We start from the raw sequence: 251,753 nt of genomic DNA on the forward strand, positions 1-251,753 counted from the left end.
GATATGCCATTTTTTAATTTTAGAGGTTTCCAATAATTCTAGTTTTTTACACTCTAGATCCAATGTATGTAATTTTTTTACCCCATGTTTCATATGCCTTTTTTCCAAAGAGTCTATTTTTGCTTTTATATCCAAGATAGTTTTTGTCTAGATTTTTTAAATATGCTGTTGCTTTCGATATCAGTATGCCTCCTATTACAGCTTTAAATGCATTCCATATAATATCTTGGGAAACTCCAGTTAGAATTTATTGTAAAATCGTTTTCAATTTCTTCTGAGATTTCCTTACAAAATTGTTCATCTAATAGGAGCATTTTATTTAGGGTCCAATTAGGGCCTTTCCCATCAGACAGTTTATTTATTATAGAGCATATTACCCATGAGCAATCTGATAAAATTTAGTTCCCAATGACTTCTCTCTGGATTTGGGTTAACAAAATTTTTGAGGCTAAGATATAATCTATCCTTGTATATGTGTGATGAACTGGTGAAAAATAAGTAAATTCTTTTGATCCAGGGTTTAATATTTGCCAAACTTCTCTTAGATCATAATGGTCCAGAATTTTGCTTAACTTAGGCTTTCCTTTTGTTGTTGTTTTTGTGTAACCCCCCCTCCCACAAAAGAAAAATGCTGTAACGAGACTTACTAAGAGACGAATCAATAACAATAAACCAGAGTTACAAAATGTTTCTAATTATTTTTTGCAATATAATTTACAGAAAAACAGCACACTACATCTTAATTTAGCTGGCAGACTCAATGTCATATACAATGAACAATATTCAAAAGTGGACTTTTGACAGCTTCTTCCTACAATTTGGCACTTTCTCTTTGCTGCATCAATTTTTCATTGTCCTGTCCTTCAAATCTAATCTGAATTTAATTTCGTGGACAATGCAATGCAATAAGATACAGTAAATGTAGCTGGGTGTTTGTAAGAAATATTCAATGTCGCTGGTAGTAATGGCGTGGTGTTCACCATGTGGGAACAATCAATTATTGCAAGCAACTAGTTTCCAATATAATTTTACATGTTCCAATCATAAATGAAAATGTGCTGAAATATTCAAATAAACCAAAGTCAAAGGAAAATACATTAATTTACTATTTGGTTCAGGTTTTGAGTCTTACCTATTGGCAGGCCTGGATTTACACACAGGCTTTGCCCAGGGGCCAACTGTTTAGCAACAGTTGCAGGGGGGGGGACACTTAAATTACTTAACAAAAAGATCACCAGCAAAAGCACATGGCTAATAGATCGATTCTGCAGGTGCAAACATAGTTGTGGCACTCATTGGCATAGTCTGTCTGACTGTTGTAACGAATGTGACGTCACAATTGGGAAAAGCTAGTTGCTAGTAGCAACACTAGTACTGTACATCATCCATTTACATCACAACGAATAGCCTAGGCACTAGGGGCCCATGACCATCTTAATCCACCGCTGCCTGTTAGAAATTGAAGAGAGTCCGAATGAGTTACAATTCTATGAGATGTTTATCTGCAAAACTACAGCGGCTGCTGAGGCCAGTCACCTCTGCCCCTAGCTTCCAGTGTAACACCACCACCAAACATCTCATCAAAATGTTTCTGTACCCTCTTGTGTTCCATGAACTGTCACTTAAATTTAGCGCAGAGTTAGTTTCTGTTATCTGCATTTATTTATTTATATTTTAGCTGTATTAATCTTCTTTCAAATTTTAATGTTTAGCGCTAAAGAATGTCCCTTAACTCTTCAGGTAGGCCCCCTCAAAATCGTAGGCTCATGCAAATAGCCCCACTGCGCCCCCCCCCCCCTTTCTGCACAGCTCATTCCCATTTAAGGGAGACCTTGAAGAGAATTGGGGCCTCTTCTGTGGCACTCATTGGTTTAAGATTCACTGCCAGAAACCCATCCGAATTCAATCCTTCAGGTTTGTGAGTTTTCTTATTTTGCTTTTCAGTGCCATTTTAGAAATCAACTGTTTCTTTCTGCCTTTTCTTTGTCTTGTAACCTCTAGACCAATTCTACAACCTTCTAAGAACTTTCACGAGAAAAAAAAACTGAATGTGCGCCTTAGACTTCCCGAACCGATAGAGATAGGGCGACGGCCTCACCGACCGAACTCCTTGAGGGAACAGGCACTGCGCTATCGGGAGAGGCTACTAGCGCCCTTCTGAAGTACAGCGTTAGGGGACTACGCTGATGGTGCGAAGAACGCTGGGATTTGTAGTCCCAGCTTCGGGATCAAGGTGTAGTCCGCGCATGTCTACTCTTGATCCTCATCCGTCACGAAGGGAGGCCTACTCCATCGTAAGAGATTAGAGGGGGGAGTCGAACAGACTTATCTTGTGAAATAAAGCATCTGGAGGCTTGTTGTGCCACGCAAAAGTACTAGACATGCCTAAAAAATGAAAACTAACGTTCTTCTCGCCACTACCCATATTTAGGAGACTAAAATAATTGCCATCCCCCCTTCCAGTGCAGAAGCGTGAATGGTTCTGCCTTCCACAACTTCGGCCTGGGCGAGCTGAATGGCCGACTCCTTTTCAGCCCTGTTTGTCCCCTCCCTCGCTGCTCTCTTCAAAGGACGCGCGCGATTGGCTGCGGTCTAGCGTTCATGCCAATCAGGAAGCGGCTTCCATGGAGGAAGGGAATAAATACAAGATGGCTGCTCATATAAAACCAGGCGTCGGGCTTCTCCCCGGTGATGGAGGAATAGAAGCTTTAATCTGCGCGGCTGCTGTTTCGCGTTGCCGCCCTCCACACAGCCGCTCGGAGGGAAGAGGGAGGCTCAGGTCTCCGCTGGCGACACCCGCGCCCAGTCTCCATCTCGTTTGTCTGCAGCGGTGCTCTTCCCGCAGGCCCGGGCCTTGTCGTCTCCTTCCCACAGGAACTGTGGCGGTGCTTTCCCCGGCCGGCCCGCGCTCCCCGCCTCTCTCTCGCCATGGCCGTCTCCAGGTCGGTGTGAGTGGTGGGCGTCGGGGGCTGCAGGCGCAAGTGGCCCATGAATGCGCCTTCGTTTGGGGGAGGGGTGGCGGCCTCTAGACTTTCTTCCGCCGGGGGCCTCGTGGGATGGCTGCCCGTTGGGTCCTTACCAAGCAGCCAGCCTGTCACCCCTTCGGCAAGGAAAGGCAGACCTGACGATCCAGATCCTTCATTCCTCAAAGTTAGGTGGGGGGGGGGGGCTCGCTTTCCTCCCAACATTTAATGTGTGTAGAAGCGGCCTGAGCCCACCCATCCTCCTCCCCTCTCAAGTAAGGGGTTTCCCATTTGAATGAACGGCCGGCGAGTCGACAGTCTGCCGAGCCACAGGAGTTTCTCATTTTTTCCACTCTTGGAGTCAAGTCTTAGCTCCGTGGAAATGAATGAGAAGTCCTTCCGAAGAGTCAGGATCCCGCTGTTAGGTACGTGTGAGTGCCTGTCCGCGTGTAAAGCGTTCCTGTTGTCTTCCAGTTTAATAAAGAAACCGTGTTCTCTCACCTTTTGCTCGTGCCTGTGTGTAGTGGACATATAGTTATACTGCACGTTTAATACAAAGAGTTTATGTAGTACCCTTTGTAGTCATCGTTGCATTTAGGAATGGGGTTTTTTCCCCGGTTGCTACTGTTAGTACAAGTCAGTAATGCTCGTCTACATTTCCGTAGTTGTACTGATAGCTGCAAGCTGATAACTAGGTTCATAGGAATCTTTGTTGGGATATACAGCTTGCTATCTCTTCTGACACATTTCATAATTCATTGTATGAGAGAAAAAAATTCATAAACGTCTTACTGTGTTGATGCCTGCCAAACAGCTACAGTGTAATAAAGCTATCAGTCATGCCCAGGATTCTGGTAGGTATTCTATATTTTAAAGCCTTTGTATGATGATCAGTTTGTGTATTGTACATTGCAAGTGAAAGACAGTTGGCTCAAAACCCTTTCAGTACATTATTAATAATAAGGGCTTGTATCTTAAGAACAGTTGGCCAAAGCAGAATTCACAAAAGAAGTCTTTGCCATATTCTGTTCTTGAGAAGCTGTCCTTGAGGGTCAGGGAAACCTGGCTAGTGGCATGAAATATGGGCAGCATGGAGGGGCCTGGAAATTGTCCACTACCCTTGCACAAATAGTGAAAGAGCTTGTGCTAAATGGGAATGATTATTACTTTTCAACTCCAGATTCCTTCCACCCTCTTCCCACATTTCATGCCCTGCTTAACTCTCCTGACTTTCAGATGTCACTTTTCAGAGAGTTCCCCAATAGCAAAGATCCCTTAACAGGAACCCTGCTCTGTTCACCATTCTTATGGTGCAGGCCAATGTATCTTGAAACAATTGAACATACCAGTGCCTCAGGTCTCTAAGATCTTGCTCTGCATTTAGAAAAGAGCCTTTGTAAATTTATGACTAAATTGTATTACTATTAAAAGAACATCATGTTCTGTCTTAGGAGCTTTCTTCCGGTTAGCTTTTCTTCTGTGAAAATGCAATAGCACCGTTGTGTGAGTTGCTTGTTTTGAACATATACATTTAAAATATTTTATATATATGTGATGACAATAACTAAAGTAAGCTGCTCTCTGATTTTTTTCTGTGTAATTCTACAATGGCCTATGTTTCTTTTGCATAAAAGTGCTGTAATTATTACAGTAGCACTTTAGAGAAGGCAATACCTCAGCGGTAAAGTATTCATGTTCTACATGCAGAAGTGGTCGTTCAGTTCTTGGCATTTTCATTTAAAGGATCTTTGACACCAGGGTTAGAAAAGGCCTACAGTGCCTGAGACCTTGCAGACCTGCTGCTACTTGAAGACAGTACTGGGCTACATGAATTGGTCTAATTCAGTATGAAGCTGCTTTATGCTGTAGTTACAGAAAATGAAAAGGATAACTATAGATTAGTTGAAGAAGAAACCAAAATTGTTTTCAAAATCAGTTATTCCTAGTACTTCTCTTGCACATTTTGGCCTGTAGTAGGACCACATCCTTTAGTACTATTCCAGTTTTTGCAGCAGGGGAAAGAGGTTAAGTAGTAATGCACAGTTGTGAGCCCAGGTCTAGCTTTCTACCCGTAATAGCCACTGGCTGTGAAAGGTTCTTACTAATAACTGGGTTTTAAAAATCCATGGATGCTTTTAAAAGGCTTGTTCCCAGTTTATGATAAATAATAAGAACAACTTTTGTTTCTGTATGTGGACATTGCCCACTCATTTTCATTGCTGCTATGGTTGAATTTGTTTTTTATACAACTTATATAAGCCATGTGCATAACTTACTGGTGCATGAGTTAGTGTTTTGAATTTTTGCTGTAAGAAAACAGAGGGAGTTACAGATTCCCCTGAAGCTGCTTTATAGTGAAACACATAAGGAATTTTTACTTGGATAATAAATATTTGTCTTCGCTTGCGCCATTGGCTTTTGCCTGCTTTCATTCTCACATGATTAAATCAGTCCTCCTGTTTTCTTTTTGTGTGAGTAAATACAACATGATCATAAGATCACTATGAAGCTGAAACTATTATTTATGTATTTATTTATATTTTACTTTTCTCCCCTATGGGGACTCAGAGCATCTTGCATCATTCTCCTTTCCTTCATTTTATCCTGACCATGTGAGGCAGGTGGGCTGAGGGTGTGTGACTGGCCCAAGGCCATCCAGCAAACTTCCATGGGAGAGTGGGGATTCAAACCTGGGTCTCCCAGTTCCTAGTATGGCAAAGCATAAAACCAATAATACTTAAAAAACAGAGATTAAAATCTCAGTTTTACTCAAAGCCCTTCAGAATAAGTTAGCTGTCAGAAGGTCTTGAGTGAGGAAGTGAGGCAAAATTCAAGGAAGGGAGAGCGTTACAAAGATTGGGGCTGCAGCTGAGAGTCTTCACATGTTATTTGGTGTACTGGAGAAAGTGTGGGTTTCTGCAGCAGAGCCATCCCAGTTGATTTCAGGGCACAGGCAAGAACATAGGGGCAGAGATGGTCCTTTAGGTTGTCTGAACCCAAGCCGTTAAGGCGTTCAAGGTCAAAATCTGCACTTTGCGCCTGCAACTATATTGGAAGCCATTGTAGTTGGTTATAAAATCGTCTGACTGTAGAGAACCTAGTTAGTGGGCCATATTTTTGTTCATGTATTTAAACTTTCCATAGGAAATCTTTAGTTATAGGAATCACCTTTAGTTACGATGATTTAAAATTACAAATACATGACCACCATTTTAATTAAGAAGCAGTATCTTCTCTAACTTTTAATAAATAATTGCTTTTGATCTTAATTGAAGTGTATTTTGCCAGTATGCCCATCAGCGAGAAGGAAAAATGAATTCAGTTTTTGTGGTAATAATAATAACCGTGTCAGAATTATTGTACAGTGAACTTTTCACCTACTACTGCCCACTAAATATGCAATATTACCAGTGTATGCCCCCTCAAGCCACAAGTAAAAGAATTAAGGCATGCGAACAGCACTCCAGACAAGGCCACTTTATATAGGTAAATTTATGATAGATGTAGACAGGAGAGAGACAGGTTTTCCAAGTGCCAAATTTAAGTCCAATTGGCACCTCTTTTTGAGAGAGAGAATCTTCTCTTTTTTCTTACAGCTTGGTTCTAGGGAGCATTGTTTTCCAGGACAGTTGAGTCTGTAGTAAGAGTCCCTACTGTAGTAGCATTGTTGGACATAATATAGGTTCCAGTGCCTTATCACTGTGTGGCTCCTTTGCTGCCACTGCCCAGTAAGTTTTAGGGAAAGAGGGCATTGGTTGGGGATGTGGTTTGCACAAGAGGGTTGGGGGAGAAGCTTTTAACCCTGATATTGTTCTACATTAAATCATCAGTTGCATACATATTTGGGCATAAGACAGTATTTTTAAAGAGAAATTTTATTACATATAATGTAATACATATCTCTATTTCATATAATTTATAAGTCACCACGAGTCAGGCAAAAAGTACGTATTCTATAATATACTCAGTGAGACAAAGACTATGAGTAAACAAATACATGAACAAAATCAGTGAAATGAGCTATACAGTATAGTGATTAAAGCAATATAGGGGGAAAAGTAGAAAGCATTCAGTCCCAGGAGCAATAGTTTCTCTCTCCATTGCCCTACAGGAAATGTGCCACCAAGCTGCACTGGATGCAACTGCCTGTTGTGCTTCTTTCTTGGACCAGATGGAGGAATGTGGCTTGTCTCAGTGGTGAGGTGGCTAAGAGGAATTTCTGCAACAAGCCTTAGGGATTTCACTCCAAACTTTTTTAGCTTTCAGAGCATTTTTGCTGAGTCTATTCTGAATTAAGGCTTTTTAACATCTTAAAAGAAACCTGTACTAGTAACCTGAACTTCCTAGTAGGGAAGTGAACACGTCTGAATCCATCCTTTCTTTGACTCATCTGACATACTGTTTACTGTAATATAGTGTTACCTATATATCTGATCCATGAGCATTCAACATGCTTAAAATTTATAAAGGCTGACCACATTTCAGTGTAGTCTTTAATACTTTTCTAGTTCTGTTTTTACAAAAATTCAAAACAGTTTCTACATATAATTTTATATAGCGCAAGTTCAGTTGATTCAGAACATTCTTTAAGGGAAATGACAATGAATAACTGATAGGCTGGCTTCTGCCTGACTCCTTTCCTTTCCGTTTGATAGTTGTGATGTATTCTTATAGCAGAAACAGAAAGTTGTCTTGGGACATCTTAAAGGCTGTTAGGCTTATTACAGCATATTAAGACATTATGGTACAACAAGTCTGTTAGCCTCTAAGATATCAGTGGCGTTCTTCTTTGTTTCATCTTTACATAAGATCTACAGATTCTTAAAACTGAGTGTTGAATGTGCTAAATCCTTTGGAAGTGAGAGATGATGAAAGTACCCTGGGTGCTGAGCAGCAGCATCAACCAAGTTTGGATCCAAACTGTTTTCCATCACGAGAAGGGCACTTACAGCCACAGAGGAGGGATGGGTGTCTTGTCTATTCCCCCCCCCCCACACACACACACATGCGCACTTCAGATACCACATGATCCACCAGGATCCAGGCCCAATAGCATCTTAAACACCCAACTACATTTCCAAGCTCCCTTTGTCAGATATCTGATGAAGGTAGTTTTAACTCTTGGAAGCTCATGCCTTAGAAATCTAGATGGTGTTTAAGATGCTATTGGACCTGAATCTTACTCTTCAACTGCAGACCAACACAGCTATCCACTGGAAACTATCATCATGTCCACCACTATTCCTAGGGGTCCACAAAGCCCCAGAGGCAATGGGAGATACAGTAGGAGCAGGGACAGTGGAAGCTCAGTTTGGGTGCCTTCATCGTAATATTTTAGGCAATACACTCTATCATTTATTTCTTCAATCGTCATTTTTTCTCAGGATTTTTAATGATTTACCTGTAATCTGTTACGGTTCTTAGGTATGAATAAGGACTGCTTTGAACCTTTTTGCTGTCTTTCCTCAAGCAATGTTGTAAATCAGTCTCTATTTCCTTTCACTTAGAAACTTTCTGTCTGTGCATACAGAGGCTTTCTTTGTACAAAAAGCCTTATCTTTGGTCTTTAAAATACTTTTAAAACGTCAAATCTTTCAGAATAAAAAATTCAGCTATAATTATGTTTTAAAATGAAACCAAAACTTAATGCAGACACACCTTTGAAAACTCAGCTTATGACATCATGCATTTGTGACATCATGCATCTATGAAAAGCTGCTATTTGTAAAGAAAAAAACAGTAGGAAAACATCTGTCAGTCATAGTTATTCACTGATCCAGCTCTGCTATTTCTTACTCCTGTTTAGGTCTTGAGACAGCCTAATCTCTGCCATTGGCTTAATATTATAAATATTTATGATTATTTACTGGCATAGATATTTATCTCCCATCTCTTTGCAAACAATGATCTGACCAGTAATTACTATTGGGTCATGGCTGGGTTGAGAATTTTTTTTGGGTGGAATGGAGCAGGTAGTTGCATAGCAAGGGAAACGGGACAGAATAAAACAGCATGTGGAAGGGGGAAGGAGAAGTATGACATTAAAAAGAATACTGCTGGATCAGGCAGGGATCCATCTAGTCCAGCATCCCTTTTCACGCTGGCCAGCCAATTGCCCTGGAGGTCCAGTTAACGGGGCAGTTCTGCATCAACTGACACACCTATATCTGCCTCCAGGTAGGTCAGCTTGCTAGTCTGTATCCATCAGTTTAATGATCAGAGACCACTGGGGAGAGGAGCGCAGATTGCTTACCATAACTGTTGTTACTGTTGGCCTTTGGGTGGTCATCTGTGGATTTGCACAAAGTGCCTGCCTTCCCTACAACAGGTACCTTGTTGCAATATATTCTTATTTTTGAAAGAAACTGAGCAACTAGGCATGACTGGCCTTGAGTGTGTGAATGATTTGAGGCTGTGTTTCCAAGGAGAGGAAATTTTCACACCTCTATCATAATTCTAGAAGTTTCTGAATTAACGCTGTGTGCCGGCACAAAGCCTATGATCGTGAATACACGAATAACCACTAGAACAACCATTAAAGTTAAGCAACTTGTTTTTCTGTTTCCTGTTCTGTGATTTAACTCCCTATGCTCCATTGGAAGAAGCTCTGTAACTGTGGTAGTGCCAGAATAGAAATACTTTGGAAGGTAGGTAAGAGTAAAATGGTGTTGAGCACGATCTGGTTGAGAAACAGAAGGCAACAGTGAGCTGTTAAGCCTGCGCTGTAAGTGATAATGTTACAGGGAAGAAGTTTAAGTGATTTCCTGTGTTTATGCTCAGCTTGCTCATGCTTCAGTGGTGTGGTGTAGGAAACAGGAATTGAAAAAGGCTGTGGTAAGTATGCAGTGTAGGGGCCAGCCTTGAGCTCTGCCCATGCAGGGGTACCCTTAGTGATTTTGTGGCCCTAAGCAGAGGTTAAGGATGGGGGCCCTCAACATCACTCAGCTACTTATCTTAACTTGGTAGGAGGAGGTCAGGATGATAACAAGGAATGCAGTTGGGTAAAGGTGGGGGGCGCGAATTTGACAGCTCTACAACTGATTGCTGAACCCCTCTAGCCTTCATCCCTCATTGCCTCTGTGCCATCCTTCGAATCACAGCTGCCGTAGCCTATCCAGCAATCAGCAGTGAGGCACTTATGAGGGCAGCTTCCTTTCCTCACCATTATTGCCTCATAGCAGCGGCATTAGCTGAAGCCCCCACCATCCAGAGACAACAAGGATGAGGGATGGAGGTTGGGGAATGACCATTTTGGAGTGCGCTGAATTACCAGCACGTAAAAAACTTGGCTGAAATTGCGTGAAATATTGGATATTTTATTTTGAGGATGGATGGTTTGCCGGCCCCTGAGGAAGTGGAATATTCATGAAACAAGCCGGACAATACGGAACTGTTGGAATCAGCTATAGAGTGGTTAAAGAGACCCACCCTCCACCCTGCCACTGTCCCTCATAATCACACCTCTACAGCCAGTCACCTGTCCCTTGTATGCCAGAGAGGTTTTATGATTGAAGAAAAGACGGAACTTTGGATTCCAGTGAGGATTGTGACCCGTTTACTCTCTTGCATCCCACTAAAGCGTAAAACCTGCTGCTGCTGCTGCTGCTGCTGCTGCTGTTAAACTTTCTCAAACTCAAACTGAGGGATTTACTTGAGAAATAATAAAATTATTACTGCAAGATATACTTTAGTCAAGCTTTCACTATCATCTTTGCTGGTGGTGATGGCTGATAGAAAAAGCAAAATCTGAGATTTATTATTTTTATTTATTTAAAACAGTAAAGCTTTTTCTACTGGCCATTTGCTATAATGGCAGTCATTGCCAAACAGAAATGCCTGTTCTTGTTATTCGTGGCAGAAATCTGGGTAGCCCATGACTCCCTCTTGTTTGTGGCAGAAGTGAAAAAGTGCTCCCTTTGTCTCCTGTAGTGCATACCTCTGTGATGGATTGAGGGTGTTTAGAAGAATTCACCTGCCTTTAAAAATTAAGGTTTAATTTTTTAAATAGTTATTGGGATGGATTCTGCCCCACACTACCACTCTGCTGAGCAAAGTCTGAATCTGAAGTGGCCCTTCCTCCAACGATCCCCTTACATACAGCTCCTTAGACTGGAGGAGGCCTTCAAACTTTGCTCAGTGGAATGATAGGGGTAAGATCCACCCTGCTGTTACTTTCCCTTATATCTATTTTAATTTCATTTTTAAGTCCTGTAATTGTTGGTTACCTGTAGCGTTTGGTGATAAAAGCCAAGAAGAACTTTTCAGTGAATCATTCACACTGTTGTTTCAAATTCTTAAGTTATAATTATAATTTCTAAAAATTATTTTTCAATAAGTTAACATTTGTTTTTAATTAGCATAGGTTTATTAAGTTTGATTAGCCCTGTTTTATTAAAAGTAGTACTTTTTTGTTCTAGCAAGAGTAATGCTAAAAAGATACTTTTATTTAGCAAGATTTGATGGGTCAATTGAACACATTTTTTCCAGTTCATTGCCCAACTCCAGTAGCCTCCCCCAGATATTTAGCCCACTGTGAAATAAACCCAGTGAAAGAGACTATAATGCAAGAATCAGAAATCAAGTTAGTTTTGTGGGGTTTAGACTGTTGTAAGGCTCCTCAAGCTTTTTCAAGATTGGGTAAAATCTTTATTCACTTACTTTCATTTTGTCATTTGTGCTAGGCTGGATCGTCTCTTTATCTTACTAGATACTGGCACGACACCTGTCACAAGGAAAGCTGCTGCACAACAACTTGGAGAAGTTGTGAAACTTCATCCCCATGAATTAAATAATCTTTTAGCAAAGGTAAGTAGTTTTTGATAAGTGTTATGATTATGGAGCTATTCCAGATGATTAAACTACCTCAAGAATTTCTGAAACATTCAGTCGGTAAGCAGTTTCACTTAAACTCTTTCGTGATTTATAAGGGTCTTATTTATATGAGAAAGCATTTCCTTAATAACATATTGGCCTCTTGTTTTATGTTGTATAAATTGCTAACTTTCTGCAAGTGGTGATTCAGTGTGAATATTGTACCAGCCTTGAGACTTTGAGAGTCGTTACATCTGTAATCATGCAAAGGTACATGTGGGGTAATTGACTAGACGTATTTCCGATATATTTGCGAGAGCTTCCATGCCACCTATTGTCTCTGTTCTCAGATAAATTAAGGATGCGCCTGAATGTTACATATCTTTCATAGAACTGGTTAACTTCAGCTGGGCTGAGATATAGAGAGTCTTAAAGTGCTGAAATATTTCAAAAAAGGTCTTAAAAATCCTTAAATTTGATAATAGAACATCTGTTTTGTTTAGCAAACTTGTGAAACACTGTTTAAAAAGAAATTAGTTTTAACCGTTTTAAGAGTTTACATATTTTAAAATATGAACTATAGCTTAATGCTTTGCTGAAAATTACTTAACCATGTCAGATTATTTTAGATGCTTCAGTTTAAGACCTATAAACTTCATAGGAGGAAACGACACTGCAAGTTTGACTTTATGATAGTTAAGCAAATATAATGGGTAGCTTGTAATTAGAAAATGGAAAAGAATATTAGATAGCTGTTGACAGATGTACTTTAAGGTATAGAATCTAAATAATTAATCTTTGAACTTCTTAAAGGTGTTGATACATTTAAGGAGTACAAATTGGGATACTCGGATTGCAGCAGGACAAGCTGTGGAAGCAATAGTGAGAAATGTACCAGAATGGAATCCAACTCCACGACCCAAACAAGGTGCTTCTAAGTAAATTGTGTAGAATTTCTGTGGAGTCTTCTTTCTAAACTTGCCCTAAAACATATCTTGCATAGCATTATTGTTATGAACAGAAGAACGAATGAATAGTGTTCTTTCTCCTCTGTACTGTATAAAGTACGTGAATGGTTGTAACTTATGTATGCCTGAGGAAAGTGAAAATTTAATGTTGTGCTTCAAAGGCTTTAATAACTACCAATATTGTTTTATGGCTATGTTTCCTCCAAGGGGCTCAGGGAGACATCCATGTTTCTCCTTGCCTCCATTTTATCCTCACAACAGCCTTATGAGGTAGATTGGGCAGAGTATCTGACTAACATAGTAACACAAGATGACCCAGAGAACTTTCCTGGCAAAGTGAGGACTTGAAACCAGATTTCCCTGGTCGTCTTCTGATACTCTTAACAACTACACCACACTAGCTTTGTGTAGAACTGAATAAAATAGCTAAATCACGTTCTAATTAAATTTTCTGTTAATCAAGAACATGGTTGTGAAAGTCCTGTGGAAGAGTCATCTGCCTCTGATCGGTTGCGTTTTGACAGATTTGATATCTGCCGACTCCTAAAGCATGGTGCTTCTCTTCTTGGGTCTGCTGGTGCAGAATTTGAAGTCCAAGATGACACGACAGGTACCTTTTTCTTTAACTGTACTGCATGTGCTTTGAGCAGCATCATGTTCATCATGTATTGTGTGTGGCATCTGGTGTTGGATAATAAGGAAACAGTTTTATGGCTTTTCATTTTAGTAATATTAATGTCTAAATGTTAGCTGTATTTAGGGTTGCCAGGTCGCCTTACCCTCCTATCGCGGGTGGCACTTACCTGTATCTTCGTATATGCCTGCTCCCAGCCCTGCCCAATGATGTCACTTCTTGTAGTGACATTGTGCAGTCCCTGGAAGTGCTCCTGGGCTTTGTGCCAAGCTGATTTAGGCCTCCAAATGAGCAGAATTGGCCTGGCGCGAAGCCCAGGAGTACTCCCCGGGGTCTGTGTGATGACATCTCTTCTGGGAGCAATATTGTTGTGCCGGAAGTGCACCCCACTCCTGCTCCTCCCCCCTGCAGGCGGGGTGAATGGTGGGGGGGGGAGGGAGGCTGGGAGCAGGACCCCCCGGGGGAAGCGGCAATCCTAGCTGTATTTCATACTTTGGAGATTCGTTTAATCATTTTTGCTATCACCTTTCCACCCATGGTTAAACAAATGAAGGAATTTGCACTTAGTATTATCACAAGCTATATTCTTCTGGATCTATACATGCACCAGATATTAAAAGAGTATGTGTGCATAATTCTCTAGCAGTTCTCTTGCTCTTAAATTCAGTCCCAAGATTTCTAAGGGTGTATCTAAGAGATATGATACATGAGATGCAATTTTCACAACAAAGGTAATCTTCAGCGTATAACTACACAACTATGTAGCCTTTAGAAGAAAAGATCGAGCTGGCTAGGACTAGGGCTGTGTGCTTCGGTATTCGCTTTGGGAAAAATACCCGGAGCTGATCCGGAAAGATTCTGGATATCCGAATCCCGAATCAAAGCTTTCTGAAGCTTTCAGAAAGCTTCGGGGCTGAGTTTAAAGGGTCCCGCCGCTGCTTGCAAGCAGCAGCGAGGCCCTTCAAACATCATCCCACCCACACACCCACCTACCTACCTTATTGGTGGCAGCTGCCACCGCCTGAGCCTGCGGGGTGTTGGGGAAGGCTGGAGCTGCCTCCTCCGGCCCTTCCTACCCCTCAAATGGCCATGGTGCGCCGGCGCCGCAGCAGCCATTTGAGGGGCAGGAAGGGCCAGAGGAGGCGGAGAAAGCCCCTCCTGCCCTTCAAATGGCCGCTGCAGTGCCAGTGCGCCGAGGCCATTTGAGAGGCAGGAAGGGCCGGAGGAGGCAGCTCCAGCCTTCCTCAATGCCCCAGAGGCTTAGGCGGTGGTGGCAGCATGAGGCTGTGACAGCCTGGAGCCTCCAGGCTATCGCAGCAGCCTCGTGCCACTGCGGCTGCATGCGGCTGCGGTGGCCTGGAGCCTCGGCAGCAGTGGCCCACAGCACAGCTGACCCTCCTGCCAGGTAAGGTCCTAGTTCAGACCTCAGTCTCAACTGCATTAATTTTCCTACTTTTTCCAATATATATCAGTATCCTAGATGATACATATGCAGTTCTGATTTGGGTTTATATCTGGTGTGACTTTAACTGAGCTGTTTAAAGAGTGCATAATTCATTATGATGTTTTCATTTCACCAATCAGAAATGGCAACTCAGTTATTTCAGGTATTTCATTTTTTGGCAGTAAATATGTTTATTGATCTCAGCTTAATAAAGTTCCTTTGAGGGTCATGAAAGTTGAATTATAAACGTAACAAAACAATCAGAAGCATCTAAGTGTCTGTATATTAACACTGTTCAAGAGGCAACATTTTTATTACTTATGGTTGTGATGACAGTGGCAAACTATAGTTTTCATTTAAAGTGTGGAACTGTTTTTTAAAGCTTGCTGCCATAGTAATCTCTGTAAACATAAGGCACAATGTACAACTTGAGCCTCAACAACATTTGTGAGAAGAGAAGGAAGTCCTCTAACAGAATGTTTGTGTCTAGATTTAAAACATGTCTATCACTTTCACGTTAGATGAAAAACATGGTTTTAAAAATATGATATAAAATGGATTGCTTCATTTTGAAGGTGAAATTGATCCCAAAGAGAGGATAGCACGACAAAGGAAGCTGCTCCAGAAGAAACTTGGCCTTGATATGGGAGCTGCAATTGGAATGAATACAGAAGACTTGTTCAATGATGAGGATTTGGATTACTCTCCTGCTTCATCATTTCTTGTACACAAACAACCTGTAGGTAAAACCTCAGGCTGTTTAACTGCAAGGACTACCATGGTTTGCTTTGTTTGTGCTTATGCCATTATAAAGCATTAAGTTTCAAATACTATGCTTGTCTCATAGCTTCAGTTTTACTAACGTATTAAATAAAATTGTGCAGCATTACATATGTCAATAGGGGATGGTATGGGAAGCTGTGGAATAGTGGAGGAAGGGTTCTGTCTTCTTAAATTGCAAATAAAGAAGGCATGCTGAATCTTTAAATCTTTTCAGACTCTTCAAGCTGCCGAGTTGATTGATTCAGAATTTCGAGCTGGTATGAGTAGCAGGCAAAAGAATAAAGCTAAAAGAATGGCCAAACTGTTTGCAAAGCAAAGATCAAGAGATGCAGTAGAATCCAATGAAAAGAGGTACAGTATTATTTAGATGGAAACAGTAATTCTAATACAAACATTCCCAGTGTGTTTATCTCTGTTTTTCTACTAATGAGCACACTGACCATCTGTTTTGCAGGTAACTGTTAATTCAGAGAGAGAGAGAGTGTATGGGCGATCACAGATTGTATATAGTGTGCAAACATGTTTTCATTTGCAGTAGCTAATTTTTGGACATTAAGGTCATTTCTGTGTGAATGAAAATGAGAACAGTCTGTTATATAGGGGAAGTCACTGTTAAATGAAATTTGTGAACCTAAAAACATTTTAGTGTTCCTTTATAGCAATGATAGCACTGATGGGGAACCAGAGGAGAAGAGAAGAAAAGTGACAAACGTTATCATCAGTCAGCCTGCAACTGATTCCAAACTTTTGGTAGATAATATGCCAGAAGAGGTACAGTACACCCATTTAATGACAATTTAATGCCTGATTTGGCTAGAGTTAATTTGGCTAGAGTCCTATTAATTCAGTGGCAAAATTAAATAGCAGCTGATCACTAACCAATTGAAATCAGTCATATTAACAGTGAATAGCATTAGCTGGATTATGTCCTTATAACTTGGCGTAGCTAATAATTTCTGTGAAAAATAGGGCTAAACTGATACTTGGGGTGCTTGATTAAAATGGTAAATGAGGGTACTTATCTAAGTTAAACAAAGCAGACTTTTTAGGATGGGAGAAAAATTAAGCAGTCATATTAGAAGCATTGTATAAAGTTATGATCAACCAAGGCACAATTAGCAGTACTAGATAGACTTAGAGGTCTTTTGTGCTGGACTTAGTCTTTGCATATGTAACATGTAGAAATAACAGTCTTAAATTCATAAGGCTGCTGCTTTGATACTGTTTGCCTGGATTTCAGTTACTTTCAGATCAGTTCCATACCTTTTCTAGATGAATGGTCCTATAAAAAGGCTAAGACTAAATGTGTCGCTTGTTCTGCATCTTTAGAGCTCAGTATTTTCTTCAAACTTTAGAGTTATTTTAGTTTTGCATAATTTAATCCAGATGATTATTTAAAGAGCATATACCCAGTCACCATGAGTATTTGGGCAATTTGGGTGTAAGTTTTAGAAACAATGGATTGACTTTGTTGTTTTTGTCTCTGTTAGAATAATGATTGGCCTTTGGAAAGTTTTTGTGAAGAAGTATGCAATGACCTCTTTAATCCATCATGGGAGGTAAACTTTTTTCCTTTTACTGATATTACTGTAAGGAATAGATCTGTGATATACCCTGGGTAGAATCCAGCCAGCTTTTTCATTCTGTCTTACCCAGTTTCCCTCCATCCTACAGCCCTCATCCTACTTGGCTTTTAACATGTAGGTCTCATGATTTTCAACATGTCATTCTTTTTTGGGTGGTCAGAGAGATTGCCTCATTTCTTTCCCACCAGCAGAAAAACTGTTTGAATCCCACACTCTGTTCTTACTTGCATTATTGTTTGTAATATAATTTTTCTATCTTGGCAGAGTCCTGTTCAGTAAGTAAATTTGTTTACACTGGCCATAACAGAGCAGCTTTGTTCAGTTGCCAGTTCTTAACAATCCATATTTAATAGTCAAAACTAGGGCTGTGCTATTCGGGTTTCGCTTCGGGTAAAGATACCCAAAGCGGACCTGATTCAGAAAGCTTCAGTATTCCCAAAGTGGGGCCAGCATGCTGGCCCCGCTTCGGAATACCGAAGCAAAGCTTTCCAAAGCATTCGGAAATGCTTTGGAAATCTTCGGGGCTTGTTTAAAGGGCCCCACCGCTGCTTGCAAGCAGCGGTGGGGCCCTTTAAACATCAAACCCCCACACACCTCCCCGCCACCTACCTTGCGGTGGCTCCAGGCTGGCTCCTCTGCTGCTGCTGCCCGAGCCTGGGGGTGGTGGGGAAGGGCCGAAGGAGGGCAGGAAGGGGTAGGAAGGGCTGAAGGAGGCGGAGAAAGCCCTTCCTGCCCCTCAAATGGCCGCCAGCCAACAGCACACCACGGCCATTTGAGGGGCAGGAAGAACCGGAGGAGACGGCTCCGGTCTTCCCCACCACCATGCAGGCTCGGGCAGCAGCAGCAGAGGAGCCAGTTGGCTCCAGGCCGCGCTGCCTTGTGCTGCCGCCGCCACTACAGCGGCAGCGGCAGCCCGCTGCCCAGCTGATGACCCTCACGCCGCCAGGTAAGTCGGTGGGGGTTGGAGGGGTCTCCCTAGGGTTGGGTGGGGGTGGAGGGCTCTCCCCAGGGAGGGTGGGGAGTCCCCCCCTCGCTTCAGTATGCTCCGAATCTTTACGGAGCATACCGAAGCGATTCCCGAACCCCGCCGCTTTGGATTTGGGGGTATTCCAAATCGGTTTCCCGCTTTGGGTTTACCCGAATACCGAATATCCCCACCCGTGCACAGCCCTAGTCAAAACCTTTTTGCACATGATGCACTACACAGCGCATGCACACCCCCAGTGGGAACACTGGTTATATAGGGTTATTTCTGGTATCAGGACCCACCCATGGTTTTACTACTGAAGTCTTCATCCTCCCCTTTCATACACTGATTTCTTCTTTCTCCACTTCTTGCATTGTAGTTTGCTGTAATGTTTGAATGGGGTGCTATGTGTAACTTTTGCTTCCAAATCTAAACGCTACTTCTAACCATGGTTTCTGCTTGGAGGAAGCTCTGGTTAGCAGTATCCATAATTTGCCTAATTCCAGTATTAGAGCAGTGGCTCATGCACTCCAGGGAATTGATGTATACAAGGGGAGCCCACTGCACAGTTCTGGTGGTCAAACTGTGGGTTGGTCTGAATTGAATTGTGCCAACAAATGTGCCAACACAAAATTTGCCATCAGAATGTGAGAAAATTATTTAGGTAAGGTTAAAAAAAATTATAAATCAAAATAGAAATGTGTTCTTACCATCTTAAAAGGCACACAGCAGAGTTTGGTTGTTCTCAGTATATTTTGATACTGGAGCATCTGGCTTTAAAGCAAGAACCTCCATCTCAAAATTGAAGACATTTTATTTATTTTCTGCCTTTCCACCTAGAGGAGCTCAAGGTGGCTTAAAATATAAAACAGAAACAAACATAAAATTACATTAAAAACACAGCTAACAATTACTTACGCATTAAAAAGTGGCTAAACAAAAGCCATCCTAAATTTAAAAAAAAAATTCAGTGGCCTCCTGAAGATAGAGAGTGAGGGCAAGATGCACTTCACTGAGGAGATTGTTCCATCATCATGGAGCTGCCACCAAAAAAGTCCCCTCTGTTATACCCTCCAACTGAGCTTCTTTGAAGTAAACACTTAGGATGTGCTTGGTTGATAAAATAATTGTCCAAAACAATTTGCTGAAAGCGCTAAGCATTTTGCTTCCTGTTTTCTGTAGACTTTTTCTTTCAGAACTCTTAGGTAGCTTCACCTGGGAACATCACAGTGTTGGCATGTATTTATTAGACCTCTTAAACATAGCTACTGTTCTAGCTGCTTTATTATAGTTTTTTTACACACTTAGCAGCAATATAAAGAATAGTGATTTTCTTCTAAGTACATGAAAAATTAGTTTTAGATAGCTTGCTTTACATAGTTTTTCAGTTGTGCAGGAATGTGTGTATTTCCAGTTGCCTCCATTTTATCTGTAAGCCTTGTTTCATAGAACCTTCTATTCTTAACTCTCTAAGATCTTAATCTGTTTTGCTCTACTTACTTTTTAGATCCGACATGGTGCAGGTGTTGGACTGAGAGAGGTACTTAAAGCTCATGGGAAAAGTGGAGGCAAAATAGGAGACAGCACTATAGAAGAGGTAGGCACGTTAATAAGCAAAACCTAGATTACAGTCTGCATTTGTATATTCAGTTATAATGCAACTTCTCAGTTGTTGGGCTGTTTTTAATTTTTTTTTAAATATTTTATTTGAAAATAAAAAAATAAGCCTCAAACATAGTAGAAATAAACATGTGACAACGGTAGTGAGAAATCTGTAGCTGCTTTGCTGTTGTCATATTCAGATTCCAGGGATCAAAGCGGTGCCTCAATGAACCTTGAATTGTAAAATGGCTCCATTTCTGCCCAAGTGCAGGCTTTGAACTGCGTATTTTAACTACAGAACATGTTTCAAATGATTGGGCTTATTCTGCACTGCTCTAGCTTCATTGTTTACTTCTCCTTTTATTAAATATGAGGCTGTTAAATAACTGTTAGTAACACCTTACCCATTATAGCCATGAGAGCTTTCATTTGAGCAGTAGAGAAATGGTTTCTTTTTTGGATAACAGATGGGTCGGTTTTATCATTTTAGAATAAAATAGATTTAAATAACAAATAGCACTCAGACTTCATTGAGAAGCCCAATGTGCATGGTTGGAATTGTATTTGCAATGCTTCTCCTTTCTTTGTATTATGAGCACAGTTGTGTATTATGAACTTTTAAAAATTTGTATGTAGTTACTTCAATAAGTTGGGATAACTCTTTGTAGATCTTGCAAAGAGGGTTTTATTTAGTACACCAATGCAGAAATATTATTTTCCTGTAGAACTCCTTGCAGTTGGGCTCCAGTGCACTATCTTCAGTGTTTAAGCCTTGTTGCCAGTAACAGAAAATGTATAAGAGGATTTATCTCACCAGAACAACTTTGCATTAATTCTACATGTTCAGTGGAGTTTACTTGCTTCTGTGAGACCCTGTAAAAGGAAGAAGGTTGAGAATGTTTCAACATTTAAATGTCTTTAAATAGATGATTCAACAACATCAGGATTGGCTGGAGGACTTGGCTATCAGGCTTCTTTGTGTGTTTGCGTTAGATAGATTTGGCGACTTTGTTTCAGATGAAGTAAGTACCAATTTTGGAAACTGTACTCACTTTGCATAATAAGTTTAATTTTAAAATGCCTTTCTGCTGTTCTGTTGGGTGATTTTTCTCCTTAAATCTTAGGTTGTGGCACCAGTGCGAGAGACTTGTGCACAGACACTCGGAGTGGTGCTGAAATACATGAATGAGACCGGTGTTCATAAAACTGTGTCTATCCTGCTAAAGTTACTTGCGCAGGAGCAGTGGGAAGTGAGGCATGGTGGCCTGTTGGGGATAAAATATGCTTTGGCAGTTCGTCAGGTAACTATTTTTAAGATTCTTCAGGTTGATGTTTATCTCATAATGTCTTGGAGCTGTAGGATGCACTAACATGGGGTACTATCCTTCATGGCTGCGATAGATTTGGGGTTGCTGATTAACCAAATATTTTGGTTAACGTAGCTTTTAATGCAGCCTGTAGCCAAGTGACTTGGCACAGCACACCAGTTACCAGACTTGTCTAGTTAACCAGATGCTGGTTAACACAGCCTTTAGTGTATAAATGATTGCACAGGCCTTTCTCACCCAATCAGTGCCAAATCGGAGAGTTTGTTTGAGTTTGGCTTGAGTAGAACAATAGCAAATTTTTGCAGACATAATATGGAAATATGCTATGAAACAATTGTTCTAGGTAACATTTCCTATAATAATAAAGTTGCTACAGGTTTTCTACACTTTACAAAAGACAGTGGTCCTGCTTGCAGGTTTACCATGTCTACTTTATCTTTTGATCTTTATTGTAACTGTCTTTGCAGGACTTGATTGATACATTGTTGCCTAAAGTCTTACCTGCAATAACTGAAGGTCTACAAGATCTGGACGATGATGTCAGAGCTGTTGCTGCTGCATCTTTAGTGCCAGTGGTGGAAAGCCTTGTTCACCTTCAGCCAGAGAAAGTAAGGAGAGTTCAGCTATATTTTAAATGTTCTTTCTTTCATTGTTCTGAACAAAATTCCAAAATTAGGAATAATTGTTTTCGAAGTAACTTTGCATTGCTGTGCTTTTATTTTTAGGTACCCTTTATTCTTAATATATTATGGGATGCACTTCTGGAATTGGATGACTTGACAGCTTCTACAAACAGCATTATGACCCTTCTTTCATCCCTTTTGACTTATTCTCAGGTCCAAAAATGCAGGTAATTGTGGTCTTCTTCCTCACTGATAGAAATCTTCTTTGAAGACCTTGGATCAATCAATAGCAATTTTAAAAATCTAGTTTTCTTCAGATTTCCCTTTTAAAACTGCTTTGAACTCTGAACTGTTAAGAGGTTATTGTATAAAAGTTATAAATCTGAATTAAACTTTAGAATGTTTTATTACATCCTGCCCTTTCTCCAGCTCTGTGCAGTACATGGCTCTCCTCCTATTTTCTGTACAACAATCCTTTTGAGTAGGTGAGGCTAAAAAACTTGGATCAGCCATCCTCAGCAGAGTTGCACCCTTCTAATCCCACTGAAGACAATGGCACTGAGTGATTAGTCAGCTTTATGGCAGAGTGGGTATTCGAAACTAGGTTTTCACAGTCCAGCCCTCGGTTCATTAGTCTATTCACTAGGGTATCATCATCATATATACAGGAACTGTCATAATAACTGGATAAAACAAGCAATATGAAATCCATATACTGTAATACATCCATACATACTAGTGTCAAGTCTCTGAAAGAGCAATTGTTTCTGATTCTGAAATACCACTTTTACTTGTATGGATTTCAAGTGACATGCACAGAACTGGAACCTGCTTCTTTACATTTTAACAAGTTACCTCGTTTCTTGATTTGACGTACATTTCTAAACACAGACTTGTTTTCAGACAGTATTTTAAAAGCATTTCAAAAGTAAAACATTCAAGGATGGTTGCAGTTTTCCCAATCTTTCTAGTTATTTCCATTGGAAAAAACAAAAACCCAGGCTGGGGAGTAGGTAGACAATTGGTTTCTTGCTCAATTTTTCAAACCCTCTCTCTGAGCCTTCGCATCTCCATGCCTGGAATTTGGAGTGGGGGGTGGAATAAGGGGAAGGGTTGCTACAAAGAGATATAAATTAGGAGCAAGCATTTTTTAAAAGTCCGGTCTTTCATTCCTGTTCATATTATGTCTGTTCTTGGGAACTTGGGTTGCTTGTGAGTACCAGAGGCTGGGTACGTAAAGATTGAAACAAAAATTTTGGAAGAGTAATTTTAAAAGAGTTTCTTATCCCTATGTGCATGAGTGAATTTTAATGAATTGATTTCTTGAATTCCAGAAGACACAGTGGACTTCTGATGTTTGTAAGGGCTGTAAATTAGTGATGGAACTTTTGCTCTGTATGTATAATGTCTCAGGTTCAATCATTGGCATTTCCTCTTAACTCTTGTACATGTTTGGTGATAAAACCTCAAGTAGTACGAAGAGATTTAAACTTTCCCCATATCCAGTATCCATGTATGTTTTCCTATAGAAAGGCACTCAGTTGTTCTGTGTATTGAGTATCAAAATGCCCCCCAAACCTTTTTAAAAGGTGAAAACTTACACTTAATTCAGTAGGAGGTATATTGCATTGATATAGTGGTTAAAATAAGGAGCTGTCAGCTTCTCAGCACCAAATGTTCACCTAACCAGAATGTTTTGAGCTTTTGCTGATGTTTCGTTGCTACATGCTAGAATCTAGATTGGTACAGTTTTGATGCTTGCATGGGTATTGTTTTCTAGGGAGATCTCTTAAAGCCACTGAGTACTTATTATACATTCCACTGTACATGCCACATGGTCACTGTACAGAGAAAATAACAAACTTATATGAAAACAATATTCCCTTGTCTCTAATTTGTCCCAGGAAAAGATGGGGACTTTTAAAATCAAATGCCTAACAAGAAGCCTAGTTTAAACCAACTAGTTTAACCCAGTTCACTGTTGCCTTCTCTCTGCCGTAAATCAGGAGAGTTCACAGCTGAGACAAATACTAGTTGGACACCCTTACTTTTTGATGAATAAAATCTATATAGTTTCATTTTGTTGTTTATCAATAAACATTGTTATTTTTTTCTATGCCATATTGAATTTTCCAGTGCCATATTAGTAAAGTTCTTTTTTTCAAGCGTAGGAGAATTTTAAAAGATCTGTGGTTGCAGTGGGCTGGAACCCTTCTCCCAGTCAGTACAGGAATAAATGAACTCATGATCTTAGTTGATAGAAGTGTCTCACAGTGTGATTCTGTTCAGGTTACTTCAGTTCATTGAAATGAATGGACTTAGATTGGAGAAAATCTGTAAAATTGCATTGTAAATACCTTAAGTTTTTTGATGCATAGTATGCACTCTGCTTGTTTCTATAATGATGTAATAATTGAGTTTTCTAAATTTTAAAGCATATATCTTCATTACTAGGAAGAATTTGACTTACTTTCTTATTCTTCATTTTTATTCAACCTACCTCAGTATTCAGCAATCACTTACAGTTCTGGTACCACGTGTGTGGCCATTCCTACATCATACAATATCTTCTGTTCGAAAAGCTGCCCTGGAAACTTTGTTTACCTTACTGTCTACACAAGATCAGGTGACTGGTTATCTTCTGGCTAATTTTAGTAGAAACATTAGGAAATTTGTATGTACATAACTTCTAATTTATGCATAAATCCTGTATTGATTTAATTTGTATCACTTTCTATTAAAATTGAAGCAGGTTACATAAAATTGAAAACACAATTAAAATAATAAAAGTAGCTTGTAGAGAATTAAGACCATATCCTAATTCCATTTTGTAGTTTATGTTGCCTTTCCCAGCTTCTCATGATATTTGGAATTTTCCTCACTTCTTGTTTCTAGAATTCTGCAGCCTGGCTTATTCCCATTTTGCAAGACATGTTAAGACACATCTTTCAGTTCTGTATTTTAGAAAGTAATCAAGAAATTCTGGAGCTCATACATAAGGTAGGCATCATGTTATAATTTAATTCCCCTTGCCCCATAGTTCTGATTACTCGTTTGTTTTATTATGGCCCATATTTTGGTTTTAGGATTAGCTAATCTTATTTAACTTGGTTGTACTGAACATTGTCAGATACTGTTTGTATTTTGTGTGCTTAAAAGTCTTACATCAGTAATGGAATTTTTTGAGACCACATATCTTTTAAATGACATATAAATGTGTTCCTGTGTAGGTGTGGCTGGAATTGTTAAGCAAGGCATCTCTCCAGTATGTGGTAGCAGCTGCTTGTCCGTGGATGGGAGCTTGGCTCTGTTTAATGATGCAGCCTTCTCACTTGCCTATTGATTTAAATATGTTGCTGGAGGTGAAAGCCAGATCAAAGGTGAGAAAAAAACTATAGTTTTGGAGAACCAAATATTGTTTTGACCAAGTGTCGCAAATATTTTATTGTAACTAAAAACACATGAATGGGCTCTTTTAATTGATTGATTGATTAGATTTTTAGCCCGCCCTCCCCGCAAACAGGCTCAGGGCGGGTTACAATCATAAATAGATTACAATGGATAAAAACAATAAAATAACATCTCAGTACAAACATGAATTTCAGTATTCCAGATGGGGCACCCTTCCCCGTTTCCCTGCCCACCATACACCAAGGAAGAAAAGGATGGAGGTGTGGGTTGGTGAAACTCTTAACTCCCCAAGCATCGTTTGGGGGGGGGGGTAGATGAACCATTCAAACCTCCCCCCCCCCCATTGGTAGGAGACCGGCAAGGAGGCTAGATGGATCTCATGCTGGCCTCAACCATACGCCTGGTGGAACATCTCTATCTTACAGGCCTGCCAAAAAGATATAAGATCTTGGCGGGCCAGAGTGTCTTCCGACAGAGTTCCACCAGGTTGGGGCCAGGACAGAAAATACCATGCCCCTGGTTGAGGCCAGCCAAGCCTCCCTGGGGCCAGGGACCACCAGTAGGTGTTTACCTGCAGACCTAAGAGCTCTCCGAGGTACATACGGAGAGAGGCGGTCCCTCAGGTATGCTGGTCCCAGTCTGTTTAGGGCTTTATAGGTCAGAACCAAAACCTTGAACCTGATCTGGAACTCCACGGGGAGCCAATGCAGCTGCCGCAGAGTTGGAGTCACATGTGCCCTGAATGGAATTCCCATCAGGACATGAGCAGCAGCATTTTGGACCCACTGCAATTTCCCGATCAGACCCAAGGGAAGCCCTGCATAGACCAAGTTACAGTAATTATTCTGGAGGTGACCATTGCATAGATCACTGTCATTAGGTCATGGGTTGAGAGATAGGGGGCAAGCTGCCTGGCCTGCCGAAGATGGAAAAAGGCAGTTCGGGCAGCTGCCTTGACCTGGGCCTCCACTGACAAGGAGGAATCCAGTGTCACACCAAGGCTCCTGACTGATGGAACAGGCACAAGTGGTGCCCCCTCAAAGGCCGGGAGCTGGAGCCCCATATCTACCCCCCCCCCATTTTAAATATTTATGATCACACATGTTCTGCTTATCTACACATTTCCTTGATGTAATTCTTGAAAACCTGACATTGGTCTGTTTTGAAAGTGGCTTTAGTTTTGGACCTTTTCATTTAGTTTTTTAAAGGTATAACCTAAACAATTTAGTTGGAAGGCCAGTTTCAAATCTTCCAAGCTTAACCCTCCAGTGTCTGAGGCTTTAGGGGCCTGATTGGCATAATGATATGCTTACCTGCCCAAGGGCTGATCCGCACATTGCCAAGTTCTCACGGCTACCACAAGAATTTCAGTCAGATATCCACCTCGAGTTCTATGCTCAGAACTTAATTTCCATGAATGCATGGTCCTGATTCAGATTGGGACCTACCTCATCTGTCGTTTTCCTGACCTGAAACAGCTTTGAGTAGCCACTATTTGCTGCTTTGGAGAAATGTGAATATATACTGATGGGTACACATACGTTTCCCCAGTAATGACAATTAATTACTCCAATGCAGTTTAGGAAAGCAGTGTGCAGCACCCCAAATTGGGCCTGCTGATGTGTGGAGTTCTGATCACAGAGCTTCCAGGACACATCTGATGGAAGCATGTCTGGTGACCGTGAGGACTTTGTAACATATGCATCAACCAGTAGTCTTAACATTCTGCTGTTCCTCCAGTTGTGCTATTGAGATGAACAGCCTCCAAGAAACAATACGTTCTGTTCATGCAAAATTATGATGTGATGCTGCTGTCAGTCTTCCCTCTCATACTGTAGACACTCTATCATTCTGAACATATTTTATGACCAAGCAGATTTTATTATTTGAGACCAGATCATTGTATGGCTTGAATAACTTTTGTTGACCATTATGGCTATTTTTTGTTCATATTTCACTAGAATGGCACCGCCAATATGACTTGTTTTTTTCTTAAATTACCTGCCCCCCCTCCCAAATCTAAGCAGGTGGTGCATAGTATTTAGAGTAGCTGAGGTTAGGTAGTTCAGAGGCACCAAACTTTATTGTTAGAGAACTTCCTGAGTCAAGAAACCATTATGAAGGCTCAGGTTTGTGGTTAAAATAAAGATGAGTTTTCGTCTCCAGCATAGAGCTGAACAGATGAGTGGAAAGATGTGCAGTGTTGCTTTAGGATTCTCAAGGGAAGAGAGTCCATGACATCCAAAGTAGTTTAAAGAGGAAGGAGTTGTTCCCTTGGTAGTGGAAATGTGCCATTTATGCCTGAAATAGAAGGGCAAAACTCTCCATGTGTTCTGTTTAGGTAACAGGGAGAGCAAAGGTATAGTGTACAATCACTGCCTAAAACAAAGTGTTCCTACAAACTTTTGGGAGGAGAGCAAACATATAAGCCTTCTAACTTAAGCCTGCTTGATGCAATAACAGCTGCCTCATAGATTACAAACACTGCTACTTATTACCACTGAAGTTTGAGTAGAAGAGCCCCTGAAATAATTGACAGATAATTAAGCAAAATGCCCCTTAAAATTTCTCCAGCTTCTCCAAGCTTTATGGTTATTATATATAAAGCAAACTTTTAGGTTCTTAAGTAGGACTAATATGTGAGAGAATATTCATTCTTAATGGCTGGTTAGAAAATACTGTATTTGAAAGAGACACATGCCCCCCAAACATCTCATATTTTGTTTGCAGGAAAAACCGGGTAGCAAGGTACGACAAGGTCCAACCCAGACAAAGGAGGTGATTCAAGAGTACATTGCCGGAGCGGAAAGTGTTGCCGAAGATCCAGCAACCAGGGATTATGTTGTTATGAGAGCCCGAATGATGGCAGCAAAGTCAGTTTGTTATTCAAAAATATAAAATCTGTTTTAAAGCAATATAAGTTTAAAGCAACATGAGATGAGACCAGTATTTTATAACCCTGTTCAAGTTGGATAGTACAGAACATGATCTTCCTCTAAATAGTAATGAATATAAAATTCATTGTTGGTTTTTGTTCCAGATTGCTTGGAGCGCTTTGTTGCTGTATTTGTGACCAGAGTGTGAATGCTGTTACTCAAGAAATAAAGCCAGCTGAATCACTAGCCCAGCTGTTGCTTTTCCATTTGAATTCCAAATCTGCTTTGCAGAGGTTTAGCGTTGCATTAGTAATCTGTGAGTGGGCTGCTTTGCAGAAGGTATGTTGCTTACTACAGTTAAAATTCATGTTTTTCAGAGTTGAACAGTTTCTCCCTCTATTAGATACAGCATGATAATTGAAAGGTAAAACGTTAACTACCTTATAATTCAAGATTCCAATTTATTTTTACTTTAGGCATGTGTATTCCTATTGAGATAGACTTTTGGGCTGGAACAGTTGATCCCACTACCATTATCAAAATTGCCTTTTTGAATTACCTTAAAATTCAAACATGATTTGTAGGGGGTGATGGGTGGGTGGTGGTTTAAAAGATAGAAGCCACTAGTTCTATTGGGCACACTTTTTACTAAGATACACAGAGGCCTTTTGGATCCTAAGTGATCCTTGCATTTTGTTTCTGTTACTTTGATTAGTACAGTAAAATTTTAAGCTGCAATGTAGGTAAATTTTATCTGTTCCAAATGTATCCATATTTCTATTTCGTCAAACCCTAAAAAAGTTTAGACTTCTGTTATGTAAAAGTAGTTTCATATTTGTTTTCAGGAAAGTAAAGCTGTGGCTCTTGCTGTCCAGTCACGCTTACTTGGAGTCCTTTCAGAGCATCTTTATTATGATGAAATCGCTGTTCCCTTCACACGGATGCAGAATGAATGCAAACAACTCATCTCCTCATTTGCTGATGCAAACATTGACATTGGCAGCAGAGTAAACTGCAGTGTGTTTACAATAGATCAAGCTAATGAATTGGTGAGTGGAAAAAAAGCGCTACCCTCAATGTTTCGGTGAACAGTGTGAAAAGCAACTGAACAGCAGTTCTGGACTATTCAGCTGTCGCTGAAAGTAGTTGTTTAAAGTAATCCTGTACATCTATACAAATGAGCGTATTGACTCCAGGCATATCATTAATCAGAGTACTGTGGAGAAAGCAGTAACAGCCCTTAGGAAGACTCTTGCCTCCCATCTGGGAATGGTCTTTAGCTTTGTAAGTGTGGCCTTATAAAAAGAGAGAAAGGAAGAGCATTCTTTTGTCAGTTTCTCTTTCATTTCAGAGAAATAAAAATCAGCTGTGCTGATTTTTTTTTTCTTAGCCTCACGGCTTCTCTAGGCCTTCAAATGATGGTTTGAGACATTTTTTAAACCATGAAGCTTTAAATTAAAGTATGCTATACTGGGCGTCATGCTTTTTGTAGCATGTGACTCTAACCCAGTGGTTCTTAAGCTTGAATCCACTACCATTAACCAAGTATTCAGCATTATCATTGCCCTTTACCACCACACACAAGAAGCAGAATGAGGTGTGGGGGTAGGTTTCTTTGCCAGTCCCTCCCCACAATCATCCACATCTCTGTTCCTAGAATTCAGGGGAGGAGGTAGAAGGGGAAAGATCGACACATTGAGAAAGTAAACATTTATTTATGTAAATATACATAGGTATGATACACCAGATCTCAGGCGTATTTTCAATAGGTTCAGCGAGATCCTGGAGCCTGATGACCAACAGCCAACTCATTAAAGTTGGTGTTGATTCTAGTTTATGTGCCATTTTAAGGGCTTGTAGGAGGAATCAGGGATTTTATTCCAAAAGCAGGGTAAGCAGTATAAAACACCCTTTCTCCGTAGTTTGTCACTGCAAGTAGTGAGACAGACTGCCTAAATCTAGAATGCCTAGCAAGGTTTGTAGAGCATCCCTAGGAGCGCTGTATGACCTTAAGAATTATTTCTTTAATCAGTATTTTGTGTGTTTGTTCAATATATTTAAGGGTATTTGACACAAAGTAGGGGAAGAAAAAAAGGCAGAAAAGTTTAGATAAGCAGGCTATTGCTGTCAAAGATGAAAAAGGGCAGTATGTAAGAGCTCATCTCTCTCTTCCTTTTTTTCCAATTGTGCTGAAAGCCATGTGCTAAGCTGACCTGCCGGAATCCTGATCCCTGCTTTGGATACCTATAGGAGTGCTCTGTTTTTTGGTTTGAGATTTCTAAACAGAAAGAGGAAGTAGCCAACGAACATGTATCTTCAGAAAGAAGGCCATATGCAGCTTAGTCAGCTGTTGTGTCATCGCTTCTAAAGGATGCTTGCAGTTGCAACCTATAGCTTTTCTTGCTCAGAGTGAGGAGCAGAGTCACCTAAAATCATATATGCTTGGGGGCAAACTGCACATACAGATGTAGTGTTCTTGCATCTCTCTGTCTCAGCAACTCCCACTTCTAAAGAAAACGGCTATACAATAGCTTCTCCTTGGGAAGAATGCAGTACTCTCCACTTCATCATTCATTAATGCATTAATACCAATAAGATAATCACTGTGTTAAAACTTCTCTAGACTGTTTTGTCCCATCAGGTGATGGCGGTAGAGGAAGCATTCCATTTCTTTGGCTTTGTGTTTCCATACCTATTTCTTGGCAAAATTCTGATTGGCTACTGCCTGCTTGCTTGGAGTTTTAATTCTTACAAGATCTTAGTAAAGTTACTGACCAGTGTCCTTGTAAAGGGCCGTAGATCATAATCATGTATAGTTACTCCTTTAAGGTGTCCTGCAACCAGTGGTCGTACTAAAGTATTGAGTGAACAATAATGGGAAGAAATGCCTTTAAAGTCAACTATGACAACATTTGCAGTGGTGGAATTTTTCAGTTCCTGCTGATGAGGCTTAATATTTACATATTTATGTCCAATACTGGATAAATATTTAAGGAAATCTTGACAGGGTATTTTATGTTTAGCCTGGAGAGGAGACGACTGAGAGGTGATATGATAAGCATTTTCAAGTACTTGAAGGGTTGTCATATAGAGGATGACAGAGTTGTTTTCTGTTCCCCCAGAAGGTCGGACCAGAACCAATGGGTTGAAATTAAATTGAAAGAGTTTCAGCTAAATATTAGGAAAAACTTCCTGACAGCGGTCCCTCAGTGGAACAGGCTTTCTTGGGAGGTGGTGGGCTCTCCTTCTTTGGAGGTTTTTAAGCAGAGACTAAATGGCCATCTGACAACAGTGCCTATTCTGTGAACCTAGGCAGATCATGAGAGGGAGGGCAGGAAAGGTTACATCAGTGCTTAGTTCTTGTGGCCCCTTCTTACATGCCCAGGGTAATGCTGATTGCCACCTTGGGGTCAGGTAGCAATTTTCCCCATGTCAGTTTGACTAGGGATCCTGATGGTGTTTTGCCATCTGGGCATGGAGCAGGGGTTACTGGGGGTGTGGGGAGGGGAGATAGTTGTGAATTTCCTGCATTGTGCAGGGGGTTAGACTAGATGACCCTAGAGATCCCTTCCAACACTTATGATTTTATGTGTTATCCCTATCCACTGCTTTCCACAGTTTGTTTTACATCATGAACATTGGGATAATGTACTGAATCTTACTTGCTTTTTATATTTCATAACTGAAATTTTTTATTTTGAATTTGGATATAGCGTGTAAAAAGTCTTCTGAGTTCTAGGACCTTGTGCCTGTAGAAAACTGCTTTAGTATCCTCACGTAGTAGTTGGAGCAATTTTGCTTTTGTTAGAAGCATGCTTCAGTTTTAATTTTCTTTTTCCTAGGTCACTACAATCTTCAATGAAGTTACATCCTCTTTTAATTTAAGTCCTAAAGTTTTACAGCAGTTGGAAGGAAAGAGACAACAAGTCCAAATGACTGTTACAGAAACAAATCAAGAATGGCAAACATTGCAATTAAGAGTGCATACCTTTGTTGCTTGTGCTGTTGTGAACCTGGAGCAACTTCCAGAAAAATTAAATCCTGTGATAAAACCTCTGATGGAGGCTGTGAAGAAAGAAGAGAACACACTGGTACAAAACCATGCTGCTTTATGCATTGCTAAATTACTTCGGCAGTGTACGACAAGATCTCCCTGTCCCAATTCAAAGATTATTAAAAACCTTTGCAACTCGCTTTGTGTGGACCCACATCTTACGCCTTTAGCATCTTGTCCTGCACAACCCCAGAGTGCCCATGAAAACGCGAAAGGTATGTTGACTGGCTGTCAATCTTCAGGATAGCATAGGCATCAAACTTAGTTTCCTGTACAGCTTTTGGAGTTGAGGCTGGGGTGAGTGATGTGCCAAGTCAAATTACTGCAATATACTTCAGGACAAGCCTTTGTAGAAGAGTATGTCCCAAAAAGCTCTTGAAATTTGTTGTTCAATGTTGAGAAGAAAAACTTTCAACAGGCTGTGAAGTTAGAATGCAGGGAATCTCATAATGCCAAAGAGAGCAACCGTGAAGACTACCACGCAAAAATTCTAAGAATGGGAGATCACAGAAACTCCTTAAATACGGTTTTGAAATCTGCTGGTTGCTGTTGACCGTTAAGTGGTTGTGCTTCAGTAGGCAATTATGTTTCTGCCATTTTCAAAGAAGCATCTTAAACAAATAGCAACTTGGTTGTTCTCAAATAGACTTTGAAATAAGCCTTTTGTCTAGTTAATTATATCTGGTTTGTGCTGTATGGTGCTTACATATCACTTTATTGTTATTTCAAACAGCTTATTCTAGTGACTGCTGAGTCTTATTCTTTTCTATGTTGTGTCTTCCACATTTTATTAGGGAATTGATATTTTCTTCTAAATACCACCCCACCCCTCAGTTTCACTAGGAAAAGCAAGGCCCAGTAGGCAAAAACAGCAATTTCTATTGGCACAGCTTCTATCTAATTTTTAAAAACTGTTTGAATCACCTTGTTTGTTCTAGGATCCAATTCTGAAAGAGATGGGATGCATCATACAGTCACCAAGCACAGAGGTATAATCACATTATACAGGCATCAGAAAGCTGCATTTGCCATCACAAGCAGACGAGGTCCTACACCAAAGGCCACAAAAACTCAAACTGGAGATCTGTCCACTAGTAGCAGTGGTACCATAATCACAGAGCTTGATGAAGTGAGTGCAGACCTTAAGTTTTCAGTTTTGTTAAATGCATTACAATGCATTCCACTATAAATGCCCATTGTAAATGGGAGATCCCAAAGCAAAGGGGGCAGGGGGACCACCCTGGTTAAGGGAGGCCAGCATAACCACAGGTTTAAAGCCCAAATCCTAGCAGAGCATCCTTGAACACAGCAGAAGTAGGCTGCCACCTTTTCCCTCGACATCCTAGCACTGAGACTGGGGAAAAAACAAGCCCGTGGCTTTACTGGACATTAGCTGGGAGTCTATGCTGAACTTTCCACAAAAGAAAAATTACGAATGTAGCTGCACCAAACTGGTCTGGGCACTGGTTTAGGTTGAAGCCAGGAATCGAAGAAACACCACACAATTTTGAAAAATACTTGTTTATTAAAATTGTACATTAAAGGTTATATTTTAGAAAGTGTGCAAAAAGAGATAAAAACGAAGCTAGCTAAAACCTACACTGTACTAAGCCAAGATGGTAACTTGCAGGTCAGCATCCAGTTTCAGGTAAAAGCCAAGAGCAAAATATGAGAGTCAGTGTGGTGTAGTGGTTATAGTGTTGGACTAGGACCTGGGAGATGCAGGTTTGAATCCCTGCTCTGCTATACTCGCTCAGCCTAATCTGACAGGGTTTCTGAGAGGATAAAATGGAGGAAAGGAGAATGATGTAAGCTGCTTTGAATCCCCGTTGGGGAGAAAAGCAGGGTATAAATGAAGTAAAATTTAAAAAAAACAAAACTGGCTTTTCCAGTTTAGGCCTAATCGCTTAGCAGCCTTGGGCCGATCCCCTTAACCAATTACTGCACTGCTGTGACAAGTGAGGTTGACAGTGACATTCCACAGCTTTGTCAAGTCTGCATTACATTGCCATATGCATGTTCCACCTTCCCATGAGAACCCCAGCTTGGTCAGGTAAGCCAAATTAGTTGATATGCTTTGGCCTTGCCTCCCCATAACCTTGAAGACTTTAGTAACAGCACTTGGATTCCATCCCCATAGGAAGCAGTAGCAAGTAGCTGGGGGCATGTTGTTCACAGGCCTGTAGAATGGGACCCCCTGATCTGATTCACGTGAAACTTGGAGAGTCTTTACAGGGCAGGCAGCCCTCACTCTGCTGCAATTTTTATGCCATTTGCTCCAAAACAATCCTTCCAGGTCCCTGGAAAGATTCCTCCATAGGGAATAATGGACTCTGTTAATTTGTACAATAACTACAATTAACAGATCTGAATATGAAACCAGTCTTGAAAAACCTGAATATACTAACATTTATGGCCTTCCTGATATCTGAATCTGAAAAATAGCAATTTTTTAGCTCACACTTCTGATAAGCTTCATAAGCGCCGAGTTTAGGCAAGTCCAATTCATTCTGAAAAAAATGTGTAGTTAGAAACATACTATGTCCTTCACGGATAGCTTACTGACTTTCCTCTTTAATTCTAGGCTCAGAAACCCTACATTGTACAGAGGAGAGGAGCAGAATTTACTTTGTCCACTATTGCAAAACATTTTGGTGGTGACATGGCTGAGGGCTTGCCACATCTCTGGGATGCTATGGTTGGTTCCTTAAGGAGCAGCATTGATATAAACAACTTTGGTATGTGTATTTCTTAAAATGTGGGCATTTTAAAAATGAATTTTAAATATTCTCTGATATGGGATATTTCTTGCAACAGATCGAAAGTTGCTCTTGGAAAGGGGAGATGGCGCAGCCCAGGAATTGGTGAATTCTTTACAGGTTTTTGAAACGACTGCAGCCTCTATGGATATTCAACTTCACCCTTTGGTAATTAAGTTGTGACACAATTTCAATTACTAATTTTTAATGGGATGCATTAGTGTGGATTTTACACATTCTAAAATAGAAGAGGTGGTAATATAACCTGCAATTCAGGCTGTTGTAAAACTTATCTAAGAGTCCTTATGTTTTGTTTTTGTTCTTTATCAAAATACCACCGACTAGTCAGTCAGCTACTTTGGTTGAAAATACTACTTTCTGTAGCTTTAAAAAATATTTTCAGTGGAATGAGAGATGCCTAATACAAACACTTGAACTATTTTTCACTGAGATGGTCTTGAAAGGAACTTTAACCATAGCAGCTTTAAAAGCTTTTATTTCTAACGTGCTCTGATTTTCACTTTTCTGGTCATTAACAACATACAGCAGATTTTACTCCCTTTTCTCCTGTGCTGGAGATCATTTGTTCCCGATGCTTCTGGACTAGAGGTTGAGGTTGATGATTCGGGGTGGGGTGAGACCTTTACTATAGCAACAGTATAGTAAAGAGCTCTAAAGTCCTGAGTGTCTGGTATTACATGGGTCACAATATTTTGGTGAAATACTCTCATGAAAGGTTTCAGTAAGTTGATTGTAAATAAAACTGAAATATTGTTTCCTTTTGCAGTTGATTCAACACTTGCCTTATCTGTGTATGTGCCTTCAACACCCCAACACTGCAGTGAGACACATGGCTGCTCGTTGTGTGGGTGTAACGAGCAAAATAGCTACCATAGAAACCATGCACATTTTCTTGGAAAAGATTCTTCCTTGGCTGGGTGCTATAGATGACAGCACCAAACAAGAGGGCGCAATTGAAGCTCTTGCTTGTATCCTTTTCTAATTAAAGATAGAATTACTCCTACAATAACTACCACGTATCCTCCAGGTATAAAGAGAAATATTACATATGCTTTGTGAAGCCTAGGGATAAACAAATCATAGATCCAGAGGAGTTAGCCATGTTAGTCTATAGTAGCAAAATAGTAGAGAGTCCAGTAGCACCTTTAAGACTAACCAATTTTATTGTAGCATAAATTTTCGAGAACCACAGTTCTTAGTCAGAACCACAGCTCTCTTCATCAGATGCAGATACACAGCTCTGTTCATCAGATAGGGATAAACAAAAAACTGTGAATTTTTTTAGCTCACATAAACTTGACCAAATCGGTTGTGAATATATAGCATAATTGTATTGGAGCAAAGCTTTTTGCTTCTGACTGGCATAGTATAGAACGATTACTGTGATTCTAAACTTGGTAATGCAGAGGACATTTTATAAAGGTAGAATGGGCTCCATTTCCATGTCTCAATCTTCCCCAGAATTCTGGGTGGGCGTGCACATAGTGCTATGGTACTGCATTCAAAAGCATTTTAGAAAGCCCAGTAAATTGTCCTAATGCTTACAGACTCTTCCCTACTTTAAGAAGTGTGTTAAACAGTCCATTCTCTGACTTCCAGTAGAAGATATTCTCAAACTGGTATAAACCTGTGGGTTTGCCTTTGGCTAGCTTTCATGTGATGCTGGTTTTCACCTGAGCCATTTTCATTTGATCATGCTATTTATAACCAATGTTAGCTTATTTGTCTGAAGTCATGCTTTGCTGGGGTCCACTCTTTAAAATTTGCCAGCCTTCAGAAGAGGCTTGGTGGCTCAAATGGCCTATTCTGGGCTATGACCCTCTGGATTCCAGCCACAATCTGAATAATTGACTGAACACAGTGTAAAAATTGCTGCTAGTTATATGTGTGATAAATGGCAGCAATAAACCACTTTATCTGTAAGTGCTAAATGGAAGTGTGGTCTATATTTTGCTCTTCAGGTAGAAAAGAGTGTTCATTATAAAGCTTCGTGCCCACATGTTTTAGGGGTTAGGTTAAAAAAAAAATCTTGTTTTACGGGTAGACAAGTTTTAGATAAGTTAGGATGAATTAATATTGGTATGTTCTTCACAATCAATATGAAGAACACTTCTAATATTTATCTTTAAATCTTGAACAACTGTGTTTTGACTCTGTACTGCTGGTCTAGCAAGGGTCTGAATTCAGTTGCATGGCTTTCCCAAGTGTCTGATCAGTAACATTTGTGCTGTTATCCCTTTTTGACTCTGTTTCGTCTGTGAAGCCTCAGCACTCCCAGTTTACAGGTACCACTGTGAACCGGATAGAAATCTCAGATTAAACCAGGGTGTTGGACGGGAAACATAGAGGAAGATGAGACTTGGAATTCTTGGGGTCTTGATCAGGGAAGAGATGGAGGAAGCGCCAGTAGCAGCTTGTGATTGCTCAACTTGAGCAAAGTGGCAGCCTGCTGAATAGCAGGAAGAATAGCTGTAGGAGCGAGATGAGAGAATGAAAGGGGGGGGGGTGTAACGTTTAGTTTACAGTGACACTAGGAAGCAAGAGTACCTCCCAACTATGTGGTGTTTGACAGATTAATTGTTAATATGGGAGCATATAAGATAGCTAAAAAGTGGGTTTTAAACTCCAGAAGCCTGTAATGCACTGGCATAACAAGATAAAATGCCAGTGCAAGACGTACTTGAATTCCTGGAGCAGTGGGAAACATTCAAGAGAGAACTAATTGACTGTTTACTTGAGACAGTTACAGAGGAGGGGATGCTACAAGAACTGACGTGTAGGATTTGTACAGCTTTCTGTTTCTCAAAGCCTAATCTTTTCTTCCTCCCACTTACTAGTCCCTGATGATATCTTCCTGGAAAATACAAAGAAATCCCGCATTACAGGCATCTAAGATGATTGCACTATTGTGGACAATATTACAGAAGAGGTCCACTCTGATGAGCAGTAATGAGTTCTTAGTAGTAAACCAAAACATTTTAAACATTTTTAGTTCAGTTTTTTCTTAAACTCCTTTCGTTGCCTGTACAATCCATGCCATGTGGGTTCTGTTCTCCATACACTTGAGATCATCTTCTAGATTAACCCCAAGTGCATTCTTTTCTAATGCACTGCCAATGAGCAGTTGACTGTTTCTAGAAGAGGCATACCCAGTGTGCCATGCTCTGTAGTCGTCGTCAATTTTCATTTAGAAGATTATGAATCTAAATAGACATATGTTGCCAGATGTAAATGTTGAGAACCCAAGTGGATTAAAATGCTGTACTCATAGCTCCTTGGAGAACAATCTGGATATGACTGTAATAATTGAGAATTGAGCAATAAACTGATGTGGAATACCCATTGTAGGATGGAGGGATGAACAAATATAGGAAAGCTCTGCGATCATCTGCACCTTCTGCTGATGGATTGCAGGATCCAACCCATAAGGTTATTCCATTTTTCTTCTCAACAGTTGTGTCGGATATATTTGAGTGAGATATAACTAACTGGTCCTAAAATCACCATTTAACCTTCAGAGCTGCATGAGCATTTGAACCCAGGTTTCCCGAGTGCAAGTTCCACTGTAATTATTGCGGTAGGCTGAGATGAGGCAAAAGAGTCAGTCCAATGAGCCAAAGGCAAGCCTTACTGAATTTCTGCAAGAGTCTTTTCTTTGGCAACTGAGAAGCAAAAAGTGGGGCTTTTTTGTTCTAATAGGCTTCTGTAGTTTGAAGTTGTTTTAAAAACAGTCTGATTTTCTGTTATGACTAAAATAGCACAATGTGCTCTAATCTGTTAAAATATAATGTTGGGAACACTTGTGCATTTTTTTGGCATTTAATAGAGTCCAAGCTGTAGTGTTCAGTGCATACTTTCAATTTGTAAGAGGAAAACTATCTAAACAATATAGGGAAAAATGTGAAAACTGTTCATGTTGCTGTAATTTCTCAGACTATGTCATGATTCTTTTAAAAAATTGTATATTTTATGTAACAATTCATGTTCCGAAAATTTGGGTTGAGATGATAGTAAAGTAAAACTTGGTAGTAAACCAAAAAAGCCAGGGTAGAGCTGGATTCAAAACTGGTGTTGGAGGTGTTCCTTAATTACTAATCCAGCTGTAATGGAGCAACTAGATGTTGGAATTATTCCCTATATAGTTCTCCTAGTGGTTCCAGTTCTGGGCAGAATGAGTGATCAGACTGACAGTGTACGTTTCATGGCCACTCAGTGCTTTGCAACATTAATTAGATTAATGCCTCTTGAGGTAAGTCAGTTTTCAGTTCTGCTTGAAAATGTCTATGCTATTTCTCTTAAATTTTCTAAGTAGGAACTGTGGTTGCTAGGCCTCTCTCCAGGTGTGCTGGAGGTGAAGTAGTAGCTGGAGTGGGAGAGTCACCTTTAGAAGCATGTCCATTCAAGATCTTGGAGTAAGCACGCTTAAGTAGCAGCATGAGGAAGACCGCACCGTGTTCTTGTCCTGTCGGGCAATGTCTCACCTCCCTATTCCAGCCCCTGCTGTGCCCACCTCCCCAAACCTGGACAGAGTGTCTATCCAGTGCCGAGCTCTGAGTTGAGTTGGACCCTGAAGGGGAGTGGGCTCTTACCAGACTTATATCCATTGCTGGGATTCTCAAGGATCTTGCTTCATTCCTCAAACAGTTGACCAGTACTGGGTTGGGGGAGATGTTTCCAGAAAGGCAAAATAAATTCTGAACTGTTCCCTCCTATAAAATATAAGACACACGAGACTGCAGTAACTTCAAATGAACGCTTTCTACAAGTTTCCACTGCAAATGTTAGCAATGCATTGCAGATGCAATTCCAACTGAAGTCACTAGAAGGTGTACTAGTTTTAAAGAAGAACATGACTGAACTGTGTCAGATTTGTATCTTGTGCGAGTCACACTACTACTTGTTCATTGTTGTCATGCGTACATAGCGATGCTCATCAGACAGCAATTGCTTGCTTTGAATGTTTCATTCTATTTTTTCAGTGCCCTTCATCAACATTTTGAGTTTACTGTTCATCAGTGAATAATTACAGATCAATTAACCCTTTCAAGCAGGGTTTAAAGATGTAGAGCCCTTAGTCAACATAAAATGTTTACATTATAATGTCTGCAGTAAAACAGTTCTTGATTTTTAAGGTGAGGAAGTTTACCCCCAAAAGGCTACAGGAAAGTTCTTGCCCCATAGTCACATTCTTCTGGCATCCATCAGTTGACAGTTGAGCATAGAAGGTCAAAAAAATAGTATTTATTGAAAGGTAATGGATATTGGAGGGAAGAATGGTAAAGTTAGATGATAGCATCAGTATCATGTAATGCATTAAATTTTCACTGTAAACTCTATAAACAAGGTGCTTCATTAATAAATGAAGCATCTGAATGATTAATGAGAAACTATATCTGAGCCCTTAGTTGGGACAACTCTGTCATCGTTTTTCTTCTTGTAAATGCTTGAACTAATACAAGTAGATGTTTTGTGACTGGTTTAATGCGTTCATAAATAACATGGTAGCCTGGCCCCAAAGAATCTCAAGAATAGATTGCAGCAATGAATTGGAGACTGCCCTTGGTGCTGAGTGCAAGCAGTCTGTTTTTTGTCAGAGATAAGACCTGGTCTTGCAGAAACTATATTGGCCTACGAGCATAATTCAAAGTTTGGCTGTTGATCTACAAAAGCCTAAACAGCCTTGGAACTGTCAACAAGTCTGGTAAGAAATGCCCCCCCCCTCCCCTGCACCTGAGGTTCCTTTACCCTTAAAATTTGCCAAGGCTAATTTTAGGCCCTGTCTTGTACACTTTTTTTTAAAGGAGACAACCACTCCTTTAATCATTGTCCATTCCATTGCCTGGTATATTTTTCTTTAAACAAAAGAAAGTAGCAGCCGGGAAACAAAGCTTGGGCTTGGAAAGAAGTTAACATTTTAAAAAGTGTATTGAACTATATCAATGGCAGGGAGCAGTTTTAGATAGAACCCATTTAACTTCTAGCACTCATTCTTACACCAAAATACCCTTTTCAGAATAATGCAAAGGTTTAGAGTTTTGTGACTGAAAAGAAAAAGATGCGCTGAGCACTAGAGATTGTAAATGTTTATATAAAACAATAAATAATTGCTACACATTCATGAAAGCAGAGTATTGTCCAGAGACAATTATAGTAATGCACAGAAACGGTGGACAGTATGCAAGGACATTGACAGTAATGCACAGAAATCAGCAATTCGTGCACAAAAACTCAGCAGTGACGGAATGCTGGCTAATACCGCATTTCAAAATCATCTTCAAACTGTTAACTTGTGCTAAATTAATCCAAAATGCCCTATAATACAATGCAAGTGTAGGTAACATTAACAGCCAAATTGAAGAAATTATACTGTGTACAATACAAGTCTGCCATAAAATACACATAGTAAATAAATGACCCACAAAACTACAAGTAATAAGTAAAATAAACATCTCACAAACCTGATTAACTTACAATAAAGCCAGGAATTCAAGCATGTACTGTATGGAAGATGATAAGACTGAAGTAAAAAGCCTCACCCTAGTGTTTATATATACAAGTAAGGAATTCTTCCTTAAAGGGACCAATATAACATTAGATGATGAACTATTAAAGATATAATACAAAAGGAAAATCCTTTTAATAAAAGTATGAATTAAGATTTTATATACACGTAAGGAATCCTTACTTAAATGGACCAAAGACAAATTGAAAAGAGTATTAGTATGCAGAAATATGAACCAAAATGCATTGTAATATGAAATTATATAAAGGGAGGTAAATCTCAACAGTCATTAAGACCATGTGGAGATAATGAATTCAAGGTAAAAATCCAGTAAGCTTCCCTCTGTAACAGTAATTTTCCTGTGTTGTAAAACTGGTAGGGTCTGGGTAATATCTTGTCAATAATCACAAACTTAAAGTCAGTTGGTAAGTGTTTTTCCATAAAAAGAGCAACTAAGGGAACTTGAAGGTTACAATTTCTAATTTTACTTCTATGTTCAGGTAGTCTGGTTCAAGGCACATGTGGTAATACCTACGTAAAGAAGATTACAAGGGCAAATAAGGATATAAAAATCATTAGATGATGAACAGTTAGAGAAATGATTCAAAGTAAAAGTCCTTTTAGTAAAATGATGAATGAAATTTTGGTCTGAGTTGCCTGTATACAACAGGTGCATCCATGGCATTTAGATGAGCTTTCAGAATAGGTCTGATGTTTGCATTTTTAAAGTCAGCATGCACTAAAAAATCTTTAATGTATTAAGATCTTGTGGGTCTGTATTACTGACAAGGGTAAGAGATTTTTTTATCATATTTTAAAAATGGCTTTTTACCAACATGTGCTATCAAAATTCAGTGGTGCTTGAATTGACTTCTTTCACTTTGAATTGTAAATGTGTTCTTTCATACCATTTCTCCCTCTTGTTTCTAGCACCTTTGTAGGTTCTAATAAGTGCACACAAGTCAGTTTTATTAACTCCAAAATTATCCCCAAATTTGATAAATATGAAATTAACATTGAAAGATTACAAAACTGTTTATGAATAGCAAGAAATATAACAGAATGCCAGGAAATGAGTGTGGCAGAGTAGATAAATTTGTCATTTAAGTTTCTTCCCATCTTCTAAAAAGATTGTTTGTGGAAAGGAAGCAAGTTTTAAAATGATCGAGTGCTTGTACAATACAAAGTACTGTATTTTGCTGCAACACGATACTGCTTAAACAATGGCCATAGGAGAATTCAGGAAACAACCAGGCATTGACAGTCACTCTGCTTGGAAAAATATTCCCAAGAATTTTTTTTCTTTGTGCAATTTCTCATCTCTCTTAATTGCAGTATGGATTTTCCTTCGAATTATCTAGTTCAGGCCGCTTTCTGACCATTTTGCCAAACAAAATGAGATGTAAGGTATAAAGGCATGTGAGTTTCGTCTGTTTACTATCATTTAAGATGATAATAATATGCCCTGCCCTTCTGATGATGTAGCTGTTGAAGCTTCTTAGATTTTCCACGTACTTAAACCTCATAATTCAGAGAAAATTAATCTAAAAGTGCAGTAAATTTTTACTGCATTTTATAGATTTTATAACGCTTGTTTTTGGTTGCTGCTTCATACAGAGTAGGTCATAGCACTAGTGTAATACTTTTTTATTAGGACCAACTAAAATATCACAGAACAGTGCATGTTTTCAGGTTCCAGCGAACACTTCATCAGTCTTGATGTACAGTACAAAAGGGTGGAAGGAGATGTTTCAGGGCACATTGGCAGGGCCCAAAAGTGTACACTTCACAACTTTAAAAGGGACACCTAGAGATGTTGCAGACTTAACTAGGTAACATGTTTCTCGGTATAAGTCAGATTTCAGGATACCCAAAAAATTTCTGAGAAAACACAGAAGTCTTCCTTTTAAAATAGCAAAAACTAGCCGTTCAGAAGGATCTCTATATTCTGAAATGCATAGTTCCCTGCAAACTTGAGACCACCAGAAAAAATGTTGTTGTAGCTTATGGAATAGGAATATCCCATTATCCAATCTTAATTGTGATCTTAAGCACGCTTCAAGCCAAAATACAGGTAAATGGCTATGGTAAAAGATCATTAAAGGTTCAATTAATGGTTTATTTCATGGAAGCTGTGTTCACCCAATCAAGGCTAGTGATGTTTTCCAAATAATTTGTTTTCGGTAAATATAAGCAGATGATTCCTAGTTTGGTACATTTGATACATATAAATAAAAAGAATCTTTGAAATGTTGTACTTTTTCCTGTAATTTTTCAGAATGTCCTTTCTTGTTCCAGGCTGGTATTCCAGACCCACCCAATATGTCTGAAGATTTAATCAAAATTAAAGCCAAGGAGCGCCATTTTCTGGAACAGTTGTTGGATGGGAAAAAATTAGAAAACTATAAAATCCCAGTACCAATTAAAGCTGAACTCAGAAAATATCAGCAAGTAAGTTCTTATAAGAACATTTCTTGGACACAAGAATCTTAATCTTTAAACAAGTTTAAACCAGTCTGCAGATGTGTTTTGAATATCTTTAAGATTTGACATTTAACCCTGGTACATTGCAACATTTTTGCAATGTACCAGGTGTTATCACTAAGACATTTTTAAAAGTTTAAACTATTATTTGATTAAATGTCAATCAAGAAGTAAATTACTACAGACATACCAAGAGTTTTGAGAGTACAAAATTGGAAGTGATTTGGAAATCTTTCTTTAAAATACTTGGTTGTAGCTAAAATTACATTTTCTGTAACTTGTTTTTACTTACCAAGAATTACATCAACATTGTAAAGATCGTTCAAGAAATGAATGAGCAGAGCTAGGAAATGTTAAAATTCTGTGAGCTGGCCACAAATTTTGAGGCAAAGGGGTTAGCCAATTGCTGAGTTTTCAGTATCATAAACATTTTAATCAAAGGTATGTGATAGAAACATTTTGCTAATTCCTGGTCCCAGTCAACATTTCTGAGTTCTGGAACCTTTATGTAGTGCTCATGTTCAGATGTCCTAGTACTTGAGGTCTTTCTTCAACTAAAGTGACCTAAATTTGAGTGCTGTTGCAGTCCCTTTGCTCTTAGGATTCTTTTTTTTCCTCCTTTACAGGAAGGTGTAAATTGGCTGGCTTTTCTCAACAAATACAAACTTCATGGTATCCTCTGTGATGATATGGGCTTAGGAAAAACCTTGCAGTCAATCTGTATTCTTGCAGGGGATCACTGTCTCAGGTAGCCTACACAAGTACTGCTGCTCAAACCAATTTTTGCCTTATAAAGGTTTTTGGTAACCTGGTTTTGTTCTCCAAAGGGCTCAAGAATATTCAAGAACTAAAACATCTGATAGTGTCCCACTTCCATCATTAGTGGTGTGCCCTCCCACACTTACAGGCCACTGGGTGGATGAAGTTGGCAAGTTCTGTTCTAAGGAGTATCTCAATCCGTTGCATTACACTGGTCCCCCTACAGAAAGGGCAAGGTAAACGATACATTGTTTTAAAAATCTGCATTAAAATCTACATCATTGTCTCTTGTGATTATGAGGAAAAATCTTTAATTTTTTAAAAGACAGACTTGTCTGTGTACATGCTCCCCGCCCTGATGTTTGAAGACCTAATTTGTTGTTTACCTTTTCCTGTTAAGGTTACAACACCACGTGAAAAGACACAACCTTATCGTAGCATCCTATGATGTTGTGAGGAATGACATTGATTTCTTCAGGTAAAAACTACTGTTTCTATTTCATTCATTTATTTGTTGTAAAAACATTAATGATGATTTAGTTGTTTTCTTTCCTAGAAATATTAAATTTAACTACTGCATACTTGATGAAGGCCATGTCATAAAAAATGGAAAAACAAAATTATCAAAAGCAATAAAGCAATTGACTGCCAACTATAGGATTATACTCTCTGGGACCCCAATTCAGGTACATTTCCTTCTGTTTTAAAAAAGGGCTAGAGATAGCAATAGAAAGTTACTTGGAAGGCACCTAATATTACAAAATAAGTATCCAACTGTTGATGGTAGGGGAATCTTAAGCAGCCCCTCACTGCAAGGACCTGTCTTTCATTGGGGCCTGCATGTCCCTATGTGGGTACCTGTTTGTGTAGTGCTTGCAGGTGAAAATTTCAATTGGTATAGAGCAAAATCATGTAGCTTATCATATTTCATGTGTGATGTTAGTTGCACCATTTGAGTCTACGCACATTGATTTTTCCCCCCTGCATGTAGGCTTTAATGCAAACAAAATAGCTATGCAGAAAAATCAGCTTTGGAAATGAGACAAGCGCTTGTAGTGTCACAAAGCCCATTTCCTACTGTACAATATGTTCTTCAGAACCAATTTAGTATGCTGCTCTTGAAAGTTTCTAATCTAATGTTTTTGCTGTTTTCAGAACAATGTCTTGGAGTTGTGGTCACTGTTTGACTTCCTGATGCCAGGATTTTTGGGTACTGAGCGCCAGTTTGCAGCTCGCTATGGCAAGCCTATTTTGGCAAGCAGAGATGCTCGGAGCTCCAGCAGAGAACAGGAAGCAGGTAAGTAGCAAGTTCTCGCTTTCCAAAGCACTGTGAGTACTAGAAAAATCCAGCTTCCTGTCAGTGATGTGCTGCTATATGACTCCTGAAGAATTCTGTTCCCTATTGCTGTATTCTCTTTTTCTTGTGTGTTTTGTAGGTGTTCTTGCAATGGAGGCATTGCACAGGCAAGTCCTGCCATTTTTGTTGAGGAGGATGAAAGAAGATGTACTGCAAGATCTTCCACCCAAAATTATTCAAGACTATTACTGCACCCTCAGCCTTCTGCAGGCAAGTTGAAGAAGGGCAGGAATGCCTTAGCAAAGAGCTGGTGTTGGGCAACAAAAGAGCCAGTAATGAGTCTTCTCAGAATCTTGAATTTTATTCTAAATGAGAATTTATTGTAGAAAATATTGCTAATTTTGTATCCAAGGTAAAAGTGTAGCATTGTTTACAAGAGAAAACTGTCTGTACATTCTTTAACTTCTCCATTTTTACCTAGATTTTTGGAAAAGCAAGCAGGGTTAGCTCCTTGTGCAGCGCAGCATGTTTTTTAAAAAAGAGGATCACCTTTTATACATGAACAGACAGACTTTTTGTGTTCTTCTCAGCCCCACCACCAAGGGCCACAGTGCATTTAAATACAATTCAAGTGTCGGTGATGTCTCTGATCCTAAATCAGTGATCTTTTTCGTAGAGAGAATGTCAGATCTTGTTTCATCATTGATATTCCTTGTGTGTATATTATCTGCCCCTGTCATGAGCCTCTTTCTTGTGCTCAGCAGTCCCACCCACAAATCCCTAGTAGAGTATCCTTTTCAAAGCAACATTTGTCTTGCTTCTTTAGTCAGTGGTTTAATTTCCATGCTACAAAGAAGCCATAGCGGCCATATAGTTACTGGCTAGGAGAAAAGGCAGTCAGTTGATCCACTCAAATTACAGTGTAGAAATGGTCCTCGGTTTCTGAAGTTAACGTGGGAGCTGACTTGTAGATTGAAATAGTAGACAATTAAACTGAACAAAATTCTTGTGGGATAAATTGAAGCTAAGATCTATGAGCCTCATACTCTTTCCTTTTTCATAGGTTCAACTTTATGAAGATTTTGCCAAGTCACGTGCAAAATGTGATGTGGAAGAAACTGTTTCAGCAGTTTCATTGACTGAGGAAACTGAAAAACCAAAGCTTAAAGCCACAGGACATGTTTTCCAGGTACTAACTTTATCATATTCTGATGCCTTGTTAATGAGTGTTTACTGTAATTTTTGTAGTTAATGTGCAATCAGGCCTCACAGCACATTGGGGAATTTGTTTACTTGAACACTATATATATTGTTAAATAAATCTATATACTTAGCAAATTCATCTTTGTAATAAAGTATTCCCTTAAATGTAAACCAAGAAGGCTTTCTTTCTTATGCTTGTGTATAGCTATATAAACAAGCAGCTATGGAACAACTTTCCAGTAGAAATTTGAGTATTTCTCTCATAGCCTTCAGCAAAGTCTATGAAAAGCTTTTGGCTAGGGTTAATTAGCTTCAGTTATTTCTGTGCTGATCTAACTGTAAAGAACCTCTTTGGCTGTTACAATAGGTAGAATGAACACAAACCTGTCTTTTACTAAAAGCATTCAGCTTTCACTTGAGAGAATATTAGAGCTCTGCAGCACATTGAGGTTACAGACCAAAGCAGTTTGGGAAAAGCTGGGGATCATGTTAATTCTCAGAGCAGGGAAATAATCTTTATTCAAGTTTCGCAGGGGCAGATGAATGCATTGTAATCCAGGGTGGGATAAATAACTTTGTAGGAAGATCTAACCCTTTCTGTCCCCTTTTCCTCAACTCATAAAAACAATGGACCCAATTGTGGACCATAATTTTTTTCCCTCAGTTTTCCACAATGCAGTTATGGTGAAGTGTTAACATTGGCCCCAGAGAGCAATAAACATAGCATCCATCTCTATTTTTGGCAAGATTCTCATATCAATATATCTGTAAGACAAGGGCACTGTGTTCTACCATGAATAAATATCTCTTAAATTGTGCATATTTCTTATCTGATTGCTTCACAGCGTAACATTTTTCTTGACTTTTTAAAAAAAGGCATTACAGTATTTAAGAAAACTGTGCAACCACCCAGCTTTAGTTTTAACTGCTCAACATCCAGAGCACAAGAGAATCACAGAGAAACTTGCATCTGAAAACTCTTCTCTTCGGGACATCCAGCATGCACCTAAACTCTCGGCTTTAAAACAGGTAGGCACATTTTGAGTCAGCTATATATTATTTAGTTCCTGGCCTGCAGTGCTAAAAAATTAAATAGACAGTGCTGTTTATTTGATGTAGGAGTTTGTTGTCTTCCAAGACAGGCTTGTATGCACCTTAAAGGTTCTGTGAATCTCAAGCTTTTAAACTTGAGTATGGAAAGTCAAGTATGGCTCTGCCCACTTCAGTTTTGGTAATTGTTTGTGAAATCTGTCTAACGTTACTGAGCAAAGAATATTTCCCTTCTAATTTGAAGTCCTCAGTGACTGACGGAAAGCATTTTATTTTTGACCTTTGAAGTTGCTGCTAGATTGTGGCTTGGGAAATGGTGGTTCCCCAGAAAGTGGCACAGAAACCATTGTTGCACAGCACAGGATACTTATCTTCTGTCAACTCAAGAGCATGCTGGATATTGTAGAACATGACCTTCTGAAGCCTCACTTACCTTCCATTACCTATCTGCGATTAGATGGCAGCATACCTGCTGGTCAGAGGCATTCCATTGTTTCACGGTAAGCTCATCTCTTGTCTGTATAAGCAAACGTTAACGGCTTCCAAACAGAAGCCTTTCAGCTCACACCGCTGCTGGGATCTTGTGGTTAATTTGTGTAAACTTGATAGTTAAAATGCCTGTGTTTATAATACAACTATTCTACTTGTACGTTAAGATGGGAGGACTACAAGAATTGTGAGTATTCACATGTCTGTAGGAGCCTGGAGAAATGTAGATGATGACCCTGGGCACAGAGCTCAGCTGCCTGAGAATTTCAGTTTTCATTTTAGGAAAGAAGATAATTTTACTAAGATAAACAGAAGCAATGTATAGTCAGTCTAATAAGTGGTGCTCCAAAAACTGTATTTGTTACCTTGCTGTTCATTATTATTGGATTCTGTATTGGTATGTTCAACACAATAAAACAAGGAAAGAAGATAATGACAGTATTCTTACATTGCTTGGTTAATGCGATACAGAATGTGAAATCATGGTTAAGGGTGATGCTTTAGTATCACCACTCCATAATGAGTAAATGGATGCAGTTATCTGCATTCGTAAGCAAATTGAGTGTATTTGAATTCCATGACGAGCGTAAGGTTATGCAGCTTTTCTTGGTGCAGGCAACCCAGAAGGGAAGTATTACATAGAAAGGCAAGCTCCTCATAATATCAAAAGTAGTACTAAACTTTTGAATTTTGAATAAACTTCCAGATGTATCTCCTAGAGGCTTATCCAGCAATGTAGAGCCTTTCAGGTCTGCCCCCTTGCCAGAAGACCCTTTTTACCATAATATCAACTGAGAGCTGCCCTGAGTTTTACGCTCGGATTACCTGTATGATGCCTTATCCTCCCTCGCAGCCTCATCAGTGGTATGCACTGCATGTATCTTTCAAAACACAATCTCAAGAATAGGTTCCTATTCAGGACTTGCTTATGTTATTGCTGTCCATGTATATAACCAGCTGAATCACAGGGTGATTGTTGTGGGAATAATAACGGCATACTTTGTAAACTGCTCTGAGTGGGCATTAAGTTGTCCTGAAGGGCAGTATATAAATCGAATGTTGTTGTTATTATTAATTTTAAGTGCCTGCTTTTTTCATTCACAGGTTTAACAATGATCCATCCATTGATGTCCTCTTGCTTACCACTCATGTTGGTGGTCTGGGGCTAAATTTAACTGGAGCAGACACAGTGGTGTTTGTGGAACATGACTGGAATCCCATGAAAGACTTGCAAGCGATGGATCGAGCACATCGTATTGGGCAGGTAAAATACCAGGTGTTGCTGATTCAGGATCAGCAACCATTTGGGTCCAGAATTGGTTAAAATTTGTCGAACAGATTCTGCAAAGGACATGCATCAGTTGTTGAACTTTCTGTTAATGATAATGGCCACAGCAGGATAGGGATAGAGAAAATAGTTGCCATACAGGTGTGGTGGGGAAAATGCAAACTTTCCCTTCCATTCAGCAGCCATTCAGGCTTTACTGTAATGTTTACCAAAGCTTTGCATCAAGGGAAAGGAAAGCATATTTGGAAAAGATTGGACAAAAGTCAGGGAAACCCTGAGAGGGGCATGAATGTACCACCATGCTATGGGGAAGAAAGGAAAAAAACCCTTTCTCAATCCAAGTTGGATAGTCCATGTGGAAACAGTGAGATGCAAAGTAGGAGCTGTGTTTTTGGTCTAGTGTTCTTTTGGTTTGGGTTTTTTTAAAAAATACATATATTTACAAAGCCTCAGCCTCAGTTTTCAACCTGTCCTTTTCAAAAGGAGATGTTGGGGGAGTCAAGCTAGCAAACTTTATATCTGTATCTATTGTGCTGTTTCTCAAAACATGTTTCTTATGCCCGAGTTTTTAAAATTTTTGTTTTATATTTTTACACAACCACAAATAGCAACAAGAAGATAAACAAAACACAAGGAAAAGACAAAAATAGGGAAGGCGGGGAGCTTGCATCCAATTTGGCTATAATTTAACATACATTCATTTACATCCATTTCTGAATGATAATATCCTGTACTTATAACTATTCAATACCTTAGTCAGCTTTTTCAGCTAAGGGTCTCCATGCAATTAAAGAACATTTTTAAAAGAGCTACATTCTGGTAATTCCATTAAATAAATTATTAAACCTCAAGATTATTTTAAAATCATCTTTCTTTTTTCTCCCTTAAATTAATCTAATTTTATTTATTAATTTTTCAAGTGCTGTTCTATTTTTTTAAAATTTAGCACACCACCTATCCAAGGAAATCTCTTTAGCATTTTTATAACATGGGGTGATAAATATCCTAGCTGCAACTGAAAGAAAATTGTTTTATGTTTGCATTGAGAATTTTTATTGGTAAATAAGTTGAGCAGAGCTAATCAACAGTCAGTTTTATTTGTTCCTAGGTTATTTTAACAATCTCTATCAATTCTGTATGGAAATGTTCCTCTGTACGGAAACTATGAATCCTGGTTTCCAAAAATTGCTGTAACTGGACAGGACCACCACATATATAACAACATGCATAATTCACCACAATCTTTCCAGTTATTTTTATTCTCTATTTTCATTAAGTGGGCTGTCCTAACTGGGTCAAATACCATGTTTGAGACATACCTTTTAATTAATTTACTTGTTTTATTTATGTCATTTATAGTCCACCTTTTTCACTGAGACTCAAGGCGGATTACATACTGTGAGATTAGCACAATCAGTATCAAGGACATTTCCATAAACAATGCCATAGGGTAAATAAATACAAGTTTACAAAGACATAGCAATAGCAAGGATCCAATACTGAATTGAAAAAATGCTGAAACAGAAGATAATCCTAGGACTGACATTAGATAACATGAAGTGCACGTAGTATATAGGAGTGCATATTTAAAGCAAGAGATAATATGTAAGGCAACATAGTGGTGAGGTCTATGGTCCCTAACTCATTAGCGAAGCATCCAAGACCCCCCTCCCTACAGTACCACTCTTGTCTGAGTAAAAAGCCTTTTTGAAGAAGTCGGTTTTGCATCATTTGTGGAAATCCAGAAGACTGGGGGCTCTCCTGACCTCCTCAGGCAGGCTGTTCCACGGGGTAGGGGCCACCGCAGAGAAAGCACCACAGAGAAAGTCCGGGCTGCTTTGATTTTGCCCATGTGCAGGCTAGCACCTACAGGAGACCCTGTTCAGAAGAGCAAAGCTGCCATGGAGGAACATAGGGAGGGAGGCGGTCCCATAGGTATGCTGGACCAAGGCCTTGAAGAGCTTTGTATATGATAACCAATACCTTGAACTGAGACAAGGCCGTTGAAGTGATACATGCTCTTGTAAACCTCTTGAGATTGATTTATAGGGAAATTGTTGAAATACTTGTTTCCAATCCTTATCATTAAATTTAATATTCAATTCTACTGCCCAAATCTTTTTAATTGCCTGCATTGGAATTTGTCCCTGATTTAATAAAATCCTATATATTTTAGTGGCAGCTGGTGAACCAGCCTAAGCTGCTGATAGGCAGCTGTCTCTGCCGCATGTTTATCCAGTCACAACAAGGAATTGAGGAGCTCTCCCAAGCTCCATACCTGATCTTTCCGGGGAAGTATATCCCTGTCCACAACAGGCTGTCTGTTTATTCCTATGTCATGGATTTATACTCAACTCTCACAAATGTTAACTGTGTCTTGCAGAAACGAGTTGTCAATGTTTATCGTCTGATAACAAGGGGGACCTTGGAAGAAAAAATAATGGGTCTACAGAAGTTCAAAATGAATATTGCAAATACAGTGATCAGTCAAGATAACACTAGTTTACAAAGCATGGGCACAGATCAACTTCTTGACCTCTTCACTCTTGACAAGGTAAAAAACATTTCATTTCTGATGTTGGATTAAATCAAAAACAACATGTTTGGGAAATTTGAATTGCACCTGGAGCTGTTGCTTCCTTAATGATAGTATCCCATTAAATGAAATGTAGTGACAAATGGAAAAAAGAGAGACTCCTAGCGGGGCATCTCAAAAGTGTGCAGATGAAACTTGGAAATGTTTATTGTAGGCATTTATTTCTTTACTATGACCAGGCAATGTTTGCAGTCATCATTTCTAGCTTTTAAAATACATAGATCTTAGTACGTTTCTCTTTTGTTCTCCCCCCCAATTTTTTGAAGGATGGAAAACCTGAAAAATCAGATGCTGCCACTTCTGCTTCTGGAAAAGCAACTATAAAGTCGGTCCTTGAAAATCTTGGAGAACTTTGGGATCAAGAGCAATATGACTCTGAATACAGTTTAGAGAAATTTATGCATTCACTCAAATAAACTTCTTTAATACAATAGTATTTCGGCTGATATTCAGCAAATTTCAGAACATTTATAGTGGACTTCTAGTGTAATATGTAAATACTAAAAATATGAGAGAGTTGCATTTTGAATAAAGCTACCTACTTTACTCTGAGGTAGTTAAGTCTTAAATACTTGCATTATATAAAACCTTTAAATGTAAACTTATGTAAGGTTGTTTTGAATTTCCTGAATAGATATAGATTCTTATTTGCTGGAAAAAATAAAACATAACAGGTTTTGCACATTCTGATAAGTGTTACTTCTCTTTGAAATCTTACTCCTCTTTTCCCAAATCTTCAGTAATTTGTACAGATTGTTTGAGAACTTCTCTTAAACTTGCTATTGTACGTGTCTCCCTGAAACTTAGTTTGTTTCCTTTAATGATATGTTAAATAAGAATTTCCAATTTAACAAGTGAAAGTGATGTTGGATTCAGATCACTTCAGGACATATGTTGACATAGGAACAGCCAAATTCTGAGTTGGTAATGGGGAATTAAATGAAAGTCCAAGTATTAAAGTCCCCACCTTGATATATTTAAGTATCTGGTGCTCTTCAGTCTTCTGGCATCATTTTGAGAGCAGTTGACTTTTTAACAAGAATTTACACATAAATGGCTTCCTTGAGGCCATTTCTGCATCCTGTTTTGAGGGTGCCATTTTTAAATTTTTATGTGTATATATAATCTGGCTAGAGTGTAGCCCAATTCAGAAATAAAATGTATTCTGTAGGTTTCAACCCTATATTTTTTTTAATTCAATGAGCAAATATATAAATAGAACTTTTCCAGAAGTATGTAGGTATTGTAAAATTGAGAATTCATGCTGGAAAAAACTCTTATGCACTAGTGCAGGACCCTCTCATGCAAGAGAGAAGAGATGCTTTATTTAGGGTCTAGATATACACATATCTACTTAGAAATGCCTACACTGCATCCAAGGGAATGGAACGTTTGAACTAAAATCATGTAATAGAAGGTTATAATAACTGAGCGAGAATAATGGTAGCTGTACATTTTTTAAAAGCCTCATAAAAGGGAGCCAGTAGCGATGTGTCTCTGTTTATAGGTGTGCATGTATGTACCAAACGTACACAATTTTCTAAATATATTAAGGACAAACCTACATAAGCTGTCAGAATACTTAGAATATATGTAAAGATGTTGTTTCTAAGGTTTGAAGCTTGCCATGCACTTTAGCATCAGAGCTTGAATAGCCATGAAACCTCAATAGTGTAAAGTAATTGTTTTGATTTTTTAAGGGAAAAATATTGGCTTATGGGGCAAAATTGTTTTGCAATATTCAAACATGAATGAACGTGTGTCAGATTTAAGTAGATATATGAACTGCCATATTGTAATATTAACTTAGCATTCCATGACGAGAAAAAAAATAAAAAGCCAAAAATGGCATAAACGATCCTTTTGTATGTTGTATGTAATTCTTTCTACATCTTTGGCAAAAAAAAAATTGTAGCTGCATAAAATGACATTTTTCTGGTTGATTAATAGTCTATATGGGGCAACATAGCATATTCTGATGAATACGGCTTGTGTTATTTGATTTTTATGTTGAATGTTCAAGGGAAAGCATGCTATGGCACACATACATTGTGATAGCCTGCCTGGGGATTTCAGTGTTGGATCCTGACTTTTGGATGGGCTAATTTAATCTAACTTTTGCTAATGGGATATAGAAGGTAGAAGGTTTATTGTATTCAGCCATAGGCCATTAATGGAATATGCATAATTGATATAAATTGTTCTTTGGGTTAAGTGGCTTTATGTCCTTTATCTCAAGGTGTTCACAGTGATGTAGTTAGGAGTGTTCTTGACTTGAATTCTCATCATACGTTTCACCTTTGCAGTGTGTCTAGATATGATGGGCTCATTTGGTTATGTCATTCTATGCAGCTCTTGGCAGGATCTGTAGAAAGCTCTGGTTCTTTATAGAATCTGTAAATATTGTCCACATTATGGAGTTGGCTAGCTTGCTGTTTTAGTCCTTAGTCTGATGGCAAAACCATGCTGGATTCTGGTTGTGCATAACCAGCAAGTCTTGGCTTCTGTAATTTTTTAATATTCCCTCATGAGAGATGTGTGAACTGTCCTCATGTCAGGAACGCATGCATCCTCCCAGCGAGGGGGAACAGAGATGAGCTCCATTTCAAATGTTTGAGAGCAGTTCATACCTGTATTAATCGTTGAGTATCTCTTTGGGTTGTACATGTGGTTCCAAAGGCCACCCTACAGTTGATCTCTGCTAAAATTGAGACAGGAGGAGAGATGATAGAAATGTAAGTAGTGATGTACCTGTCTTGGGTGTATCTGCCTTGAGACTGCATCAGCAGAGGAGATTGGATGTAGATTTTCAAGAGACACCTGTTTTTGAATGTTGATTGTTACCTGAGCTTTATGTGTTTGAGCAGCATCATGAGCTATGCACTATAGTAATGTGAGGAAAGGAAAATAGGAGTGTTAGCTAGATGATAAACTGACACAATGTGAATAAATATTCTACAAAATTAAGCTTGAGAAAAATGGGGCCAAGAGGAATAGCACTTTGGCACTCTGTTTCATTTATCTTGGTCTTAATTCAGTAATACGGTATGGAATCAGTTATGAGAAGATACAGTTAGAAAGCAGAAGACTTTCTGTAGTGACATAGGCTATAGATATGGTCTGGCTATTGTTCATCCTGGGGGTTTTAAGCATGGGGTAGAGAAAGGAGGCAGCCAGTTAGTTTGATCATCATTGACTTATCAGTGTTAAGCCCAAGTGAATAATCACAGCAAAGCAGTATGGCATCTTCAAAATATGCATGCTGCAGGAAAATGTCATTTGGTAGTAGGCCTCTTCCCAATTACCTTTCAAATGTCTATGAGATGCCATTACCTATTTGCCCTTCTTTTAATGCATTGGTTGCTATTGCAGTATCTATTTCACCACAACCATTCCATCCCACTTTGGTACAATAATACTATCAACAGAATTCCTTGGAGAAAGGGTAGGATAAAAATGTAATAAAACTGGTCATGAGTAGCAAAGATGGAGGAGAAACTGGAAAAGAAAAATATCGAGCAGAGAACATGAGCTGTGGTGCCTTTATTGCATCTCAAGGATGGTGCATGAAGCACACCACACAAGACAGCAGTTGGGAATTCACAATTGAATACTTCTCTTTCTCCATCACCTCCTCCCCACAACACACACACAAGCATGCTGAGAAAAGGACTGGATTGGAACTAGGGGTGTGCGCTTTGGGCTCCTGGTTCGGGGGAAAAACCCCCAAACCGGGCCCGATTTGTAAAGATTCAGTTTCTCCCTCTGAGGAAGAGGACATCTTGGGTGTTTCCCACCATCCTATTGGGGAGGCAGGAAGTAGAAATTTCTTCCTCTTCCTCTAGTAGGTGGGACCACCCTCTCTGTCCTCAGTTCTTTCCTGCCTCCGGGGAGAGCAGTATCACAGTGACTTAGCTCTGCTAACTACTTACTTTCCGATGTATTGTCGAAGGCTTTCACGGCCGGAGAACGATGGTTGTTGTGGGTTTTCCGGGCTGTATTGCCGTGGTCTTGGCATTGTAGTTCCTGACGTTTCACCAGCAGCTGTGGCTGGCATCTTCAGAGGTGTAGCACCAAAAGACAGAGATCTCTCAGTGTCACAGTGTGGAAAAGATGTTGGCAGGTCATTTATATCTACTCAGGAGGGATGGGGTTGAGCTGAGTTATCCTGTAAGAATTTCCCAGGGTGTAGAATGCTAATGGTGGGAGGCTTCACTGTATCCTGAGGAGGTTCTTTTGCATATGGATTGGTGCTTGATGTGCTAATCTTCTCTGCAGGGCTATTGTCAGGTATAGAGTGTTTTGTTAGCCTGGTGTTTTTCAGAACTGGAAACCATGCTCGGTTCATGCTCTGTTCCACACTGACACTGAGAGATCTCTGTCTTTTGGTGCTACACCTCTGAAGATGCCAGCCACAGCTGCTGGCGAAATGTCAGGAACTACAATGCCAAGACCACGGCAATACAGCCCGGAAAACCCACAACAACCATACTTACTTTCCCTTTCCCTTTCTAGCTAAATCCAACTAAATCCAAGTCTAAATCTAATTTTTCCCTATCTATACCTTCATACTTCAGAATCGCCTTTCTTTGTTCTACCTCCTTCTCTGCCTTTTTTCTTGCCCTTGAGGGAGAGATTTAGAGGAGGAGACATGGCCTGCAGAGAGTCATCAGACTCCGAAGACAGTTTTTTGGAAAAGGCAACAGATCGTGCCCAGGAAGCTGTCCTACCATCGACAGGATCAGGTTCAGGCGGCACCGGCATGCAAACCAAGCCTGCACGGTTGTCCAGCCAAGAAAGACCAACGACTGAGGACAGACCCCCTAAACGGCCCCAGCTAGCGAAGCGGGACCAGGGGAAGGCTGCGCGCCCCATCCGGCAGGCTGAGGGTGCTGCGGTGCGGCGGAGCTCTTTTTCGGCGGGAAACTCGGGCTCGGCAGAAGTTTTCCTGTGTGAACGTAGCGACGCGGCTGCCAACCTCCCAGTGGGAGAATTCCAACTCGAAGATGATCCTGGCACCCAGAGCTCCAGCCGCATGGAAAGAGAGACTACTCTAAGTGACTCTAACAGCGCCCTGTCCCCAGAAATCCTGGAGGCCATTGGGAGGTTGGTGAGAGAACAATTGCTTTCATTGTGTCAGCCTGAGCCCCAATGTTATAGTACTGAGCAACTTCCCAGACGGGCAGCAAACAACCCTACCAGTCTGGAAGCGAGCAACCCCTGGCCAACAAAGGCTGCCAAAAAGATTGTGGGCATGCACTCTGATAGTTCAGTACACTGGCCAGAAGACACCTCTTCCATTAGTGAAGGGTCAGACGATGGGGGCTTCCTCTCAGAGGAAGGTGAGGAGGAAGAGGACCCTAAGGTAGAACAGTCTACCAGGTTGTTTCAGACAGAGGATTACCAATACCTGCTGTCAAAGACTTAGACCTCAGGGAAACACCTAAAGGGGAAGAGGAGGAACCCAGGGCTGAATCTTCTGCCACTAGACCCAGAGGGAATAAAGAGTTCTTCCCCAGATCAGAGGACAAGGACAAGGTCTTTCCATTCCCTGAGTTCTTTGAGAGAAAGCTGAAGGCGGAGTGGGCTATGTCAGCAGCCGCCACGCAGTTCTCAAACAGTATGCTCTGCCTAACTATACCTCTGAGTTTTTACAGGTACCGGTGGTAGATGCTCCAGTGACAGCACTCCAATCCCAAGGTCTGCTCTCAGAAGAAGGCCAGGGGTCTATTAAAGACGCTCTGGATAAGAAGGGAGACGGGGCCCTCAAGAGAGCGCATGAGGCCATGGCTATGGCGGTCAGAGCCTCCGCGATAGCTTCAATCGTTTCCCGAGCCTCGGTGGTATGGACACGGAGACTGATGGAGCCACTTCCAAACAGCAGCAAGTGATTCTTAGAGGGAGCGCACAGAATCTTAAAATCCAATTCATTCACCGCTGACGCCATACTGGACACTATGTCCTTTGTCTCTAGAGCAATGGCCACGACAACGTCAGCTAGACGCCTCTTCTGGCTTCGAGCATGGCCAGCAGATATCCAGGCCAAGACAATACTGATGTCCTATCCATTCACGGGTGGCAAGCTGTTTGGGGAGCAACTCAACAAGGTTCTAGTTGAAACCAAGGATAAGAAGAAAGCACTACCCAGGTCCCTCAAAAGGACCGATAGACGACCCTTTGGCTACCAACCGTTCAGATCCCAACATACTTTACCCAGAAGCAGGCCAGAGGAAAACGAACCTGGAGCCTTCAAAGGAACCAAACATGGAGAGGGACCTTCCAGGCCAGACAGCAGAGGCAACACTTCAACCGTACCAGCAGGCATGAATTGGACGACAAGAGTCAGAAGCCCTGACTCTCAGGAGGCTCCGGTGGGAGGAAGACTGCTTCTCTTTCGACAGCCCTGGATGAACTTAGAGGTGGATGCCTGGACAAGAGAAATAATTTCCAATGGCTACTCGATAGAATTTCGTTCTCTTCCACCGGAGCACTTCCTAATTTCCCCACTGAAAACAAACCCATCCAGGCAGGACATCATAATCAGAGCAATGTGTCATCTCATAGAAATAGAAGCAGTCGAACCAGTTCCACCGAACGAAGAAGGAAGAGGAGTCTATTCCATCTTCTTCACGGTTCCAAAAAGAAATGGAGACTGGAGACCCATATTGGACTTAAAATATGTCAACCAATTCATAAAGTTACGGCACTTCCAAATGGAGACTCTCCGCACCATAGCCAAGGCGCTACAGGAAGGAGGGTTCATCTACGGTCTTCCTGTGCAGTCCCACATGGGACTGCGCACGCGCAGGCCTGCCGATACCGGAGATTTTTATAGCTCTAAACCACTAGGGGGCGCTCCAGCCTCCAATCGCGCACGCGCGGCCGCTTTCCCGCCGAAACGGCTCCTAGGAGGCGGAGCGCCCCTCACATACCCTCAGTTTCTCTTTCGCCGCCGATCGTTGAGGTTCTTGCTCTTCCTTCGTCGCGATGGCTGAGACGGCCTTGTTCAAGCGTTGTGAGACCTGTAACCGCAAAATGACAAGGTCGGATGGCCATTCTATTTGTCTTTACTGTCTTGGAGAAACGCACAATGTTCAGGCGTGTAAACATTGCCGTGCGTTTACCTCCAAGGCTCGGGCCGAGCGGGCGGATCGATTGCATGCCTCCCTCTGGCAGCGGGCAATGTCGGTAGAAGATCCTCCGCCGAAGTCCTCTTCTGCACCGGCTGCGCCTTCCCGTCCTCTCTCGGAGAAGTCGGTTGCTAGAACTCCGCGTTCCAATCCGTCCCCGAGTCGTTCGGCCCCGGCTCGGAGTTCGTCGGAACCGACAGCTTCGGCTCCGAGAACCGTTCGGAGTCGACCTCCTTCAACTTCGTCGGCGGTCTGTACTCCACCTACCCGTGAGGTCAGCGGTGACAGGGCTACCTTGGGTCCGAAGACTATCCCACCGGCTCCCCGAGAGATATCGGATCCGAGGGCTTCGGATCCGACTTCGAAGTCACCTACCAGAACCGAGCCTGAAAAGAAGAAGAAGAAGCGTAAACATTCCAGCAAACATGATAGGGCAGTGTTGGAGACCCTGCTTACCTCTTCGTCCTCGGTTCCGACCGGTCCTACCCCGGCTCCGTCGGAGAGACGCGATGAGTCCGCTGTCCGCCCGCCTTCCAAGACTCCTCCGCCGGAGGCGATCCAGGAGGTGGATGTGGTTCCGTTCGACAGGCCCCCTACACCATCGGGTCGGCCTCGATCGACGTCGTTTGAATCGGGCTCGATTCGTTCCATTGGGAGCCGACAAGCCCGCTCCTTTGACCGGAGTTCCCGCCGTTCTTATCGAAGCCGGTCTAGAGGTAGTCGGGGCCAGGACGATCCAGGTACCCGCTCTTATACTAGAGAAGACTCATACTTCTCGGACCACCGTTATCGGAGGATCTCTCTGTCGCCGTCACCCAGAGCCGGTTCCTATGCTGGTCGTGATTATACACCCCGTCCCTCGGAGGTGGTGTCTCCTCGGAGCCGAGCTCGGTACAGTGAATCCCCGTTGTCGGACTCTCCGGAGAGAGAAATTGGGCCCTCGGAGGAGGCTTCCCCAACCGATGATTTCCGAGCCTATAATGAGCTTCTTCAGAGAATGGCCAAGGCTCTGGATTTGGAGGTCACGTCGACTGAATCCAAATTTACCGACAAGATTCTACAGCATATCTATTCGGGGTCCACTCCCTCGATTGCTTTCCCCCTTATTGAAGGGTTTGCTGATATGTGGAAAAAACTTCAGTCGAGACCGGCATCAGCTACCGCTACTAACAGAAAGGTGGAGAGCCTTTACAAGACCAAGGACGATGTGCATTCCTTTCTAGCAGTGCATCCACCTCCGTCGTCACTTGTGACTGAGGAAATGCAGGCTCGTTCTCGCCAGGGTTCCTCTTCAGCTCCAGCTGACAAGGACAGCAGAAAGATTGACAGTATGGGTAGAAAGCTGTATACCTCTGCCACGTTTGGCATTAAGGTGGCTAATTATGCAGCCATGATGTCGGCATACCAATTATTTTTGTGGAAAAAGGTGGCTTCCTTCCTTCCTAAGATTCCTGAGGAGCAGCGTACTCTCCTTAGGGTCATACAAGAAGAGGCTGTCCGTTTGTCCAGGCATCAAATCAATGCTGGCAGGAGTATGGCGGACACAGCTGCCAGATCTCTTCTCTCCTCTGTGGTCTTGCGCAGGTACGCATGGCTTCGTACAACTGCCCTCCCTGCTGAGACGAGAAATAAGGTGGAGGATTTGCCGTTCGAAGGCACCACGCTGTTCTCGGAAAAGACCGATGAATATCTTTCGAAGAAGAGAACCGACCGCCTGACGGCTCGTTCGTATGGGGTACTACATCAGGCCCCACAGCAATCCTCTCGTCCGTATTACCGTTCCTTCCAGCGTGGCAGACAACATCGTTATCAGCCCTACCAGGGGTACGCGTACCAGCCACACCGACCCTACCAGAGCCCGCAGGCTTCCTTCCCTAGACGGAGGCAGGGCCAGCGTCCTAGGACTGGCTCTCAGCAACATCAACCTAAAGATCAGAGCCAATCACAAAAACAGTTCTGACAATCACAGGGACCTGATCCCTTTTTTGGGGACAGGCTTAGCGCTTTCTGGAGTTCCTGGAATTTGATCTGTTCTGATGTTTGGGTTCTTTCCATAATACAGTTTGGTTATAAAGTTGAATTTGTTGGTTTACCCTACCTGTGTCTCCCTGTTTTTTCTTCGGATGTTCCGCGGTCAGAAATCTTGGGAGAACTCTCAGCTCTTTTACATAAAGGAGCGATAGAGGAGATTCCTGCAGAGTCAGCTGGGTTGGGCTTCTACTCCAACCTGTTCCTAGTGGAGAAAAAAGATGGGGGGTTTAGGCCTATCCTGGACCTCCGGGGCCTAAACAAATTTATACGGATCCGAAAATTTAAGATGGTCACATTGCAGATGGTTTTGACCTTGCTGCCCCCTTTCTCTTGGTTTGCAGTCCTTGATTTAAAGGACGCCTACTTTCATATTTCTATTTTCCCAGACCATAGAAAATTTTTGCGTTTTACCTATGACCATCGTGTTTTCCAATACAGGGTCTTGCCCTTTGGTTTAGCCACTGCCCCCAGAGTATTCACTAAATGTATGGCAGTGGTAGTAGCCCACCTGCGTCTTCAGGGCTGTTGCATTTTTCCGTACTTGGATGACTGGCTTCTAGTGGGTCAGTCTGAGGCGGATGTGTCCAATCAGGTGGCTCTCACCCTGGACTTATGTCTCCGTTTGGGTCTTTTTGTTAATCAAAAAAAGTCTAAGCTGACCCCTGTTCGCTCCATTCAGTTCATAGGGGTGATTTTGGACGGCGTGCGTAATGCAGGTTTCTTGCCTGAAGAGCGCGCCTCTAAGATTAAGAAGCTCATTTCCACCCTTAAGAGGTGTCGTTTTCAGTCTGCTAAGTTTGTTCAGACTTTGTTGGGTTGCATGGCTTCTACGACTGCAGTGGTCCCTTTGGCCAGGCTGTTTATGCGACCTCTCCAATTATGGTTTAATTCAGTTTTTTCCCCGAGTAGTGATTCCCAGAATAGGAGATTGTCAGTCCCTAGACGGGTGGTATCTGCTTTGGACTGGTGGTTAGAGGACTCTAACCTATTTGGAGGGGTGAAATTTGGGCATCGCCAAACCCATTTATCTGTCACGACCGATGCTTCTTTATTTGGTTGGGGGGCTCACTGTGACGGAGCTTATGCTCATGGATTATGGTCTGGGTCAGAACGTAGGGAGCACATTAATGTCCTTGAATTAAGGGCAATCTTTTATGCTCTGATCTCCTTTTCAGATGCGGTCCAGAACAAGTCCGTCCAAGTCCTGACAGACAACACGACGGCGATGTTCTATGTCAACAAGCAAGGGGGCACGGCGTCTGTGGCACTATGCACCGAAGCGATGAGGCTTTGGCAGTGGGCTATAGACCATGCTGTGTGGTTGCATGCTGTTCACATCCCGGGAGTAGAGAACTCTATGGCGGATCAGTTGAGCAGGATAAAAGGGGACAACCACGAGTGGTCCCTTCAGGACATGTATCTTGCTCCGATTTTTTCCAGGTGGGGGGATCCGGAGCTGGACCTGTTTGTGACAGCAGAGAATCGCAAGGCCCCATGTTTTTGCTCCAGGGGAGGCGTAGGCCTAGGGTCACGTGGGGACGCATTTCAACTAAGTTGGTCAGGTCCCCTGTGTTATGCCTTCCCCCCATTCCCGCTGCTAGCCAGGGTGCTCAGCAAGATCCAGAGGGACGGGGCGACAGTCATCCTGGTGGCCCCGTTTTGGCCGAGGCAACCCTGGTTTCACTCCCTCCTGAGTTTGCAGACTCAGTCCATCAGTCTCCCAGTAGTTCCAGACCTTCTGTCCTGCGAGGGGGTGTTTCACCACAACATCGGGAAACTCAGACTGACAGCGTGGCTGATCAGGCCGGGGGTTCCTTTTCTTCAGCAGTAAAGCACGTCTTGCTTAACGCTAGACGTCTGTCTACGAGACAGTCCTATGCTTTGAAGTGGGACAAATTTTCGGCCTGGTGTCGACAGCGGGCCTTGGACCCTTTTTTGGCTCCTCTCTCTGACATATTGGAGTTTTTGTGGGAAGTTAAACAGAAAGGCCTGTCTAATAGTTCAGTTAAGGTTTATTTAGCAGCTATTTCGGCTTTCCATCCTCCTATTGATAAGAAATCTGTGTTCTCCCACTACTCTGCACGTTTGTTTTTACGAGGGTTGAATAATTTGTTTCCCCCCATTCGGGCTCTGATCCCACAATGGTCATTGCCTTTAGTTTTGGCTCGCCTAATGTCCAAACCGTTTGAGCCGTTGGCCTCGTGCCCGTTACGTTTTTTATCCATGAAAGTAGCCTTTTTAGTTGCGGCCACCTCGGCCAGAAGAGTGGGGGAGTTGGCGGCTTTATCTTGCGAACCGCCTTATCTAAAGTTACACCCTGAGAAGGTTGTTCTCCGTACCAAAGTAGAGTTCTTACCTAAGGTGGTGTCTCGTTTTCATCTGTCCCAGGAGCTGATACTGCCAGTTTTCTTTCCAGTTCAGAACTCGGAGGCAGAGAAAGCTCTTCATTCTTTGGACGTCCGCAGAGCTATTCTGTTTTATTTAGATAGGGTTAAGTCTTTTAGGCTTGATTCTAACTTATTTGTTTGTTTTGCGGGGCAGAACAAGGGGAAACGGGCTACGTCCCAGACCATCTCGAGATGGGTGGTCCAGACTATTTTGACTTGTTATTCTGCTGCTAACTTACCTTGCCCCTTGGAGGTGCGTGCCCATTCCACCAGGTCCCAGGCGTCGTCTGCGGCTCTTCTCAGAGGTGTTCCTCTTCACGACATCTGTAGAGCGGCAACGTGGGCCTCGGCGGATACCTTCGTGAAACATTATGCGCTGGACATCCTGGATAGAAAGGAGACAGCGGTGGGCACAGCGGTTCTCCATTCCATCTTTGTGTGATGCTTTGGCGTCACCTCCACCCAGGTATTAAGCTTTGTAATCTTCCCATGTGGGACTGCACAGGAAGACCGTAGATGAAAAACAGGTTTTACTTACCATAACTGTTGTTCATCTAGGTCTTCCGTGCAGGCACACATGCCCTCCCTCCTTCCCCGCTAACTCTCTTGGTACTTACCTTGCAGGGGGCGGCGAAAGAGGAACTGAGGGTATGTGAGGGGCGCTCCGCCTCCTAGGAGCCGTTTCGGCGGGAAAGCGGCCGCGCGTGCGCGATTGGAGGCTGGAGCGCCCCCTAGTGGTTTAGAGCTATAAAAATCTCCGGTATCGGCAGGCCTGCGCGTGCGCAGTCCCATGTGTGCCTGCACGGAAGACCTAGATGAACAACAGTTATGGTAAGTAAAACCTGTTTTTCCTAACATCTATAGATCTCACGGAAGCGTATCTTCACCTCCCCATTGCCATAGCTCACAGGAGGTTCCTGAGATTCTGCGTAGAGGGAACCCACCTACAATTCAGAGCTCTGCCGTTCGGCCTGGCCATGGCCCCGAGGGTTTTCACCAAACTTCTCATAGTACTGATTGTCAGGCTTCAAGAAATGGGTTTGCATCTCCACCCATACTTCGATGACATCCTGATAAGGTCCAGGTCAAGAGAAACGTCCACGCAAGACACCAGACGCATTCTGCAATTCCTGAGGGAGCACGGTTTTCTAATAAACTCATGCAAATGCTCTCTACAGCCGTCTCAAAGACTGGAACACCTGGGTCTAATAATAGATACCAGGGCGGGACGCTTCTTCCTTCCCCAGGAAAAGATAGCCAAAACGCGGCAGTTGGCATACAGCGTTATAAAACAACATTCATCCCTGCTGATGAATTTATCAAAACTCAAAGGACTGTTAGTAGCAAACGCGGAAGCCATCCAGTGGGGATCTTTCCACATCAGGACTCTGCAATCCTTCTTAAGACCCTTCCAACTGCAGATCGCACAAAGAAGGGTCGTACGGATGCGGCTACCCAGACAGGTCAAGGAGAGTTTAAAATGGTGGATGATAGAGTCCAACCTGAAACAGGGCAAGATCTTCCTTACCCCGACATACAAGCAAATTTTTACAGATGCAAGTCTCAACGGATGGGGAGCCACGCTGGACGGATCCCCGGTCCAGGGCATCTGGACACGAAAGGAACAAACTATACCAGTCAACATACTGGAGATGAGAGCCATCTTTCTAGCTCTGAGCAGCTTCAGCAAACAAATCTCACACTCACATGTTTTCATCAGGACGGACAATATAGCTGCCAAAGCCTATATCAACAGACAGGGGGGAACGAGGTTGTCTGGACTACAGAGAGAGGCAGCAAAGATCATTGGCTGGGCGGAGAGGAATCTGCAATCCATCAAAGCGGAACACGTCAGAGGGGTACTGAATATCCAAGCGGACTGGTTGAGTCAAGAGAACATTCACCCGGGGGAGTGGTCTCTCCACAGGGAGGTCTTTCTGCTCATCACATCACACTTCGGCACCCCAGAGGTAGACCTGTTTGCCACACATCTGAATCGACAGGTTCCGAGATTCTTCAGCAGATGTTTCCATCCGCAAGCAGAGGGCATCGATGCCCTCACTTCTCCATGGCCAAGCGATCTTCTCTATGCCTTTCCTCCTCTGCCTACGCTGCCCAGACTTCTGAGAAAGATTCGGGAGCAGAGGGTGGAGGTAATACTAGTAGCCCCATGGTGGCCAAGGAGACCATGGTTTTCTTCCATTCAGCTACTGTCCAGCATGCCTCCAATACGTCTGCCCTTACGCCCAGACATCCTGCAACAGGGCCCGATTTGGCACCCACACCCAGAGTGGATGTCGCTGACAGGATGGCTCTTGAACGGGAGCATCTCTCCCTGATGGGTTACCAACCGCAAGTAGTCCGGATCATACTTGCAGCGCGAAAAACCTCAACAATAAAGATCTACAATACCACCTGGAAACCTTTCACGTGCTGGTGCAAGCGCAAGAAGGTGGATCCTTTGAAACCGTCACTGCAGAACATCCTGGGTTTTCTCCAAGAGGGTTTAGACCACGGGCTGAAGCCGGCAACACTAAAGAGACAGGTAGCAGCCATTAGTACAGTAATTCCTACGCTGGGGGAGGAAGCTCTTTCATCGCACCCGCATATACGTAAGTTCCTCAGGGGGGCGACATTGCTGAATCCCCCTACGATTCACAGGTTCCCAACGTGGCGTCTGAGTGTAGTTCTGCAGGCCCTCACACGAAAACCCTTTGAACCCATAAGGGAGGCTCCTATGAAATGGCTCAAATTAAAGACAATTTTCCTAGTGGCTATAACTTTGGCTCGACGTGTATCGGAGTTGAGCGCCTTGTCCATCAGATCGGACCTCTGCATTTTCCATGCGGATAGGGTGGTGCTGAGAACGGACCCGTCCTTTCTACCAAAGGCCTACTCCAACTTTCATAGATCTCAGGAGATTAACCCACCCTCCTTTTGTCCGAACCCAAGACATCCTACGGAACGTGAGTGGCACACGCTGGACGTGAGATGAGTCTTCAAGGCATACCTAATTAGGACAGAGCACATCCGTCATACCGAGTCTCTCTTCATCAACATCACACCTCATCTAGGACAACGTATGTCTTCAGCGTCGATCGCTCGCTCGATTAGGACTTGTATAGAAGAAGCGTACAAAGCCCAAAAACTCAGAGTACCTGCAGGGATCACAGCACATTCTGCTAGGTGCGCGGCAACCAATGCAGCTCTTCGAAGAATCACACCAGTGGAGGAAATATGTAGAGCGGCAACCTGGTCGTCATTATCTATGTTCATCAGACACTACCAATTGCACACATACTCTTCGGCCACAGCAGCTTTCAGAAGAAGAGTCCTTCAGCATGTTGTGGATGACGAAGATCTTGTCCCACCCAGAGATTAGGGCACTGCTTTGGGAGCACCCAAGATGTCCTCCGCCTCAGAGGGAGAACAGACCTTTGGACACTTACCGTGAAGGGTCCTTCTCCTCTGACGGCAGGAGGACATCTTGCCCTCCCAAGATCTTCAGGGATGTTTTTTCTGCTGAACCTGTTTTCATCTATTCTGCTATGTCCTTCCCTTTATTGTCTCTGATGCTGTCTGATCCTTATTCTGTGTCTACTAGTGTTGACAGCCCCCCCCACCCTTGGGGCTGAGATTATCCTACTGATCGAGATGCAAGAATAATTACTGCTGGAGGGAGTCACCCGAAGTGAGGACAGAGAGGGTGGTCCCACCTACTAGAGGAAGAGGAAGAAATTTCTACTTCCTGCCTCCCCGAAAGGATGGTGGGAAACACCCAAGATGTCTTCCTGCCGTCAGAGGAGAAGGACCCTTCACGGTAAGTGTCCAAAGGTCCAATTTCTGAATCGGGGACAGTATGAATCGGGGCCAGCGATTCGGGAAGCTTCGAAGCCTTTTTAAAGGGCTCCCTCACACTACCACCCCACTGACCTGGGACATGCTGGCGGTGGTGGAAGCGGCGGCGCGAGTGGCGCTGGCTGTGGCCTTTCCTGCTGCTCTGCTGGCGGCGGTAGCGCAGGCACCGGCTGCCGCCCTCCCTGCTGGCCACCATGGCAGCTGAAGCGGCAGTGTGGGCGGCTGAGGCGGCAGCTGTGACCTTCCCCACCGCCCTGCTGGCCGCCGCAGTGGCCAAAGCGACGGTGCGAGCGGCTGAGGCGCCGGCTGCAGCCTGCCCCATTGCCCTGCTGGCTGCTGCAGGAGCCCAAAGTGGCAGCATGGGCGGCAAATGTGCCGGCTGCAGCCTTCCCCACCGCCCTGTTGACTGCTGCAATGGCGGAGGTGCCTGCTCTGGCCTTCAGAAAATGTAAGTGGGGTTAGGGGATGGGGGGCTAAGGGGGGAGGTGGGGTCTCACTTCGGTATGCTCCAAATCATTATGAAGCATACCGAAGCGATTCCAATAACTCGAACCTGAAGTGGCGAGCTGTTTCGGGTTATTCCAAATCTTTTTCCCTGCTTCGGGTAAACCCGAAGTGAGAAAAACGAATATTTCCGCAGTGCACACCCCTAATTGGAATCCTTTTCCCTTGATGTGTCTAGTTTTCTATGTAAGGTGTAATTTTTTGTTAAATGAATGAAAATACAGTCCAATGACCCCGTCCTACAATCTGAAGGGATATCACCCACCTCATTATTACTTTATTGGCTTAATTCCCCAAAAAATACAGGATACATTCTCTACCAGTCTTTCTCTATAATCCTGCCTCTTAGCTCTTCTCTTAGGGGCGCCATCTTGTTTCAGCACAAAAGTTTATATTAATCAGCAAGTAGACTGTGCAGCTTTTAATAGACAGTGCAGCTTTTGGTGTGATGAATATGTTTCCAAACTGGTATGATTTAAATTGCAGCAAGAGAGAGGGTTTTATTTTTAGTTTAAGCACGATCTTTACTTATTAAGAAGTAATTTCTGTCCATTCTGTATCCCTTTGTGTTATTTTTCTTTGCAAACATACAGATACAAGCTGGGATCTGGACTGAAATAGTCCATAAAATGAAACATGAATTTATTTCCTTTCTGTATAATGTGTTAATTTTGGATTTATTGTCCTACCCAGGGCCAGGGTGGCTCCTTGAGCATTTTAGAGGCAAGGTGGGAAGGAGAATGTGTTTCTTTAATCGGTAATTTGTTTCCTAATTCAACAAGAATAATATCCTGACAGAGGCCTTATCGAGGCAATAAATGACTTTTGCAGTCATTAGTTGCGCTGATCATTTTGCACTTAGCTTTTAATCAGCCACAGAAGTTGTTTATTGCCTCATATTCCTCTACAGCAAACATTATCCTTTAATTAATCCCTGAAAATGATTAGGGCTATAGTGGTGACTTATTTAGTACCATGCAAATAAGGAAGCCCTCTCCTTTTTGCCCCATGTTCATTTTGTTACATACAAGGGCCTGTTGGCTGGAATCCAGATTTTTGTGTAGCCAACTAGTTTTAGCAGGTTAGATTAAACAAGCTGTAAGGGGAAAAAGAGAAAAATAGATATTGGCATGCTGGAGCAGAAATGAGAACTACATACAAATAATATTTGCCCCTATTAGCTCTAATGCAGAAGTCCGTAATTTGAGCCTGCAGAATTTGGAATTCTGACACAGGATGGTGGGTGCAAACACAATATTGTTGCTGCAGGAGGCCCAGCCAACCACAAAATGTCATAGTGTGTGGTTATACACACCTCTAATAGCACCTCTAACATTTCAGGCAGAAGCTGTGCTTAACTGAATGCCTTTTCAAATAAGCATGCTGTTTTACACACAGCTTACTTGCAGTTACTAGGTGATGCTTCTTGTGTTGTGGCAGCAGCTACTGCTGAAGACTTTGGTGTGGGGTGGAATTTGCACAGCCAATCAAAAGCCCTTGTGGGCAAAAGCATCACCTGGCCCTGCTCACTTTCTAAAACTATTTGGCAGGTGCCCTGGGCACCATGTCGGGGACCCCTGATCTTAGGTGTATAAGACCGGGGGGGGTGCAGTTAAAAGCTAGCAGAACCTGATTTGTAAAGATTTGAGATTTCCAAATCAGGCCAAGCATTGTGAGCCTGATTCTGGAATCCCGAATCAAAGCTTTCTGAAGTGAATCAGGGGGATTTAAAGTTTTCTGAAGCTAAGGGAGAAGGTTAAAGTTTAAAATGCCCCCTGCGGTGCTTGCAAAGCTGACTGGGCTCCACCAGTCAGCTGGAGCAAGAGCAGGGGTTTAAACTTTAAAGTGCTGCTTGTAAGTGGTACCTCTGGCGGCCTCCTCCACCACCCAGCTGGTTATTGTGGTGGCGGCAGGCCCACCTGCTGCCCAGATGGTCATTGAGGCAGCAACACCTGCATTGGCCTTCTTCACTGCCCAGCTGGTCGTTGTGGGGCTCCCGACTGCCTCCCGGCCTGCCAACCAGGTAAGTGCGGGGTTGCTGGCCCAAGTCAAAGCTTCCCCCAGCCTTTTCACTTTGATGTGCTCTGAATCTTTACGGAGCATACTGGAGCAGTTTAAATAACCGAATCCTGAAGCAGCTTGCTGCTTCAGGATTTGAGTAATTTCAGTTTGTTTTCATGTTTTGGATAAACCCAAAATGGGAAACCCGTGCAGACACTATGGCATAGCTGTATACGCCCTAATGTCACAGACGACTACCAGATCTCTGCATGGATGTCAGTCCAACAGCGTAAGAGTGTAGTTTGTGGGGAGATGTGCTATACATTTGTTATGACCCTTACTTTCTCTAGGGTCGATTTTGCTTTTAATCTTTCCCTTAACACCCTCTGCGTAGTTTGCTGCCACCAGGAGTATTATATTCCAAGATATTTTATTTAAGTTTTCCCTTTGGTAACGTTCCTAAGCGTCAGGCTCCTTCGTGGTTCTATGTTGCCCTGAGGATAGGAATGGGATATAGCAATGACAGCTACGCTGGGATATAACAAAACAAAATAAACTTTTATTTTTCAAGAAGCGTATTGGTTTCATAAAAGAAGTTCTCAGTTCTTAAAGTTACTTCATTTACTCTCATTCACACTGATCTCTTCTAAGGCTTCACACACAGCCTCTTTAACTCCTATTCACAGAAATATTAAACCTGCTCAGGCAGCACACAGCTGGCCTCTTTCCCTGACCGAGTTTTCTTTCACAAACATGCTCAGTTCAGGTTCCACACAGGTTATATTTCTCTCATAAATACTTCAATATACTCAGGCAGCACACAGCTAGCCTGCTTTCTCCTGACTGAAACTTTTCTCTCTGCCCTGTTAGTCTCAAACTGCTTTCACTCCGCCCACACTCTGTCATCAACCAATCATATCACTCACTCATCTCTCTCACCCCCCCCTCTTCACCTAGCTCAAACCAAGCATTTAAAGATACATGCACACATTTACTTGAAATCATTACAACATTGTATATTCCAGGTCTGTCTTTGTAGGTGGATGTCCCTCATGGTTATCATTTATGTTGGAAATTGTTTCATTAATCCCTTCAAAGAGCCTGTAAAGCAAGGTAAGATTAACTCTACATTAAAGATGAGGAGTTGAGGAAGGAGAGGTATGCTTAAGACTGCTCAAAGAGTTTGTTGACTTTGATTCAGTTCATTCTCTCAGCCCATATATTACAGTAGTGCTTCCATACCTGGCAACAACAGTCCGAAAGCTTGCTATGTTTTGCTGATTTTGTGTGTTTTAAAACAGCCCTTAAGTGGAGGGGACTAGGTAGTAGCTGATAATAAAAGGCTCAGTGTGATGCCGTCTCCCCAAGCTGTGCAAATGTGCTTGGTTGGGCCGTAGATATTCCCATAGCAAAGTATGGAAAGGGCTGGAAACATCTTTGGAATTCCGTTGGGTTCTTTCAGGCTACCCACAGGCCTCTACATTTTGCTACAGCTGACGGGGAATTTTACATATTGCAATTTTTAGAATGAGCTCCCAGAGCTCTTCCGTTTTGATTATTCTTCCACTGCAGTGATCAATAACATCCTTGGCAGGAGATGGACAAAAGGAAAGATTATTGTTGAGGGAGATGCTGAAAATGCTAAGACATTAATTATGTTTTTAGTGTAGCAGTTTGAATTCACTAGTGCAGCTGGAGGCAATCTGAAGAATCTAAGCAGGGTGTCTTCCTGGAATTAAGAGTGTTGGGGACGGAAATAGAACTCAGTAGAGATGTGGCAACTGATGATGAGGCTTAAACATTCAAGTTGCAATTTTAGAGAGGAAAAGAGCATCTGTGAAAGATGCGATGTGATGCCTGTTCACAATCCTGTTCAAGTGGATGTAGAGTTCCAGCTAAGGGAATTGTAATACTGAATATAGACCTCTTCCTTTCCAGTGAACCGGGATAATACTGAAGTTTAATTAATTTGCTTATTTAATGTATGCTGACTCTGTTCAGGACTTCTCTTGTCTTAGAGGTTTTCTGGAAAAGAGGATCAGCTGTTGTAGGATTTCTGTCAGTCTTCTCCCACGGCCAGCCCATCAGAAAGAGGAGGACAAAGAATAGCGGCTGCCGTCTACCACCAACCACCTTGAACCAGTTGACTGCAGGGAACCGAGGTGCACGTAGCTGTCTGTGCTTAGCCATCTCTCATCTGCTATCTAGAGGACCAACAGCAGGTCTGCATGATGTGCCTCTAAGTGAGATCTCTATCACTACTGCTAGTGTCCCTGAGTTAGTACAAGGATCAACACACAGGGTGGGCTGGATCCATCCATCTGCCACGGAACGAACAGCTGCTCGGGACCTAGGTCAATGCCTCACTTAATTTGTGCTGCCCAGGAAGACCTGTCAGAATAGCCAATGATTCTTTGAGTTACAGAGGCTCTAGCTATTATGGGGCTCTTTTTGGATCTAGAAGGGAGAGGTTTGTAGGGGGCTTTGCCACACTGAAATATAAGCTCATCACTTAAAACTCGCAATGTATTTTTACTGGGACCAACCAAAATAACAAAATAGTGTGGAATCTTAGAGTATGCAAGATTCTTAAGCGTATGCATTTTTAAAAAATTCATTTATATGCTTCTGGTAGTTTCTGTGTTGTTCAATATGCCAGGTTTAGACTTGCTTATGCTCTGTATCAGCACTGTTTCTACTTTATCAGCTTTATGCTTGTTTTCAAATCTCTGCAAATTTGATTTGCCTACCCTATTGCACTGTTTATGGAATGTCCCTATTGATTAAATTGACTTACACTGTGCAGTCCACTTTGAATATCAGTGGGGAAAGCGGACTATAAATAACATAAATAAATCTTTTGCCTGAGCCTTTTAACTGGAGATACCAGAGACTGAACCTGGGACCTTCTGTATGAAAAGCAGGTGCTTTATCACTGAGCCACAGCTGTGCCCCAGAGAGCTTATTCTATTACATTCTTAATGGTATTCATACAAGAAGTATACATATTTCTTCCCTTCTCCAAGTAATCCTCATAACAAGCTTGTGGGGTAAGCTAGGCAGAGAGAGAGAGACTGGACCAAGCTCAACCAGGGAGTCCTAGTCAGATTAGAGCCACTAAAACGCCGCACTGGCTCTTGAGAGTCTTTCACTCGTTTACATCCAGTGTTCTATCAACAGTAGGCAGACCAGTTACAATGCAATTAATTGTGATCTGTTTCATGCATCTTAGAATGACAGAAAAATCCAAGGCAGCCTTTTACAAAGTGACTTTTGGACAGCAGTGCATCCTTATTAGACCTTCTGTAAGAATAAAAAAATGCATTGTGTTCTCTGAGCGCAACGTTTCTTTTGTCAGTTTTTGTAGACAAGAGCCTCACTGATCTAAGGGGAAAAGCTCTTCACAGGACTTCCTTTCATTGGATGAAAGGGGGGGGTCACATTTATAGTACAGTGATTTTTGTTTTGGCATGTTAAGGAGTTGGAACTATAGTTTTCACAATGGTTGCCTAATTTGGAGCCAAGTAGGATTCAAATATACTTTAAAAGCCCAGCAATATACTTAAACCTGAGTAGAAGTACTATACAAGAAATACAGAGTTGACTCTGCAAATTGATACATGCTTTTTAAAAAATATATATTTTTCAAGATGGCTTACAATTTATTTATTTATGAAGCCAAGAGTTACCCAATTTTTAAATCATCCTTCTTTATACCACCTGCTATTAGGTACTTTGAAGTGATGAATCTCTAAAACTATGTTTTTCAGTCCATATGAAGGCCTATATGGCATCTTTCAATACTTGTTTTTTTAGAAACTTAAGAGGTATGATGTGATTGATAGAAGGTCAATAGACATTTTGACTCAGTAAATAGAGGCTCACAGCACAGAACACCCAAACACATGGCTGGATTGCAGCCAAGTTCTTCTTCTTGCACTTCTCGGGGGCATAGTATGCACCTGGCCCATCTGCAACTGCTCCTTCAAACGTGTATCCTATTTCCACATATGTTTGCAGCCACACTGTGTGCTAGCCTATGCAAACAGGCATATTGGCAGTATTGGCAGTAAAACACAGTACCAAGCCATTCCAAGGGAACCTGGCTGAATTCACTTACAAGCAGCATACAATAGCTATCAATTTATCCCAATACTATAAACTGGTGAAGTACAGTAAAGACTGCCAGAAGCTGAAGGTTTTTTTTTTAAGTGCATCGGTGGTAGAGAATCATTCTGTTCAGCCTGTATGCTGTTTGCTAGTCCTTTGCTGACAAAGCAGGAATGACAAAGATTGCATGCTGTTTAATTTCACCCTGGCAGGTTGCCACTAATGCTGTTACGGATATGAGGCTGTTCTAGAAAAAGGGCTCAGCTAAATTTAACATCTCTCCATCAAAATTTACAAGCAGTTTGATCCTAACAGGCTGCTCTAGCTGCAGTGCCACAAAACAGAATTAAAATATTGCTGCAGCTAAAGTGGAATTGCAAAGCACACAAAGTGAGAGAAAAGCATTCAAGGCTGCTGATGGAATCATAGACCCAGTTCAGTTGGGTCACATCCCACAACAGCAACACATCTCTGTACAGAAATGGTTTACAAAAAGAGATCACTCGTCTGTTACATACATGTGTTATCATACTTGGGCAAAAAGCACAGAAAGAGGTGCAAATTTGGAAGGCAGTTTTATTTAGAACTGCATTTCATTAGTTTACTATTTATTGATAGTTTTATATTGTGATTGTAAATTGATTTTTTAGGTATTTTATGTCTGTTGTAAGCTGCCTTGAGTGCCAAAAGGTAGAAAGGCAGCTAACAATGTTTTAAATAAATAAGATCACCTGCTGAGGAGAAGTGGCATGATTCATGCAAATTTCCTTCCTCCCCAGCCTTTTAGAATTCTTTGTGAATGTTAACATACATGGAGAAAGAGATGAAACAGTAGATCTATTGTGGAGGATTTTTAAAAGACTCTCGCCAAAGTAACCTAAATAACAGTGTTGGGATAAAATGTGGTGACCTTTGAGTAATTAATTACTGGTTAAAGCACAAGAAGTAAAGGCTCAGTTCTTACAAGGATCACTATCCTGGAATTGGTACTAGGTAGTTATAAGTGATCTGGAGTAAGGGCTGAAGAGCGAAGTAGCTATGTTTCTGGGTGACACCAAATTATTCAGTATGGTGAAATAATGGTGGACCCCTCACCCCCAGAGCAGTACTGGACATAATAGGTCTGCAATGGGAATGGGAAAATCAACAAAAATATCTCTCTCTCTCTCTCTCTCTCTCTCTCTCTCTCTCTCTCTCTCTCTCTCTCTCTCTCACACACACACACACACACACACACACACACACCCCTCTCTCTGTCAGAAATATCTTTCAGATGACTAAGAACAGCCACTGGACACAAGCTGCTTGTCTCAGGTAAGTAGCCATGATGGTCTGAAGAGCAAGATTCAGGTCCAGTAGCATCTTAAAGACCAACTAGATTTCCAGGGTATGAGCTTTTGAGAGTCAGAGCTCCGTTCATCAGGTTCAAAGATTTAGTGGCACTTAAATATTTGGCAGAAGAGGCCGCAACTACTATTCATTCTCCCTTAAACTGAAGATCCTCTACTTTGCCCCCAAAGCTGCTCCAGAGGGTGTGCTGAGTCCCAGGAGCAAATGAGGATGCGGGGAGGTGAGAAGCTCCATAGATTGCAGCACCAGGAGTAGATCCCACTCTAAACAATCTGAACATTGTTGGCCACACCCCAGTGTATCTCACAGTACTAACTTGAGGTTAACATTTATTGGAAATGTTCAGTGAAGACAAAGGGTTTACTGCTTTATGGAATTTGTGAGAGAGACTGTTGAATCCAGCGCCACAAAATATAGTGATTGCCATGTAACCAAGAAAGGGAGACCTGCACCATAAATATCCAAACAAGGCAAAAGAGAGAGGTGGACATGCATACACACTTAACGAGTGGATGCCAAAGGCAAATCTAGATATCCAACAAATGAAAGTTCTCCTAGGTCAAAGAGGGTAAGGAGTATCTCTATTCTCCTTGGTTTGCAAGTTTCCTAGAAGCATCTGGCTGGCCACTGTCAACAGAAAGCTGGAAGAGGAGCCCTCAGTCTGAGCCAGCAAGGTGATTCTTGTATCAATGCATATGTTCAGCACAAGGGTGGAAATAGCTGCTCAATTACCCAGCTGTTTGTGGAACAGCTGCAAAATGGCAGCAACAGGACAAAGTTTAAAGCACAGAAGTAGTGAGTAGGTGGGACTGTTTAACCTGTCTATCATCCACAACTTTTCCACTGCAACCCTAGTTATCCCCAGCGATGGTTCAAGGTATGCAGGTGCTACATCATGGGGGGGGGGAAACGGGTAAAGTTAAGCAGCCCCCCTCCACCCTGCCCCCAGTCTCTGCTTCAAATTATATTCTTCCCATTAACAACTTTCAGGTGTCTAGCAAAGATCCAGGTTTCAAAGCCTGAAACTTTGGCAAAACCCATGCGTTTGTCCTAATGTATATGTCACTGACCCCCTCTCCCACACGAACACACTACTCAGTAGGTAAATAATGGCCCTGCAGGGTTCATGTGTGGCACCACTTACTTTATGAGTGCTTAGTATCATAGGAAGGCTTTGAGTCAGTGTCATATGAGACTGCCATCAGTTAATGATGCACGATACCCCACTATTAAACAGTGGTGTGGGTCGCAGCCCCAAAATGAAAGCACTGCCATATAAAAACATCTTGCAAGGACTTCCATGTCAGAAGCCATTATATATAATGGAATGTTTTTCTCTACACCCAAACTTATGTCTCATCATTGAAATGGTCTCTGTCTAGATCCTGATAAGAAAGGCTTCTTCCAAAAGACCTCTTTAGAGTCAAGACAGATAACGTGGCTGGTCCTAATAAATGGTATTATGTAAATAAAAAGCTTCCTACAGATTTGTGTCATTTTGGGTCTAATAAAAGGCTTTTCCTTTTGTATTTTGCTTTGGAACAATATGGATTCCTGTGACCTCTTTCTACATGAATTCCAAACTCTCAAATGTTGCTAAGTTTCTAAATATCATTTGATAATGTTACCTTTGTGGAAGGAAATGTGGAAGAATAATTGAAGGCCCACAACAGCGTCAAGGTGTTTTTGGGTAAATAACCAAAATAACCCACAGAAAGCTAATAGCTGGTGAGCAGATCTCTAAGTTTTCAGTTGCTCCTGATGGTGAAAAAAAGAACATTAAAGCTACTTGCCATTAAAACTTCAACATAGGTGGGGCACAGTTGACTCACTTCACTATAAGCTACTGATGTTTGGGGAAATTGGCAATTTATTGAAGTGCCATTTATGCCTATTTTTTCTGTTCCAAATCATCAAGGAACTAGGCAAATTTCTAGAGGAAAAGCAGTCTGGAGAAGTTTTGCTTAGCAGCAGGATTAAACTCTAGTTAATGTGAAGACAACTCTGGTCTTCAGTATATTATATTCTAACATAGTTTTATGCAAAAAAGGAAATCAAAATCATTTAAGATGCTTAGGCTTACTGATGGTGAGATGCAACTGGTCATCCCCACCCACCATTTTAGAATACTTTTGTTAAAGTCCTTTAAGTGTTAATTCAGTCATTTGCCATTAAGACAGCAGCGTTGCTTATGCCTGAGTGGTGGTGGAGGAGTGGGCGATGATTTTGGGCAGTTATGTCTCATGTTGGATCTTAATTGTGGCTCCTGTACTGCCACCCATGGCTCCACCCCCTTTTGCTGGCTGGCTGTGGCACCTTGGGGTGCTGGGGCCAGGTTTCTTATTTTTGGTCCATGCTAGATGTTTAAAGAGAGATGCTCAGAGTCATCTTGAACAGCAATCCCATCCTCCCTCCCTTGGATTTAATATTCTGATGCTGGTATTTCTAACGGTTTTTACTATGGCATCAGAGCAGCTGCTGGTTGACAAGACTGACAAGATTGGGCAGGAATTTTATCTAGGGCTGCAATTGGCCAAGGACTCCGGGGTTTCTGCCTCCCTCATAGCAATACCCTACTTACTTTATGAACTGTATTGTTAAATCAGCAGTTTGCTGGCTGGCATTAACACATCGGGTTTGGAAACATAGTACAACATTATGGAGCGGTGGCTCTCTGCATAATCCTAAGGGGGGATCCCCTAAGGGGCAAGGTGGCCAATTACAGGGCCAGCAGACCACCCAAGAGGCTAGTGATGGGCATGAAACCAGTTACCACTGCTGCTTACCATATAACTTTTTCTTTCCATGGTTATCCCCAACAGGCAGGCTGGGAGGCTTCACTTCCAGTATCACCTGTTTCCCACCCATGTTGCACCAAGACCTGAGGAAAACGTAAGCAATAAAATTGTGGTCTGATATTCCCTCACTCTGGTGTGTCTGTGTTGAGCTTCCCTTCCTGGTTGGTCTCCAATCTAGGTGCAAGCTCACTTTCATGTACACGTAACTAGTTCTGATATGAGAGAGAGCATTGCATTTGAAGACAACTGACAGAACAGCTCCATACCAGAGTAAAATGGAAGGCGACAATAGTGTGAACATGCAAGTTGTTCAAAAGTATTATGTGGAGGGAATTTCTTTCAGTCTCAAGCCTGAATGCCAGATAGTGTTCCTCCCATTTTTAAAAAAATATGCAAATGATGACAAGTATCAGTACTTCATACAACTAGATTTAATAAGTTATTACAGAAAAAAAATTAAGTTCAAACTACAAAGTTGAAGCAGTTGTAAGCAATAGCAGCATTGAGCTCCATGTTTAGTCACAGTACTGTAGTTCCATACAAAGCATTAGTTCAAGCCAAAAAAAGGTAAAAGCCTTTTAGGGTTACTAGCAAAACCAGTCTAAGAGAACATGTAGTAAAAGATATGGAACATTTAAAATTAGTTAGTTGAAAAAACAAGTACAGAGATCTTAGCTGTGAACACTCTAAAAGTTATGTCCATTATTTTGACAGCAAAATTACAAATACCTAATACTTTATACCCCAACAGAACTACATCCAGAAAAAATAGCAGAAATGATTATCCCGTATTAGCACCCTGGATATCTATTTGTTGCTAAATGTTATCATTAGGTAAGTTTAAAATGTGCAGAATGACATAACATAGCTCCTGATCTGTTACCCATTTTGGGGTATAGAGCAAATCACCAGCATGAATATAAAATACTCTGTGGTAAGACTGAAACACTACAACAGCAGAGATTCAGAAGAAAAGTTTTCTGGTTTAAAAAAAAAGGTTAAGCCTACATCATACAAACTGGTGTAAAAAGCAACTACGTACAAGCCAGGTTTAACAAAAAGACGTTTTTATTTTTATTTTTTACAAATCTGTGACTAATCTTTCACTCATACCTTGCAAGTAGAGATGTCACAATACTGAAATATTAAAATGGGTTATTTCCCCCAATAAAGCACTATTTTGTACTATCCTAACAAAATCAGCAAAGTTCACTAACTGCATATTTGTATTACATTTTTCTTTTAGCAACTGCCATCCCTAAAAGGCAAGTGTGTAGGCAGAAATCTAAGCACACACTTTGTACCACTTTGCAGGAAATCCAGAAGTTTCTTCTTCTCTTCTATTAAATGTTTACAATATGTATACATCCCAACCAGTTGTATCTAACTGGAGCCTAAATTTTACTGTTTGGTTTTGCCTATACATTACTTACAAAGGGGATACAATGGGCCAACCCTAGACATTTCCAAAAGAGGTTCAAAAATTGCCTCCTTGACATCAGTTTAAGACTAGATCGAAACTGTTAATGGATGCATCTAGAGAAGGCCATTGTATGTCTGTTTATGTAACACCAGTTTGGTTGGTAGGATCTTAAGGGATAGATAGTATCTATAGATTCGGCACGAGTTCTGTCGGGAAACAGCAAAAGGTAAGGGTGGGGGAAGTTAGATAGACTAAGGTGATGAACCACATAAAGTGAAGCAGTGTTTTAACAGCAGCAAGGGATGGTGCACTTGCAATGAAAAACACTAACACAAAGAGAGGGAGAAATATACAAGAAGCTTGCAAAAAAGTGCTCTGATACAGTAATAAGAGTTGCTACGCATGCATTATTTAGCACTAAGTATGTAGTAAATTACACTGTATGGTAATTGCACTGTAATATTATGCAGATACTATACAACTTCCTCCATTTGTTCTGGGTTACCACTTAAAGAAGTGCACGGAAATGCAGCATGAAGGGATGCATTAAATAAATTGTATCATGACTCATGAGAGATCACACTGATGCAACTTGGGAGAGATTTTAAGATATCAGTACAAGAGAGACTTGTAAAGGGCAGTTAAGCGGGGAGAGAATTGACCGAGCATTAATACTGTGTATTCTCCCTCTATTCTTTTGGCAATTGCACCCCACTATCCAGCAGTAGTGCTGAGTGTGCCTAATGAGCGGAGGGAGCAGCGAGTATAATGCTGAACAGGCAGGGTCATAAACCTGTTCTTTCTATAGATTGGAGTTCATTACAACAGCAATAGTGTTTATCAGCACTGGTGTTGTATAAATCTAGACAGAACCGGTACTGTGACATCCCTATTATCTTCCTAAATCATTTTGATAAAGGAAAAAGGCTTTTCAAAAATATCACATCGTTTTCCTGCTTCATTCTGTAATTTTATTGCCCAGTTATTCATTACAGTTGTTCCAATCTTTTTACATATCCAACCATTTTCACACCATTGTAAACCACATCAGCGAGTTAATACATAAAGCTTTGCATTTCAAAAAACTAGACACTTTAGTAACAATATTACAAAGGTTTGTTTTAGCTTCAAAAATAACTGAAAATGAAAAAAATAAACTTTTAAAGGATTAGCATCATAAAATTAATTTATTCCAAGTAAAAATACAAAATAATATTAATGACATTGACCAGATATGAAAGTCTCTCCCAGAAACAACTATATTAATGGTTGAGAAAGCACTCCTTAAAGAAAATCTGAAATAAAAATGAAAAATATGTCAATGTTTAAATTTCTCTTAGCAAAAAATCTTTCTAAAAATAACAATGAAAATTTGTTTCAGTACAAAGGCTACATTACTATTGAAAAAATACCAGCATGAAGAAAAGGTACATATTTGACAGTAGAAAAATGATCTTAGTGAATCACAATGTCTAAAGTTTGCAATGAAAATAAATCTGCAATAAAGATTTATGCCTTTTTTCTTTTCTTTTTTCTTTTTTTATACAAACAGTACAAACAGTATTGCACATAACAACAAATAGTCGAGGTTAAGTTGCCTTCAAAAAAAATCGACTAGTTCAAGTCTCGCATCAAGAGAAGGCCACAAGAGGACCTGTTGTACCCAGGGGCTTCGTAGTCAAGTTGCAGTTCAGAACACCTTATTTTAAAAAATAACTTCTTTTCTTGAAGGACCCTCTTATAATAATATAACATATTAACAACTTAGGGGGCACATTCATTTACAAAACAAAAAGGGATCATGTTATAATTTAATAAACTAAAAAATTATCTTTAAAAAAATACAAACAGAAGAACTCTCACAATTCTGGTCAGTCGTGCATAATTGCTTGATTATAAATATACAAATTAAGGGAAAATATTTTTTCACCTTTCTATTCACAACTTCCAGCACCAAATGGAGATTTTTTTTTTTACACCTTTCCTTTATGACAACCTGGCTGTACTCATTTTAATCTTATTATATATATAACTTTCAGCATCTCTCTCTCTTTTCCCCTCCGTTCTTTTCTGGGGTATGTTTGTACATGAAAGAGGGAAATTTCTTCAAAAATGTATACTTGTTTCACATAATTAGGTAGACTTCTGTAGGTTAGCTATGATCTTCAATATTACAATTATAAAGCTCTAACTTCTTCATTTTCAAAAACGCAAATAAGCATGAAAAAAATAAAGTTACCCATCTGTTAAATCATTTTCTCGAAGAATTAAATTAATATATATTTTTCTGAATAAACTTACTTAGAAAATATTTTCTTTCCTATATTTCAAAATTGAGGTATTGCAAAAGATCATGTCAGTCAGAAAGCATGCCTTTTTCTTTTAAAAAAGAATAATCTGCCAACTATTGAAAACTGTTTAGATACAAAAAGTAGTGCATAACAAATCTTGTATAGATGAACAAAATAAACCCAAACAGAAGAAAGATACCTTGGGCTGGAAAAAGCAATATCACAAAAGTGCCCAGAAGAAACCATGAAAGGGATAAGAATGAATTTTTTAAACAAGTAAAAAACTATTTTTTTAAACACAGAAAGTTCCTTTCAGAGCCAATAACTGCAACTAAACATTAAAGGGAAACTTACAGAATTAGACATTAACAAGGCCATCACAACACACAAAACCCCGAACATTTAAATCTACTATGCGGTGTCAATATCCAGTCCCCAGAACTGCAAAAACAGGGGGAAACAAAAGAGAAAACCCAGAAAAATAGTGTACACATTCTCACATTCTCATAGCACACTAACGTGTTTATGTATTAGTCTTGCAGCCCCAGAGTATATGCTAAAAAAATGTCCACCATTACATAGTAGATCTCAATTGTATTCAAGCTTCACAGGATACATCCAGGGTTCAAGAAATTAACGTCGCTCCCAAGAGGAGATATCTTATAAGTTAACTTTTGTAGGCAGACATTTCTTTAGCACCACTTCCCCCCCCCCCCGTCACCTTTCATATGATGTGCCTAGTTTATCAGCCTACTACTATCTAAGTTGGTAGTGTACATATGCTGTTATGAGCTCTTTGGTTTTCTGGAGAAGGGCTGCAACTACATATATGGTGCAAGCGTTTACGTGAGAGATCGGAATGAAGAGCTCAGCTTTTCCTTTATTTGTATATGCATGGTTATCTTTTGGTGAACCGTCAGAAGTGTGCGAATGTTAGACATAGAGGCTTAAACAGTTAAAGTCTGATCACAGTACTAGACATAATCACTTCACTATACAAAATAAATTGCACAATATATAACAGAGCACCGCAAAGTACTTCGTCTATCATTCACAAATTTGTTGTAAGGATATTTTACATCTAGTTTTTAAAAATATTTGTTGTAATATAGGTTGTACTGCAATGGGCTGATCCTAATTTAAGAAGCATTTACATTTACTGAGGCATGCCTTCCTCCAATCAGTAATCTGAGTGGGCTGTATATGTGAGCATGTGTGTGTGTGTATTTTCTTTTTCTTAATTTCTTTTGCCAAGTATTTTTTTGCCTACATAGATTCTTAATTGGTGCATTGTGGGCAGATTTTTATACTAGACATATATAAAAAATTTTATTGCATGCAGCAACCTGATTAAGTAAACATGCAGTCAAAACTATTGACCTTCCTTGGAAGCTTTCTGAATGCTGTACTGATCTCCTTTCAGCAGTCATCACTATATTAAATCACATAATCATCTTTTCAAATCGATACCCTAGCTTGAATAGAGTATTGTGGTATTAGTAATACCATCTTAATAGCAGCAAAAGCTATTGCAGCATACATTTACATAACACTAAAAGACCTAACCAAATAGGAAACCCTCAGCAAAAACAAAAAAAAGGGGGTGGGAATGGGGAAAACGTGATCCAGCTTATGAGGTATCATCCTTACCAGTCAAAATGGAGAGCAACAAAAGATTTTTTTAGGGTTCTTCCTACTCTAAGTAACCCAAACTAATGATTGCTGAATATCCATTTGAAGTTTTTGCTACATCTGCCACCTACTTGTGAGTGTTACCTTTGGTAAATCATCTGCTAGGGGCAAGTCTAAGTTACTGAAAATAAGTGCATGCTCCAGTTTAAAAATAAAATTAATTATAATTTTAAAAAATCTTCATCGCATACACATCAACCCAATGGAGGCCGATGAGAATGGCAGTCTACTTATTGTCACACGTGACAAGTCTTGAGTAAGAAATTAAGGTACCAAGCAGATGTTTGTGTGAATCAAAGTGCAAAATCAGTACAGTTATACTCTGCTAGGCTTGTATTATACTGGACACGGAGTTCAGTAATGTGACTGTAAATAATAATAATCATAATCATAATAAAAGACCCATCTCTTCATTATAGTCAAGGATGAATGCACAGATTTCCAGAACACCAAAGCCCTGAGGCAGCACTCTTATCTTCCTTCAGTTTCATGGTCTCCAGTACTTGCTGCTAGATTTAGGCCTGGGCTTCAGCTCCAACGGAATGGGACGTGGCGTGGCCGATCTCCTCCTTCCTTCACAAGTGGTTTGTGGAACTCTCGTCCAGCACGAGAGTGAATGCTTGCCCAGCAGTATTCACAGTAATACTGCAAGCAGGTAACATTGGCACAGAAGAACGGAGCAAATTTTCCACCACAGCGAGTGCCCTGGCATTCATCACACATCTGATCATCAAGCACATATGGCTTCACTTCCACCTATAAAAGAAAAAGGTACAAAATTAACACAGGAATTGACAGAAAATTGTGTGAATTGTCTTAAGAGTTTCTACATCTGGAGAGACCCATCTATTGTGTAAGCACGCCAGAAGCTTTAAGGCACAGATGTACAACCTCTCAGCATTAGCACCACTTTGTTGTATAGAAATGGCAGTTTTGGCTCATACAGCCTGTCACGTTACAGTTCTGCAGATGTCCAGAAAACAATATCTATCAAAAAGTGTTATGGAGTCATTATGCTGAGCAGAGTTGGCCAGCTCTGCTTTAGAGGTGTAAGTAGGCAAATGGAAGTGGTGAAGAAGAATTACAATTATTGTAATGTAAACATTAATATGCAATTGTTGCCAGGCAAATTAGAGAGCAGCAGCATGAATATGTATTCTGGGTTTATTAAATAAGCCATAGCTGATGAACTTTAGATGAATGATCCTTCCCCTCCAGCTTCCAGATGCCAATAATGAGACCATCAGAGGGAGGACAGGAAGCAGCCAGGCATCACTCCATTGTGTCAGTAGCCAGCTCAGATGAGCACCAGCTTCCCCAAGGAACACTTGCATTACATTTTAATTCTAATTTTTTAATGCCTGGGAGCTACTTTGGAATTTAATTTTGGCTGCAAATTTTCATTAAAAAATTATAAATAGATACATTTCCTGTGTTGGAGAGAGGGACATTTGTGATCTGAAGAGAAACCAGAGTTTGAGGAGAATTACATCCAAAATGGAGGGATGGAGTATTGGAAACAGTCGAAATGTGAATCAGCACACAGTCACAGGAATTGCAAGAAACATTCATCATTTTTCTTGCAATATTCCCACAATGTCCGGTTTCTGTCATGAGAGTTACAATGAATCTTTTTTACATGAAGCCAGATATTATTCAGGCAATTTTAAGATCTGATTTTTTAATTTTATTTTTGAAAAAAATATGGCTACATTTTACAATCACAACTATTACAACATTTCATATTTAGGATCTCCTTTTATATAAATATCAAATTAACTAGATAATATCAGTGAGCTAAATGTGGAGTTACAAGTTTACTAAACTCAACAACTTAAAAGAATATTTTAATGTTGAGTAAATCTGGCACCACTCTAACACACTGTTAAAAAACAAAAATAAAAAGGATATCATGCTGACTCATGCTCAGTGTATGGTCTACTAAGACCCCTAGATCCTTTTCACACATACTACTGCAACGACAAGTCTCCCCCATCCTATAATCATGTATTTGATTTTCCTACCTAAATACAGAACTTTACATTTATCCATGTTGAAATACATTTGATTTGTTTTAGCCCAGTTTTCCAGCCTGTCAAGATCATCCTGTATCCTCACTTTATCTTCAACCATATTTGCTACCCCCCACACCAATTTAGTATCATCTGCAAATTTAATAAGCATTCCTTCTATTCCTTCATCCAAATAATTTATAAAAATATTGAACAGAACAGGTCCCAGGACCTATTCCTGGGTCACTCCTCTTGTCACTCTTCTCCAAGAGGACAAGGAACCATTAACAAGCATTCTTTGGGTGTGATCTGTCAACCAATTATAGATCCTCAGTAATAGGATCCAAATCACATTTTACCAACTTTTCAGCAAGGATATTATGTGGAACCTTATCAAAAGCGTTACTGAAATCGAGATAAACTATGTCTACAGCATTCCCCTGATCCAGCAAGGTAGTAACTAGACATGGGCACGAGCCAAAAAAAATTAACGAACCAGCCAGCGACAATCCCGAATTAACAACCCATAATGAACATCTCCCGTTCCCGAACTGAGCCGGATCATGGATCATGGAGGCCAAAGCGGGGCGCGCTGCTATTCCCAGCTATGTGGGAAGGTGGGTGCTGGTGGCGGCTGCTGGGCCTGGCGGGCACGGGGAGGTGGCGACGAGCCACCTCCCCTCAGGGGGCAGGGGGTCTGGCCGCTCGCTGGTGGCACCCTTCATGTGCCCGCCCGCCAGGCAGAACTGGAGTGCACTGGTATTCCAGGCGCAGGCTGGAAGGTGGGTGCTGGCGGCCGCCGCTGGGCCTGGCGGGCACGGGGAGGCGGCGGAGAGCCACCTCCCCTCAGGGGGCGGAGGGGGTCTGGCGGCTCGCCGGCAGCACCACGCATGTGCCCGCCCACCAGGCCAAACTGGAGCGCGCTGGTATTCCCAGTGAAACATGAACGGTGGGTGTTGGCGGCAGCCGCCGGACCTGGCGGGCACGGGAAGGCGGCAGAGAGCGTGCTGGTATTCCCGGAGTGGGTGGGAGAGGACCGGTCATCATGAGGAGGGGGAGGGGGAATATCCCCCAGCATCCGCGGGTCCTCACCTGAGGGTCCCACTGAGGAATAATACGGTGGCAGCCGACAGTACCCACCTTCCTGCCTTGACGGAAAGGATGGGAGTTGCGGGAGACATTCCCACCCAGCTGAAAGAGTTCCCGTCAGTCCCGTTGACAGGGGTGCTGCCACATTGTCAACCGACTGTATCCATACACAATACAATTGGCTGTGCAAGCACAACCGAGCTGTGTAACCAAGGAGGGAGCAGTAACAGGATAGTCCCTCGTGAAGCAGGGCCTGACCTGATCCGCAGTCCTGCCTTTGAGGAAAGCAGAGGATGGGCAGGACAGGAGGCATTGTTTGGACAGGTCAGAGTGGGTGCTGAGAGGGGGAGACAGAAACGGGACAGCAGCAGCAGCAGCAGCTGACATCGGCCACCTTCCTGCCTTTGTGGGAAGGACATCAGTCGAGCGACCCATTCCCCCCTGCTCAGAGGGCTCGGCATTTGCGATGGATGGGGGCACTGCGCGGCAGAACTATATGTGCAACAGTTCCTGCGCTGCTGCGCAAGTGCCCAAAGGAGGCTTCCATCAGCAGCATCACCCACCTTCCTGCCTTGCTGGAAAGGATGGGAAGGAGAGGACCTGTCATGTGGGGAACCAGAGGGAGGGAGGGACTAGAGCCCTAGCCCACCACTCCCAAAGACCTGACCCGATCAGGCACTAATGTGAGGCCTCAGCCGAGGTGCCCACTGAGCTTGGCCCCAGAGCCAGGCAGCATCCCTGGAACCAGAGGGAGGGAGGGACTCGAGCCCTATCCCACCACTCCCACAGACCTGACCCGATCAAGCACTAATGTGAGCCCTCAGCCAAGGTGCCCACTGAGCTTGGCCCCAGAGCCAGGCAGCAGCCCTGGAACCAGAGGAGATAGATCCCTATCCACGAAAGCCAAACACAATTGTACTCTCTCAGTCTCTCTCTCTCTCCAAAGGCTAGCAAGTAGCAAGCAAGAGCTCTGTCCCACTCCACTGCTAGCAGAAAGTGAAACCCAGCCAGGGAGACCACGGCTATTTATAAGCAGGGGTCCCATTCAGCAACACAGGAGGTCTGTGTTTGGCCATCAGAGCTGCCTATCAGGGTTTGCAGGGATGAGATTGGAGTGCCCGTGGCTACAGAACATCCCCTTCCCCCTCCCTCCCCTGGGTGTCTTCTCCCAACTTGTGACTGCTTTGCTGCTCCGTGGTTGGAAGGAAGCCCTGCTGATCAAGGAAAGCTGGGCTTCCATTTGGGTTTCCAGGGCGACAGAAGGAGGGCAAACAGAGCTCAGGTATTCCCCTGGCTCCATTGCCAGGGGAATAGATTGCTGGCGCCTGAGTGTCTGGATCCCCGAACCAAGCCCGAACGCCACGATCCAGGCCTCTCCCGACCGCTGGATCGTGGGCCGTGGACGATCACGATCCACCGAGTCACGATCATGCGATCGCCATTTTTGTGGGTTTTTTACGTTTGTAATGCGGATCATGCCCATCTCTAGTAGTAACTGTCTCAAAAAAAAAAAGAGAGAGAAGATTAGTCTGACATGATTTACTCTTGAGAAGCCCATGCTGGCTCTTACTAATCACAGCCATCCTTTCTAAATGCTGAAGGACTGACTGACAATTTGTTCTAAAACTTTTCCATGTATAGATGTCAAGCTGACAGGTTGGTAGTTATCTGGATCCTCCTTTTTTCCCTTCTTGAAGATGGGGACAACATTTGCCCAACTTACTTATAAAGCTGACAAAATCATAAGAACATGATCCCAGCCATAGTTAAGAATGTTAATGTTTCAATGGGAAAGTTAAGACCTATTTATGTATCATCCACTGAAATCAATGTGACATAAAAGTGCAATGTTAAAATCACTATTGTGAGTTTTAGCTGTGGTGGCATCACATGAAGAATCTATTGCACACATTCTCTAGAATTTTGGGGGAAGTTCTATGAGCACAGCCTAGGTACAGTATTTTCCTTAATAGAGAAAAATGCTTTTTAAAAATTATGTATAAAGAATTCTATATAAATGAAAACATTACAGAACTCTGGATCATAGCTTAGACATTCCAATTTATGCAACTTACACATGTACTTTTTACCTGCCAGGCCTATTCAGAGCCTACATTATGATGAGAAACATTGAACTATTTTTGGCTTTAACATGTACCTCCAAAGATAAACAAATGAATCGGAATATATTACATTTATTTAATATGATATCTCCATGGTTACCTGATTTTAAATCCCTGTTCTTTTCAGAGATTGAATGTGAAATTTGCACAGGAAGCTCTGAACTCTCATTGATACTAAAACAGTGACTAGGAATAGACTATTTTATCTAGGTCAGGAACACAGACTCTTTCCTCCTTCACATTAAAGGCAAGCTTTTTGGTCTAAGTAGCAAGTATAAATATAAGGTTCTAAGTATTTTGACATGCTGCTTCTACTAAACAAGTATTCTTTCTATTTATATTATTTAACAACAGGCTTTTTGGGGTGTTTGGGGAGTAAATAAAGCCTGGAGATCTGTTCACTCTAGGGTAGCCATTCCCCAACCTATCTGATAAGCAGAAAGGAAAAGGTGCGGGAATGGGCCTCCCAGGATGTGCTCCTGGCATGACCTGGTAATGTCACTCCCAGCAGTGACATCATTGCACAGACCCCAGGAGGGCTCCTGGACTTTATGCCAGCTGATTTGGCCCATTTAGAGGCCCAAATCGGCCCAGTGAGAAGCCTGAGAGCATTTCCAGGTCCTGTGCGATGACATCACTCCCAGAAGTGACATCATCACACCGCACCAGGAAAGCACACGAACAAAAGTGTTGGGTTTCTCCCCTCTCAACAGGAGGGTAAGGGGACCTGGCAATCCTAGTTCACTCCCAGGGGAAAAACAGTGCAAGAGGGATATTCAATTAGAACAAATGGAACAAATACATCTACTGTTTTTGCTTGTTCAAAGTTCTACATTCTCAATTTGCTTTGTATGACAATAAGGGTGAGTACACAAAAAAATAACTGCAATTCCCATTCAAATCACTCTAAATAAATGTTTTGATGTGGGGTGAATTAAAGCTGTGAAAGAAAAAGGAATCACTTTTGACTTTGAATCTTTCCTATCCCCTCCGTTTAACCTCAGCACAGAAAACCTTAACTAAACTACCCGTCTAGTTGATCTCCTCATTATTGTCTAATTAGTTCTATTCAAAATATATTCAATAATAGAGAAATTTCCCAGTGAATATTGCCAAGGAAATTCTACTAGATCTGCACCTTAAAATCGGCCCAATGAGAAGCCCAGGAGCACTTCCAGGGCCTATGCGATGACATCACTCCTAGAAGGGACATCATCGCACCGTACCAGGAGCATGCACAAACAAAGGTAAGTGCTGGGTTTCCTCCCTCCCATCAGTAAGAGAGAAGTTCCCCAGTGAATATTGCCAAGGAAATTCTACTAGATCTGCACCTTCAAACATGTTTATTTTAGCATTTTTACAGAAAACCATTTCCCACATTTGAGATTATTTTTAAAAACTTCCTTAACTTCAAAATCTAATTTTCACTGTATTTTGGCCATTAAGCAAATCAATTCCATAAATAAAAACATTATTTTTAAGCAAATACACCTGGGGTGGGTGGATTTGAATGTGTACTAATGGACTACTCATGAAGTAACCCAAGGGGGCAAATAATGCCCTGGTGCCATTTCAGGTTGGGAAAACAACATGGAGAAGAGTTGAAGCCGCTTCTCACCCCTTGCCATTGTCCCAATCCAAATGCGGGGAAATGCTTCGGAAACAAATTTTCCCACATCTGATGCTGAGCTACATGAACAAGTAATTTGACTTGGTATAAAGCATCTCCATATGATCAAATACCATCACTCTTATGTCAGCAGAGACTCATCCATTGTGTGATGTTATACTTACCCGTTTATCAATGTCATTGTGTTGGAGCTGAACAAAGCGTGCACTAATAGCAGCAATATAGCTTTGCTGATTGGAAAAAGCCACTCTACCAGCACCTTTCGGGTACTTCAGCTCAGGATCTGTATCAATGCCAGCATAGCAGACTCCTCCATACAAACGATCCATAATCATGGCTAGTTCAACTGTAAGATAACATTATAAAATTGTATGTTTGTTTAATCATTACAGAAGCTCTTTTATAGTATTTGCAAATATAAAAAGGATAAAAGTTATAGCACTCCAAAAAACTTAGAATAGGATCTTAAAATAATAGATTATATGCTAAGGAAATATTAGAAACAAAAACTATTCACCAAGGTAAGGAGAACACATAAACAATGGAAAAAGTGCTTACCAACTATATTTCTAAGACTGTTAACTGATAAATTTTACATATCCAAATCTACTGTTCAGCAGACTTCCACCAATTAATTAAAAAGCATTTACAGTATTTAAACACAGGTGGCACATTAAAGATTATTCAATGACGGTAATTCTTGAAGTTGATTGAAATTATTCAGTATCTTAAATAATTTGAGTTGAATGATGAACCTAGATACTACTGAATACTGACAGTTGATCAGATTAAAAATCAAAAGAAGTGCAGTAGTCAGGTAGTACATCTCCTTCTTTTGCTAAAAGTTCTGTAATCAATTCTGCGATTTGTTATCTAATTAATTAATCTAATGAATTAATCTAATTAAAACTTCTACAATTCATTGTCTAATAATGAATTTACAAGCACAGGTGGTATGCAATTTAAAAAATGGAAATTGGAGAGACTGATATGTTTTTAAAGATGTTGGCTTGGGTCCTATGACATTGTTCCCCTTGCACTTCACTCTGACCACTGTGCTGACTTTCCTCTGCTGCAGAGCTTGCTTCCTCTACCACTAGCATTTCCTCATGTGTAAGGGCTCTTTGAAAAACACTAATATTGGGCAAACAGAAATGGTAGTTGCAGAAGAAGGGAGTCCCGCAGTAGAGGAAAGCCTCAGCAGCAGCTGGATAAAGAAGGAAGTTAATAATGTCATAGGAGTCATGCCAATGTGTTACTTCCTCAGGTCACTTTCACACAGGTTGTTTGTTACTGCGTGTTACTGGGAAGTAGGTCCTCTCCTCCAAAAGCATTAGGGCCTGCACTTGCCAGGTTCTCCCCTCTTTCCTGTGGTCTTTTCCAGCAAGGTTGGGGTCACAGTTGCTGATTAGAAAGAAAAAGGAAAAGAGCCTCCAAGTAGCATGAGGAGAAAATGGCAACTGTCATGTGGAATCCTGAATGTCACTGCACTGTCTTGATAGCTGCAGCAGCAATAGGAAAACTACCTGTAATGTTTTGCATTTTAATAGTTCATAGATTTTATTTCTTCCTGTTGATGTAGGTTTTTAAAATATTTGTTACTATGGGTTTAAATACAGGCCTCTGAGGAAAGAAGGGGGAGCTGGATGGGTAAATAGATGGTAGCTGTACCCTAGGGGGCAGAGTGAACTGCATTTTTCAGTTAGCAATTTGAAAGAAAGTGTTCATTCTAGCTAAGTCAGGCAAACTAGGGGTGTGCAAGGGGAAAAAATCGGATATTCCGAAGCAGGGGGAAAGTCAGAAATAAGCCACTTACTTCACCCGATGGGGGGGAGGAGGGGGTTCCTTCCCCCACCCCATCGGGGGAAATAAGCAACGGGGCAGGAAGTTTAAACCTACACTTTTCTAGCCACTTGAAAGCAGCTAGAAAAGTATAGGTTTACAATCCTACCCCTGCTCACTTGGCCTGCTGCTGGAACGGCCAGGGAAACTCCCAGCCCCTTCCACAGCCAGCGAAGGAAGCAATGGAGCTGCAGGCTTAAGCCTGCAGCCGCAACACAGAGCGCTCCCTTTGCCCTCTGCACAAGGGGCCAGGGAATCCCCCAATCCTTTCTGCAGCCCGCGAAGGAAGCGGCGGGGCTGCAGGCTTAATCCTGCAGCTGCACCGAGGCACGCACCCTTTACCCGTTGCACAAGGGGCCAGGGAATCCCCCAAGCCCTTCTGTAGCCAGTGAAGGAAGTGATGGGGCTGCAGAATGCTCCCTTTGCCCGCTGCACAGAAGCCAGAGAATCCCCCGACCCCTTCTGCAGCTGGTGAAGGAAGCAACGGGGCTGCAGGCTTAAGCCTGCAGCCATGCTGCAGAGCGGGCATTCTACAGACCCTTCTGCAGCAGGCGAAAGGAGTGCTCAGTGGCAGAGTGAAGGCTTAAGCCTACTGCCCCACCATTCCCTTCACTCGATGCAAGAGGGATGAGGGAATCCCCCTGCCCCTCTCGCATCAGGTACAGCAGCCCAGCAGCACCCACTTGCCTGATGAAAGAGGGATGAGAGAATCTCCCCGCTCCTCTCGCACCAGGTGCAGCAAGCGCAGCAGCGCCCACTCGCCCAGTGCAAGAGAGGTGAAGGAATTCCCTTGTCCTTCTCACATCTTGCGAGTGAGTGCCCACAGTGGTGAGGTAGTTTTACCTGCTTCTCCAGTGCGCCTGCTTTGCCTGGTGTGAGAGGGGTGAGGGAATTCCCTCTTTTCTTCTGTATCGGCTTTACCCCCCTCCCCCACAGTGTGGAAACCCCCGACAAGCAGCTGATTTGGGGGTTTAAATGCCTGATATATTAAATGGCTGATATATTTTCAGGCAGTTTCCAGAATGCAAGGAGCCCTGAAGGAACTCAGAGGACAGTTAAGGAATCTTACTGATTTTGTGAAAATAATCATGCAGAAAAAAGAACACATCTTGGATCTAATATATAAACTTTTACTCCAATAAGATACTGAAACAGAACAAGTTAAAGTGTGCATGATAAAGTGGATGCAAAATTTTGGAGAAGAAATAACATTTCAACAGTGGGAGAATCTTTGGACAAAGGCCATAAAATTTACGGCAAGTCAAACATTAAGGGAGAACTGGTACAAGATGTTCTTCAGATGGTACATTACACCAAAAGACATTGAGAAAATGGACAAGAAATATGTGGGGTCATGCTGGAAATGTAAAGAAGTTGGTGGTTCTTTTTATCATATGTGGTGGACTTGCCACAAATGCAAAAACTTCTGGAAAGAAATACATACTGAGATGCAAAAAGTTAAAATCTGAGTTCACCAATCGCCATGAATCCACAAACTATGCTGTTGGGAATACTACCAGAAAATGTAGATAGAAAATTACACCAACTATTTAGATATTTATTGACGGCAGCAAAGGTGGTATTTGCAACCAGATGGAAGGAAAAAGAATGCCCAACTAGGGAAATCTGGAAAGACAAGATGGCAGAATACGCAGTGATGGCAAAACTGACAAGCTATTTAAACAGAAGACCAATGAGAGAATTTGAAGAGAAATGGGGGAATTATTTTACTCACAAAGGAGAAAATGCATAAAATGTTTTAGTTTTAGAAATCTGAATAAGATAGTATACTGATATGTTGTTCTAGACTAAATATAAGGTTAGGATCTGATAAGATGGATAAAGCTTAAATATCATTGATGAGGTAGAATACAAGATATGGAAACTTTGGCATAATAGTTAAAAGAAACAGAAATGATCTGTACAGAAGCATTAGACCATATTAAGATATAGCAGTAAGAATGTGCATGGAGTCCATTCATTTTGATCTTTAGTTGATCTAAAAGTGAACACTCTGTAGAAAAAGAATGTATTTAGTCAGTAAGGTACACAGAAGCTGGAATAGTAGATGCAATCTTCATTTTAACATCGATGAACTCTGATGAAGGTATGTTGTGTGTACGCTGTATTTTAACAACCCTTGTAGTGCAAAATTCTACCGTTCCCTGGACCCTGTTATCCCCCCCCTCTTTTTTTTGTACCCCTCTTTGTTTTGAAAAAAAAATGCCGCTTTCCATGCCGCTGCACAGTAGTACAGAAAGAGGCATTTAACCCCCTTGACTCAAAGCTTCCCGAAGGTATACAAATCGCTTCAGGAATCTTTTATTTGGAGTTTCCAAAATGGCCCTGATATGCTGGGGCCGTTTCAGAAATCCTGAATCTTTGTGAATCGGGTCCGATTCAGGTATTTTTCCCGAATTGGAAACCTGAATCACACACTCCTAAGGCAAACTGTGTGAAGTTTCAAATACAGTCTGTGCATTTTGAAAGAAAGTTAACCAGCCAGGAGATTCTGGTTGTTAGCCTTTGTATATCTCAGAGAGAGGATTCTGGCTAAATCAGGCAAACTGTGTGGAAGTCTGTGAACCTAATTCTGTCTAAGTCAGGAAAACTCTGCATGCTCCTGGGTTAGTTTGTGTATATTAGAGAGAGATTCATCTATCTAGGTCAGGCAGGCTGTGTGGAAAGGCCTGTATAAATCTATGTCTGTATGGATGAGAAAAGAATGTATTCTGTTAGTGAAGACCTGTGTGGAAAATTAAGTCTGTGTGGCTGAGTCTGTGAATGTATCTTTAAGAAGATAACATTATTTTTGAAACCACCAAACTTAAGACCTACTCTGGAATCAATACGCTTGCTCTGCAACTATCATGCCTGTGTTCTTATAAATAAATTCTACTTTTGTTTAAATAAGAAAGATTCCTTTTCTTCTCTCATAAATACCCTCACACACTGACCATTCTGTCAAACTAACATCTATAGCGAGCCTTCCTATATTACCAGTTAAACCGAGGTCTAAGGCAAAATCCTTTGGTGGCAGCAAAACCTTTTGAGGGAGTTAGCAATACCTACATCATACAAACAAAAAAGGGAAGATGGATAATGTAGAGAACACCTGAAGTTCTCTGTGAGTGGAAATAAAAAGCTTGCTGGTTGTGACCAGAGAGCCCTCCTGAGGTGTAAGTTTAAGATAATGTAAAAAGGAGCTGAATTGAAGGTCCAAAGGCAAAGGCAAACAAATAAACAGCAAACCATTACACCATCCAAACCAGTCACCATTTGGAAAACATCTCAGAATGTTTAGTATGAAGATTCATATAAGAATCTACAGCACTAGATGATCATTGTTCCTTTGTTTACTATAGACATATTTAACATTATGTTCATTGTTTAAATCAGACTAATTTTGTTCAGTAACATGCTATAATTATATATTGCAGAAAATTTCAAAGTTTTCAGTGTTACAGTTTAACAATATTAAAATACACTGTTAATCCTATTGCAACTGTATGAGAAGTTTCTGTACATGAAATAGTTAGGGGTGTGTGATCTGGAAGTAGTGAACTGGCTAAATAGCCAGATTTATGTCAATCTGGCATAATCCAACTATACCAGATCACACTGGAGAATCCTGGATCTGGGAAACCGGACACTGATGGGCCAAATTATTTTGTTTAATCCAGCTTCTCCAAGCTTTTCTTTCTCCAGTTGTGGTGAAGGAAGACAAAACCATCTACGATGGCCTGTGCCCTCATGGCTCACCATGTTCCTAGATGGCTCCTCTGCTTGCTGCTTCCTATATCCCGCCGGCCTCTCTCTTGCTGCGGCGCTGAGCTTGCCTCCACTTCTGCCACTGCCCTCTCACTTGCTGCTGCTCTGGCTCTGCTGCCTGTTTTTCCTTGTGAGGCAGCTACAACAGAGAGCAGCACAAGGCTGGCGAGGGACAGGAGAGAGCAGGCAGACTGGATTCTCATCCCCCCTCCACCCCCGCCTAAGCTCCAAAGGACCCCTTCAAGCCACTGCCAGCTGCCTTTTAAACTCCATGGCTCTGGCAAGACTCACCCCCACCCCTTGCTTCAGTTTGGGATTCTTGGGATTGACACTGGTTACTTTACAGTAGTTTGACTCTGTTGGTTCAGCTTGTATTGGGAGTGGGACTTCCACTGGGACTGGCTTTTGGCTTGGTGTTGCCTTGTCTTAAAGTTTCTCTTTGCCTGGAAAGCCTCGGAACGTTTCCCTGTCAGGAGACAACGGAGAGTGGCTGGGGGCACCTTGTTCAGGGGCCCACAGTCCTGGATACAGGGATTCAGTCTTCCTGAAACGTGGAGAGTCTTTCATGGACAGGAAGGAGTAGATTCTCTGCAAATTGGGTGGAGTTTGCTTGAAAAATGCCCCATTTCAGCCCCTAGATAGTTTTCTCTATACGGAATAATGGCTGGATGAATTCAGCATTCTCTAAACCTACCAAACCAGATTACAGAATCTGACCTGGATTTCCGAGATACTGAATTTTTATTGTATCCCTGAAACCCAGATCTGGATTGAAATGATTTTTTTGTTGCACACCTCTAGTAATAGTTTCTTTTGTTTACTAAAAAGCTGGTTTCTATTTTCAAGTTCTATTCCTTTTTCTCCTTTTCAGGTGACAAAAAACTAAGATACCTCTACTAAGGTAGCAAAGGCCCTGCAGTTTGCAACCCCCACCCGAGTATTCACAGTTTAGCTTGTGGAAAACAAAGGCACCAACACTTAAAGCAGTAAAATAAATTTGTTTGATAAGAAAACATTGCACATATTTAAATTTTAATCCACATTTGAGTTTTTTTCCTAAAAACAAACATTCCCCACCATCTGCAGAAAAACTAGAAATTTTACTTCTCTAGTCTGAATTCAGTACTTGAAATGTAAACTAATTATGCAGTAGGTTCTAGTATTACTGTTTAAATATCAGTTTCTTTAAAAAGTAGCATATATAACTGAAGCGAGAATCCTAACTTGAATCATCTGACATTCTCAGAGGAATACAAATCATGAACACCACAGAGGTTCCTTCAAGTTTCTGAAGACACAGCACTCCTCAAGTAAAAATTCAAAAAAGTTTAGATTTTCTGTTTGAATACGTAATGTGATCATTAAAACTACTTTGATTTGTCCTAAGAAATTATTAAAGGAAACCCATTATCCTAAGTCAGTGACTCAATTAAGACACTGCATGCGATTCTATGCTTACGCCTTGTTTAAAAAAATAAAAACCCTAATCCAACCTGGGCAGGTTTCATATGTGTAAGAAAAGGGTGAGCAAATAAAGACTGCTTAGCTCTTTCCTGTTTTTTAATTTTTTTTTCAGCTCAAAATAATCTTCTCCCTGCTGCTTCTTTTCCCCATATACACAGAAAAAAATGTAAGGTTCTCATAGTTTCCCATATCTTTTCTCATAAAAATTTGGAAAGTAGGATTTTGAACTAAAAATATTCAATGAGAAAGAGTTAAGCAGACTTTCTACCCTCCCTTCTTTCATTCTGGGTCTAACCAGATAGGCACATGCCCTGGAGGGGGGCCCACAATAGCCCCTTGTTATTCACAGGCCAGTGGGGGAAAACAGGGGTGGGGGTGCTCACTGGCACCACACCAACATAACATCACTTACAGAACAAAACCAGGAATGTTGTCATCATGTTGGGGCAATGCTGTAGGATTCTTTCCAAAGCCCTATGGTTTAATCAGAGTTCCGGGCAAATCCTAAAGCATCTCCTCAATGCAATAATGTCACTTCTAGTTTTGTGCCAGAAGTTACATCATGCATCAGCACAAGGCTGGTGAGCCTGTCCCCATCCCCCAATTTCTCCCAATAGATTGCTAGCTGCAGCTCCTGCACCTCCCATTTTTAAAATTAAATTGTCAGTCTGCATGTGTCCGATCTAGATCATGACCATGGCACAGGGGTAGAGCTGGTTTAAGTGTTTCTTCACCCCATTTTCCCCAAACTGTCCCTAGGAAGCCTGCCCACCAGATGTTAGACCTGTGGAAATGTGCACATCTGGTTAGGCCCCTTGCTTTTTGGGGTAAAAAAAATGGAAGCAGCAAATGGTGAAACTTGATGCAACATGTAATTTGAACAGTGCTTAAGGAAAAATATATCTATAGATCAATACAGACAATTACTGTAGATGGAGTATTAAAAATGCAAGAAAGGATTCACAAAACCATCTTAAAATCTTCACCTACCAGCTCGAAGGGGGCGTGGAACTCCTCCAACAAAAATAGTTTTTCTGGGATCTAAAGGCTGAGAACCATCCATTACAAAATCACTGTCACTTAGGTTCCAAGGTCGAATTTGTACCTAAAGCAGGAGAAGAGAGCTTTCTTTTAAACTGCCTTTTGATAATAGCAAATTTTGAAATTTTCACATCTTTAAAAAAAACCCTCATACTACTGGTTACCTAATGATATTTCCTGTTAGGCTGCCCTTGCCAGTTTTTCAGGTACAAGATAAGTTTTGAACCACCACAGCAAGATTATTGAATGTATCAGCCCTCCTATCAGTCTCTCACATGAGGCTAGCTGCTTTCACATCCAAGTTGCTTTATACGAGGGTACTCTAGTGAGGCAACTAGTGAAATGCCTCTGTGGGCCAATATGGTATCTATTCAGTTCTTGTGCCCAAGCAGCCATAACAAGTTAAACTTGATGAACAAGCAAAAAACTTGCCTAAGAGTAGAGGGCAAGTAATTTTTCACCTATCACAAGAATGACTGAACAGGGGAGTGCGATGTAAGTATCTGTTTTAGATGCCCCCAAATGCTCAGGTTTCTACAGTTTCAGGAGGTTTCTACAGTCATGAGATCTAGCTGACACTACATGTCTATATGATCTACCTACAGTCCAAATGTTAACAGATGTAGAACTAAGGGAATTTTCTCAGCGGGAGAGCACAAGCAGAAGATTCCAAGTTCAAACCCTGGCATCTCCAATTAAAGGCTCTCAGACAGCATGTGTCTGGAAGACATTTCTCTGCTTTAGGATCAGGGCCAGATTAAGACATGTTGAGGTCATAAACTACATCAAGTTCAATGCCCTATGGCATTACCAGAAAAAATGATATGAGTAATTTTACTAAATCTGTTTTGCATTTACAAGCCCTTCATAATCTGAGGCCTTTATAAATTTATTTAGCTTGTGAATAAATCCAGCTCTGTCCAACTATTGTCAGAGCAGGCAAGATGACAAGTTAGAGAAACTATTGGCCTGATTCAATATGAGGCAGTTTCAGATGTTCATAAGTTAGTTAAGCAGTGAGACCACTCTGATGCATTCACCTACTGTGACCTGAAACTGATCGATCAGTTATGCAGAACGCAAGAATGCTGCATACAGATCCTCTACAAACAGCAGCAAGTGATAGTTTTCCTGATGCAGAGAGAGCTCTGCTTCCTCTTCTCTCCCACCCTACCCCTCAACCAATACATGTACCACATGCAAACGAAATGCAAATTTCTCCCCCATTCACCACTCTTCAGTAGACTTCTTGCCTTTTAAAAAAAAACAACTCTTTCATCACCACTTGCAGTTTACCTGCGTAAAATTTGGTCCTATGTCTTATTTTCTTTAAAATTAAACTAGACAACTTTTTAAAAGCTGAAAAACTTCCTGGGGAGAAGGGGCAGGTGTGATATTGCTAGCTTCTAGCCACTCACAGCTGTGTGCTGATGCTTCTGCTGGAAACTAGCAAAACAGGCTGCTTCTCAGCTTGGTATGTCCAAGTAGCTTGAATAATTGAACAAAATAGAGTGAAGACTGCACAGTGGCTTGACTGCCCTACACCTGTGCACAAACCAAAGGACCATACACAGCTCTTCCACAAGTCTTCCCACCTTGGGTCCTGAGACTCTTGGGAGAAAGGTGGGCATATAAATATTATAAACAAATAAATAATCTGAGCATCCCTATAATATGCTACCAGCAGCACTATAATTTCTATAAAGCAGAAAGCTTATCCTGTATATGATATGAACTGCCATAAGGCTTCAAAGGAAAGTGAACTAAAAGGCACATATATTTTTGGGTATAAAGTCAGATGAAAACACTTCACAAGTGAATTCTTAGGTTGCAGATAACAGAAAGATTCAATGAATACAGCAACATAATGAGCCAGTATCTTACATGCTGACATCACTTTGCAAGTCAAAAATAACTGATTTTCTCAACATATCATCACTTTATCTAACAGCAAATGGCTGGTCCGTGTGCAGGTAGCCAAATATATGTGATATTGTCACACTTATCATTATGCAGGGCTCTGCAAATCCAAGAAAGCCCTCCTATTTGCAACAAAATATCACTTTAAACAACTCCCTAGAAGTTAATAACAAGGCCTGGATTCATGCAAACCAATGGATTTCAGGCACCATTTTGGATTGCCATGGTAATATAAAGGGGTGTATAGAAACTGAGGAGGTAGCAGCAGTGATGGTGAGCAAAAAGAGAAGAGAAAAATGGAATTTCCTTTCACTCACAGATCCCCAGCTTGTTTTTATATTAAATATTAAGTGTGCATTGATGTTAATAGCCACATGGATATTCATTAATAAGAGCGTGGATTATTTAAAACACAAGTATTAACACATGTTTATACTTGTCCTTTTCTACCTAGCACACTAAGGCTGAATACCTACGAGACTAATTTTTCAAACATCCTGTTTCTAGCTGTTTCTATTGTCATGGTAATGTAACATTTTATTTAGTGGATCTAGAATGTTATATTTTCTCACATATATCTATCAACACTATTTCCTTTTACTTTTTTCTAAATGATCTATTTACAACATGGAACAAAGGGCAGGACAAAAGAATTGCACAACTAGTCTTACAAGCTCTGAGGGATTTTAGTTTTGGTTTTTTAATAATAGCTCTCTCTTGCTACATAGCAAACCCTGTTTTGAAACTTTCTAAAGCAGATGGTGATATATCAGAATCTGAAATTAAAGTTTTAAAATTGAGAACTTGCTGTTGCCTGACAACGTAAGCATTCCATACATTTTCAAAACTCAAATGGGGGTGAGTGTTGGAGGAGGAGGAATTAATTCCTCTACTTAGTCTAAGAGGATTGCCTAAACAGAAATCATTTACTTTGTCCAGCCAAAGGAACCAGATGGCTGACATTTGGGACAAAGTCTTTAGATTGTTTTGATTACTCCTATTAACCATGCAAACTAAGAAAAAGTGTACACAGAATCCTAAACTCAGATCTATGAAGTTTTCATTTTCCTATTCATATTCTGATATGAAGAATAAGTTTTGATTTAAATGTTTAAAAGTCCTCTAAACTGAGTGATCTACCACTGCAGATTTGTGAGGACAGTGTCAGAGCACCCACACATATAGTGGTTGAAAAAAACCTGAAATTACTTTAAAATGAGCTTGTATGCCAGTCCAGAGGTCCATTTGTGCTTGTACATGTGCACATGATCTCTCGAACATGACAAAAGTCATTCATTTCAATTGAGGAATACGATCCATGCATGCAAAGAATACATACAGGCTAATTATATTAGTATGTATGAGACAGCTGCATGAAGCAGACAGTGTGCATGTATCTGGCAACAGGATCAGTTTGCTGGATCTGAAAATTATTCCATTACAGAATGGCAAAGAAAGAACCAGCCTGAATATAAACTGTTTTGACATTTAGTTTGTAGGGCTCCCATGGTTTTACTATGCAAAGACATTGTATTTCTCCTATTCAAAAGAAAATATGGTTTATTTACTGGTTTGTCCTTTATGGTGGGACTCGATACACATAGGTAAAGTTTCCCATCTTCTTCCAGACAGGCATCTATCAGAGCTTGCACAGAACTTTCTTCTTGGAATAGCAGAAAGGCATACCCTTGAGGGAAAACAAAATTAGAAACATAATGAAAGTTAGGTAAATATGTATTCTTGGGAGAAAAAGCTCAATACGTTTTATATTTGGTACACATATACTGTAAAAATGCAAATACAGAATGATTCAGTAAGGTAAGAATATGTATTAGGGATAAGTTGCTTTAAAGCATGAACGGCATTGTGAGAATTGATCACAAACTACTTCAGACAAAAAAAATATCCCAGGGAAATTGCTAACATTTGCCCCTGATCCTAAATTATTATTTGCACATTCAGTAAATGGGCACCAGCATGAACACACAGGGCTTTTTTTTCAGCGGGAATGTGGTGGAACCGAGTTCCGGACCGTCTTGAAAACAGTCACATTGCTGGTGGCCCCTCCCCCTGACCTCCAGACAGAGGGGAGATCAGAGGGGAGATCTCTGTCTGGAGATCGGGGGCGGGGCCACCAGCCATGTGACCATTTTCTCCAAGGGCAACCCACTGAGTTCCAGCACCTCTTTTCCCAGAAAAAAAGCCCTGTGAACACATAAACACAGATTTTTATCCCGGCACAATAACTTGAGGGATTCCTATTATAGCTATAAGCAGCAGAGCAAAAAGAATACAAAGCTGATGTAGTAGACATGGCAGTTAGACATCAGCAGAAAACTGCTGCTAAGAGTGATGGGTCTGGACGGAGCTCTGCTGGGAGCACTTGATTCTAAACAGCAGCAATACCTTGCGTTGTTTCAGCAATACAATCTCCCCTGCATGTACATAAATAGTGGTAGATTACAGTCAAGTTATTGCCTGTTTCATATCACCCACATTCTTAACATTAAAACAGACCATTTCTAGTACCACTAAAGTAGAAGGATCAGGCTAAAATTATATATACAGAATTCTGTCATCATCCCATGTCCTGCTTTATAAATACATCACTCTCATATGGCCTTGTTACGGTGAGGATCATATTTTAAATGCTATATTAATTTGAAAGGGTTCAGCATTTTTCAGCATATTCATTCTCACTCAGACAGAAAAAGTGGTATATATGGAGCACATTTAGCAGTTTTCCAGTATTTAAACAACTTTGCTGCACATGCATCAAACAAAGGTTTACTATGAAGTATATATGATAGCTTCCAGTATTTCACAGCTGAAAACAAAACATGCATGCAGAATTACTGTTCTCACACCTAGGATCCCTTTTGAGTATGCCCCTTCATTTTACACAGTGTTGAAGGCTCTTCACCATGTGCTATAAACTGTTTTTTACTTTACAATAGTCTTATCCCTCACATTGGTTTTAGGGTTGCCAGGCTGTGCTGGCAGGAGTTTGAGAGACTAGAATATGGGGGGGGAGGTGTGCCAGTGGTGAGTGCACCATGATGTAACTTCAAGGAAAAAGCAGAAGTGGCATCATGTTGCTCTAGGAATTCCTGGAGACGCTATGGTAAAATCATAAGAGTTTCCAGCAATTCCTAGAGCTACACAGCATCACCTATGGAGTTTCCTGGGAAGTAACATCACATGGCATGCAACACTGGCTCCCCCCACCACTACTGCTCAGAGGGGCGGCAGGGAACAAGGGTTGCGTGCAGGAGGCCTAGCAACCTGAATTGACTTAAAAGCTAAAATGGTGGCTGTTCTTCTGGTTAAAAGCGTGCTAGAAAATATAATTGTCTTCCAATATACTGTTATCACTTTAAAATAACGTTCAGCTGCTGCAGTGTGTAACACAGCTGGCTGTGCACTACATTAGTATATTCAAGTTCATGCACATGCATTCATCTACATGAACATTAGTGACAAGACGGATCCACATACCCAGAAATATAACTTCTAGAGATTCTGGGGAGGGATCTAAACCCGGAAAAATGAGAGAGCTAGCAACTCCCACTACTATATTTTAACAACGTATCCCCCCAAAAGCAAAAACAGGTGAATTACCAGAGACAGATACCAGAAAATAGAGGCCATTCTATGGCCTAGAGCCTATTCTATGGCTCTAGCTAGTCAAACTAGATATATTGAAGTGACAGTTTAGGTGGGATACCAAATCTGTTCTCCAACTTTAAAGTGTACTTTTGGAGTGGCTGCTTCCCAATTTTGGTGCTAGAAAACTGGTTTTTCTGAAATGGGATATGCATTCTATTTTTTAAAAATCAGGAACATAGAAGACATTAAGGCAACTATTTGGATTCACTACTACTAGCATAAATTATCATTGCTTAGACATATTCTGTAAACTTACACCTGTATGTTTTTAAAGAACGATACAACTCCACTTCTAAATCCAATAATGAAAAGTCACAGAAGCTGATTTTTAAAATAAGAACCCAGTGGTATTTTTTTTAAATACAGACTTTAATTTAAATTTTTACTGTTCTGTTCCTGGCTTTCCAAAACATCAAAGGTTTAGTATTTAAAAAGCTGCAAAACAGAAGAGACTTATCTTACTGTAGCTACTGCAGAAGAGCGATACTGCTTATTAGGCTGTGAAGTTGAATTTCTCTAGACAGACTAATGTTAATGTAAGTGGCAATTCACTGCAGTGTCAGCTGATTCATTCAATCAAGAAAATTGTGTGTAAACAATTTCAGATGAGGGAAACAAATATTTTTGCATCTCAGAGCCTGATTCCAATGCTGTGCCCTTCTACCACAAAACCACAGGAGCATGTTCACATAAAAGACATTTCCTCTTTGTATTGTTATGATGCTTCTTTGTATTCAAGTTTTCCACTAAAACTATTCATTATCTTCATCTCAAAAGTGCAAATAATACAGAAATGCTTCAGGTGCTAAAGAATAAACAGTTAATCTATAAAGGAGGAAAGGATATGAATAGCACACACAATTCTTGCTGGGAACAAAACAGAAGAGACGCAGCTTATAATAAAAGTATGTGCTAGAGAAATTTTGGTCTTTGTAGTTACATTCTTACTGAACCCTTGGTATAAAGAAAAGGTCCAGGATAGTATGGGAATGTATTAATACCACTATAGTTTTGTTTCATCTAACAGGAAAATGGATAACTGTGCTTAAAAACTGTGTGTATTCTACAGCTGGCTATTTCTGTCATATTAATTCTGTTGAATATTCAAATTCAGTTTTCATTGCTAACCATTTAGCACATAGACATTGACAAATAAATACAGGAAGTACACATACTTGATACTCAAGCAAGTATGAAGTACCTGCCCCTTAGATCAAAATGAGATGCTCTTGAAACTCCATAGAATGATTGTTAATATTATGTGTGCCATTATTCTGATTTGTTTCTTCTTGACAGGCCACTACATTTTCTTACACCATTGGAGTCATGCGGAAGGTTGCACATGACAGCTGAATGGCATCTCAGTGATAAAGAGCTTGCACAAACCTAACAACATGCCCCTTCTTTTCCAAAAGTACAATGTTCAATTCTATTGACTGTTACCCAAATAGACGATAAATAAAAGGTTATGATTATAGCATCATCTTGCACACTTCACACTGAGCATAGCAGAAGGTTGTTTATGATTTTGATAAGGAGAATGTTATGGATTTTAGCAGAGGGAACCATTTCATATTAGGAAGGAGTGATATTAATAGAGATGAGATGAACCAGTGTTGATGGAGACAGCCAGGCTGGAAATATCCCACCACCCATCAATATGTTTTCGCATCCTGTTGGGAAAATAATGAATCCCTCTGATGTGAGAAGCATCTGACCATTGGCTGCTGCTTTCCGGCAGGTTCCAGCAGGAAAGGTTTCAGAACCCAGACTGGCCCAATTCCCTTCCGTGCACTTGGAGGGAACTGAAAACAAGCTATGTGTATGTGACTACTGGGGAGATTCATCTACACATACACCCATTTACTTTGGCTTGATTGAGGGGAAAGGAAGAAATCAAATGTTGGGTATCTGTAGTTTTCCAAGTCAGATTAGAAATCTTTCTCGGGTAGATCAAAGTGTTGTCCTACTGGTTTTTGGATATGCATCTGACAAAGAGAACTGAGGTTCTCAAAAGCTTATGCCTCAAAGTTGGTTAGTCTTAAAGGTGCTACTAGACCTTTTACTATTTTGCAACTACAGACTAAGACAGCTAACTTCTCTGGTAGAGAGGGGCAAGATCAAGAAGGTGGCTGCAGCTACAAAGCAGGAGGGCCCCCAAGCTCTTAAGAGAGTTGGGGAGCAGTGAGGAATCTCTACTGGGAGAGCTGGGTTTCCTTGGACAAAATAAAGGTTCCCAAGCCTCTGGGTAGGGTTGCACCTTGCTTGCCTTCTTGTTGGCTATTTGCACAAGCTGGGAGGGTAACCTAGGGAATGTTACAGTGAATTCCCTACATTTCTGTTTGTGGAAGTATATGGTTTTCTGCTGTTTACAACATAAACATTTAAAGCTTAATAATCTGTTAAGCTTTAAAAAATGAAGTGTAAAGAAATTGTTAGATTCAGAACGAGGCAACCATAGAAGCAGAATAACTTTCAAGTGAAAAACTACATTTCTAGAATCTTTTTGTGAACAGCTCAAAAGCTGCAGGTTTGGAATACTGCAAAAATGGAGTCAGTTTTCCCATTTAAAAGAATACAGGATTGCACTTACTTGTAACTGTTGTTCATTGCGGTCTTCTGTGCAGGCACACATGGAAGTGTGCATGCGCGGGCCTGCTGATCAGCAGGTTCTGCAACTTAAAAGTTTCTGTAGGGGGTGCACGCCCCACCTCAGAGTGCAAGCACAGCTGTTTCCCACTGAAACAGTGCACATTCTGGGAGTGGAGCCTCCAACCCTCAGTTCCTCCTTAACTGCAGGACTCTTCAATAAGTCATGAAGAGCATGCAGCAGGGTAGGAGGAAGGATAAAAATTTAATACATCTTTTTGCTTTGAACTGAAGCCTCAAAATCCCACTTTCTTCTACCCATGTTATTCTGTGATCCACAATAGTTTTATAATATAATAGTGTAGAGCACAGAAACAGTGTGATTACAATTTTATCAACTGAATCCATAGCTCCATATGGATTTCTCCAAGCCTTCTAAAATGATGAGGGCATGGACTAAGTGAATAAATCCTCTTCAAAACAGAAAAGGAAATAGTGTCCAAAGCAAAGACTTTTATCACTTGAAGAGGAAAGCACAAGTAGCCCCACAGAGTCTGTCTGCATGTACCAATGGTACAATCTGGAGAGGAAGAGCATGTGTAAACAAGGCAGCAAGTTTACTACAAAAATGCTTCTCTCTTACATATCTGTACTTCTCTGCGTCCTTTTTCTCTCCACCGGAGCAGAAAGACAACTTGCTGTATTCTGTAGTCTCTGCTTTTAAACTGAGCAAAGTGACCAATAACCGCCATGCTGGTGAGAACTGAAGGATAAGTCCAAAGGAACTCCTTAGCAGTAACATGGGAAAGAAGCAGAACTCATATCTAACAGATAACAGAACCTGGAAGTCCAGCCTGAGGAGGAAGGGAAAGAAGTATAGCTCCTAGATCATTATCTACTACCATGATAACAGAAGGACAAACCAAATATACAAGACATTTGAGGCTTGTTCAATAGAAATAGAAGTAAGTGATGTTGTTATTCTCCTTCTAAAAGAGGTAGGGCTGGTAGGTCAACATTTAGTTTGGGATGCAATTTCAATACTCTGGCAATGTAGGCTGGGAAAGGGAACAAAGACTAGAGGAAGAATCTTGATTACTTCAGAACTTGATTCCTTGCAGTTCTCATGCCCTCTCAATCCTAGGCAGACTGGAAAGGCAGACTATAAACAAAGTAAATCCAAATTTAACTGTTGAAGCTGATGGGTGCTTTGTTGGTGGCAAATGAAATGTTTTCAGTAACTTGGTGGTAGATGAAGCTGGTGATCCAAAGTGCAGCAACAAAACTTGGCCAGGCCAGATTTTATCCCAGCTGATTCTGGGCTGGGTTTTAGTCCACCAGTTCACTAGAAGAGGGTAGCCCAGTACACCAGGAAACTCTCTGTTCCTCCTGGACTGCTAAAAGTATCCCATTTATTGTGAAGCACCAGTGTTTTCCATTTTTTCCCTTCTAATAACAATGTGGTTCAAAATTGATGCAAATTGTTGCATAACATTTCTATAAAGAAATCGCTCTGGCTATGCCTTTCTTTGCTACCCTTGTAGTTATATCCAGGCTTCTTCTATAAAAATTATCTCCCTTTTGCTCAGTTTCCACTGCAAAATTAATTTTGGATGTGCATTCTCGGTATTGGGAATCCTAAATATATTGGAGAATCTCCTAGTGCACTAGGCTACCCTGTAGCACAACAGACTGCCATTTGATCAGGTTTCAGGCCTAATGTTTAAACTTTGCCATGAAGCAGCTCTGGGTAATACAGGTAAGGGTCACAACAGGCTCTGTGAAAAAATTTTTGAGCAATACACCAAAGACTTCCCACAACAACTAGCAAAAATTGAAAGAAAAATAGGAGTACACAGGCACAGAAAGCCTGGGTCTTTCGTTAGGGTTTCCAGCTCCTAATCAAAGAATAGGTTTAGCTGCTAAGTGATATGGAGAAGCTTAGGAGGTGCAACTTTTTGCAACATAGTACTGTAAGCCAATAAGAGAAGCTGCACTTGGGAACTGTTTTTCTTTCACAGTAGTCCCCTCCCCCACCTTCATATAAAGAGCATGATTACACCAACGTCAAAAGAATGGATAAGAAGTGACTTGGAACATACAGAACACAGATGGGCAAATCAGCATAACACGTTAGGCAACTGAGGATTTTTGTAATGGATAGCCACAAGAAAACAAAACATTCAAAAGAAGAGCGTATGTTAAAAATTGTTGCTTTCAATTAATCGATATAACAGCTAAATTTAACAAACCTAGGCAAAATTATACTTTAAGTAACCAAAGAAAAGAGAAAGGAAAAGGGTGTTCAGAAAGGGCAGGAGACACCACAACAAGGACTGTTTCCAGATGGTTTCATGATGGTGCATGTGTTTGCATATTCTTGTGTAAGGAGGCTGGTTTTTGTCATTAACTACCTATTGAAAGTTTACCAGCCAACAGATTTCAAGATAATCATGCTGCAGGGTTTATGCTGAAAGCCTTGATAGATAGCTCAGAAGCCAGATAAAAATAATCTGGAACAGTTGTGACTGAGTGTTGTTTAGCACTTTCAGACAGACATTTAGGGCAACTGGCAGGGACTTTGAAAGCTGTTTCCCGTATTAGAACAACGATAAAAATAGGAAGAGACTGTTCCCTTGTCTTCTGCTAAAATATATCTTACTCAAGAACATTTTTATAAGCATGACTGTGCTTCTCAAAGGCAGAACAGTTCTGAGTATAACAGTTAAGGCCTTTCATAGATCAGCAACAATTAGGAATTTATTAAAGGAACAGCAAAGACAGACCTGGTCAAAGCAAGAAATGAGTTTTACCCCTTTTGGATCTTTTGGATAAATAAAATAAAACAAAGTCATCACTTTCTGAAAACTCGTTCATGATTTCATTCACATGGACTTATATGCACATGTGACTTACCAACATGCTCATGTTGTATATCCACTGTATTATTCTTTGATGAAAGTTAAAAATGCTATAGTAAAATTATCAGGAAGAATGCTTTTCACAAATAAGCTACATTGTTTCATATATTTTTTTAAAAACTGGAATTTATTCCCATCTTCCAAGTCTGGGATATTCTGGACATCCAGTTCAGTGCATCCATTTGCCCTTCTAAGGCTGTACATGCACCAGAAACTTATCAAAACCAAGAGTCAGTGAACAGATCCCTCACACTGACTGTACACCTTACCAGGGTAGAGAATAAATCATAATAAAGCATACGAACTTACAGAAATAATACCAGTCAATTTTTACTTAATTTTTTTCAATGTACAAACTGTTTCTATATAATATACCTCTGTCTGAGAAGCCCTCTTTAGGCTACTGAGTATACACTGATTTAATCTAAGTGCATCATGACACCCAAGTAAATAGAGACTGGTTTCTTGGAAATACCAGCATCAATTATGGCAACCTAACTAATGTATCAATGCAATGACAACATGGCATGCTCAAGTTAGTAATAAGAAAAAGATTCCACCATCTTCCCCAACCCCAATTAAGTCAAAAGTGAAGCACCTACATAGGAAAAGGGATGAAAACATTATGCACACACAAAGGCTCAGGTATGACACTTGAAACCAATTGCTGGAGAACATGCTATGAAAAAGCAGCCTTTGGGGGGCTGTGGGTTTTGTCTACATTCAGTAGCAACTAAATGGAAACATATTTCATGTATTTTAGTTTGTCCTTAACACATACTATATCTACACAAAAAACATGAGAGAAATTTCTGCTCCAGAAGATTTAAGCTAATTAATTACCTTTAGGTGGAAAATATGATTTGCTTTCAGCTTTGTGAGGCCAGTCCACTACAAGAGGTCCAAACCTACGAAAGCTGGCAGTGATTTCATCTACAAAAAAACCAACATACTTTAGAAAGAATATCTAAAGAAAAAAGCATTCTTTAAAAGTCTTCCCTCAGATACTGACAGTTTTTAAATTATCTGAATGCTAGCAGTTTTCAACCTTTTAAGATTTAGAACATAACTTTAATATTAACAAGAAGTGACCTACTTTTTGTGTGTGTTCAGTTATATGTGCCCAAAGAAACAAATGTTCCATATTGCATATCCCATAAAAATCAGTGTAGCAATCTTAATGTTTCTTTGCCCTGCATACAGTTATAGCTCACTGAATATGAATTTCTCTTTACTCTCAGCCAAACTACCTCATTACATTGAAGTTTTGTTTAACATTAAAAGAGAAGTCACACAAGCGGCCCCAATTTGAACTGCATCCATACAAGGATTCTTCCTTGCATGGGCAGTGGGAAGCCTAGGAATCTCCATGATGTTGCTACAAGGGACAGGAATTTGCGTTAAATTATCCAGAATGGTATATTTTAGGCAGTTATCAGACACTCAACCCTCAGAAAGGCCACTGATTCCCCAGTAGGCAATTATACTCATTTATCACTAAAATGTACGTAATGGGATCATATAATTAAAATGTTCTCATAGTGAAAAAAATCCCTCATTTAGTTTTCTGTGTGCAAGAGACTTCGTGTGTAGAAGAACATTCAATCACGTAAAGGGGCCTAGATCCAAAGTTTATCACCCTCAGTCAACACTAGACCCACGAACACTAACGTTGTATTGGCTATCCATGGTCTTCCAGATGTAACTGAAGATGCTGAGAATGCCTTTAAAAACAAATGCTCACCTAAATCTAGTCACAATCATTTACATTGAGAAAGAATGGCCTTATATGTATTCAATTTAGTGCTAGCCTCAAACAGAAATATATAAAAAGTTCTTGCCAGTAGCTGTACGTATAGAATACCCTTCTGCAATAGATTTGCCAAAAGTTATGCTTGAATGTCTGTTGAAAACATTTTTAAGACTCATTTTGGGGGATAGTTTTCAGTGGCCTGGGTTAATATTGAACTAGGGACAAAGTTTAAAATTTAATTAATTTAATGGATTATTTTACTGTGAACTTTTAAAATATAGTCCTAAGAGAGCCACTGTGGTATAATGGCCAGAGTACTGAGTGAGGAGGACTGAGAAGACCATGGCTCGACACGCCCCAGTCAGAGTCGCTCTACACAAGACATCTGGCACATGTCTTCAAGTGTCAATTGATGCAATGTTTCATGGACAGTGTAGTTTTAAAAGAGTCACTTGGGATTCCTGTGGAGAAGAAGGTTGAAAATACAAGCAAAATTAGGTTAGAAGGAACTTTGCAATTCCACCCAGAGTGTGTGTGTGGTTGGGGGGGGGGAGAGAATTGCAAAGTTCCTCTCTCCCAGTGATCTTGTGCTCCTCTGTCTTTGAAAACCTTTGTTTTAAGACCTGGCAAATTCCACCCAGAGTGGGGGGTCTTGTGCCAATAAACTACACTAGAAGTCTTGTGCCAATACACTGAAGTCTTGTGCCAATAAACTACACTAGAAAAATGCTTCTAACCTAATGTTGTTTGTATTTTCAACCTTCCACTCCACCGTGATCCCAAGAGACTCATTTAAAACTACACTTCCCAGGAAACATCACCAGACACTTGAAGAACGCATGCCAGATATCTTGTCTAGAGAGACTCTCAGTCATAAAGTGCACTGGGTGACTTTGAGCCAGTCACTCTTTCTCAACATACCTTACAGAGATTTGATGATAAAATGGATGTAAGAATCATGTACACTACCCTGAGCTGCCCAAAGGAAGGATGAAATAAAAATGTCACATACACACACACACACACACAAACATACACACTTTGTTGAGGTTTTAATATCTTATTAGAAATGAAAAGTGAGGATTCAAAAATATGTACTTTTAATCTTCTCTATTTGCTATTCTAGAGCCAAATCCTGTAAAGTACCAACGTAAGAGGCTAAAATTTTCCTGCTTCCCCCTTCTCCCACCCCCCAGCAGCCACCTATAAGCCTCAGGACTAGGCAGAGGCCTGGGCAATGCACATGGATTAAAAGCTATCCAATACAAGGAGCTCTGTGGAAGGGAAAACAAGCAAAATTGCCTTTCTTCGCTTCTTCTGCCAGTGAACATGCTGAGAAGAGAATTCCCCCTTTCCCTCAACTATCAGTATCATTGTTTCACAGTACCTTCATCGATGTCAGGAGGCAGACCTCCAACAAACACCTTTCTAGAATAGCGTTCTACTCTTTCACCATTCTGACAACGAGTTGGAGAACTGAGACCCGATGATAAAGACTGGTCACCATGGTTGTCATCTAGAAAGCCGTCCTCAAAAGGGAAAAGTGAAGAACGACCTGCAACAGATCAAGATGGGTAGCCATATTAGTCTGTCTGTAGCAGTAGAAAAGAGCAAGAGTCCAGTAGCACCTCTAAGACTAACAAAATTTGTGGTAGAGTATCTGAAGAAGTGAGCTGAGGCTCACAACCTGCAACAGACTTTGTAGTCAAAAAGCTTTATTGTTCTGGAATTATTCAGTTGCAACAAGACTGAAGATACTATGATTCAGGTTTCCCATTCAATATGTTTTAAGAATCTCAGTCTTGCCTGAACTGATGTTACATTGGTCCAATGAGTAAGTCACAGCAAAGGATAAGTCCTTGCATATCTTTATCAATGCTTTTCAAAGTTTCTTTTACAACAAATTTGAAAAGTTCTCTCAGCATCTGATTCCCAGGTCCTTACGGTTGTCAGCTCCAGATTGGGAAATTCCTGGAAATGGGTGTATGTGTGAAACCTGGAGAGGGCAGGGTTTGGGAAGGGAAGGGACCACAGCTGGGCATAATGCCATAGCATCCACCCTCCAAAGCAGCCATTTTCTCCAGGGGAACTTATCTCTATAGCCTGGAGATCAGTTGTAATTCCAGGAGATCTCCAGCCACCTCCTGGAGGTTGGCAAATGTAAGTACTATTAATCAAACCAATTGCCTGATCACTCTAACCTGGAAAAATGTTCAATTACACAAATAGCTCATTTGTAAGATGGAAAACAGAAACTTTAGAAAATGTTTGCTTTTAATTTCATGACATTTTGTGGAGCTGCTTTCAGCATTCTGGAAGAGTTATTTAACTGAAGTTAATACCATAAAATTCTATGGTATTGCCACTTTAAAATTGTTTGAACTTTGTGTGAATTGTAGAAATGTATTGTTAATTCAAGGCAGACTGTTGTGATCTGGTATTTGTTTTTGTTGTTAAATTGTTTGTTAAAAATAAAAAAAATTCAAAATAAAAAGTAAAAAAACCCTGGGTATTTGGGGCTCAGTTTGGAGATCATGCAAAATCATGGTTTATTTTAATTAAGCTTGTGAAACGAGGATTCAGCTTTGCAGATCATCATTCAAATTCTGGTTTCTCTTGAAAAATGTTGGTTTTATTGCCTTTGTTCTGTAGCCAGAGGGAATGGTGCCAGGAAACAAGCTGAGACGTCTGTATTTGCACATCCTACGAAATGACAGTGAAGACTAACTGTGGTTAATAAAGCAACTTCATACCATAATTTCAGATCCTGGTTTTGGAGATCCTCCTAACCAGACACTGTGATTTAGCACTATTGTGCAAGTATGTATTAGTAATGAGTGCATCAACATTGCAATTATGAGTTAGTGAGTAAATAATAAAGTGGGAAAAACTTGTAAGTACATAACAATAAACATAGGCTGATGTACAAATGGTTTGCTTTTTTATAACAATGTTTTGTAACATTTAAAATGGGATCTATTTTACACATAGAAAGAATGAGTATTTTTTATAAAAATATTTTGTATTTCAAATAAAAAACAAGAAAGTAAAAGCACACAGGTAAGGAGTCATGCGTGCATAAATCTCTTTGATGCCCTCCTATACACACACATACCTATCACAGAGTTCTCTGGTCACAATGACCATACAAGAACTTTGTACGTATGACAAACATTAAAAATGAAATTATGATTCTGAAAAGTAAGTAAATTCCCTTAATAGTACAAATGCTACACCAGAAAATTATACTTAATAAAACTACTAATCTTTAACTTACATACTACAGAATTTGATGACATTTCTCTAGATGTGACAAACTATTTGCTCAAGTACACCTGCAGCAAAATATTTGTCTAGTCTTTAGGCAGCATTTTTAGGCAGGGCCATTTTCACAAGCCTGAAGTCTAGTCATTAGTCTGTTGAATAAACAATTCCTGTATGTTTTTAGCACCTATCATATGACTTCTAAGTGTCCTATAAAACTACATACCACAGAAGTGATTAATTAGGAGGTCAGAACCTCATGCAGCACTCAGTCTTTTAGTTGCACATACCTGTTGTAAGGGAGATGTCCCTTCTCACCATTACAACTAATAACTACACAGGTTTTAAATGAGAGACATGGATAAATATAACGAAAGTGGACCTTGAACCAGCATTCATGGCTGGAAAGCAGTGTAAGGCAGCATCTGGTGTTGGTTTCTGTGTACGTCAATGCCATATACATCAACATATAACAGGTACTGCACTGAATCCTGTGCATTTCCCACACTGGCAGGTGCAAGGTCAAAGATACAACATCCATCCTGTTAAATAGGGTCATCTTTGGAAGAATTAGAAGAAAGGTAATCCCTACCATGAAGACATTACTGAAGACAGTACTGGTTCAACATGTAGGCACATTCATATCTTGTTTCATATAATTCATTAGTGGGTTTGCATTCTTTATGCAGTATCTCCAAATATCTCCAAATTTTCCTTATTAGTCAGGCACTATTCCCTTGACAGCAGTGTTGGAGTTGCAATTAACCTACCTTCACAACCCTAATGAAAGATGTAACATGTTAATTTTCAAACAATATATTAGGAGAAAGGGGCAGAAAAAGATTAGTTGCATCACGGACCCCTACTCCTTGCCCTAGAAAGATGCAGAGCCCAAGTTATAGCCTTGATCCAAGCATGACCATCATCTAATCTTGATTAGCAGTTCCCTCAGCTCTCTGTCTCCTAGATGCTCCTTTTCAGAAGCACACAAGATGGCCAATGGCTCTATATTCCTCCAGATGGTGGTTATTGGACATCTAAAAACAAAAGGGAGGACCCTACTGTGAGAAGAGTCCAGCCAATTAGGAAAATTTTATTATTTGGGTCAGAAAATATTGGGTCAGGATTTATGTTAATATACCTGCTTATTATTGATTCACTAGTCAATTCCATCTACCTCTTTCTGTTCCAACTGTACCATTACTAATATATTATCTAATAGTAGATATTTGTAGCACTTACATTCCAGAAATGGGTGCTATAGTGTTTTTTATAATATAAATTAGCAGAGTAGTCTCAAATGCAACTTTTTTGCCATGATCACTTTCACATCCCCTTATCATGATTAATAGGTTAGGCATGGGCAACAGAATCTCACAACCCCTTCCCTGTTGCCATTAATTCTCTCCATCCTTAACCTTAAACTAAAGGTTATGGTGGTAGCAAGCTTAACCATTGTAAACTAACTTTTTATTTCAATACTGTCATTATGTTTATTTAGAATATCCATATTTTCTCCCAATCTACAGGACTCAAAATGGCTTACATCACTAAAACCGAATTACATTTATAACTAGTACAAAAATAAAGAGATAAAGAACCAACGGGATTAGATCCCAGTAGCATCTTAAAGACCAACAAGATTTTCAGGGTACAAGTTCCCTTAGTACATGACAAAGAGAGCTTTGACTCTCAAAATTTTATATTCTGAAGATGTTGTTGATGCTACTGGCCTCAAAACTTGCTCTTCTACTGCAGACCAACATGTGAAACAAATAAAGAAATCATCCTCACTTATTAACAAGCTACCTGGCATCCAGTTAAAGGTGTTAAGCACATTAGAGCAATTCTGCTTTACAAAGTTTATGAAACCTTTGAAAAGTAGGGGCCTTCCTCACTTTTTTGGGTAAGCTATTCCTCAGAATAGGAGTGGCCATTGAGAATGATTGAATCAGAGCAAGAGCAGTTCTTATTTTCCTATATTAAAGGCCAGTAATCCTTGGATTGATAACCAGAGCTGCTATATAAGCTCATATGGATAGAAACGGTCCTGAAGATATGAGGGCACCAGACCAGAAGGACTTTTAATACAGAAGCAAACTGGCACTAAGTATAATGATCTGAAGTTCGGTGTAATATACACAAATATTTAACGCCCATCAATAGTTTGACCACCACATTCTGCATTAGAAGCTTCCATGCAGTCTTCAATGGCAGCCCCAAGACACTGCATTACAACTGTCAGAACTCTTGGTGCTATAACATGGATTAGAATGACCAAGTCAGCTGAGCCTAAGAAAGTAAGCAAAAGAAGATGAAAAAAGAAACTTTTGCAACCTAATGTATCTGCTTTTCCAGAAAAGGAGCTGGATCCCCAAGCTCAGCTGAGACTGTTAATGATACTAAAGTAAGGCAACATAATGCCCTTCAGTATCATAGCCTTCCCTAACCAGCATCACTTCCACCTTGTCAGGATTAAACGTCAGTGCGTCTTCAATTAGTCATTTAATCACAGCTTCAAAACATTGTCCTAACTAAAAAACAGATGTTTCTGGAAGCTTATTTAATGTGATATTTAGTATCATGAGCAGTTGACGATAACACACTACAAAGTTTGGACAACCTCAGCCAGGGGTCTTATTATTTTACTTCATTTGTACCCCACCTCTCTCCCACTGGGGACCCAAAAGCAGCTTATAACATTCTCCCCTCCTCAATTTCATCCTCACAACAACCCTTTGAGTAGGTTAGGCTGAGAGTATGCAAGTGATCCAAGGTCACCCTGCAAGTTACCGTGGCAAAGTAGAAATTCGAATCTGGGTCTCCCAGATCTTAAGTTCAACCCCCTAACCACTACACAGGCTGTCAATATAGAAGTCATGCAGGCTCTTAAGATAGAAGTTCAACAACACTGGCAACAGACTCTTGTGGCACTCTACACCATAGATTCTGCAACAGAAACAAGCACTTTCTGCATGCGGCTGGATAGAAAAGTAACTATAAGAGCCATGCCTCCAATACCAATGACATATTCCATGTCAAAAGAACTGCATAGTTCAACATTTCAGAAGTGGCTGGTAACCTACAAAATAAAGCAGTGCCAAAATGTATTTGAAGGCAACTAGAACAATAAAGGCCATCTCTATACCATAGCTAGGTTTGAAGATGGATTTAAAAGGGTCAAGGGTATATGTGTCATCCAGGAAACCCTGGATAAACAGGAAACAAAGCCAGGATTTTTTTCATTTCAGACAGTTTGGGTTAGCATTAACTATGATGAAGGGTGATGGGAAGGAACTAGAACCAGAGAGGGAAAGAGTGAGTACATGATCTCATGACCCATCACTGGTCCCTTAGTTATATTTATGGGACTAATGTAAAATTATTATGACCTTATTATGTAGTGGTTCTTAAAACTATAAATTCTTGGAGTTTAAGTAGACTAGGGCAGAGGAGTTGGATGCCAAGTATTCTTATAAGAGATTTTAATATGTGGCCACGGCCTTTGCTTCCTCAAATATTCCTGCTCCAGCACCATGTAAAATTATATTCATAACATGAATGGGACATCTATGCCTCTCTGGGGACCAGTGCAGACATAATGTTCTGATTGGCTAACGTGGAAGTAGGCTGCAGGATTGTCAACGCACTCCCCAAGCCCTCCTTTCTGCAACATGCCAGAATTTGTAGAATGGTGGTTTCATCACTTGTTGGAACTTGCAAGAGTTCCTGTTAAAGGCAGGATCTGAAGCCACTACATTTTGTTTCAAATGCACAGTACTGGTTACCATATCTCAAAAAGGACATTAGTCTCAAGGCTAACAGCAATGCCAAAGCAGCATCCACAAAACTAATCCACAAAACTTATGTTCATAATCACAAAAACTTCTCTCAAAAACTCTTCCTGTCAGTTTAAAAAGAAGCAATTTAAAATGGTTATGGCCGTTCTTTGTTTGGCATAAATTTAAACTTGAGCTACAAATAGAAAAATGAAATGAAACTCACTACATCATTGAAAACCATAAACCAGTTGACTGAGCGTTGAATTTTACTGATGGAAGACAAATTAATGTGTGGGGCATAATCATATATTTATAGTAGCAAATTAGTATCATTTGAGCACTCTGTGATAAATCAACCACCTAGGATTGCCAGCCTCCAGGTGAGGCCTGGAGATCTCTCAAAATTACAACTGATCTCCAGGCTACAGAGATCAGTCCCCCTGAAAGAAATGGAAGCTTTGGACTGTATTGCATTATACCTACTAAGGTCTCCAGGTTCCCCACCCAAAGCTCCAGGAATTTTCAACCAGAAGCTGACAACCCTATTACTGCCAGTTCATAACATTTATACAACCAGATGTAACAGAGACACATATATATTGATGAGACTGTTGCAGACACATGTTGGATAGAAAACTATAAATCAATACTTGCCCTCTAATAGCTGGGACAATTTGGGAAGCCTTCAGTATTTCAAAAATAGTCTTTTTTTAAAAAAGATAACATGATATTGAATGAATACTCATGTGATCCTTTAAACAGGAGACATTGAAAGATCATCTGCTTTTACATTGCAATGATATGTATGCTATTTCAAGGAATGTTTGCTTTTATTTAAAGTAAAAAATAATCTTCCTGAGGATAGCATAAGCTATCCCTTTTCAGTGCTATTATGTTTCTGTAAGACCAACAAACAAGCTACTCTCATTTTCAGCAACACTTTCCACTGTTTATATGATTGTTAAACTATCAGGGTTAGTGTCACAGTAGTGATTGGTGTGGGGAGGGAGGAATCACTCTTGTTGAATTCACAGAAATAAATCAAGCTCTATACAGCCCCAATTTGCTGCTCCCCTGATCATTTTTGATAAAGATTTAAAAGATGTTGTTACCTCGTCTCCGCCCATAGCTCCTGGCTGCATGTAAATACAGAAAAATATAGTGGATATTGACACAACAGTAACTGGTATGTTTATATATTTCTGCATGACTTTTGGAGAATGTAATGTAGTTCAGGCAATTCACACAGTCCTAGTATAACAACAGCTAAATACAAAAACTAAGTTTTTGAACACCCATCGAGTAACAAGTTTCTTGATAATGAAAAATGTGCAATAGGAATCTAGAGGTGAGTATTGTGGTCAACTCCAAACTGGGAAATCCCTAAAGATTTGCCAGTAGAGCCTGCAGACACTGGGGTTTGGGGAGAGACCTCAGTGGGGTATAAGCCTATTCTTTCCCCTCATTTTCTACCCTTTTGCTCTGGCTCCAGATGCCCACGTTCCTTCCATCCATCTGCTCTCTGCTTCATTCCTCCATTCACTCACCCACCAAGCTCCCTGGTGGGGACAGAGAATCCCTCTCTTCCAACCTCTACCCCCCCTTGCCACCTCTCACTTGGCCAGTGGGGGGGAGGGGCGAGGTGCAGGAACAGAGCTGGAAACTTTGGAGTGCTCAAGAGCACACTCTGGTACACAGCCGTGTCACTCTGGGAATTATGTTATTCACAGAACAACATTAGAGTATTCCAGAGCATGTGTTGTGCATGTGCACAAGCTAAGATACTCCCTACAACAACCATTACTATTTTGTCACCATTACTATGGGGGGGGGGGTTGAACATTGATTCTAGAAAAAAAATTCAATTTCTTTGTGTGCAAACGTGGAGAATAACAACAACATCCGATTTATATACCACCCTTTAGGATGACTTAACATCCACTCAGAGTGATTTACAAAGCATGTTATTATTATCCCCACAACAAAACACCCTGTGAGGTGGGTGGGGCTGAGAAAGCTAGAAGTTGTGACTGACCCAAGGTCACCCAGCTGCCTTCAAGTGGAGGAGTGAGGAATCAAACCTGGTTTTCCAGATTAGAGTCCTGAGCTCTTAACCACTACACCAAACTGGCTCTCACACCAAACTGGCTCTGCAGTGTTTTGCAGAAATGTATGTCTTCTTTTTGGGTAGCTCTGCTGTATAGATCTTATTTTGGAAGGGGGTGCTATTAAGTGACTGGATTGACATTTTTCACACAACCTCCCCAAAAGACTTGCTCACTTTGTTAAACATATTATCTTTGTTAGTACAAGTTGAAGGAACAGATTATACAAATACAATATGCATTAATATGTGAATTATTATCTAATTAAACACCACAGAGAACACAATCAAAATCATATATTTTCTTTCTTTCAAAGATAGACTATGTCGAAATCCGAAGTCATAGGCTAGTGGCCTACTAAAATGTTTCCTATAGGTTATAATCAAAATAACAATGAAAATTAATAAAATACAAATGTTAATAGGCTATAATTTCAAACTATTTCCTCTATATGTTGCCAGCTGTCTGCCAGTGGAGGGCAAATGCCCAGCAATTTGCCTCTGCTTAGCAATTGGCAGGAAGAGACAGGTTGCCTGGCCGTTGGAGGCAGGCTGCCTGGTCATCACCTGCCTTTGGCAAGCAGCCAGGCAAATGGCTGCATGTATGCTCCCCCGTCCTATACAACCATGTCGTTTTTTGGTTACACAACAAGTGATGGCATCATACAAGGGTCAATTTTTAATGAATCATCATCATTATGCAGGGCGGGAGCATGTATGCAAAAAGGGAAAGGGTAAGTACTTGCACACCCTTCACCCCCTTAAAATCTTTTTCAGCTGTATCCACAAAGTGTTAATAACATAAACCTAATTTGAGACTATACTAGTTAAGTGCTCTCTGATTACCAGAAATCCTGTACTTCCTTTATGCTAGGTTTTCAAAAGGTATTGTTTACACAGCAGCAGCACCCTAAAGTTACACATGTTTAAATCGATTATACTCAATGGGCTTAGAAGAGTGTAATTTAGAAGAGTGTATACTGCACTGTAACTTTTACACACTTGAGGTAATGGGCAGATGGGCTCCAGAAAAATACCAGACTGAGGGATCCCAAGTCCCCTAGTGGGGGCAGGGGATCCCCCACCCACCGCCACCACTCACCTGGCCAGTTGAGGGGGAAAGGCCTCCCCCAGGCACGCTCCTGCTAGGGTTGCCATTCCCCCGCCAAGGGCAGGAGATCCCCAGATCCCACCCTGTTCCCCCGTGCCCACTTATGTGGCTGGCGGGGGGCATGCTCCCTGGGGAGTCCCCTCCTCAGGTGGTGTGGCACACCCCCGGGCAGGGGGCACGCTCCCGTGCCGTGAGCGCAGGCGGTGGCAGCAGCAAGAGCAGGTTCTTGCTGCGAATGTGGCCGCTTGCTCTCACCACCACTGCTGCTGCTGCCGCCTCTCGCCACCACGGCCCCTGTGTGCCAAATGACAGCGAGCGAGTGAGCAATTGGTGGCGGCCACACTTGCAGCAAGAGCCAGCAGCAGCAGCAACAAAGGCGCCCTTTGACCCTGCATGATGATGTCACTCGCAGAAGTGACATCATCACGTGAGCTGGAAGTGTGCATGTGTGCAGAGAAAGGAAGCCAGGGTAAATGCCAGCTCCCAATCCCCCGCCAGGAGACTACAGGGACCTAGGGATCCCCTATCGAGGGACTCCAGGTCCCTGGCAACCCCAGCTCCTGCGCTTCACAGTGGACTTATTTAGGCCCTAAACAGGCCCAAATCGGCCCACTGTGAAGCATGGGCCCCAAACAGGCAGAATCAGGCTGGTTTGGGGCCCAAACAGGCCCTCTCCCAGCCCCTCCCATGCTTCGCAGCAGGCCAGGTGTCTGGTATTTTCAGAACATTTTTCCTGGACAGTGTGGACACCTGGCAACCTACCTCAGAACATGCCTTTTAAGAATTGCAACACAAATAATTCCAGGAACACTACAGTAGGATTACCAGTTCCAGATTGGGAAATTCATGGAGATTTGGGGGGTAGAACCTGGAGAAGTGAAGTTTGGAGAAGGGAGGGACCTCAGTGGGGCATAATGCCATAGAGTTGGCCCTCCAGCAGCCATTTTCTCCAGGAAAATGGATCTCTCTGGGCTGGAGATCGATTGTGGTTCTGGGAGAACTCCAACCACCACCTGGAGTTTGGCAACCCTACACTGTAGTCTGAACAGTGTTACTGACACCACAAAGACAAACCAGAGGAATGGTCCTCTGCTGGTTAGAATGCAAGTAAAACATCTTAAATATCAGCAGTAGGGTTTCCAGCCTCCAGGTAGTAAGGGGGGGGGAATTCTCAGAAAGGGCTGGAACAAAAACATCCGCTATGAAATACTACCTCAAGGAAAGGGAAGTGCCTAATTAATAAAGGGAATTTGTTTTCTGGCATGAGATAGCTGGCCGGGGAGTGCAATTGATATGGAAACTGACATAGGAATGTATGGCTTGAATTTTTCTAGGCTTGGTGAAATACCTTGAGAAAGGATGGACTAAAACAGATTCAGAAGCTGGCTAGCTCTTGAGACAGATTATGAGGCCACTCTGCATTTCAGTTACAACTTCTCTTTAAAGTAATATATGCCTTCTATTTTCAATTCCTATTGTCTTTGTATTTAAAGTTTATTGATTTAGGATTCAATTGTTTATGTGGATTACATTCTTATTATAAGCATTATATGTGCAATTAACTCCAGAGTGGTAAGCTGCAGTACTGCAGCCGAAGCTCTGCTCATGACATGTGTTCGATCCTGGCAGAAGCCGGGTTCAGGAAGCCAGCTCAAGGTTGACTCAGCCTTCCATCTTTCTGAGGTCGGTAAAATGAGTACCCAGTTTTCTGGGGGTAAAGTGTAGATGACTGGAGAGGCAATGGCAAATCAACCCGTAACAAAAAAAAAAAGTCTTCCAAGAAAACATCGTGATGCGACAGCCCCCCATGGGTCAGTAATGACTCGGTGCTTGCACAGGGGATTACCTTTACCTTACCTTTTAACTCCAGATGTGGAGAGCTATTGATATTGTTTTTGCCAAAATTGTATTTATAGACATTGCTGCACTTTGTGAATCTTGTATTTTGCACTGAAAACTAAATAAGAACACTCATTTTTACTAAAGTGATGTTAATACTAATAAACATCACTGTGTTTATTACAGAGTAGGGTTTTGAAAGTGTTTGTTTAGTAAGTCTTTCATGGCAGATGTTTTTGTTCCAACACTCTCCATAGCTTTTCATGACCCACATAGTCAAAAGCTTTGCTGTAATTTATAAAACACAGGCTGATTTTCTTCTGCAATTCCCTGGTATGTTCCATTAGCCATCATAAATTTGCAATGTGATCTCTAGCTCCTCTTCCTTTTCTGAATCCTGCTTGAACATCTGGCATTTCTCATTCCATATATGGTAACAGTCTTTGCTGTAGAATTTTGAGCATCACTTTGCTTGCATGGAAAATTAACACGTTAGTCTGATAGCTGCTGCACTCTTTGGCATCCACTTTTTTTAGAATTGGAATATAGACTGAGCATGTCCAGCCTGCGGGCCATTGTTTCATTTTCCTTATTTGTTGACAGATTATTGTTAAGATTTTGATGGACTCCGTTTCTGTAGCTTGAAATAGCTTTATTGGTATTCCATCTACTTCAGGTGCTTTGTTTTTCCCAATTGCTTTGAATGCAGATTTTACTTCACTTTCTAAGATTTCTGCCTGTTCATCAAAAGATTCTTTGTCAAAGGTATCTTTCATCCTTCCATCTCTTTTGTATAGTTCTTTGGTGTATTGTTTCCATCTTTCCTTTATTTTGTCCTGATAAGATAATGTATTTCCATGTTGATCTTTCAGCATACCAAGCCACGGCCTGAATTTCCCTTTGATTTGTCAGATCTTTGGAAACAGATCTCTGTTTTTCCTTTTTTGTTATTGTCTTCTATTTCTTTGCACTAGTTATTATAATAGATTTCTTTGTCTCTGCATGCAAGTTGGAGAAAAGCTGCATTTTGACCCTATTTCTGTTACCGTTTGCTTCTCGTCTATCTTTAGCAGTTTTAAGAGTTTCCTCAATCATCCATTTAGGCTTCTCCTTTCTTTTGGCTACAGGAATAGTCTTTGCACATTCTTCCCTGATAATATCTCTGGTTTCAGCCCATAGTTCTTCTGGCTTATAATCAATTAAACTTAGCATTGCAAATCTGTTTTTTTACTATACAGCAGTTTCAAGAGCCACATGTGCAACGCATTATGAAATGCAGAAACCTTACATTTTAAAGGTTTCAATAAAGATAATGTATCTGTGATATTTATGTTTAGTTTCATTAAAAAGGCAAAAAGATACCACTCACATAGCAACTTTTTACTTTAAAAATAATTTCATTAGTAACCATATGTTAACATACACCATTTTCAGATTAATTAAGGGCTAAATGTGGTGAGTTTGTTAAAGAACTTCCATCATAAAGAAGAAAACTGGTCAATTTGCAGAGATATTTTGACATTAACAAGGCAGATACCAAATTCCCTCACGTTAGTTTAAAATTATATGCCAAGCCATTTTGTATTTGAAATGCTACAGTTTTAAGGAACATAAGGAAATTTCAAGGTAATAAGAACTGAAACTGAGGTGATTTAACTGGAGAAAGACCTATTTAATGCCATGTAATATAAGAAGCAGATGGTACCTCATGAAGCCAGACTTGATTAAAGAGTTTCAAGATGCAAAATGCTCACTTTTATTGCCATAAAATGTGTGTTACTTATCTCAGTACCTAGATGGGTATCAGCAAAAATTCATTTTCCAACAAGAACTTGGATGGGAATGATGTTTGTATGAATGGGGAATTAATGTTAAGAAAATGATTTATTTTGGCTTTGTTCATGACATATTATGGACAAATCAGTAAATCAAAAGCCCAATTGCCTAAGGGGATGTCTTGCATTTATGTTTTTGTAATCATCCCGGTTACAGATTGTCCTAAGCCATTAACATGTTTCTAAGTCAGCATGATATTAGTGTTAACTTTGTTTCCTTGCCAAGCTCATTTATTAAATTTTAATTAAAATTATGATCCCATTTTCCTCAAGATATACAAAAGTATAGCAAGAATTTGAAATATTGACATCAGAGTGAGCATATACAATATTTTAGACATTTAAATTTTGTTATCAGTTCAGCCTCCCTCGTTTACATTAGAAAAAGAAATTATGGGTTCTACTCTATGATAACTAAACCACTATGGAAGGGACTATATTTATCAGATTTAAAGCAAAAGTTAATAATTCAGAAACACTGCTGCTTTCTTTAACTATGTTCATGTCCTGTTGCAGAGTTTGCTTCCCACTCTATCTCTGAAGGAAGGTGTATAACTCAGCCCGTCCGCTTTAAGCCATATACATTTCAGCAGCTAGACTTTCTGCAGCTAAAGGTGCCCAGACAGTCTAAGGAGGCCACCAGAAGAATTTTTAATGGCTCAAGTAGAACTGGCACAGGGCTATTTCTTGGATCTCCTACATGGAAATTAAAAGGGATAGCTGCTCTAGCAGATCCAACTAAACTAACGAGAATTATGTAGATTTTAAGCTTAACAGCATTTAGCATACAACTACTTGGCTTCCTGCTTTGGTGCCTGTGAAATTATTTACATTTTACATAATTTGTACAAAGTAATCAACAATTTGATTGGCATGAATACTGAACTAGCTCCGTTAGCTATGCAAATTTTACTTTTCACATAATTTACTGGTTACAGTATTTCTCATATATATGTTTAGTACTGACAGCAGTTTACATTTATGAAGCAAAACAAGTTGGCAGCCATTTTGTGATGCTTTCTTAAATTGTTCAAACCAAGCCTTCTTCTCAAGATCAGTTTTGAGACATGTAAATGCAATAAATATAAGAAGAGAGGGTAAATGAATGGTAACTGAGTTATGTTCTCTGATATTTTTTTCTCTGAGGGAAAAGAAAACTCAATGACCACTGGCAGCATTTTGGGGGGGGGGGGGTCCTGAAAAGCAAGGATCAAAGCAGGTTCTTCCACCACTCAAAGTGGTATTTATTTTTTAAAGATACACCTCAAGTGAACAAAGAGCTTCTTGTACTGGGTTCTGTCCCTCAGACTTACTCTAAATATCTGGTGTTTGCCACCAGACCTGCTCATAAGAAGTGACTGCAAGACTTGGCAACCCTATATTCAGTGGCAGTGACACTATTAGTCATTTTTCCATTTAGTGAAGCTTCAGCATTATCATCTAAAGAAAAAGCTAAGGGCTCTCCTAGCGGATACCCAATCAGCTATTAGCAAAGAAGATAGTACTATCGTTTTGTTAGCTTGTGCAGGTTCACAGAACACTATTTTGACCTCACCATTTGTCTGGGTGTGGTAGCTTGCTACACAAGACATAGCAGTACCATGTAACTATGGAAGGGCCACTTACAAGGATTTTAAAAATACAGCAACATATGGTTGAGTCCAGAATCAGTGTTTCTGTGAGCGCAAGGATTTCTACTGACTCGAGTTATTTTTCTGCCTATGACCGGCTTCAACTAGGGATCCCAGGTCTCCCAAGGGGTGGGTGGGAGATCCCCTGCTCTCACCCTCTGCCCCCCACTCACCTGGACAGCAGCAGGGTAAGGCAAGGGAATAGGCTTCCCAGGTACACTTCTGGGGTGGTGTGATGATGTCTCTTCTGGGAAGTGATGTCATCCTGCCACCCCAGGAGTGCTCCCATGCTTTACAGAGGCCAAAATTAAAAGTAGCAAAGTGCAGGAACATTCCCAGGCCCTGCATGATGATGTCACTTCCTGGAAGTGACATCATCGCACCACCCCAGGAGCACACACAAAGATATCCATTACAGTGAGTGAGGTTCCCCCCCTCATCAGGAGAGTAAAGGGACCTGGCAACCCTACCCTTGACATTCCAAAATGTTCCCAAGAATCTTGTTTCTGGAGGTCAGTGGACACAGGAATAGAATTTAGGGGACATTTCAGGCTGTTGTGCATGTGAAGAGAAAAAGTCATGCTCTGTGGGATGAAATGCTAGTCTTCTTGATACTGTTGGAATAGGCGACTCAGCATGCCTCGGACATTGGGGGACGCTGCATGTCTCTCTGTATGTATAAGTCTAGCAAGCTGCTACTGTCTTGTCTAAGGTGGGAACTAGAGATGGGCATGAACCGGAAAAAAACAAACTGTGTGGTTCGTGGTTTGTTGCATTTTACGAACCGCAAACCACAAACTTTCACTAACCAGCCCCGGTTTGCGAACAGTTTAGTTCATGAAAATGTCACATCCAGGTCAGCAAATAATCACTTCCGGGTCTGCAGAAGGTCACTTCCGGGCCAGCAGAAGGCCACTTCCAGGTCAGCAGAAGGTCTGCAGGACGTCCATCTCCTGTTGCCTAGGAAACTGATAGATCGGTGCCAGGCTGTCTGCAGAGACGAACCAAAAAATGAACCAAACGCACCAGCCTAAAGTTCATGGCGGTTCATCAGAAATGGGCTCTGATGAACTTTGGTTCGTATTTCAGTTCATGCCCATCTCTAGTGGGACTGCCTCCTGACTCCTCTTCTCTCTATGCCTCTTGGGAGGTCTCTCTCTTGCCTCATGGTTTTCCAAGGAGAAAAATGTAACCCTCTGTGCTCCACCATGGAGGCTTTGTCCATGCACCCCCGCTTCTCAGCCTCGCTGCCTAGTTCCAGGCCATGGTTTATATTTAGGGAATGTAACTCTTTAGATTAGGACCTTTCCCTCTTCTCCAAGATATTGCTATAGAAGGAATCTACTTCAATAAAACTGTAAGTTGCATCTTTCTATGATTTTGTCTGAAGACTAATTAATGCACAATTGGGGTTTAAAATGCTTCTGCCTAAATAACTCTGCTGCGTTACCACAAAAGTATCACTAAACTATATATGGATTAATCAAAATTCCCAATAGATACAAGCACATGTGTACTCAGTTCTGGACAGGAGGAAGTCCAAGTTAGAACTACCTAAGAATTAAAAAAAAATAACGGAAATGCTATGGGGAAGGATGTGTTATTCTCCAAATATTTGGGAGAGGCTACAGTTAAACTCCTATTGTAGTAGGGAGTGCTCTTCTAAAGAACAAGATTTCAAAGTGACAAAGGCTTAAAGCCGAAAATAGGTTGTCACCAGCAATATCGGGGTACTAGACAACATGTGCGTGTCTCACTCACATATCACTCACATAACACAAACTCAGTATTTTGGGCAGGGTGTTTTAACCTGTCACTAATGACTTAATGAGAACTGCACTTTACCTGCACAACATACTAACATAGAAAAGTTGAAATATACAATTTCAATTAATCAGAGGTCTCCACCATGCTGCACATGGGTGCCATGCAGCCCATCAACACCTTTCCTTGTCCCTTCCAAGTTTTTTTTTAAAGTGGTCAGGGACAGATGGGACTTTTGGCCAGTGGAGCTTCTGACTAGATGTGGAGAATTATTTGAAGTTGCTTCAGCAACAGCTGCTGCTACATTACAAAAGTCTTCACTGCATTACTGTGTTGGTTCATTTTAAAAGGCATTCTGTTAAATAGAAATTATGCCTGAAATGGTGAAGAGTTACGTTTAGAATTATGCATAATCTTACTTGCTGACATTCTGTGATTGACTCTGCCTCCTGCAGCAGTTATTCTGTAGTAGGCTCCACCTTCTGTGGTAGCCATTTTGTAGTTGCACCCACCACCCTGTGTCAGAATTCCAAAAGTACCTACAGGCTTGAAAGAGTTGGGGACCCCTGTAATAAATATTTCTATTGTACTAACAGGCAATCCATGCATTCATTCATGCTTGCATACTCAGTCCATATTAAAGTCAAAGCACACCAGACCAACAAGCTTAAAAATAATTTCTTCCATCCACTCACTTGCAAATGAAATGCTGTAAAGGGTTAATAGTATGATTTTACACCTTATTATGGCTGCCATCACACGCAGTGCCGTTTAGTGATTGGGTGTGGTAGCTTGCTACACAAGACATGGCAGCAGTTTAGCGATCATTTGCAATTGGATTTTCTTGTGTGAAATAGGAAAATCCCCTTGCAGATGGTCATTAAATGTGTGAAATCATCCTATGTGTTATATATATTGTATATAGTTTTGAGTTAAAATACAAAAACAGAAGAACATTTTATAATCCTTCAGCAACTAGTCTACGAATAATACTGAGCCATAAGATGTACTACACAGACAGTATTTCCAATCAACTGTACAAAAATATAATGTTACTAATTTGTTATGTCTGGGATCCAAATAAAGTCTTCATATTCATTCCAAATCCTTCTGGGGGACAAATTTCATTATGTATACGGAGCTCCGTATTCACAGAGAAACACATACATGGAGTTGCCCCATCAGAGTAAATGGGAAGAACTCGTGGCACACTTGATTAGCACATAGAGACACAAGATCTACATCCCTCTGAAGTAGAGTTCCCACCGCTGACCTGGCAGTGCAGGGGAGGAAGGTAGGGAATGGGCCTCCCAGGCACACTCCCGGGGCCAGCATGACAACGTCTACTCTGAAGTCCATGGCACATTTCCACTGATTTTTAATCTAACACTATTCAACACTATCCATTAATTAAGAAAATCTGAATTCCACAACAATAGATTACAGACAAAAAAAACTAAACTTATTTTAAGAGTCAAAAGAAATTAGAAGTGAAAGAGCTGAACTGATATTGCTTTGGGAAAACTATTGCTTTAATATACTTTATCCATCTTGCCACTCCTGCTATGCATATGTATGTAATAAAATACATTCTAAATCCTCAGGGCCCTTCTTCTCCCAAGCAAGCAGACCCTGGCAAAGGCTGCCATAAGCCTCCTATCACTCAGAGAAGGGAGCGTGAGAACCCATAATATATTTCTCATATGTTCTGCAAAGTACATTAAATACTGAAACCACACTTCCCTCGAACAAGGAAGACAGCTGTCATTCTTTAAAATTCTCTTCAATTCCATGATTTTACTATACACATTAATTGTTAAGTATCTTAAAACAAGCCAAGACTGTGGTTGCCCAATGGGAAAACAAATGTACAGACAATGAATTTACATTCGGGACAGAAGCATCATCTAAGTAAATGTAATAATTATATTTTGATCATCTTAACTATAGTACCTTAGCCATTCTATTGCTATAATAAAGTATGCATGGAAGATTTCAAAAAGTTTTTCATTTATAGTAACAGGATAACAACTCTAGAAAGGATTAAATGAACAAAGGCATGTTTTCTGTATTTGCACTTCTCAGCGCTAAACCACACAAAACAAGTTACACGAGGACACTCAAGTGAAGAGAGACGCGATGTTAGCTAGGAAGCGTAGTCTGAATTTCAACTCTCTCTACAGAGCTGGCTAGATCGCTCCTCAGAGGGATTGTTAATTTCACCTCTCTACAGAGCCTGCAAAGATCACTCTTCAGAGGGCTTGTTAATGTCCTCTTTGCCTCCCTGAAGGCTCTGTCAATTATTAACAAACCCTCTGAAAAGTGATCTTTGCCAGCTCTGTAGAAAGGTGAAATTAACAAACCCTCTGAGGAGCGATCTAGCCAGCTCTGTAGAGAGAGGTGAAATTCAAACTATGCTTCCCAGCTAATATCACATCTCCCTTCACTTGAGCTTCTTCATGTAATTCATCTCGTGTGGTTTAGCTCTTAGTGCTCCAAATACATTACAGTGCCCCTAGTACAGTTATATAAAATGTATTATTGAAAGATAAATGTGAACTTACTATTAAGAGCCATAATGTTATCTGTTCCCGGATGGTGAAAATTTATACCCATACGACCTAAAAAAAAAAAAAAAAAAGAGGGAGGGAGGGGAGAATCAAACAGAACATTTTACTGTTGAGTTTTATGTATATCAGGCTGCTGTTCAATTTTGTAATTAAGTGAAAATGATGACAACTAACAATGAAGCTAGTGGAGAAAATCTACACTATCTTAAAGTTTTACTTTTTCCAAATAAAAATACTTAACAGAATATGTTAAAAGACTGTTCAAGATAGAAGTCACCACTAAATAGAAAAGAATGGAACAATGTTAAGTGTTCTGCCAATATTTATTTTTATACACACACACACATTTGATTGAGCTTAATATTACTCTTCAAACTGGTCCTTTAGATTAATACCAATGACAGATAATTCTTCAATTGCTATAGGCAGCAGATCCCTAAAAGGAAAGTACAATATATCCCTCTTTGCTAGCTCTGCAGTAAGAATGTATGGAGGGGGGAGTCCCTCCCAAGTTCTCAAACTGAAATTTCACTTTCCTGTCTAAAACCATCTGTAATCTCCAGTTACTAATTCTGTATGAGAAAATGTAATAAATTATAATATTGGCAACATTGTTTATAATTTATTAGTATTAGATGTTCCTCAAGCCCCCCTCCATCTTTACTTGCATTCCTTTTAGATAAGACACTGAAAAAAGAAGTCTGTTTAAGGTATGTGACTTGAACCCACTCAAGAAGCAAGCGCTGGGAAACCTCCTCCCCTCTTTGGCTTCTGCAAACTATTGCGTCCTCTACATCACTGCAGCTTGTGAAACATAGTGGCTAAAAGGCTACATCCCATAAAAATCAGAACGCAAACAGTGATTTTGGACATAGATCCAGAGGAGTTAGCTGTGTTAGTGATTTTGAACATGTCTCCAAAATTTCAGATAACCAATTTTCTTCAAACTCTCTAGTTCAAAACTTAGCCTGATAAGACATATAGTTATGCTATCTATACTGGTACAGAACTGAACTGAGACAGCTATTTATTTCACATTTATAATCTTTTAATCATATCACACTAACATAAGTTTTAAATCAGCATGACCATCTTCTTCATCCGGGAAGCCAAATCCTTAAATTGCTCAGGGACAGAAACTCCTCCAGCAATGACACTGCAAATCTAATTTAGCAGTCTAGGAGGAGAAAGTCCAGTCCCCTTGGCCAAAGAATCTTGTGGTTGCTGATACAAAAGGAGCGTAAGAAAGATGCATTGTGGTCCTTTACCTATCAGGCTTCCCTCCCAGGAAGAAATGGTCGACTGCCCCAGCAGCTCCTTCATCACCACACAGGACACTGGGACAAATCTTCCATTTTCAATTGGAAGGGTGCCTACTGGCTGAATGAGATACATTTGTGTGAATCCTATCTAAACTTTAGATATATACACATAAGAATCTCTGGCAGAAAATGGCCTGCAAAAACAGTTATCAGCACAATAAATGCAATAAAAGTTTACCTAGCTAGTTAAATTGTTTTATAGGGTAGCTACGAGCTACAGCTCTGATGCATATTTAATCTTTTTCCTACTTTCTTTGCCAAAGTTAGAATTGTGCTATTTAACCAGATACAAAAATAGAATCAAATATGTGACATCTGGTGAAGTTTTGTGTATGTGTGTGCGTGCGTGATTGCGTTCAGTAACTGTGCCAGGTGCTGCCTGCATGACATTTTGTCACCTGCCTGTGGCCTTCTATTTTTAAGTTGCTCTTGACAGCTACCTTTCCCAGAGAAGCAAAAGTGTCACATTGTATCAGTAGAAACATATATGTTTTTATAAAACTAAATCCCTGAATGGGAAGAAGCTCGTACTAGTTTCTATATTAACATAATTCAGTGAAGTAACTAAAACTGAAATGGTAATACTTGATGGTCACTTTTGATTTTGGAAGCTTTATTCAGCAGCAAAGTTACTAGTCATTGCCACAGTTGCAAAAATATATTTAAAATGTGTAAAATTAGACTGAGTTCTGCACGTTATTTTAAAGAAGCCCCAAAATCATAGTGGTACAGAATTAATATATTGTAAGTAGTAGTAAGAACTAGACAGTAACTGACTGAAGCCAATACAATGGTGTTTTCAGGATGGTATTCTTTGTTTCGAGTTATTCAAACAGGTTAAGAAGAAAACAGCCATAAATATACTGTTTTAATGTATATATGATTTAACCATCTTGAAAATTATGAAAATCTGAGAGTCATCAACTACAAATGCCCATATATCCTAAATCAACATTTGAATGCAATGGTTGTGGTTGAGGGAGAGTAAGCAGAGAAAGACAAAACAAAAGTGATGCTGGTAGGAAACACTGACATTCTGGAAAATACTGACCTGCTCATAATAGCTGTAGTTCATGCAACCCTCTCTGATCAAATCGGTATTGTTAGACCCAGACTTAGCCTTTAAAAAGACTGGAGTAATTGCCAAGGGTCCCCCTTCCAGCCATACATAACTGATTTATCCATACTTACGTGACATCTAAGTTAGATTAATGTAATACATTCTATATGGGGTTGTCCTTGGATGTGATTAATATTTTAATAGGCAGAAAATGTACCTTCCAGGCTTTTCGGCTGGTATTGGGTGGCACACACACATTATGCCTAATTTTAAACAGTTTCATTCGTTCCGCTTTGCTTCCAGATTAAGATGTTAGTTTCGACTTGCATACTTGAAGGGCTGCCTCTCTCTATATGAGCCCATATGCTAACTAAGATCTGTTCAACAAGCCCTGCTTACAACATCCTCTGCCAGGTTTGTGCAGCAATGAGAAGAGCATGTGTGGTGGCCACCATTCTTGGAATAGACTGCTACAGGCGATACACAAAGAACCCTCATTCTCATTTTGGAGAGTTTATTAAACATGCCTATTTTGCAAGGCTTTTTGTTGATCAGAACTGCAGATTTTATCCAGACACTATATTATCTTTGTTCTGTGGTTTTATCTTAAGTTGGTTTTAAAATTTATTGGAATTTTGACAGGTTGTAAACCAATTTGAACTGTGACATGGAGGGACATATTTAAATAAAATCAAAAGCTGGTGGAAAACCACATTAAATTAATGACTATAAAAATTATAAACTAGAATAAGAAATCCTCTTGAAATCATCATTTCAGATTTTGATTTAGAGTGACATCCCTAAACATAAATAGCTGGTGTAGATATCATGGCAAATTACAATCCTCCCTGAAAAGAAAAGGAAGATTGTGAAGGGAGAGATAGGAAGAATGTATGAGCAAGCCCATGATATCCTAACCGAACTACTGTTAATATGTTTAGGAAACATATGTTTAGTAAACATATTAACGAAGACACCCGTAACAGTGAGTGCCACTCGCCCCAGGAGGGTAAGGGGATGTGGCAACCCTACCCTCGATGTTCCAAAATGCTCCCAAGAATATTGTTTCTGGAGGAAAAAATGATATAATCTTCTCTTGGCCTAACCCAAAATAACTTTCTAAATTTAGACATTAATAGATTTTCCAACCTTCAGGAAGGCCTAAGTTTCATCAGCACAATAATGGCTCAAGAAACCTTTGTCACTGAGGGCCAACATAGATGTAATGGCATCCTCATGGTCACCATGAAGATGCCATAATCATTTTAAAGTGATTTTAAGATGCCGCTATGGCCTGATCCTGTTTGGGCCCGAATTGCAGTGACCTGAGGGGCTCGTTCCCCCTCCCTGCATGCACTTTAAAATAGCGATGTGTCCTTGTGCTGGTTATGGGAACGCAGTCATGTCTAGTTTGGCCTTCAAAGTTACCAAACTCTACTGTAGCCTATCTAGAATTACAATTGATAGGACTGTCAGCTGTCCAGTTTTGAATAGACTGTCCAGTATTTGAGTTTTCTGTCTAGTAAATAAATTTAGAAAACACCAGACAGAACTCCAAGCTTGAGCCTCCATTCAGTAACAGCAGGAAACAAAAGCTGTTGCTCAGGCTGGAGTTGGCTCAGCTATCCCTACCTCCCCTATTCCAGTAGCTGCTGCAGGCTGTATCTCTGATGCTGGCAACAGTTAGGGATAGACATGGTTGCTGCCCAGATTGTAAGAGGTGGTTGGCTTAAACAACTGTCTCTGCTTTCCCTTCTCCTACACCTGCACAGCCAGGACCCAACCACCAGCCATTTGTCCCTTCTGAGCAAGGCAGAGTGCAATTGCTTTTGTACACCAGGAAGGAAGCTTGTGCGTCACATGCTCCTCCTTGTCATTCCCGTGTTCAGGAGCAACTTCATCATCGTCATTGTCATCATCATCCTTCTCTTACACTGTAGGACAAGCTTCAGATTTTCTTCCCCTGTCTGCAATAAGGATTGAGCTGTCTCAAACTCACCTTCTCTCCACCCCCCATATGCCTTTTCCATCCCGCAAGCTTGTTCAATGGATATGGTTGGCAGACAGATAGAGTGAATGTTGCTAAGGCTCTGGATCCTGGAATCTCCTGAGAATGAAGAGTCTTGTGGAGTGACTTCTGCAAACTTGCTTCACTGAGACAGCTTGCACACACATCTAGCAATTACTATCCAGGAAATCCTGCTGCTGCAGTATTGAGGTAATAGCAATAGCAACACATCATTTACAGGATATAGGGATGGCCTATATTCATCCACACAGTTCTGAAGACTTAGGACACACAGAAGAGGAGGTGGTGATTTCTGCTGATCTCCCTTCCCACTTAAGTCATGATGAGCCCTAACAGAAAAAAATCTATTTTTCTGAAGTGACTGAAATAGACAATATCCAGGTTTCCCTTGCTTCTCTTCTAGCCACTTAAACACCAATAATTATCACCATGTGGAGGTGGGTGGGTGCTGCTGTGCTCAAGGTTCTCTGGCTCAGGTGTGCATGGTCAACTTATTTCTGAACTAATGTAGTATGCACGGGTCTAGTAATAACAACAACAACAACATTCAATTTATATACTGCCCTTCAGGACAATTTAATGCCCACTCAGAGCAGTTTACAAAGTATGTTGTTATTATCCTCACGACGATCACCCTGTGCGATGGGTGGGACTGAGAGAGCTCCTGGAAGCTGTGACTGACCCAAGGTCACCCAGCTTGCTTCAAGCAGAGGAGTGGGGAATCAAGCCTGGTTCTCCAGATTAGACTCCCCCCGCTCTTACCCACTACACCAAGGCCGTTTCCACACGACTTACCAGCCTCCAGAGTGTTGCGCAAAACACGCGGAAGATAACGTCTTCTCGTGCAAAATCGCATCAGGAAGACTCTATCATCTGGGAGCTTTGCGCAACATCGCGTCTTTCTTGCATGATTTCATGCGAGAAGATGCTATCTTCTGCGTGTTTTGTGCAATGCTCCAGAGGCCGGTGAGTCATGTGGAAACAGCCCCTATTGTGTAAAAGTCTATGGTCAAAATTATAAACAGTTCTATTTTTGTTTATTTCTAATGGTTTACTCGAATTAGCAATGTTTTATTTATCTATGTTAAAACAGTTTATTATGATCTGTAATTAATTAAGAAAGAAGATGTAATGTGGAAGTAAATTTCACATATCGCACGTGGGTGTATATGTGTGTATCTGGCTAATAAATTTTTATCAAGTATTTTTAAACCACTTAGCAACCTTAGTTACAAACCTTTAAAATGAAAGTTGGCCAGTGTTTTTTGAAACTTACATTCAACTTGAAAATGTATGGAAACGGCTTATTACAAACATAGATGGATCTCAAAATTCCAATGGTATTCTGAAACAAAATTTTAAAGCACCTAAACCTTGTACTCTATTATAGTCCTTCAAAAATATTTGAAAAGCTTTCATAAGAGGCCACATGAAAAGGTATAAGCAAAGAGGCTTCAAAACACACAGTGTAAACATTATGTTTAAGAGCATAGTGATTGGATTTTGCTTTTCTAGCCACAACCCCAGTGGCACTGAGCCAAAAAGGGTTAGCAACCAACTGTGTAATTCCAGACACGTGATCTCAGCTGACTGGATTTGGTTTAGGAGACTTTGCACATTCCAACAGGGACTGAAGTATTAACTCTGTCTATCATAGTACTTCAGTTGCTGAATAATAAAGGTTTGCTGGAATTTTCCATGATTCACATTTTCAGGATTATTACCTAGTTTTATGATAATAATGCCTGGCTATATGGGTATCTTCTCTGTGTAAAGGGATATTACAACATGTTGGAAAGGGCAATTAATGATTTCTACAGTGCCTACAGTAAGAACCTATCTGAATACTCATAATTCGCCATTATACAAACATAAGAAGTGGAAGACCATTTCAGCTGCTCCCCTGAATATTCTGAGTGTGCCGTATAACTCAAGAGAAGAACAGGACAGATGGTCACTACCAATGATGACTGGCTACTGAAGACAACCAAATATTTGTTTGTTTGTTTCGATTTCTATTCCGCCCTCCCCACATTGGCAGGCTCAGGGCGGATATTGTGGCCATCTTTACAGTGCAATATAGATTGGTGTAACCAGGACATTTTATTTTGAAACTATGAAAAACAAGGTCAGCTAGCATAATTTAATTTAAGGAGCAACACTACTATACAGAAGATAGGCAAATACAACAAAGTAAGGCTCCCAGTCCCCTGCTGGAGACAGAAGATCCTCTGCTCCCACCCTTCACCACCACTTACCTGGCCAGTGGGAGGGGGAAGGTGGGGGAACACACCTCCTGGGGCAAGCTCCCAGGTGGTGCGGCATGCTCCTGTGCATCACAGTGGGCCGATATCGGTCCCAAATGGACCAAATCAGGCCCATTTGGGGCCTAAATTGGCCTGCTGTGAAGTACAGGAGCTCTCCAGGACACAGCAGCTCTCCTGCACTCAGTGGATACCACTGGGCCTGTTTGGGGCCAAAATCAGCCTGCTGCAAAGCATGGGAGCGCTCCAGTGCCCTGCATGATGATGTTGCGCCACCCCGGCAGCGTTCCCACACTCCACCATGAACCAATTTCGGCCTCAAACAGGCCTGATTTGACCCGCTGCAAAGTGCAGGAGCGCTGCCGGGGTGGCCCTGGAGAGCTCCTGCACTTCACAGTGGGTCAATTTAGGCCTGAAACAGGCTGAAATCGGCCTTCTGCGGAGCATGGGAGCGCTCCTTAGGACAGCACAGCGCCCTGCGCAATGATGTTACTTCCTGCAAGAGATGTAATTGCGCAGCCTGAGAGCACATGCGAGCTTTGTGCACATGCTAGCACCACAAGAAAGGTGAGTGCCAGGCCTCTCACCTCCTGCTGGAAAGGTAGGGGGACCTGGCAACCCTACAGTACAACCACCACATTCTGCACTTATATATTTAGCTGTTGCAGCCCTTTCAAGAAGGAGCAAAAGGCTCTACTAAGTTCAATTATCTACAGATCCTCTACCAAGATACTCAGAAATTTGTATCACCCATATAGCTTCAGGTAGGAACAAAAAAGTGGTTAAAATTGTCTTCACATCTGATCTGACCTACTTGGAAACCTCACCTAGATCTCTCATCCAATTTTCTATATGTTTTGAATGTATTTTGCTTTATGAGACTAAGGGTAGGGATAGCCTTCAAAAGCAACAGCTCTCTTTTCTTCCTCTCTCCCCAGCAACATCCAGTGAAAATAAACATGTGATATTACACTGCAAAGCACAATTAGAAAATGCCAAGACAAATTTTGGCCAACTGGTCTGCTGAATGTTGACTATGAAGGCATATACACTTTTTAAAATTCAAGATAAAGAACTTGGGGGGGTGGAATAAATCTCAGTTAATAACACAGTTGACAATTACTAGCAAGACAAATTTGTATTTTAAAATAATTACAAAGGCCTAGATGTTCATGAAATTTCCCCTAATAGTAAGGAGACAATTTTTCCAATGCCCCCTCCCTCTGTGGACACACATTTCACTCCTTGTGTTGTTCCTGAGGGCCCCTGTTCACAGAAGCAGCATTTGTAGAAGCATTTTGGGCTTCAACAAGAGGGGGAAGTTGACATAGTCCAATTCCACTGCCAGAAATGTCTCCCACTAGCAGAGATTTACTGTGGGGTCCAACTCATTGTTCAGCATAACCAAGTCCAGACAAAATTTGCATAATGCCAGAGAATTTTTCCTACTCTTCTGGCAGAGCAAGGGGCACGAAATTCAGTGTAACTATACAAGGGCAGGTTTTGGTTATAGTCAAGTTCTGCCTAGCTCCTGTGTGCTGCTCACAGCAACAGCACAGGGTTGCTAGGAGTTCCAGGGACCCAAGTGGGGATGCAGAGGACTAGAGGGCAGAGGACAGCAGGGAACTAACTTCCCATATGTATGCATAGCCTGTACACACTCCCCGAAGCTCCCTCTTTGCAGAGGAATCCCAGAGCGCGCTGAAATGGAGCTGAGTGAAAAACGCCACTTTGGAGGCAATTTTCATTCAGCTTGTTGGCTCATCCTCAATGTGCATGCACCACAACTCTTCCTTCTTCCTACTGGAAAATAAGTGCAATGGAGGAGGTAGAGTGGAACAGCATAAAAAAAAAAATGTATCTTATCTTTGTTTCTCCCATTATAAACAGGACTCGTCCCTGAAGCCTGGGTAGCAGCATCCACTTAGAACTCTTGCTCTAGTGTTCAGCATAAGATTCTACACAGTACAGCATTATTTTACCAAAGGCTTTGGTATACAGAGACAGCCTGTTGTCATTGTAACAACATACTTATCTAGGGTTCCCATTCCCTCCTTTTTTTGCTTCTCACCACTGCTTACTTGGCCAGCAGGGGGACAGGGAGGAAATGAGTCTCCTGGGGCTGGGCAACAACATCACTGATGTCACTGCACCGCCCTGAGAGCACTCTCATGATTCACAGTGGGCCAATTTGGGCTCCAAATAGGCCCGCTATGAAGTGCGCATGCACTCCCTGCCTTGGGTGAAGACGTCACTTCCAGGAAGTGATGTCATCACACTGATGCAGGTCCATGCTCATGCAAGAAGCAAGGAAGTGACATGCAGCAGGTAAGCACCAGGTCCCCCCCATTCCCACCAGGAGGGTAAAGGGACCTGGCAACCCTATACTTAGGGCTGTGAGACTATCCCTATTTGATCAAAAATTATTTGGCCAGTATTGATCAAGTATTTTAAAACCATTAACTTTATTAAAACAACAAATACATACTTCATTCATCAACAGATCTGATATTTGTTACTTACAAGAATAATTCTGTTAAATGTTATTGTGAAACAAAAACTTTAAAGCAAATTAGTAAACCTAGTAAGTATTTAAAAAAGTTTGTATAAGTGTGGACAATTGAACAGTTCTTCCCTTTGGCTTTTATACTACAGGGTCTGTCTAAAACGAAAGTTTTAAAAACTATTACAATGGGAATAAAGCAACAGTAATATTTAAAAGACAAAGTACCATTTTTAAAAGTCAGTTGTACTGAGTAGGCAAAAGCCAATTCTTCCTGTTTGGAGATACTTGCAATAATAGAAGGTGGCCCATGAAGAAACTTTGCTTGGTTAGTACATAAACCTCTGATTGCTGCATGCCTAGGGCTGCCAACTCCAAGTTAGGAAATTCCTAGAGATTTGGGACTAGAGATGAGCACAAACAGCAATACAAACAACAAAAAAGCCACGAACAGCCCAATCTGCTGTTCGCAAACAAGCTGTTCGTGAGGCCCCATTCTAAATAAACAGGTGGTCATTACAAGCCTCATTCGTTGCTGTTAGTCAAACCAGACAGTCTGGCACCTGCAATCAATTCCCTTGGCAAGTTAGGCAGGGATTGTCTGTCTGAATTCCTGCTGTTGCCCTAGAAACCCCAATCTAAGCCCAATTTAGCTTGATAGGCAGGTCTTCCTTTCAAGTGTAGAGTTCCAAATTTGTTACAAGGGAGCAAAGAGCAGGGGGGGGGGGGAGGCTCCTAGCTCTGGCTTAGTTTGCAGACAGTGGAGAGGGAGAGACCCAGCTGCTGTTGGCATTCTGATAGATAGAGTGCATTGGAGCTTGAATTTGACCAGTTCAGATCATGCATCTGATGAAGAGAACTTGATTCTCGAAAGCTTATGCTACAATAAAATTGGTTAGTCTTAAAGGTGCTACTGGACTCTTTTTGATTTTGCTACTGCAGACTAACACAGCTAACTCCTCTGGATCTATGAATTTTCTGTGTGAGTGGTAGGATAGGGATCTACCCCTTCAAGCTTCAGGGCTACTGACAGGCTCTGGGGCCAAGCTATTATTTATTATTGGTACCTTTCCTAGTGCCTGCTCAGGTCAGGTTTCTGGGAGTGGTGCAGTATGGATCTTGACCAAACTTGGATGATGGCTGGAGGAGAGCCTGCTGGCCCCCACAAACATCCAACCACAAACATGTTTGCAAACACTGTTAGAAGGACAATAGACAAACAACAGGTTTAAGCAGAACAAGACTTTCCAAACTGCATGATGATGCCTGTGAGGTACTAATAAATGAAGTACTAATACCAATGCTACTTATGTAGCCCATTAAGCAAACCAGTTGAAGTCATGGCTATAAGCGCCCCATCACATCTTTTATATAGAACTGTTTCAAATCATTTTTCTTAAAGAAAAAGTAGGACCACTAGGACTCTCTTCCTCTTTGGCTGGAAGAAAGGTTGCAGCAGCATCTATGCCAGTAAACAGGGTTACCTCTCAAGACTCAAATTGAATAAGTCATTTCTTAAAACACATTCTGATTAGTTATTTATTATGAGCTAAGCTACCAGTTTTGTAGATCACTTTAACTGCTCACATTTAGGCCTTTGGGACTAGAAAAATGCAGTAAGATACTTGAAGTGGACTATGCCAAGCTACTGAAGAGGAATCAACAACTTCTCAAAGACCAGAGAGAATAAAAGCTCAGACGCTAAAACATTTTGACATGCAGAGTTCCTTCTGTGAACTTCTTAAATCTTTATTTGAAGTACTTACGAGACAAGAACATTTAATTTAACACAAGCTTCAGGGGAGATGCTGTCTGTGTCCGAACTTCACTGGACTGGGCTGAACATTCTCCCAAAAATAAAAATCTTGGTAAATTCAGCCTTATATTCAGGCACAATTATACAGACAAAAGAACTAGTAAAAATCAGCCAGAAGCCACTTTAAAGAAGAACAGGTGCTGTGAACTTGTCACACTGCCCACTGACAAGCTGACATTTTATCTAAGCAGTCATAGTGGCTCTTTAGCCAAGCTTCCAATATTGTATATTTGGCAGTATGAAGCTTCACTGTGGCTGATTCTCATGTTTGCTATTCATGTCTCCTACTTTACAAGTGTTTTTTCTATAAAAAGACTAATAAAAATAAAATACCTTAACCGCATCCTAGCAAAAATTGAATAACCTAAATTACCACGCGTGTGCTGTTTATTAACTGGAAAGATAATCAGGTAATAAGAAAGTAGTATGGGACTTTTCAAAATATGGTCACATTTCAATATGCCTTGGTACTCCCACAGTGCCTCATATTGCGTAAGCCATCCTGAACTACACTTGCTTTGCCATAACATGGCTCTCCAAAATATCAGAACAAGCCCAGAAGTCTAAAAACTGTCTGAAAAAGGAAGAGACAAGAAAGAACCAGCTGACAATTCAAAGAGATTCAGGATAGCCTCACGGGTATATTTACAATATCAACAATCATCAACTATATTGTAATCCTTTATGCGTAGACTCAAGCATACACTTCAAATGGGCCTTCCTATGATAGTGGAGAGAACTGCAAATACAAAATAATATTCCCTTTGGTACTAACTGAGAATTACAAGTTGCCATTAACCCACCTAAAAGTACATATACATGTATGTCCAGCTGTTCTTTTTAGCCTGCTGGCCCATACTGTACTTCCAAAGTTTAAAGGGACATGTATTGTCGAAGGCTTTCATGGCCGGAGAACGATGGTTGTTGTGGGTTTTCCAGGCTGTATTGCCGTGGTCTTGGCATTGTAGTTCCTGACGTTTCGCCAGCAGCTGTGGCTGGCATCTTCAGAGGTGTAGCACCAAAAGATAGAGATCTCTCAGTGTCACAGTGTGGAAAAGATGTGGCAGGTCATTTATATCTACTCAGGAGGGGTGGGACTGAGCTGAGTCATCCTGTAGGAGTTTCCCAGGGTGTGGAATGCTAATGGCGGGAGACTTCACTGTATCCTGAGGAGGTTCTTTTGCATATGGATTGGTGCTTGATGTGCTAATCTTCTCTGCAGGGCTATTGTCGGGTGTGGAGTGTTTTGTTAGCCTGGTGTTTTTCAGAACTGGAAACCATGCTCTGTTCATTCTTAAGGTTTCTTCTTTCCTGTTGAAGTTTTGCTTATGCTTGTGAATTTCAATGGCTTCCCTGTGCAGTCTGACAAAGTAGTTGGAAGTGTTGTCCAGTATTTTGGTGTCCTGGAATAAGATACTGTGCCCTGTTTGAGTTAGGCTATGTTCAGCCACTGCTGATTTTTCAGGTTGTCCAAGTCTGCAGTGTCTTTCATGTTCTTTTATTCTTGTCTGGATGCTACGCTTTGTGGTCCCGATGTAAACTTGTCCACAGCTGCAGGGTATACGGTATACTCCTGCAGAGGTGAGGGGGTCTCTACTGTCTTTTGCTGATCGTAGCATCTGTTGTATTTTTTGGGTGGGTCTGAATACTGCTTGGAGGTTATGCTTTTTCATAAGCTTTCCCATCTGATCAGTAATTCCTTTGATATATGGCAAAAACACTTTTCCTGTAGGAGACTGTTTTTCCTTGGTTGTTTGATTCATCCTGGGTTTGATTGCTCTTCGGATTTCATTTCTGGAGTAGCCATTTGCCTGAAGTGCGTGGTTTAGATGATTAATTTCCTCATTGAGAAAGTGTGGCTCACATATCCGTCTTGCACGATCCACTAATGTTTTCATTATGCCTCTTTTCTGTCGGGGGTGGTGATTGGAGTTTTTGTGTAAGTACCGATCAGTGTGAGTTGGTTTCCTGTAGACCTTGCGACCTAAATGAAAGTTTGCTTTGCGGATGACCAAGGTATCCAGAAATGGGAGTATCCCCTCGATTTCTTTCTCCATTGTGAATTGTATGTTCCGGTGGATGTTGTTGAGATGATTCAAAAACCCCATCAATTCTTCCTCCCCATGGCTCCAAATGATAAATGTATCATCCACAAACCGGAACCATACACTAGGTTTGTAGGGTGCTGATTCTAGAGCTGTTTTTTCAAAATGTTCCATGTAGAAGTTTGCTATAACTGGGCTGAGCGGGCTCCCCATGGCCACCCCATCCATCTGTTCATAGAATTCGTTATCCCATTGGAAGGGATAACGAATTTAAAGGGACAAATCACATTTTTATATTTAAGAACAATGTCATATTGCAACTAAAGCCAGTTTCATCTGGGATAATTTTATTACTTCTACCTGTTCCTGTCTTTAAAAAATGTGTACGAAAGCCATATCTAGACAGATGGAGATTTTATAGCACAGCAGTTTCTAAGCCATATTAAATTATATGTGGCTAGATGACTTTTCAAGCAGCTGTTTCTAAGGCCTAATTCTGGCTGAGTCAGAAGCATATGTTAAGAGATGTACCACTACATACTGCAGGTGGGGGCTCACGTGACTGAATGATCACTCTTGAAAAACATTCTTTGCACAAAGAAAAATATCAGCGGGAAATGTTTGCTTTCTAACTAAGCCTTCTCCTGTACATTCTAGTTTTCTGTTTGGGTAGTTTTTGTTTTTTGCTTAGAGGAGCTTAACATCATGTGAGCCTGCACCTGCAGACTGATGGCGCAATCAAGTAATAGATCTGCCTCAGAGAAAACTAGGCCTACGTTGCCATTCAGTTCATTAATATTTCCTTCTATAACCAGATCCCATTAATTCCCCAAGTGTTCAGAAGGGGACAGCCAGTCAATTTTTAACATATAAAGAAAACACAAACTCGTATCTTTGCCTAAATGTTAAGCTAGATCATAAGGTGGATTGCTGTGTTGTTAGAAAGCAGGGCAAAAGTGGCAGAAAAGCCTTTCTAACATCATAACAGTGCAACTTGAGTTCTCAAACCTGATTTGCCAGTTGCATGTGTTAGGTTTGTAATAGTTCCCAGGTTCCCCAGTTGGGGTGGAGGATTCCCTGCTTCCAGACCCCTGCCCCCAACCCCCTCTTATCTGGCTGGCAGGGGGGAAGGTGCAGGGAATTGGAGCTCCAGAGAACACCCTGGAGTCTTTGTTGTTGCACCAGGAATGAAGTCATTATTGGCACAAGGAAGGGAAGGTCAACAAGGAAGGGAAGGTCCCCGTGTGAGGGTTAGGGCTTTAAAATTTTTTGCTTAAAAATGGTCTATTTTAAGGTTCCAGAGCATGTACCAGAGTGCCTGCTCCCATTCCCTGTACCTCCCCCCACCTGCCAGCCAGGTAAAAGGATGGCAGGGGGCAGGGTCTGGGAGAGGAGGATCCCTTGCCCCAACCAGAGGATCTGGGAACCCTATTACAAACCTAACACATGCAACTGGCAAATCAGGTTTGAGAATTCAAGTTGCACTATTATGATGTTAGAAAGGCTTTTCTGCCCCTTTGGCCCTGCTTTCTTACAACACAGCGATCTGATCCCCACCTTATGATCTAGCTTACCATTTAGGCAAAGTTGTGAGTTTGTGATTTCTTGACATGTTGCCACCACTACCTACTGGCCGGGGGAGGAAAAACCCTTGTCCTCACCCACCTCCCCTTGGATCTGATCACCTGGCTGGTGGAGGGGGGAGACATAGAGGTTGTAGTGCGTGCACATTCCTGCATTCCCCTGTTGCACTGTGCAACAAGGGAGCTGAGGGTCATGCTGAAGCCAGATTAATTAAAAAGCACTCGTATGATTTTTAATGAATTTGTCTTCAGTGAGCCCTGCATGTCCCTGTTGAGCTGGAAAATGAAGTGATTTTCCAGTGCAATGGCGGGAGCATGAGCGCACACATAGGGGAGGTAAGTTTCCCACTGCTCCCCAGGCCTAGCCCCCCCCCCCAGTTTGGCCACTGGGGCCCTCAGAAATCCTAGTTACTATTAGAGTTATATATAACCTCACTTTCTGATATTTTGGGCTTGGCTCAGCCTCCTGCAGCAGCCATTTTGTGGTTGTGCCCACTACTCTGTGTCCAAATTCCAAAGGTGCCCAAGGGCTCAAAAGGGCTGGGGATCCCTGCTCTAAAAGTCACAAAAGCTTGCTATCCTATTTTCCCACAAGCCAATTTTTAATTTTTTTATATATTTAAATTGAGACAGCATGTGGTTAGAGTGTTGAACCACTACTGAGACTCAGTAGTGGTTAGAGTGTTGAACTAGGATCTGGGAGACCCAACTTTGCATCCCCATCTGCCATGGAAGCTTGTTGGGAGACCTTAGGCTAGTTACACTCTCTTAGCCTAACCCATCTCTAGGCTTGCCATTCGCCTGCCCCAAGCCTCTTCCTCACGCCATCTCTTACCTGGCCAGCAGGGGGAAGCAAGGTGCAAGAACACCATGCTGGGGACGAAGCACACTCCTACATGCTCTGGAGTGCACCTCCATGCGCCTGTGTTGTGCCAAGAATGATGTTATTCCTGGCACAACGCTGAAGTAATGGGTCTCTCTGAGGGCCAATTATGTGAAAATCAGCCACAAATTTAGCATTTAGGGCCGATTTTCACTTAATCAGCTCCCAGCGTGACCCACTACTTCCATGTTGCACCAGGAATGATGTAATTCTTAGCACGATGCAGGGCGGTTTGAGTTAAGTACCCTCCATGGAATTCCCCCCATTCCCTTCATCCCCCAGTTTACCCCCAGCCCCCGGGATCTGACAACCTTACTCACCTCTCAGGTTTATTGTGAGGATAAAATGGAAGAGAGGAGAATGATGTAAGCTGCTTTGGAGCCCCATTGGGGAGAGTGGCAGGATATAAATGAAGGAAATAAATAACTACATAATATGTATATAACTTGTCAGCAATGGACATCTAAAAATAGCTTTACAGTCAATAAGCATTCTTATCCCAAGAGATCTACTTATGCCCCCACTGTTCTCCAAATCCAAAGAAAACTGCAACATACAGTTTCCTGCAAGGTTATGGCATATTTCTGAATGGTCTCATACCTTGTGCCTACAACTTGGAACAAGAAGAAGCTGCCTTTGAAATTCTAAAAATTTGATGTACGTTAACATGCGTGCAGAACCTTGTGTGAGTGGAGAACAGCCATCTGAAAACCATTTCTTAGCTTTGTACAAACTTAAATAGTCTGTCATATGTTTATAATGAACGTCTAGAATCAAGGCAGAAGCCAGCAAATATCACCACATCCCATTAACATTATTTAAAATTCTAGCCTAGCCAGTCCTAGCCAGCCTGCCACCACATTTGCAGGAGAGTGTTTAATTTTATCGTCACAACTCAACTTTTTGGAAAATAGAATATAACTGTGATATTTTCCAAAGTAATTACTATATGGGAGGGAGGGGAGTCACAGCCACACCGTTCCAGACTGTAATGTTTTAATTGTAATAAGCACCATACATAAAATATTTAATGAAAACTGTAATCTAGGATTAGTTCACCTCCTTTAAACAAGTCACCCCAAAGCAATGAACTATTTCAAATGCTGTTTTCATTCAGATGAAGCTACAGGTCCTAATTCTTCATGGCCCCAGGGGTAAAAAAACAAAACTACTCCACTGCTCATAGAACCAGGTCCCAATTCTCAGTGTCCTATGAACTGTCCCAATTCTCAGTGTCCTATGAATTATCTTTTTGATATGATTACATCTTTTTATGACACATAGATCTCACTTAATCCTGAGTCAGAGCCACTAATAGCTTAGATCTCTCTGCCACCTTTATGTAGTCATCCCAGATATTCCTAGACCTCAGACTTCTTGCCTCCTGTCAAAACCTAGCTACTGGATATCAAGTTTGATTCCTATTTGATAACCAATTATAATGGTTCTCTCAATGTTTGTAGTAATATTTCACCCCTTTCTGCCCTCAGAGTTAAATAATTCCTAGAGACTATATAGCAATACTCAACTAAAGATTAAAGAGACTGATGTGGTAGTGGACATTAGTATGAATTATTAAACTAAGAGCTGCCCAAACCACTCATTCATAAGGTTTATGTTGAGTACTAGAAGTAGTTTAATTTATCACTGAAGCTGAAAGAACAGCCTGGTCTGCTCAGCTGAAGAAATCATCAATATTTCATTATATCTATCAAGCAGATCATTTTTAAAAAATCCAATCCTTCTCTGTCCCAGCTTCCAACCATTTTAAATCTATATGCTATACCCACATAAGAGGCACTATGATTCTAGGTAGATATTTGAAACAAGCAAATGGAAATATATTAAAATAATCACCCATGTCACATTAGAATAGCTTGATTTTCAATTTGGCATGCTTTTAAAACAAAAAATTAAAACTGAAGCCCTAATGTGTTTTATAAGAGGAAAAATTACTCTACAAGAAATCATGATTACTTAACATCTTATTCTATCATTAACCACATTGCATACTTACTCATCACCTTGGATAACTGAGGTTATGAAGTCAAAGAGTAACATAAAACATTAAGTAACTTGTTTACCAGCAAAAAAAAAGTACAGTGTCAATGATATAGCAGCAAAAAGCTGTTTTTCTTTTAAAGTGAGTATGAACATATGAATATTCCTAACCTGTAAAATGATTCCTCCACATTATATCAGCGAAACTCATTGGTGGGCCACTGGGAGGGTAGTGTTTACCTTTAAGAGGCTCATGATCAGTCCTTATCATATCCATTAATGAGTTTTCCAAAGAGTGCAAGTTAAAAGTATCATAGGGCCGATTCCGGTCCTAGGAAAAAACAAATAAAAAAGGACTGTTACAAAGTCATCTCTAAATAATGCAAGCACACTTCTTCGCCACAAATTACTGTTAATGAGCAAGATGTGCAAATCTTACATTGGTCACAGCTGCAGAGAAATTTAATAGCATCAGAATATGGAAAAAGCATAGAGATCCATACCTCTTTTTGCTAAACATAATTTATTGTAGCACAAAGAGATTGTTACAATAAATAAAAGACACAATTGTAGCTTGAGAGTTTCTTTGAGCAGATAACTTGCCAAATTCTATCAAAAATAGTATCAGATTGGAATAAAACCCTAAAGAATTTCCTTCCCTATCATACAGTCACACATCTGGAAGGGATCAGAAGATCACCAAAACCAACTCTGTACCTAAGGCACTTCTATCACCTCAGATATTAACCAAGAAACTTAACACACATTTTCAAAGAGGAAAGACAAAGATATGCTACAATTACATACAGAGATTAGTGATGAAACTATCTTCCATACCATTGAACTAGAATGGGCAAAGCAGACTATTAAGGGTTAAGGCACATGTATAAATCTAGAATAAGAGCCCTTTGTTTCCCTCTAATCCCATTACTGATCACACGTTATGATTACTGAAAAGTAAATATTCTACAGAAATCTATTTTCAGTAAAATGGAATTTATATTGCTAAATGTCTTTGGAAAATAAATTGAGGTGTGAAGTAATCTGCGGGGAGGGTTCAGCTTAACCTAGGAACAACGTTCCCTGAAACACTACCATTTGTACCCTAGAGATGTATCGACACTGCAGGTTTGCAAAATAAGACATTCTGACGCAAAACCCCTACACACAGCAAGATTGTGCAAACAACTCAAAAGTGGATAAAAGCAGTGATGCATAACATTAATGTGTCTATATACCACTCCTCTAGACAGATTAGTGCCCCCTTCAGAGCAGTGTTATTTTATCCCCATAATATAGCTGGGGAGTTTTGGGCTGAGGGGAGTAGCTTACTCAAGACCACCTACTGACCTCATGGCAGTAGTGGAATTTGAACCAGCAGAGTGCTGATTCACAAACCAGTCATTTAACCACTATGTTACAGTAGCTCAAAAGAACAGAGAGCGTGCAGCAGCCTCTTGAAAAACCTCACCAGGTTCATCCAGTCTATACTTTAGAACTAGTGTGTACTGCATATGTAATCAATTATTAATCCCCAAGGGCCTGTAAAACTTTGTGGAATAAGCTACTAAATTTAAAATTCCAAATAATTTCTGTATTGATATTCCAGATCATTTATGTATTGATATTTGCCATAACTAGGTTATATAACAACCAAAAGTATCAAGGAACAAGGATTATAATTAACAGAATATCATGAAAGCTAACTATAAACAATTAAGGAATTAGCAAGAATTTTTATATAGATGCATGTATTTTTGGTAAACTGAAAGCGAGAATAAATATATATAATTTAAATAAATATGTATGTGACTTGGAAGGAAGGAATTAATGTGAACATGAGATAATCCATTATCTTTCTTGACTACTCTGAAAACGAGACTGCAGCCGGATTCTTGTTGTAGTCACAGGGCCAAGCTAGAAGTGACGAATTACACTTGAATGGCAAGTGAACAGACTCACATGTATTCCTCCCTGTTCAATTGTGCTCCACTTGCCCTCCACTTGTGATTGAGTGGAGCGCAAGTGGAGCACAAGTGAACAGTGAGGAATACATGGGAGTCTCTTCACTTGCCATTCAAGTGTAATTCGTCACTTCTAGCTTGGCCCACAGATGGACTGGGTCTTCCGCAAGTGATGCTAGGACCCCCCTGGATTATTTCTTAAATAGCAGGATCTTACAAATGTTTTTTGAAACTCATATGGACTTACTGGCATTAGCACTTTAAATTAAGTAAAATTTCCTGCTATAGTAGGGTTATTTATAGAAACTTATGATTTTCTGCTATTTAGCATTGACTTTTTGTACCTGTTGATTTTCTATTATAAATGAAACTTGTGGAATTGTATATTGTAACTTATGAAATTATTGTACAAAAATCATACATATTTAAATTATATATATATATTTATTCTTGCTTGCAATTTACCAAAAATACTTGCATCTATATAAAAATTCTTGACAATTCCTTAATTGTTTATAGTTAGCTTTCATGGTGTTCTGTTAATTATAAAACAAGCTGAGTAGGGGCAGACCTAATTTATCTAGCCAGAACTGGAGGGGAAAAAAATCTGATGATCAGCTTGACTGACATCACAATCCTAAATTCATCTATGTGCAAATCTTATTGATCAACAGAAACGTACTCCTAGTTAAGTGTATAAACAATAACCTAACCAATGGATTAACTGGTGCTCCACTTCAAAATATTTAGGGTTAGATGCAATCTCTCTATAAGCCCAAAGCACCACATTTGGATCTATTACATCACTGAAGTGAGAAGACTTTGTCCTGTGGACACTGGGCCTAGGAACATGCCTTCTGCTTCTGCATTATCCAGAGACAGCACACCAGCACTATACAAGGACACATCAGATATACAGGAAGGCAAGGGTTACAGAAGTAGTAAAGCCATAAAAGAGTTCCATACAAAGCTTCCTAAGGGTTTTCAGCCCAAGTGCTTGTTAAGCTTCCCCCCCCCCATAAGCACATGAGTCTGGAATGGATTGACATTCATCGTTATCATTATAATGTTCCACCAAGGAGCTCAAGGGAGCACTCTTGTTCGAATCCTCAACTCCTCTTGAGATGTAGGTTGAGTATGTAACTTGCTCAAGGTTAGTATGTTTACTGGCTCAAGGAGGATTTGAACCCAGGTCTCTTCTGCCTAAGTCCACATACTAACTCTCAAAAAGGCAAGAATAAACCAAAAAGTACTGACTAGACAATCTAAACAGGGAGGACTGGGCTTACCAGATCTCAGGAAATATTATGAAGTAACCCACTTAAAAAACATTTTAATTTTGCTAGACCCAAATAACCAGAAAGATTGGAAAGATATAATACAAACATATACATACCCCAAAAACAATCAGGAAATTTTTTGGAACCCACCATGTAGCAGAGGTGAAAGCATCAACAACAACCCATTTATAACGGCTCTACTACATACTTGGGATAGAATAAAATCAACACTTGTAAGCACAAACTCTTTGGTAGCAAATTTTACAGGTCAAAGCTGGTTTAAACCAGCAGAAAACAAACAGGCGTTTAACATCTGGAGAAAGGGGAATTTAGTAAGGATTATTGATATTGTTAGCAATAAGCAACTATTGGAAAAAGCTAAATTGGAAGAGAAATTAAAGGAGAAAATACCCTGGTTCGAATACCTTCAAATAAAACATCTGTTAGAAAGCAACATCTACAAGAAGGCTTTAACGGAACCTTTAACAGAATTTGAAATGTTAGTTAAAAGAGGTGGTAGTAGCGCAAAGGGCCTTATATCTAGGTTATATAGGTTACTCTTATCATCTACAAGATATGAAGTTCTACCCTACCAGAAAGCGTGGAACAAAGATTGTAATACTGACACTGCAGAAGACAAATGGCAAGAAATCTGGAAGGCATATATATTAAACACCAAAATAGTGAGCATCAAAATGCAATCTATCAAGATTATGACACGCTGGTACCTTACCCCCTCAAAACTGCAGCACATAGATAACTCTAAGTCACCTATGTGTTGGAAAGGTTGTGGGAAAAGGGGCACGTATTTGCACTGTTGGTGGGACTGTATTTATATTAAACAATTTTGGCTAGAAGTAACTGATTATATTAAGAAAATTACAACCTACCATCTTCCATTTCAACCTGAAATAACTTTGTTGAATGATTGGCATAATCTTCAGATCCCAAATGCAAGGAAAACTTTGATAGCACATATGCTGGCGGCAGGTAAATCAGCAGTAGCAGCAGCATGGAAAACCAAAAAGGGCCCTACTATTTCGTCTTGGCTATTGAGGGTATGGGATCAAATAACAATGGCAAAACTTGCAGACTTTATAAAGCAGTCTGACATACCTGAATATAACTCGAATTTTATTGAACAGTGGTACCCAATATTGGAATTCTTAATGATGGATGGCTATGTTAACAGGATCATTAAACCCAAAGATTACTTTCAGGTTTTGCTTACAATGTGATTTATTTAGGGATAAAACAGCAATCCCTTTCCTTTTTATTTGTTAAGTAATCCAGCAAGATGTCATTGAAAACAATGATCGAATGACTGTTGAACTTCAAGTTTGTTAGTTGATGTATTGTTTATTATAGTTATATTTAAAAATCAAATAAAAATATATTAAAAAAAAGTCCACATACTAACTCTCCAAAATGCTTCTCATACATTTCACCAGTAAACCTACCAGTATTATTTAGACTATGGTGCACTAGCTGAACTTTGTAGGGGACAGGCCTTGCTCTATTTCTCAAATCACAAGGTTTCAAAAATCATTGTCAGTTACACAGACATAGTTCAGGGTTAGCAAAAGCAGAGAACATTGCTTGAAGTTCTTTTCTAATGCATCTAAAGTATGAGCTAATAGTGTGGGGACAAAAACCATACCCAAAACCACTATCTTTGAAGGTTAACACACCAGATAAAGCTTCTGAAGATTGTCGCTCAAAATAATAATAGCCTCATTCATATTGAACTTTCTTGCCCAACTGCTATTTGAAACGTTTATCATAAACATATACATTTTTTATTTCCTAATAACCAATCCTAACTGTGACATGAGTTGCCACCAGCAATTGGTTTACCAAAATTTGGGGTGAATCCACCCTGGCACCCCAAATCTGGCCACTGCTGCTGCAAGCCTCATCAGTTGACTACTCTAACCATGTCTAACCAAGATGCAATGGAGAAGAGCAATGTAATCTGCTCTGAATTCCCATTGGCGAGAAAGGTGAGGTATAAATAAAGTATAAATAAAGTTAATAATTATTTAAATAAGCTTAAGTTTGGTGTAATGGTTAAGATCGCGGGACTCTAATCTGGAGAATCGGGTTTGATTCTTCACTCCTCCACTTGAAGCCAGCTGGGTGACTTTGGGTCAGTCACAGCTTCTAGGAGCTCTCACAGGGTGTTTTGTTGTGGGGATAATAATTACATACTTTGTAAACCGCTCTGAGTGGGTGTTAAGTCATCCTGAAGGGTGGTATATAAATAGGTTGTTGTTGTTGTTGTTGTTGTTACTGTTAGGTGGGTGAAAAAAAGGACTTCATGGCCAATTAGAGCCAGTCTACAAAAAAATCTTGCTCAGTCCTGAAGCAACCAACTAAAAGTCCATTTTAAAGACTGTTTTTAAAAAGTAGAATGGAAGGAAGCCAACAGTGAATTCGCTACAAACAACTGGATAATTAAAAGATAAATGATCAAATATTTTGAATAATCAAGTTTCATACCAAGAACATATAAATTGCCTTGCTGAATGAGATCAAGGTCCATCTAGATGCCTCTTGGCCATTCTCTATATGACTGGTTCTCAGACTGTATCTCACACGAGAGTTCTATCTAACTTAGGAATGCCAGGTCCCCTTACCCTCCCAGTGGGAGGAGAGGGAACCTGGCACTTACCTGCAGCTTCTTCTCATGCACTTCTGGCATGGTGCCATGACATCACTTCCAGGAGTGATATCATTGCACAGGCCCTGGAAGTGTTTCCGAGCTTTGCACCAGGCCAGTTTGGGTCCTCAAATGGGCTGAATTGGCCAAGCTCAAAGCCCAGGAGCACTCTTGGAGCCTGCGTGATGACATCTCTCCTGGGAGTGATGTCATTGTGCCAAGCCAAGAGCATGCACTTTTAGACCTGTTCTCCTACTAGCCAGGTAAGTGGTGGCAGGCTGGAAGTGGGGTATCCCCCACCCCCACTAGGGAAACCCTAATAACAACTGAGGCTAAGAGCGATATCTCTAGCTCATGAATTTGTTTAATTATATCTTTTTCAGGTAAGCTACCGGCAATGACCAAATCATGTGGTAGTAAGTTTCATAATCATGCATTATGTAAAGAAGTCCTCCTCCTGTTAATTTTAAATCTTTTGGCCAGTCATTTTCATTGCGTAACACTAAATTATAAATTCTACCACAGCAAGCTACCATTCACCTTCCTTTGGATATAGGGAGGTAGGGAGGTTTATTGTTTGTGGCCAAAGGCCGTTACAATCCATACACATAGAACACATAAAACATTCTAACATATAAACATATGTATAGATATTAAAAGATTAAAATGATCTAGGCAGAAAATACCAGTCAATTAAAACCATTGCTACCTCTGGAAACAGCTCTAACCCGAATTTTCTTGGCTGCTAAGGCAAACAGAGAGACGCTATAAGAAACAAATGCAGCAGTGTCAGACAAGAGAAAAAACAACTCAGAGTTTGAAGAGGAGTTTAAACCAATTAAAAACTCTTCTAGGAATTTATTCCTTGGCTCTGCATAGAGTGGGCAGGATAGTAGGTAATGTGGTAAATCCTCCACAACGTGAGCACCACAAATACAGTAGTGGAGAGCTTGAGGTGTTTTGGCATAATGCCCAGCTAGCAGCACTGTGGGCAGCATTTGGAACCAAACTGAGGTAAAGGTTGTTCTGAGGTTGTGAGGGAGGATGTTGACCAAATAGGGTGCTCTAACATGATCCTTCTTGAAAAGTTTAAACCATGGGGAGAATTTAGAATAGAAGATTGCCTGCCTATCTGTTACAGCATCACAGTGGAACACCCATTCCCAAATGTTAAGGCCAGCAACCGGAACACCCAGGGAGTTGTCACAGATGGAGTAACATCAAAGGATATGATTATAGCTGGCTAGTTGTACAGCCTTGTTTTTACACATAATTTCATAACATAACCTGTGTAATAGGTTGGTATTATCGTTACACTCCTTCCTCCAGAATCTGAGCAGGGTTAGATGTACATGGGCTCTGACCGAGGGCAGGCCAAACTCTGCTCGCATAAGAGCTGCAGGAGTACCTTTTGGTAAAGCTAGAATTCTCCTTAAGAAATGGTTTTGGATAGATTCCAAAGCCGTGATTAAACAATCTTTCCAATCCCAGACCTCTACACCATAAAGGAGATGAGGAATAACCTTGCTCAAATATATTTTCAGTGCCGGGTCTATTAGAAAACCTCCTTTTGAATAGTAAAATTTCAGAATGGCACCGATTATCTAAGAACTGTAGATTTGGTTATTGCCAAATGTGCCCTCCAAGACAGAGTTTCGCTAAAGGTAATCTCCAGGTATTTAAAAGTGCTGCACTGTTCTATGGTGGTTCCATATATGGTCCACTTGTACCTACGAGGTCTTTTCCTAAAAGCCAAGACTTTTGTCTTGGCATAATTGATATTTAAGGCCTCTTCTTTGCAAAAGTCACCAAGTTTATGTAAAAGCCTTTTAAGGCCAACACGGGTGAGAGAGACCAGGACCATATCATCAGCATATAAAAGAACTGATATTTTCTGAGATCCTAAAGAGGGGGGGGACAAACTCAGGGCTGAATAACATCGGGATAATATTGTTTAAATATAGGTTAAAAAGCAAAGGGGCCAGGACACATCCCTGCTTTACCCCTCTCAGAATTGGTATTGCCTAAAGAGCCTGAGGTGCCCACGCTGATTTTTGCAAAGATGTTGGAGTGGAATTCCCACAGAAGAAACAATAGCCACCTATCTGTTTGAAGCAGCTAGCTTCATCCAGAGGCGTTCTCTGTCAATGGAGTCAAAAGCAGCTGTTAAGTCCACAAAGGCTGCATACAGAGATTTAGTAGGGCCCTTGATACTTTGGGACGCTAGTTGGTAGAGGGTTTGACAATGGACGATGGTACAATACCCTTTGAGGAAGCCAGCTTGCTCAGGATGGATGACTCGGTTGGAGGCTTCCCAATCCTCCAGCTTACATAGGAGAGATCTTCTATGCTATACAATTTAGCAGCTACGTACAGCAAGCTTATTGGACGGTAATTCTGGGGATCTGCTTTGCTCCCCCTTTTAAACACTGGTACTACTATATGCAGTTTCCAACCTGAGGGGAAGACCCCTGTTGAATATATCTGGGTGAATAACTTAGCTAAGATGGGAGCCCACCAATCAGGGAAGGACTTAAACATCTCGGGGAGAATTAGATCCTCACTGGGGACTTGCCAGAGGCAAGTGAGGATATAAGTCCTCTGATCTCAGTCTCAGTAACCGGGGGCCATTGTGGCAGGGTAGAGAGATCAGCAGGAGGTATCTGCTTGGGTACCTCATTCTGGAGAATTGAGGAAGCCCTGAATACTTGGCTGAAGTGTACATACCAGTCTTTCGCTTAAATTTGGACATCCAACTGGGGGGGGGGGCATCTACTTGTTCCAAAGGACACTAGTTCCCAGAACCGAGCCTCCCTCTTTTCCTGAACTGCCAGGCCTAATACCTGCCATAATAGTTTGGCGTGATCAGACTTCTTCTGCTTCAATAGCTTTTTATAGGCTGATCTTAGTAAGATAAGATGATTTAGAGATGTTCCTTTCTTGAGGTGGCGGACCTGTCTGGTGTAATAGGCTAACTCTTTCCTGGCAGTTCTGCATTCTTGGTCAAACCACCCACCACTGGAATAAGTTCGAGTTTTAGGGGGTCTGTCACTAGAAAGCAGAGGATTAAGAAGCTGTACTATGCCCTCAAAATGTGTAACAGCATTGAGGCCATCCTGCAGTAATGCTTGACGCTCTGACCGCAAGTCATTCTTCACCAATGACTGGGCTAAGTTGGCATGGAGTTGTGGAGTCCACTTAAATCTCCTTTTACCAGGCAGGTACCCTTCTAGAGGATCTGAAACAGGCTTGAGAAAGAAGTTGTCCGTAAAGCCCAGGGAAAGTCTCAGTGGCCAGTGGTCACTCTCTGTTCTATTACAGACCACAAAGTCCAAATTATAGCCTAAAAGTGAAGAAGAAATTGCTATGTAATCAATTGTACTGGCTCCCCGAGAGGATAGAAATGTGAATGTACCTCCAGAAGTGTCAAACCCAGTGCCATGTAAAATGTGGAGTTGATGGGCAGAGAGCATTTCTAACAGTCTTAAGCCTGGCTTGTTCAGAATCGGATCCTGTGATGACCGATCTAGAAAGCATGCTTGCTCAGCAATTTGATTGTAAACACTAGCTGAAGATTTGGAAATGCCAGGGCCACTTCTAGCATTAAACTCTCCGCACAAGATGTGAATTGGGAAAGCGGAGAGCTAAAGTTTCAAGGGTGTTCGATAAAAGATCCCAAATGCTCTTCCTTTGGATATATCCAGATGTCAAGAAAGGATTTTAAGTATATGAAGGAGACTGGATTATCTTTAACCTGGATAATGCAGACAAGCACAAACTCATCAGAAGCTAAGCAGGGTTGACCTTGGTTAGTAATTGGATGAAAGACTTCCAAAGATGCCCAGGGTTGCAGAGACAGGCAATGGCAAACCACCTCTGTTAGTCTCTTGCCTTGAAAGCCCCAGCAGCTATGACTTGACAGCACTTTCCACCACTAGACAGGCTGTACCCCACAGCCAACATAAAACTTACTTGAACCTGAAGTAAAACTTACTTTACATAAAACTTACTTTAACCAACTGGACACCTTATTCCAGCAGATCTCTAATGTACGCATGCTGCACATGTGCACAAGTATTATCAGCCAATAATAATATTTAACTGACCTAGCAATTTAAGATAGAGACAGAAGAAGGGAAGGGGTGAAGTTTCCATCATTCCAGAAATTGCCAAACTAAAATAAAATGGAAAGATCTCTTCTGTGCTTGCTTTGACAATACATGTAAGAAAATTGGAATGATACAGAGGAGAATAGAGATAAATATCTCTTCCATAGTACAGTTTGCTTCATGAGTAGCCTTTGGGACTGAAGCCTACTGTAGCTGGCATTCAAGAAACTTAATTTTTGGTCTAAAACATTTTAAGCATTCAATATTTTACACAGTTTTGTAATATGCTTGCTGACCTACTTTGAAAACCCATGCTTTTCTTATTTCCCAGTTATAATGTACTCTATTACAGGAATATACAGCTGAAAAAACAGTTCACCTGACCCAACACAAGGGTAGTCAACCTCAGGTGATGGCTAGAGATCTCCTGAAATTACAACTGATCTCCCGAAGACAGATCAGTTTCCCTGGAGAAATGGCTCCTTTGGGGGGCGGACTCTATGACATTATATCCTGCTGAGGTCCCTCCCCTCCTAAACCCCACCCTCCCAAGCCTCCACCTTCAAAATCTCCAGGAATTTCACAACCTGGAGCTGGCAATCCTACCCAATACTTCACTGCTAAAGTGCCATTTATTTCTGCCACAGACATTAGAAATAAAGAAACTGCAAATTGCTTTTCTTTAGTGTTTGACAAAAAGTTGAAAGCTGTTATTCTTTCAGTATGACTTTACTTATGTAAAGTACTTATGTGAATTATTTGTAGACATTGATACCTGACTGAGCATTTAGGAATGGCATTTAGGTTTATAGTTGCCTGCTACTAAACAAAACGCATTAGATAAAATCTACTCAATCATTCTGATTTGTGAATGGATATTTAAAAGCTAATAGAAGCACTTTGTATTCTGTTTATATACCTAATAAAAACAACAATATATTCAAAGAATAGTGAATAATTAAAAACAAATCAGAACCAAGATGGTCATCACTTATGGCGAGTCAGAAGTAGAAGGGGGAAATTTCTTCTGAAATATGAAATGGCATTGCTTAAACAAAATAGATTTTTATACTGGTCAATTTATAACCCATTTTAGTAGTAGAAATAAAATATATTAAGAACTGCTGTAGCTGCTCAGCTTCACAATTCATATAATTGAGTATATGAATCACAGAGTGCAAACCAGTAACCTCAGATGATCCAGGAAGCTTTGCTCATGCAGTAACACATTAACAAGCCACCAGTGGTACTTCCTCCCAGATGTAAAGGATGCAGAAAGGAGGCACAATGGGAACAAACTGGAAAAGGACTCCCCTCCTTAATAGTTTTTGGCCACTGCAAAGCCAGCACTGTTCTATGTGCCTGAAATATAGTAACAAATGCTTCTGAAGATACTTCAGTTGATCCTCATTTCCGTAACTTGTCTGAGCAGCCACATACTTGTACTTTGTAGATTACTCGAGCTAAAAAATATGTGGTATTATAATTATATGCTACCTACCAATGAACATTTGGTATCTCACAGAAAAACAAGTTGAGTAACTACCACTAGAGGTGGGCACAATCCCCAAAAAAATACCGATCAAGCTGATCGTGGATCCGCACCAGCGACGAACCCAAATCACCGATCCACACCGATCAACTCCTGTTTCCGATCCATGGATTGGGGATTGGGGAGGCCAAAGCGGAGGGGTGCCCCGCTGTTCCCAGCTATGTGGGAAGGTGGGTGGTGGCGGCGACCGCTGGGCCCGGCAGGCACGGGGAGACGGCGACGAGCTGCCTCCCCTCAGGGAGGGGACATTCACACACACACACACACACACACACACTTAGAGCAGAGGGGGGGGTAGTTTTTAACCCATCCCTGCCTCTCCAAATAGAAAGAGAGAGACACCCTGTCAACATGTTTCAGCCAGCTTTTTAAAAAAAGCAGGGACAGAATCCTCCATTCCTCCCCACCCAATTTTAAAAGCAAGCAGCCAGTCTTCCAAAAACATATTTTAAACACACACAGAGAGCCGTGAATGAGGTTTTCCGGCAAAATACAGTGTTTTAAAAGCAGGTTAAAAACAGAGTGACAGACAGAAAAACAGCCATTCCTCCTACAAAACCCCATTTTTGTAAAGCGCCCATGGCTACAGAACACCCCCTTCCCCTGGGTCTCTTCTCCCAAGTGGTGAGTGCGTTGCTGCTTCGTGGTTGGAAGGAAGCCCTGCTGATCAAGGAAAGCTGGGCTTCCATTCGGGTTTCCAGGGCGACAGGAGGAGGGGAAACACAGCTCAGGCATTCCCCTGGCTCCGTTGCCAGGACAATAGATTGCTGGCGCCAGAGTGTCTGGATCACGATCAGATACTGATCGACCTGATCAAGCCCCGAACAAGCGCCCCCCCCCCCGACCGCTGGATCTGTTGCTGTGGACGGCATCGATCAGCCGGGTCCCGAGGGTGTGAACACCATTGTCAGGGGTATTTTCCTATCGTAATGCCGATTGTGCCCATCTCGAACTACCACCTCTTTCTTCAAGAAAATGCTAGACCTTTAATAGTCTTGTTCTTGGCACATGTACAGATAGGGTTGCCATCCTCAAGGCAGGGCCTGGAGCACTCCTAGAATTACAACTAATCTCCAGGCTACAGATATCAGTTCCACTGAAGGAAATGGCAACTTCAGAAGGAGGCAGTGTGGCATCACATTGCTGTTGAGCTCCTTCCCCAAACTCTGCCCTCCCCAGGCACTGCTCCCATAGCTCCAAGAATTTCCTAAGCCAGAATGGGCAACCCTATGTACAAGAGAGAATTAAAACACATTCATTGCTGGTGGCCTCCTAAATCTAAAGAAAGAAAAGACTAATACAAGAAGCAAATGGGATCCATGAACAAATGTTTGGAGTACTACGTACAAAGCAAGGGAGGGGCTCCAATTTAAAAGCAAAAGGGACGTGTGGACAAAGTGCATTATTATATTTCTGAGAGCTGCCTACCCTGTGTAGCCCCTTTCCCTCAAGCACTTTTCTCTATAGACACTTCCATTATCAGGGTTCGCCCAAAGGAAAACAGATATTTGAGAACAAACTGCACAAAAGTAAGGCAGTTGTAGAATCTTCACACATTACAAGCGAACACAAACACACATTCCAAGTGATTGTGTCAGAATCCTAAGCATATAAACTAGTCAGCATGTCTAGTGTGGCCTTAACGTAGAAGCTAATCCTGAACATTTGTGCTTTCTTAATATGGATTTAGCAAATTAAAATTTGTCTGCCTCAGACTACGGCACATATTAGTGCTCCAAGATCTTTCTATGTTAGATCAGATGAAGATCTTGGAAGAGCTAACAAGTAAAAATTGAAGAACTCACAAGTTTCGTAGCTGCTTTTTCTGTCTTTCATAAAGAGGCAGCACCTATACTAACATTCCCCTCCCCTTGCACTGAATCAAAACAATAGCATAATTTTTACAGCAAAATTATCAAAGAAAGACTGATGTAGATTCCTTCCACGATCCAGGAAACCACTGTTCCTCTCTGCAGCTCATGAAACCCTTGGTGATCACTGGGTGAAGGACACAATGGAAATTATCACTTTCAGTGCTGCAGGACAACTAGCACTAGAATTAGTATTTCACACTTCTAAAATTAACTAACAGGGTAGCAGCTTATTGCTGTTTCAGCTGTATCAGTCTAAAGAATACTCCCTGATAAGCCAATTTTAGATCTCTTAGGAGTAATTAGAACAGTCTCCTTTAGTAGATGCTCTCGTAAGAAAATACACCTGTTTCTTGAGGATGCATACTTAAACAAACTTATGCTAAGGAAGAATTTTTCTTACCTCAAACATAAACTGTCCTGGCTTCTATGCATATGTTTTGCTTTGATATTTTGCTATCTAAATACACATTCAGTAGGATATTTATTCTGCTCATATTTTAGTTAAAACGTTTAAATCCTATGTGCACCAATGAACTACAGAAAAAAATGCTGGAAGAGAAATCCTCAAATGAAACTTATTTTAAAATTTTTTATCTAGTAGTTGTCTGTTGTAATGCACTAAACACATATTTACCCTCGTTGGCTGCCTCTCTGAATTCTTTCATGTTCTCATTGTTTCCCTCAACACTGCTCAAATTATGGAATTTATTACCACAAAATGTGGAGATGGCCACTGCCTTACATGACATTTTAAAAGGAACACACATAAAGAAACTAATTAATTAATGCAAGACAGTCAGTCAACTGATATTAGGTATAACAGCCAAATTGAGATTTCCTTTAGAGAAACAGCATACTGCTGAATAGCAAATGGGTCGCCTTCATTCTCACTTCTTACTGAATAACCAGAAGCATCTGGAAACAGAATGCTCCATATAGATGGATCTTGGTCTGATCAAGCAAGGCAAATCTTACCTTCTTGATGACTAGATGGAAAAAACCTTTTGTCTGACTGGGCACAACACATTTCTAGTTGTGCCTGCTGCGTCAGGAATAAGGATGTTGAACATTCTATTAATCAGGCTGTCAGTCAAATTTCCTAAGCAACAACAGCTAATTTATAAAAAATTAGAACGGCATATGGCTGAGAAAAATAACATTGCAGGAAAGAATGCAGTGGAAAGAACAAAGATGAGGGATATACAAAAGAAATAATTATAATGATGCAAGATGACAATAGTGACTTCGTCAGAGCAGATTTTCCCCATGAAATACTTGTTCACAAATCACCGTACAGCAGGGTGCAATGACCTTATAATTTTAAGTTACTGGGAAGTTAGAGATTAACCGGTGTTATAGTATCTCATAATATAGTATAATTCAAAGTATATGAATGGCTTATTCAGTAGTGATCTGTAAAATACGACAGTACATGAGGAACCAAAAATACTTCTCCTTCAACAACTCTGCACTGGTAACAACAGCACTTCCTTGTTTCCAAGTCTACATTTCAGACTTAATTTGACTTCTGGCTGCTTGCCAGAGTTTACTCCACTGCAGCAGAATTTTAAATTAATTCCAATAAGGCCCAATGCATGCAAACCCTTAACATTATTTCGCAGTCAAATACAAATAAACTGCCATCCAGGGAGTAATCCTAAACAGACCTAAGGAAGTCACCTATATGAACAAAAGTAGCTCTTATAGTGGTTCCTGCATTAACAACTGTAGGCAAAGCATTCTGAGTTTCGTTTTTAAAATGTCTGTTTTTAATAAGATTATTAGCATCAAGGAAACTGCAATAACAGTCACATAGTAAGCAACGTTTCATCGTCTCCTATTTGTTTCTGACTTCAACATTAATGTATAAGTCACATTATTATCATTCAACATCACAGCAGAGTTTCCCTCTTTTCACTAGAACACTGCTCACTGGAAGCAACAGTATTGCTGTAAATGTATAGAACCCATATTTTAGGATTGCCAGCCTCTAGGTAGGGCCTGTAAATCTCTTGAAATTTCATCTCATCTCCAGACTCGAGATGGGCATGAACCGAAATATGAACCAAAGTTCATCATGAGCCAGACCGGTTCATGGTTTGTGAACGAGTGGTTCATCAGGGCCCATTTCTGATGAACCGCAATGAACTTTAGGGTGGTTTGTTTGGTTCGTTTTTTGGTTCATCACTGCAGACAGCCTGATGCCAATCAATCAGTTTCCTAGGCAACAGGGGTTGGGCTTTCTGCAGACCTTAAGGTGACCCAGAAGTGACCTTTTGTTGCCCCAGAAGTGACCTTCTGCTGACCTGGAAGTGGTGGTTTGCTGGTCCGGAAGTGACGTTTTCACAAACCAAACTGAACCGGTTCATGAACCGGGGCAGGTTCATGAAAGTTCGTGGTTCGTGAAATGTGACGAATCACGAACCGCATGGTTTGGGGGTTTTTTGGTTCATGCCCATCTCTACTCCAGACTACAGAGATCAGTTCCCCTGAAGAAAATGACTGCTATGAAGGCTAGACTCTGTGGCATTATACCCTGATGAAGTCCCTCCCCTCCCAAAATCCCACCTTCCCTACACTCTACCCCCAAATCTCCAGGAATTTCCCAAGATGGATTTGGCAACACAACATATTTTTAACTTGAACTAGATGTGACAGTTCAACACTGAAAAGATTATTCATATGCTACAATTCCAGTACATTTTCAGACACCCAACATTTATTCTGTTGAAGCCTATTTTCCAATCACTCAACAACTAAATAGTTCTTCAGATCTGTATTTATAAATGGCCAGCAAAGGATATATATTTAGAAAAAAGGGTACTCATTGATTATTTTTAAAACTACACTTTAAAAGTTAAATGTAAAGCAAAGGACTATGGAAGCCTTTTTTATAATCAGATTCATTTGTAAGAGTCTAAGATCAAATTTAAATACAAGGGTTTTTAACATCCAATTATAGTATTCTACGTTTTAAATGTGCTTATAAAACAGCAGAGTAATACACACCACTTAATTATAGACATCTATTTTAAATATATTAAGCAAGCTGGTATAATTATTCTCTAGATTTAGCAGTGTTTATAGCTTCTATGTCAGCAACTGAACAGAAGAGTGTACGTGTAGGACGCAACCCTAACAAATGTGGGACTGGTAGCCATGGAAGATTAGAGTACACAAAGATGTGGTATAGTTGACTACCATAGCTGACTATTAATATAGTGAAATAAAGTTGCATGATTCACATCTGTCACAATGGATTCATATTAACACTATATCGAAAATGCTTTCCCCATAAAAGTAATGATTTCCAATAGCTTCACTGGATTCTCTTTATTTTTGAATTAAAATTGAATTATTAAATCATTAGTTTTAACCATTTTAAATAGTTACTGCATCAGTTGATTAATATTCTAGTCTTAACAATAACAAATGAACTGTAGCAAATTGCATGGAATTAATTCTATGTTTGAGTTTAAGTGACATGAAAAATTATTCAGCCAGCACTCTTAGATCAACCCATTCATCAGTTTTCCATATACTGACCTGTTTTAGCAATATCTGATACTTTATTACTAAGCCGAAACACAGCTATTGAACCATGTTAGAGGAGTTAAAGCCATCATTCTTAACATTTCACTTGTGTTCTTGTTTTCCAACTATAGTACTTTAGCAATAAACAACCATAGCTTAAAGTAGCCAGAACAGTACTTTATATCCATAAAACGAATGCATAAAATATCAAAGCTATTCAATCTGAAAGCCAAGTTTTTACAATACTTAAAATATAGTGTACATATTTTAAAAGACCATATTAGCATCTTTAAAAACTAGTCAGCAATACAAAGGCAGAAAAGTTATTAGAGCCAAGATAATGGGTCTGATGATGGCTTGCTCTTATTTCTGCTTGGTAAGCATAATTATTCTTGTTTAGAGTGCCATATGGCAAAATGCTTTCATCTACCAGTACATGGTTAAACAACATCATACTTCAAGGTACTTAATATTATAATTTAATATATACATTATATAGTAAAGTTCAGTCACTAACTTTAATGAAATTAAGTTTTCACTGACAAATGTTGTATGTCCCTAATTTGCTCTCAACATTTTGGAATTGCTCTCTTTTGGCATTTATCCAAGGGGATTGATGAGCACATAGAAAAGAATTTAGAACTTACTATATTAAATGAAAAACTAACATATGGAACAGTCTTCAGAAATATATACAGTAAATAAGAAAAATAAACAGTTTTCCAGGCCACAATGTTAATTTAAGAGTCCCAAAATCTCAAGACATCCAACTAGGGATCCCAGGGAGGGATCCCCCACTCCCACCCTCCTCCACCCTGCACCCGCCCCCCGCTACCACTCACTTGGCTGGCAAGAGGGAAAGGCAGGGGAACCCTTCCAGGCACACTCCTGGGGCAGTGCAACAACATCACTCCCAGAAGTGACATCATTATGCTGCCTTGAGAGTAGAGATGGGCACGATCCGCATTACGATAGAAAAAAACCATGATAATGGCGATCGCGCGATCGTGACTCGGCGGATCGTGATTGTCCACAGCCAACGATCCAGCGATCGGGAGAGGCTTGGATCGTTGTGTTCAGGCTCGGATCGGGGATCCAGACACTCAGGCGCAAGCAATCTATTCCCCTGGCAACGGAGCCAGGGGAAAGCATGAGCTCTGTTTGCCCTCCTTATGTCGCCCTGGAAACCCAAATGGAAGCTGAGCTTTCCTTGATCAGCAGGGCTTCCTTCCAACCACAGAGCAGCAAAGCAGTCACAAGTTGGGAGAAGACACCCAGGGGAGGGAGGGGGAAGGGGGTGTTCTGTAGCCATGGGCACTCCAATCGCATCCCTGCAAACCCTGATAGGCAGCTCTGACGGCCAAACACAGACCTCCTGTGTTTCTGAATGGGACCTGAGGGGAGGCTGCTCGTCGCCACCTCCCCGTGCTCGCCAGGCCTGGCTGCCGCCGCCACCACCCACCTTCCCACATAGCTGGGAATAGCAGGGCAGCCCGCTTTGGCCTCCACGATCCACGGATCAGGAACGGGAGATGATCGGTGTGGATCGTTAATTCGGGATCATCGCTGGCGCCGATCCACAATCAGCTGGATCGTTAATTTTTTTGGGATCGTGCCCATCTCTACTTGAGAGCGTGCATGCTTCTCAGGGGACTGATTTGGGCCCTAAATGGGCCAAACTGGGCCCATTTGGGGCCCTTATTGGCCTGCTGCAGTAGCACTCCCAGGCCCTGCACAATGACATTGCTTCCTGTAAGTGATGTAATTGTGTCACCCTGGGACTGTACAAGTTTCGTATGCACACAGAGATTGCAAAAGGTAAGTGCTCGTCCCCCCTCCCACAAGGAGGATATGGGGCAATGCTACATCCAGTGAACAACTGAAAGCAGGATTCTTCCAGAAGTAATTAGAACAATAGAATGAATGTTATCCTACAAGACAACCTTTAAATCAAATAGGAAGTTTGATGATGTGGATGCTTCAATATTTAACTAGGAAATATAAATAGTTAAATAAGGTCATAATTATGATCACCGGCTTAAGATTCATTCAGAAAAGCAAGCAGCTATATCATACTTCTTACATTTCTGGCAGCTACCACTATCAAATGTTTTGTACGCATTGAGACTGTATTTTTATTATTTATTCCCTTCATTTATACCCTGCCTTTCTCCCCACTGGGAGCCCAAAATAGATTATATAGTTCTTCTCTCCTCCATTTTATCCTCAAAACAACCTTGTGAGATAGGTTAGGCTGAAAGGGTTTGACTGGTTAAAGGTCACCCACCAAGTTTTCATGGCTGAGAGGGAATTCAGACCTGGGCCTGCCAGATCCTAGTCCAACCACTACACCACACTGTATGAGATCATACAAATATATATACAAAAAGGATTCAAGACCAGTTAGCACTACTTGATTCACTTACATAAACAACACTATTAGATTAGGGTGACTGGAGATCTCTCAGCTCTCTCAGAATTTCAATTGATTTTCAGAGGGGACAGATCAGTTCCCCTGGAAAAAATGACTATGTTGGAGGGTGGACTCTGTGGCATTATATCCTGCTGAGGTTCCTCCCTTCCCCAAACCATGCCCGCTCCAGGATCCACCACCAAATCTCCAGGAACATTCCCACCTGGAGCTGGCAACCCTATAACTGGATACTGAATCCAAACCATAGACTGGGCCACATTAACACTGTGGTGTACTGATCATATCAAGCATTTCCTTGATGTGGCACAGGTAAAAACAAATTCTCAATATTTTACCATTCATTTCATATATTCTTCTTGTGATCACATGAAAGAAAGGCAATGATTATTAAATAATTATTTCTTGAATATCACTATTCTGACCTAAATATCGATAACCATTTCCTCCCACTGTTAATAAAAGTAAAATTAATTGTTAGACAGATAATAAGTTTTAATAAAATACAATTATTTTTAAAACTGTCAAATATATAAATCCCAGTCAACATTCAATGGCCACATGAACTGAGCATTTTCAGATAGCACCAACTAGTAGAAAATGCAACATCAAATAATTTGCTTATTTAATGAAAATGCTAAGCAGCAATGTAAAAACAAGAATTGTGCCATCTAATGTTCTTAATATTAGTGCTAGTTCATCACGACAAGGAGATCCACTATTAAAGCTTCTACAGTTTTATCTATGCTACAACTTTCCATTAATTTTATTCATGTTTGGTTATCAGGGCTTACCTCCAACGAATCCTGGAACTATAGTTTGATAAGTATGCCAAGAATTCTGTAAGTGATTCCTAAACCCCACCTCCAAAAAGACAGTTCCTTGGATTCCCTGTGCAATTAGTTATACCAACAATTCTGTAGTGTAGATATAACCACTATGAACTATGCAGTGGTTGCCATAACCTCATCTCATTGAGGTTATTCTATTACTGCAAATCCACAACTGAGCATACTCACAAGGTAAGGCAAAGTTGTGTTCAATGAGGATCCCATTGCAGCTAACCAAAATTATTCTTACATTTTGCTTTTATTTTAATAGGACAATATCATATTAATAGTCATATCAACAAGGGGGGCATTATTAAATTAGTAACCCAAAACATTAATTTTTGCTAAATAAAGGATTTGCTTTGGGTCTAGATAGTTGTTACAATAAGAGAGTCTTTTCCTATTCCCCTTTATCCCTGAAACAACACAAAATGGTTCACTGTTTGGGTTGCACAGAAGGCAGAGATCATTAGCTGTAATGAAAATGGTTATCCATTAGATTAATGGGAGAAACGAGGACCTTTACAGATCTTAACCTGACATCTATGCAACCAAATACCAATATATCAACCCATATATCACTAGAGGCAAATTGTTATGCTTTACACTTAATGGAATGCATAATACAGCAGAATCAGCAGAGCTGCAAGGGCTCAAGAAAGGTCTGCTCTTTGACAGCCCATCTCCCTTGGCCTTTAGGTTTCAGAGACTAACTGGCAGCTGAGTAAACCCTGCTCCGCCTTCAGCATTTAACAACCAATAGAAAATTAGCAACTCTCCCTTTAAACAGAATGAAGCAGCAAAATTACATTTGAAGACATAGCCTAACTCTCTTGACTAAACAGAAGGAAATAGAATTCTGAATACCTGAGAGATATTTATACTATACCACTAAACAGGCATAATTTTAATAAACTCTAATGCTGTTTTCATCTTACTATGATTTATGTTACTGACTGCACATATTTAATAAGCTTTGACAGTTTCTGATTTGAGCTGCATTTCTTTAATATCAGAAAATATAGGTAATTTTACTGCACTTTGAATTGTATTCAAATTATAGCACCCAAACCAAAAGATGGTGTTTATCTTGAAAGACAATAAAGATATAGGATGCAAGGTAAAGTACACCTGATAATTTATTCAATCAAGATGGCATTTAACACCAAGACAAGTTCCACTCTACATTAAAATTTCAGAGTCTCTATTTTCCCAGTTTCAGTCATTGCAACTGATCTGCCCTGACATCTTAGATAACAAAACCAGTGAAGGACACTGCAGCTTTAAATATTTCAGGGCTTATGTAGCTGTTAAATAGGCTCCATTGCAATAAAGCTGTGAAGGTCATGTCCTATTGTATCCCTTCTCTAATAATGTACAATACAGAAGTGTTTATTTCACAAAATACCTTCTCTGCATTCTTAATCTTGTGCTGTCATTAGAAATTTCCTTACTGAAAGCAACTGATACTAAAGACTTTCAACACACACCCAAAACTCCACCTGAATGTATTCACACCCACACCCTAAACACATCTGTATCATGATTACACTTTGGCATTTTATTTGCATTCACGTGCCTGATTTTGCAAACACAATCCTGTTGAGCTTCATTTCTTTGCATTAATAAGCAAAGCCCTTTAAAGAAAAAAGGGTTAGCCCTTTAATGCGGAAAAAGTAATTAAATGGATTCCTCAAGTGTCCATACCTTTAGTCAGCCATTTAGTTCAAGTTTTTAAGCCATCTACTTTAATGTTGTTACATTACCAAATATGTTAGGAATTCTATACCAATCAAAATGCATAAAACACAAAGTATACAAACAGTAGAGAGGATAAGAGAGAAGGGTGTCATGCAGCAGCAATGGTTTCTTAACACCCTATTTAAAGGGGAACAAAATTAAGTCGGAAACACCATTGGACATAAGATCCTAAGAGTTTACGAAGACCAACGTGAATGATTTCAGGAAAGATGGGTAATTAATACAGGCATGAACTGGAATGGCTGATGACATTTGCTTTTAGCAAGAACTGAATTACAACACAAATACTAAAATATGTGCCCATCCCTCCCTTGACCTTTTGCATTCAATGAAAAGACTTTACCTGAAAAGGCAACAGATTGTTGCCATTATCTGTCCTGAAGGCGTTATCTTCCACCCAGGATTTTGGGGTTAGGGGAGCAGCCCTTGGGAACTTCGGCGGAGCAATGACATTGCTGGAGAAGGGTTTTTTCAGAGGAGAAATGGGATTGAGTGGGGATGGTACCCCAACTCCAACCCCCACCCCAACTCCCACACCGACTGCCCTTCGAGGGTCCCTGCCAGCTTGCAGCCCACCCCAAGGATTAGAAGGTGTACTCCAAGCTGCATTTTGGTGGTTATTCCAACTGGAAGGGGAAGAGGTGGATGCTGAGGAGGAGGAAGGTTTGCTGGTCATGATGGGCTGATGGCTATAAGCAGCATTTCTCTGGGCGAAAGGTGCCTGGTTAGGGCTAACCGGGGATCTCCTTTGTTGCTGCTGGGCTTGCTGTTGCTGTTGCTGTTGGTGGTGCTGAGTCTGAGCTAGGCCAATCTGGGGGGAGAAAGTGCCTCCAAAAACTGGATTGACATGGTGAGGGAAATTCTGGAAAAGCATTGTCCCATTAACTGGAGTAATCCCTTGGAAAAAGCTATCATCCACTGCATTTGTGGTTCCGGTAGACCAGGTGCTTCCAAAAGAAGGAGACAAGGAGGTGCCGGCGGTAGGTTCCTGCTGAGGCTGGTGGAAACTTAAGCCCGGCAAGATGGGGGACTCCATCTGCATCTTTTCCTTGCTGTTTTGGGTAGGAGCTGATGAGCCGATGCTAGTCACCGGGTTGCTGTCCTCAGGCTTGGGTGTCTCTGAAGTGATGGGTGTAGAAGGGGCTTCTGCTGCGGTTGGATCTTGCTGCCGCTGCTGCTGGGGCTGGGCTTTGCTTTTGTCCATCAGTAAATCATCCTGCATGGTTTGCGCAGCTGAAACGAGAGGAAAGAAAAACCCACAAAGACAGACTGTTAACATTCATGCAGCTGACTGAGCCTACCGATTTAGCAGTTAGAATTCTACTGCTCGTATAATGCTGCCTGCAGCAAGTGGCAAGGCAAATACGTAATTCCCTCCCCCCTCCTGAGTAAGCTGTTTGAATCGGTGTGATCGCTACAAGACGGATCTAAAAATATATTTGAAGATGTTTCACCCTTTTTGATGCCTTGGTCCCCTTCAGTCTAAAGAAAAGATATGCTTGCAGGGCAGAGATATACAGCAATTTCGCCACGTCTCTTTCTTTTACACCGGAACTAAGAGCTCTCGCCCTTCAATGAGAAACTGATTCTGGTTCCTGTTTTTCCGTGCACCCTCCTCCTCCCCTGTTATTTGCATACGTCAATAAATAGTGCTGCGTCCTTCAGCAAGGTTAAAAAGACAGCAGCCTTTAACTCTTCCCCACCCCCTTTCCTATGAATAGACTGTTAAAGGAGCCGGCTGCCTATTCTGCTTAATCGACAAACCGGTATGGTCAAACAGTTGAAAACAGCTCAGAATGACGCTCTCAAAGCCTCGGTCACACGCTCTTAAGCTACCTAGCCTGTACAAAACACAATGTGCAGTTCTGCCTGACTTAACAGCCTTAAGCTTCCCCCCTTTTGCCATTCTTTCACGAAAAACACAAACGTTTTCCGGTTTACTCCGTGCTCTTTCCAGAGAAACATACATGAAATATAATAATTCAATGGGGGGGGGGGAATACTCTGAGTTAAATATACCGGCGTCTTGAACCCCGCATAATATTGGTATAAGTATTCAAACACTAACATTTCCCTGTAGGTAATCTACAGAAGCTTTTCCCACACGTAGCCATACGAGACTAATTAAAATGAGTCTGGTAAGATAATCACGAGGTAGCAGACAAAAATAGGGCGAGATAAAAATGAGAATTCACTTGCCTCTCCACCTGCAAGAAAGCTATCAGAGGAAGAATAAGCAAAAATACAGTTATATAGGCCAAACAAAATGCAGTCGTCCCGATAACATGCTAAACATAGGCACAAATTAACCAGGTTTGTGTCAACAAAAGGCTTTTCCTAAATATTTAGCCTTCAGAATCCAATATCAGTTCTCCTTTACACACAGAGTCACTAACATTCCTCAAATCACTTTTCTTTGCATTGCTATCTGGGCGCATCAACAAAGTAACCAAGATGTCAAAATAGCAGCTGTTTTAAGATTATCGAGCATTATGAAGATGACAATTTCATTTCTTCCATGTACTACATTCAGGAGATTCCTGAATGTAAGACCTTTCTCTATAAAAATAGTTAAGGGAGTTGATGGCAAGAATATTTCCCCAGCAAGGAAGTTTGCTAGATTATTTTCTAGATCGTTTATCTTTGCACAGGATCTTTAAAATTATGGCTTTTGGAGAGTGCATATATAGAGTTTTACACTAAACTCCCAATCCCAAAAGGAGTAAACTAGCTCATATGTGGCATTCAGCTCTACTGCTGGGCGAGGGGGGGGGCGGCGGCAAAGAAACCCTTGAAAGCTGTTTAAAGCAGCATTGCAGTAAACCACAATATTACGGGCTTTGTGTAGTTTTCCATTACATGCACTCCTGGCAAAGTCATCGCCGCAGTAAAGGTAGGCAAAACAAATACAAAAGAGATATACAGTGAGAAACAATCAGGTAAATTACTGTTCCCTTTTAAACAGCCCATTAGACACACCAAATGGAACACTAAAACTATTCCTTCACATTTATAAGGTAGCTGTAACTCCAGCTCATCGGGCAATCGCAATTAGTTTAGATACGTTTGTGAACTTCATTGTGAAGCACTACCTGGAGATGTTTTTACACTGCTACTTCTACGTAAAATTTCACTACTAATCCCACCACTCTTTGTCAAGGACAAAGTCCGCGGAGAAAGCTCAATGTTTATTTGAAAATCCAAACAGCCATATATCTACAACCGGGCTAATATGCGGCGCCTCTTGACCGCCCCCCCCTTTCCCTCCGGTGTATGTACTTGTGCTATGCTAAAGTAATATCTCCGTAACAATAATACTTCGTTCGCATGCAGTAACCCACGTAAGCAAGGCAGAATTGCTGAGAACAGTTACCTTTCGAGTATTCTGTATTTAAAGATCAATAAAAGGAAGGGACAGTGTGTCTATTTCCTTCTTTCAGGTTTGGTATATGACAAATAGAGATTGCTCCGGCAAGAGCACTTTGACAACTGCAAACTCAAGGCGCATGTACACCCACGGAATTGTGGGCATTGTAGTCTTTTCTTGAGCAGAGGCAGGCTGGGAAAATAGAGCAGATACACGCTAACAAAAGGGAGCGACTAAAGCTAAAAGGCATTCGCTAGCTCTTCAAGGAAAGAAACTAGTTTAACAGGTAGTTTTGGAAGCAAGCGTTGTTCTGTTTGATCTTAATCTCCCCATGGATGAAATCACTACAGGTTCTTAGTTTCTTGACGATTTGACTCATGTTTAAATTAAGATGAAACAGAGACGAGCCATGCAAAACAAGTAATTATAATGCCAGTCTTGAAGTCGCTAATGTTTTTTTTTCCATTTAAAAGGGTGCGCACAGACTTTCAACTGCCTTGGAAAACCAGGCTTAAAGATCACTCTAACGCCGAGTTGTGTCCCCAACAACTAAAAACTATATGCCCCCAGAAGCTTACAAGTGAAGCATATATATTTCCTAGCGTTTACACTCTAATAGCCACAAATATACTGGATCTCTGCATTTGGAAGTTCAATTTTTTAAAAATCTGTCTTTGTTTACAACAATTATTAGACCTACTTTCCATCTAAACAACTTCAGATTTGTGGAGTCACAAGGTGGAAGCATTTCAGATAGGAAATGGCAACTGAAAATCCTGTCCATCACAGAGGGTCTCTACATACATGGTGGTATGCAGAAACACCTGAATTCATAAATTAACCAAGAAAGAAGAAAGAAACTATCTTGAAACAGAGCTTCATAGGGAAACTAAATGTGCTTCTGAAGGACAGAAACTTAAGGGCAGCTGAGTGTCAGTTAAAGGAAGGAAAAGGAGGAGAAATTAGCTTGCTGAAGTCCCAGAGAATTTAGAGAATCTGAGAGGGGGGAGACTTTGAGAGGTAGGGTGAGATTTTCCTTCCTCTAATTCCTCATGGCAGCCCAAGCTTTTTCTTAGTTATAGGAAATATGTTCCGCATATATCTGGCCAGAGTATATTAGTGTTAAAATTATAAAGCCACCCATTAATTATTTAATATTTAATAGCACTTAATAACCTCTATCAAAATGCCTTGGAAAGTATCTTGGCAACCATAAGTTTGGGTTATAAAACCTTTAAAATGAAATAAGCATTGCTTTTTAAAATGCTCATGAAAGTCAAAGCTAATTTTCTGCCCCCTAAGGACCCACCTTCTCCTACCTGCTGACCGAGTATTATTAAATCCATTGGAGTAACCAATGAACATCTAGACTACAAATCACTTTAATTAGCTGTCTTTCTGTATTATGATTAATAATAGAATTGAATGACTTACATAAGCCAAGTTACCTGGATCTCTGTATATTTTCCCATATTAAATACATTATTAAAAAGAGGATGAAAAAGTAATTTTTAAAAAATTATTGAAGGGACCAATAAACACTGAGCTTGAGTGAAACCCCTGGGGATGACAAGGCCCCGAGAGCTTTATGCTTAAGTAGCACAAATTACACAGTTCTGTGAACTACACTCAAGGAGTTCTGTAAACAACTAAGTTGGGGTTTTGCTATGGCAGATCTCCATCATGAATTCTGATAACACTTCAACAGACTGACCTACATGTGTTTATTCAGTTATATCCCTTTGAGTTCAGTAAGCTTTCTTTTGGGTAAATATTCACAGGATTTTAGTTGTTGTAGATTTTCCGGGCTGTATGGCCGTGGTCTTGGCATTGTAGTTCCTGACGTTTCGCCAGCAGCTGTGACTGGCATCTTCAGAGGTGTAGCACCAAAAGACAGCGTACACCTCTGAAGATGCCAGTCACAGCTGCTGACGAAACATCAGGAACTACAATGCGAAGACCACAGCCATACAGCCCAGAAAATCTACAACCACTAATGTTCTCCGGCCGTGAAAGCCTTCAACAATATATTCACAGGATTGTAGCCTTTCCCATAGGCCAAAGATAAGGTCAAAAATTAGGCCATGAGAAAAGAAAATTTAATTCATGTATAAATTAGTAATTACAATGCCAAAGTCAACCAAAAGGAAATCCATTTGACCCATATAATTATGATAAACAAGATTTCTTAGTACATAAAAAGAACACAAAGATCTGGGTCAGTATATTCTATTGATGAGGAAGTGATCACAGGAATGTTAAACATGTCTCATACACCAAATGAATAGTTTGCCTCAGTTTCTAATAATGGCATGATATAATAAAAAGAACGTGTGAAGTATTTATGGTACACGTTATATAAAACTTAATTGGCTGATTAGAACAATAAACTGAGATGGTTTTTGTAGTATAGAGCATAGTTGTATATTTGGGACTTAAAACATTATTTCTGAAACATACGCAGTTTGTAATTTCTGAAATGTTAGTATCCTTGGAAAAGGGAGATGAAATAGCCAAAGTTGTTTCTTCCAGTTCCTCCACTGATCCTTTCATCCATCCTCCTCCCCTTCCTACCACAGTGAACATTTTCCCTGCTGCAGATAAACAATGTTGGCTCCAGATTGGGCCAGGCAACAAAACCAGCAAACAATGTTGCCTCAACATTCTCACTTTACACACAGCACCAAAGGAGGTAAGAGGAAATGTGAGAAAGTTCGGATACCCCATCTTTTTCAGGTTATGCCTTGCCCAAACACACCCTTAAAGCCAGGAGCTGGCATTGCAGGCTGAGGAGGACATAAAAGATTTGGGAGGAACAGAAAGAATCTGACATAACTACTCTTTTTTAGTTTGGTTAACCTTAATTAAAGTTAACATTTCAACTGAGTTAACCTTAATCTCTTTGTTGCATTCTGGCATGCCTAAATATTAATATGCAGAAGATATGGTTAATGAAAAAACAAATGAAACTCAATACAAGCTTTGAATACTGCAAGTCACCACATATATTAGAATCAATATTATTCCATTACAGCGAATTTTTACCACTTACATGATTCCCAAAGTTATTACCGTCTATGCAAAGAAATTCTCCACAAGAGTTCTAATACTTGCCCACTTATTAAAAATGCTGCACAACTACATTACAGCTTTTGTTGTTACATCGTGATGCATTGGCAGTTTCACAATATGTTTAATAGCAACTGAAAAATCAATATAAATTATTACATAAAATGGGTAGGACACATATTGCTTATCAATGAGAAATTCTTGAAGGTTAGATCCTTAAGTTGTTGGTATAAACACTTCTTTATGAAAGATGAGCTCTCTTTAGTTTTTGTTGAGTTCACTAAATATACTGCTTTAATAAGCACTAAAGGCTAGAAGGTGCTTATTTAAATTAGCACTGATGGCCAGTCACTACTAAATAATGTGCCTAAGTGGGAGTTAAAATAGCTAACAAGATTTTTATTTCACTTAATGTATAAGCTGCATTTCTGTCCAGTGGGGACCAAATGCAGTTTACAACAATGTTTCCCTTCACTCCATTTATCTTCACAACAATCCTGTGAGATAGGTTAGCAAGATGCTTGCTTGTTCAACATATTTGTGAGCTAGCAAAAATTTTAAAAACTCAACTGCCAGTACAGGCTCTTCACTCGAGAAAACCAACCTTTTAAAAGGCTACCCCCCTCCCCTCCCCGGAACTTTCCATCTTTTGGGAAACTGAGGTGAGAAACACTGCTACTGTCAAACTGCAATTTTAGCCACAGCTCCCAAGAGGAAAGGAGGTGGGGAAAACGAGGGACCAGAGTCACAAGAGCATTCGGGCAAGAACATATTAATCCCCCAGTTGCTACTCAAAGCTCCCCTAGTTGTTTCCTTCGAACTTGACATTTTTAAAAGGATAGGCATGTCACCGGTATACTGTATGGGGGTTAAGTTAACCGCTGTAAGAATTCGTACCCTTTAGGAAGATCCCATCGTGCCTTTGCCAAAAAATATTTTTGTGTGGACGTGGGAGACGGAAAGTGAACTGTCTTGCGAGGGAGGGGGAGAGAAAAAAGTCTAAGTCATTGGAGAAAAGGAGAAGCATCTGCAAGACCTGGGATGGAAAGAGGGCTTCAGGCAAACAGCTCTCTCTCTTCTTCCTCTTCCCCTCTTTTACTAACTGGGAAATAGAAACAAAGGGGGTATGCAAGTGGGGCATTAGTACGCATAATTATAGGGCATTTCCTTCCCCACCAACGAAAACGCGGAGAGAATAACGAGGGAAATGGGCAAGAACAACCCCCACAGACGTTGCCAGGGCCAAGGTGCTGACCTTTCCCGCAGCGAACGTAGCCATCTCGCCGCGTTCCCAGCCGAAGAGAAAACCCCACCCGGCCCGCGCTTACACACAGCCGCGGGGAAGGCTAGGACACCAACAACCGTAACGCGGGCACCGTTAGAAGAAGGAAGGGGTGGGGGGATGGGGGAACTTTAAATCCCCTCAGGGATAGAAAGGGAGAGGAACTACATCTCCCATAGTGCCTTGGGCGCTCTCCGCAGTGTCTTGGTTTAGCGCGGGGTAGAAGGGAATCGTGGCGCAGTGGCAGCCCCTCTGTGAGGTAAGATCACTGCGCGTGCGCAGACGCTCGCTCCTCCCCTCTCGGAGGCCGGGGCCTGGTTCCCCCTCCCCCCTTTTCTCTCTCCGAGAGGGCAGGCCTGGTTCGCCCGTCCGGTGGCCTCGGTGCTGTTGTCGTTCGTTGCCCTGAACGAAGCGACCCTTTCACTTCTCTATCTGGCAAGCTCTGGGCCTTGCTTACCAGGCCGGTTCCTGGCGCCTGTTGTAGCCGAGCCCCCGGGCTCCCCGCACCCGGAGAGGATGTCTGAGCAGACGGGCTTGGTGATGCCACAGACCATGGACAGGTAAGGAAAGCCAAAGAGGAGAGGGTGAAAAGGGAAGGGGTTGGGTAAAGCTGGCGTCAAGACGGCTCGTTGGGGTGAGTAAAAGCGGAGAGGGCACAAGAAGAGGTGTGCGGGGTGGTCTGGGTGAGTGTCGGTCCCTTTCGAAACACCACAGGTGGGATAAAAGTAGCTGTGGGGACTGGAGGGGGATCTCCAGAGGGAGGGAGCAGGGGATGAGAAGAAAAGGGAGGAAGCAAAGTGTGGGAGGACTGTGGAGCTGGCCGTTGTGTCCCTTTTAGGATTGTACCGACACTGAAGGAGGGGCTGGGCCCAGGGCCCGCCAGCAGCGTCCCACCCCCTTGAAGTCGCCTTTGTGTCTTCGTAAGATCACGAGGTGTTCTAATGTTGTGCTTCCTACAACAAAAAGTAAATGTTCTTTTCGTCCAGGTGTTCGCAGTTCTTAAGGACATCTTTAAGGGGCAAAAGGAGTAATCAGACAGAATTGGGGCTGCTACAAAAATGTATTGTGGGAGAGCTGTATAGCGTGTCCATGTATTATTTTGTTTCCTCTCGTTCTTTGCGACTGGTTTGCAGCAGTGACTACTAAAAAGGCTGCAAGCCCCCCCCCTTTTAAGGGTTAATTCCCTTGGTCTAGAAAAGCAAGAATTGTGGTGTTCTGGGTACTTGTTTGCTTCTTAAATAGCATAGGAAGATGGACAGAAGAAAGTATAAAGCTTCGGTTAGTAATGTTGAAATCGAAGCAGTGATAAGGTCTAGGGAAAAGGAAGAATAAAAGCTGCTTATTGGGTATTTGGTTGTTAGACAACTTGAGAGAAGATTACTGTAGGCTTAGGATGCAAGTCTGGGGGGTTCCTCCACTTAAACAAAGAGCCACTGTAGCAGTGAGAGTGTTGTCCTAAAAGAAGAAGAGTTCAAATCCCATCTTGCCCTGCACTTAGTCCTGTATAAATACATAACTCCCTCCAGCCTTGAGCCGATTGCTCCAACCTGCTACACAAGATTTTGTTAAGAATAACATGAGGAAGGGGTAATCACATATGCTGCCCTTAGTTTATTGGACAACAGTGAGGCTGTTGATTTTATAATTTTTTTTAAAAACCCTGTTCTGCAAACCATGCGTTCGATAGCATGACCATTATTATACAAGTAATTTAAAAATTGCATTTTTTTCATTCCAGTAATTCCAATCCAGTTATTGTCTCTGTCTTCAGAATCAGTACTTTTGTCTCTTAATTTCCCCCCTCTCATATAGATTGCTTTAAGTGTTATAACTAACAAGCTAAAAGGAGAACATGTGAAGTATGCTTCAGTAGAACAGATGTGTATCATAGTGTTTAACATCAGTCATTTTGTTTGTTTATTGACTTCATTTGTCAATTTTTTAGACTAAAGGAGGATTGGTGGTGGTGAAGAGTGCCCTCAAGTCATAGCTGACTTACAGCAACCCCTGCTGGGGTTTTCAGGCAAGAGACTAAGAGAGGTGGTTTGCCATTGCCTGCCTCTGCAACCTTGGTCTCCGTTGGAGGTCTCCCATCCAGTTACTAACCAAGGCTGACCCTGCTTAGCTTCTGAGATCTGATAGGATCAAGCTTACCTGGGCTATCCAGTCAGGACAAAGGCGATTACAGAATTATAAAGCACTGCAATAAATACCAGTATAATGTATACAATGAACTATATAATAAAACTGGATTACACAATTAAAGAACAATGGAATTAAATAGATATACCCAGTAGCCTCACTGAGACTCAAGGCAGATTATATAGTATAAGTCAATATGAATGTTGGCTTGGATATTCAGTAAACAATAAGGGTAAGGATAGCAGAAATCCAATACAGAGCTAAAGGGGGGGAAATAGCTGGAACTAAACATAAAACAGCACGGAATTATCCAGTAGGAGCAGACTTACAGCAACAGACAGTACACAGTGGTATAGTCTACAGACCCTTCTAGAGATGGGCACGAACCAGAAAAAAAAACCCGAACCATGCGGATCATGGTTCGTCGCATTTCACAAACCATGAACTTTCACAAACCTGCCTCGGTTCGCGAAGCGGTTCATTTGGTTTGTGAAAACGTCACATCCAGGTCAGCAAATTGTCACTTCTGGGCCAGCAGAAGATCTGCAGGAAGTCCATCCCCTATTGCCTAGGAAACTGATTGATTGGCACCAGGCTGTCTGCAGTGACGAACCCAATGAACCAGTGTAACGTTCGTGGCAATTCGTCAGAAATGGGCTCTGACGAATCACTGGTTCGCGAACCGCGAACCAGCCCAGTTCGTCATGAATTTTGGCTTGTATTTCAGTTCATGCCCATCTCTAGTCCCTATCCTGTACCAATGCATCTCTCTGAACCATTTCCTTACAGTACAACCCAGCCCTATCACCTATGTAAAAAATGCATCCAGAATAATTTGGCTTTGCACAGTTTGTGGAAAACTATGAGAGTGGGAGCTTTCCTAACCTCTTCCAGCAGGTCATTCTATAAGGTGGGGGTGTCTACAGAGAATGCACATGTATGTGCAATTGTTGATTTTGCCCATTTGCAGGGTGGTACCTGCAGAAGACCATGTTCAGATAAGTGAGGCTGCTGTGGTAGACCATAGGGGGAAAGGCTAACCTGCAATTATGAGGGACCAAGGCCATGAAGAGCTTGGTATGTGATTAGCCAGTACCTTGAATTGAGCCTGGTAACTGATGGGTAGCCAATGGAGTGACTGCAGAATGAAAGTAATATACATGCTCCATCATAACTCCTGATGATAACTGAGCTGTGGTGTTCTGCACAAGCTGGTGTCTCGGGAGTGATTTTGAAGGGAGACCTATAGTCAAGTCTTGATGTTACCATGGTGTGGGTCCAAATGGCCAGATCAGCAGTGTTGAGGTAGGAGGTCATCTTCCAGGCTAGACTGAATTTGTAGAAGGCGTTTTTTGCAATTGCATTCACTTGTTTTTCTAGTATATATCCAAGAAACAATGCAGTGTGAAGGTGGAGGAAAAAGAAAACTGACAACAAAATGGGAAAACCTGGCATATCTAGGCTGACAATTTGCCTGCTTTGGATGGGTGTCTCCTGTGAATGGGCCTTTGCATCCACACTTTCATTTGGACCAATTAGATAATATGAGAAGCAGAAATAGCAACACATTGATGTCACGTCTTCATTATTGGTCAATGCCCTTTCTAGGCAGGCAGCAGCAAACCCATTATTCTTCCCAGAAATGCATTCAGTTTTCACATGAAACTCCTGTATTTTTCAAGATTAGCATTGGACTTTGGTGTTTCAGCCCCTTGCCTTGATGAAAATATATTTTTAAAGGAAACTCTTGAATTCTCACTACTTTAGGATAAAGGAGAGGCTGAATGGTATAGTGGTTAAAGAAATAATCATAAATAATAATAGTAATAATAACTGTGCTTATATGCTGCTCTTCTAAACAGATTAGTGCCTCACCCAGAGCGGTGAACAAATTAGTGTTATTATTAGCCCCACAATACAGCTAGAGAGCTGGGGCTGAGAGGTGTGGCTTACCCAAGGCCACCTACTGAACTCATGGCAGTAGTGGGATTCGAACTAGTAGAGTGCTGACTCTGCCATGGAAGCTTGGTGAATGACCTTGGGCCAGTCATGTGCTCTTGGCCTAACCTACCTTCCAGGTTGTTGTGAATATAAAATGGAAGAGGGAAGAATAATATAAGTCATTTGGGGTCCCCATTGTGGAGAAAGATGAGTATAAATTAAGTAAATAATAAAGTAGAAAAAACATTGCAACTAAGTATAAATGATAAGACATTGATTTGCCTGTGTGTTTATAAGTCATTCTAAGTGTAGTGTAAAACCCCTGAAATTTGAAATATACCTTTTTTAAAAAGAAAATTAAAAATTTATCCCCCCTAACAGCTAAATATCTAATGCAGCTTGCAACATTCTAAAATCACACAACCTCATAACACCCAGACACAAAGCAAAACATAAAACCAGATAGCAGCAGTTTATCATAAGTAAATAGCTAACTGAAATTCGAGATGACTTGGTAAATAAAATAGTTTCGCTTGGTATCTAAAAGATGTTAGTGAAGGCCTTCTTGGTAATGCTTTCCAAACAGAACAACGCAACAGACAAGAGCCTTGTCTGTGCAAGATACCCATTTTAAAGTGAAAGTACTTAGAACAGAGCTTCCGAAGATGACCTTGGCAAACAGTCCAGTTCATATGGGATGAGATGGTCCTTCTGGTATCTTGATCTTAGGAGGTTTAGGGTTTTCTAGCTCAAAACCAGTGCTTTTGAATTACACCCAGAAATGAACTGGAGGTTAGTGAAGATATTTTACCACCGGTGAATATGATCAGCACAAAGATCATTGGTCACCAATTGGGCAGCCATGTTCTGGATCAGTTGCAGTTTCCAGTCACTTTTCATAGGAAGACCTGCAGTGGAGCACTTTAATGCTCTAAATTAGTATAGGTTATACCTATGCAACAAATGAATACATGAGATTTTGGAAGTAAAACAAATACTCTTTACAGATTAGATTTAGAAAGAATAGACTAATACTGTGACTCTGCATTGTTATTCCAGCCTAATAGAAATCACAATAGAATTGTGCTTAATGCTAGAATTCAAGAAGTTTTCAGTTCTAATCATATGAATTCATGATTTTACTACTTCTAGCTATTCCATAATACTTTGCATATATACATTTTATTGTTTGTATAACTACTCTGTAAGGTAAGTCAATATTTCTTGTGGAACACTGATTTCTTATATGTGGCATTCTTCTTTAATAGTCCTTTTTTTCTCCATTTGCCGTCATAGCTTTCAACTGTCCATCTAACTATCAGAAACTAGCATGCCTTTCAGGTACACAGACTGTATATTAATTTGCAATTCCTATGTAACCCCAGGACTCCCGCACCAGGAGATGTACTAATAAACCTATGCATTTCAAGTTTCCTCTTTAAAAGCTTGCTGAGTCAAGATTCTGTGGGTTATATGGAACTCAGCATTATTGCTGGAGGAGCAAGTTAATTCAGCTGTGAAACATTATTTCTCTCTTCACTTGCCCCCAAGGATGGCTTTCTACCTTGACCCAGCTGATCTGACTACATGGATCCATGCTTGAAGCTAGACTGTTCTATCATACTCTACATAGGTGTGACCTAGAAAACAACTTGGAAACTCCAGCTGGTGCAGAATGCCACATCTTGTTTCTTATCAGGAGCAAAGTGGAGTATAGATATTACACCTGTGCTGCACTCACTCCATTGGTTGGTGATTGGTTTCTGGGTTAAATTCAAGGTGCTGGTTATTCACTACAAAGTCTGTCATGATGACCTAGGACCCACTTGTATACAGGACTGTTTCTCTTGATATATGCTGCTGTGACAGCTTCATTCATCTGAATAAAGCTTTCTGAAGTTGTTGCTCTCCAAGAGCAGCATAGGAATTATCTTATATACTAATTGCCAAGTGGCCCTGATCTGTGGATGCTTAAATCTAGAGACTGGAGCCATAAACGAATAAGACAGATCTTCCTATACACCTGAAGAATGCTCCAGATTTACAGAAAGATTTGGAATCTAAAAAAAAAATTAAAAAACCTCCAAATGATAAAAGGTGCATCTGTAGCTTTAAGAAAATGCCCTCAGTGGCTGTTGCTAAGTAGCCATAACAGTTTACTCAGTATTCCAGGCTTGGTTTCTGTCAGTAAAAGGCAAGAGGAGGGAGCATGGCCCTTTCTAGGACTGTTTGGGCCTTTGAGGGAGGACTCACTGGGGCCAGGCCCAGAAGCAACCATTGGTTGACTTGATACCATATGATTTGCATGACTCATCCAAGCCTGGCCGCTTGCTGCTGTTCAACAGCAGCGCCCCCATCAAAAAGCCAGGGTATGGTGGTTAAAGTTTCAGAGTAGCATCTGTGAGACTCAAGTTCAAATCACCACTCTGTTGTGGAAACTCATTGGGTAACTTTGAACCAGTCACAAATTCTCAGCCTAACCTACCTTTCAGGGTTGTTGTAAGGATAAAATGAAGACAAGGTTAATGATATGAGCTGTTTTGGGCCCCCATTGTGGAGAATGGCCATATATAAATTAAGTAAATTAATAACTGTAAGAGAATGATGTAGGGAAGTGTGAGCATATGGAGGAAGCCAGGAGGAGGGAAAGAGAAAATAGTGTGGGGAAGAGGATACAAGGAAAATGAAGTACTCCCTGAAGTTCCTTGCAGGTTTCTCACCATACAACTGGGCCATAGGGGAGAGGTGACCGGGGGGAGGGGAAAAGGTGAAGATGGGGCCAGACATCCACCCTCCCCTTTATCTCACTGTGCCCTGATTGGTTGAACACTAACCAATCCAGTTTTTCCCTGATTTTTATTATTTTTAAAAGCAATGTTTCAGTATAGATGCATTAAAAAAAACTTGCAAATGATGGGGCAGGGGGAGGCTAACGCAGAAACTCTCTAGAGAGCTCTGAATCTCATTTGATATTTTAAAGTTTCCCTCTGTGCTTCCTATATTTTTAGTCTGTTCTTTTTTTGGCTTTTATATTTTTTTAAAACAGCAACATTGCAATCTTGGCAGTCTTATAAAAAATAAAAAACCTTGTTTCTCAGTCAATCAGCTAATGAAGCTGACATGTTCCCCAGAAAGTTGGCAGCAGAAACAGGGCATTTTTCTAGGGTAGAAAAAATAAACAGACACCACTTCTGTTCAACCCCCCTCAAGTGTGGAATTACAGAGGCTCAAAGCAGATCCAGTCTTGATGGATTGAATATCCAGAAAACTCAATGTAAGTCTGTATGTGGGAAACACCTTCAGTTCTTCTTAGGATTGCACTGTTGATGACAGAACAGTTGTAACAAACTGAATAAAATGTTTCCACTGGGGAAATTAACGTATCTAATTATAAAAATGGCCAAATCTGTGAAAATTTAAATGTGGAGATTGGAGCTATGAATGGACAAGGCAGATCTTCCTGTAAACCTCAAAAAGCCCAAGGTTTGAAGAAAAATCTGAAATCTTAAAGAAAAACACACATGGGAGGGAGAATTGGGGGGAAATAATACTTCAAAATAATAAAAACAGTACTTGTAGCTTTAAGAACCAAATGCCTTCAGTGGCTATTGCTAGGCAATCCCATAGTATTGCCAGACTTCAAACTTAGGTTTCTGTCAATAAGGATGGGGAGAGAGCATGGCCTTTGAGAAAGGAATCATCAGGGTCTGGTCCCAGCAACAACCCTTGGGTGACCTGTTATCACTGGACTTGCATGACTCACTCAGGCCCAGCTGCTTTCTACTGTTTAACAGCAACCCTTTCCCCACAAAACCCAGTGTGGTTTAGTGGATAGAGTTTCAGACTAGGATCTGGAATATTCCAGTTCAAATCTCCACTGTACTGTGGAATCTCACTGGATGACTTGGGTTAGTTACACATTCCCATCATAACTAACCCTCACAATAGTTGTGAGGATAAAATAGAGGAAAGGAGAATGACATACGCTGGTTTTGGCTCCTATTGTGGAAAGAATTGGAGTATAAATAAAGCAAATAATAAATATAACCAAAGAGGGAGGGGCAGATAAAAGGTGGGTGGGAAGGAGAGAAGGAAGCAGGGAAAGGTGAGGGATTAAAAGGGGGAGGGAAAGTGGGAATCGTGTGGGTAAGAAGATATAGGGGGAAATGAGTTGTCCTATGCAAGTCTTTGCCATTTCCCTACCTCACATTTTGGTAAAGGGTGCCAAGGGAATGAAGGAGGGATAATTAATGATACGGCGGCTGATAGGTAGGTTGGCTGGTGGATGGGAAGGAGAGAAGGAAGCAAGAAAAGGGGAGAGGCAATGGGAGCTTTTCAGGAAGGGAAAGAGGAAATAGTGGGGACGGGGAAATGAGATGCCCTTCACAAGTCCTTGCTTGTAAAACTCGGTACTTCAGATTCTGGATGAACTTCTTTCCTCTGCTCTTAAGGACAAGTGTCTGGATGCCTAGGCTTTATATTGATTAGTCTGAAATGAACCACTAAGGTATTCTTACTTAATGGACAAACACAATAATGCTAGGTATGAAACATTTAAATAGAGATGCTTCCCTTTGTAAATATCAAATGATTCTAAATATACTGCTTTGGAATAATACTGTTCTGGGAGAATGACTGATATAAATAACCATGTGAACATAAATTCTATAATATGTTAAGGGTTTTTTCATGTAGTATGAATACCAGTTGACAATTCCCAATTTTTTTCACACTTCTAAAGGAACATTGAACAATTTGACATTTAAAATCAAGTTGGAGGTTTCCTGCAATTTGAAATCAGTTAATTCATAACTTTCTTAGATCGGTAGATTCTGTGGCTGAAGGTTTGGTCATTTGCATGATGCCGAATGTGGCAGAATTCTGACTACAAAAATCTTGATGCATACTTTTTAAAAGTTAGCAATAATTAGCAGGTGATATCAGTGGCTTGCTGAAAATGGAAGACATTGTCCAATTAGAGACTAGAATTATAGCTTAACTAACAACCCAGCCCATTTTTTTTTTAAAAAAAATTGGCTCTAGAAATCAGTCTCGGGAGGGCCTGCAGAGCGGGCCTTCCCACCAACACAGTGGGCCTTCCTGGGCCTCTGGAGGGCTGTGCCGGCACACTGGGCCTCCCTGTTGCCTTTGTGGCCATGGAGGCGGCAGGGAGACCCAGTGTGATGTCACACCCCTTCCAAGGCCCCGCAGCAATGGAGAAGACTGCTGCGTTGGTGCAGTCCTTGCACCACCATACTGGGCCTTCCCACCAGCGCGCCAGGCCTCACCAACACCTCTGTCGCTCCAGATGCCTCCTTGAGAGGGCCATGCCAAGTCAGCCTTGGGAGGGCTGCACCTTCTCTGGGCTTATCCTGGCTCAGGCACAGTGCTGCTGATGACTCACTGCGCCTGCACCAGAATAAAAAATGAGTCGTCGGCAACATGGTATGCCTTTTATATCTTAGAATATACTTGCCTGCCTGCACGGATGCAGAACTTATTTGCAAGGATTATATAGATTTACTACTTTTTATTAATTACATTTTAAAAGGACAATCAGTAAACAGAGAGTAACACAACAGCAATAACGACAACATTCAATTTATATACCGCCTTTCAGGACAACTTAATGCCTGCTCAGAGCGGTTTACAAAGTATATTATTATTATCCCTACAATATAATAATAACATAACAAATTGTAATAATAATAACATAATAAATTGTAAAGGAGACATTTGGGGACTTACTTTCATTATGAGGCTGATTTTTCCTTGGATTGGGGGTGGGGGGAGTCTAATCTTTACTCATTCATACTTCTTGAAGGACTGATTTTTTAGAGCCTTCAACTGAACTTGTCCAATTCAGTTGATTGTCCTATTCAGTTGATTGAAACCAGTATTGCATGAGCCAAAGGTGCTCACAGTGATGGATCTTCCCCACCATCTTCTTTTCCACAGCAGCCATGTAGGACCTTTGAAAAAACATTGCCAGAGGTCAAGGGATCTTTCAGGACAATAATCCACTGGGCATAGGGGGCTACAGTGAGGAGGGGTAATTGCATAATATCATCCCACTGCACCTTTGTGCCAATGAGAAGTGTTCTAGAGGATGTGTGCCTTTGCTGTTAGCACCAATGGAAGAGGATTTTTGTCTAAATCCCCTTCCCCTCTTCTGTCCCAATAGCTTTTTGTCCACAGGGGTACTTTCTTGCCATTCACCTTGTCTCGGGGTGGGGGGAGGTTTGCAAAGGCTGCTGTGTGAAGGAAAAGGCAAGGAAAGATTTGTGGTGCCTTCTGCTTTGTGTGAAAGTATAGTACATTGTAAAGAAAGGGGGGGGATTGATCTCTGGTATAATTTCTGTATTTCTCAGGTCTTATCTTTTTTTCTTTTCCAAAGAATTGTGGCACGCTGTTTGTGAAAACACAGAAAAAATAACTGCGTTCTGGTTGTACTAATTTTCTTTCCCACTGTATTGCCTGTTATTCTGAGGGAAATTCCCTTCCCTTTTTGGTGAAGTTCACTAATAAGTGTACTCAAGGAACAGTAAGTAAAGCAAAGACTAAGACACTAGAAGAATAGTCACTACAAGTGAAATGACATCTTTGATAAAAAAACAGATACAAGTTAAAATCTGGAGTGAGCATCTTGCATTTTCAAGACAACAGTCTCTATTCTGCATTTATGCATCAGATACATTTATATGCCACTTTTTTGCTGCTGCATGTGAAGCAATTTACATTTCATAATATCACATAGATTGCCATTTACATAGCACAAAAAAGGAGGAAAGAAAGCTAACTTGGATAGATGTTTGGAATGGAGTCAGCATTTAAAGACAACATTTTTTCTTGCAGCAAAGTAGATCATTTTTGCCAGTTAAATACTCTCCTCTGAGCTTCTTATTAAGACTGAAAAACACTCTTGAGTGGTCTTATTGATGCTTTATGGCCTAGAACGTGTACGACATAATGATAGTTTTTTCCTTCGCTTAGACAAGACTGTATACTGTCTATAACCAGGAAGTTCTGATGATGGTTTAGGAAGATGATAAAGTCTTTCTGTAGAATATTTGTTTTCATTCTTGGAAACCTGTTATACTTCCTGGTAAGGCCAAAAAGCAGGCTGCTATAAGGAGAGCAAGACTTTAATCCTAATCATAATTCAAAGAAGCTAGTCATAGTGTCACACACACTCTCTGTTGGCTGAGCTGTTGTGATCCCATGGATGTAGTAATAAAAATAGGATAATGGGTGAGGGAAGCAGGGATCTCAGAGGATGAAGAACGAAGGAATTTAGGAAAGGTTGAGAAAGATGCAGAAGGATGCTGACTGGAGAAATGTTAGAGTAGCGTACAGGGGAAGAGGAAGAAGATGTGTATGATATGGAAGGTTGAGAGGGGAAAGATATGTGAAGGGGAAATAAGGAATTGGGACAAGGATGCATAGGTTTGAGAGAGAGGCAGAAGATAAAGATACTAGATTAGAAGAGGTTTATGTAGCTGGGAGATGAGTAGAGTGTAAGCATCTATGACAAACTAGGTTGTGTCCTATAGTGCCAGATGTGTCAGTTCAAGGTACTAGTTATCACTTCCAAAGCCCTTTATAGCCTTGGACCCTTATATCTGCAGGACCACCTCTTTCATGCTTTGTGGCAACATTTGCCTTTACATGAGCTTCTCTCTTGTGACTCGCACCATGTGGAATAATCTTCTCGAGAAGGTCAGAAGCCCCCACATTTCTATCATCATGCAAATTGTTAGAACCATTGTTATTTCTATAAAGGGAATAAGGCTGTAGTATAATGGAGTAGAGAGCATTTTTATAAAGGAAACAAAATTGTAGTCTATATCATAATAATGCTATATGCTTTTATTGTGGTGTTCTCTACTTAACATACTTTGTAATCTGCTCTGAGTGGGTGATAAGTTGTCCTGAAGGGTGGTGTATAAATCGAATATTATTATTACTAGTTTGTAATTTCATTTTTGCGCAATGTATGACATATGTCTGATACTTCTAGGGGGTATGGTTTCAAACTTCTGTGATCCTAGTGTGATTGCCTTGTTGAATGTCTTATACCATTTGATCGCATTGCCTTGCACTATGTAATCTGCCTTGAGTCTCAGAGTGAAAGATGGGCTATACAAGTAAATGAATAAATAAAATAGATAAATAGCATTTCTTTGCTGCTCTTTTATGCTTGCTTAAGTTGATGCAACTTCATTTTTTTCTAAATGCCTAAGCCTTTCCTGCTTCCTCGATCAGAATACCTTTTTACTCATGTAATTGTGGAATTTTCTTTCAGTAGGACATTTCCAGCTGCAACCTAGAAATCCCTCTGTTTTAGGATTTGGTGCTGATCTTAGGGGCATTGAAGATTTTAAGCAGCCACTTCTCCCCACTTGCAGCAATTTCTGACAGCAAACAAAGGAAAGCTGTTTTATATCACTGATCCAACGAGGAAGCTAAAATCCCAGATCCTAGGTTTCTCCCTTAGGCCCTTTAAAAGATGACACTCGGCAAATAAGAGATCTTACACAAAGGTGTCATTAAATATGCTTGTATAAAGTTGTCCTGTCTGGAGAACTGTTTTTTTTTTCTTATTTACTTGTTACAAGCCTGTTCAGCCTGTTTACCAGCTCATATCCTTCCTGGTTGAGCCCTCTGACCTGCTGTCTTTTGGTGGCAGCTTCAGAATTATGAAACCCTCTCGCCAAGGAGGTACAGGGGACTCCGTTCTGTCTGCCTTCTGTAAAAGATGTATGACCATTCTTTTTGGGGGTGGATGAGTGGGTATTATTTTAGTGGAAGTTCTATAGCTGTGTTTTTCTTGTCTCTTTTTGGTTTCTCCTTTCTGTTTATCAGCGTTTTTGCTAGCCATCTGGAGTGGCTGTGGTTGGGAAAGATGGCATCTAAATATATAAATAAATAATTGGGGGCATCTGGTTTTGTTTATTGGTGGTAGCAATGTGTTAAAGTTCAAAAACACTGGTTTAAGTGATATGTTAAACATGTAAGTGTTCAGGTTTGCTAGCAGAGCCTTCCTTTCTTTTGAGACAGTAGTTAAGTGTCTGTGGCCAGTAGCCTGTCTCCATCAAAGTGATGGTACTAGTCATTCACAGATGCTTGATTTAAATTGCCTTCCTTTGAGTTACTCCTTATGGTTGGCTGTCTCTTCTCTCCATCTACTAAAAGGACATGCTTACAAGACAAGCTGTGAGATATGAATTCACTAGGAATCTTTAAAAGATTTGGCTTTCTTGCTTGTTAAAAAGTTTGTTGCAAGAATGTAGTGCTTAGAGCTGTTCTCTGTAGGCCAAATTATATGTTCCTTTTTCTCATGCCTACCTCATGTCCACCATGAGGCCTTTTGAACAGACATGGGCTGTGAGTTCTGTACTAAAACCCCAATTCTCAGGTGTGTGGGGGGCCCTGTTTGAATTGGGACTGTGGCCAACAGGGAGTAGGGGCTTAATCTTTCCCTTCCTGTGCCATTTTCCCAACCTGAAGTGGCCCCCAGTAGCTGCTGTTTGCCCCACTGGGAAACTTACATGTATTAATGGCTACATATAGCTTTCCTCATTGGACAATAGCAGCCAATTCAAGTCAGGAGAATAGTGTATGGGGGGAGGCTCAATACCCCTGCATGCTACAGTCCCAATCTAGTTCAGGTCCTCTGTGCCTGGAAACTGACCTTGGATGTGGAACATGTAGTGCATGTCAGATTGAGAATCTTTATGACAGACCTGGGGATGGTGCAAGGAAAATGTAGTATATATTTAACCCCTCAGTTTCTGGAGCTTTTCAGAGGGTCAGGGTCCAGCTAAAATAGCTGGACTTCTTACTTTACCCTATTTGAAACTTTAAAAGCCAGACTATTTTTGAACCATGCCTTGAAGAAAGAAACTAGAGTGTGTGTAAGTTTTGAAACGTTGCGTGAATTTAAATCTGGCAGGAGTCAATATAGGAATATTTATGGGGTGGGGATTCACTTTGTTACTTATCATTTTTAGAAGATTTCTGCTTTCTTCTTTCCTAAATGCCATATATATCTTTGATTTTATTTTTTTTGTAAAATAGTAGATTCTACCATTTGAAGGTCCATCTATGCTTCTAAGGTTTCTCAGTCTGCCTCTGTGTTTTGAGATCACAAAGGGCGTAACCTAATACCAACCAGCTGTGCCTTGTGACCATTGAAGCCTGCAAAGCATACTGTCAAAGAAGCCTTAAGATCGTGGCCTGAAACATCTCCCTGACTTTTGCTACCCTTTTTGTTTTTAACATTCAGCTGATGAGTTCTAGGGAACTCAAAAACTTCTTTGCTGTTTTTTGGTTAGTCTGAATAAAAGGTATTACATGGCTTTGGGGGGGGGGTGATCATAGTGATAGGGCGTTAACAATACCTGTTTGGCAGGGGTGGGGCCCTCTGGCTGCTTTATAAGGAGGTAGAATAGGTTCTTTAGAAGTCTCTAGTATTCCAAATATGACAGCTTATACTTTTTTTTAGAACCTTGATTGGGACATGACTAAAACCAAGCTGTGGAAATGTAGGAATTTGAAATGGAGCTCGTTTAATCAACACTCATTATAGGCTCTGTTTAAAAATAATTTAAAAGGATTTCTTAAGCCCCCAACAGGTAACAAAAGCCTGTATGCTCAGCAAAAGAAGGGATGTGTAAGATAGTACCTCCAGTTACTAATGTTACCACACAAAGCATAATTGTTGGATTATCAGTTTTGCAATTACATGAATTATTGACTCTTATAGAAGAAGAAAGTAAACACTTTAAGCTTTTTACATAATCTGTAGAAAACAAATCTTAAAACTAGTAGTATTTGGAGTCTTTGTCTGCATACAATTTGAGGGATATTGTTCCCAAAGATAGAATTACATTAAGAATTTTTAAAATGACATTTTCCCCTCCCTCCTGTTTCCCTTTGAAGATTTTTGGTACAATGATAAAGCAGCATGATGTAAACAGACAAAGAACAGTGGCTGATTAGCGAGGTTGTGATAGTGGCAGAGAAAGATGAGGCACAAAGTTCTAGCCTGGTGGTGTAATATGATAAGGAAGCTTTGTAGAGTCTTTAAATAGAACCAAGATTAAGCACTTAAACAACTGTTTAAAAATGTACCTTTGTACATAAAGCTTCTGTACTAACACTTAAGGGTGCATGTCGTCATCATCAATATATCTATTATTGTGGCAAAAACTGTGGGTACTTAAATCTGGAGACTGGAGCCGTGAAACACACAAGACTGAAGGTTTGCAGGAAAATCTGAAATCTACAAAAAATATATATTGTGGGTTTTAACATCTCCCAAACGATAGAAGCAAGATCTGTAGCTTTAAGAATGAATGCCCCCAGTGGCCATTGCTAGGTAGCCACAATAATGTTGGCAGCATTTTAGACTTGGTTACTGTCAGTAAAATGCAGAGAGAGGGTCAAGGCCCTTTCCAGGACTTTTTTGACCTTTGAGGGAAGACTCATGGGGCCAGACCCAGCAGCAGTCAAAGGGGTATCTTGATACCACACAGCTTGCATGACTTATCCAGGCCTAGCTGCTGGCTATAGTTCAGTAGCAGCCACCCCACAAAACACAGTGTAATCTCGTTGTTAGAGTTTCAGACTAGTCTCTGGGAGACCCAGGTTTGAATCCCCCCTCTGCCGTGGAAGCTTACTGGGTGACTTTGAGCCAGTTACACATTCTCAGTCTAACTCATCTCACAGGGTTGTAGTCAGAATAGAACAGCATAAGCTCCTTTCAGTCCCTGTTGTGGAGAAAAGTGGGGTATAAATGAAATAAAGAAATAATAAATATAGCTGAAGATGGGGGCAGATAAAAGATCAGTTGGTAGGTAGGTGAAAGGGGAAGAAGAAGCAGGGAAAGATGAGGATATAGGGATTGCTAGGAGAAGAAAAAGGGGAAATAGTGTGGGGAATAGGATACAGGAGAAAGTGAGTTGCTTCACTGTGTAACTGGTCCCAGCCCAGTAGCCAAGACTGCACAAAGTTTTCCCAGGGAGAGGCTACCAAGGGGAGGGAAGGAGGGGAAGCTGAAGACAGAGGAGCACAGGTGGGTCGGCCTGTGGATGGGAAGGAGAAAAGGAGGCAGGAAAGGGGGAGAGGCTGTGGAGCTTTTAGGGTAGGGAAAGATGAAATGGTGGGAGAGGTAGACATGAAATGCCCTTGCAGCACCTTGTGAATTACTAACACACAATTAAATATACATTTTTTTAAAATTTCTGAATATTGGTCTTCTGAAGGCTGCAAAGTGAGAGGCCCTCTTTTGGCTTCAGTAAAGTTCTTTCCTTCATTACAGTGTGATATTAGCAGTTTGAGACCCCTGATATGTAACTTTTGCATCGTTTAACATATCCTGTTAATACCTATGCTTTTGTTTCAGTTCTGTTTTCAAATTTCTGGTTGATTCCAATACCATCCCAAATTTTCTATACAAATGTTGCAGCTCTTTTTCAGGTTGCATTAGACCTTCCTCCCCTGTATAGGCTAATAATGGGCTCGGTCTGTGAAGTGAGAAAATGAGGTGCTCACAGCAGATCCCCCCCCCTTTCTCTTCTCCCTCCAACCATGATGGTGAGGGTATCCTCAGAGTAGAATGGAGTCAGCTTGAGGGGAAACGAATAGGAGGTCAGGCAAGAGTGGTAAGCGTGTGATTTCTGCTGATTTGTCGCTTCTTGCAGCAGCCTTCTGTGCTCCTTGGGTTCTCCCATCCTCATGAACTGCTGTGGCGGGTGCAGAGGAAAGAGATCTGTGAACTATTTGTGGTTGATAAGTTCCAGTCCTATGACTCCATCTACAACTGCTTGGAGTATAATTATTGGCAATTGGTCAATAATGTATTCTCTCTGAAAATACCCAAATTGAGAATTTAGAACAATTTCACATCTCAGTGGCAAAATCAAAAAGAGCCCAGTAGCACCTTTAAGACTAACCAATTTTATTGAAGAGAGAGCAAGTGAATTTTTATCATTTAATTAGTTTAATATGTAAGCATGCAGTTATATGTAGAGGGTACAATAAAGTATATTAACAGGAAACAAGTTCAAGAATGAATGAATATGAACTCAGTTTCCCCCAAGGAGAAATCTTGTGAACTTTGTGGATTTGGCTGGATTATGTAAGGAAAAAAGAGTAAAGGTTTTATGGAAGATTTCATAAATTACCCCAGCTTTTAGAGTGGAGCTTAGGTAATTGTGGTTTGGATCCAAGTAAGACTGTTGTGTATGTGAGTAAAAATAAACATGTTTCTTATCTTTGTTCTGTATGCAGCAGGACTGTTAACAATTTTAAATGAAAATATTTTTACAAAAGGCTTAATACAGTGTAAAACGTATGCTTTACCGTACTTGTAAAATTGTAGGTGATAGTACTGCTTGGATTTGCTTTGAAGGTACTTTTGGTAATAAAACTGAGATAATTCAAGAATTAAATAGGGTTTTTATGGTATCCCAGATGCTTTGCCCTCACTGACTTAACAAGGGCATCTTCGCTAAGTGATTCCACAATGGTTATATTTTAGACCATGTGTAACCAAGGACAGTCTGAAGAGTCTGAAAACAGCACCTGGAAAGGGGGTGGGGGGAGCTTGCGCAACACCTGAGTTGCAGAGGTACAGAGAACACCCCAGCAGGAAGCAAGCCCAGTCACGCCTCTGGTGGATTACAGAGGTGTGGAAGTTTGTCCCTCATTTACTTGAACTAGTTGTAGATTGGAGGAAGATTCTAAGTTTCTATCGAAATCCTACACCTGATGATTGTTGCTCATGCAACATAATGGAATAATGTTGAATATCTTGCTTCAGACATTTTAACAGTCCTTGGATTTAGAGAAAGAGGATTCTAATAATAGGTAGCCTTGAACATAACTTGTCCCTCAAAATGCATTTACTAGTAAAATATACTTATTTTGATTTTGCTTAAAAAGATTTGTGACTTATCTTTGGAATCCATCTCGCATTAAAGGGGGACTCTCATTTCCAAATATAAATAATATTTTTAAGGCAGGAATGAGCTGAAAAAATATATTAGTGCTCCTTGATTTGATTTTGTAGAGGTAGCAACTGCAAGGCTTTTGACTTTTCAATGACTGTGCTTCGTTTAATTTAGCCAGCTGTTTCTATTTTAAGTTGCTGTCTGAGTAACGACCAGATTCTGTACTAGGATCAAGGTAATGTTTTATTCAATAGAAGAAAAGGGGAAATCTGGCAAAAACCAAGATCCTTGTGTGTCAATGGTTTTATTTAGCTTTTTCTGCTATAGCTACTGTCAGTAGCAAGATAGAGCTGATAACAGAAAACAAGAGATTTGTTATTCATTATTAACTTGCTAAAGACTAAAGAATATAAAGGATATCATGTGATTCTTTTTATGTCATCCAATGTTTATAAAATAGCTGTGAGCAATTAAATAAAATGACATTTTTTTAAAAAAAATGGAATGAATGATCCATTGCCATATGAACGCAAAAATCAGTAAGAGTAGCCTCCATTATACTTTAGTCTTTAATGACTAAGAGTGTTGTTTTGCAAGATTATATTGTCACTTTATTCTTCTATCATCTGAATGAACTTTAGACCTTTTCGGGAGTCAAGTTGCTGCAAGGCATGGATTTCTGGTAAAGATGGTAGAGTAATCGGAAACAACTCTGTTCTACTCCTGTCTCTTTTGTGCGTTATGCATTGATTTGGAACTGTCTTCTTTGATGCAGTGGCAATTAGCCTTTATTTAGTGTTTTTTATTTTCTCTTGCTTTCAACTTTAGAACTGTAAGGGAAAAGATAGAAAAATTCCCCCTCTTTCCTCCCTTGAAGCTGGTGTGGAAGCTTAGGGAGAAGTAATTTCTCTGTTGAAAAATATGGGGGCTTAGCTGGAAAAACAATCTGAGCAGCTAAAAGAACTTTCTTCTAAAGATAAAGCAATTAATAAGTTGACATCTTTGGGAGTCGACTGAGGCTATTCATATATGATTTATTTATTTTACTTATTTATTTAACTTCTATGCCACCTTCCTTACAAGCGGGCTCAAGGCAGGTTACAACGGTAAAACATAATTTACATTAAAAAACTTCAATAAAACCACAGACTTCCTGTTAACACAACCCTCAGACAGTGACTTTACACCCCATCCTTTCCAATAATATACAAAGGGGCGGGCAAAAAGGAGGGGGAACAGGCCTTTTAGTCAGCTGCAACTCATATGGAGGGGGTAGATGATCACATGGCCCCCTGACAGGAGGCCAGTTGGGAGGCTTTCCAATGACTATTGGATCAACCTCAAACATATGCCTGGTGAAACATCTCAGTCTTGCAGGCCCGCCAGAATGATAGAAGATCCTGGCGGGCCCATGTATCCTCTGATAGAGAGTTCTCTCAGGCCAAAGCCAGAACCGAAAAGGCCCTGGCTCTGGTCGAGGCCAGTCTAGCCTCCCTGGGGCCCAGGACCACCAGTAGATGTTTTCTGGCTGATCTCAGCACTCTCCGGGGCACATAGGTGAGAGGCGGTCCTGTAGGTATTACCGGTCCCTGTCTGCTAAGGGCTTTAAAGGTCAAAACCAACACCTTGAATTTTATCCAGAACTCCACAGGGAGCCAGTGCGGCTGCTGCAAGATGGGAGTAATGTGTCCTAAACGGAACTCCGGTGAAGACTCATGCAGCAGCATTCTGGACCTGTTGTAATTTCCAGGTCAAACCCAAGGGAAGCCTTGTGTAAAGCGAGTTACAGTAGTCCAGTCTGGAGGTGACAATTACATGGATTACTGTCATTATGTCCTGGGTCAAAAGGTAGGGGGCAAGCTGCCTGGCCCTCCAAAGATGGAAAGAAGCAAACCGGGCCACTGCTTTAACCTAGGCCTCCATTGACAAGGAGGCATCCAGTATCACCCCCAGACTCCTGACCATTGGAGCAGGTACTAGTGGCGTCCCATTGAAGGCTGGGAGCCAGATCCCCAAATCTAACAGCCCAAGATCCAAGTACAGGACATCCGTCTTCACAGGATTCAACTTCAGTCGACGCTGCTTCACCTAGCCAGACACAGCCTCCAAGGCTCTTACCAGAACATCCGGGGCAGAGACGGGCTGGCTGCCCAGCAGCAGATACAACTGGGTGTCATCAGCGTACTGATGCCAACCCAGTCCAAAACTTCATGCCAGCTAGGCGAGGGGGTGCATATAAAGGTTGAACAATAAAGGGGAGAGTATTGCCCCTTGTGGGACTCCGCACTCCAGTGAGTGGCATGACGACAGCTCTTCCGTAAGCACCACCCTCTGTCCCTGACCATGGAGAAAGGAGACAAGCCACTGTAAGGCTGTCCCTCGTATCCCCACATTGGCGAGGCAGTGGGTCAGCAGATCATCGTTGACTGTGTTGAATGCTGCTGACAGCACCAATAACGCTAACCTGTCCCAATCTAGCTACCTACGAAGATCGTCTGTGAAGGCGACCAGCACCGACTCCGTCCCATGACCTGCATAGAAACTGGACTGGAATGGGTCCAGGACAGAGGAATCCTACAGGAATCCTGAGTTCAAGACTAAAATTGCTGCCTTGGAAGACCGAACCATCTCTCATGAAATGGTCAGCTCAGCTTCACATAATGTTCTCTCTAACCGAATTTCTTATCTAGAGACTTATATCAAGAGTCTAAATATTTGGGTTCTTGGGTTATCAGGAGTCTGAAAAGACAGGGCAGAAAAGCCTGATTGAATTCATGGAGATACTTCTTCTAGTGGTTCTGCAGCTTCCTGCTGATTATCAGTTGCAGATGGAGTGAGCCTATAGGTTTCCTTGGGCACCAGGCAGTGTAAACAAACCAGCTCCTGTAATCATTCAGTTTCTGTGAGTTGGGGTGAGAGATCACCTTTTGATTTGGCAAGAGAGAAACCGGATTTGTATTTAAATTCTAATAAAGAGCGTGTCCAGGAGCGGCTCCCAGGGCTCCCTGGACTGCTGATGCCGCTCCCTCTCCTTCCACATCCACTCACCTGCTGGGGGTGACACCGGCAGCCCCGGCGACAGCAGGCCGCCCCCGCTGAAGGTGAGGCCCCGCGGCAGCCTTGCCTGCTTCACCGGAGAGTGAGCAGCTGGGAGAGAAGAAACGACACGGCACGGTCTTGCCGCTGACAACAGGAAGCAGCACCTCAGCAGCCCCAGCTCGACCTTCCCACAGCAGAGCAGCAGGCCGGAGGGACGCGGTGTGGTATCCCGAGGGCGGAGGCCAAGCCCAACATGGGAATGCTGCCCTGGCCAGTGTCCTTTCAGGTGGGGCTGGTGAGACCCGGCCCTGGACCCAAGGACAGCCACCAATCACCCAAGAGCTGGTGATGCTCCCGAAGGGGAGCTGGGCTGGGAGAGGCACAGAAGGGGGCAGGAACAGCGAGGACAGTTCGCCAGCCCTCTCAGCAAGGCCAGCAGGGACAGAGCACAGGGGTGCAGTCACAGGTGGCACAGGTGGTGGGACTCACCTTGGGGGCGGGCTCGTGGGAAGTGGGGCGGGGTTTGCACTAGAGGATAAAAGGAGGGCTCCTGACCCCGGCCGGGGAGGAGAGAGTGAGAAAGGATGTCTGCCTCTCCTGTAAGAGGCAGCACCCTGTGAATGGGAACCTCAGGGTCTAGGAGCAGCTTGTCCCCAGACTGGAGGACCCCATTCTGTTCTGAGGCTTGTGGGGAAGCCCTCAGTAGCACCTGCACATGACCTGGGCACCAGCTGACCAGGTGGCTGAGGTTAGGGCAGGAGAGTGGACCTGTCCCTTGCATCCAGCATGGCCTCCGCCCTGCTGGCCAACCCAAAGGACCCGCCAGGAACTGACAGAGCAGATCGTGCTTTACCCAGATTATACCAAAGAAGTGTCAATATTATGTCATCAGTTCACAAAAGCAAAAGTTCTTGCAAGAGAGTTGAAGCTGTAATCCTACGTGAAGTATCCTGCTGTCTTTTGTGTCCGGTACCAAGATCAAATTAAGAGTTTTACAACCGTCAATCAGCAGAAGCTTACCTCCTTGGTCTAAAAAAATAAAAATAAAATGTTTGTGCTGACCATCTGAAAAAAAAAGCAGTCTACCCTCAATCCTCTCTCCTTTTTTTGTTTTTTTTTCTTTGTGTTTTGACTATGGAATCTGGGCATAACGCCAATCTAGAGATAATTACTTGGCTTTTGCTGTGTATATTCTTATCTTTTTTTCTTTCCCTAAGTATCTCAAAATTTAGACGTATATGGTGCATAAATATATTTACCCATATAACGATAAAGAGGGGAGTGGATGATATTGTAGAGATCTCTGGCATCTGGAGCTAAGAATTTTTTTCTGTTTTTTTTCTCCCTTTTATTTCTTTCACTTTTGGTATAGGGTGGGAACTTTTGTGGTGGGCAGTTGCTGGCTAATTTTTAGAATTATCGTTCTTACTTTGTTTAGATTAGTAAATTTTTTGCCATATATACTTTTCTGCAATTTTTTTCATAAGTATTTTATTTATAATAAGGTTCTAGATGTGATACCTTGCATTTATTCAGTGATACGGGAAGAGAGCTTTATTGGTTGGATGTACTATTTTGTGGGTTTATGTTCAGTGTAATATCATGGAATGTAAAGGGGATGAGAGATAGTATCAAATGCAAACGGTTATCTCTGGATTGAAAAATCTTAATGCTGATGTGGCTTTTTTTTTACAAGAAACTCATAATGGCAAATGATAAAAACAAGTTGTGTAAAACTGGGTTGGAGAGGTATGTTACAGATACATCTACTCAATCTAAGGGTGTGGCTATATTAATACATAAATGTGTCTTTTTATGTTTGAGAAGTAATAACAGACACAAATGGTCACTATATTATTTTAGTAATGAAAAACTTTAATTTTGTTATGATTATGATTAATGTATACAGTCGAAATGAGGATTCTCTAGATATGTTTCATCAGTGTTTCAGTAACTTGGTAGATCTTTAGATATGATTATTTGTAAGTGGGGGGAGAATTTAATGAAATACTAAATACAGCTTTAGATCGAATCACACTCCCACATAAGAGATGTTCATAGGTGAGATCGACACTTAAAGCCTATATGGTTGAACTAAGCTTGATTGGTCCTTGGAACATCTTACACCCAGAGACTATACCTTTATTTATTCTTTTTATCATCTTTATATCATAACTGTTTTTGTTTCTGGTTTCTCAATGTGAGCAATTCAGGCACTGTATCCAAGGAATACCTTCATAGTGGGTGGGGGGGGGGGAATGGACAAAATTTGTACTTGTTCTTATGGCATAATAGAACGGTATCTTGCTCAGTTTTTTATAACAAAAACTACCCTGTTTACCTGAAGGAAAACTAGTTTTTTCCCCCACATCATCCTGGAAAAGGGGGGGGCTGTCTTAAATTTGCATAAAAGGTCCAATTATGTACAGTAATAAAAAAGCTTTGTGTATATTTTTTTTTATAAATGGGGATTGTCTTAGATTCAAGGTTATCTTCCTTTCAGGGTCATCTTCCTTTTGGGTGAATATGATACACTTTCTTCCCCTGCCCAAATCATTCTGTATGCGTCTCTAGTGCCATCTTTTATATCAAAACTAGCATAAAGAGACAAAATCAAAATTATTCTTTGGCTTCCTTTTAAGGAGAAAGACAGCTATTTTGATTTTCTGTCTCGGAATAAAATTGGGCACCATTTTTCTCCAAATGTTGCCAATACATTTTCAAAATAATCTAAATGCAAAGAGTCATAAAACGTATGCAAAAATTCTAGCAGGTATTTAATATTTTTTAATCCATTAAAAAAACTAAATTGTTTTAGCAGGCTTTTCCTCTGTGGCATGTTTGTGTTTTTTGTGAGAAGCCAAGTTACAATTTTTTGGCCCTGTTCTGATGACAGTAGTTTATTGATTTACATTTTTTCTAACCTTTATGATCGAAAATTTTCTGAGTAGGCATGTGAACAAACTCCCATTTGAAGCAAAGGATTCTTGTAGATTTCAATATAGAGATCGTAAATGAAGCTAGTAGTGCCTGTAGATTGCAAGAACCTACATGAAAGATGAAATTTTGCTCATGGTACTTGGCTGCTTAACCTGATAGTTCTGCAATGTTATCACAACTAGATGCAATTTGCAACTTCATCTAAGCTGGCTGTTGAAAAATCCTAGAAAGATCTCCTGCCTTTCCTTTTTAGAAGAGGTTGTAAAGTGGTAGCTCTTCAGTTTTTAATAATCTGAAGTTTAATTCTCTTCAGAGTTGCAGTGGTCATGCTAACTAGGAATACCATCTCAGGTTTATGCACCTGCTCCTCTTCCAGTGTTATATATGCCATCAAGTGTAAACACTGCCCTTCTACTCTCTACACTGGAAAAACAGACCAGTCCCTGTGCAAAAGAATAAATGACATAAGTCTGACACTAAAACCTACAATACTTAGAAGCCAGTAAGAGAACATTTTATTCTTCCCTTACGTTCCATTACTTATATAAGAGTGGCACCTCTCCTACAGAGAAGCTTCAAAGGGAGGTTACAAGGTAAACGCAGAACTAAAATTTATTATCAAGTGCAAGACAGTGGACCTTCCCCTGGTCTAAATAGGGACATAAAATTCTTATTTTAGATGCCAATTTTTTGCATTTCCCACCTCTGTATACCTACTTGCTCTAATCAAGTTGATAACGTTTTCCATTGTACCTCTGCATCCTGACTCCAACTGGCACTTCTTGTTAACACCCCTCCGCCTTTATAATTTGAATTTCATTTAACATTTTTCTTTTTTTTTGTCTTGTTTTTCATTAGGACATAAGTATACACTGAATATTGCTTCCTCTGGTTTCCACTGGTGCCATCACTAAGGAAGTTAAAATATGCAAGAATAAGTACCCAATAAGATGGGTTTTAGTAAAGCAACTATAATATAGTACTTGAGTGTCTCAAAATTAAACTGTTTTCAGTTTCACTGGTCATGAAGGTAATATGTTTAGTTTTTGTTTTGTACTTTTGGTGTTGTAAAGCATGGTTGTACAAGGAATGCAGTTTGGAGGGTTTGGGCTGGGCTAAGTTGCAGTTCTTCACACATTTGCTACCTTGCATCCATGTAGTGGGGAGCAATGAGTGTTGTACGCAGGCTAGTGGTTTGGCACATCAGTTTTTCTTTGAGTTGGAAGGACTGATGGTGTTAGAGCAAGCATGTGGCTTCTGTATTTATGTAGCAGGGTGGTAGCCAACTTTCTTGTACAATGAAGGGCAGCCCCGGCACTAGGGTTTCTGGTACCGGAGGCCAGCCTCGTGTGTGCGCTCTGCGCGCGTGCGCCCCAGACTGTGTGATGACGTCATCACCTAATGATGTCACCACGCAGTGCCACCGGCGGGTGGCTGGGGCAGAGCGAGGAAGCTGCCCATGCACCGCACGCTGCCCTGGCTGCCTGTCGTCCCTGGCCTGTGGCTGCTGTGCCTGCCCAGGGGCGGGCAGGCGGCGGCGCGGGGCTGGCCGGTGGCGGTGCGGGACGCGCACCTCCGCCCCTGGCACCCCCTCCGGCGCCTCCTCCGGCCCTGCGGCCCCCGCCTCACCACCTCAATGGTTGCTCCGGCCCTGATGAAGGAGCATTTATTTTTCCTTGCATTATTTAAAATGTCCTTAATAACTGCTAGCCTTGTTTGTGGAAACTCTGGATGCTTTCTTCTGAGTAAATATGATTAGGCTGTGAATTTCACTTAGCTCAGTTTGGGTTTGCTTCAAAATAAATGTGGATAAGATTATAGCCTCTGCCATTGTAATCTAGCATATCTATAGAAACTGACAGAGTTCTACACTGCAAGGATTGCACAGGCAGCATGATTTATTCTCCTAAAGTGAGTAAGGATCCAGTTGAGTTGCAAAATGTGCTTTAATTATTATAGCAACCAGTTAGTGCGTAAGCTTTGTGACAGACTCCAACCTGAATACCCTGTATTCCTTAGTTAAGACTAAGCACCATCAATAGTGGAAAATCATACCTCTGTAGTCCTGAACTGGTCTTCCTATAAGGATCTGACATTCAGAGGAAGATGAGTGAGGAGACCTGCCCACAACCCTTCAAGGGGAGAAGTTGTTCCTTGTCTTTACAAAATAGCACCCCTTCTCCCTCCTTCTGTACTTCAGATAACCTTAGTTGAACATCCAGGTGTGAGGAAAATTTTGCCAAAGATGTCCCTCTGAGCCTCAGTTTCTAAAGTTTATGTTAAATTTTGAGAGAAACAAACAAAAGAAAATTGGAGAAGGGGAATACAGATCAAAAAAGAAAATCAGCCTGTAGTTTCTAGCTAACACAAAACAAACATTTTCTCGTCTCCATATGCACAATTCTTGCAAGGTGGGTGACATTTGATGAATGAAAGCTGACAAAAATCCTTGCTTCCAGCTTTTGTTTTAGCAGGAAAAGGATGGGCTGATCTTGACCAGTCAGAAAGTATGGATTAATATGCAAATGTTACCTCTAAGAATTAACCTTGCTCTTCCACATCTTTATAAATTTTTAAATTAAATTTTCAATAGATGACACTAAAGTACAAACAAAATATACAACCCATATAACATTTCATATTTCCAACTACAGATAGAAACAAAGAAGCATTATAATAGCATAAAATGCATAAGGAAGCACTTTCTCTCTTGCTTTATTACTCCAAAACATTATAAACAATGCCCAGTCCTCAATAAATTTAACTGAACATTGAAAATTATTTATCTGAGCCCTTGGCTAATGTTAATTTTGTTAACAAGAAGTATTCCACACTGTGGACCACACATGAAAGAAACATTAACCCTTAGAGGGAGGTTGTAACTTTTCCCACTTTGCTGCTATTGCCAATTTAACAACAGAAAGTAGGCTCAGACCCAGTTCTTTCCAGAGATATTTATCCAGAGTATTTGGCAGTACCCCTATGTGTCAGGCTATGGATGACAGGATATGGATAACAGATCCCAGTACCATTGCAAGAAGAAATCCAGGCTCTTGGTTAACCTGGCGTGAGAATGTCTCACATCTTTGTACTATCAAGTTGAGTCACTGGGAAAGCAAGACATAGCAATACATGGAAGTGAGTATTATACAAGGTCATGAACACTGAAAGATTCTACAGTCCGTTAGATAAGCACCTGTACTAAGCCTGCGAGAGAAACAGTTATGGCATTGGCAATATGATATTTAGTTATAGCAAGTTACAGCATGGGACACTGGTTCAGAACAACAGGTTTGCATTAGGATTAGCATTGCAGACAACAGCATTGATATTGGCATAGCTGATATGTAGCTCAGACATGACACTAGGTGTTAAATCCCTGTGCATTTGTGTAGTGGATTTGTTTAGTGAAATGAAGTTTTTGCTCTGTTTTTCATTTTCTCTGTTCTTAACAGCTAAATCATGGAGAAGGTACAGCAGGGAGAAGGGGGCTTTGGCTTTTCCCCCATGGGGACACCTTATTCAGGAGCCCATAGAATTGCCTTCCAGTGTCCAATTTTCCTGAAACTTGGCAGGTCCTTAGAGGACAGGCAGGAGTAGATCCCCTGCAAATCTGGTGGAGTTTTGTTGAAAAATGCACCTCTAGCCCCCAGGGTAGCTCCCAGATATTTTTCCTTGTAGGTAATAATGGAGACTGGATGAGGGCACCTTCATTGGGGTCCCATAAAATTGGCTCCCAGGGTCCAATCTTCATTAAACTTGGGGGGGGGTCTTTAGAGGACAGGGGTAGTTTCCCTCCAAATTTGACAACGTTTTATTGAAAAATGACCCCATCCAGCCTACCGGATAGCCACCAGAGTGATTTTCCTATAGAAAACAATGGCCAAATTTTGCCATTTTTTTCCTGAAAATTCAGTAAGAAATTGAGATACTTGGTTTTTTTAATTTGGAGTACCTGCATTTTACCGAATCAGCTAAAATTTGAGTTTTAAAAACTGGATTCTGAACCAAACTGCACACCCCTAATGGTGATATTTGTGAAACAGTCCCAAAAGTTTCAAGTCTAAATTAGCTGTATCAACTAACTTATAGTTTGGGTGTGTACTTGAAATTATGGGGCATGCATGTTCAGTAACTTTGCCAAAAAGAAGGTGGTGTGTATCCATTCATAGATTGCTAATATTTAAGGGCACTTATCTTTTTGACATTTCTGCCAATTCCTCACACCCCTGTCACTGCAGCACACTGAACTGTCTATAAAGTGGTGGTGTTCAGTGGGAGGGAGCAGTCAGCAGACATCACCACCCCCTCTTCCAGAAACACTAAGTGTCCTTTTAGGTATTTGGAATATATAGTTGTATATAGGCTATTTTAAGTCCTTGTAGTATGAAAGTCCAGCTACATCAACAGCTTTGAAATTACTAGGCTATTTAGTTTACAATTTAATTCTTAAATAAAACACTTCTACCATTTAATAGCGCAAAAATTGGTGCACTTACATATTTAAGAGAAATTATTTGGTGATGTTAGAACTTGTTCTTATAAATTGGACCTTGATGTTGTATACAATACTATATTTATATTCTGCTTGTCTTACTGAACTGTAGCCGTATATATTGTCATTTATTGTCTGCTACTCTCAATGTTTTCTCTAATGTGTAGTATACCATAACATACTGACGCTTCGTCTTTTCTTAATGTGTTTCAATTAAAGGTAAATAAAGAAGAATTATATTGCCTATCTCTATTTACCATCTGTACTACAGATGGTAAATAGAGTTAGGGTTAGAGGACTGTGACTTGTTCACATATCTTTTTATCTCTATTTTGTTGTGTTTACTTATGCTGTGTGCACTTTTAATTTTCTTATTAAACTTTTTTATTTTCGGGGAAAAAGGAAAAACTTCTTAATCTGGTTTCTATGTTCAAAACAGTTTATAGTACTCAGTAAAAAAGACCCATAAAAGCATCATCAATAAAAGTAATTCAGAAAACTTCAGTAAAAAAACAACAAACCTGTACAGCTTGACAGGACCAAAAAGGCAAAGATCAGCCGTTGTAGTATGTTTGGCTTAGCAACAGGGATTTAAGCAGAGTTGCCCTTTCTGAGTAAACAGGTTAGTAATAAACATGGGTGGGAACATTTTGCTTTTATTGTTTTGGCAGATCCAGCTTTTTGATATGAGACTTCCACTTAACTTGCAGGAGTTGCTGGGTGTGTTTTGCCACAGACGAAGATGACAGAACAGCAGAGTGGGTGAGACCGTGCAGGTGCAGAGGCTCTACCAAGTGGGTTCACCAGACTTGTCTGCAACGATGGGTGGATGAGAAACAGAGAGGGAACAGTACAGCCCGAGTCGCTTGTCCTCAGTGCAATGCTGAATACTTAATAGTATTTCCAAAGCTAGGTAAGAAAAATATTCAAGTACATAACTTCTTTCAGTATTTCATACTTGCCAAGTCCCCTTTTGTGAAAATTATATATTGATAACTTTTTCTCTTAGTAAAAAATGCAAGAACAATTAGAGAAATATTCCTTGTTGAACATGAACACAGCATAACTGGGCAAAGGAGTCCATAACAGGTTGTATCTAATGCTGCATGGACATGCACATGTTATCTCCCTTCACTGTTTTGGGGAGAAAGGATTTTGCCCAGCAGTCCTTCACATACATATGGTTGGGTGTGTGTGCGTGTATAATGTATAGAGCGTCCATGTTACATTTTACTTTGTTGTAATGGGAGATGTCTGCTTTTCTGCCATGTATATTGGACACCTGCGTGAATCATTGTGAACTAATGTTTCCCACAAAAAATGAAAAACTATTGAAGAAGTAAAGCATTGGAACAAGTGTTGTATTCATTTTTTCTGATAAACATATAAGGATTTCACTTTGCCTACTGGAAGAAATTTTTAATTCAAACGTTAGCACGGAACACTTTTTTCAAGGAATGCTGTATAATGTCCTGTGGGATTCAGAGAGCTGTGGCAAGTGTTCTCTTCATGTTAGGGAATTTCTTCTGCTCTTTGTGGTTTTTGAGACCTTGTTCCCACCATAGCCCTTTGCTGATTTCAGGAACATAGGGCTGGATCCAGCAGAGCATTTCCATGGACAAAGTACTTCCACTTTTGGGCTGAAACTTTCTTTGCTACCCCCTCCTGCAGCAACTTGATTGTTCCCTCTAATTTTGTTCCTTAAATCCTAGAGAACAGGATTTGGAGAGGCATTTCAGGCTGCTGGAGGAGGCAGTGGCTGAGAAAAGTTGTGCTGTGTGAGCAGAAGTCCTTGCACCCCTGGAAACACTGTGCTGGATCCAGCCCATAATCTCCATAACAGGATAAGAGTTTGTATTGGAATGAGGCAGAGAGTGATTATCTCTCTATGTTTGACATATGCATTGTATAGCTTGGATCTCCATCAGGGTTTTTGCTGACAGACTCAACATTCAGAGATTTGGAACAAAGCTTGCAGGATTTGACTTTCCTGCCACCCCCTTCCAGCTGTAACCCACTGAGCCCTCTGGAAAACCTGCCCCAGGGGTGGGGGGTCAGGGGACTTTAATATAAAACATGGGGTTGATGTATGGATCTGTAATAGGTGATAGAAACTGGCTACATTCCCCACCATTACAACTAATGCAAGTTTGCCATTATGCTAACAGAAGAGCATCTTTGAACCAACCCAAAATACATAGAACAGGGGTATAGCATAGGCGATAGCCAGCTCTTAGTGGTGGCTGTGTGAAGTTCACATTAACTTTCTGCTAACTGCTAACACTTCCAAGCCTGGCTTTGGAAGTGATTTGAATATGTAAAATACAGCTTTGCAGGTGCTGAAGTGAAAGCAAGAAAAAACGGAAGCAGAAAAACTGAAATATTAGGAAATCTCACACTGGTTTTAATTTCCCATCCTAGGGCCAAAGACAGTTATGTTGTGACGTAATGTTTTTATTCAGTTTCTTCATCTTTAGAAGCCACTTCAAATTAAAAATCTTAGTAATATGGCAGCCATAAATGAAGTTGTTAAATTACAAGGAGCATGTAAAACATTTAACTAGTTTAAGTGCATACAGGAGTTACTTTCCAGCAAGGCACACTGCAGTAATTTTGTAGAAGTTTTAACGTTGTCCCTTTTGCACTAATAAAAATATTTTTTTTAAAGTGTCCCCTCATAATGATTATTGAATGATGTAACAATGAAATACTTATGTACAGTTTCAGCCTGCCATACGGTGTGATACTCGTCTTGTTCAGTTTCTGTTTAACTTCCTTAATTTGGGGCTACCAAAGCATTCCTGCTACATAATTTTTTCAGCTCATATCCTTCATTTTAAAATATTATTTCTTCTTTGTGTTATAGGTCCAGTTGTTTATGTCTTGGACCTAGCAGATCGTCTTATCTCAAAAGCCTGTCCGTTTGCTGCAGCTGGAATAATGGTGGGCTCTATCTACTGGACTGCTGTCACTTATGGAGCTGTGACAGTGATGCAGGTTCAGATAAAATTTCTAAATGTTAAATTATTGTAATCAAGCTGGAAACTGCTAGAGCTTTGCTGAAGAAACCCTGTTTTTGGTAAGGAAGAGGATTCATAGAGAGGGTTGGAAAACACAATTTACTAGGCCTGGCTCCAGCTTTAGCAATATTTTTCTCTGTTCCCCTGACCTCCTGCTTTTTATGTACACATGCTTACACAGATTCACAAATCTCATTCAAAAGAGAGACTTGTATTTAACTTCTTTTTCCACACACAATGGAAAATTAAATGGCTCACATCTGCACGCATTGCTATCCATTTTCATTCCACAGTATCTGGGGAGAACTGTGCAGAAAGTTGTTCACTGCGTGGAAGAAACATGTTGTTGGGAAGAGGAGCGCTAATCACTAGTTCCATTTCTTCTTTATGGCCTTGGAGTAGCTGCTTCATGTGTTCCTAGTAGAGGGTTCAAGTGATGGCAATCCAGTGCCTCTGCGTACTTCTTGTTATTGGTCACCTTTTGCAAAGCAAGCCCTCTGCTGCGAGTTGGATTACAAAAGCAAGCCCTCTGCAGCTGCAGAAATGAATTTGTGGATCTGGTTTGTCTTCCTCTCAGACTTACAAACCCAGACAGCTGTCTAGATCAGCAAGATTCTGGTCCTAGGCATGTGTATTCATACTGGAATACAGCAGATTGCATACCTGCATATGATTTCTAGGTTCAAGCAAGATTTTGGCGATACCAATGGACAACAATAACTTCTAGTATTAGTTTGTAGGTATCCAGCTGCCGTTTGCTTTAGAGAACTTTTCTACTTCTTGTCTAGACAATTGACTGATAATGGTTGAAGTATCATCTACCTATCGTATTACCATCTACCACATGCAAGTTTGAAAGGGTCATTTTATTGTTTTAAGTCCAATGTAGCTTTTACAAAATAAACCTGTTCATCAGTTGCTTGCTTTATATTTGCAAGTAAATATTTCACTATTTACTGTTCAAGTGGCACTTAATAATAACTGCACTTATATACAGCTTTTCTAGACAGATTAGTACCCCGCTCAGAGTGATGAACATGGTCAGTGTTACTGTTATCCCCACAATACAGCTGGGGCTGAGAAGAGTGGCTTTTGCTCATTGCAAAAGTGGAATTAGAACAAGCAGAGTGCTGATTTATAATCCAACAACTTTAAAGTTGTGCTTTATAAACTGAAACTTCAAAACACGTAGTGGCCTGAATCACATTTTTAAGGATGCTAAAGTTGCATTGCTGGAGCAGGCCAAGAATCAGTGTAGTCCAGTCTGACTGGGGTAAACCATGCGCTCTAGCACATTCACAGGCAGGTGTGATGCCACACTATAATGCTTTACCACCACCACACCCGTCTTATTGAAATCCTTACCTTGGAGTTTTTGATGGCAGACACATTTCTGAACAGTCTTTTGACTGTCTTATGTTCTTTCAAAGGCTGTCTAGAAAGTGATTTGAAATTGTGCAAGCATCTTGCATACAAAAGTTCCTTTATGTTAAGGATTATACTTTGTTTAGACAAAAAACAGTCTGGCTCTGTTATTGTGGCCCTAGGTAGGTTAACTCCCTGAACCTGTGCATTTCAGTCTTTTGAAGAATAGCTATAAGCACTATATATAATAAACACAATGTTATATAGCACTTTTAAAAGTTGAGAGTGCTTCACATGTAATCCTTATAACAAGATACCCAAACCTTCAAAGCAATCAGCATTATTATTTCTGTATTGCAGACTGGGATGGAGGGAACAGCTGGGGGGAACAGTGGCTTTCCTGAGGTCACCTGTTTGTACCTCTTAACTACTATGTTGCACCAGCTTCTGTAGCGTATGAGTTTCCCATTCAGTTACTCTATAGAATATTAATTGCTGGAATGAATGTTTTATCACATTCCTTTCCCACTCTTTCTGCATACTGTGGTACACAGTGATGTTATGGCATTGTATCCTCATGATATCACTATTAAGTAGATTAGGTTATAGGTCAGTTTTTTGCCCAAGATAACCAAGTAGTAGCACAGGTAATATAGGGCTGAAGGTGAATGTATTAAAAATTATATCCCACCTATAAGTTGGATTACAAAAACATTAGAATAAAAATAAAGCAATAATTATAATAAGACCAGAGACTAAAATCCCCAAAGTACAACATGAAGGGTTGCATTCTGTTCTCTTTTCTGGTAAGTGCAGAGCCTTCATCAGGCAGATGGAGCCTCTTCCTTCCAAGGGAAGGCTCCACACTTGGTGGAGTGTTAGGAAGTAGTTCTCATTTCTGACACTGCAATTAAAACAGCTGCCACATGCCACAAGTCTGAACTAATAGGGCTCACTATCTCTTACCCATCATCTTCACAAAGTGGTCATGATAATAATACAGGGATACAGTCCTGGGTGCTGAGTGCTCAATAGAGGGATGACCGGCTGCTAACATTATAAAGAAAATATCTAGTGAAACCTGAGGAGAGAGCTCAAATCAAGCTCTTACCTGGATGATAGACTTCTGATAAACCTCAGACTGGCTCGCTTTCCTCTTCCTTCTCTCCTAGGCAAGAGGAAAACTGCAAGGGAGGAGGTGAGGCAAGGTGGACACATTTCTGCTGAGCTCTGCTTGGAGTATAAATGCCTCTCCATTTTTAATCTCCTTCCTCTCCTTTATTCCATCTGCTTAATTTGTATGCAGCCTGTTTTAAAGTCTTGCCTTGACTACACCAATTGATGTCATTGCAGTATTCCATTATTTAAAGTGGATGATTATTCATGAGTACAAACGCGATTGATGGATATCAGTATTAGAAAAATGCTTCTATTTATTTATTTGACGTTGCATACTTTTTAGAAATGATAGATGTGTTGTAAAACTCTACACTTAATATTGTGTCAAGATACTTAGTAGAGCAGAAGTAAATTAATATTGAAAACAACCGTTTCAAACTTTATTTCTTACTGTTTACAGATCAAGTCAGCTTCAGATTGGTCTGTCTTTCGCGATTGTGAGATGATTTTCCTAGGTCCAATCAGAAGATTTTTTTTCTATGATGCTGAATGTACTAGTTAGTTAAATGCCAAAAATCCTTCTAGTAGGGAACAGAGAGGGTTATTTGGTGACATGCCTACACAGTGTATATGTTTTTATTATTGACTACATTTTTATCCTGCCCTTCCTCCAAGGAATTCAGGGTGGCGTAGCTAGAGATGGCTCATTTTTGCAAATTGCAGCACTAAGTCAAAAAGTCTAACTCAACTCAGAAAATCTTGTTTTGGGTTTATGGAAGAGAGAATGGCAGTGCCACAACAATAGTGCAATGCAATAGCACTTAGATTCTCTGAAGAGGACAGGGCAGGATCCTAACCAGTATCCTTCTGCTGTATTCTGAGCTGTTTGTGTCTATTGAAGCGTTTGTTACATAGTAAGGCAGGGGTCTCCAACATTGTTGGGCCTTTGAGTAGCTTTGAAATGTTAAGGAAGGGTCAAGGGCTGTTGGCTGTTGGCTGCCATTGAGAGCAGCTAAAAAAAGAAAGAGGAGGTCCCAAGCCAAGCACCCTTCCTTTGCAAACTTAAATGTGATGCTTTCTGGAGTCTTTTTAAGCACCTCCTGCTCCAGTGAGGTGGAGGAAAGCCAGGACTGGCGCTTTGTTCTGGAGAAAAAACAAGTGGTTATCACAAACATCATGATGTCCACAAGCATCATGCTGGGGATCACTAATAAAGAGTAGGTGGTTGCCAGAATTGCATGTCAGTTGTGGCACCTAAACCTGATCCATAAAACAGGCTTGCTGGTGCTACCATTGAAGTTTCCTTTAAGTGTAACACTATAATTTTGTTCAGCTGAAACATTTATTAAGCCAAAGCAAAAGATTTCCTCCTTGACAAACCAGCAACTTGGCATTAGTTATTTTTCCACAAGTATAGAGTTACTAGTGTTGATTGTAGCCTGTTCTGACTGATGCTGTTCTCTAATGGTAAGGGCTTTGAAACATAAGCTAGGTCTGCATGCATCATCATTTCTTTTACATGTAGCAAATCAATAATATTTGCAAGTAAAATGGCCCAGTAGTGTTAAAAAAACTCCTATTGTGTTTTTTGCAGTGAATCAATCTGTAAAATAGTCACATTATTGTATGTTCAGATACTCTGCTTTGCATAATAAAATGTCTTTCCTGTTTGTCAGGTTGTGGGTCATAAAGAAGGCCTTGATGTAATGGAAAGAGCTGATCCTTTATTCCTTTTAATTGGACTTCCCACCATCCCAGTCATGCTTATACTGGGAAAGATGATTCGCTGGGAAGACTATGTGCTTAGACTATGGCGCAAATATTCTAACAAACTACAGATACTGAACAGCATATTTCCAGGTAATGTCATAAGACTACAGACAAAATATCTGGAGTGGTAAGACAGGTTTTGTTAACTAAAATGTGGACATTTCTCTCCCTCTGCTTAAGTGCGAGCCAGTTTGGTGTAGTGGTTAAGAGCGCAGGACTCTAATCTGGAGAACCAGGTTTGATTCCTCACTCCTTCACTTGAAGCCAGCTGAGTGACCTTGGGGCAGTCACAGCTTCCAGCTCTCTCAGCCCCACCCACCTCACAGCGTGTTTTGTTGTAGGGATAATAATAACATACTTTGTAAACCGCTCAGAGTGGGTGTTAAGTCATTCTGAAGGGTGGTATATACATCTATTATTATTATTATTATTATTATTATTATTATTATTATTATTATTATTATTGAAAAGGTGCTGTCCAGCAGGAATGAGCTGTATGTGTTAAAAAAGGGTTCCATCTCCCAAATAAGGCTTATAAGAAATACTGAAGTATTTAAAAAACGATGGTTGTTGTGGGTTTTCCGGGCTGTATTGCCGTGGTCTTGGCATTGTAGTTCCTGACGTTTCGCCAGCAGCTGTGGCTGGCATCTTCAGAGGTGTAGCACCAAAAGACAGAGATCTCTGTGTCACAGCACAGCACACTGAGAGATCTCTGTCTTTTGGTGCTACACCTCTGAAGATGCCAGCCACAGCTGCTGGCGAAACGTCAGGAACTACAATGCCAAGACCACGGCAATACATCCCAGAAAACCCACAACAACCATCGTTCTCCGGCCGTGAAAGCCTTCGACAATACATATTTTAAAAACCTATATTAATCTGTACAGTGTTCGCTAGTGTATGAATGTAGAATGTGTATGAATGTAGACGTAAATTGCCGTAAATTATTTTCACAGCATTTGTTGCAGAAAGGAGGTTTAAGGATACCATCAAATGTTAAACTGAAAAATTAATTGGAACTGAAAGGTTAAATTTATAATACAAGTGCAAGTTAGTGTGCTCTAATTTCTCAGTTAGTTATGGCATTTTTCTTTAGGGATTGGATGTCCTGTTCCTCGTATTCCAGCTGAGGCCAACCCTCTGGCAGATCACGTCTCTGCTACTCGCATTCTGTGTGGAGCTCTTGTCTTTCCTACTATTGCTACGATAGTTGGCAAGTTGATGTTTAGCAGTGTTAACTCTAATCTTCAAAGAACAATTTTGGTAAGGCCAAATGTTTCTTTACAGCAGTGAAGCTTCAGAGATTTTATTTCAGGAGAATTGTAAAAAATAATAGTGTTTACATAGCATTTACTTAGAACACATTATCATGTTGAAGAGCAAGCTCCAGGTCCAATAGCACCTTAAAGACCAACTAGATTTCCAAGGTGTGCATTTTTGAGAGTCAAAGCTCCCTTCATCTAAGGTGCTATTGGACCTGGAGCTTGCTCTTCCACAGCAGAACAACACGGCTCCCATTTGAAATTATCATGCTGGCACCCTTGCAACATCTGTGGAAAGTATTCTTCCATGTTAGGGATTGGAGCGGAGAGGCATCAGTGAAGGTGATTTGGTTCAGGCCATCTATGGGCTCAGTCTCTTAACCAAACTTTTAATTTTTTTAAGTGCTAGTATAATTGATGTAAGTAGATTATAGCTTGTAAGTACACTAAACTGTTGTCAGTATAGGAAAGGTTGGAAATGCCATTTTCATATAATTTAAGATTTGGAGCCAGACTAGAGACTCAACAATTGTTAGATATCATTCCCACCTCACCCTTGTGCTCCTTGTAAAACCTGTTTAGGGATCCGGTCAAGGTTCAGAATATGTTTTGGTAATAGTGCTAGTTATAAGCACAATCTTAATTGATGATTACCACTTCAAAATGTGTCAAGCTATGGTGTTCAAAATTGCCTTCTGTGCTTGTGACAAACAGCAAACATAATTAGTTCCTCACAAGCACATTTTAGAGACCAGACTGAAAACAAGTTTGGTTACTGAGAGCATGGTGGTCATGTGAATTGACTCTTAATGCCGACATGGCTATTATGTAAATGGATGAGAATTTTAGTAGTGCTGTTGCCAGACAGTCGTAAAAGGCAGATTTAAACGATGCATGCACTGTGATGGGTGACAAGAACAGGTAATGGGGAAGCTTGCCATTAAAGTTGCTTAGATACAGAGTGACTGCCTGAGACTATGAGAAGTCTATAAAGGCTCTGGGGCCAGGGGCCGCTTTCCCTTCGGGGTATCCCATCCTCCCACATCTCCAGCACAGACAGCCCAGTAGCCAGGAATTACAGTGGTGTCACTTTCACAGCTCCCTCATTCATAAGCCAGTTCCTACTATTAATAGTCTTGTTCCAGCCAGGAAGCCAAATATCCTCTGCCTGCTTCAACCTAGGTTCTAGGCCAGCTTCAGGCATGGGTTCTTCCCTAGGCCCTTTACTCACAGCTTCAGGTTGCTGCACCTTTACCACAGGGTTAAGCATTGAGGTGGCCAGCCTGTCCCAGGAGGTATCCCAGGAGGTGCTCCCTCCTGTATTCCTAGGCAGGAATGCTGCCTTCCAGCTCTCGCTGAGGTGGCGATTTCTCCAAAATGCAATAACTTCAGGTTTAACTGGCTACCTTCTCAGCTTCCTGCTTGTGCCAGTCAGTCGCTTCCTCCAGCTGGGGCCTTTTAATCCCCCTTGTGCTGGCCACTTGCAGGTCCTGCCTCCCTTTGCTTACTCCTGAGAAGACCCTTTCTCCCAAGGAGACCTCTACACCAGAGAAAGCCTTTGCTTAACAGAGAGCTAGTGCTGGCTGTCAAACCCTCTATCCATTTCTTTGCCACCACTGCAGAGCCAGCTTGCTCTTCCTTCTGTGCTGCAGTTGTGCCCCTGCTTCCCTTAGGACTGCATCCTTGCTCTCCTCTTTCTCCCTTGGGGTCTAGGCACTCTGTTGTGTACAGAACAATTCCTCCCCCTTTCCACCAGGATCAGATGCTGATTTTTCACCATTTACTTATTCAAGTATTGTGCCATGAGAACCTTCTCTTTCCTCCCCACTCCTAATTCCACCTGATATTTCTTCATAGTTTTAATACACTGGATTCATTGAGTATAGTCTTAAATTTCCGTAGTTTCTGGTGTTTCTCAATTTACATCTCAAATTTCTAGTTTGTCTTGAGACATTCAGGCAGAACAAACATTAGCAATGTTCTGAAGGAAATTGGCATTCTTGCTCCACAAAGCATAAACCCCAATTACTCTATTGACTTTCAGCTTAATTTTTATTATTTTGAGTTTTTAAACCAGATCAGTCCTCAAGGTGGCCTATAGTAATCAACACAATCATTAATCTAATCAGAGATCCAAAAGCAAGAATGCTAGTAATACAGCAGATACAAAACACAGCGGCTTTCATTAAATAACAGCAGTGTTTTAAAAAATTATGTACCATCTGGTTAAAAAATCTTTTGACATAAACACATTTTGCAGTTTTTTAAATGTGAGAATTAGGATTATAATTTACAAAAGAACATGTAAACCAAGTATGGGATATTTTTATGTAAGAGTAACATACTAGTGCTGTATTGTGACAGGGAACCATGTGTGTCCAATATTTATACTGAATTTCGCTAATTAGCCTAACTTCAAAGGAAATTCTATTTGACAATTGTGTATTAATGTGTGCATACATGCAAAATAGGTGTTTTTTAAAAAAAAAAGATGCTGAGCTTATCCAGCAGGTTATGAATAATTGTTTCATTTTTATTTCAGGGTGGAATTGCCTTTGTTGCTATAAAAGGAGCTTTCAAGGTTTATTTCAAACAGCAGCAATATCTGCGACAAGCTCATCGGAAAATTTTGAACTATCCTGAGCAAGAAGGGGCATAAAAAGCTGTAGATGTGTAACTCTCACAGTCTCATCTGCTGTATTTGGCAGCCTTGTGCCAACTCTGTTGCTTTCTTGCAGAACTGGAAGTTGGACTCTATGCTGCTGTCTTTTGTTTTTGTGTCTGTTTTTTCCACATAGAATAATAAAGGATGTGGCCAGGTATAAACCTCCTTAGTTATTGAGCCTTAAGAATGTGATCTGTGTTTTCCTTGGTACATTTTCTTTATGGCAGAAGACATCTGAAACATTTTCTTACAGGCAAATGTTGCCTTCTTTCCAGACAAAAGGCAAAACAGTTGTAAAGTTAATAAATTATGTGCAGACTATATTGCATTATGTTTTGTATACTTATTGCAGTAGATGCGCGATACTTACTACATGGGCCAATGCTGCTGGGCTTTCGAAAGTAGACATTTGATGGTTTATTGCCAAGTGGAACTGCGGAATGTTAGTTAATAAGAGACCCTTATTCATGAATGTTACTAATAAGTTACAATGATTAGGAAGTTAAAAATTCATTCAAACTGATGGAAACAGATGTGCTTATTTTCTAGATAGTTCATGTATCCCACTAGCCCAAACTGCTAAAAAGTTAAAGGTGCAAACTTTTAATAAGCACTTGAGATTTCATCAAATTGCTTTTTTATTTAAAGTTTTTTTGTTAAAGGATCTTTGGTTATAATGCAAGTGGTAGTATATATAACTGACTCTATTTGCCTCCTGTGAATTGAAAAACTGAATTTCTGTCTGTTTGTAATGAGTTTCAATATTAGTGCTGAGCTGTGGCATATTAGCCAAATAGTGGAATCATTTCTTAACTAAATCTAGAAGCAAAGGTTCAAAAACGAGAGTATTGGCACTAGATAGCCATATCTAAAAGAATGTATAAATGTTTATATATGAACACTGAGAATGCTGATTTCAGAGGTACAGAAGTAAGAAATTGTACCAAGCGGTAATTTCTATAGATGGAAGCATTTTCCATCAGAGGAAAGGGACTTTCTTGCCTCCCTACTCCTGCTATAGCCCAGTATGCTCCCTTAAATGCTCCTCCTGAGGATAGCATGAGCAGCAAATTGGTGGTCTCTAATGGGAGAAATTAAAAATGTCCCCTTTCTTTCAGTGGAAATGCACCATTAGATCCAAAGCATAGTTTCCAAGCTGCAAAATGTTTGATTCAGCTGGCACTCAAATCTTCAGAGCATCTATTTTAAAAGTGTATCCCATTGATTTTGGTGGAGCTCTCTAAGTAGGGCAGCCTAAGATAAGGTTTTCTTGCTTGCACAGTCCCTTGCAACCTGTGAAAGACCCAAGTACCTGACAGAGTTGAGGTGCATAAATGATATATTGAAGTTCCCCCTTTTTTAAACAATAGAAATGTAGTATATTAATGTTAAATGTTGGAATTTGTTAGGGTGGTTCAGACTGTAGCTACACAATAAGCAACAATCATCCTAGGTTTACAGCTGGTATTTGTTTTGGCAGGATTAATTAAAAAACCATTAAGTGACTTTCAAACTCTCAAGATTATGCTAATGCATGGAGAAAAGTAATAAGCTTTCCTTTGTTGTAAGTGCAAGTAAATAGGAGTTTTTCACCAGAAATGAACAAACGAGGAAAGAGGCTTCATGTTCGATTGCAATAATGTATGCTACAGAACTATTATGGTGATTTTTCCATAGTAAGCATTACTTTAAATACTGAAATGTAATTAGAGTGTATAAAAAGTGTATATAATGACCAACTAGTATTCCAACACTGGTTTATGTGAAAAATATAAAGCACAAGAAAACAATTTAGTTTCTTGTTGTAATTATTGAACAAAATTGCTATTAAGTTTAAGTTGTAATTGGACTTTTGATATATATTTATATACAACAGGATCTTAGAAAGATGCTAGCTTTCTATGAGAGAGGTTTTCAGTGCAATGAAACATTTTTTGCAGAAATTCTCCTGGCAAAGAGGAGCCTTCTCAGCGGTCTTGACTGTATGTACACCAGCCATTTATATCTGCTGGTTTTTAAATTCTGTCTCATAGAATCTAACAGTGAAAATCAGTGGATTTGGAATTTGTTCCTATGTAAAAGGTTGTATTTGAAAATTGCTGCAAATATTGTATATTCTATGATTACAAGTGTACTGTGAAGAGTATGGAATTTTAATTTCAGTAGCGAAAACATATTACATTGGTTACTGTGCTGTTAAAATGTTTTAGTAGTGAAGTTTATGATCGCATAATAGATTAGATTGAATAAAGTTTTTTTTACATTCTCTAAGTGTGTGGTGTCCATTCCACAATTGTCAAATATGGAAAAGTATGTTAGGTTTTAATTTCGCCATCTTATTAGGACATCTTATTAGGACATAAAAGCTGACTCATAGAGTACTTTAATTATTATCTAAAACAATAGTTTATAGTTGGGTTTATTTTTACTAGGACATTGAACTTCAGCTGTTATCAAATGATTTTGTAACTTACTAGTTCAGGTTTATGAGATATTTTGTTAAACTTGCGTTAGATTGACTTGTTCATAATAGTACTGTACTGTTTCTAGAGATGACTTTTGTGTCTTCAGTACTCTCCTCAGATCCTTGTAACATTTACTGTTTTCTGTGCTTCATTGTGAAAACTGACAGAGCCCTCCATTTTCCTCCTGCTCCCACTGTGTACCTGTATTTGTTAACAGTATTTCTAGTCCATTTTTCTCATTGACAGTCAAGACAGATTACAAAAGTTAAAATCCAGTAATAGAAACTACTAACAAGTTTTCAGCAGACATTTAAACATGTCACAATAGCACCCATCTTCATAAAATGCCCTCCTAAATTATTTGGTTTTATATAGGCTGCAAAAAAATATATAAATGCCTTTCTGATCTCATCAAGTAAGTTTTATTCTACCAGGTGGAAGGCCACCATTTGAGAATGCTGTAGTATCAACAGCCAAATTTACCAGCCGACAGGATGGCACCTTTAAAAGGTTCTCCTCAGTGGAGTGGTTGCAGCAGAGCATATTGGGAGAAGATATACTGTAGATATGTGGGTCCCCAGTAATAACTAGCACCTTGAATGAACTCTGAAAACTAATTGGTAACCAGAAGAGAAATTGTTGAATAGATGTAATATGCTCACTTCATCTAGCTCCCGATAAAATTCAAGCCTGCAGTGTATTTGCACCTTTGACCCTTCCGTCACTGAAGTATAATCTGTTTCCCTGCCTCAGATATCAAGATAGATAACCAGCCTCCATGCTAAGTGGACAAAAAAGAAGGCAGTTTTTACAACAGAATTTACTTCCTTTTCCCTGGCTCCTAAACTATGTCAGCTGAATCTCATCAAATGTAGGAAGTACGCTACCCTTTAATTCCTTGCCAACCAACATCACCTCAGTCTTGGCAGAATTCAATTTCAACTTGTTCACCTTTAGCCCCTTGACGATGGCAACCAGCTGCTGGCTTAAGGATGGCTATAGCAGTGTCAAATGGTCTAGACTCTAGATAACTCCAGACCAAGTGGAGTGACAAGAGGAGTTCCTCAGGGATAAGTCCTAGGACCTGTTCTGTTAAACATTTTTATAAATGATATGGATGAAGGAATAGAGGGAATGCTTATTAAATTTGCAGATGATACTAAATTGGGAGGGGTAGCAAATACGGTTGAAGACAGGGTAAGGATATAGGATGATCTTGACAGGCTGGAAAACTGGGCTAAAACAAAATGAATTTCAACAGAGATAAATGCAAAGTTCTGCATTTAGGAAGGAAAAATCAAATGCATAATTATAGGATGGGGGAGACTTGTCTTGGCAGTAGTATGTGCGAAAAGGATCTAGGGGCTGTAGTAGACCATATACTGAACATGAGTCAGCAGTGTGATGTGGTAGCTAAAAAGACATGTGGTTTGGGGCTGTATCAACAGAAGCAGAGTATCCAGACCACGAGAAGTGATGGTATCACTCTGCTCTGGTTAGACCTCACCTAGAGTATTGTGTTCAGTTTTGGGCACCACAGTTTAAGGATATAGACAAGCTGGAACGTATCCAGAGGAGGGCAACCAAGGTGGTGAGGGGTCTGGAGATCAAGTCCTATGAAGAAAGGTTGAAGGATCTCGGAATGTTTAGCCTAGAGAGGAGACGACTGAGAGGTGATATGATAACCATCTTCAAGTACTTTAGGGGTTGTCGTATAGAGGATGGCGCAGAGTTGTTTTCCGCTGCCCCAGAAGGTCAGACCAGAACCAATGGCTTGAAATTAAAAGAGCTTTCAGCTAAACATTAGGAAGAACTTCCTGACAGAAAGGTCCCTCAGTGGAACAGGCTTTCTTGGAAGGTGGTGGGCTCTCCTGTGGAGGTTTTTAAGCAGAGGCTAGATGGCCATCTGACAGCAGTGCTTATTCTGTGAACCTAGGCAGATCATGAAGGGGAGGGCAGAATGGGTTACATCAGTGCTTAGTTCTCGTGGCCTTACATGCCCAGGGTAATGCCGATCACCACCTTGGGGGTCAGGTAGCAATTTTCCACATGGCAGTTTGGCTAGGAATCCTGGAGGTGTTTTGCCATCTTCTGGGCTTGGAGCAGGGGTCACTGGGGCAGTTGGGTAGGTGTGAATTTCCTGCATTGTGCAGGGGGTTGGACTGGATGACCCTGGAGGTCCCTTCCAACACTATGATTCTAATTCTGATCATTAGATTTTTGCAAACTTTGTTTCTGCCTACATATACATCAGAAGACAATTGATAAGTACAGAAGGTTGTCTTCCTTATGCCCAGGTTTGAGTTTTATAGTAACTAATGTTATGTCCATTTTATACTCCAGGATTTGGCAGAATATAACCTTGCAAAAACATACTGGGAAACACAGATAATTAACACTGACTTTTTAGCCTGTTAAATATGTAATGTTTGAGCAATCTGTTTTTAGTGTCCACAGCCATGTGCTTTAAAATTTATATTATAAAATAGTTCGTTAAGGTATTAACAGTGACACCTTACAGGTTGCAGTCCAGACCTGAGTTAACTTGAGAGTGATCAACACAGCAGATGTAAGCTCATGGTAATCTCACAGCTCCTCTAAAGGCATAGTGAAATGGAAGCATTTACGCTGGAACATCTCTCATATGCATCATTGAACTTTTGTTTGCTGCCCTGTTTGATCCTACACTTGTTTTAATTAAGCTCTTCTAGAAATAATTGAGAGAAGTTATGAACATTCGTCCTGGCTGTATAGGGAATGTACTGCAGACAGAGAAGGCAGCTTCATTGCAAAGCACTAATTGTTCAGACAGCACAGCAGCAGGAAACTCTGTTATGGGCAGTCTACTCCTTGCTTCATCAAAACCTTCATCTGAAGTTAACCTAACAGCAATCCCATTAAATTCTGTTGGGAAGACAGTGGTTTCTGTGAACAGGTTTATGCTTTGCTGTTACTCTTTCAGAATCCTCTGTTTCTATCCCCATGGCCAATTTTGAACTGCCTGCTATCACATGGTAAACTAATTCTGAAACTGACTTCTGATGTTGCATGGGTGATGTGATGCCTGGCTTTTTCAAAAAGTCATATTCTAAGCGCAAGCCTAATATTTGGTTTGAATCCCTGTTCCGGGTCTGTTAGGGCAAGGTAGTGCTGGGTTTTCTTCTTTTTGTAAAGTAGAGATATTTTAATAGTGGTAACATGATTTTTTTGTAATTTGATTTGTAAGCCAGACCCTTGAATCTAAGAGTCAAGAAAAGTCAAATGATGCAGAATTTATGATATATGCATAAATCACAAAATATTATTATGGTTGAGATCTCAAGGGCTACTCTCTGTTACAGCCCCCTGAAGAGAAGCATTCCATAAGGGATGTAATGCAGCCACTAGAAGAGAGACATGGCCAGTATAATGCCACAAACCATGTATATAAAGCTACATTTTGCACATGAATGCAAGCATTTATGGGTCCTGGCCTCTATATTCGCTTAGTTTTCAATTTACTGCACTTAGTTTTCAATAATTTTCTCAAAAGAATAACACTTTTTACCATTAGCTGTAGCAATGACTATAATCAGGTGTAGTGACAATAAAATGCAGTCAACACCTAAGGTAAAATTATTCATCAAATAACAGGGACTTGTTTGTTTCATTTTGCCAATTTGTGCTTCTTGAGTCTGCTGGTGTGTATCCTGCAGTGTGTTGCCCTTTAGTTCTTTCCTCCTATGTACTTACTTTTGATTTTACTGTTGGAGCTTTGATGGAAATTACACTGTATGTTAATAATATATAACTGTTCTCCCTTCATTGGGATTGCTCACAGCTGGATCAGTCCAAGGCCCATCTAGGCCAGCATTCTTTTTATAAAAGCTCCAAGCTGGTGGAGCCCTTAGAGATGTTTACAAGCAGGACACAATGGGAACAGCTCTGTCCTGTTGGCACTCCCACAGTCCTATGCATTTGGCAATCAATTATAGTGTATACATACCACAGTTTTGCCTTGATAGGATGCTTCTAGTTCTATTGTCATTAGTCCTTTTTTAATGACAATTGTAAGATATCCAGGAAGGAGGTGGATAACGTTGTAGTCTGGCCATGGAGGCTGGATCCAAGGATAGGTTTGTGTATCCTTTTTTGTATTAAAGACAAGACTAAGCCATACATGTGCCTCAGAGGTAAAGCAAATAAGTGTGGCTCACGTATATACGCATCTTTAAACACCTGAGTAACACATGCGGAAATGCTACCCTAATGAAACTTCCAGATGGGCTCCTGGTGCTTTGGGGAGCTCGTGGAGCTATCCTGCTCTAACACAGAAGGACACCTTACGAATTCGCAAAATGGTGGTGCACGGGAGCACTAATTCTGTCACACAAACAAAAGCCTACATCTGGCTGTAAATGTCTCTCTCTCATATAACCACGTTCTCACTAGCAATCACAATTGCACTAAATGTGCCACTAGTGGGAGGCACTACATTTTATCAAATGCACAATCGCGATGGTTCTGGGGCATAAATATGTATTGAGGGTACAATAAATAAATTGTGCTGAGTAGCTCTGCATTTGGAAAAGGATGCTTTATGCAAATGCCCCCATTTATAAATAATCTGCGTCTAGAGCTGCTGCTATAGTCTTGTCATAAGGTGGTGCTGTACTTCTCACTGTACATGAATGCAGAAGTTATGTAATTAATGCCAGGAAGGACCGTCACTGCATCTAACAGTAAACGGTGTGGCTTGTACCTTGTCAAGAAAGCAGGAAAACTACAGACAAGGCAGGGGTTTCTACATAGGCAGGGGACTCCCCAGTTCAAAAGAAAGAAAGGTCAAAATGGCTTGTTGAGGCCTGATCATTTCCCAAGAGACATGGAATAATAAGAACAGTCAAATTGCAACAAAAGGATGAGAAAAGGAGACTGGGAAGTGGACCTACCTAAGAGCGGAACTACAAGTGACAAAAGGCACAGGTTGGACACTTGCCAGCTTCCCTCAAGTTTTGATGGGAAATGTAGGCAGCTTGGCGGAATGTTGGACAAGTGACAGTTGAAAAGCCCATTGGACAACAGTCAGAGAGCGAAGCTGCGAGACCAGGATGCCTACATTTCCCATCAAAACTTGAGGGAAGCTGACAAGTGTCCAACCTGTGCCTTTTGTCACTTGTAGTTCCGCTCTAAGCTTCCCAGAGGCTTATTGAGTTCTGGAGTGAGAAATGGGGAGGGAGACATTCTAAGTCGTCTCCCTCTGACTCCTTGCAAGCCCCATATCTAAGAGCATTAAAGGCAACCCATTCATATGTTTGGAGGCAATGATCTTGGCAGCAATGTGAAAGAACTAATTTGTGCTGGCAAAGGAATTCAACCATGAAATAACATCAGCTGCAGCAAAAATGTTATTATGCTAGTGCTATCCCTGTGTCCTTGAGAGAGAGATGAAAGTGTACAAGAGGCTTGTTGTACTCAGGTGGCAAGATCGGTGTGGGCTGCCACCAGTCCTGAATTCTGTTTTATTGGAAATGTGCACTAAAAATGTAATGACAAGTGGGACCAACTTCCATTGTTCTAACTATGCTGGTATGGATGAAGGAGTGCACTCTAAAGCAGGTGTTCAGTACTGGTAATCTATTACCTGGGCTTAGCCAAGATGAAGGAACCAGGCAGGGCTTGATAGAAAGCCCGGGGGGTGGGGGGAGTGGCTACCCATGATCATGATAAATGTAAATGGTAATGGCAGTGAGATATGCAAGTACATGATGGATCTGGCAGTCAAACTGCCATCATTAACTTCAAGCTCTAGGAAGAGGCTGCCTAGCATGTTGGCCTGTACATCACCATCTCCAAAGCTCCAGCTCTTACCTAGAGGGAGTATAAAAGATCTGCTACCTGGCAAGTGGAAAGGGAGCAGCTGCTGACAATCTTGGCCCACAGATCATCAGCTGCTCTGATTCCGCCTGGGGAGCTCCAGTTGTTGCAGCTCCACCCACATCTCCAGGATTGGGGAGAAACTGTGTTCTACTCCACCCACCCCGTAAAGTTGCAGTTGCTCAAACTCCTTTCTAAAGAGAGTATAAAAGACTAGAACGGGAGAGGCTGTTTACCGTCTTGGTCTGCAGATAGGCTGCTGCTCTGCTTGGGTCAACTTTCCCCTTACCTAGAGAATGTAGAAAAGATCTACTGGCAGTTACTGCAAGTAGTGAGGCCTGCTAAACTGCAACTGCCCCATTACGCAAGGAGTACTTCCTCCAAGACTTGGTACGAGCCCTAAAAGTTTTTCCTTGCAGCAGTAGCATTCTGTAACATCCTGGAAGTGATGGCCAGGAGGACCACGTACTTGGAATAGTATTTCTATCTGCCTTTGAATTGCTGCTACCTCTCAAAGCTACAACTTTGTTTGGGCTATGTAGCGTCCCTCCCAAATTGTTGCATTGGTAGGTGCTGGCAGGAAGTGGAGTATATCCCCCAAGTACGACTGCTGGCCTTAATTTTAGGTTTCGTTTTTAGTAATTGTTCATGTTACCCTGTGACAGCTGGATGATGGCTGGACAGAAGCCTGCTGGGTAGTAGTTTGATATGTTGTACTTTGTATACTTGGTTACTATTTTGAATTCTGAAACCGGTTTGGGTTCCGTAATGCAAGAAAAAAAGTAGCATAGTAATATTTTAAATAAGTATTTGGGCATGCTATTTGTGCCATCCACAGCTTCGACCTCCACATAATCATTGTACACAAGCACACATAACAACTAGAGATGGACATGAACAGCAATACGAACAAAAAAAAGCCACAAACAGCCCAATCTGCTGTTTGCGAACAAGCTGTTTATGAGGCCCCATTCTAAATGAACAGGAGGTCGTTGCAAGCCTCGTTGGTTGCTGTTCGTCAAGCCAGACAGTCTGGCACCTGCAATCAATTCTCTTGGAAACTTAGGTAGGGATTGTCTGAACTGCTGTTGCCCTGGAAACCCCAATCTAAGCCCAATTTAGCTTGATAGGCAGGTCTTCCTTTCAAGTGTGGAGCTCCAAATTTGTCACAACAAGGGAGCAAAGACCAGGGGGGAGGGGAGCTCCCAGCTCTGACTTTGCAGACAGTGGAGAGGAAGAGAGACAGTTGCTGTTGGCATTTTGATAAGAGAGTGCATTGGAGCTTGAACTTTCTTTGTGTGTGGTGGGATAGGGATCTACCCCTTCAGGTTCCAGGGCTGCTGCCAGGCTCTGGGCCAAGCTATTATTTATTATTGGTACCTTTCCTGCTGCCTGATCAGGTAAGGTTTCTGGGAGTGGTGCGGTAGGGATCTTGACCAAACTTGGATGATGGCTGGAGGAGAGCCTGCTGGCCACCACGAACATCCAACGGCGAACATGTTCGTGAACATGCTCATAAATGTTCGTGAGTCCCTGTTGGTGGATGGCAACGAACAATGAACATCATGGTTGTTGTAGCCTGTTTGGCACTGTCTTTCGGTGCTACACCTCTGAAGATGCCAGTCACAGCTGCTGGCGAAACGTCAGGAACTACAATGCCAAGACCACGGCAATACAGCCCGGAAAATCCACAACAACCATCGTTCTCCAGCCATGAAAGCCTTCGACAATATAATGAACATCACGTTCGGTTTTTTTCTTTTCTTGCCCATCTCTAATAACAACCCTTCCATCCTTTCAAAATGTAGCTTTGAAAAGACAGAATAAGAGGTGAGGTAAAGAAAGGGTATTTAACCCTTTCCTTATCCAATTTCTCTTTTGCCCCTAGGAGATTGCAAACATGGATTTTGTTTTCCCAGAAAAGTCAGCTGCAAGCAAAACAAACAGGTATCTTGTAGCCTCCAGCATAAGCTTCTGTGGGCCACTTTCTCAGCTGCATAACGTTATGTTAGATTTCAAGGTATCACAAGGCTCCTTTCTTGTTTACTTTGATGTTTTAGGCAAACTACCCTGTAACAAAAGTCTGCCAAGAAAACATCGTGATGCGACGTCCCCCCATGGGTCAGTAATGACTTGGTGCTTGCACAGGAGACTACCTTTACCTTTACTTCAAATGTATTTGAGACAATACTAATTAAGACTGCTGTTGGAAGAGGATAATTTTACACTGTCCCTTTCCTCAGGTTTCAGAGGGTCAGGGCACTCTGTTTGCTGTTTACTGCTCTGACTGTCCTTTGATATGTAGATTGCTATTCTCAGGATTTCCTCCTACTGACTTCCTCCTTCTCACTTCTTCTCTTCCTGGCATTGTTCCAAGCAATACCTCTCTCCTTCTCCTCCCTCCACCTTGGCAGCACGGATGCAGGCCTTGTCCTGCCATCCATGTCCATCCTTGGACTAGATAGGTAGTTAGGATCTGTCTCACCTCCTTTCCTATCAGAGTATGGGGTTCCTGCAATAAAGAACTCTTATTTCTTTTCTAAATATAAAGCAATCCTATGATTTATTATTTTCATTCCTGCACACACACACCAGCCAGCAGAACCAGTTCACAACCACCTATAATCACACTTCCCATGCCAAATGATAGACTCTGCTAACAGCCCAAACATGGAATCCTTTAATTAGGTTTCTGGGGCCTACATAACAATTTATTTATCAACTGCAAGGTTGTTGTTCCTGTAGGCATGAGTCAATCATAAAATCACTTCTCATTTTCCAGAAAGTGCAAACAGAGAAGGAATTGTCGAAGGCTTTCACGGCCGGAGAACGATGGTTGTTGGGGGTTTTCCGGGCTGTATTGCCGTGGTCTTGGCATTGTAGTTCCTGACGTTTCGCCAGCAGCTGTGGCTGGCATCTTCAGAGGTGTAGCACCAAAGGACAGAGATCTCTGTGTCACAGCACAGCACACTGAGAGATCTCTGTCTTTTGGTGCTACACCTCTGAAGATGCCAGCCACAGCTGCTGGCGAAACGTCAGGAACTACAATGCCAAGACCACGGCAATACAGCCCGGAAAACCCCCAACAACCAGAGAAGGAATTGATTGCATGTGTCCTCTATTAGTTTTGTTGCCAAACAGCAAAAAGCTCAAACAGTATTTTCCTATGTGTTTCTGAGGGCTTTTCTGTGATCAAGGGAAGGAGAACTCTCCAAAGCCTTGATCAAAACTATTTGGGCTAGAAGTGAGATGATGCATTAAGACAGTCTACTTTCACACTCCTCCTGGATTAGGCGGTAGATGATGGGACTCTAAAATGTACCATTTGAAGATCCTAATTTCTCTCTTCCTAACTCATATTCTCAATCAAATAAGGGAAGACAGTGTTTCTGATTGGACAAGCAACACACAGAATAACATGCTAGAAGAAAATCAATTGTAAACGTTCAGAAGTTACTTCAAAATGTCCAAGGCAAACAAGCACAGAGGCGGCTGTCCAACTGTTTCCCACAGGCCCCTCATACAATGCTGGCTAGCTAAGGCAAAGCAAAGCAACTGCCACTGCAGTTCAGGAGCCTCTGAACACAAGCACCCCAAAGTCACTTTTAAACAAATCAGACCCTTTGCTGGTCTATATGACATTTCTATGGAATTAAGTGGAATTGGCACAGAGCCCCAAAGAAAAGTACCCATTTTCCTGTCTTGGGCATCTCGCATGGCTAAGCAGCTGTGCTGTAGTTGTTGTGGGTTTTCTGGGTTTTCCGGGCTGTATTGCCGTGGTCTTGGCATTGTAGTTCCTGACGAAAGCCTTCGACAATACAGCTGTGCTGTAGATAGGAAGGTTGCCTTCAAAAGCCTTTCTTTTTTAACCATAAGAAGCTGGAAACCTGACAGAGCTTTTCATGCCCTTTCAAGGGAACAAAGTAGAGCTAGATAACTTAGATGGGTCAGATAAGACACTTAGAATCAATTTACATTAACATTTAAACTTAAACCATTTAAATTATACCATTTAAACATTTTTTCTACAAAAAAGACTTTAGAGAAAATATATGATAGATGTTTATAAAACTATGTAAGTAGTGCTGAAAGTGGAAAAAGGGTTCTCCCCCTCCCATACTAGAACTTGTGGACATTAAGAGCTAAGCTACAAGTGATGAATTACACGAGGAGGAGCACATGAAGGGAGCAGCACAGTTAGCTAGAAGCTGAGTTTTAAAAGAGATCTGAGGGTTTCGTCAATTTCCCCTCTCTACAGAGCCAGGGAGATCTGCTCAGAGGGTTTGTTTATTTCCTCTTCACCACTCAGAAGGGGAGGTGAAACTGTCAGAGCCTTTGGGAGGCAAAGAGGAAATTAACAAACCCTCTGAGCAGCATCTCCCTGGCTCTCTAGAGAGGGGAAATTGACAAAGACTTCTGATCTTCTCAGCTAACATTGCAACTCCCTTCACATGCTCCTCCTTGTGTAATTCATCTCTTGTAGCTTGGCTCTAAGTTGATGGACAGTAAATTCAAGATAGACAAAAGATAGTACTTCAGTCACACTGTAGTTAACCTGTGACAATCACTACCATGAGATGCAGTGATGGCCACTAATTCACTTGGTTTTGAAGGTGACTTGAGGGAGATAGGTTCATCAACAGTCATGAGCCACAATAACTAAATGGAACCTACATGGGCAGTGGCAGTGCTACTATGAGTACCAGTGCTGGAGGACAATAGCAGAAGGTGGGTTTAGCCTCCATGTTCTACTTGTTGGTCTTCTGGGGGCATCTAGTTGGTCTCTGTGAAACAGGATGTTGAGACTGGCAACCCTAATGAAGGGCAGGGCCTTTATTACACTTGGCCAATGGCTCTGGAATGCCTTTTTGAATAAGATGCAGAGCTGCTACTTCTTCATCTTCTTTCAGATGGGGTACAAAATCCTGTGCATGTGAGGATGTTTTCCTGAAGAAGCATAGCTCAGGGGGGAAAATTCAAAATTTTCTCACAGCCCCTTAGTTCTCCCCTTCCTGTTACAGGAACTAAGCCCATGTACATGTCATTGGAATGTACACACATTTTCCTCCCCTCCAGTTTTGCCCCATCTCTCTCCCTCTGTTTGTCATCTTTGCTGTCTCAAAGTTTAGATTGTAAGTTCCTTGGAGCAGAGATTTGACGTCCTATGTTCTGCAAAGCATTATGCACGTAGACTGCTCGGTCTAATTAAAAAAATCTTTTGATTCAGCTGAATATAAACAAAGTGGGCATAAAGTAACAAAGTTCCGGTGGGATAGCCATATTAAATTTGTGTCTACAAAAACAAGAGCCTACAGCATCTAAAAAACATGTATTGAAGCCTAAGCTTTTGCAGACTCAAGCTCCTTTTGTTTAAGCTGATATTGTAAGGCAGGCTAACTGCTATCGATAGACTAATATCTAACTAAAATGGAAGTAAAGGAAGAAAAATTTATTTTCTATATATTAGCAAAGGAAAAGAATCAGTAGGTGCCAAGTTGAGGAATGTTACCTAACGGGTTGAAACAAGCAGGGCTTTTTTTTTAACAGCTGGAACGCGGTGGAACGGAGTTCTGGAACCTCTTGAAAATGGTCACATGGCTGGTGACCCCGCCCCCTGATCTCCAGACAAAGGGGAGTTTAGATTGCCCTCCACACAATCTAAACTCCCCTCTGTCTGGAGATCAGGGGGCGGGGCCACCAGCCATGTGACCATTTTCTCCAAGGGCAACCCACTGAGTTCCACCACCTCTTTCCCCAGAAAAAAAGCCCTGGAAACAAGCAACCTCCACTCTCCCATGACGTGTCCCATTTGAAGGTCATCTTCCTCCAGCTGGAGAATTCTTCTATTTCGTGGCTAAATCCAGTATTTCCCATAGTAGATAAAGAGTGGTGTTGGTCCATAGAAAAATTCCACTGTTGCCTATGAAACCTCCAAGAACTAATTGATTTAGATGAGTAGGGGCAGAGTTAGACAATGAAGATCAGCAGCAGAGAGACAGTCTGTTTCCTGGGGTGCTGCAAAAGATCTTCCGAGCTCTTATCACCTTGTATAAGATAATTGAAAACTATGTATGTGAAAAGTTAATCAGTAAATGGGTGGATTACATTTAATGAAACTGGTATTATTGCTATAATTATATAGTTATTGCAGGGCTCTGTTGGATACTGCCAAAGCGAATCCCCATTAAGACTGTTGAGAAAGGTGAGCCAAACCTCCAGGGCTTCCTTGATGCCCTTAGTGAGATGAAGTGACAACCCCACCTATGGCCCTGGCCAGGCAGGCACAGAAGGGCTTCCCTGGAGAGACCACTTTGTAAGCATAATTCAGATGTGAATTTCTGACAAGGTGAATTTCAGGGTGAATTTCTGACAAGGAAGCGCATGACTAAGGAGTTCCCTCAAGCTCCGAAGCTTGTCTTGGGAGAGGCAGGACTGTCCCAGAACTGAGTCTAGCTTGATCCTGAGGTAGACTAGCCATGTGGCAGGCCCCCCAGTTTTTTCCTTGTAAAGAGGGACCTTCCTAGAGGTAACTTGCAGCTGTCCTATTAGGGAAGTGCAGAAGAAGGAGGCGAAGGGCTGCAAGCCTGATGGAGTGTGTGCTAACCCTAGGTCTATGAAGGCCTGACTACTTCCCCCTACCAGTAGGCTGGGCAGAGGAACTGCCAGACCCTCCCTCCTTACAGGAGCTGCCAGTGGGGTGCGTGGGTGGGCGGTTAGCTCCAAAGGGCTGTTGGGCACCCAAGTTGTGCAGGGACCAAAACAGCCATCACAAATGTGGTTGAAATGACAGTGCAGGCACTGGCATTTGGCCTGATTAAACTCTCAGCATAAGCCCCCCCCCATGTGCTCATGCCTCCCGGTCCACTTCCCAGTTCTGGGGGCCTCGGACCTGTCTCTGATGTGAGGCCTCACCAGCCACAACCACAGCTTGTGGCTAATGATGTCCTACCTGGCCTAATGATTATGAGAGGCCTCATAATACTCCAAAGCCGCACCAGCCCCTGTGAGGGCCCAGCCCTGAAACATTACTGTACTGTCCCCATAAAAACTATGTACCTTTCCATCCAGTTACTGAAGGTACACTTTTTTACACACCTTCCTATCCCTTTTGGATGGGGTGGGGGGCCTTTTCCTGTCCTCTGCCTCAGGTTTGATCAATGAGAAGACATCCGATTATACCGGTCGAGGATCCACTCCCGCATCGTGTGAGCAAAATGAATGCTGGGAGGATCCTCATCATCTGTGAAGGATCGGATGTTATCCTGGGTACCTGTGGCCTGGCCAACCACCCAGACTTCTCATCCATACTGCTATAGGCCTTCCTCCGCAGCGCCCAGGCCGGCAAGCTAGGGATGTGAGTGGCCATCCCCCAATACTCATCATCTGCACTAGACTCTCCCTCCAAGGAAGACTCACCTGAAGTTTCCCCACTTTCTGAGCCATCCCCTCATTATGGCCCTCTCCTGGCTTTTCTGTGGGGTCGACGGCTTCTCTTCCTGGCAAACTGCTTTTTCCATTCTGGGCTGGAGGAACTGCTGGAACTGCTGGAGGATGCCGGTGCTTGCTGATGCCTGCAGGCTGGTGCCCTGACCCTGGCAGCTGAATTGCCTGTCTGGTGAGGGCCATCGACAGGCCCTGGAACAGCAGCTGCTGAACCAGACCTGGAGGCTCTCAACTGCTCGACTCTCTCAGAGAGAAGCTGCAGGGCATGCAAGAGGCCTCGCAGCATGTACCCACCCAAGGACCGCTTATCCAACCCCTGAGAGGCCCCAGGAGGTGCATAGCTAGAACCAGCCCACCCCCTGCTGAGGGACCGGAGTCTGAATCGCTCATATGCCCCCAGCCCTGTTGAGGAAATGGGAGCGCAGGTGCCACCCACATCGAATGCCCTCCAGAGCGACTGCCTGAGACTCAGGTTGCTGGAATGGGGGGCCTGGCCTTGACTCCCCCTGCAGTGGCCCTTGCACTCGAGGGAGCCTTGGGAGGTGGAATGGCTCCTTTTCTGGCTGGCTTCCCAGTAGCATCCCTCTTAGGAGGCATGGCCACTCAATCCCAGTCCTGCCCTGCTACAGGTGACTAGGGCCCCCCACTGTGGGTGCACCGCCTCCAAAATGCTCCTCCCTGAGCCCCAAATCCCTGCAGCCAGGGCAAACAGAATGCTGCTGCTTGCTGGCCCACTGGGGCCTCCCTCTGACCAGAGTGGGAAACAGTAGAGGTTTGGTTTTTTTTTTTAATGCAGAGGCCTCAGGGACTGCAGCCACCACGAGCCACTCCACTGTCAAGCTTGCTGCTGCTGAGGACACTGCCTCCGCTCGCTGCTTCAGCCACTTGTCACTTTCATTGCCACCACTGCCACCTCTTTTGCCGCTGCAGCCACAGCCACTTCTCGTGCCACCAGCTTCTCCTGCTGCTGTCCCCTTGCTTACTGTCACAGCCACTGCCTTCTCCTGCCACTGCCACCTCACTTGATGCCACTGCCACCTGTTCTCAAAGCCAGGGATGAGTCAAGTGCCCAGGGGTGGGACCAGTCTCCCTTTATAAACACTGGTGACGGACCTGAGAGGGAAACTTGCCTCTCAGGTCCATCATCCTTTCCATGCTCCCAGCTGCCTGGGCCAGCTCACCCTGATTGACTGGCTGGGGTTTTCTGCCATGTGCCTCACCCTCCATCCCCCTGTGGCCTGCAACTGGCTCCCCCACGTAAATGGGGGCAGGTGTTTGCAAAGGCCCTCTGTTACTATTTAGACTTGTTTTCAGTTGTGAACACCAGCAATTTCTATCATTACAAGTTCTTTTACATCAAGAGTTTACTTCCTAGTGCAACATTTTCAATATGCTGTATTGAAACTGGGTGGTCCCCCCCACATCCTCATACTCAGAATGGCAGAACACAGCTGCAAATGACTATTGCTGCCGTCCCACAAGTCCTGGAAAGTATTGTAGAGTAATTGCTGGAACTAGCAGACTCTGACATTCTCATTACCATGTATTCAGAATGCGAAAAAGGCATTTAGAAGAACTCTGTATCAAGTGCAGAAGCACAGAATTGCAGGCAGTGCTGCGATGCTGGCAGAATCATGGCCTAAAACTAGGATTACTTAGGGCACACCCAGCCATAGTCTGAACAGCATCTCTCAGGGATTACAAACTCAGCCCTGAGCCCAAATTAGATGACTGTGGGTTAAGCCACATGTATACACTTAGTGTGATCACGTTACTCAAATCACCAAAATTCAGCAGTCTTAAACACACAACCTCACCAAACATACTCCAGTATAAAATTATGCATTTGAGTTTATTAATGTGTTTAAAGCATTTAGCCCTCCACTAGACTGTGGACACTGTTTGGGGTGGATTTAAAAATGCTTTTGTAGGATTTCTATCCAGGGCTCGTGGTTGAATGGGCAAACTGCCTTTACTGAAAAATTGCTGTGGTTAAATGTAGTCTACCATTAGGGAGCACAGGCGGGGAAAGTAGTTGGGGGAACAGTGGTAGTGGACCCTGTTAGAAGCCTGAAGCCCTGGCAGCTGCCTCATCCTAGGGCATGCTGACACCAGCACTGCCATGGACTTTGTCAGATACTAGCTCTGCCCAAACACCCAGGGGCTCAATTCGGATTGGGACTATGGCTCAGGGGGATAATAGGCTTCAGCCTTTTCTCTGTGCCATTTCCCCCACCTGAAACTGCCTTGGGAGGTGATACCTGTCCCGTAGAAGAACGTGCATTTACCTCACCAGTAAGCCTTGCTGCTTGGAGCACTTTTTTAAAGACTATTTCCAGCCTGACAAAACAATAGGGTTACCTTTTGTAGTCATTCTTGAATTATATTTTCAGAAACAATTGCTCAGTGAAACAGCAAGGGAGAACAAATTGCTAGGCATATCACAATTTCAAGCCGCTCTGCAGCTAACACACAATGAAAACTTGATCAGGAGGACTCACCAACATGTCCTGAGGAATTTTCCTTTTAAAACATTTTTAATTTCTCCCTTTGTGTGTGTGTGTGTGTGTGTGTGTGTGTGTGTGTAGCATTAAACCTGAAGAAGAGTTTTAGTAAATGGGAAAGCTCACAAACTATTATGTGTCATTTGGTTGGTCCTAAAAAATGGTATTATGTGGATTATATCACAACCAAGCAATTGTAGTTAATAAAATTGCACTGGCTGAACATACATTCAGGTTACTGACGTGCCCCAGGGGAATCTCTCAGTCTTGATTTCAGTGGCCTGCTTTGTGGTTCTCCCCACCTTTGTGGACACTTGAACTGACAACCACCTTATTCTTCCTTCACAGGAGTATTCAGGCTCATTCTAAGGAGAAAGCTTCCTAAAACAGCTTCTTACCTGCAACAAAGGGCTGCCTAAGAGAGACACAAATTTAGAGATCAGATCCTGCAATACTCCCAGGTGCCATCTCTGTCCCCATATCAACTCAGACAACATTGTTACAGGACTAATAGCACCCATACCATTTCAGACTTACCCATTTGCTCATCCTCTAGCATGATATATGCCACAGTGTACCAAGAATTCCCTTCTGTTCTTTACAGAGGGCAAACAGTCCCTACACAAAAAAGTAAATGGACACAAATCTGTCATTAAAATGGCAATATTAGAAACTAGGCGGAAAACATTTCCACCTTCACAAATTCAGGGCTGCTGCCCTAAAAGTTATCTTTTTTCAATAAAACTTGAAAAAGAGTCTTCAGTGTGAAAGATCTGAACTGGAATGTATCAAAAAATGTCATAATGTTTCCCAAGACTGGAATGAAAACAAGGCATTTCTCACTCATAATAGGTATTAATTGGCTTAGTAAAACTAAGGAGATTGATTCCTGGTATTCTTTTTTCTGTCTCTTTCTCAGACAATAAGCCAAATATCTTCCAGGTTTATTTGCAGCTTCAAACATTTTTTTTGTTTTAAATACTTCAGTTTTTTCTAGACTTCTACTTCCAATAAATCTACTTGGTTTTTCAGTTGCTTCATTTCCTTCCATTTTCCCTTGTCACCAGTAGTTTTGTGTTAATAATAACAACAACATTCGATTTATATACCGCCCTTCAGGACAACTTAATGCCCACTCAGAGAAGTTTACAAAGTATGTTATTATTCCAAAGTATGTTCTTGTTCCAACATCTTCAATTTTTCAGTTATATCCTTTATAGCTCCCTGCTTTTCTTTTTTCTTTCTGGCACCTATGGCTAACAAAGTTCCTCTAATATAAGCTGTTGGTTTCTTTTCCTTGTTTTCAGCTTGTATTGGCAGGAGAGTCAGGTGGGCAGCGTTTATGAGAGAGAAGTTATCCAGTACAATGAGTCATTGTTTAGAGCAAGTGTCTTGTCTGCTTTTTTTGCTTTGTTTGTTTTCATTTTTTTAATCTTGTTAAGGTATTGTCTGCTTAAAAGGATATAAAGCTGCTAGCTGTACTTTGGGTGTGTGAAGACAGCTGGTAGCAGATAGTGAAGCCTCAAGAACAGCTTTGTATTTGTATTTTATTGGTTCCTGCTAAAATTCAAAGATGAAAATAATGTCATAATGTTAAGACCAACCAAAATAACACAACAGAGTGTTTATCTTTCCAGTTCTCTAGAATTCTTCATCAACTAAAATCAACATCCATCATTGGTAGCGTAAGGAGGACTTGTACCTTTTTCTTGTGATCGCAGCCTTGTAAGGGAGCTCTGAGTCTCTTAAAAATCCCAGTAAGTCCCTAGTTCAATGTAAGAGAGACATTCCTAGAACGTCAGCATTCCCCTCTCCCATTTGTCTCCTGCTTCTCAAATAGTCTAGGTTGGGGACTGGGGCCAAGAGGGCTGTGGGCAGGCAAACTGGCAAACTTTGTTCACATCCCTAGTCTGCCATAGAGTTTACTGGGTGACCTTGGGCCAGTCACTCTCTGTCAGTTTAACCCAACTCACAGGGTTGTTGTGAGGGCAAAATGGAGGAGGGGAGAATGATATAAGCACCATGATCTCCTTAGGGGAAGAGCAGGATAAAAATATATGAAATAAATAAAATATATATGTTCCATATAAATGCTTGGTATTAATTATCATTACTGTAATACAGTAATGTATTACATTACTAACGTAATGTATTACATTAATAAGCAATGGGTGTGCCAGAAATAATGAACACTAAAAAGAAAAGCAGCCACCATTAAATTAACACTGTGTTAAAATCAATGGCAGCTGTCAAGCCGCTGAATGGGATAGCAGACTTCTTGCAGCGACTCAAGTCATTACTTGCTCAAAAAAGGAAGAAATGAGCACAGTATCTGCTCCATTAACCTAGATGTACACAAGCTTTTCCATATGCCACACACTGTTTTTTACAGCTAACAGCTGCTGGGTTAGTACTGCATGACATGACGGCAACCATCAAAGTGGCGTAAGATTCCGCAGTGGAATGTTTAACCCAAGAACAGCTCAGCAACTTCCTAGATCCTAGGCCAGAGAAAAGGGACTAATTGGGATGCATTAAGGAATAACATACCACTTCAGAATACAGACCCTATGGGACCCTATGGTTCTGACAGTTCCCACCTTTTTAACTTATTCAGTGATAAGCAAGGAAGCCATTCCTTGAATCAGAAGGGAAAAGGAGTGTAACACCTCAAGGGGCTTATTGCAAGTATTTTATAAGTAAAGGGTCTTGTAGTGCAATCCGGGGGGGGGGGAGGAAGTGCTCGGGAAGCTGACCAGGAGTTACACTGGAGTAACCCTGTTATGACCTTTACTTTCTTTGGGGTAGATTTTTCTTTTAATATTTCCCTTAACACCCTCTGGGTAGTTTGCTGCCAACAGGAATATTATATTCCAAGATATTTTATTTAAGTTTTCCCTTTGGTAACGTTCCTAAATGTCAGGCTCCTTCATGGTTCTATGTGGCCCTGAGGATAGGAATGGGATATAGCAATGACAGCTACTCTGGGATATAACAAAACAAAATAAACTTTTATTTAGTCAAGAAGCGTATCGGTTTCATAAATGTAGTTCTCGGTTCTTAAAGTTACTTCCTATAAACTCATTCACACAGATCTCTTCTAAGGCTTCACACACAGTTAGCCTCTTTCTCTAACTCAACATTTATCTCACAGAAATGCTTAAAACTCCTCAGGCAGCACACAGCCAGCCTCTCTTTCTCTAACTCCTATTCACAGAAATATTAAACCTGCCCACGCAGCACACAGATGGCCTCTCTTTCCCTGACTGAGTGTTCTTTCACAAACATGCTCAGTTCAGGTTCCACACAGGTTATATTTCTCTCATAAACACTTCAACATACTCAGGCAGCACACAGCTAGCCTGCTTTCTTCTGACTGCCCCTTTGCACTCTACTCAGTCAGTCTAAACTGCATTCACTCCGCCCACACTCTCAGTCATCAACCAGTCATATCACTCACTCTTCCCTCTCTCACGCTCACTCTTCACCTAGCTCAAACCAAGCATTTAAAGACACATGCACCCATTTACTTAAAATCATTACAAACCCGTTCTAAGCTGGCGCAGTGGCCTTGCACTGCTCTGCCTGGAGTGTCCACCAGCGGCCAGGCATAGGCGCAGCCACAGCGAAAGTTCCTGCACCAGTGTGCTGGGATGTGTGCCGGGGGCGGGGCACAAGTTAGTTGGCTCCCTAAGCCATTTGGGCTTGGGGATGTCCCTAGCAGTGATGGAAACTTATGCCACAAAAAACGACTGCATAGCCCCAAAGCGCCCATTGTATGCAAAAAGTCAACTGCCTCCTTGTGCCTGGCTCAGCCCTGCCCAAGCAGCCTGGAGGATGCAGACTATCTTGGGGACTAGGGTTGCCAGGTCTCCTTACAGACCCAGTGGGAGGCTGGGGACCTTTCTTGTGGCATGCATCACTTCCGGGTGCTGTTATTGCATGGGTGCAGGAGCACACTTCGCAACAGGCTTATTTTTGGGCTCAGTTTGGCTCTTGGAGTGGCACAGCTCCCAGGAGTGATGTTATCACGCCACCCCTGGGAGCATGCCCATGAGGCCCATTCCTGTGCCCTTCTCCCCTGCTGGAGTAGCCAGAGGTGGAAGATGAAATGGGATCCCAGGGGAATGGGATCCCTATTGGAGACCAATCTGCTCCTGCAGCAACTGAGCCCCATCCCCAGTACCCAATCAGCTCCCCAGGCACCCTACATAACCTCTGTCCAGGGAGCCCATGACCCCAGGTAAGCAGGTAAGCAGGGAGGTGGACAGAGGCTCTGACTGAGAGCCCCCTTAAGTGGGGACTTAAAGTGCAAGGCGAGAGAGGGAGCTCACAGTGCTAGGGCAAGAATACACAGGGGGCACTTTGTGAAATCCCGGGCATCCCTTGCACTCATATGTGGGAGGAGAGTCATGGCCAGAGTGTCTGACTAACAACTATCAGGTTACCCGTCTCCTGAGTCTTGGCTTGGGAGGAACAAGGGCAAACCAACAGATAAGAAGGACCTGGGGAGGCAGCTGCCCAGTTCACTCGTTCATACCAGCCTCCCCTCTCCCCTAAACCACGCCCCCTTAAACACTGGCCTTTGCAGTCAAGGCCCACTGGGGAGGGCATGGCCCATGGTTGCCAAAGAGGCAGGTGCCCAGGGAGCCATGCTCAACACAGCTGTTTCAGGGGGAGGGCTCCAAGCAGCCCATGGCAGGGCTTCACTCAGACCCCCTTGGCCAGTCCCTCCTGGCTGGGCCATGGGATGGGTCAACTGGGTACTCAGGCAACTCACCTGTGATGGCAGGCACATGGCCCCTTGACTGTTTCCCTCACAGGATCAGAGCTCCAAGTAGCCATGGGAGCGTAACAGCCAGATGCAGATGAGGAGCATCCATCAGCTGGTTGCTGGTAGCACCTGTGATGATGGAACCGCCACTGCTCCCAGCCATGAACACCCTCCCAGGACATGGCAGACCTGGCTGTGGTTGTCAGTCCCTGGCAGTTAGATCCCCAAGTTCTCCACAGTTAACACACAGGTGTTCAAGTTGAAGTAACTTTATTAGAGATCCATTCAGTACAAGGTACTTAGACAGTGGAATTAGCAGAAGTGACATATGTGGGGCTAGCAATGTTAGTTATAGGGAACCTTCCCGCCTTGGGAAACAGGACCTTTAATGGGGGGGGGGGGCAGGGTTGGAGACATTGTTTTAGAGTAGACAGTAAGATGAACTTATCTTTGGTTCTCAAGAAAGATACATTTCGAGCCAGTTTCAGCTGGCAGTCAAGGACACTGGCTCAGTGGAGTGAGAAAGAGAAAGTAAACATTTGTGAGATAACCTGTTGGCTTTGCAGCAATAAAAAACTTCCCATACTCTCAGAGACCAGAGGCAGAGCCCATATACATTCATGGCAGATATGCAGGAGGCATATATGACAGTGGCTTGCCTGAGGCCCAGATCCGTACCACAAATATTTCGTGACCCGTTAAGGAGGGCAAGGAGCATGGCTGTCCCAGGTACCAGTGCTCCTTTCCAGATACCATCTGAGACTAGCACATGGAACCATTCCCAGGGCAGCTTGTGACTCGACCTCACTCCTGAGAAGGAGTCGGGGAGTCGGCCAACATCTATGGGGGGCCCAGGCTGGCTATGACAGCCACTGGAGTGTGGCAGGGCCTGACTGAGTTTGGTTCTCACCAGGACGGCCCCCTCATCTGCATAGAGAGACCCTTTGTGGCAGAAGGGAGGGCAGGGTTGGGAAGTGGACCACCTCCCTCATACCCATGTGGGTGCATCACGCAACCTGCTAGACAGGGCTGGGTGTCGCCAGACTGCAGGCACTGTGGCTGGGGCAGGATATAGATGTCGGCAGGCAGCGGGAATCACGGCCTACACATTGGCTGCACCTTTGCTCACCACTCGCATGCCTGTCAGGGAGTGGCGTGACCATTGGGGGATGCTGGTGGGGTTACCAGGGAAATGGCAGGGTGTGCATGCTTGCCAGCAGCTTCGCCGTGCCTTACCAGGCTTGGCTGCTGGTGCAGCTCTCCCACCAATGTCCTTTGGGAGCAGACTAGTGGTGCCACAGTTATCTGAGCATGTGGCTGCCAGCGGCCCAGCAGGCCTCAGGATTATGCTGGTCATGTTGGGTTGGACCCTATGGATCTGTTCCACTAGCAGCGGAACTTCCACCTGGCCTCCTAGCACTGGTATTCAGAGGTTTGCTGGAATTCAAAGAAACTGTGAGTAAGCAAAGGAACAGTTATTATCAGCGTCATTTTTCATTTCTACAGCCGCAAGTTCAATACAACCTAATTTTTCTGAAAGAGGGGAACATATTTACATTTTCTGATGAATACTTCTCCCAAGGCTTGCATTAACATGGGACACACTTTGGTGAGCATAGGGTTTAGATGGAAAGAGGGAGCTGAAAGAACCACAGAGGGCTTAGTTTAATCCACAGCAGAGAATCTCTTAAGTCCTTTAGGTCTTTCTTGAAAGAGCAGAAAGCCACATTTTGCCTTTCCTCTCTTAATGAACAGGTAAATTTTAACAGTGGAACATTTAAATCCAACTGTGGAAAAACTCATAAACTATAGCCGAAATATAGGTGAGATTAAGCTAGTAAATGAATTGCCAGGGCAGGTTCATGGAATTTTATTGTCCCAAACAAGGTACATCCATTGCTGTATTCTTTGCAGACTTTCACTGGGACTGAGCCAAACAGCAGGGACTCAGATTGGGCCAAATTGGTCCCAGAAGGGATTACCTTCCATACCACTAATGACCATGAGGAAGCTATCATTTGGCTGCCCTGAGCAATTGCTTGGGTGGTTAGTCCAGAGAACCAGTCCCATACCCCGTGCAACTGTAAATGTACCCTCCAATCGACTATTCAGGGGATGAATTAATTGCCATTACTTCCCAAATTGCTTGATAGAGAAATACCAGCCATTTCTGGCTTCTGATCACCCAATAGGGTTGCCAGAGTCCAGTTTTGGACTGGACAGTCCAGTATTTATGCTTGCTGTCTGAGAAATACATTGAGAAAAGACTGGACATACAAACGGCAGGTATTTTATAATTAAGATGTCCAAGCATCAAGCAGTTCCAAAGGGCCAGAGCTAGTGGGCAGGGGAGCTCAAGGGTTAAAATAGAAAGGACATGAGAAAATAAAGGTGCAAAATAAGAAATCAAACCCTGGCGCTTGACTGTGGAGGGTGGGCTGGTGGAAGACAAACTAGCTGGTGCAAGCATTTCCTTTGTTTCCCACCTGGGAGAAAGAGGAGATGAAGCCTCTGCGCTCAAGCAACAGAGCGGTTCTTGCCTTCCATGCAAGGGGCAGGTACAGTTTTATTGTTCATGTCTCCAGGCTCTCCCTGTGCTGCCAGGCACCTGTCCCTGATACTGGAAGGTGGGCAGTTCATTTTTGCTCATGTCTGTTGTGTTTTTTTTCCTTTCACCTTCTCGCTTGAGGAGCTGCTTTGCCTGCCCTGCCTCACCTACAAGCTGGCTGCTGCTTCTGTCTCTCATCTCAGCCCTCTACCCCATCCCAGAGTGAGATAGCTGCAAAAAAGGTAGAACAGTCCAAGTAAGTGCTGGGAGCAAGCATGGTGAAGAATTTAAATTGATAGTGCCCTGTAACAGTCAGCTCAACCTTGGTGACAGTCCTGGTTGACCAGGAGGGGGGTTTGTGCATGTGCGTGTATGCAAATTTCCACTGCTCCAGAATCAGTGCAGCTGTTCCAAAAACCACTTACAAGGGCATTTTTGCCTGATGAACACTTTTTAAAAACCATTCTTCCACTTGCTTTCCTTTCTCCCTTGGCAATCATCACCATTAGCTTTTACCCTGCAATCCCCACTGCACTAATTCCACAGGTGAAGAGCGTGGGATGGGGGCAGGGACTTTGGATTATGTATCTTAATGGTGTAAATATTTATATTCTTCATTTATACCTCCATTTTCTCCTTAATGGAAACCCAACGTATCTTACAACATCCTTCCCAAATCCATTTTATCCTAGAAAGTAGGTTAAAATCAGTGAGTTGATTGGGATTAATGGAGTTATGGGACATTTGCCCAGGAGCCCAGAATCACAAATGTACTCCTATCTGGCAGGGGACCCGCCTGCTGGTGCGGTGTAAAGCATGCACAGCAATGGTGATACTTCGTGGCCTGCCTCTTTCTTTGCCTCCTGCTCAGCGTACCACCTCGTCAAGCCCTGTAGTCTCCCCATGGTTGACAATTTTTTATCAAGTGTCCAGTATTTTTGGTGAACCCAGCTCACAACCCTACATGTAAGCTACCTGCCTAGCTTAGCTTAAGGACATGGGATACTCAACCACAGGAATTGACACCCAACTGTTCCATTTCTACAGGGTGTCTCCATTGCTGGATCAAGGAATATATTTTAAAAATAACACTAGCCAGAAGATATATAATTTTTTTAAACAAAATAACATTTTGTATAATCAGGCTCCCAACTTTGCTACAGTGAATAAAAATGTAAATAATTCAAACTGTCCCAAAATTCAGAGAACAACTTGGTTCAAAGACTCTGCATACATAAGACCAGGGCTTTTTTTCTGAGAAAAGAGGTGGTGGGGAACTCAGTGGGTTGCCCTCGGAGAAAATGGTCACATGGCTGGTGGCCCCGCCCCCTGATCTCCAGACAGAGGGGAGTTTAGATTGCCCTCCGCGCTGCTAGCGTGGCGCATAGAGGAATCTCAACTCCTCTCTGTCTGGAGATCAGGGGGCGGGGCCACCAGCCATGTGGCCATTTTCAAGAGGTTCCGGAACTCCATTCCACTGCGTTCCTGCTGAAAAAAACCCCTGCATAAGACAGTTTCTTCCAGCCAAGAAAGTACACACACTGTTGTTTCTTGACTTCATGAGGATCAAAACATTTTTAGTGCTGTTAGGTTCTTTTGGAAATGTTATTGCACTGCACACAGAAACACCCATTCCTCATATAGGCTGTACTCTTGAGAAACTGGTTCTGTGTGTTTACAGCAAGCTGTAGTGTAAAGGGCACTGATAGTTCAGTGCCTGTTTCATTACCAACCATCATGTGTCCACCCATCCCTTGGACAGCTTTACAACTGCTTTTAAAAAGTTGGGGCTTGGTCCTGCAATGCAACCTGAGCTTGTTCCACAATTCAGAATAGAAAAGGACCAATACATTGTTTAGCTTGCTCTGTGTATGAAAGCATTAAATCTGCTGCATAAGAGCTGTACAGATGTACACTATATAAAAAATGAGCAAAATTTTCCAAAATGCTACAAAAATTACCGGTCTGCTACAAGGAAGAGAACCAGTCATTTCAAAATGAACATGACCATGCCTTTTACATCCTTCGGAAAAATGCAAAAGAAAACTACAAGTTCTGAAAATATATAGAAAAAACCCAAACATTTTAAAAATGCAGGCTATATTTGGCACTTTAATTTTTATTTTATCACACTGATATGGCATTAAGAAAAAAACCCCATGGTCTATAAGAAATTATTTTTCTTGGACATAAGAAACAGAGATTTTGCAGAAGAATTAACACTTTATAAAAAAATACAGATGAACTTATAAATTTAACAGGCATATCCAAATGAAAAACTCACACTTCTGCAGAACATTTTAATGATGAACTGTATATTAAATGTAGTCTTTTTAAATTTAAACATCATGTTTACATAATTTCCAGAGTATACAAACATACAATCATAACCAGCATTTCCCCTTCCAAAATCCAGGTCATGCAGAAAACACCAAATGTTAGCAAACATTACACTTTTTATATGGAAGCATAGTTTTATTTTTCATCACAGTACCAAGAAATGTAATCATTCTTGTCTACAGAAGAAGAAAAACGGACTCACTTTTCAGAGTGCTTATCTTTTAAAATAACTTTTTCCATCAAGTATTATTTTTCCTAATACATCAAATGACTTTACAAGATAAGTAAGGTATTTGACATGAGATGTTTGAAAACAACTGAAAAACAATGCAAGCCTTAAATAGTTTTGCATAGCATACATTAATAGCTACAAAATTAAAGGCTATTGCTCCAGTCCTAAATCCTACAATGCTCTCCAGTATGTGCACAGTGCTATGAGAACAGTCTTCTCCATTGGAGGGGGCCATGGCACTCTGCCCCCCCCCATCGCTCTGTACATGGGGAACTAGCTGCCTTTGCTAAATACATTACTCTCCCTTGTACTATCAATCAAAACCCTCTTTCCGGTTATACTCCTGAAATATGGAATGGAGCCAGTGAACAAGTCCTATCCTCTTATTAACTATTCCTACATCTTGGACAAGTAAGCAGAAATGTATCTGTCTTTACATAAGCACTTACTTGGAGCACAGCTCATCTGTCTTCATCATAGTTTCACCCTCAGTGGACATACCTATTTCTAACAGAAAACTTGATAGTTTAGTACCTATCAGCAAGACAAGAAATGGGAGTGCCTGCAGAACAGGGTTGGGGTGGGCAAGATTCGGTGTTTTCAGGGAAGTTCCCAGGTAGGTAAAAATATCAGTTCATAAATTTGAGGAGGGGGGGGAACCCTCCGCCTTACCCAATAGCCTGATGACAGAATGCTGAGGGCAGCTGAGTGTCAGCTACGGGAATAGCGATGGGGAAATTCACTTGCTCAAGCCCCTACGGCAGTGATTCTGGAACATGGTACTCACTGATATGTTTCCTGATGCCCACTTGCTTCTTCCCAAAGCACCTCCTGCCTAAAATGAAGAGCCAGTCTTGGCTTTCTTCCATCTCATTGGAGGAGGAGGTGCTTCGGAAGATCCCAGATAGCATCATAGAGGGACGTGATTTAAAAATAGCTGCCCCCATCAAAGGAGGATGCTTGTTGCCTCCAAATATTTTCTGATTTGCCTCCCAGGGAAGCTATTTTGTAGTGGCACTCACTACCTTTTCTAAAAATTCCAAAAGTGCCCATTTGCTGAACAGGGTCATGAAGCCCTGCACCAAGAGCTTATAGTAACCTGAAATTGGAAATCTGTATCATGGAGCAAATATCCCAAGATTCTTCATGGGACTCAACTTAGTCAACTCTTTTATGGAATCTGAAACATGGAATAGCATCCACCCCCCCCCCCCGAGCATTACTATTTATGTTACTTTTGGAAGTAATCATAATATATAAGCCTTGATCTTCAGGGTGTGTTTTCACAGTTCATAATATTTAGAACACATTGGGTTAGCTAATACAGCTACTTGAACAAGTATTATTTATTTTTTACTATTTATTTATTTATTTATTTATTTATTTATATTGTTCTCCTTTCCTTCATTTTATCCTCACAACAACACTGTAAGGTTGGTTAGGCTGAGAACATGTGACTGGCCCAAGGATACCCAACAAGCTTCCAAGGCAGAGCGGGGAATTGAACCTGGGTCTCCTAGATCCTAGAGTGGCATTCCAACCACTATGCTACACTTTTTTGTCAGTAAAATATTGCTTAAGCTTCACAGCAAAGGAATCAGACCTAAACAGGGGTGCTTGAGGTAAGTCGTGCGCTGCATATACTTTATAAACGATCAGGTGCCATGAGGGTGATGTTTGCTCCTGGTTTTGTGGGAGTGGGACAGACAACACACCATTATTTGATTGTAATTTCACTGAATAAATTCAGCCTAAATTTGTCTGGCTTGTAATGAGTTAATGACCTTGCAACCTAAACCCTGATCCTCCAAAATGCCTTTCATGTCAGGCCATACTGCAGATGGGTCTTTCACAAGCCTCCTCCTCCACTGCACTGCACTGATAGGGAGTTTATCAAACAGCTGGCAGTTTGCAGTTGGCTGGAGTTTCAAAAGACCTATCTTAACATATCCAAAACATCATTGCTGTAAGGTTCATGTGCAGGCAAGTCTGGGCTAAAATATGCATCTTCTCTAAATGTCAACATTGTTAGCTGATGCAGAGCTCATGACAAATCCACCTTCTGAGGGTATTTTGTCCAAAGAATGCAAACTATCTTTAGGTAGCTGAACCCAGAAAAATCACAAGACTTTTACAGGGTAAGAACAGTCCTGGAAGTAGGAGAGGTGATATTGTTTGGCTGGTCAATGAGCATTCACTTGTTACAAGGAAACCACGTGTGGCCTCAAGTGAGTATTGCAACTTAAATAGGATCACTGCAGAAGGGTTAGACTGGAGGATTTGAAACTGCTTATTGATTTATAGCCTGCCCTTCTCCCTGTGGGGAGCCAAAGTGGCTGCAACATCATTCTCTTTTTCTCCATTTTATCCTTGCAACACCCCCGTGTGGTTGGTTAGGCCGAGAGTTTGTAACTGGTCCAAGGTCACCCAGTGAGCATCTGTAGCAGAGTGGGGAATGGAGCACGAGTTTCCCACATTATAATGCTCTAACTAGTACATCATGCTGGCTCACATATGAACACATTCGTGGAAGGAAATGACAAATGAAATGGATTTTTTTTCAAAGTCCCTCTGTGACGTATTCAGTTCTAACCATTTCTTACACCAGTTTTGTCTTCTGCTGAAAGTCCAATACATAAATTATATTTATATCCTACCTTTCTCCCTACCCTTTCTCCCAAGCCTCCCATCTATGACCCGACCTGGACCTCCCAAGTCTCAGCAAGGTTCCTGTACCACATGCCATCCAACCATATCCTGGGACAGTCTTGATAGTACAATTACTTAGACATGAACAGCATATTCATGCTCTTTTATCCCATATGAACTTACAGTTTTAAGGCTGCAATCCAAAGAGCTCTGGCAGGCCTGCCCAACAGAACTCTAGACAGTTCATTTTGGAGGTTTGAAACTGGTTTACTGAAGGCTGTTGCTTGGCAAAGAAGTCAAAAAGCCTTGTTGGCCCCCCAGGACTGTGGCGTTCACTACTTCGTAACAGTTTCTTTAGAGAAGGGGAGCATAAATGGGGCTAACAGCAATTTTAAAATGCTACTTATGAATTTGCTCTCATTTACTCCAGTAACAATGCAATCCTATGCAAATTTACTCCAGGACAAACTCAGTGAACTCAATGGGGTTATACTGGAGTGACTCCGGATAGGTCTGCTCTGTTAAATCATTTGCACATGATTTCCAAAACAGTCTCCTTGCTCATTAAAAATATTTCAATCCTGCCTAATGTAATATCCCCTGTAACAACATGAACAGAAAGTGTAACAAGTAACTTTGCTATAAGATCTTGAAATTAACCAACGTTTACTGTTTGGAATCACCATATCTTTAAGCTCTCACATAGTCCTCCTGACCTTTAACTTCACAATGAGATGTAACCCTTAAATGTTAATTCTCTCCCCCACAAAAATTCCTATTATCTGTCAGCATTTTGTTAATAAAAAAATGAGACCCCATTTTTGATGAGCATATTCAAGCTAACTTTCTAAGCCTTTCCTTTGCAGCAGGGATTTTCAATTCATTCTTATAACATTTATGCCATTCTGAGAATGGGACCATACAGGCCCAATATGTCCCTATAAGGCCAAAACCAACCAGTATTTTCATATGCATTCTCAATAAATTCAGTCCTCAGAAGCAAGACATGCTATTTTATTGCTAAGGATGGAGGGATTCTAATAGTGGGCACCTAAGGGGTTCTGGTTGGCGAAATAACAAATGACAGTTTGAATGGCAAACAAAAGATGTAGGGACACTGCTTTGAGTCAGTGTAGAGGTATCTAACATAACTTATCAGCAACTTTTAGCACAAAATTGCTACCTCATAGGGGAATTACAGGCTTGGAAAATTAGCATTATTTCAAGATTGTTCTTGAAGGGCCCCCTGCACATTTCTGTCCTTGATATTTCTGGAGACATTCACCCAGTCTCTTCAGAAATATCAAGGACAGAAATGCACAGGGTGCCACAGTCATAACCTGAATTCATCAAACCAACCTGGCAAAAATCTTGGGAGTTGATATTTTAGCCCAGCCAAAAATTCCCTGGTGCGACCCTCTTATAATGAATGATAACTGGGGAACTTCCAAAGATATTTTTTCCTGTCCACAAGCAGTAATTCTGAATGGCTATCTAGAGACTCTACCCAGTCCCAGTAAAAAAAACAGAACTGAAGATTTGCTGCGGAGGGATGTGGCGATACTGTTTTGCCCTCAAACCCTTTCTTTGTTAATAGCCTTGCAAGTTTGCTACAATTTTATGTAAATAAGTATTCCCCTCGCCCCCCCACCCCGCATGTATACTAAAGACTTCCTGGATCTATACAGTCTCCATATTTTGGAACAATCCAACTTGCTAAATTCAGGTTAGGAAATGAACAATGGAATACGAAATTCTACATCATAACTAACAGACATAAGCAATTTCCTTCCAGTGATGTAGAATGTCATTTCCTCAAATCCAACCAACCAACCAGTTAGACTGGATTATTTCAATTTAAACAGATCTGAAATCCACCAAGACATTTATAAACAAACCTTTTGGTATGACGAGGCTTGCAGTTTAACAGCTTCATCTTTAACATATTTAAGTCCGAGTTATATTTGGAAGGGGAAAAAATTGATTGACAGTGCACTCCTAGAGGAGTTACACTCTTGGAAGTCCACTGAAGTCAATGGATTTAAAAGGGTGTAACTGTGTTTAGACCACCATTGCAAGTCTCAGTGAACTCATCTGGGCCTTATTTCATAGCAAAACTATTTAAGACGACATACTGAGAAACACATTTAATTTCTTTTGGTTTGTTTTGCTACATCAACCTGCAGATTTGCATCTTCTGGGCTGGTT

At 41.3% G+C, this 251,753-nt stretch overlaps 3 protein-coding genes across 8 annotated transcripts; 2 read left to right on the forward strand and 1 right to left on the reverse strand.

The window, feature by feature from the left end:
* The first annotated feature begins 2,653 nt into the window (after positions 1–2,653).
* On the forward strand, positions 2,654–54,350 carry BTAF1 (B-TFIID TATA-box binding protein associated factor 1). The gene is made up of 38 exons (XM_054983188.1): positions 2,654–2,942; positions 11,645–11,768; positions 12,588–12,702; positions 13,206–13,352; positions 15,396–15,559; positions 15,818–15,954; positions 16,263–16,374; positions 17,094–17,162; positions 19,664–19,753; positions 20,685–20,780; positions 20,883–21,059; positions 21,554–21,694; positions 21,812–21,936; positions 24,215–24,335; positions 24,605–24,709; positions 24,940–25,089; positions 27,851–27,993; positions 28,161–28,335; positions 28,842–29,045; positions 31,839–32,265; positions 32,989–33,179; positions 34,635–34,788; positions 34,868–34,977; positions 35,597–35,798; positions 38,931–39,079; positions 43,631–43,783; positions 44,443–44,564; positions 44,644–44,811; positions 44,976–45,053; positions 45,132–45,261; positions 45,731–45,872; positions 46,012–46,142; positions 46,936–47,061; positions 47,952–48,104; positions 48,414–48,625; positions 49,719–49,878; positions 52,286–52,456; positions 52,765–54,350. The coding sequence occupies exons 1-38, from the start codon at positions 2,929–2,931 to the stop codon at positions 52,912–52,914; spliced, it is 5,538 nt and encodes a 1,845-aa protein (XP_054839163.1). The 5' UTR covers positions 2,654–2,928; the 3' UTR covers positions 52,915–54,350.
* Positions 54,351–79,080: 24,730 nt separating this feature from the next.
* CPEB3 (cytoplasmic polyadenylation element binding protein 3) lies at positions 79,081–179,092 on the reverse strand. 6 transcript variants are annotated; one of them, XM_054983215.1, is made up of 11 exons: positions 178,992–179,092; positions 171,644–172,533; positions 149,475–149,634; positions 131,792–131,848; positions 120,056–120,079; positions 113,285–113,452; positions 110,988–111,077; positions 102,534–102,652; positions 98,995–99,109; positions 91,092–91,273; positions 79,081–84,829 (listed from the first exon to the last, which is right to left on the reverse strand). In XM_054983215.1, exons 2-11 carry the CDS (start codon positions 172,520–172,522, stop codon positions 84,602–84,604), a joined length of 2,022 nt encoding a protein of 673 aa, XP_054839190.1. In that variant the 5' UTR covers positions 172,523–172,533; positions 178,992–179,092; the 3' UTR covers positions 79,081–84,601. The 6 variants fall into 6 exon arrangements, with proteins under 6 accessions (XP_054839190.1, XP_054839193.1, XP_054839188.1 ...); XM_054983218.1 differs by lacking the exon at positions 178,992–179,092 and adding an exon at positions 174,674–174,745 and having other exon boundaries at positions 149,544–149,634; XM_054983213.1 differs by lacking the exon at positions 178,992–179,092 and adding an exon at positions 174,674–174,745.
* On the forward strand, positions 178,581–221,000 carry MARCHF5 (membrane associated ring-CH-type finger 5). The gene is made up of 7 exons (XM_054983934.1): positions 178,581–178,589; positions 179,301–179,578; positions 208,244–208,446; positions 210,400–210,530; positions 214,714–214,897; positions 215,904–216,070; positions 218,612–221,000. Exons 1-7 carry the CDS (start codon positions 178,581–178,583, stop codon positions 218,726–218,728), a joined length of 1,089 nt encoding a protein of 362 aa, XP_054839909.1. The 3' UTR covers positions 218,729–221,000.
* The last annotated feature ends 30,753 nt before the right edge of the window (positions 221,001–251,753 follow it).

The sequence above is a fragment of the Eublepharis macularius genome, chromosome 6 (genome assembly GCF_028583425.1).
Source record: "Eublepharis macularius isolate TG4126 chromosome 6, MPM_Emac_v1.0, whole genome shotgun sequence".
Taxonomy (NCBI): domain Eukaryota; kingdom Metazoa; phylum Chordata; class Lepidosauria; order Squamata; family Eublepharidae; genus Eublepharis; species Eublepharis macularius.

What these genes read in the sequence shown, in the direction of transcription:
- CPEB3 (XM_054983215.1), bottom strand. Translation starts at nt 172,522, where the DNA reads ATGCAGGATGATTTACTGATGGACAAAAGCAAAGCCCAGCCCCAGCAG. An exon ending in ATCATATTTTCCACCTAAAG is followed by an intron (nt 102,653 to 110,987) that starts GTAATTAATTAG and finishes TTTTCCCTCAAG; the next exon opens with GGTATGCCTTTCTGCTATTC. An exon ending in CCACCATAAAGGACAAACCA is followed by an intron (nt 99,110 to 102,533) that starts GTAAATAAACCA and finishes CTCCTGCTTTAG; the next exon opens with GTACAAATTCGACCTTGGAA.
- BTAF1 (XM_054983188.1), top strand. An exon ending in TCTTTAATCCATCATGGGAG is followed by an intron (nt 17,163 to 19,663) that starts GTAAACTTTTTT and finishes CTTACTTTTTAG; the next exon opens with ATCCGACATGGTGCAGGTGT. An exon ending in AACTCTCGGCTTTAAAACAG is followed by an intron (nt 48,105 to 48,413) that starts GTAGGCACATTT and finishes TGACCTTTGAAG; the next exon opens with TTGCTGCTAGATTGTGGCTT.
- MARCHF5 (XM_054983934.1), top strand. An exon ending in GAGCTGTGACAGTGATGCAG is followed by an intron (nt 210,531 to 214,713) that starts GTTCAGATAAAA and finishes CCTGTTTGTCAG; the next exon opens with GTTGTGGGTCATAAAGAAGG. An exon ending in ATCTTCAAAGAACAATTTTG is followed by an intron (nt 216,071 to 218,611) that starts GTAAGGCCAAAT and finishes TTTTTATTTCAG; the next exon opens with GGTGGAATTGCCTTTGTTGC.